The sequence below is a fragment of the Canis lupus genome, chromosome 16, assembly GCF_003254725.2.
Source record: "Canis lupus dingo isolate Sandy chromosome 16, ASM325472v2, whole genome shotgun sequence".
Lineage (NCBI taxonomy): Eukaryota > Metazoa > Chordata > Mammalia > Carnivora > Canidae > Canis > Canis lupus.
The window spans coordinates 28,659,148-28,947,505 of NC_064258.1; the positions used below are offsets into that span (position 1 = coordinate 28,659,148).

Genomic DNA, 288,358 nt, shown 5'->3' on the forward strand with positions numbered 1-288,358 from the left:
CTTATACTCAGTTGCAGGACTGGGCTCCCCCTTGCCCCTTTAGCTCAGACCTGGGCAGGATGCATAGTTAAAACATTGACCACTTCTTCCTTGGGGACATGGATGCAGACCTTCTTAGAACACCCCTGCCCCCTCAACCACTGTGCAAGCAAAGCAGGATATTGGTTTCTTAAACCTCACTGTGTTTTGCCAAATCAGAGTGTTAATACCTCCTCCTCCCCCACTCTGCATGAATTGGATTACTTAAAGCATCTTTCCAGAGACGTCAGCAGTTTAATAGAGGCAATAAGTCAGGGCTGCCCTTGTGTTTTATTTTTCTGCCAGTATTTAGTTAATTAAAGAATGCAAATTAAAACACCTTAATTTATATAATATCAATACCAATGCCTTAAAACATTTGGCATAACCACTCTGGCACGTCCCTTACATAAACTCTTCAGAGCAGTGCTAATAAAAATGAAAAAAGGTTGTAAATCAAATTTAATTTATTCATCTTCTGTTTGGTACAAAAGCATATGCCAAACTCTAGTTATTTATGAGCGCGTCATAATAATAGGCATTTTTGTTGGGTTGCAAATGACAAAAAAGGTTTTTCTGAGGGATGTGTGTTTTAATTGTCTTTAGGTGCAGCTGTTTTCTGGGCTCTGATCTCTAAGATTTATATTTTTATGCCCCTATCTTCAGGGAAAAAAATAGATTTAGATACCGAAGAGCACAACGAGCCTAAAAACATGGCAACATCCGCTCACAAAGGCACCTGCAACCGTCCATATGTAGATAGACACATACACCATCCGTCCTATGGAGTATGGATCTTCAGGTGAGATAAAAGGTTGGTGATTTATATCCGATTTCTTAAATATTCCATTAAGAGGATTATCTCACAGGAGGCTCAGATACAGACAGCGTCGGAAGGGATTTGGTGCGCAGCTGCTTCCTTGGAAGCCTTGGAGATGAACTACATGTACGTGAATGAATCGCTGAACAACCATTTTCGTCTTTCCCCGCCTTTGTTGATATATTCCTTCTTTGTCTGGTGGATCTGAGCATAGAATACATTTTATTCAGTCTTGGAGGAAGAACAGTAGGCTCCATTCAGGGGTACTGAGGGATGGCGTGTTCTCCCTGCTTCCCGTGGCAAAGCTCCCTGTGCAATCGTCCTTCTCAAACTCCCTTGCTCACCCAGCTTTTGGCTCTGCTCTGCTCAAACAGGTCTGGGGCAGGTGGGAGAGTTGAGAGAAGTTTTGGAAAAACCCTCTCCACCCTGACCCCATCCTGAAAAACCCAAACAAATTCACACATAGGACTCTCTAGCCAGCCCCTGGCCTCCCTACTTGGAAACCCCAGCACAATACTGTGCCCTATTCTATCCGTTTTCTTTTAGCACGAGCATTACGAGCTGGGCGGAAGAGGTAGGATACGGGGGATCCCCACGTGGGGAAGTGATGGGCAGGAGAGGCAAGTGGCATCTTTCTGTGACCGTGACAGCTGTGGGTCCTGGGCTGCCACAAGGGTTGTGGGGAGAATGCAAAACACAGTTCGGTGGTTCCCTTTCTGATGTTAAAAACAGCCATACACCTTTTACATTGCTTTAGTTTGGAGCTAATGGGATGCTCTCCCTTGCCTCAGACTCATTGCAATAGTGAGGTAGAAACTTACACTCTTTCAAGTAGATGCTTCTTTTTTTGGGGGGGGGGCGGGTACCAAGGAAATCGAGAGAAGGTCTTAGAAAAGTTCACTGCCTCCAGCCCCCATAACCTCCCAAGCTCCTCTACCTTCCCACTCTGTAGTGTCCCATTGCATTATGGGAAAAAACAGAGTCTGGTATGACAGATAGGCCAGCCACTCAAGGGGCCCCCTGAGCTCTGCTCTGCACCAGGACGCTGAGCATTGGAGTCTCAGGGCAGCGCTGGAGGGAGCACTGTGGCCAGTCCCTCAGGGTGTCCACATATACTTCCCCACGTGCAATCGTGGGCAGATTCTCTCCCTCTTTTTCTTGCTACATGTCATCTTTAAAAGCTAATTTTGACCTTTATATTTATTTATACCCCTCCTACCTCTGTAAAGATATGAGGTCGCTTACAATTCAAATAGCAGATACAGTAAAACCTGAAGCCATTAACAGAAAAGTAACAAGATCAGAGCCAAGTACAAAAGAGGACCGGGAGGAAGAAGCAGAGTTATTATACCAGAGGGGGAAGAAATTTAGATTAAGGAAAGCTAATGCAATTGAGAACAAAACCCAGCTCCTAACTCCCTGGTAGCGTGGTGGGCGACTGCCAGCTATTGTAATAACTGTAGATTATTGTACCTCAAAGGCAAGTTTAAATGCCCACTGAGGGTTCACCGGCCCCATGAGCTTGGTCAAGCTCCTTCAGCTCTCCAAAGAATCTCTGTTTCCTCATCTGTAAAGTGAGGATTAACTCACTCATCATGGGGCTTTTATGAGAATGCATTTCAAGAATGGCAGTAGCTCTCACTTAGATAGCTACTCTTCTAAGTGGTTTATTTTATTTTATTTATTTGTTAGAGAGAGAGAGAGAGAGAGAAAGCGTGAACAAGGAGAAGAGGCAGGGGGAGAAGCAGACTCCCCACTGAGTGGGGAGCCTGATGCAGGGGCTCTATCTCAGGACCCTGAGATCATGAACTGTGCAGGAAACACTTAAATGACTGAGCCATCCAGGCAATTTTTATAAGTGTTTTATGTGGACATTTTAAACATCTTTTAACACCTCTGACATTGCTATAAAGGCATTGTGTCACATATTGTTTCACAGCATGTTCTTCTTTCCCTATTGGATCTAAAATCCAGGTGCATGGTGGATTAGACATGTTATTAACCCATTCAGCCCTCACACTAACTTTACGAGGTTGGTGATCTTTTTGTCCCATTTTACAGATGAGGAAACCGAGGCATAGAAAATTTAAATGACTTCTCCAAAGGCTGTAGCTGGCAGGCAGTGGACTTGGGAATGTGATCCCAGGCTATCTGACTTCACTGAGACACTATACTGTTTTTCGACAACCATTTCAGCAACATGTGCTTTAATGAAATTTCAGTGTTGGGCACTGGGAGCATAAGCTGAAAAGATGCGTACTTGCCCTGGAGGACCTGACTCCACTAGTCCATGTAAACAGGCCACATCTTGCACTACTCAGTGCATCAGTGGAAATCTACCCCAGGCATAGAGGCAGAGAAGGGAGGGATGATTAGTTTCTCTGAAGCCACTGTCCTAGAGTTCAGCTTTACAGTAGCAGCTACCCCTCTAGCACGTTAGGAGAAACACATGTTTTCTTGGCTCTGAGAGGAATCTTTTGGGTGGACTTCCAAATGATAGGCGTTGGACAACTTCAGTGAACATGTTGGAATAGTGGAGAACAAAAAGCACAGGGGTCTCAGCTGTGGCCATTTTAAATATATGGACACTGGAGGAGAGCTGCGGGGCAGCAGATCTTAAGGGAGCATCTTGCTCTCAGGAAGGTTTAGAAGTGGCTTTTGGGGCGGAGACTATGCGAGATGTTTGGCTCTCAAAGTAAGACTGGAGGCTCTGTCCTTGGACACTCAGAACAGGAGACTAAAAGGCCAGGCGAGGACCTGAAGAGGGCAACAAGAATTAACCACCTGCTTGGAATAAGAAAACGAAGCTTCCAAAGGAATGGGACAATCATCTCTGGGATGCAGTGAGGTGTGGTGAAGGAAGGAGCTGACTTGGAGAAAGGGTATCTGAATTTGAGAAGTGATTTTGCCTCTTGGGACCACATTCCCCTTTGAATATCAATTTTATCATCCGTCTAAGAGGGCATAAGGACAACACACTTATTACCTCACACAGTTAAAAGACCAATTAAGATAATATACGTGAAAGTGCGTTCCAAACTAGATAATGCTATGCCATGTGAATTATTTAATACCGGGGAGAAAGAGAAAAGCACACGGGAGGGGCCTTGCCCCCAGTCTGGGGCAGTCACTAAAGAGGCTTGACTTAGAACTTGAAGCTTCTCCTGGCTGGGGTCTCACTGACCCCCCCCCCCTGCCCCCAACCTCCACCTAGTGAGTAAGCTTGGAGTTCTGGGACTCTGTCCCCTGGGTGAGGGTGGGGTCCCTGCCCCTCCCTTGCCCCCCAGCCCAGCCAGCAGCAGGTGAGCAGACCTCACCCAGCAGCAGGTGAGGAGACCTCACCGGGCACGTCTTCTTCCCCACCCAAGTAAAGTTCAGCAGCCAGGAAATCAGAACTTAACAACACAAAGCAAACAAACAAAACCAAAACAAATCCATTCTGACAGAACTTCCCTGATAAAGGACATTTCCTAATATTTCAAACAGCATAAAGCCTGTATTATGAAAGCCCCTTCTGGACCACAGGAGACCGGGCTGCAAGTCCGGCTGGGCCTCAGTCCCCGGGGTCTGTGGCCCCGCCCTGCCCCTGCGCGGGAGGCCCGGGCCCGGGTGCGAGCAAGGGTGCGGGATCTGGAGGCCTGGGGGGCGCCGCCCGCAGCCACTCCAGGGCCGAGGGAGCCCACTCCGCCTTTTCTGGCCTTTCCCGAGACCGAGCAGGAAGGAGGAAGTGGGAGGAGGGGGGGGGGGCGCACGGGCGGCGGAGGGTGCGGGGCGCGGGGCGCGAGGAGGGCCGGCGGCGCGCGGGGGCGGGCGCGGGGGCGGCGAGGCGGAGGGGCCGGAGGGCGGGCGCCGCCGCGGGGGGTCCCGGGCCCCCCCCCCGCCCCCGGCTGCAGACAAAAGGCCATTTCCGAGTTACTCCGAAAATGTGCCACGTTCCCGAGGCGCGATCGTGGGCCGGGCGCGGCGGCGGCGGAGGGCGCTGTCATTCACCGGGAACCCTCCGCGAAGGGGCCCGTCAACTTCCCCTGCCTTTGAAGTGACTGGGATGGAGGTGCTCAATTAAAAGCCCATCAGTCTGTAAGTAAATCAACGCCTATCAGGCTTGTCACATCAAACAAACGATTATTACCCCAGCCCGCCCACCCCATTAATCTGGCTGTTCCTTCTTGACGGCTCAGGGTCAGGGCACCGTAAATCCTGTACTGGATTGCCGCCACCTGGACCCGGATGAAAGCGCCGGCGCGGCCCCGGGGACCCGGGGAGGGGGCGGGGGAGGGTAGGGGGGGGCGGGGGGGGCGGGGACGGGGTCTGTGGCGGGACGGACGCGCCGAGACGTGACACGCGGAGTGACCGAAGGGGCCCCGGTGCTCAGAGAAATGCGGAGAGAGAGAGCCCGAGAAAACAGACCAAGAACGAAGTCACTGGAAGAAGAGGCCCGAAGTGATGGAGACAGGTGCCATAAAGACTCACCCAGGATGTCGGGAACGGATGGACGCTTCTAGAGGACAAGGGGGTGTTCTGGATGGCATTGCTCAGACACTGGGTTCTCCGCCGCAGAGTCAGAGAGTGAGCAAGTAGGCGGTGGTCCCCCCAGCTCCCCTCTCATTCCCACCGGCGGCCCCCAAATATCCCTTAGCCAAGGGAAAGGCGGTGGGGAGGGCGCAGAAGCTCAGGGCTCTGCTAAGCGAAGCCCTGGGTGGGTCACAACTCAGTCTTCTGCAATAAAAGGATATGAATGAACAAACTGGACCGGAGTGTCGGGTTCTCATCATTCTGCGGAGCGGGGTCCCCAAGAAACACTTTGTTCCAGCGCATTTCTTCTAGGCTCTGTGACTTGTTTTGTAGATTCGTTAGGCTCCTGAGATCAAACTCTGCACACCATCCCCACCCCCCACTGCAGACCAGAAAGGCCCTGTAAGGAGTAGAGCTGAGACAGCTGTAGTTTGGACTGGAAGGAGGAGTGGGAGGTGAAGGGCAGGGGAGGAGTCGGCAAGAAGGTCGATCTTCCAGCAGAGAGGAACAAGGCCTGCTTTTGAGGGAAGGAAAGAACAATCTTTCCTCAAATGGCTGTTACAGAGCTGCCCCAAGGCATAGCTCACTCTGACTGGTGAAGTTTCACATTTTAAAAGGGCCGTCACATGCTTTCCCCACTGATAGAATAATACACCAAAGAAATCAAGAGATGGAAGTGGAGTAGGCGAGACTGGAGAAGAGAACTTCCTCTGACCCTATCATGGAGCTTGACTCCCAGTCTAGGTGATTTCTTACTAGATGAAGAAAGAAAATTCTAAAGAATGAAACAGGACCTCAACTGACACCATTACGCAAAAATCAACTAAGTGGATTAAAGACTTGAATGTAAGACCTGTAATCCTTGAAACTCCTAGAAGAAAACATAGGAAGTGAACTCCATGACCTGGATTTTTTGGATTTGACACCAAAAGCAAAGCAATAAAAGCTAAAAGAAGCAAATGGGACTACATCAAACTAAAAAGCTTCTGCACAGCAAAAGGAATCACCAATGAAAGGATGCACTACTGGATGGGAGAAAATATTTGCCAGTCATATATCTGATAAGTGGTTAATATCCAAAATATATAAAGATTTCAGACAACTCTATCACAACCCCTCCCACACACACACAACAAACAAACCTAACCAAACCAACAACAATAAAAAAAAAAAAACCCAAACTATCCAATTAAAAAATTGACAGAGGAACTGAATAGATATTTTTCCAAGGAAAACAAACAAATGGCCAGCAGGTATGTGAAAATATGTTCAACATCACTAATCATCAGGGAAATGCAAATCAAAACCACAATGAGAGATATCACCACACTCTTGTTAGAATGGCCATCATCAAAAAGACAAGAGATAGCAAGAGTTGGCAAGGATGTAGAGAAATGGGAAGCTGTGTGTACTGTTAGTGGGAATGTAAATTGGTGCAGCCTGTATGGAAAGCACTATGGAAGGTTCCTCAAAAATGAAAATAGAACTACCAGATGATCCAGCAATGCCACTTCTGGGTATGTGTCCAAAGGAAATAAAAACGGGATCTCCAAGAATATCTGCACTCTCATTTCATTGGAGTATTCACAGTAGCCAAGATGTGGAAACCACTTAAGTGACCATCAATGGATAAAGAAGATGTGATATTATATATATAATTATGATTATTAATTATATAATTATATGCATGCACACACACACGGACAATGGAATATGATTTAGCCACAAGATAGAAGAAGGAAATCCTGCCATTTGGAACAACATGGATGCACCTTTAGGGCATTATGCTAAGTGAAAAAAATGATAAGACAAATAATGTATGATATCATATATATGTGGAATCTAAAAAAACTGGATTCATAAAAAACAGAGACTAAAATGGTGGTTACAGGGGCTAGTGAAGTAGGGGAATTGGGGAGATATTGGTTAAAGAGTATAAATTTCCACTTATAAATTCTAAGGGTCTAATATATAGCATATGAAAATGCTGTTAATTAGCTATTGTTAATACAGTTAAAATACCGTATGATATATAAATCTATCACCTTGAATTTAAACAATGTATTATGTTAATTATATCTCAATCAAACTGGAAAACAAAGAATTCTCAGACACTCAAGACATTTATATTCATCCTCATCCTCCCCAGGATTGCATAAGAACTGCTCGCTGTAATTCCTGAGAACAGGCCACCACCACTACTGCCACATGGTTGGTCCAGTGTACAGGGTTTTTTCTCAACCCAGCTACCCATCACTCCATTGCACACTCATTCATTCCATCATTAAGACCTGGCAGTGCAGCAGCATATTCCATATTCCTCTGAGTTGATAGACATGTTGACCCATCCAGAGTGTCAGTGATACCTTTCACAGAGATGAGGAATGGTATACAGATACCTTAGACTGTGGGAGAATTATCTCCTTCATATTTTCACTCATTCAACCAAAATTTGGTATTTATCAGTTTACAGGTATTTAGTATTTACAATTTACAGGTTCTCCTCTAAGCCCTGGGGATACAGCAGTGAATATGATGGGCAGAGTTAAGAGACCTGTGGAAGCTTTTACCAAGAACTTGGGTGTTTGACCTAATTTTTATTTATTTGTCATGCATGCACTCATTACAGGGTTATTGCTAAGCACCTACTATGTCTAAGTAATGTGCATCGCAAAGAAGCAAAGAAGAATCAGAAACAAATCCTATCTTCCTGGAAGAGAAGTAAGACACACATCATGAATAAATCGGATGCTTTGTTTAAATTGGTAGGGGCCATAAGCCAAGAAAAGACAGGAGAGACTTCAGAGAGGAAAGATAATTTATCCTGGTTACTTCTTTCTTAGTGAAGGTCTGGAATTAAGAAACACGTTTACTGTTCAATCATGGCAATTTTTAAATCTATTCTGTAATGTAGTACAGTGTGGTTTAATGTTTATTGTTATTGTTATTGGTGGTAATGACATTGTAATTCATTGTCATTGTAATTATGGACACATCACAACACCCCTCTCTCTGAGGCAGATGTTAGGAAACTCTGGAACTTGATTTCAGGCCTTGTCAGGAGTCGGGTATGGTTAAGAACTTCCAGAAATCTGAGACGTGCCTCTTACAAGAGGCAGAGCAGTGCAGAGGTTAAATGAATAGGCTCTGAAACCAGACGGCAATTCAAAACCAGCCTTCAAATGCCGACACTCCGGCTTGCCTGTTGTGAGGCCATGGGCAAATCACTTGAACTCCCTATGTGTGTTTCCCCATCTGTTAAATTGGGGTGATAACGGTACTGGCTTCATAGGGTTATGTGACAATTAGATGCACGTAAAGCATTCACAACAGTGCCCAACAGAAAGTATATACTCAATAATGCCTGCCATTCTTATTGCTCTACCTCATTCAGAGTGATCTCTTGAAGGTACAACCAGCACAATGCTAGGAGGACACTCATTATATTAATGCATTGTTTTAAATGTATTTAGATATCACTGAAAGTCATTTATATTAATTTTACTTTAAAAATTCTTCCTGAGTTCAGCACATGGGGTTAAATATTTGAATAATTTGTTTTTACTAAAAAAATTTTTATTCACATTTAATGTAGTATTTGAAATATACAAAAAGTATTTGTATGCATCATGACTGTAAACCTTAAGTGTCTGTATCCCATTCCATAGCTTCTCCTTCACAAGTGGCCAGTCTCCTGAATTTTGTTTATTATCCTTTTGCTTTTTTAAAAAATAAAAAAGTTAAACTATAACATAAACAATAGTAAAATGTAAAGTCTTAAGTGCATAGTTTGACTGATTTTTACAAAGTATACACTTATGTAACCATACCTCGATCAAGATGTGGCGTGTGGTTGGTATTCTAGAAGCTCCCCTCATGTCCCTTCCCTGTTAATTTTTCCCCCAGTCCCACTGCAAAGTAACCACTGTTTTGACTTACATCACTATAGGCAGTTTGGGAATTGTTAAGCATGTATTCTCATGTCTGCTTTCTTTCCATCAGCATGATATTTGCAAGATTCATCCATGATGTTGTATGCATTAGTAGCTCATTTCTTTTTCATGGTTGAGTGGTATTCCATTGTATGAATAAACCATACAATTTGCTCATTCATTCTACTTTCTGTGTGTGTGTGTTTCTCGCCGGGTACAGTATACTTTATTGATGGTAAATGACAAGGTAGGGCTCCCTAAGTCCTTCCCCTTTTTCAGGGGGTCTGGGAATGGAAACTGTAAAGGTTGGGAGATTCTCAATGTGTTAGGCGATGAATTGGGGGAAGGACTCCCAGCAGCTGAAGGCTTCTCTCTTCTTCTTGCCTTTTTTTTTTTTTTTCAGAATTAGAAAATGCTTTATTTCAAGGAATTACAAAAATGTAGTGAAATATAGGGAAAGGACGTTTGCTATAATCTGGTGTCACAGAAGAAATGGCCACCTAGTTTTGCTTTCCAACTACACACACAAATGGGGATCTCATTAGTTAAGGTAAGACATGATAAGATCAAAACTATAGCTCACTAGGCACTGGACTCCCTTATTTGATCTAGAAATCATGAGACAGCTGGTAACAGCATCCCTTGAGCTGTAATATCTACTTCAATGCAAAGGTCCTTCGTTTTATTTACCAGATGACCAGGAATTGTATACTAGTTTGGCTGCAACCATGTCTTCCACTGCCATTCCCAAAGACTGGTGGTCTGGGGTGGGGGGCTTTTATTCTCTGGAGGCCTTGTGGACCATAAGGTTGCTGTAGCCAAATTCATTGTCATACTAGGAAATGAGCTTGGCAAAGTGAGGGCAATGCCAGCCCCAGCATTGAAGGTGGAAGAGTAGGCGCCGCTGTTATAGTCACAGGTCCTCAGTGTGGCCCATGATGCCCTTGAGGTTGCCCTCTGATGCCTGCTTCCTCACCTTCTTGATGTCATCATATTTGGCAGCTCTCTCCAGGTGACAGGTCAGATCCAGAACTGACACTGGGGGAGGGGGAGGGAAACAGAAGGTCATGCTGGTGAGCTTCCCATTCAGCTTGGCATGAATTTACCTATAGCCTTGGTGGCACCAAAGAAGGAGGGATGATGTTCTGGGAAGCTCCTTGGCCATCATACCACAGCTTCCCAGAGGGACAATTCATGGTCTTCTGGGTAGCAATGATGGCATGGACTGTGGTCACAAGACCCTCCATGATGCCAAAGTTGTCATGGATGACCTTGGCCAGAGGGTCAAGGAGTTCATGGTATAGGAGGCATTGCTGAGAATCTTGTGAGGGAGTTGCCACACTTCTCATGGTTCATGCCCATCACAAACATGGGGGCATCAGCAGAAGGGCAGAGATGATGACCTCTTGGCCCCACCTTCAAGTGAACGCCAGCCTTCTTCATGGTGGTGAATACCCCAGTGGACTCAACACCATCATCACCCCATTTTATGTTGTTGGGATCTTGCTCCTAGAAGATAGGGATGGGCTTTCCATTGATGAAAGATTTCCTGTTCTCAGCCTTGATTGTGCTATTGAATTTGCCATGAGTGGAACATACCAACAAATGTAGATCATGTAGTTGAGGTCAATGAAGGGGTCATTGATGGTGACAATATTCACTTTGCTAGAGTTAGAAGCAGCTCTGGTGACCAGGCACCTAATATGGCCAAATCTGTTTACTCCAACCTTCACCATTGTGTCTTGAGGGATGTGACTGGCACCACACTGGAAGTGGTTGTCTGCCAAACAGGGAGGAGCAGAGACCCCATTCATTCTATTTCTAATGGACATTTGTGTTGGGTATAATAGGAGTATAATTGTTGTATCTTAGGGTATTTACATGTTATAATAAATACTTCTAAAGAATTTTCCAAAGTGGTTGTACCAATTTACATATCTACCAGCAGTGTGTGAGAATTCTAGTTCCTCCATATCCTTGACAACACTTGGTATTGTTAGTTAAAAATTTATTTTAGTCATTCTGATGGGTATAGTGAGTTCTCTTTATATCTATTTTAGTTGCATCTGATAATTTTTGATGTTATCTTTATTGTCATTCAGTTAAGAATATTTTCTAATCTCCATATATATTGCAAATATCTACTCCCATTCTGTGACTTGCCTTTTCTCTTTATTAGTGGTATTTTGTTGTTATTGTTTAGAAGCTTGATATTTTAACAGTTTTTTTTTACATTGACCTATGAGTTAATTAAAAAAGTATATTCCTTAATTTCTAAACATCTAGGGATTTTCTAATTATGTTTCTATTTTGAATCTCTTGTTCAATTTCACTGTTATCAGAGAATATACTCTGTATGATGTCAATCCTTCAAAATATACTCACAGACATATGTTAAAATCTCCAACTATACTTGTAGATCTATATTTTTCTCCTTTAGTTCTGTCAGTTTTTGTTTTATATATTTTGAACTATGTTATTTTGTGTGTACAAGTTTAATATTGCTATATTTTTTCTCTTGAACCAACCACTTTATCATTAGGAAATGTAATGTAATAAAACTATTTGCCTTAAAGTTTACTTTGTCTGATACTTGTTTAGATGCATGAACTTTTCTTTTGAGTAATCTCTTCTTGCTGTATCTTTTTCCATCCATCCTTTTAGTTTCAACCTTTTCCAGTTATCAGTTGCTGTATAATAAAGCACCCCAAAACAGTGGCATAGACCAACAACTCAGTGGTTTTGTGGGTCAGGAATTTGGACAGAGCTTAGCAGAGATGCCTTATCTCTGTTTTACAATGTCTGGAATTGTGATTGGAAGGACTTAAATGGTTGGGAACTTGAATCATTGGAGATTTTTTTCACATACACGTCTTGTACTTGGATTAGGATAACTGGAGACTGTGCTCAGCAAGGACTGTTGCTGAGTGCCTGCCCATGCCCTTTCTATGTAGCTGGGGCTTTCTTATAGCATGTAAGGCTCAGGGTAGTCAGACTTCTTACAAAGAGGCTCAGAGGTCCAAGAATGAGTGCTTCATCAAACAAGGCATAAGTTGCATAGCTTTATGACCTAGCCTTGAAAATCACAGGTTAACTTTGCCACACACTATTGGCTGGAAGAGTCATAAACCTGTCTAAATTGGGGTGGGGAATTAAACTCCCACCATTATAAGGAGAATTGAAGGATTTGTGGCTATGTTTTAAACCTGCCACATAGCTTTTTTCCCCCCTATACCCTTATGTTTAAGATGTATTGCTGTATAGGATACCTCATTTCATTACTCTTTGCTTTATTACACTTTGCAGATATTGCATTTTTTTACAGATTGAAGGTTTGTGGCAACCCTGTGATGAGCAAGCCTACTAGTGACATTTTTTTTTTCCAAATTGAAGGTTTGTGGCAACCCTGTGATGAGCAAGCCTACTAGTGACATTTTTTTTTACAACAGCATTTGCTCACTTTGTGTTGTGTCACATTTTGGTAATTCTCACAATATTTTAAACTTTAATGTTATCATTATATTTGCTATGGTAATCTATGACCCCTGAAAGCTTGGATGATGGTTAGCATTTTTTTTGCAATAAAGTATTTTTAAAATTAGGTATGTACATTGTTTTTTTTTTAGGCAATTCTATTGTATACTTAATAGTCTACAGTCTAGTCTAGACATAACTTTCATATATACTGGGACGCAAAAATTCATTTGACTTGTCCTATTGAAATATTTGCTTTATTATGGTGGTCTGGAACTAAATGCTCAATGTCTCTGAGGTATGCCTATAACATATCATTGGGTTTTATTTATTTTTATCCAGTCTCACAATCCTTGTCTTTTAATTGGGGAATTTGGTCCATTTATATTTAAAATAACTACTGATAGTAAGGTTTAAACTTATCATCTTACTATTTACTTTGTATTTTTTTCATGTGTTTATTAATTTTGTTTTTCTTTCTTTCCTTTGGGTTAATTAGGCATTTAAAAGTTATTACATTTCCCTCTCAGTTAGCTTGGTATTTGTACATTCTTTTATTATTCGTTAGTGATTACTCCAGAGATTGCATCATATATCATTGTTTTGTTATAACCTATCTTAAGTGAATACTTCTATCACATCCTGGACAATGCAATAATCTTATAACATTTTAACTCCATTTACTCTCCTCTTGTTTTTTTGTGCTATTGTTAGCATATATTTAATTCCCTATATACTTTGAACTCCATAGAATATTAGTATTATTGTTTCATACTGTAATATTAACTTAGATTTATCCATAAATTTTACCAAAGGGTGCTGTTCTCCTTTCTTGAATTACTGTGTTTCCATCTGGAAGTACTTATTTACTGCTTGAAAAAATCCTTTTAGTGTTTCTTTTAATGCAGATATGCTAATGATAAATTCTCTTCATTTCTGTTTGTCTAAAAATGTCTTCATTATGTCTTCACAAGTGAAGGATATTTTCACTGAGTATAGAATTTTAGGTTAACAATTACTTTCTTTCAGCACTTTAAACATTTCCTTTGACTGTCTTATGGTTTCCATTTTTTCTGTTGCTTAGTTGTTAGTTTTATTTTTGTTCTTTAAAAAAAAAAAATGTGTCACCTCCTCTCCCCCCTTCCTGGCCTGCCAACTACTTTTAAGATTTTTCTCTTTGGCTTTGGGTTTTAGCAGTTTTTGTATGATTATCTAAATGTGGTCTTCCTTGTATTAATCTTGCTTGGGGTTTGTAGAAGTTCTTTATTCTGTGGCTTGATGTCTTTCAACATTTTTTGAAAATTCTTGATCAGTATTTCTTTAAAAATTGCTTCTATCCTATTATCTCTCTCTACCATCTTGGACTCCAATAATAAATATTCTGGATGTATTTACCATGCCCCTAGACCTCTTATGCTCTCCTCCTCACCCCTTATTTTTCATTCTTTTTCCTCTATGCTTTATTATCCTCTCTTTGGCTACCTCTGATCTGATTTGAACCCATCTGTTAATTTTTTTTAAAGATTTTATTTGTTTATCCATGAGAGACATAGACAGAGAGAGAGGCACAGACACAGGCAGAGGAAGAAGCAGACTCTAGGGAGCCTGATGTGGGACTCAATCCTGGGTCTCCGGGATCAGGCCCCGGATTGAAGGTGATGCCAAACCACTGAGGCACCAGGGCTGCCCCCTATCTGTTAATTCTTAATTTCAATAACTTTATTGCTTTAGTTCTAGGATTTTTCTTTTGACTTTTCCCTTAACAGATACCATTTCTTTATTTGAAAAATTATCTTTTCCTTTATTTTCTTGAACATATTAGTCATAGTTACTTTAAAGTCACTATTTGATAGCTCAAATTAATAAGTATCACTGTTTTTTTCTATTATTTGTTTTTTTTCCCATTGGATTTTGAGTCATTTGACCCTATTTCTTGGCATGCTTGGTAATTATGTTTCTAAGATTCATCCATGTTGTTGCAAGTAGCTGTAATTCATGTATTTTTACTAATTTATAATATTTTAGTGTGAATTGACCACAGTTTATTTCTCTGATTGTCTTATTGATGGTCATGTGTCTAGTAGAGTAATTTAAAATATCACTCATTTTTAGTTTATTGAAACCATTTAAAATAATTAATTCTGCAGTTACTTTGAGCCTAGAGAGCAAGCCAGTACAATGTGTTTGGACCACACTGGCAATGGACCATTTCAATAATGTGAGTACTAGAATGTTCTGTGAATATGATTTTTCTATTATGGGTTTACTCTGTATCCCCAAAGAAGCCCATTAACATTTCAGAGCAATTTTTTTGCAGTTGCTTTGGCCATGTGGGTGGGTAGTTGGCTTTACAATGGACACACAAAAATCAGGAGCTGGACTGGGTCAGTTCATTCTCTGTGGAGTGAAATGAAGGGAGCATGATAAGACCAGATTTATTTAGTCATTCTCTTGAAGGAGCTATGAAGTAATTGGAATAAAACCTTGGGAAGCTGATGCCTGTTCACGCTTCCAGTCTCATGGGAAACTGTTCCAGCTCCAAAACACATGTACATTATCTGAAGTCCTTGAGATAATTATTCAACATGTCTGGATGCCCCTGACTGTTTTGTTGGAGCATGGGCATATATAGTGGAAGCAGTGTGAAGAAGTGGAAAGAATGCAAACTGCATTCACATTGACCTAGGTTTGAATCCTGGCTTTGATATCTACTAGATTTTTTATTAAAAAATCTGTTTGACCTCTTCATTTTCAATTTTCTCATCTGTAAGATGGACATGCTGATACCTTCCTAACTGGATTCTAGTGAGCATTACATGCCAAATTATATGAAAGATGCCTAGTATAATGCCTGACAATATCAGATGCTTAATACAAGATGGCTTTGTGTCATTGGCATCACTGTCATCATCATTATTATCACCACCACCACAATGAGGAAAGCTTTGGACATGAACATGGCTCTGGGCTTCAGAGGAGGCCCTACAATCTTTGCTATTATGCTCTTCAGTGTGTCAAGTTTGTGCCCCTATGTAAGTTCCTAACTTATTGCTGTTTTCCAGGGTTTGGCCATTATAGAGGACCTTTTCTTCAAAGAGGGAAGGAGAAAGATTCTAACTAATTAGGAATGGGGTAGTCAGATTTAGGGCAAGGCCTACTGTAATGATTAGCCAAATGCCTATGGACTGACAATCAATTTGAAGAGGAAGACAGGTTACATAGCAATCTGCACTGGGGAAATCCACACATAAAGATTTTCATCAGTGCTACAGGGCTTAAAGCTGTCACTGAATTCAGCTGACTTTTACATACACTGACAGATGATGTACACATAGGCTAAGAAGAGAACAAGTTTAGGAGCCTATCAGGTCCTAGGGAGATGAACTAATGATGTGCCATCAGCTTGGTTTTGTGCTCCAGTTGAAGTTAGAAGTCCACAGAGCAAGGTCTGATCAATCAGCTTCTAACATAGCTCTAGTTCATTTGTTGGATTGTTTATTTACAAAACATTATTTATGAATATCTCCCATGTGCCCAGAACACTATGTTAGGTGCTGTGGGAGATATAGAAAGGTGTCTATTTATAATTTATTTATCTATCTACATACCTATCTATTATCTATCCTGCTATAAAGGACCTTTAAGTTTGGTGGGTTCCTTTATATGATTTATATATATGAAGGTAGCTATAAAACACAGAATAAAGTGGTAAGGCTATAAGATCATAAGAGATGTGCCAGTTAATTTCATGGGTGTTCAGAAGAGCAAGAGAACACTACCTATAGGTAGATGGTGTAAATCGTCTTGGCCATTCCTGCTGCTCCAATCTCAAACTTCTCCATGTCACTGCCACCCTAGTAATTCTAAAACACTACTTTCAGCCTGGCCAGCTCTTTTTCAAAACCCTTAAATGATTTTCTGTTTCCCACTGAACCAGTTTCAAAGTTCCTTTCAGATTGTTCTATTATCTCTGGCTCTGCAGATGTAATTTCTTCCCTCTCTTTTGGGATGGGTTTGGCAGTGTGGGGTTTGTAGATTGCTTGCCCTGGGTTTGGCCTTATATTTTGTGACTTTGGCCTGAGGGCATCTCCTCTTGGGGATGTGTCGGTGAGGAATTTTTTCTTGTTGATATCTTGGGTTTTGGGATAATTCTGTGTTTGCCTCTGCCTGGAGCCCTATACTGCTATAGCTTAGTTGCTATACTGAGCTATAATGAATTAGGTTTTTACCTCAAGAGGCAAAAGGCTTTCACACGTGGCCTTGGAACTGTATCCTGAGCTGATAAACATTCTAATTTCTGGTTATGGATAGCCTAAGCTTTACTGGTTCCTGGTTTTATTTATTTTATTTTATTTTATTTTACTTTATTTATTTTTAGAGATTTTATTTATTTATTTATTATTCATGAGAGACACACAGAGAGAGGCAGAGACATAGGCAGAGGGAGAAAGAAGCAGACTCCCTGTGGGGAGCCTGATGTGAGACTCCACCCAAGACCCCAGGATCATGCCTTGAGCCAAAGGCAGACGCTTAACCACTGAGCCACTCAAGCATCCCTGGTTCTTGGTTTTAGGTAGACAGCCCAGGTCATGTAGTGAGGTCATAGGGCTTTTGACCTTGACTTGGCATTAAAACCCCAGCCACCATGGCTTGTACTTTATTGAAGTGCTAGAAGCTGTAGGTGGATCACTTTCTAAGTCTGTATCTTTGGCCCTAACCTGACCCCTGACCAAATTCCAGAGCTGTAGGCTCCTATATCCAACTGCTTATTTGTCAACTCTATTTGGTTATCTTATGGCCATGATAATCTCGATTTAACGAGGTCAAATGGGATTATGGAATTGATAATATATGTATGTATTAAGCACATCACCATGGCATATATATGAGTAAATATTTATTGAGTGCCTATTATAAACTGCCACTTTAGTGATTGTTGTCCTATCATTGTCTGTGAATGTTATAGGTAAATGTATGACACAGCACATATATGTATGTAGAGCATAGTTATTTTGATTAACGAGATATGCTTTGCTTTAGGTACTCCAACAATCTCAAGATTTGTAAGAATGTGTTTTTTAGATCATAGAAGTCCTACCACTAAGTGCTTCCCTTTTCATGAGTGCATAGTTCTGCTTTACTTGCTGAGACGGGGAGCAGCTCTCAGGGCTTACTCCCTACTCCAGAGTTTGAAAAAGTGTGGTTCACCCACTAACTATGTGTGTCAGGATTGCCTAGGGTTCATTTTTTAAAAGATATTTTATTTATTTATTTATTTGAGAGAGAGAGAAAGAGCATGAGAGAAAGAGAGAGCCTGAGAGAGAGAGAGAGAAAGAGAGAGCACAAGCAGGGGATAGAGAGAAGCAGACTCCCTGCTGAGCAGGGAGCCAGATGTGGGACTCAATTACAGGACCCTGGGATCGTGACCTGAGTTGAAGCCAGATGCTTAACCAATTGAGCCACCCAGCTGTCCCTGCCTGGGGTTCTTGTTAACAAGACTGCTTTTTGAGCTCTCCCACGCTAAACTTTCTTAGGATAGGGCTAAGAAAAGCATACTTTTAGCAAGTTCCTTAGGTTATTCTTTTTTTTTTTTAAGTTTTTTTTTTAAATTTATTCATGAGACACACACACACACACACACACAGAGAGAGAGAGAGAGAGAGAGAGAGAGGCGGAGACATAGGCAGAGGGAGAAGCAGGCTCCATGCAGGGATCCCGACGTGGGACTTGATCCTGGGACTCAAGGATCATGCCCTGGGCTGAAGGCAGGCGCTAAACCACTGAGCCACCCAGGGATCCATCCTTTCCTCAGGTTATTCTTAAGTGCACTGTGGTTTGAGAACCACAGCCCAAATCCCTTTTCTCTTTTGGCAATTCATCTAAAATATTTCTAGAAGAGACTGTTCCAGGGAGCCCAGAAAAGAGGGAGCTGACTCACAGCCATTCTTTTCCACACTGAAGATGTCATGAAAGCCAGGGCATCTGGTTTGGCCACATTTGCTGCCTGCACACATCCTGCTGAGCTGTACCATTGGACTCTCTACATGAACTTTCCAGAACTATAATCACTACTTTAACATTTTTTCAGTGCTTTTCGTCTTGTTGGTCTAAACACCTAAATATCAGCAGAGGATGATGACACTTAGATACCATTATGGGTTGACCAACTGTTCTGGTTTGCCTGAGACCAAGGGGTTTTGTGGGATACACGAGTTTTCGTGCCCCAAATACAAAGGTTCTGGGCAAACTAGGATGAGTTGGTCACCCTAGCAGATGTGTCTTCTATGTCAGTATATGAGTGGAAACTAAATGCAACAGGAAATAATAGATTCGACTAGTATGGGATGAAATGTATTTGGAGATTAGACAGATTTGCAGTGTGGGATTGAACGGTTCATGATGTTGAAGAGTGGGCAATTTCTCTCACCCTTTAATAAAGGTTTTGTATCCGCCATGTTGTATGGTGTGGGCACTCTCCTTCCAATTCCTGTTGTATTTGACAGCAGTGATGGCGACACCGTTGGAGTGAGGAAGTTTGTTTCTTAACTCTCAAAGGAGGCTGTCCTTTCTGACCTAATGAATTGTTTGGTGTCTTGTAGGCTCCTAAATTGTTATGAGAGTAAACAAAGTGAACAATTTGTTAGAGGGTGGGGGAACGTGGTGGATAGCACTCTCCGTTGTCTGATCAGAAAGAAGTCTGTGGTTGGATCTGGTGGCTGCTCTCTCTGCTGCCCCTTTTAGCATGCTCTCTAGTTGGGACTACTTACATTAACCAAGGAGATCAGTGCCTAGTGTCTACATACTTTTAGGGATTCATGAACATATTTTATTTTTTTTTAAATGATGAGAAACAATTTTTTAGGTTGAAGAAAATGTTTTTTTTTAATTTATTTTTTATTGGTGTTCAATTTACTAACATACAGAATAACCCCCAGTGTCGTCACCCATTCACTCGAAAATGTTTTGATATATAATATTAATACATTAATTTTATAGCAATGTAGTCATTAAATATAATTGTAATATAAATATCTAAATATGCATTTAATATATTAATATATAATGGAAAACCATTATATTAATATATAATATATAATTATATAATATGAATGCATTTATTTTTATAACAATATAGTCATAAAGTAGAATTTTAAATTATATGAAATAATTTATATATAATTACAAAATTTATTATTATATAAAATGCATTTATAAAATAAAATTTTAGAATACAAACATTTATTTATTTATTTATTTATAAAAGATTTTATATATTTATTTGAAAGACAGAGAGAGAGTGTGTGAGAGTGAGCATGAGAGAGAGAGAGCACATGAGCAGTGGAGAGGGACAGAGGGAGAAGCAGACTCCCCACCGAGCAGGGAACCTGATGTGGGACTTGATCCCAGGATCCCGGGATGGTGACTTAAGGCAAAGGCAGATGCTTAACTGACAGAGCCAAACAGGGGCCCTAAAATATAAACATTTAAATACGCATTTTAATAGTTAACTTTTTTTAATAGAGGAAAGGCAAAACATCTAGGTTTGCCTTTTCATGATGTGGCCCTACTCCTCAGGATGGCAGCTATTTGCCACTGGGCAGAGGAAAAAGCCTTCGGAGTAGCCAACCCTTGAAATGAGGCTGGACTGAGGGGAGAAGCATGGAGGGCATTTCCAGATGTGGGTCTGTGAGAGAATAGTTGAGTCTGGGAGACACAAGACATGTGAACTCTCTAGAAGGTGAAGGGTCTGTTGAGAAGGAATGCCGGTTGGGGTTCATTTCCAGACAGACTAGACCAGGAAATGATTTGTGGTGTCACAGCGGATGCCCCCTGGTGCAGTTTCCTGGTGTACTGTGGCAGGTGCGCTATTGTTCACTAACATCCAATCTCCTCTCCCTTTAGTGGTAGCCTTGTCTGGTGCATTGAATTGTATCCTTTGGAAAGATATGTCCAAGTCCTAACTCTTGGTAGCTGTGAATGTGACCCTGTGTGGAAATAGTGTCTTAGCAGTATGATTTCCTGTTGAAGATGACTGGTCTCTCTCTCTCTCTCTCTTTTTTTTTTTAAGATTTTATTTATTTATTCACGAGAGACACACAGAAAAGGCAGAGACGTAGGCAGAGGGAGAAGCAGGCTCCCTGTGAGGAGCCCAATGTGGAACTTGATCCCAGGACCCCAGGATCAGGACCTGAGCCGAAGGCAGACGCTCAACCACTGAGCCACCCAGTCATCCTGATGGTTGGTGTCTTTATAAGAGGAAAAGAAAGGAAGGTTGGATCCTGAGACCCAGAGGCCATCTGACAGTGGTGTCAGAAATTGGAATGATTCAGTCGCAAGGTGAGAACACTAAGGATTGTCAACGGCCACCAGAAGCTAGGGAAGAGGGCAGGGAGGGTCTCTCCCTCAGAGCCTCAGTTGGGCTGATGCCTTTATTTTGGATTTATGGTTTCTTGAACTGTGAGAAAATAAATCTCTGTTGTTTAAATCACTCAGTTTGTGGTACTGTGTGATGGCAGCCCAAGGAAACCAATATATGCCCCCCAATTGTGCTATGCATATGGCCACTCAAAATATGACTACATCTCCCAGCTTCCCTTGCAGCTAGGTATTGAATTTCCTTACTACTTGGTTCTAGTCATTGGGATGTGCACTCCAGGATTGTGTACAACTTTCCAGTTACACCTTTAAGCATAAGGAAAAAGTGGTGCCTTGCCTTGCTCTTTCTGCTTTCTTCTGGCTGGAATGTACACAGAATGGTGGAGCTCCAGTAGCCAGCTTAAATTACAAAATGGAAACCACATGTTGAGTCTGTGAGGGGCTCAAGGAAGGGCTTGAAGGAACCTAGAGCCCTGATATTGTGGCTCTGCCTTACTGTCCCGGATTATTTACACTTCAATTCTTACATGCGGAGGAAATGAACTATCATGCTTAAGCCACCATTACTTTGACTTTTATTAGAGCAGCTGAATGTTTTCTCTAAGGAATACTGTTCTATTCCAGAGTCCTGCTTTGTTGCAGCCCCTGTCAGATACTGATATTTGAAAAGGACATCTGGTCTTACTGTCAATAGGACCAATGTTTTGAGTTTTTTTTTTCTCCTTCCTTGATGATGGGAACAGACTGCATTTAGTTGATTCTCCTCCCAACCCCAGACATAGCTTCTCCATCTGATGGGACACATGTAAGCATGGGTCAGGGCCAGGAGGAAGATCATTGCCAGGATAAATCTCCTCATAGGGTTTGAATATACAGCCTTGACCTCATAATCATTCACATTTATCAGGCGCCGCCTTTCACTCAGCAGATTTCTAGCTAGATTTGGGTGCTCTGGCATCCCGTAATCCTGTTCCTATCAGAACAGGTAGAGCAAAGAATAAGCTGCTTCCAGTAACCAGCTCTTCTTTTCTGGGAGCAGAAATGCCCTTTATAGTGTTAATCTTGCATGTGTTTTTTTTTTTTTTTTAAATGGTCCCTTTCTATTTCTGCATGAGAAATGTTGGGAAAGCTTCTCAGGGTAAGACCTGTGCAGTGCATGCGTACACACGTGCAGGAGTGCCTGCAGGAAGGTGAGCAGTGATGTGCAATGCGATGAAGAAAGATTCACCCTTTCCTGGCCTTGGCACCGTTTAATTCTCAAGACAATCCTGAGAGGTAAGAATTATTCTTTGTATCTTACATATGCATAAACCAATAGATGCATAGCTTGACCGCCAGTGAACAGCAGAGTCAAACATAGTTTCTACATTTGCTTTCAATGAACTTTTCCATACAAACGAATCACATCGTTTGTTATGACTGTAAAGCATTATGGGAAAGTAGAAATTCTAGAAATTTTTGCCTAATCTGATTATGGAACTGGCCACTCTGGAAATACAAGCAGAAAAGTATCTTTGGGGACCTGTGTTACTTAGGTTTTTCCTCCACACAAAGTTTACTTCTGCCTCCTTGGCCCTCCTCATCTTCTTGCACACTCAACAGTGACAATAGCAATCACACGCCTCTGGTTGTGTTAGAGAACATGAATTTCCAGACTCATGAAACTGGTGAAAGTTTTTGTTCTAACCTAATGATCGTGTTTGTAATTTGTTTCCTTGTTTTCTAGAATGTCCGTTCTTTCAGTGACAGTACTGATTTTGAAATTAACATTCTAGGCTCTTTTTATCCATAAAAAATCTTATTTGCATTAGCATAATTTCATTACACAAAAGCTTGAATTTGCACGTGGGCCAAGTAAAAAGGGAAGTGTTTTTAAAGTAACGTTAACTTCCTAGTTAAAAACGAACAACTTAGAATAGCATTTGAGTGTGTTGCCATCTTCTCATTTCTCTATAATTAACGATATGTAATATCATTGCGATGAAACTTTGTATTTTATGTCACATACACAAAGGAGTCTGTTTCTATAGATTGGTTTATCTGTGTGCTCATGCACCACACACAGACATTTACACACTCATACACATTTGGCTCCCCTCTTTTCCCTTTTTACTTTATGATAAAGACTCCTCTCTTCCTTCCTCTTCAGCTTGCAAATTGTCAGTGAGAGAATGAGAAGTGCTGTCCCTCTCCCTGGGGCTGACTTCACTTTGCACCAGTGTTCTCATGTCCCAAGGAGAGCTGGAGAAACGTCATCTGAGTGTTTCGTGGGGGCAATGCTGCCCTCCATTCCCATTGTGGGAAGAGGAACTCTGGCTCGGCCGAATGTCTTCTTGATGTCTCCTGATGGGGCAGCCCCCAAAGCCTGCAGTTCTTCCTTCTGGGGGTCATTAAGTTCTAGAGGGTACAATGTGATCTTTTTCATTTTGCCTTCCTCACCCTCGCAACCCCTCCCTGCTCACTTTCAGAATTTCAGAACAAAGCTCTTTGGGGAATACAGTAAGTGTTGGGAAGGATAACTGATACTATTGATTTTTAAAAACAGATTTATTGGGGTGCCTGGGTGGCTCAGTCGGTTAAGTGCCTGCCTTCGGCTCAGGTCATGATCTTAGGGTCCTGGGATTGAGCCCCGTGTCAGGCTGCCTGCTCAGCAAGGAGTCTGTTTCTCCCTCTCCCTCTGCCTCCCCTGCTTTGTGTTCACTCTTTCTCAAATAAATAAATAAAGTCTTTAAGAAAAATAAAAAAATAAAACAGATTTATTGAGGCATAATTTACATACCATAAAATTCATCCATTTTAAGTGTATAGTTGAATGAGTTCAGTAAACTTATACAGTTGTACAATCATCCTTATGTTTAGTTTTAGAACGTTTTCATCACCCCCAGGAGGTTTTAGAACACTTTCATCACCCCCAAGGTCTCCTGGTGCCCATTTAAAGTCAGCCTCCACAGCCACCTGTAGTCCCAGTCAACCACTGATCTACTTTATTTCTATAGATTTTCCCTCACTAGAAATATCATGTTAATGGGACCATTAAGTAAACATTTACTCTTTTATGCTTTGCTTCTTTAATTTAATTTGGCCTAATTTTTTTTTTTTTTGAGATTCAACCATATTGTTTCAGGTTACAGTAGTTTCCTTTTTACTGCTGAATAAAACTATTCCAATGTGCGATTGTACTCCATTTTGTTTATCCATTCATTTGTTGATGGCTGGCTGGCTTTCTTCTGCCTTCAGTGAATAATGTGGGCTATAAGCATTAATGGCTATAGCAAATAATGTTGCTATGAACCTGGGTGTGCAAGTGTATGTTGTGAGTCTCTGCTTTTACTTCTTTTGGGTATATACCTAGAAGTGGAATTGCTGGATCACACAGTAATTATGTGTTTAATTTTTTTGAGGAATCATTGTACCATTTTCTATAGCAGTGCGCCATTTTACTTCCTACCATTAATGAACAGAGGTTCCAATTTTCCTCTGTCCTTGCCAACACTTGCTATTTTCTGTTTTTTTTAAACCTTTATTTTATAATAGCTGTCAAATGGGTGTAGAGTGATATCTCATTGTGTTTGATTTGCATTTCTCTACTGATTAGTGATATTGGGCATCTTTTCATGTGCTTATTGATGGTTTGTGGAACTTTTGAGAAATGCGTACTCAAGGCCTTTGCCCAGTTTTGAATTGGGTTTGTTGTTGAGCTGTAAGAGCTCTTTATTTGTATTCTGAATATCAATCTTTGACCAAATACATGATTCATTAATATTTCCTCCCATTTTGTAGGTCTCTTTTCACTCTGTTGGTAGTGTCTATTGATGCACAAAAGTTTTAAGTCTGATGAATTAAGCTTATTTATTTTTTCTTTTGCGGTTTTTGGTGGGTTTTTGGTGCCATTGCCAAACCCAATACCATGAAGATTTCCCTCTGTTTTCTTCTAAGAGTTTTATAGATTTAGCTCTTTTGTTTGGGCTGTTGATCTGCTCTGAGTTAATTTTTGCATATGGCATAGGTAAGTGTCCAACCTCATTAATTTGCATGTGGATATCCAGTTTTCCCAACAACATTTGTTGGACAGTTGAATGGTTTTGGCATCTTTGTCAAAAATCATTGACCGTATATTCTAGGGTTTATTTCTGGACTCTGCATTCTGTTCTGTTGGTCTATATGTCTGTCTTTATGTTGGTGCCACACTGTTTTGATTATCATAGCTTTGTAGTATGTGTTGAAATCAGAATGTGTGAAACCTACTCCAATCTTGTTCTTCTTTTTCAAAATTGCTTTGGTTATTTGGGGTTCCCTGAGATGTCATATGAATTTTAGGATAGATTTTTCTATTTCTGCAAAAACAGTGTTGGGGTTTTGATAGAGATTTGATAGATTTTGCTGAATCTGTCAAATACTTTGTTTTTTTTTTTTTTTGTTTTGTTTTTTAAAGATTTTATTTATTTATTCATGATAGTCACAGAGAGAGAGAGAGAGAGAGAGAGAGAGGCAGAGACACAGGCAGAGGGAGAAGCAGGCTCCATGCACTGGGAGCCCGACGTGGGATTCGATCCCGGGTCTCCAGGATCGCGCCCTGGGCCAAAGGCAGGCGCCAAACTGCTGCGCCACCCAGGGATCCCTGAATCTGTCAAATACTTTGAGCAGTATTGTCATCTTCCCATTATTATGTCTTCTAGTCCATGAGCAGGAATGTCTTTCCATTTTTGTATCTTTAAAATTTTTTCTTTTAAATATTTTTATTTTTTTTTAAGTAATCTCTACACTCAATGTGGGGCTTGAACTTAGGTCAAGAGTTGCATGCTATACTGACTGAGCCAGCCAGGCACCCCTGTATCTTCTTTAATTTCTTTTAGGAATGTTTTGTAGCTTTCAGTGTACAAGTCCTTTGCCTGCTTGGTTAAATTTATTCCTAAGGATTTTACTCTTTTAATGTTATTGTAAATAAAATTGTTTTCTTAGTTTCTTATTTGGATTGTTCATTGTTAGCTTATAGAGGTGCAACTGTTTTTTTGTTGTTGTTGTTCCCCTTGTAACTTTTAAGACCTTCATTTGCTATCATTTGACATCTAGAATTTCTTTTGAAAAATTTCACCCATTCTGATTCCCGTTTCTTTATATGCACTTGCTCCCTCCACTTCCCACCTTGACCCATGGAATTTTTATGGATAATTCTGTTTATCTTGGATGTTCTGAAATTTTATAATGATGTTCCTCAATGTGGATCCCCCGCCCCATTCATTATACTAGTCACTCAGAGTGTCCTTATTCCTTTAGTTCTGGGAGATTTTATTTGATTTTTCCACTAATAATTTTCTTCCTGTGAATGTTTCTCTTCTATCTTTATTAAATTCTTATGCTTTGGATTTTCACCCTTTGGGTTTATACCAGGTTTTTATATGTTCTCTAGCTCAATTTTCTACTCTATTGTCATTTAGTTTTAATTTATAGGGAATTTCCTTAACTTTTAAATTTAGCCCTTTTGAATAATGTTACTTTGGTTCTCAATTTTAATTTTTAAGAGTTCTTTCTTATTTTCAAGTTGGGCCTTTTGAATAGCATTATACTTTTTGCTTTATGGTTGAAAATCATTGTCTCTCTTGAGGATATTATTGTTTGGTCTACTTTTCCTCAGAATTCTTTTTCTCATGTTTGTGTTTGATTGTATCTTCTATGAGAAGGATTTCCTTAAGAGTCTGATGATCCTCGGCTCTCTGTTCACACTTCAATGGAGGCTGTTTGTGTGAAGGCGGAGGGGCTTCACTGGGGAGAGTCCAGATCAGGTTGCAGTGACCCTTTGCACTACACCTCTCCAGTGTCAGTATGTGGGGGGTCTTTTTTCCCATCCAATCTCCTGCTTCTGAGTCCTGTTGGTGTGTGTGAGGGTGTGCTTGCCTGCTTACATTTTAGAAACAGTGCAGGAAAGGGTGGAGGGTCGTATGCCTCACTATGTAAAGAGTAGACCTTCACTGAATTCCCTTATTTTTACTCTATTCCTAGCTCCTGTCCTTTGATGAACCCATCTGCCTGAATTCAGATGTCTTTGGTTAATTTTTTTTTTTTTTTTTCAGAGAAAAGACTTCCAGTTTCCTTGGGTAATAGGGAAGCTAGATGCTTGTGCTGGTGAGGATTCCTGGGAAGTCCATGCACTCCTAATACAGACTTGTAATTACTTGCCTTCCTTCCACTTTGGTTCTAATATCCACAGGCTTGTTGGCTGAAAGTTTGCATACACCACATCATTTTGAACATTTTGGCTTTGTATTTAATATCTGGTGGGGCAAGCCTTCTCCCACCCATCTGAATTTACTTGGCTAGTCTCAGACATTGATTTTTAATACAGATTTTTAAAAAATCACTGAGTATTTCTATGGAGTTATACAAATCTGTACATATTTTATGATAATTTAGTTTCTCAAATAATCCTGTTGGGATTCTAATTGAATTCCTATTTTTAAAAAAATGATTTTATGTATTTATTTGACACACAGAGAGAGAGCGAGCACTTCTAGTGCCTTGTAAGGGCCTGGAACATGTTAAGCTTTCAAAAAACCCCTGTTAAATAGAAATAAACCTCTGATTCCATTGCCTATGCTCTCCCTATTACACCATTCTATCTGATTTGTACTCAGATCGCAGAGCCAGCTGGTAGCAGAACCAGAAGAACTCAGGTGTCATAACTCACCACTCTGTACTTTTTATACCACACTTATACCTGTAAAACAATTCTTAGCAGTTATACACAGTCCAGCATAAGGGCTGTGCCAGTGTGAATGGAAGGTGATAAAGTCATGGAAGTCAAAGTGTTTTAAAATCCCAGAGAAATATCTCTGCCTAGGTCAATCTGTCCCACTCCTAGAACAAGCTCCCGGGTGGGTGGGCAGGACCGGCAGGTGATACCTCCAGTTCGGACGGGTACATTTATGGTGGGGCTGAGGGAATATTATCAAACTTATTTATGTTTTCCCATAGGAAGAGCCATATTTCAATGGCATGAATATGAGTGCAAAAGTAGGATGGTTTATCTGCCACGTCTGATCCATGTGGAGTTTCAGTAATAAAGTTTATTAGTGCCCCTGATTTAATATGACACATTTCCAGTGCAAATTACTCTGAGATCATCGTGTTCATAAAATATGACAGAAATCTTTTAAGTGTGAGCATAAGTTCTGAATTAATTTAATAACCCAGTCTGGAAAAAGGCATGTGGTTTAAAACATAACATTATGCACTGGGCTCTTACATTTCTCTTCCACCCACCCCTACTTCCCATGCCACTTTGGAAAAGCCCTTCTTTATGTCTTGGGTCATCTGACCTTTTGTCAGAGCTCAGGGTTTTACCTTTTCAAAGAGGTTTGAAAAAGGACGTGCTAGTGCGGCCAAGGCAAGAGGGTCCATTCCTCCGGACATTGGGGCTCCTGAGCACAGCTGGTTTTACTTCTTAATAGTTCCTGCCCCATGGGGATGGACAGGGACTGATGTGAAAATGGTTCTTAGCCTCTATGATTTATGCTCTTTAGTGGGCTGGGAGGTGGGTGGGAGAGTGAGCATGGCATAGACAGGACATTAGAGAGACACAGTTGCGAGGAGCATGAACAAAACCCCCCTCCATCTTTCCAGATGGAAAAAAAATTACAGCAGCAGGACACATGCCCCAACTCTCAAATGCATATAAAATCACTGCAAGTTGTAAAATATAAGTCATGGTTCTATTTATCTTGTGGCAGGGTAAAAAAACCAAATGAACAAACACAATTTTCATCAAGATAGAAAACAGAAATGAAGACAAAGCATGAGCTGTTTGGTGTAACTTGACCAACATTCAGCCTTCTGTCTTGGGCATGGACCTATGACTGCCATGGCAAAGAAATCTGTAACCCACACTCCCCACTCCTGCTCAAATATTTTAGGGCTTGGGATGGATTCCTTGCTCACCAACTAACTCACTTCCTGGGTAATCCTATTTTTTTCTGGGATCTCAAGGTCTCCCTTTTTCCTGTCCAAATAGGCTGAGAAACAGGACCAAAGGAACTCTGAGTCCTCCTTAGACGTGCCCTGAGGTAGTCCTTTGTTGTGTTTCCTATTTTGGCATCAAAATTGTGAATGGAAGGGCCACCTGAATGCCCGATGATTAGACTCCTTCTGACTGTGGTGCTTCCAGCACTAAAACAGAGCAGCATGTTCCAAATGATTAGCATCTCAGAGGTGGCTGCCCACAGCTCAGAAGGGATGTCATCTCACCGTCCTAATTTTGCCCAAGAGGCTCCATGGAAGGTAAATTTTCTTATTTCAGATTTTCCTCATCACCCCTAGAAATTGCCCACAGCGAGAGTTCTAAGCAGGTTTAGCAGGAGACCTCACACAATTTCTTCTAGGGAGAAGCCAGAAGAGTGATAGTAGCCCCTCCTTCAACAAGGGGGAGCTGTGGGAGGAACCTTCCTGGCTGAGGAAGCCACACTCCACAACCCCACGCCTGACTGGCCTCTGGTGCTGAGCCTCTTCCTCCTCTGTGCCTTGGTCCCCCTAAGCCCCCTGGCCGGGTGCCTTCTGCTGATTTCTGAAGCTTTCCCCTCCTTCAGAGAACAACTGGAGTCCCACCTCCTACATAAACTCCAAAAAGCAGCCAACAATGATGCTTTTCACTGGTCTCCCATTGTTATTGCTTAACATAGACATTTGGCACTTGGTGATATTCCAGTGAGCTTTTATACTGTGTGTTGTCTTATTTTGTTCTCTAATTATTTCCTGTGGGTGAGTCTTGTCTGATCAGCCAGGCTATAAATGCCAAGCCCCATCCAGGGGCTCGTAGTGCTGGGAGGGAGTGAATTCATGGGAGAAGATCAGAGTCTGGTTGTGGGATGAGAGTCGGGGCTAGGGAAGGGCCAGCCTTCCTGAGGAATGAGGTGTACTCTCAGCTGGGTAGGGGCTGAAGAGCCCCGAAACAAGGAAGGGCTCTCCTCTGGTTTCCCTCATGCTCCTTCGTTCCCTCCACACTGGGGACAAACAGACCACACTCCCATCTTTTCTCAGGACCTCTGGCCTCTGGGTTTTTCTCCTGCTTTCTCCCTCCTGCTACAGCACTTGGATCCCTCATTTCCTTCCTCAAGAATCAGCTCCAATGGCATCTTTTCCTGTACACAAAAAGCTCCTTAAAGTTGCTTCATAAGTATTTTTTCAAAATTCAATGAAGTGCCAGACAATGTGCCAGGAGCTGGAGATACATGAGAGGAGTGGGATATAAGCTTTACCCTTAGGAAGTCTGGAACCTGGTGGGTGAGACAGACACAGAAACAGTGACAACACAATGTGACAAGCATGACAGTGGAAATGAGAGTGGCGAGCAGAGGTGGTCCAGAGGGGTAGCTGACTCTTTCTGGAGTAAGTGGGGGCGGGGCCTGGTCAGGGAAGACCTCATCAAGGAAGTGGCAAATGGTTAGGTTCTGAAGAGTGGCCCAGGTTCACCAGTTAGATCGCCAGGTGGTGGGGGGGAGAAAGGTATTGGGGGGGGGGAGGCTGAGTACCACACACAGCAGGAGGCACCATGGGTTTGGGAGGCTTATCAGGTGTGGTTTGGGGTCGCTGTGGCACCAGGTATGGGGAGAAGGGGCGGGTGAGGTGGAGATGAGTCTGGAGTAGCTGGCAGCAGCTGGATCGCAGGAGGTTTTTATAACAACAAGCGTGGGTCCTGTAGTTGTAGGACATGCGGAGGCCTTTGAGGGCTTAAGGAAAATTATGTCAGGAAGGTTGTAGCAAATCCGTAAGGGAGTAGTGACACACAAGACAAGAGAGGGAAGAATCTTAAAAAGGAGTGGTATGGCAATAGCAAACATTTGAAGGAGGTTAGGTTACCTGAGGAATGAGTCCTATCAGTGGGTGTGACAGTGAGGAGCTTTCTGGTGTCCTCCAGGGGAGCTGTTCCCATGGACAGGTGGGGGCAGAGACAGTCTGCAGTGGGCTGAGGGGGGATTGGAGGGCAGGTGGGGAGGGGGGAAACCAGCTTGGTAAAACCAACTTGACCAAGAAGGGAGGAGAGCTATGGGGGTGTTAGCTAGAGACCGCCGTGCCTGGGAAGATTTCCTACACAGGATTTGTATCTGCTCCACCTCTGGAGGTCACCTGCTGCCCCCAGTACCTATCACACAGTATCAGACACATAGTAGATATTCAGTAATGGTGGGAAGGACTACTAAATGCATCACGCACATTTCCTGGAAGAGGCTGAAGCAACATCACAGATTTGCTCACCAAGGATTCTTTGCTGTCTAGGGGTGTTCTGGGAAGCAGTTGAAGTCATGAGCTCTGTTCCCAATCACATGCTTTCCTGAAGCACGGAAGGCAGACCGCCAGGGTGTCAACACCTCAGGTCACACCACATAATGCAAAGCCTAATTTGACTTTCAGGCTGATGTCAACATTTTGTTACCTTGCTGAGAAGCCCAGCTTGAAGACTACGTTAATTTACATTTGCCTGTGTTCCAACCATGCGTTCCAGCTCACAGCCTCAGGGCAGACACTGAGGTAGGCATTTCCTGGATGGAGGAGACCCCCTTCCTGGTATGCAGGAGCTGGGTGTGCTTTCAGAGCTCTCTGGGAGAAGTTTCACAAGCTCACCTGGTAGGGTAAACCCACTTAGAACCAGAGAGCCAACCATGGGAGGAAGATCCTCCTTCCACCTGCCTTTCTCTCACCATGAGGTGATGGCATTGTGATGCAGACAGCATGGTATGGGCTCCCCAGTTTAAGGACTGCCCTTTCTCCAAGTTAAAATCCTTTTCCATGGGGAATTGGACAAATACGTCCAGACTAGAATGTGGGGGAACAGGATTCCTGCCAAATTGGTCACAGGGAAAGCTCACTGGGCTTAGTCACTGTGATACCCACCCAGGTCCAGGTGGAAGAGCCCTCCTGAGAAGGTGTGCATGTTTCTAGGGCCTTGGCTCCTCACCTGTGAGCTTTGGGTGTACATGGGTGACAAGGAAGGATGCGGTGGGGTTAGGAGGTACGCTGTCGCCCATGCCTGCCCCTCTCTCCAGCATCCCAGCCTTGGTTTTGATCACTATTTGCCCTCTTTCCCGTCCCTCAAATGTTGTCCTCATGGTCTCATCTCTTCTTCCCTAGCTTCTCTTCCTGCTTTTAGCGCCAGCAGCATGGATAGCTCCTTCCTTTGTACCTCCTGGTCTAGCTTTATGATTTTTATTCTCATCATTTTTTTTCATGTGTCCGCCTCTATCTTTGAGCTGTGAGTTCCTTCCAGTGAGGCTCTGGGTCCTATGTAACTCAGCAGACCCAGTGTTAGCACAGTGCTTGGGGCCCAGCGCGCTCACTGAAAAGGTGGATGGATTTATAAATATGTCACTGCTTCCATTCTTCAAGGCCCATTTCACTTTTTAAAAAAAATAAAAAAAGATTCATGTATTTATTTTAGAGAAAGAGAGAGTGTGTGTTGAGGGGAGGGGCAGAGGGAGAAGGGGAGACAATCTCGAGCAGACTCCATGCTGAGTGTGGAGTTTGATGTGGGGCTTGATCTCACAACCCTGAGATTGTGACCTGAGCCGAAACCAAGAGTCCATGCTAACCCAGTTGAGCCACCTAGGTGCCCCATGGCCCATTTCACTTTCTATTGCCTCTGCCGATTTCTTCCAGACCAACGATCACTCCATTCTTACCATTTATTCAATAAACATTTATTGACCACCTAGTAGTATTTGGTACTATGAATAAATTTGACTAGATTTCTGTCCTCAAGAAATTTTATGAGTAGTTGAGAGTAGAGGTAGGTTAATCAGTAGTTAAGTGAGATAGATGCTGTTACAGAGAAACAGTCACAGAATAATAAAGGCCGTTCTTAATAACCTTTGAAAATTTATTTTAGTAAAGGTTTTATCACTTTGGTGCTAGAATAAAATTTTAATGGAGCTGAATGTAAAACCCTGAATTTGCTATTCTGTTGCATCATAGATTAAACATATTTTTTCTAAATTAGAAAATAATGTGCTCATTATAGAAATTCAGAAAAACATAAAAATATAAAGGGGAAATAAAATTATTAACCTACACTCAGCAATAACTACTGTTAACCTTTTGGTGTGTGTTCTTACAGCCTATTTATTATCTCTCTATAACTGTCTTTTTTATTTTTTATTTTTTTGGGAAAATAAAACACAAAGCTGGCATCCTGAAAATTTCATTCTTTTTTCCTCTTTTATTATGAATACTTTATCATGAAATATTATGAAAAATATGATTATCAGTAACTATGTGATGTGACTGTGCCATGACTAACATGAAAACTATTCTTATTACTTTGGCATTAGACTGTTTTCAATTTTCCTTTATTTTAATTAGCAGGAAAATCTTTGTACAAAGTTGTGTGTTATTTACTTATTTCTTTCCTTTTGGACTATTCATTTTTTTCCTATTGATTTTTTAAAGCCTTTTTACATATTAGGAGCATCTGTCTTCTGACATAGGTATTAAAATATATTTCCTGTTTGTCTATTAATTTTGCTTAGTATCAGAATTTGAAAGCCAGATCTTTGAGGACTTTACCTGTCTCATCTGAAAAGTGAGGAAACTAAAACCAACATATTTAAGTGATTCCCAAATGGCTCATAGGGTTGGGAGCAGAGCATGCCTAGAACCCTTGGTTCTGGGCTTTCGACATATTCTTCAGGAATGCACCAGTACTGACCATATATCACTGTTCTTTGCTTTCCAATGGCGTCATTTGTGTTGGTTTTGCCTTCCTATATGGAGCGCAGGGGTTGTTTCCTACATCTGTTCTCTACCCCATCTGGTTCCCACCCAACCGCTTCCCCTGTTTCCTGCACATTACTTAGCATGTTGCTAACAGTTTGGCGATTATTTAAGCATACTTATTTGTTATAGTACCCTGGGATTTTTATTTTTATTTTTTTAAAGATTTTTACCTATTTATCCATGAGAGACACAGAGAGAGGCAGAGACACAGGCAGAGGGAGAAGGAGGCTCCCTGCAGGAGGCTTTATGCAGGACTCGATCCTCGGACTAGGATCACTACCTGAGCCAGAGGCAGACACTTAACTGCTAAGCCACCAGGAGTCCTTACATTGGTCTTTTTTAAAAAAAAAATATTTTAGGGACACCTGGGTGGCTCAGCAGTTGAGCGTCTGCCTTTGGCTCGAGGCGTGATCCCGGAGCCCTGGAATCGAGTCACGCGTTGGACTCCCTCATGAAGCCTGCTTCTCCCTCTGCCTGTGTCTCTGCCTCTCTCTCTCTCTCTGTGTCTGTCATGAATAAATGCATAAAATCTTTTAAAAAATATTTTACTTATTTGTTTGAGAGAGACAGAATATGAGCAGGAGGGGCAGAGAGAGAGGGAGAGAGAATCTGAAGCAGACTCCATGCTGAGTACAAGCCCGATGCATGGCTTGATCTTATGATCCTGAGATCATGACCTAAGTTGAAACTAAGAGTCCACTGCTTAGTGGACTGCACCACCCAGGTGTCCCAGTACACTGGCTTTTAAAGAGTTACCAATAATAATGCATAGCATCTCATTCGATGCTCACAACAAATCTGTGAAGAAGGCAAGGCCAACATCACCAACCCTGTTTTATAGAGGAGGAAGTTGAGGATCAGAGAATTTAAGGGACTTGTTCAAGATCTTACAGCTGGACCATGGCAGAACCAGGACTGCAGTAAATCTCTTTTGATGGGGGACTCTTAGTTCTCTCTGCTATACTAAGTTCTCTCTCCCGTAGGCTCCCTTGTTCCTGCCCTAAATGGGACAAAAGACAGATGGGCTGAAGAGGTGGAAGCCAGAGGCCTACTGTTACCTCTTTCCATCTAGGGAGTCAGGATCATGGAGCTAGGGTCTCGACTAGGTTTCTGGATCGAAAAATCTGGAACCCATGATGAGGAGCCAATTTCACAGTTATAAAACCTGCATTAAACAACCACTCTCTGTTCTCCATTTCTCCAGCCCCTGGCACCACTAACTTCCTTTCTGTCTCTAGGGATATACCTGTTCTGGAGATTTCATATACATGGAATCACACAATATGTGACTTTGTGTTTGGCTTCTCTTATTTGGCATAAGATTTTCGAGGATTATCCACCTTGTAGCATGGGTCGTTCCTTTTTCCCTTTCTATGCCTGAATAATATTCCATTGTATGGATATGCCACAACTTATTTGCCCATTTATCTGTTGACGGACAGTTGGGTGGTTTCCACTCAGCATGGGTTTTGAAGGACAAGATCCCCTAGAGCCGGAATCACTAGGTTGTCCTAAAAATTAACCTTTTCTAGATCCTATCCCAATCTCTGTTTGAAAATACTTTTTCTCTAGGTAAGAAGATGGAACTCCTCTTGACTCCAGGGGGACATTCTGAGAGCTCAGCTGAGGAGCCGAGGTGTCAAGGCACTGAAGGGCTCCCGTTTTAGGGAATTCCTAGGTCCCTGGTATGGACGGCTGCAGTGATGTGGTGGAGACTGTGGGTTCCATCTCGGCCCAGGGCCACCCTTCTGATCCCCGCCTGCAGTCTCTCTCCTCTACTTCGTTAACAGCTTCAATTAGCCCATGAGCTGGAGATGCTTCATCAGCTGCCTGAATCAGCAGCAAAATTAAGCCATCACTTTTATGAACTGCCCGGCGAGTTCTGGGAGGAACTCTGCATATTTTACATTTAATAACTTGCTTCTTGTTTTTATTTATAATGTTAATAATGATTTGGGGGGTGCTCTTGGAGAGTGCAGGGAGAGGGAGACTTTGACACAGAGATGGCAGGACACGTGGCAGAAGGATGACTGCTCTTAGCTCTGTTATCCTGCTCCTGATCTGCATACTCCCAACAGGTGTGAGGGACAACATCTGCTTCCCAACTCTCCCTACCCCCCGCCCCCCCCCCCCCCCCCCAGGCAGCTGGGGCTTTGGGAGCTTTCCATACTGTTCTTTCTCTGGAGGCTGAATGGTCAGGAGCCAGGGAGGAGTCCTGATTGTGTTCGGCAGCCTCTCTTGGCCTGCTGTTACTGTCTCCCTGTCCTGATGTGGCTCATGGGATCCAGGGGTGCTCAGCAAGCTTTAGGAGAGCCAGTCCATGTAGTGGGCTCCCTCTCACCTCAGACCTGCCCTGATAGCTTCTCCTATGGCCTGTCCATGGGTGGAACAGGTGCCAGATTGGGTGAAGGAAATAGGGTTTTGCTCTAGGAAATGTTTCATATGGTACCTGTTATTGGAAAATCTCTTAGCATCTTTCCAAATGAGTATTTTAGTGATTGTTTATTCTGGATATGAGAAAAAGAAGGTCCAGAGAGGGGCTAAGTGACCTTCCCAGGTGGCCAGCTAGTGAGCTGTAGCACTGGGGTTGGATGTGGGGCACTGGAAGGGCACGGGTTTCCCATTTCAGGGTGGGATGGTGGGGAAGCTTGGCCTCTTAAATCTGCCCAGCCTGGGTTCAGTTCCCAGCTCTGCCTCTGAATGTTTGTTTGACCTTGGGCAAATTATTTTGCTTCTCTGAGTCTCAGGATGCTCTGCTGTACCACTGGGAAAATCAGAATCTCCATTTTACAGGACTGGTGATTTACCCAAGATCATGTTTGTGAAAGATTCTATAAACTACAAGTTGCCATGCATATCATCATTATGGATTGCCTTCTACTGAGAAGCCTCCTCTGGCACATGGCGTTGTTGGACAGACTCTAGAGAAGGGGTTTGTAACTTTTTTCAGAAAGGGCTAGTAAGGGATGCCCGGTGGCTTAGTGGTTGAAAATCTGCCTTTGGCTCAGGGTATGATTCCGGGGTCCTGGGATCGAGTCCCCCATCAGGGAGCCTGCTTCTCCCTCTGCCTTTGTCTCTGCCTCTCTGTGTCTCTCATGAATAAATAAATAAATAAATAAATAAATAAATAAATAATTTTTTTTTTTTTTTAAAAGAAAGGGCTAGTTAGTAATGATTTTAGGCTTGGCATGCCTCACAGTCTCTGCAGAAAGACTCACCTGTGCAGGTGTAGTTGAAAGCAGCGTTTGACAATATGTAATTGAATGGGTGTGGCTATGTGTTAAAAGAACTTTATTTACAAACACAGGCTATGTAGGTCATAGCTTGTCAACTCCTGCTCCAAAGCAGCATGTTCCCAGGGCTAGGAGCACTGAATTCAAGAATGCAGGGCTGTCTGGAAGGAAAGTCCCCCGAGACACACGCGCTGTACTGTAGTCTGGTTGCTTCACAAGAACACTTTTTTCACCTGCAAATTTTCCCTACCAAGAATACAGTGTTAAAAGCTCAATTACCCATGGCCTTGTGTGGGCTCCTCCAAAGGGAATTGCACAGACCTGGTCTCTACACTTCCCAGAGCTTGGCTCAGCTTCTGCATAGAAAGAGGGAAATAATCATATTCACCTTAGCTGCCTTCATCTGTGATGAGCAAGGAAATGCCCACCCGCCAAAGATTTTTTGGTTGGAAAGATTGGCCTATTTTGCTCCATAGCTGGCTCTTGCCTGGAAGTTTCCATTTCTATTGTCCCGGAGGATAAGGGAGGAGCAAAGGGCAAGGAAGAGGAACCCAGAAAATGCTAATAATGGGGTAGAATGGCAGCCAATTACTTTGAGCTCAGTGTCACCCAGACACCAGATCTAATCTCTGCCACCTTACAAGGTAGATTGTGATTGCCATCTTACAGGTGGAGTAGCAGAGACCCAGACAGGTTAGTTACTGCCCACGGGCGTGGGAGGGGTGGGGAATCCAGATTAAGCCGGACTCTATCTGATTCCCAAGCTTGTCATCTTCCCACGATGCCTCACAGCAAGGCAGATTTATTGGGTCTGCAAAACTCATCAGAAATTCATCCACCTGCTCGGTGCTGGCCCTCGTCCTGCGGGGCCAACATGAGATGGGGAGTGGTAGTCGAGGGAACAGTGTGCACTGAAAACCAGGAATCCGAGTCTGAGCTCTTGCTCCTAAATCGCCTTTTGACCTTGGGCAACTTGCAGATACTTGCTGGGCCTCGGTTTCCTTATCCGGGCCCTGAGGTAGTCTTGCCTGCACCTTCCAGCTTATGATTCTCAAAGCTTTCCTGCAAATAGCCTGTGGTGGCCAATACATTCAGTTTCTCTCCGTCTGGCTGCTCCATGGGAGGGAGGAGGGAGGGAGGAGGGAGCAGCAAAGCAAGGTCAATCAATTCTAGCCAAGACCAAAGTCTAAGAGATAGGGCGTGGCGTGCTGAAGGATGATGGCTGGCAAAAATCATTAGAAGCATCTTTCAACAATCTATATGCCGTTATCGATCTTGTTATAGATCATCTTCCATTCCTCCCCTACCTTTCTTTCTTTCTTTTTTTTCCCCCCCAAGATCTTCTGGATCAATACAGCAAGTGCATTGAGACTGTAGCAACACATTTAAAACCTTATAAAAGGTTATTTAGTTGCTAACAGTGCAGTGGTTTCTGCAAAGCCTGCCAAAAGGTTACAGCTTTTTGGGGATCGTAAATTACAGACGACAGGAAAAAAGTAAGTGCGGTTTTCTTTATTGTCTCGATGATGGATGGACTCCTGAACAGGGCAGAAAATACATCATATCACCTTTAATGGGTGTGCATTTCTGCAGCCATAACTCACAATTTTAAAATAGAGAATGGTGAAATATGGCGTTGTATATTCCACTTGTGACATATTTATGAGTCCTTGCCTTCTTATAAATACAGTGATTGCTATTTCAAAGCACCATGTCAGGTATGAGCTGAGCACAAACAGCTGGCGCGGCTGAAAAATTATAGCCAGAGTGGACGTTTTCAAAAACTCTCTCTCGCAGCAGTAAATTTACAGTGTTTGCACTAACTGTTATTAAAACCAAATCCATATCTTGGCAACAGGAATCCATTGCTCAGTAACAGCTGGAGTGACAGTGTGCCCCGGCAGCTGGGGTGAGCTCTAAACTTGGCCGTGGTGCACTCGGGAGGGGGGGGAAGGTCGTGGGCCTCAGAGGGAGACCAGGGGGGCTCCGTGGCTCCTGGGTCCGGAGTCCAGGCTGGGGCCCCCTCTGGGTCTGCCTCTGTCTCCTGCACGCATGCATGCTTGCTACTTCCAGCTCTTTCCCTGGCCTGGCCAGGGAGCCTCTCCCCACAGCTTTCTGTCTAGGACTTTGTACCTCTCACCCCCACTCCATCCATCCTCACTCCCCGTCTCCGCCTGGTGAGTCACACTGGTGTCTGGAGAGGGAAGCAGGGGAGCCGAAACCAGGGACGTGCTCCGTGCACAGCCCACGGGAGGAAAGACAAGGGGCAGTGTCCAGCGGGGTGGGATTGTGTTGGGGGAGGAAGGGGGGTGTGTGTGCAACTGGGCTGTGGGGGAAAAACCCCACAGCAACTAAAAGGCCAGATGGCTTACGCAATAGTAACAATTTTCAATTCAAGCAACATTTGTCTGGCACCGATTATGAGCAAGGCCTAATTTCAAGGGCTGGAAATACAAAAATAAATAAATAAATAAATAAATAAATAAATAAATAAATAAATAAATAAAAGCGGGGAGGGGAAGACATCATTTTCACTCTCAGAGAGCTTACAGTCTACAGGCTGCTGGAGACTCCACTAATAAGACCACACCTTGCATAGTTTTGTGTTTTACGCTTCCTAAGTCCTTTTCTTCTTTGATATTCTATTTGGCTGTTTCAGTAAACTGAAGAAAATGTGTAAGTGCATGGACCAAACTCCAGATATTATGTTAAGTAAAAAGAAAGACACAAAAGAATACATGTAGTAGGATTCAACGTGTATAAAGTTTAAAAATGGGGAAAACTGATCTGTGGGGAAAGAAGTCAGAAGGGTGCTTACTTTCTCATGTTATAGGTGAACTTCTCAGATTGGGCCTGTTTACCAAAGAGTGGTTCTCAGCCTCTTCCTGGCAGCAGCAGATTTCCCCTCTTGCTCACTAACACACCATCACCGGGAACCCAGATATGAGCAACCCAGAGGCTCTGCTCATGCACAATGGGTGAGGAGGGCACCCTGCTTCTCCCAGCACCCACAGGGGCCTCCGTCTCCACTATGGACATGAGGTCTCCAGAGAATGAGGTTTTAAAACCAATGGTCCAGTGATTTCCAACTCTGGCTTTGGCAACCTATTTGGAACATTTATATTGATATGAAAGGGTAAGTATAAAATTGACACAAAGATTTGGGATTAACTATATATGCTCATTCTTTTTTTCTTTCCACCTTTGCTGAGATCCTTCTATGTTCTGGAAGGACGTATTTGCTACAGCTGTGCAGGAGGCTGGATCTTGAAGGCGGCCATGATGTGGTCCTTGTTTTCAGGAATTGGCTGATTGGTAGGGTGGCCACTCTGTTCTGGCAGCAAGGACAGACGAAATCTGCTGGGACATAGCAGAAGAGGCTTCATGGACAGGGTGATGCTGATACTAGATCTTGAAGGACGAGTACAAATTCCCCAGGGGCAGCACTGAGGGGCAGGGAAAAGGAGGAACAAGAGTCCAGGGTGCTGGCAGCATGGTTTGTGAGGGAAGGGTGGCCTGAGAAAGGTAGGGTGAGGGCATCTTTTGGGAGATGCTGTCACCCTAAGGATTAGGCTCACCTGTTAGCGAAAAAAGTTCTAGAAAGTTTTGCACAGAGGCTAGACATCGTCAGATCTGGCCTCTGCAGCATATGGGAGTGAAGGGCAAAGAGCTGCCCCTGTGAGAAACTTCTGAGTGGGAGAGGCACGTTGAGTGGTGGTGATCTCAGAGGAGACTGCAAGCCCTAAGATCATATCCACAACCAAATAATAATCAAACAACAACCACTATTCAAAAAGGTTGGAAAAACTTGAGAGGTCCAATCCAATATCCCTATTTACCCACACTTTTTTTTTCAGGGATGGGAGCTAGTTTACTTGGTGTGTGATTTTAATAGAAATATCTGTTCAATCATAAAACAAATGCTTGCTTCTTGTAAGAAAACCAGACGATGGAGATAAGAAATAAGTTTGAGATGCGCTCCAGGCCAACTTTGGCCTTGGTATTTGGCCCAAATCTGATATTTGGCTTCAGTTTTGGGCTTGGCCTTTGGAGGGCTGGGTAGTTGATGCCAGCTCCAACATCATTTCTGGCATCCCTGAACCTGCATGTGATCAAGGTTTGTGGGATTGCATCGTATCTAATCACAACAGTGGTGATACGAACAAGGTGTGGCATTCACGTTTATTAATAGCTAAACATTTGTTTTGAAACAGAGGCAAGCCCTCTAGATATAACTTGTAGTGGGAATCCCTTTTGAGCTTTATATGTTGAAACATTATCAATCAGTTGAAGTACAAATGTGCATTTATTATGGTAAGAGCGAAGTGCTACAGTAACCATGAGAATGAAAGTTGTTAATTTTATGCACAAATTTATGAACTTTTGAATAGTTAAATAAATAGGGGAATAGCTGATGCCTAATATGCATGGTAGGAGACAATATGTTAGCTAGACGACTTTGGGAAAAAACATATCCTGATAACTATTTCGGGAACCAATAATTTTATGAAAATCTAAAAAATAACAAGACAAGAAAGTAGATTAGTGCTGACTTGAGTGTTTGTATTCCCTCACAGATTCATATGTTGAGACCTCAACCCCTAATGTGATGTTATTTAGAGGTTAGGCCTGTGGGACGTCCTTAGGTCATGAGGGTGGTACTTGGGATGAGAGCCCTTATAAGAGACCAGGGGCCCAGCTCTTTCTGCTGAGTGTGGACACAGTAAGGAGGTGCTGTCTGCCAACCAGGATGAGGGCCCTTGCTCTTGGACTTCCAGCCTTGAAAACCATGAGAAAGAAATGTTTGTTGTTTAAGTCTCTGGTACTTGGTGCTAGCAGTTGATGAAGGTAATTAGATTGTCATTAAGTCTCATTTTTAAGAATTATTTATTGTAATAACATTCATGACATTAAACAAAGCAACCTTTCAGAACTGTTTTAACTTTGAAATGTTTATGTCTCTTTAGGCCGTGAGTTTTTCAATGAAAAGCCTTATCTGAGAAGGCTTCACATCTTGTGAGGATGAATAAGAGGCAGGACGGCAGCTTTACTACCTTAACGTTTCAAAAGGAAGAAACATGCCAAAATCACATACAGCGTCTATGATAAATGATCCTCGATTCAGATGTAATAGAGAATATGAGAAGAAGGAAGAAAAAGGGGAAAATGAGACGCTTCCTTCAAAGTATGTTGCTTCTTCTCTACCTTGGCTGAAAGTGACCATCTCCTCGGGGACACGGATGCGCAGGGAAGGGGTGGTGGACATCTCTCTAAACTCATGATCTGGTAACAGGGTTTCTGTATTCCATGTGGGCCCTCGAAATTTCATGGTAGTCTTAATCAAATCGTGGAAAGTTTTAATACAAAATTATGTGTAGGGTTTGGCCTGAATCTTTTTTTCCTTTAAAGATATTATTTATTTACTCATGAGAGACACATAGAGGCAGAGACACAGGCAGAGGGAGAAGTAGGCTCCCTGTGCGGACCTGATGTCGGACTCGATCCCAGGACCCTGGGATCACACCGTGAGCCAAAGGCAGACAGACAACCACTGAGCCACCCAGGTTCCCGGTTTGGCCTGAATCTTAACCCTAGACACTTGGCATTCAGGTAGAATGTACCTCTCAATATAATGCACCTTGAGATATAAATTGAAAATCTGGGACACCTGGGTGGCTCAGCAGTTGAGTGTTTGCCTTCAGCTTAGGGCATGATCCCGCGTGGGATCAAGTCCCACGTCGGGCTCCCTGCATGGAACCTGCTTCTCCCTCTGCCTGTGTCTTTGCTCTCTCTCTCTCTGTCTCTCATGAATAAATAAATAAAATCTTTAAAAAAATAAAATCTTTAAAAAAAATTGAAAATCTTTTTTTTTTGTCCCCAACACCTAGTCTCTTTCCCATAGCTGACCAATGAATCTAGTGTGTTTTCTTTCAGACTTGTGAAATGTAGCTATAAAATCTTTTTGTTTATTTATTTTTTTGCCACAATGGGAATGTATCATAGTTACTAGTGTCCAATAATTGGCTACCTACTATTTATTTATTTATTTATTTATTTCCATTTAGTAATTTAATCTAAACATCTCTCCATGAGATTGCATGTCGCTCTATTTTATGTTTTGTGGTGACTGCCCGTATTCCAATAAATGGATGTGGCATTATTTATTTAACTAATCTCCAGTTAAAGAACATTCAGGCTATTCTCAATTTTTATCCATTGTAAGGAATGCTGCAATAAACATTTTTGTAGTCTTTAGTAAGTACTAATTATTTCCTTTTATATATATGTGTGTGTATGTGTGTATATATATGCATACATATATATAATTTTTGGTATGTCTTACCATATTGTCTTCTAGAAATATTGTATCAATTAATATTTCCACCCACAGTGTTTATATATAAGAAGCCTGTTTCCCTCACCAACACTGAGCATCATCTGCCTTTTGAATCTTTGCCAACATGGTATGTGAAAAATGGTCTCTTGATATTTTAATATGCATCTTTTCTTATTAGTGAACTTGAACATCTTTCTGCATGTTTTTGCAACTTTTAATCATGGAGGAAATGATGTCATCCTAACTGAAGGAGGAAACACCAACCTAGAGGTGTGATAGTCTAGCCCTAGATGCTTCTCCATAGATGAAATGTGTGCTGAATACTCTGTATTGCTCTTTACAGTGGGCAAATCACTTGTGGGTCCTAATTTCAATTTATCCTCACAATCACCATGTGAAGTATTTATGGTTATATGAACAGTCCCAGGTGTGAAAAGATGGAGCTCTGAAAGGGTCAACTGACTGGCCTAACACATTATGAGTAAAAGAGTAGATCTGGGGTTTGATAGATTTTCTAAAGTTCAATCAATCTTCGTTCCTCTTGACCTCACTGTGTCTGCTACTGACAAATTCAGATCTAGCTTCTTGGGCTAACAGTTCTTCTTTTTAAAATGAAGATCTTATTTACTTCTTTGTGCAAGAGATAGAGAGAGGCAGAGAGATCATAAGCAAGGAGGAGGGGTGGAAGGAGAAGCAGCAGGGAGCCTGATGTAGGACTCAATCCCAGGACTCTGGAACATGACCTGAGCCAAAGGCAGATGCTCAGCCACTGAACCACCCAGCTAATAGTTCCTGAATAGCAAACATCGCCATCCTTACTGAGGACAGCCCTGTAAACACGTAATCTCACTGAACCCGCATACCAAGGAAGAGCAGGTGCTCATGCACAGGTTCAGACAGGATGCTGACCATGGTCACACCGAGCAGGACCTAACCCCAAGGGCTCCCCAGGGCCCCCGCTTATGCGGTTATACCACAGAGCCCCTCATGCCCCCTGGCACCACGCCTGAAGAAACAGCCTTTCCACAGCTGCTAGCGAGTTCCCCAAACTGCAGGGCACCACGTGAGGCTGTGATGTTTATTCGAGGGACACAAGACAAATCAGGCTGTGAATTAGGGCTGAGGGCTGGGAGGTGTCGGCATTCTGGAAGATTCTTAGCATGGTATTATCTCCTGCGTCGCCGGAGGCTTGGCGTCCCTGGTGTTTACTCTCTAAAGGCCAGTCACGTCCCCCAGGGACTCTGACAACCTTGACTCCACTCCCCGAATTTCCAAATGGTCCATGAGGGGGTGGCAGTGCTCTGGTCGAGAACACTGGGCCAGGGGACCCTTGCTTGACGGCGGTACGTGTTTCTATCGGCTGATGGGTTCGTGTGGTGTCTGGTAAGAATGGGGAGCTTTAGGCCAAGCTCCCGGCACCAGGTAGGGTCTGAGGAATGTTCTGCACAGGTAATGTGGTATTTCTGGCCTTCCTTTGAGGCTGATCGTCGGTCACCCCCGGAGCTCCTGACGCAGCCTCTGTCTGCAGACAGTCAATAAACGTCGATACTCGCTCCTGACAGATGTCTGGGTGTCTGCCGTTCTGTGCTGGGCTCTAGCCCACGGCGACTGCTTTTGCAGACCTGGATTTTTCTTCCCTTTTGATTGCAGGGGCCGAGGCGGGCAGGGGAACCACCAGCCCACAGTCACCTTGCTATAGGGAAGACTTTCAAACGGTTGGAACCCAAGCTCTGTGGGCTGGGCTCCTTTGAAAGGCAGCCCAGCCCTATTCTCCTGGCCATGGGAGCGGGCCCACTAGCTCCGTGGGGCCCTTCTGCCAAGGCCGTGGCATGCCCGGGGCTGCTGTGTGGGTTCGTGCTGCAGCCAGGAAGCGCTGGGGCCTCTGGGGCGCAATCAGCGGAACTTCAGGAAACTCGAGGAGGGAAAGGCCATGAGTGGCTTCTTAGGGTTTGGCTCCTGGCCTGACCTGCCTCCAGCCAGCTGACTGTGCCCAGTGAACTGGCTCTGCGGGCCGACTTTCAAAGTCACGGGGGCAGCACAGCAGCACAATTTAAAACATTGCTTGTCTCCAGTTTGCCCAGCAAGGAGAGTTCGTGACGGGCAGTAGGAACGAACACGTGTGCCACCAAAGGTAATTCTGAAAACAGGATGTTCTTGATAATAGCTGGATTAGTAACACAAGGGAGAGTGTCCTGAGTTCCCCTTCCTCATCCGTGTGAACAGCGGTCTCTCTCACTTTTGTTGTTGTTTAGGGCTAGGCTGTGAGCAGGAAAGCAAGTGGTTTGTGCAATGATCCTCCCACCACATATTATAAATACATGACAGGCCTCCCTCATCCCCCGGGCAGGCTCCTGCCCCTGGAGGGTGGATGGGGATGGTAGGTGAGGGAATTCTTTCTTTCTTTCTTTAAAAGATTTATTTACTTATTCACAAGAGACACACACACACACACAGAGGCAGAGACACAGGCAGAGGGAGAAGGAGGCTCCCCTCAGGGAGCCTGATATGGGACTTCATCCTGCGACCCCAGGATTACACCCTGAGCTGAGCCGAAGGCAGACGCTCAACCGCTGAGCCACCCAGGCATCCCAGGAGGTGAGGAAATTCTTAATGGGCTTCTGGTGGTTTTGCTTCTGTTGCTGGGAGAAATCTGGGCAGAGAAAGTTTTCTGGGCTGAGGCACTTCTTAAGGGGCTTCTCCTTGGCAGGACTCTGAGGTGCTCTGGGGAGGAGCGGGGGAATTTGTGGGATCTTCCCATCCCCTTTCTGGGCCGGCCTTCATCCTGGACCTGTGTGTCATGTGTGCTCACTGCTCATCTTCTGGGACATGCCTTCCAACTGATATGCTCTGGGGCTGTTGAGGGGTACTCTGTGGAAGTGCAGCATGTTACGGATGCATGGGCATCTCTGAAAAAATCCACAGATGTTGAGCATGGAAGAAGCCAGACTTGGATTAAGACGTCCCTCAGTTAGCTGTCTTGGAACCCGATTACTCTCTGGCTCCAAGGCTTCTCGAGGAGCAGTGATGACAAATTTCAGGTGTTCCCACTGAGCAGGGTGGGGTTTATGATGCGGAGTGTGGTGTGGTGGAAAGAGTTTGGGGTTTGGAATCAACCAACCCGAGACCAATCACAGGAGGCCACCACTTAGTCACTCGGCAAATGGCCTGGGTTTTGATTTCCTTGTCTCTCAGAGGGGAGATAATAATACCTTCCCTGAAATGATTGCCTGGAGAATCAAGAGAGACATGTGAAAAGCCTTTGGAACCTGTAAAATGCTCTCCACATGTCGTCTTTATTATTCTCTGCTCTTAGAAGATGAACTTTAAAAGTCTCTTTCAACTGTGATGAATTCTGTGATGTTAAACTCTTCCTGGGACAAAGCTCTCTGTTCTTTTTTTCCCCACGAGACACTACAAACTCAAGAGGTGCGTGGAGTCCAGGTGCAACCCAGTGAGTTGACGCTCTTTTTTTGTTTGATTCAGTGCAATTTTACATTTTCCCTCTCTCTTTCTTCCCTTTGTTTTTGTTTTAGGTTGAACCGAACAGATCCTTAAAGTAACAGTGGCTCTGGGAAGAGCCATACAGGGCTCTGGCCCAAGCTGTGGTATCAGACATGAGGTCAGCAGCAGAGAAGCTGTCTGGGCAGGCTGCTGGAAGGGGGGCCACCTGGGTTTGGTGCTTCTTGATGAGGTGTTTCTCCAGGAATGACTTATGTATGCTAGGCGAAAGAATTGAGTGTTGAGTTTGGCTAATGCCCACTAGAGAGCTGTCATTACATCAAGGTTAGTTCATGACTCAAAGGATGTCTTGAATATCAATTGTTTCTTCCTTCTGTGAGGGGGAGGCATATTTTATCAGTCTTGTCGGGAAAGAGGGTAGGGTTGAGGCTTCGATATATAGATGGAAGCATCAGAGTGTAGTAGAAAGACTACTGGCCTTGGAGTCTTAAAACCTGGGTGGACTTGCACATCACTAACTGCCTGTGTGACTCAGTGGAAATCACTTAACCTCTCTGGTCCACAGGAGTTTTATATATATATATGGAGTATAATTACATTTGGGGATAGTTATGTGTATCACGTTGTACAGTAATTGCCTTTGTAAACAATGAATATTTCAAAAATTGATGTGTAATATACATTCAGAAAACTGCCCACATCACCAGCACAGAGCTTGATGAACTATCCCAACCTAATTCCACTCATGTAACCACCAGCCCGATGAAGAACTATTGTATCACCAGACGCCTGGAATCCCCTCTTCGCCCTCTCCCTGCCACTCCCCAGCCTCCTCCTCCAAAACGAGTATGATCCCATCTCCTAACACCATAGATTAGTTTTGGCCATCGTCGTTGCACTTTACAAAACGAAATCATACAATGTGTACATTTTTGGTGTCTGGCTTGCTTTGCTTTTGAGATTCATCCACGTTGCCATAGGTAGCAGTTATGTATCTATTCGCATTGCTATTATTGCTATTATTACAGCCCACCGTATCCACCTGCTGCTGGTGGAGATTTGGGTCATTTCTAGTTTGTGGCTCTTCTTCTTGGTGTTCTGTTGCCTGTATCTCTGTCTGGCATATACTTAAGGGTGGAATTGCCAAGTCCTATAGAGAGTATGTGGCTCCGCTTTAATAGGTATCGTCATGGAGGTTTACACAGTGGGTGTCTTAACTTCCTGTCCCCCACCCAGCAGTGCCCGAGCTTCCACCTCTCCGTGTCTTTCATTGTGTCCCGCTATCTCATGGTGTTTTTTTGGTCGCATTTCCCCCATGGCTGCTGAGGTTAGGCCCATTTCTGTACATTCGTAAGCCATTTAAAAATCCTCTTTCATGAAGTGCTTGTTTAAGTCTTTTGGGTCATTTTTTTTGTTGCATTAAAAAATTTTTTTTGTAAGAGTTCTTATATTTAACTGTAATACACTGCTGGATATATTAATTGCACATAGCCTTCTCCTACTCTGTGGCTTGCATTTTCACTCTCTATTTCATGAACAGAAGTTTCTAATTTTAACATAGTTTAATATACCAATCCTTTCTCTTATTGTTAGTTTTTCTTTTTTGTGTTGTCCTTATGAAATCTTTGGGGTGTGAGACGAGCATCCTGGGGAAGACGTGAGGCAGCAGCATGCCCGTCAGGACACCTTCCATCTGATCCCAAGATGCTTGTGGAGCTCCACTGAGCTTGCAGGTAAGACAGGTTCTGGCTGATTTGAAGAAACTGCTGGCAGATCAAGGCTCCTGACTGGAGTCAGGGGCTCAGTTATGGGTACCCAGGGCTTATGATTTTCAGGGACCTTGTTATTTGTTCACTTGATTATGGGAAGAGATAGCATTAGTTGGCACTTTCCAATGAAGACTGTGTTTCTAGAACCTCTGTGGAAAAAATTTCTGGCTTGGTTTATGGTCCTTGGTCTAGGAATTAGACACAGGAGCTTCTTATTGGCCCAGATTCCCTGTCAGGGGATCTACTGTCCTCCCAAAGCTTTGCTGAGTGAGTAAGGCCCATGTGACCCTGCTTCCCTTGTCACCACTGATTGGGCCAGATGTTGACATGGGAGCTAGGAGTATCCTGACTATGGGCTGGCCAAAGAACTATTAATGGCTTATGTGGATTGAAACAAAATGTTCTTCTCAGTCATTAAGATTCTCTTTTTGGGGGATATGAACCAGGGACCAGAAGGATGCTGTAGGCTGATGCTGGGACACGTGTGCTGAAAGGCCATGTAGAGATGAGGTGAGGGGAGTGCTTTTGGGACTGTGCTTGCTAAGTGTATAAGGAACTGGGATTCAGAGAAGCCAGTCTGGAGGGAGAGGGGATCGGAAGGGCCCAGAGAAGAGCAGAGAAATCATGCATGAGTAAAAAGAGCTGGAGAGCAAATCCCTGGTTCCTGTCTTTCTGGAGGCCTGATTCAATGCTTCCTGGTTTCCCTCAGGGCCTCTGTGTACCCTTGCAATAACCTCAACCTTTCATTTGAGCTCGTTTGAGTGGTTTCTGATCCTTGCAATCAAAAGAGTTTGGGACAAAGATACTCCAGATCAAAGGTAAGACAAAAAGAAAAGAAAAGATTTATGGCTTGTATTTCGTTCAATGAACTTTACAGAATTCTACTAAAAATTGATTCCCCTACAGTTTAGATCGCCTATCTTATTGACTAGAATTATGTCTGTGAGAATCACAGTGCTGCTCTTTAGCCATTAAAATGTTAATTCTGGAAAAGTGGGAAAGGAGATGGCATGGAGCAAGGACCTGCCTGTTCTCCATCCTGTAATTACAGCATGGCCCTACTGTGAAGGTGGGGAGGGGACAGAGGCCCGCCGAAGCCCCTCCGCTTCACATTCCTCACCTCTGAGCTGGGGCAGTGTACCTCATGGTGCTTCAGAGGATGTTGGGGTTTAAAAGCAGTTACGACCTAAATGGCCAAGAGTAGAATCATTAAATAAATTAGTGGTCTCCAAATAAGGGAGTATTTATGGAGTCATTAAAGGTGATGTCATTAAAGAAGCTTTTAATGATATGGGAAATTAATTGCATAATAATATGTAACATAAACTGAAAAACAGATGTAAAATGTTTTATACAGTTTGGTCTCAACCATGTTAAAATAAACAAGTGAAAACTGAACAGTAGTCACACACACACATACGTATACTAGTTACACATATATTTGGCTTTGCTTTTTGGTATTTTCTATGATTACTTTTATAATCAGAAAAGAGGTTTAAAGTTAAAATACAAATGAATAAGCTCTTTACTTAGATTCTCAAAGTGTGACATGAGTCTGTTCTGGAATTTTCTTCAAACCTTTATTCTTGGTTCTCAAATCCTAAGCCCCTGCCCTTAGTGGATGAATGTATCGTGGAAGAGGAGGGAACTTCAGCTCTGTAATTATAGGGCCAAGTTGAGGTCTAAACTGTGGGAGAAGTGAGTGGTAACAAACTTTAGAAGTGCTTTGAGATCTCAGAGAGAGGAAGCTTGCCTCCAGGCACTCTGGCCAGGGAGGGCATTTTTGAGGATTTGGTTGAATGAATGGCCTGGCTGGGATTCAGTGGGACATGGAGCAGGAGAGAGAACATAGGGACAGAGTTGCAACAGCCAGCCTTCAGAAACCATGTGGGCAAGCACCACTGCTTTACAGGTAATGCCAGCTACTACCTTGACTTGAGTACCCCCACACACACTCGATGTGTACACAGTGGAGAGGTGTGGCATAGTGGAAATTTTATTTACCTTTCACAACAGCCCAGTGAAGCAGATTTTATAATCTTTATTTTGCCAGCCCCCAAACAAAGCAAGGCAGTCAGCTTAGAGGGGTAAAGAGCTATTGACCGGTAACTGATGGCAGGTCCAGAATTCACAACCACCCCCACCTTTTTACTTTGAACTCTGATGGTAATAATTGGGTATTGGTGCATATTGGGTCTTTCCCATGTGCCAGGCCTTGTATGGAATGCTTTTCCTGCTTTATTTCTTTTAAGGCTCACAGCAGTGCAATGAAATAGATCCTATTAATATTCCCAGTTCATGCTGAAGAATTGAGGTTTAGAGGAACTTGCTAATGGTCACAAAGGGAGTGACAGAGATAGCTATGGAACCCAGGTTGGTCTGAGGCCAGGTCAGAATTCTTACTGTGACTTCAGTGGTTTCCTCTGGATGGGGGGGTACCCTACCCTATTCTGGCCCTGTACCCTACCCAAATACCAAGTACAGGGTAACAACCCCAGCATGACCCTGGAGTCTGTAACTGTTGTTCCAGTCCTGCCAGCCACTGAATGCATTAGTCAATGCATGCATGCACCCACCCATGAATCCATGTACTCACCCATGTATCCATGCATCCATCCATGCACTCACCCATGCATCCATGCATCCATCCAAACCTGTATCTAATTTGGAGTGGGGAAATGGTAGACTTGGTGATCTCCAAGACCTCTCTCAGATCAGTGATTTTAGAAATTTGCTGACCTTTTGTCTTAAGTCCAGATCTTTGCTAAAAATTGTGAGGCAAGAGAGGGATGGAGGAAGCATATGCCTTTGGCTTGCCCTCATGGAGTTTCAGGGCAGAGTTCAGGGAGGTATGTGTCGACTGCCACTCAGAAAACATTTATATGATAATGAAGTAGACAGTGTGATACAGAGTTTAAATTCTGAGATCAGTGTGCATGGAGCAGGTGGAAAAGGATGCTCTATGTGTGTGAGTATGTGTGTGAGTGAGTGTGTGTGAGTGTATGTGAGCATGAAGGTGGGAAGTGAGTGTGTCTATGTGAGTGAGTCTGAGAGCATGAGTGTGCATGTATGTGGGTGTGGGCATGGGGGAGAATGTGTAAGTGAGTGTGTATGGGTGTGCATGTGCAAGCGTCTGGGTGTGTGTGACAGTTTGCGACTAAGTGTAGGGGTCCTGTGTCAGAGAGGAGCATGAGGACCTCCCTGGTCTCCTGAGAAAAGAGGAAGGAGGAGGGACGAGGAATGGAGAGAGAGAGGTGCCCAGGGAGCCCAAAGCTTAGAGCAGCAAAGGGGTTGAGAAATGGCTCAGACTCTGGCTGAGATAAAAGATGGGGGTGCTCACTCTGGAGGTGACAAGGAAGGAGAAGAACTGAGTGTGTGTGTGTAGGTGTGGAGGGTGTTTGCGTCTGTGGTCTCGTCTGACTTCGTGTCCAGGGAGGCTGGTGCCCAGTTTCCAGTGGGGAACCAGACTTCTGGGCCTGAGGGCTAATTGCCTCCATCAGACAAGTCTGGGCCTAGAGGAAGATCAGATGCCCCACCTTCCTCTGCAGGTGAAATCTGAGGCCACCCTGAGCTAAGGGAAGAGGCCCCTGATGGACTGGCGCCAAGGTGAACCTCCTTAGCCCTGGGTGGAGGGGCCCAAAATGAGGGCCCTTCTTTTGATACAACTTTCTGATTTACTCCAGACCTATATAATGAAATATAGCTATCTATTTCATTAATGGTCTTTATCAGAAAAGAATTAAATTAGTTCGTATGGCCATGGAACCAAGGCCCATTTATTTACTGGGGTCTTTTTTTTTTTTTTTTCTCAAGATTTTATTTATTCATGAGAGATGCAGCGAGAGAGGCAGAGACATAGACAGAGGGACAAGCAGGCTCCCTGTGGGGAGCCTAACGTGGGACTCAATCCCGGGACCCTGGGATCACGCCCTGAGATGAAGGCAGTTGCTCAACCACTGAGCTACCCACGAGTTCCTACTGGGGTCTCCAAACCATCAGAGAGGTGGACTGACCTCCCAGCCAAGAATTCCTTAACTTCAGGAAGCTGGTCCTGGATATTTTGGTTTGATTGGGATGGATACAGCTACAGAGAACCTTGTTCTTCCCTGCAGAGCACTGGGGCTATAGATATTCTGTCCTCGGGGCCAGGAAACTGGATATCCTGATTCCTTCGCTTCCTGTCCCACCCACTCACTGGACCTGTGTGCCTAACATCTGCAATCATTTGCAAAATACAAGTTCCCAGGCCTGGAGGCGGCACTGTTTTCTTTCCTGCACACATGCAAAGACCTTTGAGTCGGCAGCTCTGTTTTATAAGGTTGCTACTTCCTGCCCTTGCTTTATTACATCTGTTCTTTGGGGCATGGTGTTATAAATTGGGTATGTGATGATGTGTAATCACTAACTGAAAAGCCAATACATTTTCACTGTACCGGCAGCAAGACAAATAAAAGGCAAAATGAAAGGCTTGTGCTCTTTTGACAAAGGGAAAAGCACACAACACACATATTAAAGAAAAAAAAAATCAGGTTGCAAATTGAAAATGTTGTCATCTTTGGGGAGTTGTTTTCTTGGGGGCAGTCTGGCTTGTGTTTGCCACCCCTGGGAGTGGGGTGCCTGGTGGCTGGGAGGCAGGGAGGGTGGAGGATGCTGTTTTATTCCTCTTGGGAAACCACGTATTCTTAGACTTTGGGAACCTCAGGCAGTCGCCCCGGGTGCTTATGAGATATGATCCAGCAGCCTTCACTGGGGACCAGTGGTCTGTGGTGGGAAGACACAGGACAGAAAGAAACAGTGGAGAGAGAGAAAGAGAGAGAGAAGCGGACATGCTGGTATTTACATAGGTGTGTATAGCAGAGGGCTCTTCCTTTAGCAGAAGTTCAGGAAACTGTCCTGAACACTGATGTGTGTCGGACAGCGTGATCCATACAATCAGGCTTCAAATAAATGATTTCTTCTGTGTCTGTTCTGATTCAGAGCTTTCACACAGTAGGGATTGAAGCTGAGCTTGAGAGCTGACAGACAAGAAGTCCTCCTGCCCATTCATTTTCAATAAATGTGAGTATTCATTCATAATTGATTTCATGACCCTGCAGAAGGATCATCTGGAATTTTGCTTCGCTTTGCTTTTCTCTTCTTCAAAGACCCGAGGAAAATATAATAGAAATAGGGCTTGGGGGTTAGTTTCTTGAAACATATTAAAGCAAAAGATAATAGGAATGATATATATTGTCAGTCTGTGAAAGGTGTTGCCAGACAAAAAAAAAAAAAAGAGAGAGAGAGAGAGAACATCTGTCAGCTTGGTAACTAATTATGTACATGAAGTTAAGATGATTGTGAATGGTGGTAAGGGTTTCCCCTTTGTAAGGAGGATTCAACACCCTGTGAACATCCTAGAAATCTGGGCTTCAGTAGTTTTTCCAACACGCTGATGTAATAACACTAGTACTAATAATAGCAACATAGCTACCGTACATTAGAGACCACCTGTATACAGTCCTGACGGAAGGTGAGAACCCAGTGCAATGACTGGGGCCCAGGGAGCTGGAGGGGCCAGGGGCTCTGTTGCATAGCAATAAAAATCTACCCTTTCTTGCGGCTCCCCATTTTTTCCCCCTGGGACCAGACCAGCTCTCAGCAGGTTAATTAAAAAAAAAAAATCATCTCATCATTTGTCTTATTTGTTTCTCTTAGGAGTTCTATGGGGGGAGATAGGAAAGGCTATCCTGTCTTGGGCGGTTGACTCACCCACGGCCCCAGGGCTAGGGGCAGGGCCAGGACCCCACCAAGGCCTTGCAAGGCCAACTTCGGGCTTCTTCAGGCCACACAGTCAGAGGCCGTGAAGGAGATAAATGTCAAAACCACAATGCCAGCCCACGCTAGGTCATCTGTGTGTACCCCATCGTCATGACCATTTTCAGGTCTGGAGCATAGGCGCCTTGGCCGCGTTGGCACCTAAGGAGCCCAAAGTGTGACAGCACAGGGTTCCTGATGGGCTGGGGAGCAAGCCTGGCTCCTGTGAGGTTGACCCGTCCTAAACAAAAATAAGCAGCCCCGTGTCTGTTGTTCTGTTGTTGGATTCGTACAGGGGAACACATAGCACTTCTCTTCAGGATGCTCCTTCGCAATCAGAGGTCATCTTCTGAGATGAAGATGCTGGCTTCTTAAGTTATTTAATATAGACCTTCATTTGATTTCCTTACAACACCACAATTTACGTATCAATGTGCTATTTGAATTTTTATCATCTGTCTCTACTGCCCACTCTTCAGTCTGAATGCAAGATCTGTGAAGGCAGGTTTTTTTTTTCCCTTTTTTTCTCTTCTTAATTGAAGTATAGTTAACATATTATATTAGTTTCAACATAGTGTACTGTACAACATAGTGATTTGATAATTACATACATTAGGATATGCTCACCACGATAAGTACAGTTACCATCTGTCACCACACAGAGTTATTACAGTGTTATTAACTGTATTCCCTATGCTGTACTTTTCATCCCCGGGACCTATTTTATAACTGGAAGTTTGTAATCTCATAATCCCCTTCACTTATTTCACCCCTCCCACCCCCCTCCCATCCAGCAACCACTAGTTTCTTCTCTATTTTTATGACTCTGTTTCTCTTTTTTGTTGCTGTTTTGTTTTGTTTTCTAGATTCCACACGTCAGTGAAATCATATGGTATTTGTATTTCTCTGTCTTATTTCACTTAGCATGATTACCCTCTAAGTCCATCCATGTTGTCACAAATGTCAAGATTTCATTATTTTTTATTGCTGAGTAATATTCCATTATATATATAATATATATATCACATATATTATATATATATATATATATATATATATATATCTCACACCTTCTTTATCCATTTATCAATGGTTGGACACTTGGGTTGTTCCCCTGTCTTGGATATTGTAAATAATGCTGCAATTAACATAGCGGTGCATGTAATTTTTTGAATTAGTCATTTCTTTCTCCTTGGGTAAATACCCAGAGGTGGAGTTGCAGGATCGTAGGGTTGTTCTATTTTAAATGTTTTGAGGAACCTCTGTTCTGTTTTCCACAGTGGCCACACCAATGTACATTCCCACTAATGGGGTAAGAGGGTTTCCTTTTCTCCACACCCTCGCCAACACTTGTTATTTCTTGTGTTTTTGATACTAGTCACTCTGACAGGTGTGAGGTGGTATCTCATTGTGGTTTTGATTTGTATTTCCCTGATGAGTGATGATGTTGAGCATCTTTTCATGTTTCTGTTGGCTGTCTGTATGTTTTCTTTGGAAAAATATTTATTTGGGTCCTCTGCCCATTTTTAATCAGATTTTTTCTTTTGGTATTGATTTTTTTCATGTTTTATTATTTATTATCCAAGTATAATTCATATACAGTGTGATATTCGTGTCAGGTATACAATACAGTGATTCAACAATTCTATATATTATTTTGGGCTCATCATGATAGATTATATGACTTCTTTATATATTTTGGATGTCAACTTCATATCGGATATATCATTTACAAATATCTTCTCAAGACAGGATTCTTTGGGTCTGTATTTTCTCCACTTAAGATCCCAAGTGCTCAAAACAGCGCCTGATGTAAGTGCTCAATAATTGTTATTTGTTTGATGATTGGCTGGTAAAATAAAGAGGAAATAGCAGAGGCTAATTATCTTAAATAATACGTTCATGTCCAATGAAAGCGAGAGGATGTCACCTTTTGATGCCTAATCAGTGGTTCAAATAAAGAAAGGAAGTGAGACAAAGAGCTGCCACATGGTCCAAGGGACTTATAGGAACACAGAACCCAAAGGTACCCACCCATGCCCACGTTGAGAAAATGATGTATATTGCTCAGACCCTGCCTTTTTTCCTATCAATTCTTTAACAGTGATTGAGTAATAAATAGGCAAGAAATATTTTCTGTTAATTTTTTTTCGGGGTTGAAATTTTGGAGTGAATTATTGAATTGCCTGGCTCATAAAAATAATAAATCAATAGTTAAGAGTGAAATTTGTTGTTAAAAGGCAAAAGGCCAAATGATGACATAATAAAGATGATGGATGAAATCAGGAGTCAGCAAACTATGGCCCTTGGGCCAAATCCTGCCTGGCACCTGTTTTCGTAAATAAAGTTTTATTGGAACACAGCCAGGCTCATCCATTTACCACTGTCTATGGCTGATTTCATGCTACAGTGATAGAGTTGAGTAGTCTGTGACAGAGCCCATATGGTCCACAAGGCCGAAAATATTTACCATTTGGCCTTTTGCAGAAAATGTTTGCCCTCTGGATTAAACGATGGTCCATCATGTTAAAGTTCAAAGAATTGAGCTGACAATGAAGTGACTGGTAGAGCAATGGTATCTTTCTTCTGGGAAGCCCAACACCAGACATTTAACTTCTGCAAAAGATCATTATTCATCACAGTAAATTAATTTGAATTTTATTGGTTTGGTAGTTTTCATTGTATTTATTTTATAAATTTGTTTTTCTTTCATATTTGCATAAGAGTTAGAAGCATAAGGATTTGTATCTAGGTTGGTGTTTGCTTGTATGTATCAACTTTATTGTAAAATTACTTAGGTCTACTCCATGGGGATTGTGAGATGGTTTTTTTCCCTCTTTCCATGTGTTCTCATCCTTCACTTACTTCAGTTTGAAAATTCTTGGTTTAAAGCATCTGGTAGGAGCTTGTGTCTAGGTTTTGCTAATTTATGCTATGGTCACTGTTAATTGTCCTCCTTTAAACTTGTTTGGGGCAGGGGAGTGACATTTCTAGAAATTCTTTTCTTTCTAGGGTGATTCATTAAGTGTTTGTCTTATAACTTGGGGAATTTGAGAGAGAAGAAACTTATCAAGAGGATTGTTATGAAACTACTTTTTCCCCCCCTTTTATAATATGGGGATGACTGGATTCTGATCATGACCCCATTTCTCTTCATCTCTGGCAATGTGGGGGCCTGTTAGTTGTTTTCTGGGGTTGGACCGACTGTAAATTCCCAGAGCTTGACTTTGACAAGCATTCACTGTCTGATGTAAATGCATGTCACTTATAGAAACTCTGTATGCCATGGGAGCATAATATTTTAGAGTTGGTGGAAAGATTGAAGTTCAAAGAAGCCAAGGCTTTTGCCGAAGTTCACGAAGCTAGCGAGAGGCAGAACTGAGATTGTACCAGCTGCATTAAGGAAATAAAAGACAGAAAACAACAAAACAAAACCAACCCGAAAAACCACCTTGACAAGGGAGCAGCTAGTTATCTTAGCCCTGATGTTACAGGTGTAAGGACACACAGCACTAGCGAGCTGGAGATTTTGTTTATGACGTTGACTCTGAAACGCCATCTATTTTTATTTTGAGCAACTGTCTTTGATTTGGACCTGAGTTGATTTTTATGGCTTATTTTATAGAACACGTTCTATCTACTCTTTGTTCTCCAAAATCTTATAGCAGCCTTTGATGGTGAGCTATAGAATTCTGACCTCTGGTTTGTAGAATGCAAATATTCCTGTAAGGATACAAGGCCTGCCAGCTGAAGGCAAGCGTGGCCTCCGTGCTCCCAACAGTCCCTGGCTTGGCACTAGAGCGAGCTTTTAAAACGCGGAGCAGAGAAAGACAATCATCGTATGGTTTCACTCATATGTGGAATATAAGAAAGAGGGAAAGGGACCATAAGGGAAGGATGGAAAACTGAGTGGAGAAAAATTATGGAGAAGAAGACAAACTCCTGACTCTGGGAAACAAAGAGTTGTGGAAGGGGGTTGAGCGGGGGAATGGGGTGACTGGGTGACGGGCACTGAGGAGAGAGCACATCATGGGATGAGCACTGGGTGTTATACTATATGCTGGCAAGTTGAATTTAGATAAAATGAAATTCCTGGGGAAAAAAAAACAATAAAACATGGATTTAATCGACCCCCCACCCCCCACCCTGGTGCTTAGGCCTTGCAATGGCTTTCCAGAGCTTCATGACACCACTTCTGGGCAGTGGGCAGCCCTCCCGTCTCTCTAGCCTCCTCTGACGACACTTGCTTCTCTCCCGCCCACACCCCCAATGCAGCCTCACTGGCCGCCTCCAGGCCCTGGTCCCCATTGCTCAGTTGTCCTTTTCCCCTGGTTGGCATCATCTCATCCGTGAGTGCTGGATTAGTTGTCACTTCCTCCGGGAAGCCTCCTCCTCCGCCCTTCCTGATGTAGGCAGCTTTCCCCCAAGGTGGCATGCATGTCCCCAAGAAGCCTCATACCTCTATTGCAATCTTCCATTCGTTTGTGACCCACCCTGCACTTGACCATGAGCTCCATGAGGCAGAAATAGTGTCTTAATCTCCACTGTATCCCCAGCCCAGTGCCTGGCACCTAACCAATGCAAGAAATAGTTGCTGAGGGGCACCTGGGTGGCTTAAACTTTTTTTTTTTTTTTTTTTTTTTTAATTTTTTTTTTTTTATTTTATTTATGATAGTCGCACAGAGAGAGAGAGAGAAGCAGAGACATAGGCAGAGGGAGAAGCAGGCTCCATGCACCGGGAGCCTGACGTGGGATTCGATCCCGGGTCTCCAGGATCGCGCCCTGGGCCAAAGGCAGGCGCCAAACCGCTGCGCCACCCAGGGATCCCCTGGGTGGCTTAGTGGTTGAGCATCTGCCTTGGGCTCAGGTTGTGATCCCAGGGTCCTGGGATCGAGTCCTGCATCAGGCTCTCTGTGGGGAGCCTGCTTCTCCCTCTGCCTATGTCTCTGCCCCTCTCTGTGTCTCTCAGGAATAAATAAATAAAATCTTTAAAAAAAGAGAGAGAGAAATAATTGCTGAACCCTGAGTGAACGAGTGGGTGATACTCTGGCCTGGAGCCCATAGGGAGGAGCCCAGAACACCAAGCACTAGCAGAACGTGTTGGGAAGAGAATCGAGTTTGAAGTCACTAAGGCCTTTATTCACAGCTCGGGGTAAGTCCACCTCACCGAGGCTCAATTAATTCACTGAAAAAACGGGAGCAAGTAATGACATCCAGCACACAGGTACCTGTGAGGATGAAGGTGGCCAGTGACAACAGGTGTTTTCTCCCTTCCTCTCACACACAGCCAGCAAGGCCCTGATCCACTTCAGACAGGAACTCGGTCAGCTTCTGAGTCTTCCCAGGCTGCCCCTGGGTGTACCTGGCCCTTTGGAAGCTACTGGTGATCCCTCTGGGCAGGACCCACTGGCCAGGGCCAGGCTGCTCAGCCTTGTGCACCAGGGCTCAGGGAGCAGTGGGGGGCCGGGGGGGGGGTTCCCTGCGAGGAACCGAGCTAGACCCGGGAGGGCAGGGGTTAAGCAGGAGCCACTTAGGATGGGCCCATCCGGGGGTGCATCCGTTCATCATGATAAGTGTCATAGGAAAATCAATTCTCTGTGTACTTTTGGGAATTACAACTATCATTTTGGCGTGATTTATTTGGTGTATAACATGAACATGGCCATTTGTTTTATCATTCTGAAAGTTCATCTGAAATTGCTTTGAGTTTCTGGTTTTCGGGAGTGACATGTCCAATTGTTATCGCCTCTCCTATGAAATATGGATCGAGGGACACACGGCTGCCGCCTGTGCTTCCTCTCTGGTTACCTGCTCACGGTGGCAGGGACTTTTTTTTATTGCTCTGATTTTTCTTCTCCTCTCCCTGCCCTCCGCTCGTTGGAAGTTGTCCTCAGACCAACCCGGGGTTAAAGCCCGGGCTTTCCTTCCTGCCGGCCCTGGGGAGCTTCTCTCTCCTGTGAAGAAGACGGAAGAAAAACCTATGAAGCAAGTGTTGGACTCTGCACCCCATCCTGTAGCCCTCCCTGGTGGTGAATCCCCCTCCCCACAGCCCCAGGCCTAAACCGGGCCTTTGAGCCCCTTTGCACTTAGGTGGTTGGGGGTTAGAATGGACTGGTTTGACAGTTGTCCCTGTCACTTCACTTTTGTGTGACTTTGGGCAATACCCTCAATCTCTCTGTTTTCTCACTGATAAAACTGAGGTTCTAAGAGGGGAAGGATTCTATGAGCTAACGGTCTAGCACATACCCAGCACATAGCCAGGAAACTACAAACACTACCTATTACCATCAGCACAACCCCTGGTTTCTGCCTGGAGCTAAGCTGTGTGACTGGGGTCTTAGTTTTTCCCGACTGGGAAATGGCCTCATGCGGCAAGTCGGAGGCCTGCGAGAAGATGGGGATGTCATATGTAGAGTGAGTAAACTGCCCTGGCCAGAGACAAAGGGTCTATTTAAACTCTGGGGGTTGCCACCCTACTGTTTCTCCTTCTCTGTCCTGCTGACAGAAGCACATGTGTCTGGGCCCTTTGGGGCAGGCTTCGGGAGAATCTAGGGACGCAGGGTGCAAGTGAGGTCAAAATGCTGCCAGTCTTCCCATCTGGCCGTGGCATCTGTGGGGAGGCCTGTGGTTTATTCCTGACATCTTTTTGCAATAATAACACCACCCACCATGTATCACATGCACAGACCCCTAAAAAATCAGTGTTGGGATTTTTTTTTTCCCCTGGGACACCTGTTCCATTTTCTTGAAATGGAGCAGCTATCTTTGGATAAATGCCGCCCGACTTTTAGGTCAATGCTTGGCCCATCCAGGGCATGCAGTCAACAAGAGCACTGTGTCACTTCTCCCTGCTACATAGAACTGTGTTCTTTCTTCCTTCCAGGGGAAATATGCTGTCCCCATTGCCTCACATCTCAATCTTTTCATCTTTTATGATTCAGATGCCACCCCCTCCAAGAAGCCCTCCCTCATTCTCTGTGTAGGTTACAGGTCTCTCTTCCTTTGCTCCCACAACACTTTACCTGCACCTCCATTTTGGCATCTTTCACTTTTTCTTTCGCAGCAAGGGTCCTTAAATACCGCCTTATTGGCCCAACTATAGTTTGGTTCCCATTGGGGGTGCTGTGTCTTTTGCCCCTCAATCTAGCTTCGTGTCTGGCACAGAACAGACCCATCCCACAGTTTTCTCATCTGTTCAGTGATTAGAAGGAACGTGATCACATCTTGTTTGTGGAGAACCCTGCGGAGCCTGGCATTTCTGAGCATCACCTGCTGTTGCCAGCACTTCCTCCCACTTAGAAGTCTCAGACCTGCCTCAGAGTGATGATTTCTGCTGCAGGGGGAGCTTTTGGTTTAAATAGTTCCTGTTTGGGGCACCTCGGTGGCTCAGTGACTGAGCATCTGCCTTTGGCTCAGGTCGTGATCCCAGGGTCCTGGGATGGAGTCCCACATCGGGCTCCCTGCGTGGAGCCTGCTTCTCCAGCTGCCTGTGTCTCTGCCTCTCTCTCTCTGTGTCTCCCATGAATAAATAAATAAAATCTTTAAAAATAAATAAATAAATCTCTCCTGTTCTCCGAAAGTGATGAGCTACCTCCAAGTCCCAAGTCCCAAGATGGAGACAGGTGGGCTCCTCGTGTGTGCAAGGGGAGGATGGCACGGAGATCCCCTCCTTGACCAAGGAGAGCCCAAGGGGAGACGGTTTGCCTGAGTAAGCAGGTTGGGGGGCAGGCTGGTCCTGGGGGGCAAGCAAGAGGATGGTGGATTTGACCTCACACAGTGCTCCTGGGCTTAGTTCACAGTTAAGGGAAGGAGGACGTTTCCAGAGCGATGGTATTGGCTGCAAGTCCTGCCCTTCCCCACCCGCAGGCATGGAGAGCACCTTCCCAGCAGCCAGGCAGCAGGATCTACTTAAGACAGATGTGTCCTCCTCTCCTCCTCTTCCTCCCGCTGCAGGGCTGCAGGGCTGCAGGGCTGCAGGGCGAGGGGACAAAATCCCCAGAGTTCCTTCAATTACATGGATGACTGGGGAGAGCTTTAGCACAAGTAATAGAGCCACCTGCTCCGGCTGAAGGGTGACTACCTCCCCTCCCCCTTCCCCTAAACTAGCACCATTGACCTTCGCAAGGCCTGTTACTAATGCAGGTGTTAACCTTAATGCCACTCACTTGGGCCTGTCATTAGCACTCAGGCCTGTGACAGGTGCCTGTGGTGGCCCTGGCAGGATGGTGAGCAGTGGGGAGCTGCTGACTTCCCCAGCCTGAAGGCGACGCTTGAGGGTTGGCAGAGGGCCAGGCTCAAGTTGGCTGCCGCAGGGCGTCGGGGGAGGGCCGGGTGGGGTGGGGTCAGGCGGGCCTTGGAGGAGCTCAGGGCAGGGGGAAGGGTTTAAGGCCTGAGAGGGAGTCTTTCCTCTCCCTCCTCCCCACCTAGGCCGTCCCCTGGAGGGTCACTGAGGTGACCTGGGCCTCCTGGCTGGGGGACACGCTCTGGCTGCCGGCCTCAGTCCCAGTTGTTTATCTCCTGCCTGGCACTTCTGCTCTTCGGGGACGGGCCTGGGGCGTGCAGGGAGCTCTCCTGGACAGGGTGGCAGTGACTTCAGCCCTGACAGGGACTGTGCCTCAGTGGTACTGCCCCAGGACTGTGTCTTGTCTGCCTGGAGATCTTGGCTGGACGAGCCCCAGGGAAGGCCCAGATAGCACCGGGGGTCTTCAGGGCAACAACACACAGGGGAAAAGCTGCTTTTTTTTTTTTTTTTCTATATCTTGGGATTCTGGGAGAGGCTCGATGCATTGACTTGAGTATTAGAAATAAAAGAGATTACGGGGTTCATTTTATTTACTATTTCTCAAATTTTTATTACCTGGTCCTTATCCTATGTCATTTGTGTCATAGCAGTTGTGGCTTGAATTCTCTGTACCTTCTTTGTCCGTCACTCTCAGGATTCATGGGAACAACAATAACCCAAACAATGACAGACTCTGCCCCCCACTGGCATTTCTTACAGGTTCATCACATGCCAGGGACTTTGCAGCTGGTAGGCAACTAAATGATTCTAACTGCACTGTGAGGTTGGTGTGGTCACCTCACTTTACTGATAAGGAAACTCACACCCAGAATGGATGTGTGACCTACTCAAGGCGATGCCAGGGTTCGAACCCAAGTCTAAGTGGTTGCCACTGGTGCACTTAGTCACTCCCCTTTGGTACCACCGTTGAGAGTGTGGTGAGTCAATCCACTCTGGGCCCTGGGTCGGGAGACACTGCTGACTTCCAGCAGATCAGACAACCGAGGCCCAGAGAGGCACATCAGCTCACCTGAAGTCACACAGCTAGCTTGTGACTGAGCTGGGACTTGTCCTTGCCTAGTCGATGAATGACTTGCTTGTACCGAGCCCCTTGAGGGGGTTCCAAAAAGAACACGTCCCATACTTCATGAACTACCACTTACTGCATTCCTAGGTAACATTTATTGGGCTTCAACTCTGTGTCAGGCATGAGTTTTACATCTGGCTCTCACAACTCTGACATATGTTTTGGCATTCTCTCCCTTTTATAGAATGAAGAGGGGGACCCAGAGATGTTAAGCAGCTTATCCAGGGCCACACAGCTAGGATGGGGGACATGTGACTCAAGCTCATGTCTGGCTGACTGCAGAGCCCTTGGACTCATTCTTCAGACACAGAGAACCATAGGGGCTAGGCTTTGAGAATGCAATGTATGATGGGGCATCGGTGAAAGATGAGAGAAGAGATAGGTGGGGAAGGGGGGCATTCTGAGGAACTGGGGTTGAGCTCGGTGTTTGTTTTGATGGGCCTCAGGAGAGTCTGGGATGGAGCCCTGGATGGAAAGAACGTCCCAGATAAAGGCTGGGAACTCGGAAGGGTACATTGAGAGGCTGTGTGTGCCTGCTTGATGGTGGAGGGACCCTTCTTTATTTCACTCTTGGCTTCTTTACCCATAGCTACCCTCACCTGGTGGGTTGATTCCGAGCGTTCTTTTGTGCAGCCAAGAAACATCCGTTTGTCATTGAGGAAATAGGAGTGTTAGTACCTGCGTGGCAGAGGGAAAAGCACATGGTTTAGAACTGGATTTAAGTCTAAAGCTGTCTGTTACTAACTGTATGTCTTTGGGAGATTCTGGGCCATGCCGAGCTCAGTTTCATGGTCTATAAAAGCTGGATAATGACAATTAGCTTATCTACCTCACGATGTAATTTTTGATAATCAAATGAGATAGGCTCAGGTGAAAAGTACTTTGTAAGCAGCAAATTGGTCTAACTTATGATTATTAATTAAATGTGAGTGTGAGTAAACAGGTTGTGCATGTTTATGTGTATTTAAGTGGTTATAATTAGGGTTATGTCTTTAACTCTGAACATGAATATTGACACTTATGCATATGAGGTGGTGTGTGTGTTTATCTTTTGGTCTCAAGAATAGCACCTGGGAGGCATCACCCAGCATTAGACCCTGGTAGAGACCACCCTTTACTGTGTAAATCTGCAAGCTGGGCATAGTGGCTCCCACCCTCCCACCACTCTTATGGCCTCCCTGTAACTCTGGAAGTCCACTGCCATGATAATAATCATTTTTAACTTGTAACAGAGCCTGGATTTGAATTGAGGCATGCTGACTCTAAAGCAACTGCCGCTCTTTCAAGAAACCAGAAGGGACCTTGGTGTCCTGGAGAAGCCATGGCTAGGCAGACAGACACCCTCTTCCTACAGTTACCCCAAGCCCCAATCTCATTAGCACCTTCCCACTGGCCAGTTTCACAGGGAGATCACTCTGCTTCCCCTGGGCTACTATGTGAACCTCCTGGTTCACACCCTCAGTGGAGCCCACCCAGGCTCCTGACTCTTTGACCAGGCATCTCCTGCCTTTTTAAGTCTCCTACACACTTTGTTCTCTATACCCTGACCCCATTCTCAAGGAGATGGAGTTAGATGGTTTGCTTCTCTCTTTCCAACCATTTTCTCCAGGACTTACCCTCTGGCCTACATCTAGGTGACAGGGAAGCTATCCTAAGGCAGCCTGGTGGTCCATCTGGAGAGGAAGCCCAACGGGGGTTTGGCAGGACACTTAGAGGCCTAGGGGGAGACTACTGCCATTGAAGATGGTGGGGACTGCAAGGGAATTCATTCCTCACTCAGCCATGGGTGCTTGGTTCTAGGTCCTGCAGGACTTTGGTCACACCCTCCTCTGCAAGGAGAGGTCTGAAATTGCTGGTGAGAATTCTGCTTGGAATGTCTTCCCTCAGGCTCAGAATGGAGCTTGGTTGGCCTCAGGCTGTGGTCCACCCTTGAGGACCCCAGGGAGAGCTATGAGCTGGCCGAAGGCTGATTGTCATTTCCTGAGATTGACACTGCAATGGTCACTTACTTCATTCACACTGATGGATGTGCTTCCAGATAATGCCTGGTAGTCTACGCACAGATATGGCATCTCAGAGATGTACATATACTGGTGCATAGCTTGGAGGTCTAACTAGTTTTGCTTTGATGATGGAAATGATATATATCTATTATAAAAATTTTTTAAAAATATACATATGTCAGGAAGAAATAAAAATAACCTTTTAGCCTTCTACTGAATGATAGCCACTGTTGTCATTTTGTTACATTTCCTGATGTTCTCTGATATGCCTGTGTGTGTATATATGTATGTGTATAGTAGGCCTTGAACAGAATGGGTTTGAATTGTGTAAGCCACCTATATGCAGATTTTTTTCAATTATACAGTGTGGTAGGGTAAATATATTTTTTCTTCCTTATGATTTTCTTTTCTTTTTTTTTTAAGATTTGGTTTATTTATTCATGAGAGACACAGAGAGAGGCAGCGACACAGGCAGAGGGAGAAGCAGGCTCCCTGTGCGGAGCCTGATGTGAGACTCAATCCCAGGACCCCGGGACCACAACCTGAGCCAAAGGGAGACACTTAACCACTGAGCCACCCAGGCATCTCCCTTATGATTTTCTTAATGAAGATATTTTCCCCTAGCTGTTTAGTGTAAGTATACAATATAGAATACATATAACAGACAAAATATATGTTAATCAACTATTATGTCATCGGTAAGACTTCCAGTCAACAGCAGGCTATTCGCAGTTAAGTTTTGGGAGAGTCAAAAGTCATGCACAGATTTTTTTCTTTAAATTTAAATGCAATTTAATTAATGTACACGGTATTATTAGCTTCAGGGGTAAAATTTGGTCATTCATCTGTTGCATATAACATCCAGAGCTCATTCCATCATGTGCCCTCCTTTATGCCCGTCACTCAGTTATCCCATCCAGCAACTCTCAGTTTGTTTCCTAGAGTTAAGAGTCTCTTATGGGGATCCCTGCGTGGTGCAGCGGTTTGGCGCCTGCCTTTGGCCCAGGGCGCGATCCTGGAGACCCAGGATCGAATCCCACATCAGGCTCCCGGTGCATGGAGCCTGCCTCTCTCTCTGCCTATGTCTCTGCCTCTCTCTCTCTCTCTCTGTGTGTGACTATCATAAATAAATAAAAAGGTTAAAAAAAAAGAGTCTCTTATGGTTTGTCTCCCTCTCTGTTTTTTTCTCATTTTTCTTTCCCTTCCCCAATGTTCATCTGTTTTGTTTCTTAAATACCACATATGAATGAAATCATCCAATAATTGTCTTTCTCTGACTGATTCATTTTGCTTAGCCTAATACCTCTAGTTCCAGCCATGTCAGTACAAGTGGCAAGATTTCATTCTTTCTGACGGCTGAGTAGTATTATGTTGTATATATGCCACATCTTCTTGATCCATTCAACTGTTAATGGACATCTGGGGTCTTCCCATAGTTTGGCTATTGTGGATGTTGCTGCTATAAACATTGGGGTGCAGGTGCTCCTCTGTATGCATAGATTATTGACTGCAGGGGAGGTCAGAGCCACAAACCCCATTTTGTTCAAGGGTCAGCTGCCCATGTATTTAACATTTTCTTCCCCTATATCAGAAAAGTGCATCCCAGAGGCCTCAGGGTTACTCTTGACCCTTCCCTCCCCGCTGCCTCCCCCTCCCCAGCCCATCACCAAGTCCTACTAATTATGCTTCTCTCCTTGCCCCAAAGTCCACTCTTTTTTTTTAAAAAAAAATTTATCTATTTATTCATGAGACAGACAGACAGACACACACACACACACACACAGAGAGAGAGAGAGAGAGGTGCAGAGACACAGGCGGAGGGAGAAGCAGGCTCCATGCAGGGAGCCTGACATGGGACTTGATCCTGGGTCTCCAGGATCACAGCCTGGGCCGAAAGCGGCATTAAACCACGGAGCCACCCGGGCTGCCCCCCACAGTCCACTCTTAGCCACTTTCATCTCCCACTTGAGTTCCTGCAGTGGCTCCTAACGGGTCCTCCCACATCACATGAGCCCCTCCCCTCAGTCCTAGCACAGTCACTGAGTTCTTCGGTGTGCAGACTGCCTGACTCCACCTCTTATGAGCTGTGCATCCTTAGGCAAGTGACTTCACTGCTTTGAGTCTCAGCTTCCCCATCTCATGAAGTGGTCAGAACTAGATAAAGGAATACACATAAAGCTCTTGTACTGACACTTGCTCATGGCACACATTCTCCACAACAACAAGAGCCTCTTTAGAAACACAGATCCATCCCATCATGGTACCCCTCTGTGTGAAATATACCAAAGGCTTCCTTCCTGTGGCCCTTAGGGTGAAAGCAGACATCTCACACAGGCCTCTCTGGTTATGCCCTCAAAGTAGATCCTCAGAAGTAACACCACTAGTTCAAAGATTATAGACATTTGCAAGGCTTTTGATGAAACCATCTCCAGAAAGCAAACACCTCCTTCGTCTTCTTCCCATACATCCCTTCCCTGGGCTTCGGTGGCCCTTTTGTTTGAACCTCTAATCTTGCAATGATCATATCTCCTTGAATTAGCATTGTTTCTTTACACTCAGCCTCGTTAACTGGACTATACACTACTGGAGGGTAGGGACTGCATCTTGTTAGAGCTTTTTCTCTCCCTAGTGACCTGGTCCATGGTAGGTGCCCGGCCAGCATTTGCTGAGTTGGACTGGGCTGAACCTATGGGTCCATATCAGTCCCTTTCTGGCTTGAAACTCAAGAACCCAGATGTTTGGAAATAAATCAGTGGGTCCCCAAATGTCTGAAATTGAGGGAAAACCCAACATTTGCTGATACTGGCAACATCTCTTCCCCTCTCCCTCACTCTCGCTTTGAACCTCCCTCGTGCCTTCTCTCTCTCACTCTCTCTTTTCAGCCTAATGGTTGAGGGAGAGAAAAACCCAATTTAAGGGCACCTGGGTGGCTCAGTGGTTGAATATCTGCCTTCAGGTCAGGGAATGATCCCAGGGTCCTGGGATTGAGTCTCATCAGGCTCCCCGTAGGGAGCCTGCTTCTCCCTCTGCCTGTGTCTTTGACTCTCTGCGTCTCTCATGAATAAATAAATAAAACTAAAAACAAAACAAAACAAAATAAAACCCAATTTAAAAGTTGTCCTGGGATGGAGCCCCATGATGGGCTCCCTGCTCAGCAGGGAGCCTGCTTCTCCCTCCACTTCCCCCAGCCCACCCCCTGACCTTGTGCTCTCTCTCTCTCTTTTTCTCTCTCAAATAAATAAATAAAATCTTTTCTTAAAAAATTGCATTTCCTATTTCAGAGTGGAGGAATGAGAGGTCTGAAGGAGCAGTAGCTCAGGTGGGCCCTGGGCATGATGACCCCCAAGCTCTGCACACCCCCTAGCCCTGCTGTTTCCTCTGGAGGGGGAGGTGCTCCCAGGACCTTGCTTGACGCCCCCTTTGCAGTGTCTTCCCTTTGCCCCTCCTGTGTCCTGCCTCTGGTGAGACCCAGAGCAGCTGGTTCTCCTTACTGGCTTCACTGGGGGCATCCTGTTCTCCTGCTCATCCCCGGGGCCGGTGCTCTGCTGTAGGGGCTGGTGGGCTCGCAGAGGCTAGGCGCTCCTCTGCAGAGGTGACCTACTCGGACTGCCTTGTTGTGTGGGGGATATCGTTGGCTCCACTTTCTCAAAAAGCTGAGAAGTCCCCATGCTCCCCAGTGACCTGCTTGCAGCCTGCTCAGCGGTCCCCTCTACCCCAGAGAGAAGCACTCAGGGCCGTGGCCTGGAATATTTGATTTGGAAAAGCCATGAAGTCTTCATCTGGAACAACCTTCCTATTTTGAGATGGGAACTCAGAGACATGGATTAGCCCCAGCTCGACCTCTCGTGGCCTATCTGGGCTCCTTGCTGCGCTTGCTTGCATGCGTGTGTGACACATGCTCAGTCACCGTTCAAAGTGTGTTTCAAATGGTAACTCATTTTATCATCTCACAAATCCTATGAGGTAGGTGCTATTATCCTCATTATACAGATGGGGAAGCTGAAGCTCAGAGAGGTCACCAGCTCTGGAGAAGCAGAGCTAGGAACTGAACCCCGTTCTGGTCCGAGCCCTGGCTTCCAGGCTTCAGGCTGGGCTCTGTGAGCCTATGTGTATGCATGTGGGTGTGCATATGTGTGTGTATGAGTGTGTGCATATGTGTGTGTATGTGTGACAGAGAGAGAGATTGAGAGAGAGAGAGAGATTGAGAGAATCTGTCCAGCCTGATGCAGAGACTCTCCGGGCTCGGGTCACACCGAAGAGGGAAGTGGAAAGGGCTTAGCGCTGAGTCAGATCTGAGTTTGGTTTCTGGCTCTGCCTCTTATTAGCTGTGTGACTTAATGCACACTGCTTGACTACTCTGAGTCTGAATTTCCGTATTTATAAAAGGTGAGGTACTAAGTGCTGGTGTTGTTATAGAGATTATATATATTCATTTAGGTCAGTGGTGAAGGGCAGCGCTCAGCACATGGTAGGTCCTAAAATAAATATTATTTATCTCCTCCTTTCATTCTAGGCAGGCTGAGAGGTAGAGGGAGTTTGACCTTTCCTTCATTTTCCAAAGTATTCTCTCTCCCCGGGTACCCTGTCCTGTCACGTCCCCTCCTGCAACGTCAGTTTCATCTGCACCAAAGTACCATGGGCCTCATGCATGAACCCTCCTGTCAATTTGTACGTTGAATAAAGGACTAGAAGCACCCCAAAGCGTGAGACTTGAAAAAGAAGCAGGAGATTTTCTGGTGCCTCCTAGATGCCCCCAACTGTCTATTCTGCCTACGTTAAGGCAGATTCTGGAAAGATCTCTCCTTTCCCTGTCTTTGGTCACGTGTTTGGAGGCTTTTCTCAGAACCCACACTCTCTACTTTGTCCCTGGGCACCATCCACTTGGCTGCAGGCCACGCCGTGCCTGGCTGAGCTGCCCCCGGAGCTGTCAACACGGGTGTGCGTGCTGGTATGTCACCCGGGGGCTCCAGAGACGAAAGGTGCGGGAGGCAGGCAGGACTGCGCCAGGCTGGTTTGCATTACCTGCCAGCCTGGGAACGGCCCGTAAATCAAGGTGCACAGCGGAAGGTGCCCAGAGCGGGGGTGGGGGCGTGCGTGTGAGAAGGGAATGTGGGGCCAGGCTGTCATGTGGCAGGGAGCAGGCTCAGGGCTCAGGCCACTGGGTGGAAGCCCTAGGCAGGCTGCTGTTAGCTCAGGGTCAAAACAAAACAAAACAAAACAACCGAGTTAAGATTGTTCAACGCTGGGAGGCTCTGCTGTAAGGTAGTGAGCTCCCTGTCTTTACAGTTATTCCAAAGGTTGATGTTCACCCTTGGGTGCCACAGTCGTGAGGACCCTTGTATCGGGAGGGAGATGGCTCCTCGCAGCCTTGGGATTCCTCAAGCCTGGGGCTGGCCTCCTGGTCTGTGATTCTAAACGTGGAGGCTGTAGGCATTTATTCTAACATTCATGTTGTTCTAACCGAGTGCCAGGCTCTAACTGCTCACAAACACCTGCACCTTTGCTTCTCATGGTAAGCCTCTGAACTGGGCACTCACGTTTCTGTTTTGTGGACAGGGAGCCCAAGGCCGAGAGAAGGGACTTAGCCAGGAGCTCCCAGCTAGTCACCTCCAGGTCCTGTCCTCCGAACTGCTCCGCTACTGCAGTTCTCTCTGCGGCGTTTCCAGGAGGCCGGCTGCTAGCTTAGTCCGGGCATGGCTGGGGCTCTTCTGGCAGAGTCCAGAGCAGGCAAGACAAGCGCTCTGGGACGGGTGGGTTTCAAGAGGGGTCCTGTTGTGCAGGCCCAGAGAATAACCCGAAGGGTGTCGTTGGTGGCAGGCACGGTAACACCCAGGTAACAAGGGGAGGGGACAGTCCCTCCAGAGAGGCAGGAGGCTCACAGTGATAGAGGCTCTGGAAACCTGAACGTCCGGACAGGCAAGTGATGTCGGGATGGCGGTGATTCATCATGGAACTCCAGGACCTGGGCAAGAGGGGGCATGGAGTTTCAGAGAAGGGGACTCTCTGTCCCGGAGCAAGTGAAGGCTGTGGCATCAGAAGAGGGAGGCCACGCCAGAAGCATTCAGAAAGAAGGACATGATGTGAAGCTCCAGGTCTGGGCTGGGAACAGCTGCCTCAGGAAAGGAGGCCTGACTTCAGAACCCAGAGTCTGGGCCTTAATCCCTGGATTTGCTGCCTTTGCTCCTTGTGTGATCACAGCGGGCTCAGTTAACCTCTCTGACCTTTGGTTTCTTATCTTAAAAGGTGGGTGATGATAACTATCTTGCACGAGGGTTTGCGGGTGATCAAATCGCATAATATTTGCTCACATGGAGATTTACAAATAAGAGGGGCTCACCAGGTGTCCTGTGTGTCTGGTAGCTGCTCTTGCCTTGGATGGAGATAGATCTTGGAGTGGGTCTAGAGGGGAAGGGGAATGAGTGGGGGGGACAGGTCAGAGGCAGGAGGGCTACAGAGGAAAGGGCTGAGAAGGCTCCACCTTGGGATGCCTCCTGCTCACCCTGGTGCCAGCCAGACCCCCACACTGGTTCGTCAGGTTAGCCAGTGGCTTTCCGGGACCGTCTGGGTGCTGGCCCCTGGATCAGGTAACTGGGGGCTATGCAGTGAGGCTACTAAGTAGCTACCTGGGATTCCAAATTGAAAATCAAACCCATGGCCAGGGAGCAGGCATTCTCTGCAAGCACCAAAAGGTCCACAAGCTTACGCTCACATTCCCTTCCCTACCTGACCGCTTCTGGCATGTTCTCTCCTGTGTTTCTCTGAGGGTCTGTAGGCACCCTCCATCTCCTCATCTGTAAAACGAGCAGACCTGGATAACAGGATGACTAAGGCTAATTATATAACTTCCCTCGTCCTAAAGATCAAACATTTTATTTTTCTATTACTCTGGAAACTTAGGAGAGTCACCTACAAGTTAGACGTCTACAGGTAAGGCAGCTGGAGTATCAAAAAGGATCACAAATTGGGAGTAATGATAGTAAGAGCAGTAACCTTAGATCTAGAGTGTTCTAGAATTGATGATGGTGTCCTGTGCATTATGTTTAATATTTACACATTCCCATCTTGTAGATGAGGCTCCTGAGGGTTTGCACTCACAAAGCCGGTTGGTGACAAAGCCAGGCTCCCAATCAGGTTTTTCCAACCCCAGCTCTGGTTCAATGTAACTGCGTGAAGGCACTGCCCATTTCTAGGTCTCAGTCTCCCCATCTGTAAAATGGGTGGATTGCCCCTTTGGCAGTAAAATGTTATGATTTTTTGACTTCTCTGTTCCTGGGGGTGGGATGGGGGAGGCTTCTCTTGGTGCCCCAAATATATGTCGTTTCTGGAGGGTTCAGAAGTCACCCTATTTCCCCTTCATTGTTAACCTTGACAACTGCTCACAAGGTCAGCATTGGAAGTAACCCCCAGAAGGTGGCCTCACGGATGCCTCTGGATCCTTTTTTCACCTCATGGGGTGTGGGGGAGATTTTCAGAACCACAGCACTCTGGGTTGTTAGAGCCTTTGAGGTCATCCTGTGTCCAGAAAGGTCTTGAGTGGTGGGTGTTTAATCCAGGCCCTTGTCTTCAGGAGGATGGGCCAGATGACCTAATAAAGTCCCTAATAAAACTGCCTGGGCAGATCACCAGCCTCCTGTTTTAAAGTCTCATTGAAAAAGGAATGTCTCTGGCGGTCCCTGGGTAACACATTACAGAGTTTCACGACCCTCCTCGCCAGGAAGCTGTTCTTAATGTTTAACCTTAATCCCTCCTGCTGTAATTTAAGGCCCGTTCCTCTTGTTGAGTGCAAATGGAGAACAGCTGCTCACACTCATCGTCTGACATCAGCTATTTCTCAAGATGACCCTGTGAGACAGGCCAGGGTCATTAGACCCAATTTGGTGCTCAGCAAATATGTATTTATTCCTGCATGCGAGGCCGCAGACTGGCTTGTTGGGCATGAGGAACAGCAGCAAGTCTCTCCGGGTGTCTCTTTGGACCTGTCTCCTGTGTCACATGGAGGAGCCCGGAGGGTGGAGACCCGGCCTGGTTGGCTTGCTTTGTGAGCACTCCTCTACAGTGCTCCGTGGCAGAGGCCACTGTCTGGATGGGAACAGTTTGGTGCAGGTGGCTGACACTGTAAGCTTGAGGCAAACCGTCTCAGAAGGGTCCAGATGAAACTATCTGGCTCCTCCAGGGATTTGGAGATAGCTCTGTTTCAAGAACATCGCTTTGATGGGCAAAGCTGGGAATGTTCCATGAGGGTGTGTGGATTCTCTGCCCTGCTGTAGGGGCAAGTCCAAGGGTTTCTGAGACCATGCGGAGGTTGTCCTGGCCTGTGTCCTTCCTGAAAGGAGGCAGGGCTGAAATACAATCTAGCAATTTGCCACCCCTGTCATTGCTCAGAACAATAGCATGGACAAGAACAGGAACAACAAAACCCACAGGGCCTGCTGGGTGAAACGTGTTGTTCTCAGTTCAAATCTTATCTGGTTCTTTCTCTCTCCCTGGCCTCTGTATGTTTGGAGAAACACAGGTAACGTGTTTGGAAGAACAGGTGAGCAAGTGTGAGGGAATTTTGAGGCCCCAGCCAGCACCTCCACCCCTTCCTGGTTGAACCTCACACTGGCTCTTTGCATCTCTGAGCAGTTTGCTTGTGGTTGTAGAGGCCTCGGATCACATACTGGCTACATCCTTCTCCTTGGCGGTGGGGGGCTCATGCTCGAGGCTCTGCTCTGTGACAGGACTTTGAGGCCCAACCTATCCCCGGGCACCCCCTCCTGGGCTCTCCTTCTTTGGGAGGCTGCCTTCCCCTCGGTGGTGCCTGATGTTTATCAGAGGCCTGGATCAAAGCTGCCCAGGTCGTAAATCTCTCTCTGTGGCTGTCAGGCCCCAGGGCAGCTGAAGAGGGTTGACAGCCCTTTGGGCCTCAAAGGAAAAAATTCGCTTTACTCCACCCACCCCCAGGTTTGCCAAGAAGCTGTCCTCTCAGGAGCCACTGCCGGGCAGTTCAGTTCCTGGGAGAGGCTCCTGGAGGCCAAGAAGGGCTGGTCTGTGGTGGAGGAGAAAGGGCAGAGCAGAGGACAGAGAAGCAGGGGAAGGGGGAGGGAGGGAGGCCCTGTGCATGTTTGCGTGCTGTGGGGAGCACAGTGTGCCATCACCTGTGCATGCATGAAATGCCTTATGGGTTCCTTTGTAAGCGGATGGGGGAAAGGGAGACAGAACCAAAAGCCCCCTACAAGCTTTTGGACCCAAACCTCTCATTTTAAAGAAGAAACTGAGGCCCAGAAGGATGATGGGCTTGCTCGCAGAGCCACAACCAAGGCTCACTGGGAGCCAGTGCTTGTGGGTTTTCATAGACACATCAGAGATCATGTGACTCAAGAAATTCAAGGCTGGTGCAAGAAGACAGATGAAGCCGTAGGGTCTCATGTCCTGCCTGTGTATGTGGTTCGGGCAGCTGAATGGCAAGGGGCTGGAGCAACAGCAAGTGTGCCTCTCCCTGGACAGCCTTTCTCATCCTGGGCATGACAGCCTCTAGGAGTTTCTTGTACTGATACTCGGGCTTGGAAGCGCCTCTATTTGCCTCTGGACATGTGGAGAATTTGGAGCTAATTATTTTAGCTCTTCAGGAAAGATTAGAAGGACTGCTTGGGCCAACCATCACCATTCTCTCTCTTCTTTAGGGCTTGCCCAAGACTCAGAAGTGCCGGTGAAGAAAGGGGTTTTAGAAGTAACTTAGCTTAAGACTTTCATTTATTCATGTGGAAAATGAGGCCCAGAGAAAGGAAGGCCCTGGTCAAGGGTGAGGCTCTAGGAACCCAAGCCTGAGCGGCTTCGCAGAACAAGTGCACGCAATAAGCCTCAGGGTCGATAAACTACATCTGTGCTTATATAAGACACATAAACATATATGGCCACAATTTCAGAAAAATGTCCTGCAGATAAAAGTAGCTTTAAATCCCCTATAAAATGTTAAAATACAGTACTTAACTCCTAGCTGCTCAGCAGGTCCTCAAATGCGGCAGTGGTGCATCAACAGTCAGGATCTACTTGTGGAAAGAGGATACAGAAGAGCAAAAGAGGTGAAGAATGGGATTTGGAGTCACAAAGACTTGGGGGCCAGGCCAGGCAGGGCTCTTGCTAACTGTTGACTTTGGCCAAATTAGCTCAGTTTCTCATTTGTACTTACCTCATAGGTAGTCGTAGTAATGAAATGATGTCAGTTTTTACAGCAGCTCTGAGCTCATAGTATGTGCTCCCAAAAAATGCCCACTTTTATTTTTCTATTAAATTAATTAATCAACTAATTTGTTTATTAGAGAGAGAGAGAGAGGGTGGGGAGGAGCAGAGGGAGAGAGAGAATCTTTTTTTTTTTTTAAGATTTTATTTATTTATTCATGAGAGACACACACACACACACACAGAGGCAGAGACACAGGTAGAAGGAGAAGCAGGCTCCACGCATGGAGCCTGACATGGGACTCGATCCTGGGTCTCCAGGATCAGGCCCTGGGCTGAAGGCAGTGCTAAACCACTGAGCCACCCGGGCTGCCCCAGAGAGAGAGAATATTAAGCAGGCTCCACCCTCAGACCTGAGCCCACTTCAGGGCTCCATCTCACAATCCCAAGATCATGACCTGAGCTAAAATCAAGAGTCAGGCGCTCAACTGACTGAGCCACTAAATGTCCATCTTTAGAGGCACCTTGGGGTCTTGATCTAAGTCACACTGTAAAGGACCTCACTCTGGATTCTCCCCCCTTGTATAAGATATGGACACAGTAGGTCTGTTGAAATCTAGGGAAAAATTACCTACAATTGGACGACATGAGAAAGCTGGGTTCAATCAGTTCAGAAGATTCATCCCAGTTTCAGATGTTGCCAGTGGATTGGTGGCTTTTAGGGTCTTTGTTCCAATCTGGGGGGCTCATCCCTACACTGAAGTTTAGGGCTCTGTTATGGGCTAGATTATGCCCCCCTCCAACTTATCCATCCAAGTCCTAACCCCCAGTGCCTCAGGAGACTGTATTTGGAGATAGTATCTTTAATGAGTAATTAAGCTAAAAGGAGGTCATCAGGGTGGGTCCTAACCCAGTTTGATTGGTGTCCTTATAGGAAGAGGAAATTTGGGCACAGACAGGCACCCAGGGAAGACCCTGTGAAGACACAGGGAAAAGACGGCCATCCATAAGCCAAGCGCAGAGTCTCAGAAGAAACAACCCTGCTGGCCCTTTGATCCTGGAGGTCTAGACTCCGGAAGTCAATGCGCTTCAGTTGTTCAAGCCGCTCTGCCTGTGTATGTGGTTCGGGCAGCCAGAGCCCACTATGAGTAACTCGGGTTGCGCGGTCTTCCTCCTGAGACCTGGAGCAGCCCCCCTGGCTGCCCTTGTGCGGCTCCCAGATTCCGGCCTGGCAGAGGGGAGGGGACCACAGGCCAGTGCTCCTCAGCCCTTTGTGTGTTTGAAAATCTCTTCTAGGGAAGCCTGTTAAAGACTGGGTGACGGGCACTGAGGGGGCACTTGACGGGATGAGCCCTGGGTGTTATGCTATATGCTGGCAAATCGAACTCCAATAAAAAAATATGCAAAAAAAAAAAAAAAAAAAAAGGAAAGCTATGGAAAAATGCAAAAAAAAAAAAAAAAAAAGATGCTGATTCCCTGACCAGACTCCCCACGGGGAGGCTTATCCAGTTACATCCGGGGAAGTGTGTGTGGGGGGCATTTCCCTGGTGACTCTGAGGACAGGGGCCACCCCCTTGAGGGGCACTGCCCTAGCCCTTAAGCCCGCCCAGGGCTTCCGTCTTGGGGGTTGCTACCAGGAGGAAGCTGGGGGACGTGACTCCCCAGTCTGAGGAGGCTCGCTCGTTGGCGGGGCTGGAAGCTCCCGGATCTGCCTGGACACGAGACGCTGCTCTCCCCGCCTGCGCTCCCCGCAGGCCCGTCCGCGTTCAGGCCTGTGGCGGGGTGAGTGGGGACGGGCGGCCCGGGCTGCAGCGGAGCAGGAGTAAGCGAGTGAGCAAGCGAGCGTCCTGGGCTCGCTGTGGGGATGGGCGTGGGGGAGCCCTGAACTCCTCGGCATCTTGCTCCTGTCAGCTTCCAGCATGACATATGCACAAAGGTACCTTTTATAGGTGGGAAATTATAGGTGCTGCCACTTCAAAGGCCTTGGCAACCAGAGCTCCTCTTTGATAGATGACAGTATTATTAATGGTGATTTATTGCTGGGGCCATTTTGACAACAGAAATAACCAGTTTCCCCACCTTCTCGGCCCCCTCCCCCCACACCTTGCTGTTGTTGCGTGGGGGGGGGGGGGGGAGGGTTGTGCTGTGGGGGTTATCTCCCTGCCTAAGGAGGCTGGAGCATCTGTTTAACGCACACAGTGAGGTATCTGGCTTATTAACTTGTCATCATGTGTCATAAAGTTTAGTGAAATGCTGGCAGATTGTAATCCTAAACACGGCAATTACCCTATTATTAAAACGGCTTTCTTTCTTTCTCTTTTCTCTCTCTTTATTTTTCTTTCTCTCCCCCCCCCCACCTCCGCCCCATTCTTTTTCCTGGTCGGGTCTGTTCTTACCTCTGTCTCACTTGCTTGATTAGTCACGGGCAGGAGCCTCCTGCGTGGCAATCGTGCCCGAGTAAAGCAGGCCTTGGCTAGGCCGAGCTCACGGGAGAGCAGACAGGGGGCGAGTGGAGCACCTTGCTTCTTGCTGCAGCGAGCTAGCCCGGCTCATGGGCCTGATGAACTGATCCAGGCCAGGCAACGCAAAGCAGGAGCTGCGGTGGGGGGTGGGGGTGGGGGAGGTGGGGGTGGTTTCTGGCTCCCCAGGCCTGGGTGGAGTGAGCAGAGAAGACAAACTTGCCGGCCGGCCTACCAGAGCTTCCACTGCCTTTAGAGCTTGCCTGGGTCTCTCTCCAGAGTTGACCTCCCTTGGCCTTTTATGAGCTCACTTTTGGATCTGGAACTAGAGGTGAAGAACAGAAAAGGCAGGAAGCAGTGGGATGGTGGATGGTGGGAGGGGGAGCAGAGCAGAAGGGGAGGAATAGGTCATCTGAGTCCTGGCTGACCCCTTACTGGCTGGAGACCGGGTTTCTACATTCATAGAATGGAGTGATGATTCTCGCCCTGTCCACTTCATGCGGTTCTAGGGAGGATCATATCAGATAACGGGCCCGAGAGAAGATGGTTGATAGTAAATCATTCCGCATGTTTGAGGAGATTGTCATTTCATATGGGCCGTGGCAGGGTCTGAATTCACGGCTGAAGGAGCCTCAACTCCTGTTACTGCAAAGGGTTGTAAGTATGTTGAGATTCAGTCTCCTGTTCCGCGTTGTCCTTCTCAAGGTCATGACGACCCTTATTTCTAAATCTACCTGGAAGGCATTGTTCGACTTTTTGATCTGAACAATGGGAAATCTTCATGCATGTTCATGACTCACAGTTGTTATAAGTAAGCTGCTATGTTAAGGATACAGAACAGAATAGGCTGGAGGCAAACTTGAAATAATGAAATTGCAGTTTGCCAAATCCTTAAAGGACTTTAGAGATTGGCCAGTTTAATTATCCCATTTTATAGATTTGTAAATCGAGGCTCTAAGAGGTAGAGCAACATTCCAAAGTCACTGGGTGAACAATAGGCAGAGCTGGGAGTAGGATTCTTGTTTCTGACTCTGTTCTAGTGCTTTCTCCACTGGGAGAAGCACCTCGATAGCTTTGACTCTGGTTGCTCTTTCTCTTCCTTTGTAAAGAGACTTCACCCCTCCCCTCATCAATTACCTTTCAGGAAAGGGTCTGCTAGCAGTCATTTACATGCTAGTGTGAATTGAAGGCAATATTTAGTTCTCTCAGATGTATTTGCTTTTGTAGCCTCATCCCTGGTCACATCGAGCTGGCTTTGTTCCCTGTCAATAAAGTTTCTGGCACAGAAGAGAAGAGAGGTAATGCATTTTTGAGGCAAGGACTCATGATTCTCATCCCCTGAAATTACACCAGTTGCCTACTCTGCAGGGCAGCAAGGGCTGGGCACTGCTTCCCGAACTGCACTGCTCTGGACCAAGATCTATGTGTTCATATTTCAGAGCGTGTTTTTCAGGACCTGTCAGGGAGTAGGGTTGCATAGATGAATGGAGTCAGGCAGGTTTAAAAATGGAAAACCAGCAGACAGATTTAAAAATGGGAAGAAGCCAGACAGAGTGAATGTGGTCCCTAAACACAACACCTGCCCCTTCTGTTTGTTTTCTTCTTTCTTTTCCATGGTTGGGAGAGTACCAGCAAGCAGGCTGGTGTCAAGAACTCTAAGTTCCAAGTTTCAGGTGCAAGGAGAGTTTCTGAGCCCCTACTCTGTGCCAGACACTGGTCTGTGTGCAGGGTGGTGAGGAAAAGAGACCCCCTTTAACCCTGCAGAGCTCAGATTTAGAGTCAGGGCCACAGGTAAGGGAGAGGGAGACTTTCCCTGTGGCAGATATGCTGGGCCTCCCCACTTTTGCCCACGAGGTGAACAATAGTGCTCTCTCTGTAGGTCACCCTGAACCTCTAGTAGAACGCGATGAGATTTAACACTGGTAAATGATTGATGGGCTCTTCGCTGGTTGGGCCAAGGGGGCAGAGAGGGTTTGGAGATGATCCCGGGTACTGAGCTCGAGGAGAGAGAATGAGAGCAAGAGAAAGCAGAGACAGGCTAGGACCTGAAGGGGAATAGAATGACTCTGGTTTTAGGCGTGTAGATTGCAGTGAGATGAATCAGCCACATGCGAATGTCCTGCTGGCCTTAGAGAAAGGTCCTGGAGCCTGGGGTTGGGACGGAGATGGACATGCAGGGCCACAGCCTGGAGATGACAGGTGGTGCCTGAAGCCATGAGAAGAGAGGTTATCTCCGTGGGGAGGAGAGGTGGGCAGCTACAGGGGAGCTGGGAGGATGAGTGGCCTTGGTCTCTTCCCTCAGGTCCACGCTGGGTGGTCATTGGAGAGTTTGCCGCTGCTGACCAGCTGGCCGTCAGTCCTGGAGCACCGAGAGGAGTGGAGGATGCACAAGGACTGCAGTGGAGACGCTGCTGTCCCCCTCCCCTGAGCCCACTGGGACCTCTGGCTTTGCTGGCTGCGTGTGGTCCTGCCACACACTGACTGGCTCCCACTCCCATGGGGCTATGCCAAGGTGAGGCCTACCTTTGCCCCCCCGAATTCAGAGGGAGGGGAAGGCCTGTGGTCCCCCACCTTTACAGGCAAGTTCAGATGGCCTGAGCTAATAGATGTCGCTAACCAATTATGTGATCTTGGCAGCTCACTTCACCTCATTGTGACTCACGTGAAGGATGCGGGTATCACACATAACCTTGTCGGGTGGTTGGGAACCTGCCCACTGGTCAGGTGCTTGGGTAGTAAGGGCTACTATAATAGGATAATGGATGGCAGGTGTTTTGTAAACCTTAGGGTGATAGGAGCAAGTCAGTTCCCATGATGAGGACTCCTACTCCGTTATCGGGCTCACTTTCCAAGTTCTTTTAGAAGCTCTTTTAGAGTAGCCCCCTTCTCTGAGGAAGCTCCAGGGGCAAATGCTCCTGACCCCTGCCTGGAAGGACCAGATCCCCGGGTCATAGGGTCAGGTGGGCCTCTTTTGTCCAAGGATCAAGGGGGTGAAGAAGAGTCCCCTGCTTCGGTGTGGTCTGCCAAAAGCCACGCCACACTCCCCTCCACTTGAGGAGGTTGCTAGGTCCTTGCTCTGCGTGCAAGCTCTGTGCCTGGCCCAAGGGTCAGCCCCATGTAGCAGGGCCACACAGATGTCAAACCTGAAATGCAGCTCTCTGGCTTTGCTGGTTCCAGTTCTGATAGGCATCTCCAGAGGCTGGTGATAAGGATGATGGGCAGGTTGAGCGCTTTTCCTCCTTGTACTGGTAACTGCTGTGCGATAGCAGCTCTGTAATTGCTCAATAAAACTCCCCCCACCGCCCAGGATAGATTTATGGCCAAAATGCATTATCTGAACTGAGCATATTTCATCTGAGTGTACCTGGGTGTGTGTGGGATGGGGAGGGAGAACAGACTGTCTGGAGACAGTTTCCGGGGGTGCTCAGGAAATTCCTGCCCCCTCCTTTCCCCGAAGTGTTGTCTGGAAGCTCTTTCTAGATCTGTCAGGACTTACATGTCATGGATCTTCTCCTGAACCTAAAACTATGTAGACACCCCAGGGATGGGAGTGATGAGGAAGACTGTGGCCTGGACAAGTTTAATTTAGTTCAGTTCAGCAAATTAAATAGTGCCCATTCTTGCCGAGGGCTAGGAAAGCTATTATTGTTATTTAGCAGGGGGGGAAGGAGGGAAAGGCCTTGAGAAGGTGAAGAGAGATGACAAGGAGCTTTTTTTCTTTTTTTTAAAGATTTTATTTATTTATTCATGAGAGATGAGAGAGAGTCAGAGACACAGGCAGAGGGAGAAGCAGATTCCCTGTGGGGAGCCTGATGTGGGACTCGATCCCAGGACTCCGGGATCATGACCTGAGCCAATGGCAGATGCTCAACCACTGAGCCACCCAGGTGACAAGGACCTTTTCTCTAGCTGCTTGAGGTGCCTGATACACCAACATTGGCTGGTGGGAGTGGGGTGGGGGCAGGAGGGGTGGGGACAGCCACGGCTGAGGGTCCAGACTAGAGCAGCAGGAGCCGGGTGCACCTGGCATGATCCTTGCTCTGTCACTTACTCCCTGGGGGTTCCTGGCTTGGATTCTTGGAAGGTGAATGATCTGGTGTGTGAGGCCAGTGCCGTGCTGGGTCAGTAGCTCAGTAGGACAGTATCGCACATGTGGTGATGATGATGGGGAGCTGGAACCTACAGACGGAGCCAGCCTGGAGGTGACCAACAGCCAAATGGCTGTCATTAACTTGGGCTCCATGTATGCTGGTTATCCTGTTTTTTTACAATTTTTAAAAATTTAAAAATATTTAATAGGTGATATACATCTAAGTGGCTTAAAAGTTAAAAGGTATAAAGAAATATGCATGGAAAAGGAAAAGAAAAATTACTGCCTGCCCTGGCCTCTGAGTACTCTGTTCCTTTGTCTCAGAGTCTGGGGTACTGTGTACAAGGATGATGATGATGACAGTGAGAAAAATCACTAATCCTCACTTAGACTCACCAGGTGCCCAGCATGGTTTTAAGTGTCCACATTAATTCATTTAATTCATATACATATGGATTAATTCCTGTTCCTATATATAACATATTAATTTATTTAATCCCCAAACAACAGCTCCTAAAGTAGGTACCGTTATCATTCCCACTTCTCAGAGCATATAACATACGATTAAACACTTTACTCTGTATTTTCCATTTGAAACATTTATTTACATCCTCCTAATCCCAATGGATAAGAAAAGACCCCTAGAACAGTGATAATGAGGGAGAACATGGGCCACCGTGATCTGGGAAGACGTCACTAAGAACGGGCTGGGAAGGATGGGGAAGGAAGATGAAGAATGTGGCTTGTACTGTCTAGCATCTACAGGATACTTCACTAAGAGTCTCACATATCTCACTCCAGCTCCCTCCCCCCCAACCCAGCAGCATGAGGTAGGTGTTATTACTTTCATTCTCATGGAGGAGAATAGCAGAACCCTTAATGGCTAAGGGACTGGTCCCAAATCTCACAATAAGTCTCAAGCTGGCACTTTACCATGTCAGGGTTCCTGACTCTTAGCCTAGCACTTTAGTCATTACAAAATGGGATGAAAGGACAAGCATGAGCAGATGTGAATGATGGAGAACAAGGAGACAGTATGGAAACCAGACTGCTAAGCAGAAGTTCATGGACAGGGAGAGTGGGAGAGAGATTGAGATGAGGCAGGTGGGCCCCATGGGACTTCTCTTTAGCTTTAACTTTCTTGAGAGAGAAGGTCAAAGTAGGGATGCTCTGGTCTCTTGTCCTTTTTTCTGCGCGGGGAGGGAGGCGGATCTCCAAATTAAGACCCAATAGGGACCCAAGCAGAAGTGGGAATAGATCTTCTATGTACTCTTCTCAGATGGCCTTGAAAGATTTTGGACTTCTTTTAGGGGGCAGAGAAATGGTCCTCCTTTGTAAAGGGTACAGATGAAGGGACACCCTGGGGTAGCATTAGAAAGCAGCCTCATTAGATTTGGCAAGCCAACCCCAGAGACAAATGGGTGGCCCAAGATGTATGCATAGTGATTTCACAGCAAAGTCTTCATTTCTGCAGATATTCATTAAAATCTGTGACATGTCCCTCCATTCTTTGGAAAGAAAAAAAAAAATTTCCTGACACTTGGAGATATAACAGTGAGTAATTCAGATCATACAATTGAATATATCTTATCAGAAAGTGTTATAATGAGGACTGTTGGTGAGAATGCAAATTGGAGCAGCCACTCTGGAAGACAGTATGGAGGCTCCTCAAAAAGTGAAAAATAGAGCTACCCTATGATCCAGCGATTGCACTGCTAGGTATTTATCCAAAGGACGCAAACACACACAGTGATTCAAAGGGCCATCTGCACCCCGGTGTTTATAGCAGTAATGTCCAAAATAGCCAAACTATGGAAGGAACATAGATGCCCATCAACAGAGGAATGCATAAAGATGTGGTGTACACACACACACACTGGAATATTACCCGGTCATCAAAAAGAATGAGATCTTGCCATTTGCAAAGACATGGATGGAACTAGAGGGTATTATGTTAAGTGAAATAAATCAGTCAGAGAAAGATAAATACCATATGATTTCACACATATGTGGAATTTAAGAAACAAAACAGATGGACATAGGGAAAGGGAAGGAAAAATAAAATAAGATGAAACAGAGAGGGAGTCAAACCATATGAGACTCTTAACTCTAGGAAACAAACTGAAGATTTCTGGGGGGTGGGGAAATGGTTTCACTGGGTGATGGGCATGAGGGAGGGCATATGATGTGATGAGCCCTGGGTGTTATACATAACTGATGAATCACTAAATTCTAATCCTGGATTTAATAATTCACTATATATTAACTAAATTGAATTTAAATAAAAACTTTAAGAAAAAGAAAAAAAGTGCTGTGATGAGGAATGGACAGTGCTGTGTGTACACACTGGCCAATCTAGTGTAGGCTGGATATGCTGCCATATGCCTTCAGAGGAGGCCGCATTTAAGCAGAGACCTCAGAGGGAATGAGAGGATGTTGGTCAGGAGAATCCTGAAAGAATCCTATAAACAGAGAGAGCCTAGGATGAGAAGGACTACATTTCATAGGGTTCTCATGGCTGGAGATAGATTGCAAGAGTAGGGGCACAGTGCCGGTAGGTACAGGGTAGGTGCTCAGTAATTGTCTGGTGAATGGATTAATGAGATGTGGCTGGAGAGGTGGGTATCAACTTGTGCAAGGCCTTGAAGGCCATGGTAAGGTTTTTGATTTTGTCTGAAGGGAAATATGGGAAGCCAAGCCTATATCCCCGCAGGATTTCCTCTATCTGTATTTGGTGACTCCACTGCAGCCATGGTGGGGCCGGGCACTTGGGTTCTCTGGTTTAGGGTTTGGACAGGTGTGTATGCAAGGACCTTGGATAAAGCCAAGATGTGCCAGTTAAGCATGTTGGGTTAGCCAGTGAAGCATGTTGGCAAGAGAGGGTGAAGCGGTGGCCATTGGGTCTGGCCTGGAAAGGGAAGAAAGTGAAGATGGAAGGGGCAGCTCACACGAGAAAGCAGAGTGGTCGTGATTACGGACTGATGAGCTGGGAGTGAGGGGTGGGGTGGGGGGTGGTCAATGATCCAGAGGCTTTGGAAAGGATGGGTGAGAGTGGTCAGGAGGATGGGCTGTGAATTTATGACTTCAGGGATATTGTCTTGGAAAGGAGCGGCTAAAGAAGAGTAGGCGTAAAGGTCACTGCAGTGGAGTCAAGGAACTGAGGGGCAGGTTGGGGGATGGGTCATCTGAAGCAGAGATGGAAGTCACTGTGGATGATGGCAGCACTTTGGGTGGAGAGACACTGGAATTGGAGCCCAAGACTATGGGATAGAGCACAGGGTGTGAATGCCTGCAGGACAGTGGTTGACAAGAACCAGGAGGGCAAGGTGATACAGGTGCTAGCCATGGTGGGAGGTGCAGAGATGGCACAAGGCACAGTTCATATGCCCAGGGAGAGCAGCATGTAGTCAGGAGCAACCCATCTGCCTCACCTGGAGTCACCTGGATGGTCATTCCAGGAACTAGCCAGCCAAGTGGTTTATGAGTTAAACACTGCAACATTCCTCATGGCAACAGCTAGCCACCGTTCAGCGAAGTTCGCTCTGTGTCTGTAATGCATGGAACAGTCTTGCAGTATCAGTAAAGGCACGGGGCAGGGGGCTGGGAGTCCTACTGAGTTGGGTTTGAATTCTCCAAACTGCCACTTACAGGCTGTGTGACCCTGGGCAAGCTCTTCACCCCTCATCTGTAAGACAGGGCAAGCATTCTCTCACCAGAGTTGTGATGAGGATTAAGTGAGCTTATTTCTGTAAAGCTCTGGACACAGACACGTGTGCCTAGGTGCTGACTGTGGTTCATATCAATATCATATACTTGAAGAATAAAGTTCAGAGAGGTTAAGTGATTTGCCAGAGGTCGCACATCTAAGAAGTGACAGCTCTGATTCAAACCCAAACTCTGAAAAATGCTTTGAAGATGAAAGCGCCATGTCATCACGTTCTCAGAAAGACATACCACGTTCACCTGGAGTGAGAACCTGGGTTTGATCCCTGGGGGTCTGCCTCTGTCCTCATCACCCAGCTCGCGCGGGCAGCCTTTAGTTTGACACTACGACGCCCCGGAATCACACTGCATCTCACACAGTCCCCAGGGAAACCGAAGCTCAGAGGGGGGTCACTGACTTGTCCAAGGTCACCTGCTAGTGAGTGGTGGCATTGGAGCCCGGGTCCGGGTGACCTTCCCTCCACTGCTTTTTCTGTCATATCTTACCTGGCTTCTAAAGGAATGGGGTGGGATAGGGATCCTGATCCTGTTCCAGGGTGCCTCTGAGAACATGCGCGGGGCACTCATTTATTACAGGCTTTTGACTGCCTATTAATTTTAACTTCCCAGGGCCAGAGAGTTCAGAGCAGTGCCCCTTAAAGGAGTGGGAAAGGCACTCTGGGCCCCAGAAGCCATGGGCTCTGGTGCCAGCTCTGCTCTGTGTGAGTTGTGTGGTCCTGCACAGGGCCCCTATCTTGATTTCCAAATCTGTAAAATGGGAATGATAATTGCCTTGAGTATCTCAGGATCATAGCGAGACTCAAATTAGATGATGTAAGAAAAATGCTTTGAAGATGAAAGTGCCCTGTCATCAAGTTCTCAGAAAGATGTACCACATTCACCTGGAGTGAGAATCTGGGGTTGATCCTAGGGGGTCTGCCTCCCTCCTTATCATGCCCCACGCCCTGCTCGTGCAGGCAGCAGGGGTAGCTGAGACCCCTCTCCTCCTTGTCCTACTGGGCACCACCTCCTCCAGCCCTTTGGTCCCCAGCTATGAGGTTGTGTGTTGAGGGCTCAGCCAGGTTGGGGGACAGAAGCTCTGACTCACTGGGCGAGTTGTGAGCTGTCCCCCACCCCCCATGCCCCTTGGCACTGGGAAGGCTTCTGCAGAAGTATGAGAGGTGCCCACATGCTCATCTGGGGAGACTAATCGGCTGGTGAGCATGGGCATGAGATTGACTCTGTCAGGATCACCTTTGGGAGCTGCTAGGCCTCTGATCCTGCCCTGCCTCTCTCTGCCCCAGCCCTCATGAGCTGAGTGGTGGAGCTTTGTCAGGCTCTGCAGAGAGTCCAGAGCCTTCACCCTGGACTTGGGGGAGCAAAGGGAAGTGCTTGCCTGGTCCTTGGGGCCGGGAACACATTTACTTTCTGGTTCCCCTTGTGGCTACCCTGCTGCCTTTGGAAGAGTCTGTCCCAGGTTCTCTGGAAGCAGACAGGCACCTCCACCTGGTCAGGGTGTGTGGATATTATTCTCTTCTCTGTTTAGGTTTGTCTTTTCTGGTACAGACTGTTGGGGCTTTCCCGAAAGCCCCTGCTCTTTCCCTGTCTTCTGTTGTTTAATCCAGGATGAGGAACTGACCACTGAAGACAGCCATGGGGATGGAAGGGAGTAGATGGAGGAAGGAAGCTGAAATCATTTGAGCACCTACTAGGTGCCAGTTCCAGGCAAAATGTCATCAGTTCCAGTAAAATTATGAGGGAGAATCATTGTCTTAGAATCTGAAAGCATTCAAGCTGGAAGGGAAGCTAGAAACAAACCATGTGGTCTACTCTCCATCTCTTACTGATAAGGAAGGACATGCCCAGAGTCCCCGAGCTTTGAAATAGTTTTTCTTTCTAGGAAAGCAATTGTCCTATTAATAATCATCTTTTATAAACTAAAGTGTTTTATGATATACCTGTCTCACTTGGGATGACTCTCTGCATGGCCTCATGGACCATCAGAGGCCCCTTTTCTGCTTCCTCATTTCACACCATCCTGTGGGGACCTGCCTTGCACCCATCTTCCCAGCTCCCTCATGTTGCATCTCCTGCCCCAAATCCTGGGACTTGTCATGGCCAGTTTTCATCCTTGATGCCTCTTGGGACCTCATCCCTCTCAGCACTCAAGGGGCTACTAGCATAAGTGGTTATCCAATCCCTGCTGTGGTGCCAACAGGAGAGGTTTGGGGAAGCCTTCCAGGTAAGGGGGGTTTTCCTGGTATTATGGGATGAACTGTGTCCCCGACCCAATTCATAGGTTGAAATCCTAACCCTTGGTACCTCAAAATATGACTGTTTGGTGTTAGGGTTTTGAATGAGGTCATTAAAATGGGTCTTTAGGGCAGCCCAGGTGGCTCAGCGGTTTAGCACTGCCTTCAGCCCAGGGCCTGATCCTGGAGACCTGGGATCGAGTCCCACGTCAGGCTCCCTGCATGGAGCCTGCTTCTCCCTCTGCCTGTGTCTCTGCCTCTCTCTCTCTCTGTCTGTCTCTCATGAACAAATAAATAAAATCTTAAAAAAAAAAAAAATAAAATGGGTCTTTAAGGGGGAGGGGCTGAATCCAATATGACTGGTATCCTTAAAGAAGTGGAAATTGCATCACAGAAGGACACACAGAGACCATGCGAAGACACGGGGAGAAGATGAAGCCAAGGACAGAGGCCTCAGAAGAAAAAACATGCCAGCATTTTGATCCTGGACTTGTAGCCTCCAGACCGGTGAGACAATACCCTCCCATTGTATCAGCACCCAGTCTACGGTGGTTGTTATGGCAGCCCTAGCCAACAAATACACCCAGGCCCTTCCCCGGTCACCTGGCTCAGGCTCAGGAGTGGCTCCGGGCAGGAAGTTCTGAGGTCAGGTAGGGGCCGAGAAGCTTCCAGGCAGACCCCAAGGGAATGGTTTGTGGGTAACAGGAGGTCTAGTATAGCTTCTCGAATCCCTGCCACAAGAGCCTGGGCCCTCCAATGTGTGGGGGGAACTGGTATGCATGAGGTGGACTTAGAGCCAGGAATCCTGGGCTCTGGGGATGCCCAGTCCTTCCCGTTCTCGGGTCTTATGCAAATTCCTGGGTCTCAGTTTCCTCATCTGTGGCATGGAGAGGATGATGCCAATTTACTTCACATGCTATGGGGCAGATTACGAGAGAAAATGTGTAGTGCTTTGTCTGAGTTGGTGGTGGCGATGAAGGTAATGGGTCTCTCTCCCCTCTGGGGATATTGCTGCCCATCCATCCCTGGTGTCACTCTGCTGGGGAAGAGCAACCAAGGCTTTCCTAGAAATGGTGGGGGGTCGGGGGGATGTTGTTGCTGCGCGGGACCGGTGGAGAGCCTGTGGAGGCCTGAGGCTCCTCTTGGGGGGCCATCTCTCCTCAGCGAGGAGAAAGCTTCAACCCCAGGGCATTTCAGGTGGACAATGATGCATTCATGCAACTCGATCCATTTCCCTGAGTCTCAATTTTTCTAAATTACAAATGCAGTCACACATTTTGTGGAAAAATTGGTAAATGATCCTACTTTCTGCCATTTCTACCATTGTCAACGCTGAATGCCTATCTCCTTCCAGCTTCCTGGTGCGTTTGCTTCTTCCTGAAAGTGAGGTCCTGTCATGCATCATGCTTTCGAACCTATTTTGTACAACAGCAACATGTCCCAGACCTCTTTTTGCATTGATCCAGATTCATCCTCAGCATCATTTTTAGTTAGGACTTTTCCAACAGGCAGTTTGCAGCACCCCTAAATGCCCCCTGGGAAATGACTCCTTTCTGCCCAGCGTTTGCTCTCAGGCCTGTGGACCCCTGTGTCTCTGTGGAGCATGGAAATTCGAGTCCATAGGGCAGGAGTCCACCTGTAGCCCTGCCACTTCCCTGCTGTAAACCAGGAAAAAAAGGGCCCCAAGCCAACCGCTTCCCATTTCCAGGCCCCCTCAAAGGATTAACGGCCTGGTGTAAGTGAGAGAGCTTTGTAAACTGGCAGTGATTATTAATACACACTCATGGATGAACAAAGGCTATCTTGTTGCCTTTGTAGGAGAAAAATCCAGTGTTCAGGAGTCATAAAACACCATGAATGAGTGAGTCTGGCCTGTGGGAAGGAAGAGGGCTTGAGAAAGAAAAGTCATATTTTAGTTTTGAGAAATGATTTGGACTTTGAGAACCGACTTCTTGGTAAATGAAGAGATGAGGAAGCTTGATTTGGAAGTAGAGAAAAAAATGATCCATTTTCAGGAAGCCAGAAGCAAGGGTTCCCAACCAAGAGTTAATGGTGATGATGGTGATGAGGGCTGACACGCAGAGCATATGTTGTGTGTGAGATACTGCTAGGATCCTCTGAACATCCCTAGGAGGTAAATACTATCATTATTCCCATTTCATAGATGAGGACACTGAGGCACAGAGAGATTAAGTGACTTGCTGCAGGTCACACAGCTGGTGAGCAGGAGAGCCAGCATCTGAGCCCCAGGTCCCGCGTCTCCCTAGACTGAACACACCTGGGACCAGGTAGGCAGGCCTGGAGAACGAGAGCACTCCAGCCAGGTGGAATTGAAGACACAAATGCTGAATCTATTCGTCGTCTGTTTGGAGACAACTTGCCGTGAGTTGTTTCATGCCTGCACAAGGAGACCAGCTGGAAGGCATTTTGGTCTGTGACAGCTTGGGAAGCAGAGGGTCAGGAAGTGAGGGAGGTGCCTGTCTTCATTATGTCTCAGGGCCCCAGGGAGGTGACCAGTGGGAGGGAGGTGTCCGCTGGCTGCTGAGTCATGACATTCTTGGCTACCGGCCTCCACCACGAGGAGCTAAGGTTGGTGAGAACATCCCCATGGTTTAAGATGGGTTCTGGGGTGAAGGTTGGGGCCCTGCAGTGGGTGTGCCTTTGCTTGGTGTCCCTAGTGACGGACTTCCCTTCTCCTTCTCTCCTGCCTACGCTGGCTCCCTCTGAAGCACGAAATGGCGGGACAGCCACAGGAGGTGTGGGTGGAGAGTCACCTTGCTTTGGAAGACGCCCAAAGGGAGCCTGGGGAGAAGTTGGAGAAAATTTTGCATTTCTTCCCTTGTGGTATCAGCTGACAATGGAGCAGCCATTGTGTGTGGAGGGGCATTCTGTTGCTGCTGTAAGAGCCAGTCTGAGAGGCCGACAAGTAAAGGGGGTGCTCCTGCTGAAGGTGGTCAGGGCTGCTCAGAGTGAGTGCCTGTCGAAACCGGCTGGGCCCACTGGGCAAAAGCAGGGACCTGAAACCCCCCCGGCCTCTGAGCACCCTTTGTGAGCACCTGTAACGGGACTGATGCCTCGGCGGGGGCGGGGGGGGGGGGGTTCACTGCTCCCAGGAGCAGGATAGAAGGTGCTGGAAGCTGTGGGAGATACCAGCAGAGTGTCTGGGTGGTTATGAGGAGTGGATTTGCAGATATAGTCAGCAATGTGCCATGTGATGTGACAGGTACCAGGGTCACCACCACACACTCCAGTGCCCAGGCTCTGAGGGCTCAGGTGCTGTGCAGGAGCAGGCAGGGAAGCAGACAGATGATCACCGGGAGCACTTAGTGACTGCTGGAGACCCAGAGGGAGTCAGGTGGGCTCTGCATGGAAGCATCATCACAGATGGGGAATCCCGTGCCAGGAACTCTGTGCCTGCCCACTGGGATCCTTTATAGGGAACCGTCCATTTCCCCGTATGTTTTACAGCCTATTTTTTTTTTAAATCAACATGTACCACAAACATCTTCTTCTGTCTATGTAGATCTAAATTCATCTCATCACCATTTTTAGTTGACATCCACTCTGATGGACAGTTCTTAAGATTCCTAAATGTGTGAGAAGGGAAGGGTTCGCAGGGGAATGATTTCTTGCCTGTGTGTGCACACATGCACACACACATACACACACACACACTTCTAAAACGTATATACTTTATGACTCCGTGTATATTGTTTAAAAGAATTGAGTTTGGAAAATTTCAAACATACATAAGATTAGAGAGAAAAGCAGAGTGAATCCCTCTGTAGTATTTATCTTCCAGCATCTGCAATTATCAACGTTTTACCAGTTTCGTTTCCTCCTTCTCCCCAGGGTATTATAAAAACTAGTCACGATTCCCTGCTTTTCTTCAGTGCTTTAGAAAGCATCATCTCACCCCATCTTTACAGTAGTCCTGTTATTACACATCCTTACAGCAGACTGGTTATTATTCATTTTAGAAAGAGAAAACCAAAGCTCAGAGAAGTTTAGGACGTTTTCCAAGGTCACACAGCTAGTGAGAGCAGAGCCAGACAACCCAGTCCTTCTGAGGCCAAATCAAGTTCCGTCTTACTGGATCATTCCAACTGTATTTTCCAATGCAGACAGGGCAAGGGTGGGGTAGTTTGGTTGGAGGGGATCCCTGGAATTCTTATCCTACAAGGTTGCCTAGTCTAAGGCCTTCCTTTTAACCTTGTTGCTTGTCCCACCCTGCTGGTTTGAGGGGCTGGGTGGGAGGGGGGCAAATTAAGCTCTCTCAGGTTTTTCATCGGTGGCTTCCTTGGATCGTGGCTGCAGGATGTTTATAAAACTCTGAATCAATTTGAGGCACAGAGATTTTCAATCAGGGAGGCAGATTGCGCTGATAGGGTCAAAAGGCCTGTCGCCAGCGAGGATCATAGCATCTGACATATTAATTTGAGCTGTCAGAACCAATATGTGTAACAGAGGCGTGGAGGCCCAGGTCCTGTTTCTGAAAAAGAGTGGGAAAAGACAAAAAAGGGGGAGAAATACCCCCTATGTCAAACTAACATTTCACAGATTCCCGTAGAATCAATGCCGCCAGCCTGTGACCAAGTGTGCCCTCCATTCCTGGGGAGGCAGAGGGGGGCGGGCGGGAAGACTGGAGCCTTCTCCACGGGGGTGTTGGATGCATCAAGGTGACGAGGGCCCTGCCACCCTGTGAGTAAACTTCACACAAACACCCACTCTGTTTCTTTCCTTGCCCCACACCATTTGAGTTCCAAAGCTCCCTTGCTGGCAGAGGAGGCCTCTCTGAGCCTCGGCAGGAAGTACGTTTGTTACTGAGAACTCTTTGATATCTAGCATGTGAACCATCTATGGCTGGAGTCGGGCTTCTGGCAGGAAATCACCATAAATTCTGCTTCTCCCCAGGATCACACACCACACACCTCCCGCCTAGGACCCCTCCCACGCCTTTCCAGTTCTCCTCATCCCCCTCAAGCCTCATGCTCCTGACCCTCATTTCCTTTCAGACTGCTTTGGATAACCCCACCATCCACTCAAGACCCTATACCGTCCCTTACTGAGATCTGGATGCTGATGTTTGTAAGTCAACCTGCACGGGCACGTGGTGTGTCAGGTCGGTGAGGGTCATGGGCATGCTGGGTTCACACCATGTTCTCAGGGACGCCATCCTGTCAGGTTCCATATAGAAAGCAGGGTGGACCCAGGAAAGCCCAGAAATGTCCATGCTTCTTATACCACGTTGTCATGAAAACATGGGAACATATAACATCGTGGCCCAGACGTCGAAGCTCCATTCCTGGGAGCCCCTGGGTACCACTGGGCTGTGACAGGGTTGGTGATCTCTGTCCTGTACAGGAAGAGTTATTTCTTATCCAACAGAAACAATTCATACTTATAAAATTGGGCGCAGCAGAGATTCAGTGATCTTGACAGGTGGACGGTATCTTTGTATTAACCCATGAGCACACGCGTACAGAAGTTGGTGTGACTTGCAAGATGCTGAGGTCCCCTGGGGAAGAGGTGAGAGGGGCTTTCAGATTTGTTTGTGCTGTTCCAAGGCTTATGCTGCCTGGGGCCAGTCCCTGTACTGCTGGGCCCTTTGGTGATGGAAGAAGAAGGGGCGGGTGGGAGGTGAGGGGTACACAGGGGAGAAGGAGAGGGCTGGGCAGGGGGGAGGGCTCCCTCCAGGACACAGGAGCTGACCCCACAGCTCCTTGGCAGCCTGGCCTCTCCTGCTCTCATTCGGCTTGCTGGATGGCCGCCTCTTCCCTCCAGCCGCGCTCTGCTCCTCCCCCAACCAGTGGAGAACCATTTTTAAGTACTCAAGGTTTTTCCTTCACATGACATTTTGTGCTGTGCAAAGGACACAGAGTTTTAAGGAAGAAAAGCTAAAGTCTTGCTTGAGTTTTGTATGAGAAGTAAGGACGGCCTTGCTTGCTTTCAGGGGCCCTGATGGTTTGAATAGCAGGAGAGTGGGGGGGGGGGTAGGGATTATCAGGCCCCATCTTCTCCCGGTCCCCTCCCCAAAGCAGGGCATGTCTGCTTGGCTGGAAGGTCTGCACAGGGATGTGGCAACTGCTTCTCTGTCTTCTCATCTGAGCAGCTTCTTGGGTCTATTATGGTGGATGACTTTTTAGTCACTTCCTCTCTTTGGGTGGAAAAAGATGCTGAGATTCACATGAAGAAGTGCATTTCTTCTCCAGATCAGGATTTCCCTCACCTGCAAGGTACAAGTCAAAACAAATGATGGAGAAAAAGTGGGGTGGGAAGGAGAGGCAGGAGGGTTTGGGGTTTTAGCTAATGGATACAGGGTTTCTTGTAAAGATGGTGAAAATGTTCTAAAATGGACTGTAGGATATATTACCTGTGAATATACTAAAATCCATCGAATTTTAAAAAGGGATGAAAGTATGGTATACGAATTATATCTCAATAAAGCTGTTAAAACAGAGGGGAAAAAAGACTACTCTTCACACCAGAGCCTGGCCTTGGAGGGGCATGACGGAGTCCCAGCAGTGGGGGCACCTAAGAACCCATGAGGCAGTGGAGATGCCAGGAAGGCTTTCTGTCTCCTGGGCCCGCAGGGAGGTTTGCAGGGAGCTGGCTTGTCCGCAGAGCACAGTAGTTACAGTCAACTCTGGGACCAGAGCCCTGGCTTCCGATGCCCCTTCTTGTGTCCTTCACTTGAAGAAGAGCTGAAACACGTGCTGGACATTGTTACCAGTCAGTCCTTACAGAGGTGGGGACAGGATGGGGTCAACAGCCTCAATCACATCACAGTTCAGGGCTTTGTGACAGGGGAAGAGAGGAGGCTCTAAGAAGACTGAAGAGGGGACAGACAACACACCTGGAAGGCTCTGTGTGTGTGTGTATGTGTGTGTGCACTCAAGGATGGGCCGTCAGATCTGAGGTCTGAGTGATGACTATACATCAGGTGCAGGGGGAGGGAGGTGGGCTCCTAGCAGCGAGTCCAAAGGATAAGGGGACATTGGAATATTTGTGGCATTAAGAAGACATTTGGAGGCACCTGGGTGGCTCAGTAGTTGAGTGTCTGCCTTCAGCTCAGGTTGTGATCCTGGAGTCCTGGGATCAAGTCCTGTATCGGGCTCCCTGCAGGGAGCCTGCTGCTCCCTCTGCCTATGTCTCTGCCTCTCTCATGAATAAATAAATAAATAATTAAAAAAGAAGACCTTTGAATGATCACCAAAGACCCATATGGGGAGTGAGCAGAAAATGTAAAAAAATAAAACAAGGGATCTGGGCTAGATTCTCTAGGGCCTTCTAAAACTCCCTAAGGTGTTCAGACTTTATCTTGAGATGAACAGGTTGCCATTGATGAGTTTTTGGCAAGTTATTCTGGCCTCCAGATTGTGCCAAGGAAGCTCTCCTGGGGTCCAACACCCCTGAAGCCCTTGGGTTAACTTCCTGACAGCTCCCTCATTGAGCGTGGACGATGTGCCCAGATCTGGGCTAAAGTGAGTATTTAGCACCGAGGAACTCATTTAATCTCCATAACAATCCAATAAAATACCTACTATTAGTATTCACATGACAGCTGACCCTGAGCAGTAACGATGTGCCAGGCGTGTTCTCAGGACTTGACATAAATCAGCCAACTTATTGCTGGTGGAAACCCTGTATAATAGATACTATTATCACCCCACATTACAGACTAGCAGAATGAGCATGAGGAAGAGAAATAACTTGCCCTGAGTCATACTAGCCACTTGCAGAATTGGGTTCACCCGCATAGCTGCACTCCAGAGTGGCCCTTAGCCTCCGCACTGGATGTCTCAGGCTATACCACTGCCCAGCACCAGGCATCACCTGCTCCATTTCTTTGAACACCATAATAAGAAAACTAAGAGAGATGTAAAATTTAGAGAAAAATAAACATTTCATCCATATTGTTAAATCCCTTTTCCTCTTCCTGCAAACAAAACAACCAACCAACCAACCAACCATCCCAAACTGAAGGTGGGAACCTCCTGGTCCAGGAAGAAGGGAAGGAGGCAGCGGGCAAGAGGCCAGGTCACACTTCTGGCCGGAGGGGGTGGTAGACAGAATGGCCTCAATGGCTTCTGCCCCCTGGTGTCACTGTTGTGACTATGTTACCTGTCATAGCAAAAGAGATTTTGCAGATGTAGTTAAGGTTACTAATCAGATGACCTTAAAATTGGGAGACTTTCCAGGTGGGCCAAACCCAGTTATGCTGACCTTTTATTTATTTTTATTTTTTTTTTAATTTTTTATTTTATTTTATTTATTTATGATAGGCACACAGTGAGAGAGAGAGAGAGGCAGAGACATAGGCAGAGGGAGAAGCAGGCTCCATGCACCGGGAGCCTGACGTGGGATTCGATCCCGGGTCTCCAGGATCGCGCCCTGGGCCAAAGGCAGGCGCTAAACCGCTGCGCCACCCAGGGATCCCATGCTGACCTTTTAAAGGCAGAGAATTTTCTCCAGCTGATGGTAGAAAAAGGCATCAAAGGGATAGTGTGAGAGAAGCTGATGCCAGGAGAACCCTCTGTTGATGATTTTAAAAGTTTATTCCTTCTATCCTTATTAGCAGGACTTCTAGAAAGAAGTGCTTTTCCTTACAACTACTTGGTTAACTTGACATAGAGTTCATACAGGAAAGGCAGTGGTGAATGCTTGATTCTTCCCCCTTATTTATCAAGTTTCAAAGAAATATTTTATAACACTACACCAATCAAAGTGCTGAAGTCCAGAGGATGGATAGATCACAGAGTGTTAGAGCTAAGATTTGAACCTAAGTTTCTGTAGACCTGATCACCTCCCAGAAAGAAGGAAAATAGTTTTGATATAATCAGGCAAAATATAAAAACATATCTCTATGAATCTCTGGGTACCTTTGTAAATGTACAGAGAAAGATGGAAGAAAATATACCACAATTTTTATAGTGGTTACCCCTGAACATATTAAAAATAAAAAGCATGCAGAATTCCTGGGTTCTTCTGTTTCTGGTCCTTCCCTACAGGCTACAAAGAACTTATAGAAGAGGATCACCTGGGTGGCTCAATCAGTTAAAACTTTTTTTTCAAGATTTTATTTATTTATTTATGAGATACACAGAGAGAGAGGTAGAGACATAGGCAGAGGGAGAAGCAGGGTCCCTGCGGGGATGTGATGTGGGACTCAATCCCGGGACCTGGGATCATTCCCTGAGCCGAAGACAGATGCTCAACTACTGAGCCACCCAGGTGTCCCCAAGTGTCTGACTGTTGATTTTGGCTCCAGTCATCATCTCAGGGTCATGGGATCGAGCCCCACATCGGCCTCCATGCTCAGCAGGGAGTCTGCTTGAGCAATCCTCTCTCTCTCCCTCTCACTCTGCCACCCTCTCCCAAATAAATAAACCTAAAAAAAAAAAAAAAAAAGAACTTATAGAAGATGCTGAGTTTCTCTTGTGTGACCCAGCAGCGCACATGTCTTGTTTGTAGAAGTCCTTGCTGTCTTTGTGCTTGAATGCTGGCTTGTGTCATGTGGGGGAGCTTGGAAGTATCTTTCTTTAATGAGAGGAGGGCATGTATCACCGTCCCCCACTTCCAGGTTTCCTGCGCACTTTCTGTGGCTATGGTACAATGTGGTTTGGCAGGGAAGGGTGTGTGCTCTCGAGTCCAGTTGCTTAGGCTCATGTCTTTACATAGTCACTTCCCAGCTGTGTGAACTTGGAAAAGTTACTTAACCTCCTCGTGCCTCAGTTTACTCACCTCTGAAGGGGGCAGAATCATACTATGACCTCATAGGGTTTTAGAGGGGTAAATGAGTTAACACAAGTACGATGCTGGATTTACACAGTACTCACCACATGTGAGTTATTCTTGAGTCAGAGAACTAGAAGAATGACTGGCTCTGGATATTTTGTAGTTACGAGAATGTAGGGGAGGACCTCTTCCCCAGGTGCTGTGAGGATTCCAGCCAAGCCCAGGCTTGGCCTCTTTGACACACATTTTTCCCCTGGTCCAATTTACCTTGGCACAAAAGGATAATTCATTGGTATGTCCACATCCTGGTCCTCAGTATAAATCTTCCCTACTGGTGCATGTGGTGACAGCTCCCCTGGTCTCCTGGACTGTCTTCACTGAGTTTACTATTAATGTTGCCTACAGGAAGAAAGGCCTGGTGTGCCTGTCTTTCCCGAAGTCATCCTTCTTTGGGGAATAGCGGGTAAGGGTGAGGGGTGGAGGTCTGAAGAAGGAGGTGGGGGAAAGACAATCCTGGGCAGAGCATGACCTTGAGATCCCGGGTTGGGGGTTTTAACAGCAGCCTGGCCGAGAAACGCACAGGCCAGAGGTCTCCCAGCAAGGCTTGCCCTGGACCAGCTCTGCCCTGCCCTGCAGTCAGGGGGAGGGCAGGTGGAAAATGGGACCATCCCAGCCCTGGTGGTGGGTGTGTGGGGGAGGAGGTGAATGGTTATCTGTGAGGTCTTGGTTTGATTTTCTCCTTAAGGCCCACAATTTCTTCCTCTTTTGCCAAACAAGTACACACTGCTTGGTGATTGGCAACCATTCTGGGCCCTAATAATGCATCAGGTGGCCTCGAACAAAACCTCTCTCATTTGGGTCCTGCCAAGCTCAGATTCTCAGTTGAGATCCCCAGGAGTGAGGACAACCATTCTATTTCTCTCACAAATGTTTGGACTTCGGATCAGAAGCCGTCATAGAAAGGACAAAGAGAGAGAACAATTCTTCATGAAATGTTCTTCATTTGCGGGCACTGCTCAAGGTGTATCAGGAATGTAGGGGTCTCTGGGTGGCTCAGTGGTTGAGTGTCTGCCTTTGGCTCAGGGCATGATCCCAGGGTCCTGGGAACGAGTGCCACATCGGGCTCCCTGCATGGACCCTGCTTCTCCCTCTGCCTGTGTCTCTGCCTCTCTCTCTGTGTTTCTCATGAATAAATAAATTAAAAAAAATCTTTTTTTAAAAAAAGGTGTATCAGGAATGTAAATGAACTTTTCTCAGTGACTTACTTCATTTGCTTATTTATTCATTCACTGCAAGAATATTTATTGATTCTTTTATGTAATGCTTTTCAAACTTTTTTTTTTTAAGCGGAACCCCTGCCTCTTTAATAAAATCTTCATGAAACCCAATATATAAGGGTCTGTACTGAAATTCAGAGAGATTTCATACTTGCCCGAGGCATCTGAGCTAGTTAATGGGGATGCTGGGTGGTATCCAGACATTCTCATTTCTAACCCTTGGGTCAAATATGCCCTGGTTATTTGGAGCATTTATGGAGAAGTACAGGCAGTCCTAAACTTACAAATGAGTTCTGTTCCAAAAGTTCATCTGAAAGTCAGTTGTCTGGAACTTGGAATGTATTTTCCTATAGACACAGAGGTATGGGTGGTGGCTAGGTTCCCAGACCAGCCCACAAAAGCCTATTTAATCCACAGTGTGTTGGGATTCTAGAACTAACGGTTCTCTGTTAGCTTTATGCCCCTCATGGTGCCACAGGCCTTGTGTATATGCTGCCGCTGGGACAGCGAGAACTCACCTGTGGGGTACGTGGCCATCACCCTCACCCATGTGGGACACAGGGTGGAACCAGAAGGGAGCCAAATGCCTTGTGCGTATTTAGAATAGATGAAGCCAGTTTTCTTGATCCCAAGAGAATGTAAACATCACGAAGGAAGTGATTTTTGTTTCTTTTGCTTCCCTCAGTGTCCCAAGCCATAGTGGCTCATAGTCAGCGTTTGGCTACATCACCACTCAATGAATCGATGCACTAAAGTTTCAGAGATGTCTCAGAGAACAGGCCCTCAGTTGCTCGCCTAGAATCCAAACCTAATTATTTAGTTTCCAAGCCCACTCTATTTAGAAATGGCGAGTCGGGGATGACCACCATCAAGGTCAGGGAGGTGAAAAAACCGTAAGAAGCTGACACATGAGCTCCAAAAGCACAACAGTCTGGGGCACTTAGCTCAGGAACCCTGGGAGTCATTATTGTATAATGAACATTAATTAATGTTCCATCATTTATCACTGCTTCTTAAGGATGTAGGAAAGTATGTGTGGAAACTGTATAAAGCTTAATAGAAAAATTATATTTCTTTTCTTTTTCTTTTTTTTTTAAAGATTTTATTTATTCATGAGAGGCACAGAGAGAGAGGCAGAGACATAGGCAGAGGGAGAAGCAGGCTTCCTGAAGGGAGCCCAATGTGGGACTTGATCCCAGGACTCCGAGATCCCTGATCCGGAGGCCGATGCTCAACTGCTGAGCCACCCAGGCACCCCAAAAAATTATGTTTCTTAAAGAAATAGACTCCTCTGTTATCTGGAAAACCATTCTAGATCAGAGTGAGGATACTTCCAATTCTGAGTACTTGTGTGTTCTAGTTTATAAGACTAGAAAACCGTTGGATATTATGCTTCCGTTATTGTAGTGGCTATTTTGGGGCTTCTGTGGCACTCTCAGTCTTTTCTTATTGCAAGGACAAGTGTATAACAAAGGAGAAAATTTTCACCTTTAAAGCAAAAACAGAAACTACAAGTGATGTGTTAGCTGCTGTGGACAGCAGCACATCGCACGTGGCCCAGTGTGGCTTTTTGGGCACCAGACAGGAGACAAGATGAAGGCAGTAGTGGTTATCTCTGCAGGGTGGACATCTTTGGGGGGCTTTTGCCTGAAGACAGAGCATGGGCTTCAGAGTAAGATGGACCTGCCTCAAATGTAGGCTCTTCCACTTACCAGCTGTGTTACCTTGGACAGGTCATTAACCACTCTGAGCCCCAGCGTTCTCTGCCTCTGAAAGGTAATGCCTTCGTTACAGAGTTGTGACGTTTAACTGAAATAGTGTAAAGTGCTTCGTAGTGGTGGTGTTATATAAAAGATACTCAACAAATGTAGTTTCCCTTTCTATTTCCAGTGGATCCTCTCCTCTCCTGTTGTTGGGTTTGAGTGTAGAGTGGTATGTGTGTGTGGGTGTGTGAGTGAATGTGTGTGTGTATGTGTGTGTGGATATGTGAATGAATGTGTGCATGCATGTCTGAGGGGGTGCCTTTCTCACTCAACAACTCTTCTGTTCATTTCCTGCCCTGCTCCGTGCCCAGGTGGGCAGTTGGGCAAATGGGCGTAGTCTAAGAATGCTTTGCCAGTTTTTTTTTTTTAATTTTTATTTATTTATGATAGTCACAGAGAGAGAGAGAGAGAGGCAGAGGGAGAAGCAGGCTCCATGCACCGGGAGCCCGACGTGGGATTCGATCCCGGGTCTCCAGGATCGCGCCCTGGGCCAAAGGCAGGCGCTAAACCGCTGCGCCACCCAGGGATCCCGCTTTGCCAGTTTTTGATAAATATTTGACCACTCCACTTTAGGTTGTGATTTGAGGTTTAGAACCAGTAGTATGGCATCATTTCCAAGGACAGATGCTCTTGGCATGAAAGGATGGAAGAGAAACACACCCTCTGCTCCCCCTGGCCCCTCTACCCCACTGCCCTCTTTCTTGTGATTATCCTAGCCACAAAGGTGTTGGCTGCAGGAGTGAGGACAGTCAGTGACCGGACCTCTCCTTGCCCAACTGTCATACACTCAAGCTTGGGAGTGCAGGCCCAACTTTTAGATAGAGGTTCCATAAATGCTCATAATTGTGTCTGCTTGGGGGTTCCGGGGAAATGTCACAGTCAAGTGCTCGAATTCCCCTTATGGAGGAAAGCATTCATTTCCCTAGTTGCTGGAAACCTTGCTACTAATGATGCTTCTGCATGTCCCACCCTGAGATTGTGTCCCTTCTCCATGGGCAGCCCACATCCCTGACTGGGCAGTGTGGTATATAGAGATCTGGTCCTCTCGCCTTAATGTGGGACATCTCTGAGGCCATCCCCACTCCAGGGGTGTTCCTGGGACATGCTGAGCCTCTGATGCAGGCTGCCTTGCAACTGAATGAACTTCGGCTTCTGCGCCATCTTCCTTCCTCATGCCTCTCAAAGACTCTCCTCAGTAAATCACCTGCTGGCAACTCTCCACCTCAAAGTCTGTTTTGGGGTTGGGGTGGGGGCACACAGACCTCCAACACTTGGTATGGGAAGGGGTGCAGGGAAGCCCACATTAAAATAGTCTTCACTGGGTGATATGCTATATGTTGGCAAATTGAACTCCAATAAAAAAAAGAAAAGAAAAGAAAGATTTCAATCCTTCACCATTGATCATGATGTTAGCTGTAGAATTTTTATAGATGGATCTTTATGAAGTTGAGGTTGTTCCTTTCTGGTCCTAGTTTATTGATTATTTTTATCAGGAATAACAGTTGGGTTTGTTTTTTAAATTCTTTTTCTGCATCTATTGAAATGATCATGTGGTTTTGTCCTTAATTACATTAATCTGACATATTACATTGGCTGATTTTTCATATATTCAACCAATCTTATATTCCAGAAATAAACCCTACTTGGTCATGGTGTATAATTCTTTATGTATTTTGCTAGATATGTATTATTAGTATTCTGTTCAAGATTTTTTTTGCAATATTTACAAGGGATATTGGCTTGTAGTTTTCTTGTGAAGGCTTTTTCTGGTTTTGGTATCAGGGTCTAATATTGGTTTAATATAATGAGTTGGGAGGTATTTTCTCCTCTTCTATTTTTAAAGATTTGTGTGAAAGATTATTGTTATATATTCTTTAAACATTAAGTAGAATTTGTCAGTAAAGCATTAGGTCTGGGGAAAAAATAAAAAATAAAATACAGTCTGGAAGCTCGATATCCTGCCAGCCTGCTGGCAACCCAGGCCCGCTGTCCGGTGGTGGGGGATGTGCTAATCGAACCTGGCTTGAGGTAGCAGCTCAATTGTTAAACCTCTCACTGGTGGTGAGATGAGATGGGATATCGATGGAAGGAAAATGTTCTCAGGTAGAGTATCTCAGGTGTCTGAGAGGTTCGGGGCAGCAGTGATCATCAGGACTCGGGAACTGGTTCCTGGGAGCTGTTGATGCATTGGGGAAAGACGAGAGGCTGAGGCTAATTAATCACCCACCGAACACCTCGCACCTCCTTGGAAGCATAAAAAGAGAATCACCTTGCCTGAAGTTAAGGGGGAGAAAAAGGTGAAGATTAGGGCTAGGATATTATGAGAAGGCCAGCAGAGCTCCAGAGAAGGCCAGATTTTCAAACCCAGCAGGTCTGTGAAGCCAACACCAGGGTCCTAGGATTTGGGATGGGAACAGCGAAGTTGACACAGTAAAAAATATTGAGTCCCCCCAGATTCCCCTGACCCCTCTGGGCCCACCGAAGCAGCCTGCTCTTCCCTGTTTAAGACTAACACTTTCCCCAGCCTGAGGACAGTGTAATGGCCTCTGCCTTGAAGACCGCCTGTGCCCCGCAAGATTCAGCCATTCCTCCCCTCTTAGCCACCAGCCTAACCCCTAGGGATAGTCCCAACTTAATCTGGCCAGGAAAACACTGGGCTTGCTAAGGAAGGAAAGGATCTACACACCAAAGAAGCAGGTGCTGGGTGAGTGTGTCTGGAGCTATCTTCAGAGGTGTTGAATCAAGAGTGGCATGGGGGCATGAAAAAGTTTTGTTGGTGTTTTTCTTTTTTTTCTTTTCTTTTCTTTTCTTTTCTTTTCTTTCTTTTCTTTTCTTTTCTTTTCTTTTCTTTTCTTTCTTTTCTTTTTTTTCTTTTCTTTTGTTTTCTTCTTTCTTTTCTTTCTTTCTTTCTTTCTTTCTTTCTTTCTTTCTTTCTTTCTTTCTTCTTTCTCTTTCTTTCTTTTTTTTTTCTATGGGAGCACTCTCCTCTTGTTCAGGATCTCACCACATGGCAAGGACCCTGGAGGCTGGTGCTAGCATGCTGCCAGGGGACTCCTGGAAGCTTGGAGAAAGCAGAGACCTATACTCAGAGAAGTAGAAATTCCAGAACTGTTATGGTAGACTGTGGACAAATGGATGGAAAGGCTTAAAGAAGTGAGCATGCTAGAGTAGATTTACCGTGTAAGGCTAGAAAAATCCACCACTGACTGTTCTCTAAGAAGGCCAAAGGACTCCCCCAACCTAACCCTCCTTTCTGAAAATGAGAAGGACCATATCCTCATCATATCCTCATCATAAGCATTGTTGAGAAACTCAGTGGGAGCTGTCCTCTGTAGGCTAGGGCTGACCATGGGAGACTCACTCACAGAATTTCACTCCCTTATAGCAGTAGGGATGGTAGGATTCCCAAATAAGACAGGCCAGCTGGCATCACTTAATCATTAGAAGCAAGGTAGGCACAATTATTATGAGTGTTGAGGACAGAGTGGTAGCCAGGGGGGCCTGGCCTGCAGAGAATGATGAACATAGTTAATAGAACATAGTCCCTAGGGGCACAATAGGTGGGAGGCTAATATGGGTATTGCTCAAGCTATACAACCAAAAGAAATTATGGATGAATGCTCAGGAAACTGAGGGCAGTTGCCCTTAATAAAAAGTTATTCCTTGCCTAGTTTCTAGATCTGAGTCAGTATGTAGACCAGGGACCCATTCAACTGAAGTAAAGAAAGGTCAGGTCTCCTGAAGAAAGGGCCCTGTATTGCCATAGCAAATATATAATAGCAATAATTTCTTTAGTCTTTCCCCAAAGGTATGTACAGCTATTTACCTGGGTAATCATTCACCGGGGAGAAGGGAATATCCAGACTTGTCAAGGACTTTTGGATACAAGATCTGTGTTAAAATTGACACCCAGGAAGCTGAAGTGTCAGTATGGTCCCTTCGGCTAAGTCTAGCTCACAGTGGACCCACTGGGTTCTCAGATTCATCCAATGGTCATTTTCCTGATCTTTGAGGGTGTAATTGGAATCGAATCAGTAGTTAGCAGAACTACAACATTGGTTCCTTAACATGTTGAGTAAGAACTACTGGAGTGGGAATGGCCAAGTGGCCCCTGAATCTTCCCTCACTTTCTGGCCAAACAATAAATAAAACCCAATATTGCATCCTGAGAGGATGGAATGTCAGAAGTTAGTGTCATTTTTGAAGATCTGAAGATTGTCCAAGTGGTCATCTCCATCACATCCTCATTTAACCCACCAATTTGGCCTCTACAAAATCCAGTGAGTCCTGGTAGATGACAGTGAACTGAAAACCCAACCAAATGGGAGTCCCAATTGCAACTATTTTGCCAGAAGTGGTATTGGTACTAGACAGATTAGAATGGCCTCAGGTACGGGGTATGTAGCCAATGATTCGATGAATGCAATTTTTTCATAGCTGTCGGGGAAGAGGAAAACAGTTCACATTCACATGAGATAGAGATAGCATGTCTTGCTTGGCTCAGCATTTGGGCCAAGCTACACGACCTCTTCTTCTCTCTGTCATAATATGTCTTTTATGTCTTGGCCCAGTGCTACATGACCTCTTCTTCTCTCTGTCATAATAAAGTCTAAAGGGACCTGGGCCATCTGGACATTCCATAGAATATCAGCATGATACATTATATTAACACTATTTTGATAATCTTACAGGGGATTAACGAGAAGTGGCAAGTATATTGGAAGCATTGGTAAGACACATATACTATAGCCAGTGGGAGATAAATCCTGAAAATATTTAAGACCCATCATATCTGAGACATGTTTAGGGGTCCAGTGGTCTGGCATATGCTGGGAGATTCTCTTCAAAGTAAAGGACTGATTACTACATCTCTCACTCTCTATCCCTGAGAAATAAGCACAACACCTACTAGGCCTCTCTGGGTTCCAAGTATTCATACTTGGGAATATAGCTCTGGTCCATTTACCTAATGACCTAGAAGGCTTTAGGCTGTCAGTAGACCCAGACAGGAGACAATTCTGCAGAAGATCCAAGGAGCAAGATCCCTGTTTTCTGGGCCATATGACCTGAGAGTTTTTATGATGTTAGAGGTATTTATGAAGGGAACAGATGTCATTCTTTTAATAGGAGAGTCATAATATAGATCTCTAGTGTTCTGGAGCAGGCCATGCCATCTTCACCATTTAAAAAGTAGCTCTTGGTGTGCTAAAGAAAGACACAGAGCCTGGCCATCAGGAGTTGGGTTCTGTCAGACGCATCAAGGCAAAGGTTGGAGAGGTCACCAGCAATCCAAGATGAGATGTAATGGGACATCTGCAGGTGGGCATGGGTAGGGCCGCAGGACACAAGCAGGCTGCTTGAGCAGGTGGCCCAGACTCTCATGTCTGCTGTTGTTGCACTAGTGATCTCTCCCTCCTCATATTCGTGGCTACATGGGGCCAGACGGTTCCCTTATGACAGTGACAGAGGAAGAAAAAGCTGAGCTTGGTTCATGGATGGGTTAACCTGTTAGGTGTGTGTAAGCCAGACCTGGATGGCAACTGAATTGCAGTGCCACTCAGGGGGAGGCCTGAGAGACAGCAGCCAAGAGCAATTCTCCCAGTGCGTGGGCCTCTGGGTAGGCCACCTGGCGACTTACTCTGTGTGGAAAGAGGAGCGGCCTGAAGTAAGAATATCTATGATTCGTAGGGAATGGCGAATAGCTTGGCTGGTTGGTCATGCGCCTGGCAGGAGAAATATTGGAGATGAGGGACAAGCAGTTCTAGGGAAGAGATGTGTGGGCAGACCTGGGAAGCAGGCATGAAGTGTGACCTTTGTATCACATATTAAAGCCCATTAGGGAGTGCCCATCATGGAAGAAGCACTTAACCAGGTTGACAGAACCACTCAGCCAGTTGTTCTTTCTTATCAGTTGCCTTCCTTGACCTCATTTTCTATGCTAGCACAATGAGGACATGCACAGAGTAGCCACAGTGGCCGAGATAGAGGCTATGCATGGCCCAACAGCATGGGTTGCCACTCACCGAGATTGAACTTCTGCTGCTGAATGTCTACACTGACAGCAGAGGATTCCAGTACTGAGCCCCTGTCTAGCAAGTTGATTATATTGGATGTCTTGGCAAGTTGGTGGCAAGTTGATTATATTGGGGCTCTTCTACCTTGGGGCAGTGATTCATCTTGATAGGCTTTGACATGTATTCTGGCCATAAGTTTAACTTTTTTGCCCATGAGACGTCACCTTATGAGTATCTGAGGGCTTGCAAAGTCTGATTCATATGGTATCCTATACAATATGGCATTGGGCCTAGACCCACTTCTAGTAAAGGAGGGGATGACAGTGGGCACGTGGCCATGATACCAACTGCTCCTATTACAGGTCACACAATCCAGAAATTGTTGACCTGATAAAGAAATGGAAAAAACCTTCTGAAGGCATAGCTGAGGTGCCATGGGGCCAATACCCGGTGGGTATAAGGTACATTCTCTAGGATGCAGTATGTACCCTAAATTAATGACGTTAGGTGGTACATGTCTCCAATAGGTAGAATATATTGGGCTAGGAACTCAGGCGACATAGAAGTGACCCTGCTTGCCATCATTCTTAGTGACCCATTTGGGGAATCTGCTTCACATCCCTACAACTTTGGGCTATGTGGGGCTCAAGGTAGTGCTCTTTAGAGCAGAAGTGCTTCTGCTGGGAAACAAAGCAAAATCTCATTGAGCTCCACTAATGGCTACTACCTGGGCACTTCCTACTCCTTATATCAAGAGACAAGCATGGATAAAGAAGAAGTGATATATTATATATACAACGGAATTACTCAGCCATCCAAAAGAATGAAATCTCACTATTTGCAATGACATGGATGGAACTGGAGGGTATGGTGCTAAGTGAAATAAGTCAGTCATAAAAAGACAAATACCTTATGATTTCACTCATATGTGGAATTTAAGAAACAGATGAACATAGGGGAAGGGAAGGAAAAATAAAATAAGATGAAGGGACACCTGAGTGGCTCAGTGGTTGAGGGTCTGCCTTTGGCTCAGAGCGTGATCTCGAAGTTCTGGGATCAAGTTTTACATCAGGATCCCCTCAGGGAGGCTGATTCTCCCTCTGCCTATGTCTTTGCCTTCTCTCTGTGTTTCTCATGAATAAATAAATAAAATCTTAAAAAAATAAAGATGAAAATTGAGAAGGAGACAAACCGTAAGAGATGCTGAACTCTAGGAAACAAATTGAGAGTTACAGGAGGGGAGGTGGATGGGGGGATGGGGTAACTGGTGATGGGCATTCAGGAGGGCACATGACAGAATGAACTGGGCGTTGTATGAAACTGATGAATCACTAAATTCTACCTCGGAAACTAAAAACAAAAAAACAAAAAACAAAACAAAAAAAAGAGACAAGAAGGCCAGGATAGAATTCACCACCCTGTCAGGTGTGGTTGACCCTGATCACCAGCAGGGGCAGGGTTGCTGATTACACAATGAAGACAAGGAAGACAAGGAAGGACATGATTGTATCTCTCGGTATTTCCCTGTCCAGTTTTGACGGCAAGTGGACAGGTATAGCAGTCATGTCCCGAGAAGCGCTTGGTGACCAGGGGCTTAGACTCTTCAAAGGTGAAGGTTTGGGTCACCCCACCAAAAGCCTCCTAAGCCAATAGAAGTGCTAATAGGGGGTGAGGGAATCTGTGAATGGGTAGTAGCAGAGGGAGATGATGAGTATCAGTTGCAGCCCTAAGACCAGGTGTAGTGATAGGAGCTATAGTTTGGTTTCCCTGGGAAAGGAGACCAACCAGAACCTCTGGAGGGGTGAACTTTTACTAAGCATGTGAAAGCTGGCAGCAGAATGGGTGGACCTTAGTGGATGCTCTGGTGTGCACTCTGCACTCCTGCTGGTTTGTTCATGGCTGCCGCCTCCTATCTGGGTCTCACGCTCCAGAGATTGCCCTCTGCTGAATGGTCCTGCTTCACCCAAGGTTACACCCTCTCGTCAGTGGTGGCCTGCATTCAATGACTGGTCAAGACGGGGTAATGAAGCCTGGACCCCTTACTTGAATGCAGGGCATCACCGAAGGCTCCTGGGGCTTTGGCTCTGGCTCCAGGAGCTCCTGGGGCTTTGGCTCAGGCGTCTGCAGTGATGGCATCAGACTTCAGCTCTTCCCTCTGCGCTGTCCTGCTTCCCTCACTGCATCACGGCTCTCAGTGTCAAGGCCACTCCTCAATAAACCTTGCACCTCATTCACAGTCTCAGATGTTTCCTGGGGACCCTGGTCCACGATAAGAATGTCTATAGGCTGATTTTCCCCTGGGAACCGTGCTCACTGTATAAAGGCAGACTAACTATTGTAAGAAACAATGCCCAAATCTCGGTGGCTTAACACCAGTGAGAATTCTGATGAGTGTCTTTATCACTAATGCAAACCCTGATGAGGTTGCTTTGGGTGGTTTGGTTCCCCTGAGTCCTTGAAGACGGTGGGCCCCATCCTCACAGCCTGGCCTCCACTGTCTCTGGGAAGGGGTCTCTATCCAGGGGGCACACAGGGTCTTTAACTACAGGGGCCTGGACATAACTGCAGCCCCTTGGCTCCTGTTCTGTTGGTAAGCCACTTGAACTGACCTGGATGCTCAGGGCGGGGAGGGGTGGGGGGTGGGACTTGAACCTCCTGGCCTCAAAGGCCACTCCCCAGAAACACTACCCTATGTTTATCTGTCAAAGGGGGCTTGAACCTTTAGGGCAGTCATTGTCTCTACCGCATCCGTCCTGAGCAGCGTTGTGGAAGATGGGGGGTCGGTCTTGACTTCATTCAGCCTCCTGAAGCCTTGACTCTTCCCTTCCAGGCGCTGGCTGGCCTCTGACTATTCTTTGAAGAAGTGCTTTCAGAGAGCAGTTAAATGACTACCTAACTTATCAGCTGATGGCCAGACAATCGCTCACCGCCCAGCCCTTCCTGGAGTTTGAATTCTCTTCCCTCACCACTTCAGCAGGTTCTTGCGTGACCCCCTGCCTTTGCCACTGCAGTGACCCCTGCCTGGAGCACCATGACCTGGTGGCTGGGAGGGGATGACTCTTCTCCTTTAGGAGCCAGCTCAGAAGTCACCTCAACAGTGTTCCCGACCCTTTGCACAGGCTTGGATTACAGCCTTAATCACACTCCAGTGTGAAGTACTCTTTGCCTGTGAGTCTTCTTTTCTGGGGGTCAACGCGGGGCTTATTCATGAGGATGCGAATGCCAGGAGAACAGCCGCTCCGTGGGGTTAGGGAGTCTTCTCTACGGCCCTGTCACCCTGGGGCCTCGGACTGAGCTGGCACCACAGGAGGCACTCTGCATTTGGTGAATGAACAATCTGTTGTAAACTTCCTGCCCCGGGGCGTTGCCTGGCCTGGCCTGGGCACTCTGCTGTTGAAGGACAGTGTTTGCAAGGTCAGAAGTGTTTGCCATCTTAAGTAATCCTTGCTTCGTGGTGGAGTTCCACATACTGTATTTGAGGGATAGTTCTGAATGTGAGAAGTCCTTCTGAGTCTTGTTCCACGTATTCTGCTTAGACACACTCACGTGCACAGATGCATACATGCAGACACACACACATGCACGGGTGCACGCACACTCCTTTATTCCCGAGCCCTCCCTCCAAATCCTTTATGAAGATGGAGGCCCAAGGAAACTAGTTCTTGTAAAACTGGTTCTTGTAAAACCATTTCCTTATTTTTCTACCCAAAGAGGATAAGCCCTGGTGAGAGGAGCTGTTGGAGTCTCTGCCTCCACCTCGCCTACCCCAAGCCCCCGCCTCGGGGGCCCCCACCTCCAGGGCTGGCTCATCATCAGACACAATTGTTCCCACAAAGGCACAGAACTTGAGACTTAAATTGGATTTGCCTGTGGCTTTGTGCTCTTCGAGTCCTCCCTCCTTTGTTTTTGATTTATCGTTTTAATCAGTGGTAGTCAATCATTCCCTCTCCGTCTTGCTCACCATAAACACAACCCCTTGCCAAAAAAATTATGACTGTATTAAATGATTTTATTACAGTAAACTGCAGATTGTACAGTGTAAACACAGGTGCTGCTCAAACTCTACCCCTCCAGCTCTGTCCAGACCAGCATGGGTGCCATGGAGAGAGGGAGCCCTCTGGGAGTAGGAGGTGGGAGGTCATTTGGTTCAACGCTTCACCAGGGAGATGAAGGAATGGAGGTCTCGAAGGGGAAGCCTTGGTCTCAGGTCAAACTGATGCCTAATGGCAGAGTGGGGCTCAGACCTGGGGTCGTCTGATGCCTAAAATCCCTTCCGTGACACCTCTCTTCTCTCCTCTCCTGCCACATTCATGTTAGACACATGTCACCATCGTACAAATGCTAGTAAAGGGAACGGTGAATTTGAATCTTGCAATTTGTCCCAGGCTGTGTATACACCAGGGATCTTTTTTTTTTTTATAATAAATTTATTTTTTATTGGTGTTCAATTTGCCGACATACAGAATAACACCCAGTGCTCATCCCGTCAAGTGCCCCCCTCAGTGCCCGTCACCCATTCACCCCCACCCCCCGCCCTCCTCCCCTTCCACCACCCCTAGTTTGTTTCCCAGAGTTAGCAGTCTTTACGTTCTGTCTCCCTTTCTGATATTTCCTACCCATTTCTTCTCCCTTCCCTTCTATTCCCTTTCACTATTATTTATATTCCCCAAATGAATGAGAACATATAATGTTTGTCCTTCTCCCATTGAGTCAATTGGAGATACACCAGGGATCTTAATGCAGAGCGCAGGACAAAGGACAGGTAGGGGCCTTGGTGCCTTCCATTCTGGCACAGGAGTGGTGGGGGCTTCCTATTCTTTTAGGCTGGCTGCCTAGGGCATTGTTCTGGGGACTGGAATGGGGAAATCTGTGGGAAGCCGACAGAACAAAAGGAGGCTTTTCCTGGGATGAGGCCTTGGGGGAGCCACCGGGCCCAGCGCCCCACTGCTCAGGAGGCGGGAGAGCTCTTTCCTGCAATGGCCTGATCACCTTGGAAGGTTGCCTAAGTGGCTCACCCAGAAGCCTATGGAGCCATGGAGTGGAGTTTCCTTGAGTTCGGGGATAAAGAAGAGTTAGAAACACGTTGGGGCTCATTTCGCTAGGGCAATTACATCAAATATTTTTCAGCACTAGCCATGCAAAAGGCATTGTCCAGACAGGTGATTTATCAGGTGGAGGGGCACTCTTAGCAGAGTAGATTCTGAAGATAGGACAACTTGGGACAATCCATTGACAACGTCACTTCCCACGGGAACATTTCTTAGCCTCTGGGAATCACCACGTATACACACACAGACACACACACACACATACACATGCAGTATATGTATGATACATAGTGACATACAGTTTAGTCTTAACATTGGCTCTTTTCCCTCCTTCCTGTTTGTTTCTTGGTGTTGGCACATCTGGGCCTCTGTAGTAGATAGACCAATATTTACCAAGCAGCTCCAAAGGTTACATTTGCTTCCAAAAGTTTTTATTCCTGGTTCGTTTGGGTAAGTTTCAGCTCACAAGAGAAGCTGTTTTCGCTGAGCCTGGGCTGCTTGGGAGAGGCAGGAACACAGGCCCATCTGTTGGAGATTGGAACATAAATAGCCCCCTTTAAAAATAAATCTCCGCTTTTAACTCTGTAGATAAAAATATCTGAATAAAGGACAATTCTTAATCTCCACCTTCTCCCCTGCTTGACTCAAGCGTTTCTAAGTGGAGTTTTTTCCCTTCTCCTTTTACAGGTTTCATTTTGGCTTTGATTCTAGCGAGTTTACTGACAGATTACTTCATTTTAACTATATGGCTTTTCTGTCTAGTGGGAGGCATATTTCTAAGTATCATATTTATCAAAAGAGCTCTGCAAAACAAGGGCCAGAATTACTCTTTTGATGGTTCCCCCTCTAACTACAACCACAATAAATTTTGTGAGAAAGAATGCTCAACTGGGGACCTTTTATGTTAAAGCCGAGAACCGGGGTTCAGACATTGTCACTTTCAAACCTCCACCAGTTGGGCTGTTTTTTCCCCCTCCTCCCCCTCCCCGGGCAGAAATCTCACATCTGGTCTCACTTGCAAGGCTGGTCCTGGGCTCCCAGGGGCTCCATATTTTTCCCCCTATAACTTTAAATCAGAGGAGCATTTCAGTAAATCACAGGGAAGACTTATTTATTGGACATAGTTTTGGGTCTCTTAAAGCATGGAAAATAAATTTAATGGAGCGTTCGGAGCATTTCTCCAATCTTTTGAGGGATTACTTGGGGAATTTGTCAACTGCGCCAAGCCCAGCAGCCTGATCCAGAGAGATGGGAAGGAAATGATGGGAGAATCTTCTCGGAGGGCCCAGGTGGATCCTAAATCACCCCCAGAAAGATTAATATAAGGGGCCCGGTTGCCAGCAAGTTTGATTGGCAGCATCACCGTTTATTTAATAAACTATCATTTCAGCTGGAGGGTGACTTTAATCTGAATTACATTTTGTTTTTGTCATCTACTCTTGCCGAGTAATTTATGGAATACCATAGCATGCTTCTAAGCCTCAAACAGCAGAGGGAGGTGAAGATGGGGGCCCAGGCAGGAACAAAGAAAGACAGTGAACTTGAAAATCCGGGAAGGAGCAGCCCTGGAAGACCTTGGTGACAAGAGGTGCGTGGAAGAGTGGTCCAGAGTGGGACAGGCAGAGAGAGGCAAGGAGCCGGCCCAGGCGTGCCTCGTCCCTGGGCACAGCACCTGCATCTGCCGGCCTGGAGCACCATGCCCCCGGGCAGCACCGTGGGCTCCTGGGGCTGTGGGCATCATGCTTGCAGATGGCCTGGCCTGAGGACAACTTGAAGGAGTTGATGGTTCAGAATCAGGGGATGAGGCCTTGAACGTGGAATCTGAATTTCTTAGAACAGACCGGATCTGCTGGGTGGGTCTTCAGGGGCCGAGGCGGTCTGCGCGGTTGGGTGGGCAAGTTTCATTCCGTGGTGCCCTCGAGCAGGAAATGAGGGCAGATGGGGCTGGCCCTTCCTCTCTGAAGGAAGTCAGTCAGGAGGGTTTTTTTTTAAGGGCTTCAGGAACCTGGGGCCCCGAGGTTCCAAGCGGTGATTCTTTAGGACAGGAAGGTGGAAGGCTGGCTGCTACTGCAACTAACCTCTGGGAAGATGTGCTTCCCCTTCAGATGGGAGCTGCTGGAAGAACAAAGGTTTGTTCACGAGGGCAGACAGGCTTTGTGTTTGGAGGCAGAGTAACAATGACATTATTGTATTACTGCAACAGCAACCACACCCACCCCCTGCAGCATTTTGGTTCTTCCCCTTCTGACTCGACTTCATCTCCAGGCTCAGATGAGGAGGAAGAGGGCTGGGATTCTTGTTTTTGGGTTAACAGGGGTAAAGTGAGGCACAAAGTTGGAATGCAAAAAGGAACAAAGGTCGAAGGAGGTGTCCAAGCAATGGGGTGCAGCAGGGGGCCAGGGACACAGGGGAAGTCCCTTCTAGCTTTCACACCTTTACGATCCCCAAGGGCCAGAGAAAATTCTGCACCCATTGCCAATTTCCTTGGAGTTTCTCTGATGCCTTGGAGAGGTTTTTCTTTCTAATTTCCCATCATCTGATATGAGCTCTTACTGTTCTGAGATAGTTTCCCTCTTCTTCTTCTCCTTCTTCTTCTTCTTCTTCTTCTTCTTCTTCTTCTTCTTCTTCTTCTTCTTCTTCTTCTTCTTTTTTAAAGATTTTATTTATTCATGAGAGACACACAGAGAGAGGCAGAGACACAGACAGAGGGAGAAGCAGGCTCCATGTAGGGAGCTCAGTGTGGGACTCAATCCCCAGCCCTGGGATCATGCCCTGAGCCAAAGGTAGATGCTCAATCGCTGAGCCACCCAGGTGTCCCTTCTTTGCTTCTTTATTCTTTGCTTCTTTAGCCTCTGCACATCTGTCCTTGCCTGGGACCTACTGGGTAGCCATGTGTTACAGGATCTGTGTCCCTCCAGTGCCCAAGGTTCTTGGGCCCACCGCTTCGAAGAAGGAAGAGGTAAGACCAGCCGAAGAATGGTGGGCAGCAAAGCGAAGTTTTTTGGGCAAGAACACAAAGCTTTCGGAGAGGGAGGGGGACCTGAATGGGTTACCCTTGAAGTTTCTAAGTGTATGGGTTTTTATAAGGTCTTTTGTGGAACTTTCTTAAGCAATCGGGGGGTGGGTGCTGAGTTGTGCCAATCAAGGCTTTGGATGAGTATCTATCCACCTGTTAGGTAGGTCCATGTGCTGATGATCTTTTTTTGCTGTTATCTGGGGGCTTAGGTCTTTACTCCCCTTTGCCCGTGATATTGACAAATCCTTTTGCAATTAATTGTCTTATTTTAGGATATTTTGCAGAAGTCATTTCTGCAAAGGCCCTGCAAAGCAGAATGCCAACGTGGTCCTGTCTAAGCTGCAAAACAGGATGTCAGTGCTGTTTTCTTTTAGCTGTCCTGACTCCTTACCTTCTTGTTCGGGACTCTGGTCCTGACTACCTAACTATCCAACTCACTCCTAACATTTGGACCAGGTACTGGGAGCCGGGGACCTCCCAGGGACCATGGACATGCTGGCTGCAGGAATGAGGAGGGTCGGCGGGGAGGCAGGATGACCTGAGTAGCAGGTGAGTCTCCACTCTCTCCAGACTCAAACCATAGCACCAATTGGGATCTCTGTCTGTGGGCTCAATTCAGATGAGTTGTTAGGTGTGGGTATGGAGTTTAGAAGGTTACAGGAGCGGGCTTGGCTGCTCAGCAAGAGCCTCAGCCCTGACCCTCCCAAGACTTCTCACTAGTGTCGTGTGCACGCTTTTCGTGACTACTGCATGTCCCCCACTAGCTGGTGCGGACCAGGTTTTCTGCCTTGATTTTTACCTGCCCCTGCAGCACCAAACTCTGGCCCCCGCGTGGTTTCCCAGAACACAGAGGACTCACATTCACCTTGTCTCTTTGGTTTGTGTGGCCCTTCTCTTCCTGTCCATCCATCCAGTTCTACCCAGGCTCTGAGGCTGAGGTCAAGCCTTTGTTTTCTCCTAGAATATGCCCCTGGCCACTTTGCTTCCTCTGACTGGCTTCCAATCCCCACTGCTCTCTTTAGCATGAACTGAAATACTGTTCCAAATTGACCATGTTGATCTGTTGTTTCTCTGGACTGTCCCATCTCCTTGCTGGTAAACAAGAGATTTAGGTCGATGACCTCTAAGGCCCTTTGCAGTTATTATGTCCTAGCATACTGTGTCTGTTTGTCTCCTTTCATCTTCCGGACTGTAAACTCCTCAAAAGCAGGACACTGTCTTTTCTTCGCATTGACTTAGCCCACTGCTGGGCCCTGAGTGGGTATTCCATAGGAACTTTTGTTTACCTGACCTTTTTGTATACTTTTTCCTACTGGAACTGGAAGCCTAGTCTTGTAGTCCGGCCTAAAGGGAAATTTTTCTGCAGTCGATGGATATGGTAAAAATTGTCATGACGTCTCAACTCTCAATGTATTCTATTGCAAGGAGTGGCCCTGGGGAGCTGTGCCAAGCATAGGGAGACGTCTTATGAAAGGGGGCCAAGGCGCACGTCCTCTGCCCCCGTGGCATATACATTTTGTGGTAAAGTAGAAAATAGTGCTCATCTTGGTTCATACCTTGGTTTGGCCACTTACTACCCACAGGACTCGAGCAAGTCACGTGGCCTGTGTGAGTTGTGTTGGCTTACCTCTGAAATGGCAATTGTGATAACTGCCCTGTGTCTCTCTTGACGGGTTGCTGTGGGAATAAAAAGATGAGCCATGGGGAAATGTCCTGTAAGTTATGGAGCTAATAGGGGTCGGTATGAAGTGCGGTTTACTAACATCTCAACATGAAGAGTCAAAAAAGTAAAGCATGAAAACAAAACATTAAAAGAGAGTCAAAGGGCTCTCTCTTTCCCTCTTTCACTATTGGACAAAAGAACCACCTCTCTTCTCTGGATAATACTCTGTAGAGACTCCCTCCCCTCCCGCCCTGCCAAAAATAAAAAATAAAAATAAAAAGGAAGAAAGAAACGAAAAGGAAAAAAAAAAAAAAAGTCCAGGAGTAAGAGGGAACATCCTGGTATATTCTGAAAGTTGACTCTGAGAAGAGAGGAAAACATGAGCAAACAAAAGCTGTCACTCACTGGCAAGCTGCTTCCTCTGGGGAATAATCTCTGTGAGGAAAAACTGAAGATTTGAACGTTGCCTGGGAGCAGGCGCAGAGACCACGGCAGTGGCTGGTAAACCAGGAGCCTCCCGGACGGACACTTCCTGCCTATTCTCAGGGTAACAGCAGCTCTGAGGGAGTCGTGCTGTTGGTTAAGCGTATGCCTGACTGGGTGCTGGGTCCCTGTTCCTCAGTGTCCCAGCAGCTCTTGCAAACAGGGACAGACCGGTGTGTGCGGTGGTGCCAGGCCTTGTGCCGAAGCCGTTGACTGGAATCCACTCACCCACTCTCGGGCCCTCCCACACTCAGGCCTCTCTTCCCCTGATCCTGTCCCCACGTCCCCTCTTCCCACATCCATTTGCCTTGCCTGTCAATTGTCACCCCATGAATCAAAGTCAGAGAACTTCCCAAAGCAGGCCACTGGGCCTCCATCCTTCTAGAAAGCTGTTTGTGTGCTAACAGACAAAGGACCCCCCCTCAAAAAAAAAAAAAAAACAAAAAAAAACCCAAAAAAAAAACCATGCACCATCATGACTTTCCAAGACGATGATTGAGTTTTTCCCCGGTTCTGCTTGATATTTCTGCCAAAGCAAGAAAAATCCTCATTGAAGTCTAGCAGGAAATCCAATAAAAATTCTTCAAAAGATGGGCTTGACATTGAAAAACAGCAAAATTATAAAATAGGCCTTAGAAAAGAGAGAGGAGAGTTATTATATCTGGCACCAAGCAAAAGCCCCGAGACCCCGTCCAAATGAGCCATCACAGATTGAAAGTGTTTAGCTTCCCGTTGATTAAATATGGAGAAGGACCCGGGGCCTGCCAAGCCTCGGGGAGCCAAAGTTTGTTTTCAGTCAGAATGTGTTTTCAGTCAATGGAAAAAATGGTCGGCCTGCGCGGGGCTATGTAACCGAGAAGCCCCAGGTTTGGGGTGAGTAATGGCTGTGAAGCAGAAAACCATGAGGGCTGTTAATCATCCCTCCCCGGCCCCTGTAATTTAACTCAGCGACTCGGTCGACGTGGAAGCGCCCCCGCCACCCCTGTCTTCCTTCTCCCTCAGTTGGTTTGGCTCAGGGGGCAAGAGATGAGCCCCCCTGGTGCCCATCCCCGTGTTTCGGTTGTTAAATCTCCTCACCTGCACCCACAAGACGGCCGCTCCCCCGATGACGGCTGCCCCCCCCCGCTCCGAACACCCCGGGCCAGGCCGGGAGAACCCAGGGAGGGCCGCAGTCCTGGCCGCGGGGTGCTTCCTGGGAGACCACCTGGGCCCAGGAGCTGCCTGGAACCGAGGCCTGGAAGTCTCTTCCCTCGTGTGGTTCAGAGGTATTTACTCACATTCTTTAAACAGGCTTATCTCATTCCAGGCTTACAGTTTTCCTTTTTTTTTTTTTTTTAAGATTTTATTTATTTATTCCTGAGAGACACACAGAGAGAAGGAGAGACACAGGCAGAGGGAGAAGGGGGCTTCCCACTGAGCAGGGACTCGATCCTGAGCGGAGCCTAAGCAGGACTCGATCCCAGGACTCCAGGATCACACCCTGAGCCAAAGGCAGATGCTCAACCACTGAACCACCCAGGCGTCCCCAGTTTTCCTTTTTTCCTGGGCTCTCTGGCCTGGAGAGCCACTGGCCCACTGCATTCCCACACAATTAAGAGTATCAAAGTCTGGTTTTGAAGGCCCTTAAAGGTGCTAGGAGTGAGGCTCCGAGAGAGGGAGACAGAGACAGAGACAGAGAGACAGAGAAAGAGTGAGAGAGAGAGCAGCTGGAACTCTGAGGTAAGCCAAATCTCCTTTCCTGTCAAATGCAAACACCTATCCTATTTTCCTGCTTCAAGTTTTACACCCTGTGAGTAGCCTCAGGGGAGCAGGAATATGGGTTCATTTCTGGTTCCCTTTTCTGTGTGTCCTCTATTCCCCACCCCTGCACGGGAACCAGGGCCTTCACTGGCATTGAGGGGCTTCCAGGGCTTCACCTCTTGTGATAACCATCCATGGGGCCTGCTGCCCTGAAATCTGTTTACAGTTGTGGGGGTAGGCCCCAGTGAGCATTCTTCTGGTCTGTAGTTTGTTGCAAAATGGTGCTTGGCCTAAGTGGCGGCCTAAGCTCTCAGTGCAGATAGCCCGATACCTTTTGGTTGGGCACCCAAATTTGGTTCTAATATGTCACTCCAATCAAATATTTTCTTGAGGATTAAGCAAATAAACTAAAGAAAATGAGTAAATAAATGGCTTTAAAATGATGACATGTGAAATGCTCAGTGGTTTCATGGAAACAGACTCTTTGGTAAGGAGAGTAGGTCTCCCTCAGCTCGGCTGCAGGGGACCTGGGCCCAGTCAGCAGATGCCCCGAATGAGGAGTGATGAAGGGACGAGGAAGAGACAGCTCCAGGGGGTTAGGTTGCCTCAAAGAGCAGCTAGAGGCATTCTGGGCAGGGAGAAAAAAAAATGCCGTGGATAGGATGTGCTGTGTGTGTATGTGTGTGTGCGCACATGTGCGGCATGCGTGCATCTATCTCTCTCTGTGTGTGCATGCATGTGTGCACATGTGCATGCACTTGTGTGTGTGTGCATGTGTGCATAAACAAAAGAAGGAGATGCTTCAGATGTCACCATTCTAGGGAGGGAGATCAAGAAGGTCATTGTAACTGAGTCAAAGTTGATCTTCATGTACAACCATCTGCCTTCACATTGTTATAATCCTCCTCCTCCTCACCACGGCTATTGTTTATTGAGTCATGACAATGTGCCAGCATGGTGCTGGCAGCTTCATGCTTTATCTGATGTAATCTTTCCAGCAGCTCCATGGAACATGCCTTATTTGCCTTCTGCACAATGAGAATCTGAGATTCAGAGTCCAGAAGAACACAAAGCTTGAAAGTGGCAGAGTAAAGATTTGAACCCAGGTCTGTCTAGCATTGTGCCCTGAACCCACAAAGGCAGTCTGGTGGGCAGGCTATGACGGGCAGTCATTCCAGGGCTCAGACATTTGGGGAGAACCTTGTAGGCTCCAAATCAAACATTCCACTTCACAAGGGGAAGAAAACCAGAAGCCTCATCAGGTGGGTCTGCATTTCAAAAGTCGTGGAGGCTGCTGAGTGCCTCATGGACAACAGCAAGCCCAGATTGGAAGGGTCAGTGGCAGGTCACTGTCACCATCAATCACCACAAGCCTTTGGTTTGTGGGGGTGAGTGGGAAGGGGGCTGGTTGGGTACCAAGCAAATAGGGTGAACCAACAGAATTGAAGGGGCTCTGCTGGTGGCAGGAGAGGGGAAGGAGCATTACCAATTTTAGGGTGAATCTCCATGGTTTGGGGGATACTCTGATAGGAGAGGATATGCTGTTTCTAGGTCCCAGAACTATCTAGCTTATTCCGATGTTGAGCCACCCTCAAAAGACTAGATGTATATTTTAAATGTCTCTATCCATCAAGTTTTGAATGCTTCCTTGACCCACATCATCACAGATCTGGAAGTTATCAGGAAATACACAACAATGTTTGCATTCAGAGACACTTACCATTGAGAAAAATACATACATGAAGCATAAGGTATAATAGTAGCCTACATATACCTATGTATCTTATGTGCCAGGCGCTGCTTTAAGGATATGCATGTATTAGAGGGACACTAACCAGACTGGCTTAGGTGGAAGCTCCTATTATCCCCACTTCTCATAGAAAGAAACTGAGGCACAAGGAGGCAAAGTAACTTGCCCGTGTGGCTGGTGAGTGGTAGAGCCAGGCTTCAAGTGCAGGTGGTGTGGAGAAGGTGGAGAGGGGGTTCCTTCAAGAGTGGGGTGAGGCTTGCAGGAGGTCGGGGAAGGAGGGCAGAGCAATGTGAGCAGGAGGGTCCTGGGGGATCCTGGGGAGTCCTGGGGGTCCTGGGGGATTTGGAGACTTGAGCTGGGACAGCATGAAGACCTGAATTCCAGGCCTGGCTCTGCCTTCAGGTGTCTTGCTCGAGGTGACTCAGCCACTCATCTCTCTGGATTCCAACTAGCTTCATTTTTTAAATAAAAGGATGAGGCTAGGTGAACCCTTCTGGCAACAAATTCGGCAGTAAAATCAAGACTCTGATAGGGTTTTTGAGGAGGATTCTGGGCTGGGTGGGGGGGAGGGGAGCAGTTTCTGGAAGAAACTGGAAGCAGTGAAAACTTGGATTTAGAGAAGAGCTAGAAGGGATCTGGGATCCCCTCCACTCACGTTCTACAAATGGGGAAACAGGGGCAAAGAAAGGGTAGGTGGTTTTCTTAAGCCACACAGATGACTATTGTAGAGCTGAGGTGACAATGTAGCCTCTGATCCTTAGTCTACTAACCTGCTGGTACCTGTTCCCCTTCAGGTAGGAGCTGTGGGGAAACTTGGCTTGGATCAGGGACGGAAGGGGTAGCGGGAGGCCCAGCCTGCATACTCTCCACCTGCCTCACCAGCTTGTATTATCAGCATTGGCTGGGTGACTGTCCCTAAAGGAGCCTAGCTCCACAGAGCTACTGATCTCTGGTTCTAGTCCTGGCTCTGCCATGGCAGGGCCTGACTCTTTAGGCACACTCTTACATGCCCATCTGTAAAGTGGCCAGGACTGTCCCTGCTCTGGGCTGTGAGCTGAGGCCATCATGTGACGAGAGCCATGGGTAGGGGAAATTGAAGTCTGAGGTGGGGCCAAAGCCAGCGGCTAAGTATGGAGACAGACTCCCAGGGCCAGGGCTCCTTCTGGGCCCTGAGCCCTGTTCCTTGAATGTCCTGGGGTGAGTGGAGGGGCAGGTATTCCAGCCTAAGCTGTAGGACTGGGTGCAGGTGGTGAGGCCATGGAGGGCTGGCTGAGCCCCTGACACTTGAATGAACCTCCCTCCTAGGTTCTTATTAGCGCTGCTCCATGTCAAAGGAGTCTGGTAAAAGTTAACAGGCCTCCTTGCCTCCGGGAGATCAGAGAGACAACTGGAGCTTACTGGGGTCAGGGAGAGGTCATTGAAACCTGCTTGATCAAGTAGTCACTGGGGCTGATGCTGGTCTATGAGCCTGTCCTGTCCCCTCCTATGATCCAGAACCCGGGGCTCCTCCCAGAGTGACTGAACTGACCCCTCTTTTGTCTGAAGACCCCTTGGAAGGTGTCCTGGGCTTTCCTTAGGGCCCCCTCTCTGTTGGCCTACAGCTTCCCTGCCCTGGGACTCCGTGCATACAGGGAAGAAAAGGGATGCAGTGGGGACAGAGCAGGACAGCTCTGAGGATGAGGTGCTGGGCTGGACTGGGTCTGGGCGAGGCCTGGCCAGGTGTGACCCGGTTCCCTGACCTCTGGTGGCTTGGAGGGGGAGGAGGTGAGGCTTGGGGCCTGGAAGGAGGCTGTTGGCTAACATTTACCAGGACCTTTGAAGATGTAAATGTTTCCCCAGGCCCTGTTGGGATTGATGGGGTCAGGGTTCACAGGCACGGCTGCCTGCTTCTCCAAGTGGGCTGGAAATCTTGCAGACAGATGGGTTAGGGTCCCATGTGGATAGGACTTTCCCCAGGGGTGGAAGGCTCATGGGAAATGTTGTTTCTGGGGCTTTCCTGGATTAGGTCTGGAGGCCTTTGGGAGGGGCTGATAGAAGCTGTCTTTTTCAAATGCTCACTTTTTGGTTTGTTTTCCAGGGTAGATTTAGTCCCATGAAGGGGGAGAGGAGTTTTCATCTCCTGCCTTTCCCTGATGTACTTTTTATTCTACAAATACTAGATTGCTTGAGGTTTCCTGTTCACACCAGGCTCTTTTGGGCCTGGTACCCACCCTGGTACCCCTCCTGTACCCCTCCAGTTTCTCTGCAAGCATGTCCTTCCCCAACTTGTCAGCCTGGTTAATAACCTGTTCAGCCTTCTGAATCACCTCCTCCAGGAAGCCTTCTGGGAATGGAATCTGCTCCATTGCTCTGTTCTCCAGTAGCATTTAATGACTCGTTCAATCAACTACTATTTGTGTGGTATATACCAGGTCCTGTTGTATTCGTAAAGCATCAGTGCATAAAACAGACCCAAATCTTCCCTCAGGGAATTTATATTCTAGGTGGTAATGATAGAGAACCATTGTATAACCCTATTTTAAGTGCTTTACATGTGTTAACAAATTTAATCCTCAGACCATCCCTATGATTAGGTCAATTACTAGCTACATTTTACATATGAGGTTGCATAGGTGATAAGGAGCATATTTAATTTGATTTGATTTAATTTAATTTAGTTTAATTTAATTTAATCCTTACAGCAGCTCTATGAAATAGATGTTATTTTCCTCATTTTGCAGATGAGGAAACCAAGACAGAAGGTTAAGCAATCGGCCCAAGGTCATCTAGCCAGTAAACAGGTGCCAAGAAGGATGGCTCAAAGCCTGTAAGGATCATATTGCCTCCCTATGATAAGAGTACTCTGTGTTTTTGTAGTGAAGCAGTCTTTCCCTGTTTAAGTGATCTGTTCATTTTCTCCATTATCCTGGGAGCTCCCCCAAGGCAGCGACCTTGGCTTTACCTGTCTTTTGAACTCCCATTGTGTTGGGTACTTAATTGGCTTCCAACAAATGCTTGTCTATTGATTGATTGACAGGTGTATGTGGGTGAGGGTGAGAATAAAGCAGCGAATATTTATTGCACATACCCTATACTGGGCTGTGCCTTGGTCCTTGCTGATCATGAGCTCCTCTTGTCCTTATAAGGGTCAGGTGAATGAGCTGTCACTACCCTGAGGCTGGCAGCCATCACGTGCCGGAGATGGGACCCCTTCCTCTGTGCCACAGGAGGATGAGGAAGGGTGGGCCTGCGGTGCTAGGGGCTGCCTCCATGACAGGCTGAAAGGCAGCTGGTGAAGTTGAGCCTTTGGTTCCAAGATGAGTCCTGCCTGTTAAGATGTTCGAAGTGGTAAAGAGAGTGATGAGACACATCGAAGATGTTCAGTGAATTTTTACCAATTGTTGCAGAATTGTTATCTGTTCCAGAGAAACAGCCAGATGCAGACTAAAGTGGCAGATACTGTAAGCGTTTTGCTATAGAGGGTGGAGGATTATGGCAGAGCGGATTTCTGTCATTGGGCCTGGAGCAGACATGGGAGTGTTCCTGCTTTATGTATGTTTGGTTCCTTTATTCTGACATCTGGTTTTGTTGTTTTTCTTTTTGCTTTTCCATTTAGGAGATGAGAATCAAATCTTCTGACTCACCTGCCCACATCATAGGGCTTTGTGGAATGGCCATCTGGGTGTATGTGTGGGGAGAGGGGGTGCAAGGGATGGATTCTGGGTCACCCAGCTGGACAGGAGCCCAGAGCCTGCACTCAGGCCTCCCACCTTCTCGCTCATGCCATCAACCTCGTTCCCTTACAGGTCCTTGTCTCCCATAGCAGGAAACTGCCTCAGGACCCTCCCACCACCACCCCCCTTTGATGATTCCCCTAGTTTGCTTGAGTAAGAGTCAAAATGCAGGACTGCACCCAAAAGAACTAAGCTCACTTAAATCACTGGCAGGTAATTTGATAGATGAGTTGGCTGGCGCCCACTGTGGGAATTAAGCAAAGCCCGAGCTGTGGAGACAGTGGGAAACAAGCTTGAGGGACTGGTAAGCGGGTGGCCTCATTTCACCCAGGGACAGCCCCAGCCCCAGCCTCACAGCTCAAGTTGGAAGGCTTCTGTGTGCCAGGTGGACGGTTGCCATATCTGTCTCAGCCTCTTCCTCCAAAAGCAGGATCAACAGACCCTGGTCCTCACTGACTCACCTGGCATTAGTTAGGGTCTCTAACAATGTCGAGGAGGGAGTGGGTACAACTGTGTCCCTAAAGCCCACGTCTCATCTTCTAGAACCCACGGGGTAAGAACACCACCAAACGATCTCATTTGTTGAGCTCACTTGTTTGTTGAGTGAACGCGGAGGGAACAAGGTCTTTCAGCAGATGGGAGCGGTGTTACACAGATGGGTGTCTCATGGGTCACGTGTGGAAACTGACCGCTTGCCCAAAGCGACAAGCTCCCGGGCCCCCACCCTCAACCTCTCTGCAGAGGGGCCAGTTGCAAAGGGGAAACTTGTAGATCCTTTCATCATGATGGGGATTGCTAGCTCTGACTTCAGATAAGCAGAACAAACAAGCCTCAGCCCAAGTGGGAACTGGCTCTGCCCCTTCTCTTTGCTTTTCTAAGTCATCAAAGCCAAGTTCCTAAAGCCTGACTGTCTCACGGTACTTTCTGATGGTTTCATTGTTTTGTTTATTGTGCTTATGACAAGTGCTAACAGACCGCTTTCAAAGCGTGTTGATATTTCGGTTGTTTTTGAATGGCCCTTCTGTTTTTCTGCATCTGGACAGCATTAGAGCCTGGCCCCAGGGAACCACTGGGTTCCTATAAAAGTGTACCAGGTCCCCTTTTGCAGAAAACACTGGCCATGGCAAGATCAGACACCCCATCTGGGCAGGAACAAACACCAGCATCTAGAGCAGAATCATGAGGCAGGATTCAGCAGCCAGGGAAGACAGGCCTGTGCTGGGAGGGGGCCAAGGAGCCCTGCCAGCTGGACTGTGGGTGTTCTCTCTGTCCACGGACATACCGTGATGTTCCTGCTGGAGGAATTTGCCCAGCGGTGTGGCACGGGGTGGTGCCACTAAATGCTGGTGGTCACCGGTGGGTTCCCACTCTGTCTTCTCCCGGGATGCCTGGTCAGTCACCAGCATAGGGTCCAAATAGGGAACTCCTGGGGACTGGGCAGGGAACAAGACCTGGAAGAGGGAGAACAGTATGAAGTCCTGGGGAAAAGCAGAAGCGGGGTTCCCTGAGGGCTGCCAGCACCACTTCTCTTCACACCTCTCTTGGGGGATCTTTTGCTATACTGCCCACGGGGGCTGAATGGGGAAAAGGTGGAAGAGTCCTTCTAAGACTTGTCTTCAGTTTTCCTGGCCTTTCCCTTTCTTCTTGTCCTGCTCTGTCCTGTTCCCGCGCCCTGCCACACGCTGCATCAGAGCCAGCGTCCTCCATCGTGAGGGAACCTTGGGGTACAGACCATCTAAGAGGAAGTGGGTCACACATCCATCTCACTGGGAGGTTAGTGCAGACTCAAATTCATTTCTTCAAGGTTATCTCTGATTTCTTCTTTCGAGCTGGCTGAAATTTTCTTTAGCCCACGTCCTTTACCAGCCTGTAAATGCTTCTCTCCTGTGTGGTGTTAGGAGGGGCAGGGGCTCCTTTCTGCCTGACCTCCAGGGAACCCCGTGGCTGGGTGTGCAGCCCCGCCCTCACCCCCACGTATAGCTAGCCCCTGGACCTTACTCTCAGGGTCAAATGGGACGGAGATGGAAAGGGACCACTGTGAGTCTTGGTGCCTCGGTGCTCACAGTTCCAGGAGTTCTGGCATTCCACAGGAGGGGAACAGTTAGCTGTGTCACTTAGATCTCAAAGGGAACCATGGGAGGCTTGTAGACCACAGTTTTTGTGTTCATGCATATGAACTCACTGGGGGCGGGGATGGGGGTGGTCAGGGGCTGCTCCATCTGATCCATTGGCGATGATTAATCTTTACCCACTACCTGACTTCTTTATGGCAATACACCCTAGCATTTCCTTTTAGGTATATGCTATCATGTGAAAAATTCTCGTTTAGGCTCCTGTCTTTCCCTTAAAGTTTCAGCATCCTTAGAAGTGCATATGTATATGTTTCATGCACTTTAGCTCAGCGAGGACATCTGATAAAACCCTCAGTGGCACCATTTTGTTTCTCAAGAATTGCACTGGCCCTTGATTCCAGCAAGGAGGCAAAGAGAGACTCTGGGGCTGGGGCTGGGTGCATCCTAGCAGGCTGGGCTGATAGGCCTCTGAGAAGCTGAACATGCCCTTTACCAAGACGTGAATATTCTCTAAGGACACTTCCTGGTTTCTAGTGTGATTCTCTGGGTAGGTGAGAAAGAGGACTGTGGTCTTGTGTCTGTCAAACAGTATGTGTGTGTGAGTGTGTGTGTTTGTGCGTGTGTACTTGTGACAGTGTATGTGCACCTGCATGCGCCTGTGTGAGAGCGTGTGGGTGTGTGAGTGTGTGGAAGTTTGTGAGTGTATTTGTGTGAGTGTGTGTGTGTGAATGCTTGTCATTTTGAAAAATTTCAAACTTTATGTAGCAGTTTCTTTCTCACCAGGGTCTCTGCTTGTGTGAAACTTTAATTTTATAGCTTTGGCTGTTAATTCATCATGGGCACCACCATTAATAAATATTTATTGAGCTTTCACTGCGCACAGCATGTTGAAATAAGAACTATATATTTGACTCAAGAGGAGTCAATAGCAGATGGGGGTAGATTTGGGGAGGGATAGGAGAAACAATCATTGAAGTTTCTTTCAACCTTGTGATTTTATGACTTTATAACCAAAGCGATAGGATCCACTTGACACACATTGGGCAGCCAGCTCAGAGAAGAGAATGGGCTGCAAGAAGGCAGTCACCTTCAGGAATCCCGCCCAATACTGGCAGCACAAGCCTGCAAGCCTTATATCTGTTTTGGGATTCAGGGCTGCAAAGGAATGGGGTGAATTTTCTTGGCTTTTCCCATGGTGCCTTATAAAAGTAAATATTAGCTGATTGAGTGATGGTTTGCCATTTGATTTTTTTTGAATTTAAAAGAAGCATAGACGCTGGGGGAAGCTTGGGGCCTGCTGATGCTTTGGTAGGAAAGGGCCAGTTTTCTCCTGTATTGCGGAGCATCAGTGGTGAAAGTCTCCATTTGAGAGAACTCTGGAGTGGTGTGGGCTGAGAGCAAGTCTGGAGGGAGGGTGCGTGCTTCTCATGGAGCTCAGTTAATCAGACCAGAAGCAGTCTGCCTGCCACAGCAGTGACTCAGGCCTCCTGGGGGGTTTTCTTCAACGTTATGAAGATGAACATGGCTCTAAGAATTCCCTGTGGACCTGGGCTTCATGCTAATTGCCTCCATATTTATGGGACGATGGGCAGACCACGGTGAGAACCTTGTGAGTGGAGTCTTTGGGTGTGCTCAGGAGAGTGGCCGGGCTCTCGTGGAGTTGTGAAAAGGTAGACTTGAGCCTTATGGGGTTAAGTCGCTCCTGTGGTCAGGTGGGTAAGCTACTATTATTATGATCACTGTTCCTTTGTACCAAAGAGAAACTGAAACAGAAACCAAGGGTGGTTACATGCCCAGAGTAACGCTGTCAGAACAGGGGCCACAGAGTCGAGGTAAACAGGGGATGTAGGGTCAGGATTGGTCGCCTCCCAGTTCACAGACTTTCCCCTGCTATGGGTGCATGGGTGGTGGGAAGGGGAGTGGGGAGTGGGGGGCCAGGAGGAGGCAATCCAGGATTGCTAAATCTCATAAAAGATGATGTTCAGTGTCCCGCAAGCTGCTTTTTTCCTGAGTTAAACTGGTGGTATTAGGGCCAGAGACAGCTGATAGAGAAACAAGAAACCAGGGAGTCTTACTGTGCGTGCCTCCACATTTACTGCCAGTTTAACTGTGTAGCGTCAGTTTTCCTGGTCTGTGAAGTGAAGATAATAGTGGGATTGTCGGGGCGGGCATAAATAAAATAATACATCTAAGGAGATTTGCATTGTGCCGGGAATACAAGTGGATGCTTGCTAGCTATCCGGTGCTATTACAGGGAGGTGGACTAGGGGTTAAAGATGCAGACTCAGGGCCTGACAACCTGAGCAGAGAGAGGTTAAGAGTGGCTTGCCAGGTCACACAGCTGGTGAGGGGTGCAGCCGTACTGAGCTCCCTAGTTCCATACAGGCATACTTCTGGATGTGCCGGGTGTGGTTCCAGACCACAACAGTAAAGCAAGTGATCCAATACAGCAGGTCAGATGGATTTTTTGGTCTCCCAGTGCATATGAAAGTTATGTTTACACTCTATGGTAGTCTAATAAATGTGTAATAGCATTGTGTCTAAAACAAGTACAGAGCTTCATTGCTAAAAAATGTTGATCATCACCGGAGCTTTCAGTGAGTTGTGATCAGTGATCACCTACCACCATAACAAATATAACAATGGTGTAAAAATATGAAATAGGACGAGAATCCCCGAAATGTGACACAAAACACAAAACACACAAATGCCGTTGGAGAAATGGTGTGGAAAGACTTGTTTGACGCAGAGTTGCCATAGACCTGCAATTTGTAAAAATGCAATATCTGAGAGTGCAATAAACTGAGGTATGTCTGTACTCTTTCCAGAGTTCTCTGTGCTTGATCCTTTGATCTGGGCAGCTGGATGGGGCTCTCTGAGCACCAGAGCTGGTCACAGGAGCTGCCTATCTTGGAGGCTGGGTGATAGGACTCCCTGGTTCCCCTGGACAGCTGCTGCCTGGTAAGGGGCAAAGCCCTGCAGGGACTCCAGGGGACTGCTCCTTGCCTCCCTCCCAGGGTGGCTCTGGGGTGAGCCTGAGCAGCTGCCCTGTCTACCCACAATACAGTGGGGGTAGTTGCCTCCAGGCAGAGCGGAAGCCACATGGTCCAGGCAGGGTGGAGGTGCCCCCGGCGCCCTCGGGATCTCCGTGTGGCTTTCTGTCAAGCCTCTGTTGGTGCCTGGTTCCCCCATAAAGCCATTATGTACTGGGAGAATTAATCATGCCGTTAGGTAAGCATTATGGCACTTTTATGGCAGCTTTGAAGCTAATCTGTCATTAATGCCTGCTGGATTATCATGATTTCTTGCAGTTGTGATTCATTAACTCGAAGCCTAATAGTAATTCTATTAAACATCTCCCATCACCATTTGCCCCAACACGTCCCCACTCTGTTCTATTGTGCCGCTGTAGTGGTGTGACTGGCAACCTGTGTGGTCTCCAAAGAGATGGACAGGTCCCCCTGCCAGCTAGAAACTGCCCACCCCCGCACCCCTACCCTGCCGGCCTCCGAGCACGTGCCCTCCCGTTCTAGCCGGACTCTCCAGCCCATTCTTGCTTTTCTCCCAGAGGTGGCGGAAATGCCTTCCCTGCAACACCCATGATGCTCTCCAGAGGCCAGGCCGGGCAGAGTAAGACAAGCACCCCACGGCTCCACGGGTGACCGTCAAGCCCGTGGCAGAAGCGGGTTTGGGGGTCTAGAGAGAAATTAGGGTGCTGCTCAAGAAATGTTTTCACGCACTCCCCTTTCCCTCCTGGCTCAGAGCTACTGACACTCACAGGGGAGGAGGTGGCAGGCGGCGGGGACAGGAAGCAGGGGTGGCACGCCGTTGACTGTGGGCCTGCCAGCATTAATAAAATCCCTTGGTGAGGTTTTTCAGAGAGAAATGGTTCTCTTAGGCTGGCTGTTCTCTGCAAAAGGTCAGCTTTGGGGCATGGCTTGACGGATGGGCTGTGAGTAGGCAAGCAAAAGGAAGCGGGGAGAAAGGGCTGCCGGGGCTGGGCCGGGAGGAAGCCGGTGGAGGACTGGAGTGCGGCCTGTCCTGGTGCCAGCGTCTTGCCCCTCATTCGGCACCATCAATCAAGCCCGGCACCGAGATCCCCACAATTTGTAATGCCCCCACCCCCTCTGACCTGCCCAAGTGCGCGCACCGGCGCTGACCCTTCGCGCCCTCATTCAGGCCTGTGCTGCTGCCCGGGTGATGGATGGCCTCTCCTCCCCCGGGGCTGGCCTCGCCGCGGCTGGGGGAGCGCGGGCAGGTAGCGGAGGTCAAACCCGGGGCAGCCACAGTGACCCAGTCACCCAGGCCAAGGGACTTTGTGTTCCCAGAGGCAGCAGGTGATGCCAGGGATAGAGAAATAGAGCTGAGAGAGGAAGCAAAATTCCAACTATATAAGGAAAGGGGTGGTGGTGGGGGGAACCAAACCAAAAAACCTCTCCGTATCCTGAGGTCTTCCAAGACTTCTAAAAATCTCCAGCATGGTGTGATGTCTTCTGCGTACAGCTACAACATTGCCTGTTCCACTCCATCTGTGTTTTCTCACGCCTGTGCGCTTTAAGAACCACTGAAATGGAAAACAAGTTAAAAAATACATGGATGTATATATAGTGAGACGGAGAGAGGGCAGTACTCTGCAGCCTGTACTCGCTTTTTTTTTTCTCTTTCTTTTTTCTTCTTTTTCTTGTTCTTGTTCTTTTTTATTTTTTTTATTTTTTGCCAGTGTTTGTTGTAGGAAAAAATGTATAAAAACAAACCCTAGACAACTGGAGTAAATATTCTCAACACATCAGCCGAGGAGAAGTCAGGATCCAATGTTTCCATCCGTCCTCATTCTGGGCAGAGCTGGGAGGAAAAGAAAGGCTCTCTGCCTGTTTTCCAACTTCTGGGTGGTGTTCCCTGTCTCTTGTTCACGGGTGAAATAGTTCTTGCAGCAGAGGCTTGCAAACCGTTAGGCTTGCTAAGGTGTAGACTGGCCAGCTAGCTGGCTCATGGACAGCTGCCTTGGGAAGCTCACTCCCAAGGCACAGAGGTGTTCTGGAAACAGGGAGTGAAGAGTAGCCTAGCTGTGGCAATGGTGCGGAAGAGGCCTGTGTCCGCTGCAAAGAGTGGCAGGTGAAATGAGTGCAGTGTTGGGGGATCCATCCTTGGCCTTGAGGACTGGGGAAACCGCTCTCAGCCCCATGGCCTGGCCCAGACTTCCTCTTGGGACTTCAGGGGCTCAGGAGGGGATCCAGGAGAGGGTGTCCAGGTGAGGTTGTTTGGGGACTCTGGATTTCTGAGCGGGTGGAACAGAGAGAGTAGAGTGGGACGGCCAGCAGGCGATGGTGGGGGTGGTGCAGGCTTGGGGCTGGTGCAGCAAGGAAATAGAGGGAAACACAAACTGATGGGCGGTGTAAGGAGAGAGGAAGGGACAGGAAGAGCTGAGAGAGATCCAAGAGATAGATGATCACGGGACAGGAGTCAGCAGGGAGAGAGAGGGAGAGCAAATTTAATGAGGGCAACTTGAAGGCCAGCTTTAACCAACAGCTGGCGGGGGGCCCGGTTTGATCTCCTTGTGAGTCAGGCGGCTTGATTAATTGTGGCCTGTGGAGGAGGATGGACACCTGGCCTTGCTGCTGAGCTCTTTGATCTCAGGGTTTCTCAGGGCCTGTGGGAGGGGAGTTGCTCGCCTGGCTGGGGGCTCCCTGAGTAGGAAGCCAGGGGGCCCTGGAGAGGCTGGGAGAGTCAGGGCAGTGGTGGTTGTGGGGGTGAGGGTGGGGGAGGGGGTAGGGGTGGGGGAGACAGGAAGGCTGTACAAAGGGCAGGCCAGCCTGGAGCTGTGAACAAAGCCCCTGAGAGGAAGGTCAGCTGAGGGAATGTGGAAGAGAGACAGCTTTTGGGGGTGGGGGAGAAGCTTCACCCATAATCTCCGGGTGATTCTGTGGTGAGGGTTCCTTCCCCCTCTTTCTCACCCCATTGAGTAGAGATAGCTGAACTGTGAGGGAGGACCAGGCAGAGAGCCACTGGGGCAGAATTGTGTTCTGTTGCTTCTGGCTATGGGGCTAGCCAATTTAATCAAGGAGTGAGCTCTACAAGGGGCACAAGGAGAAGGGAGCTGTAGGGCTCCCTGGAACTGGCTCCATTTTATGCATGTTGGATGGAAACAGATTTGAGAAAAGAAAGCGACATATTGCCAAAAAAAAAAAAAAAAAAAAAAAAAAAAAAAAAAAAAAAAACCAACCCTCAAGAAGAAGGAAAAAAGGAACTAAAACCCTAATGCCCTTAAAAAAGAAAACCAAAAAAAAAAAAAAAAAAAAGTCATATATTATGTCTTTGGACTAAATCCATTGGTGTTCTGCCAATTTCAAATAATAGTGTAACTTGATTAAGAAACTTTACAGGATTTAAAGTTGTTGGCTTTTCTGACTCCTCTCTGATACTTCTCTGTAAGTCACTGTCTACACCAGGCTAATTTGTTCCCAGATTCCTTAATCTTTTGCAAGTTGGTGATGACGTTTATAACTTGGTAGCCATATTGGAAGTGTTCATGATTTCTTTTGCTCACAACTTCCACACTGAATTTTTGGGTGACTTAAAACATTACCCTGAAAATGTCCTGCTATGGAAATACTGTGTGTGTGTGTGTCTGTGAATGTGAACGTGTGCCTGTGTGTGAGCTTTTTCAGCTTTACATGTCCCAGCTCTCTTCTTGGGCACAAAACTCCTGCTCATAGCTGCCTTAAGTCTCAGAGAGACACAAGAATGAGGACAGCAAGAATGTCTCCCTAGAGTTCAGCCTGGAACAGAGACAGTTAGGACCCCAAAGGCTCTGAAGACCAGCTGCAAAGGGAATTCCAGAAGTGAAGGAAGACGATTTTTCTGGTGGGATTACAGTTTTGACCGTACAACATTGGTATGGTTTGGAAGGCACTGACCTTGCATGTGAATGAACGCCAAGCACTATGCTCGGTGACTAGCTCTGGACCTTGAGCCTGCCACTTTGTATCCCTGGGGCCTTAGCTTCCTCATCTATAACATGGGATAAAAAAAAATACTTGCCTCACAGGCTTGTTGTGAGGATTAAACACATTAGTATATGTGAAAGCACCCTGTAAATGATGAAGCCTTCAATTAACAGCAGGCATTAGAATTGCTGCTTACATTACAGAAGCCCAGGTCTCTTTAAACACTCGTGTTGACAGCAAGGATGTTTTAATTTCAAACAAGGTTTGCTCATGGAGGGCATTAGAAAATGAGATCCCATGTTACCTGCTCTCCCCGGGGCACCTGTTCTTCTATAATTATTATTTACTAATAAGTATGTTTTGTTCATAAATGTCCCATAAAATCCAGCTGAAATCCTTTCCCCGACTGGGTTTTTTTGGGTAGGACTAGGGCAGGAACTGCTGGAAGCACCCTCCGGGTGGTGGGGCTCTTGGTCTGTGAATTGCTGTCCCTGGCCTTTCTAGGGAAGACCTGGCCAGTTTGACCTGTACATCTCCATGGTGTGGTGTCATCTGTCAAATCTTGCTTGTCCTGCTTCAGCCTGTTTTGCTTGTGAGAAAACCATTGTATTCCTTGAGCCTGGGCTTCCTGGAGCTTCATGGCTGTTTCTCTGTTTGTGGGGACATGGCTACCGTAGACAGGCTGGGTGTGTGGCGCCTGGAACCAGGCTCTAGTTCAAATGTGAGACCTATGGGACATAGGACAAGATGGGGAGGGCCATGCTTACTCTTCAATGGTTGCAGTGAGGATAAAGACTTCCTGTGTAAACTCCTAATCAACATCTGGCACCTAGCTGACGCTCAATTAATGATTATTCTTTTAGACCAGTGGTCTCAACCCTGGCTGTACATTGAAATGACAAGGAATAATTCCAAAGCCTGGGCTCCACCTCTAGAAATTCCAATTGCATCGAGTTAAGCCTTAGCATTAAATCCCAGGGGATTCTCATGTGTTGCCAGGGTTCAGAAATAGTAGTGCTTCTCAAATGTAATGTTCATACAAAAAAAATCACCTGGGGAATCTTATAAAAATGAAGATTCTGAGTCAGTAGATGTGGGGCAGTAGAACCTGTGCATTGCTGATAGGTGTGTCAATGCCTGTGTAGGGACCACACTTTGGATGGCAAGGCTCTATCCTTCCCTAATCCTCATAGCTCAGTGCATGTGGCCAAGGCCATGGATGGGAGACCTGGGAAGCAGGTGGAAGTGAACACAGGAAGACATCTGAGACACAGGTCTGGAGGCTTGCTGAAGGGTGTTCTCACCAGGTACTGTCCTGAAATCTGTAGTCCTCCCCAACACACACACACATGCACACACACCTACACACCCACACCTCCTTCTTTTTTTTTTTTAATTTTTATTTATTTATGATAGTCACACACAGAGAGAGAGAGAGGCAGAGACACAGGCAGAGGGAGAAGCAGGCTCCATGCACCGGGAGCCCGATGTGGGATTCGATCCCGGGTCTCCAGGATCGCGCCCTGGGCCAAAGGCAGGCGCCAAACCGCTGCGCCACCCAGGGATCCCCCCACACCTCCTTCTGAATCCAGTCTTGAACACCCATGTAAGTAGCAACCAGACGATATTTTCCAATGTTTCAGTATCTTTTCAGGTTTCCTAGTTTATTCCATGAAGATGGCCAAATGGATGGAGCCATTTTCTATGGAATATTAAGGGACCAGGACATGAGTTTAAATACCCATTTGAAATACCCAAATGGAAAAGTAATCCCTAAACTGGACTTGTAAAGAGTCAGCCCCAGACCCTTAAACGACCAAAAGAAATCCCCATAGGTGAGTATAATTATAGAGCAGATCCCAGTGAGACTGCAAGTAAACAGGTACTAATGCTGGCCCATGAAACAGGGGATGAATTGGTGGGAGAGATAGAACTGGCTAGAACAAAGGGCTTCTGAGTAGTGGGAAAGGGTCTTCCAGATTGCACTCAGCCTAGAAGATTTTTTTCTCCTAACGACAGGCATGTATATAAACTACTGCCTTCTCCCAATATAGTTGAGAAAATTGGGGTGTTTAGGGGCAGGCACTATTGCAAAGGACTCTGACAGAATGGGTTTTCCGTGGGGGTGTTACGCTTATCCCGTATTTCAGGAGTTTATGGAATAATAGAGAAAGGCTTAACCAGAGTTACGTGGTTGAAGAAGACTCTTCATGAAAGAATGAACTTTGGACAATTGAAAGTCCTCTCCAGCTAGATTATCAGCTCAGACCCAGGAAGTGAAGAGTCCGACATGCGTGGCGTGAGGCTGGGTGTATCAGCCTGGGACCACCCTGTGTGGCATGCATGATCTGATCAGCACAGGTTGAGCCATTAGGACTGCAGGGACAAAGGAAGCCCTGACCTGACCTGTGTCGGAGGATTTCACTGATCACGAAGGACAAACATTCTGCTGTGTGGCTGGGGGATGGTAGTTGATTCCAGAACCACATGGTAGCCACCCCTATATTTTTGGTTGGATCATTCAATTGGCTCAAGTTCACTGTTGAGCAAATAGCATAGAGTGTTTCTGTAGTTTAGGTCAGGACCTTCTCTCCATTCCTTTGATTATCTTTCTAAAGCTAGGTGTTGTTGGCGACGTATGTCAGGACAAGATAAACTCAGGCGCCTATCACTGTTGAGATCCTGGCACATTGGGCAGTCAGGTAAGGAGCCTCTTTTAGGGGAAGTTTCCTGCACAGTTTACTCTTGCCTCGAGGTGACACTAATTCCCGGAAATACGAAGGATGAGCCCCAGGCAAGCTTCAGTGGGCTTGCCCGAGCATATCGGCCTCCAAGACATCTGGGGCCCTCTTGCACACAGAAATCGACATGTACCATTCCGGAAATCTTATTTTACTGCTCCTTTCCCTTCTGACAGCCCCCCTCCTCTGTCACCTCCTCTTTCACTCCTCTGGATCCCAGTCCCAGATGTGACTTCTCTGTTTCCTTTGGCTGGGAATTTGCTGTTTTCCCATAACCCAGACGGGTTGCCTGTTAGAGAAACCAAAAAACTCCAACTTTCTGGGAAGACATCTAATTAAATTCCCAAAGAGGGTAGAGGAAAGCCCCCTCTGAAACAGATAGAAGCACATAAGACATGCTCGTCCCAGCAGAGAAAGTGCCCGGGATCAGCCTGTGACCCGGTAAGGTGGTGTTCTGTTTCTTAATGTCCTCTGCAAAGAAGCTGGCCCTGGTTTTAAAATAACCCTCTGGTAAAAAGCAACTATTTAAAGAGTATTGGGGTCTGAGAAATGCAAAACAAAGTGTTGTTGATTAAAAACACATGGTTTGTTCTCGAGACGCGAGTAGCCAGCAAAATCAAATGTGACAGTGTTTTGGCTTTTTCTATCCTACAAGACATGATGGTGATTTATTAGAGTGATGTCAGCTGTGGTTAAAAAGAGTTTGCTGTGTTGTCTTAATAAAAAGAGGCTTTACCTTGGCGCTGTCAAACTCCCTCTTTCCTCTGGCTCAAGGCAGTGGCTGCTGGGCCCATAGCCCCTCCTGCAGGGGCTTCACCCCAACGGGCAAACCTCTGCCTTGGGGAAGTTCATGAGGTCACAGGGTACTGAGCGCTTCTAGATAGAGAGGTGGGATGGCCTCGAGGGGGCTGCAGTCTGCTCTGGGTTTGTTCAGCTGGTCCGAGTACAGATGCTATACCCAGCTTGGAGCTGGAGCATGGCCTGACTTGGTTGGGTGGTGGGGCCTTTGATTGGAGAGGACTTCATGGAAGGGAAGAAACCCTACCACATGGCCTTGTGCAGGTAACTTGGGCAGAAGCTGGATGACCAGCAGGGTAGATAATCTGCTGAAAACAATGAGAAATTGGGCTATTAGCTCAACAGGAAGAGAATTTCTTAGTGGAAACTCTTTGGCTATAAGGAAGAGAAACCCTTCGAACAAATTCAAGTGATCAGGATGTATTGAAAGGACACAACTGTCCTCATGGACATCTAGGAAGAGACCCGCTATCTGGGGAATGGGGTGGGTAGCCAGGACTGGAACATTTTCCTTTACCTTCCATGGAGCCGTGCTTCCTGTGAGCCTCCTCTCTCTTGTTTCTGTTCCCAAGGAAACCCTTGAAAAGGGAAAGGAGGTTCGTCATTTTTACTTCCTCATGGCCTTGGCTTGTATCAGCTGTGCCCCATGCTACACGACCACATTTTTGTTCAAATACCATCATCTTTCTCCACTTAGTCTCATTGTGTCAGCTCCAAATTCCTGAGAGAGTGAATCCAGTTGGCGTAACTTGAGTCAGATGTCTATCTCTGGTCTGGTGGGCAGCAGCTTGGGAGCTAGGGCCTGGGTGGTATGGTTCCAGGGACCTGGTGGAGAGGCTGGGCCGGGAGGCAATTTTAGGGGGTCAGCCCCAGAAAGGAGCCATGTGTGTTGGAGCCATGTGTGTTGGACCAGAGCAGTTGAAGAAAGTAATTACAGGTGCATGCTTTTGTCCTAAGGATCCAGGACTTTCTGGGAGAATTTGATACTGCCATTTCTGAATGCTTCTCGCTCTTTTTTTTTCTGTAGGAAGGAGAACCATCCCAATGGGAGGATGGAATCCCAGCAGACACCTTTCATTCTTTCCTGGAGACACCCCCAGCAAGTGAGAAGATGACGTTATTATTTCTTAATATATGGATTTTTTTTTTCTAATTACAAAGAAACCACACAAATGACCCGTAGAAAACTTGGAAAACAGGAACACACAAAGATGGCTGTAAAAAGCCCCCATAATCCAAGTTAACCGCGGTTAACATATTGGTGTATTTCCTTCTATCCTTTTTTTCTTTAAGTAGTAGCCCAAGGCCATGTGAACGATCTGGGCTTAAGATCTATCTTTTGACTTTAATTATGTGTAGTTGGACTCTCTAAGACTTTAGGGTTGCTTTAAATTTATGCCCATATTTTTTCCCCGGAGTGTGCCTCGTTGTTTTTCTCCTGCTCTTTTACTTTTTCCTGCAGGGGCAGCTCAAATAGAATCAATGCTTGCTAGCACCCCTGTGCTGCTACCTGCTTTTGTGCATGTCAGACGCCCCCCAGCCCCCCAACAGCTTTTCAACAGCTTCCCCTTGAGTCCGTTTCACTCCCTTCTTTGGGGTGTGGGTGGGAGTGATCTTTTCAAAGCCATGAATCTGATGTCCTCAGTCCTCACTGAACATCCTTTACTGGTCATCCTTTGTGTTTAGGAGAAGACAGACAAAGCCTTTGCTGTGTCCCTCCGGCCCACTGGCACCCCGTTTGCAGCTGTACACACCTCTTCTCCGCTCTCGGATGGTCTCACTCATGTCCCTGCCCCAGGCCTTCACGAACACCTCCACCTCTTACCCCTTTTCAGCTGGCTTTCCTGGTCTCAGCCTCCAGGCCGAGTTCAACGTCGCTTTTTTCCAGAGAAGTCTTTTCTCACTGTGGCACCCTTACAGTCCCTCAATGGCCCCTTTACCTTTCCTTCATGGCAGATCACACTTTGCAGGTGTATGTGTATCTGCTTGGTTATGTAATAGGTAATACGTCTATGTGTTACCAGACAGCTATGGACACCCCCTGAGGCAGAGCAAATCCGTGGTGGTGCATACTGTACCCTCTGCCTGCTGTCATCCCCATCGGCCACCACCACCACCTGCCCACCCTAGAGATAGCACCTATCCTCTGCTTGTCAGGTGCAAATGCATCAGTGAAGTGTCACTATGTTGTAGTACATTGGATTTGGAGGTCTGGGGAGAGAGCATGGTTTTCGACAAAGCCTTGGCATGCCCAGCTTTCACAATCCTGGTCATTTTGTGAGTGCCTCAGAGGTCCCTGGCACACAGTGATCTGTGATGTGGCGAGGCCAGAGTTTGACTTGTGGGCGCTAAGGTGCTGGTGCATAAGGCAGGTTCATGGGCTGGTGAGTGAGGTGGATTTCCAGTGAAATACCTATACCTTGGCATGGCTCTGCCACCCGCCGTTACCCATGTTCTGTGGGAGGAATCATTCTAGAGTACCTCTGACGTGCTATTAAGCCTCCTGGAGTTGAATGCCTCTGTGGAGAAGAGCTCTCAGCCTCTGAATCAGCCTGGTAGACTGCTCTGGCTATTCCATAGATCTTGCCCAAGTTAAAGATGGATTTAGCTTCTTAGAACCTTTATTGATTGCCTTCTGAGATGTTTCTCCAGAGGAGAATTCAGCGGACATTTATTGAACACTGGCACGCTGTACCAGGGAGAGACCCAGGCACCGGGTGTAGAGAGCTGAGTCAGACACATGGGAAGCTCAGCCGGGAACAGCAGTGCAGTTTGTGATGTGCTATCACATCATTATCTTAGCTCATCGCAACAGTCCTATGACATGCATGTTGGAGAAATGGAGGCTTCGAGTTTGTACAACTTGCTTGAAATCCTATAGTTTGCACGTGAGGGAGCCACAGCTCAGTCTCATCTTTTGACTCCTGCTCAGTGTTTACTTTTACTACCCCAGGCTGAAAATATGAATGTATTTTTGCTTCATGCAACCCCTCGTACATTTGAGGGATGCTAATGTACTCCCTGGATTCTCTCTTTCATGGGATAAACTTGATCCCCCCTGAACTGGTCTGCCTTGGATGCAATCACATGGCAATGCCCTTGCAATTTGCAGAAGGGTGTGGCTACTGTACGACACTTTTCCATCTGCAAATAGGAGGGTCTCAACTTTGGAAACTAGATTCTGAAGGGGGGATTTGGGGTGGTTATCCTCCTTGCCCAATGAAGCCAGTTGCTAAGCCTGGTATCTTTCTCCAGGGCAATTCAAGAGGTGCTTTCCTAGCAAGAATTATATAGTGAGAGATGATGGATGTACAGATTTCATGGAAGTGACTGACACTTGGGGCATCTTCTTCATGACATCCCTATTAGGGTACCATCCAACTTAAACAGTTCATATTACAGGGCACTCATGACCACCTGAGGAATTTCATTACATCTACTGAGATTTTTGGGTCAACATAAGGAAAACAATATCTGGCTCTACATAGCTTCCAGTATTAGCCTTCTTGTGGCTGAGAAGCATAAGGGCAGTGCCTCTCCCATGTGGCAGGCTGGCACACACGAAGAGTGCAGGGAGTCCCAGCCTGAGCCCAGGCCTGGTCAGGCATGTCTGAGCAGGCCCAGTGAACTGCTGGGATGGGTCTGTTCGAAGCCTATTTGCATGAGAGGCCGTGGAGCCTCCTGGGAAGGGGTGCAAGAAAGAACCAGTACAAACAGCTGACCTGGTAACCGGGCTTTGATTGCAGCAGGGTGGGCATAATTCTGAGCCTGGCCTGGAGAATGGCTCACAACTGGGTTTGGCTCACAGCTCAGCCCCCATTGGGCTTCTTTACAAAGCCTCCGGAGAGCAAAAAGGCTATACATACAAATGGGAAGCATGGTGTAGATGAGTGTGTGCTAGTCACTGGGGAGCCAGCTTTGGGACTGCCTTCAGAGGAAAACACAAAGGCTGGAGAGGCACTCTCCTTCACTGCATCGCAGAACCCAGCAGTTCTTTGGCCTCATGGGGCCTTAGAATCTCTGTGATGGCAGTGACAGCAGCACCCAGCAGGAGGTGGCAGTGGCTGGGGTCCTGGTAGAGAGCCTAGAGCAGGCCAGTGGGAACAAAATGGTGGCTAGTCAGAAAACTGTGTGTCTTGATCATATATGAGGCAATTCCTCAGGACCTGGACATGTGGGGGGAGGTAAACGTGGAAAGACTGACACCCTGAGTGAGCCAGTAAAAGTTAAGTCATTGTAGGGCACCTGGGTGGCTTAGTTGGGTAAGTGTCTGCTTTTTGCTCAGGTCATGGTCTCAGGGTCCTGGGATTGAGCCCCACATTGGGCTCCCTGCTCAGTGGGGAACCTGCTTCTCCCTCTCCCTCTGCCTGCTGCTCTGCCAGCTTATGCTCTCTCTCTGTTAAATAAATAAATAAATAAATAAATAAATAAATAAATAAATAAATAAAATATTAAAAAAAAGTATGTCATTGTTGCTAACACGATTCTATACAGGTAGGCCTAGTAGGCCATGGGCACTGACCAGCAGCTTCTCTTTTCCTGGTTGAACACCCCACTCTCCTCTGGTCACTTTTCAGACCCATGGTTCTGAGGTCACCCACTATTCTCATTTCTCTTTTCTGAACCACTCCAGGCTGTGAGAACCCAAACTGTTTGCTCTAAGAATTTTAAGAAATCATCGAATGAATATGGCCTGACATTCATTTTTTGAAATGAAGGCTCACAAAGATGTGAAGTGACTTGCCCCAACTCTGTGTTCCCAGTCAGTAGAAGAGCAAAGACTGCCCCCAAGTTACAGAAATATACTTTACTCTCTGTTTCAACGAAGACTTCCCCCACTGGGTCAGGTCTGAGCCGGGGACTGGGTACACCTCCTCAAACGCACCTTCTCTTGGCCAGGACAACAGAGGTTTGTCTTCCGGTTGTGAGCCACACTTGGTTTTTACCCTCTAGGAGAAAGGGAAACAGATACAGTTTTTCACTGTGCAAACCGGTTTGATGGGGGCAGCCGCAGCAGGCATTTCTCAAAGCTCTTCACATGGGACAAACGGGCAACTTCTTAGTCCTCAGACAGAAAATCCCCAAGAAAACCTGACCCAGGATATGTCCTGCCATCAGCTGAGGCCCCCAGTGGCAGGCAGAGAGAGAGGTCCACGCAACCAGCAGACTTGCCTGGGTGTCAGAAATGGGATGAAAGAATAGCAGTCTGCGAATGTCTGTCTTTTGTTGGGATTGCACCAAAACTCTGAGATGGCCTGCAAATGTCAACATTTCATCCACAATCTTGCCCTTTCTCTAGAGTTTACCTCTGTAGATGGGGTTAGCAAGTAGATTTTGTTACTTGGCCAAGTCCAGTTGATTCACACCCGACTGCCAGAAGCAATGTTGAGAAGGGTTTTGGAGGCAGGTGTTGTGATTAGCTGGCCATGTCTTCTGTCACTCCAGTGGGGAGGAGGTTCGAGTGTTGTAGGAGGCAGAGTAATGGTCCCCTCAAGATTAGGTCCACATGCTAATCTCTGCAGCCTGTGTACGGATTATGTTACATGGCCAAGGGGAGTTAAGATTGCAGACAGCAGACCCTGAGAAGATGACCCTGATGGATGGATCTGGGTGAGTGCAAAGAAATTCCAAGGGTCCTAATAAGTGAAAGGGGATGGGGGACTCAGAGTCAGTGATATGATGTGAGAAGGCCCAGTGGATAGCACTGGCTTTGAAGATGGAAGAGACCCACAAGCCCACAAATGCAGGCAACCTCTAGGAACTAGAAAAGGCATGGAAAAAGATTCTCCCCTGGAGGCTCCAGAAAGGAACACAGTTCTGCCAACCCCTTGCCTTTAGCCCTGGGAGAACCTTTTTGGACTTGTGGCGTCCAAAAGTATAAGATCACAAATTTGTGTTATTTTGTACCACTCAATCTGTGGCATTTTGTTACGGCAGCAAAAGGAAATGCATACAATCTTTCTCCCCCTCCCCCCACCCCTTCCCCTCTCTCCCCTCCATCTCCCCTTCCCTCCCTCTTCCTTCTTCATTTTCCTTCTTTCCTTCCCCCTCCTCCTCCTCCTTCCCTGACTTCCTAGAAGGACCCTGGCCCTGGATTATACTGAGGACACAATCCAGGTGGCCACAGCCACGGGCTGAGTGTAGGAATGATGCTTTTGGGGTGAAGCTTTTTGGTATGCCAGGAGCCCATTGGTGAAATAAGAATAATTCTTCTAGAATACACATATCCGTGATTTTGTTTCTTTTCCTGGCTCTCCTGGGAGCCAGTTGTGTGGTCGTGGGTAAGTCTCCATTTGTCTGGGCCTCAGTTTCCTGGCCTGTGAAATGGTGAAGATGGGTTAGAATCAGTGTTTTCTAACTATTTCTTTTTAAAATTTATGCCATCTCAGCTAGGGAGAGTTTGTTGAGCATTATTGCTCCCATTTATATTATAAAAGCAATCTATTATCATTATGTTTTTAAATTTTGAGGTAAGTCATAAATCATGCTTTTAAAATCACACATTCCTCTTTCCCTCTACTCCTTTTCTGGGCAAAGTGCTCCTCCCTCTATCCTGCCATCCTGCCTACAGTTGAGAATCACTCTGATGGTTTGGAATTTTGCTCCAGGTGTAAGATTATTGGAGTCTAAGTGTATATATCTTCTGGAAGAGAGGAGATGAGGCAGCCTTTCTGTATTGCACATCTCTCTTCCTGGGACCCCCCATCACCTCTTTTTTCTCTGCCGGGACCAGTTCTCTCTCTGTGCCCCCCATAGGCGGCCTGTGGCTCTCCCTGGCTCTGAAGCAGCAGGCAGGTGGACCCTCCTGAGCGAGCAGACCATCTCTCAGCAAGATTGCCAGTGTGGTTATCTTTTATTTCTGCCATGTGCTGCAGCACAAGAGTGAGCTCAACTTCAGAGATTATCACCTCTCATCTTTTATTCCGTCTTTTCTCCTCTCCTTTTTCTTCCTGCAAGATGATAAAATTACCAGACAAGCCCTCCCTTCCTCTCGGCCTAGTCAGAGCCCAGAGATATTTACTTCTCGGGTAAACAGCTGTAATCTCCCTAACCAGACTTTATCGCAGCTAAGTGAGTTAAATTATCCTGGTTTAATCCCCCATGTGCTGTGGTTTTTTGAGTATGAAGCTTTCGACATCTTTTGATATAATATGGGAACTCTGGGGCACTGGATGTGATTAGGCACCAGGCAAAGAGGTTTCAATTGGACTCAACTGGAAAAGAAGGGACCCTCAGCCAAACTGCTTTGGGCAGAACAATGTACATGGAAGAGCTCATTTGCTTGTGAGAAGAAAGAGGGGTGTGTGCAGGTGTTTTGCAGGGCCTGGGGCCTCCCTGTAGTCACGCAAGCCTTTGGTGGCCAGTCAGTAACATGAGGTCCAAACTGAGTCAGCCCCTGTATCCATGTCTCTGCGTTGGCTCTATACCACATCGTGCGGGCCACAGTGGCCAGAAGACAAGAGAAGCAAATGGCACGGTGTCTGAACTTGGAGAGCATGCCACTACGTACTTGCACCTCTAGAAAACATCACAAGGGCAGATGAAGACCAAAGGCTTCATCAGGCTTGGCTCAAGTTATCAAATATTCCAGGGCATGGGCAATGGAGAGAGGACAGATCAGTGTGTGAGCTCAGGTGGATACTGGAGCAAGTCTGGGAGGCTGGATGCGCAGGTGAGGGCTGCGGAGGCGACAGAGCGACATTCCAGGGATTGGCCTCAGCAGGAATGGGTGGAGGGGGTCTCTGGAGCAAGGAGGTGTCCACTACGTGTCATGTCCAGGGAGGAGACCACGGGTAGGTTCTTTATGCCCAGAGGCCACTGGGGCTGCCTCGAAAGCACCACAGACGCACTCAGCAGTGCTTCTCGTTTCTATGTATATATGCTGTGTGTTGGCTTTTCTTTCTTGTCGACCTTCCAGTCACTCCTAAATTCGGTTCCCCGTTCTCTCCCTCTCCCTGCCTGCCAGTGCCACCCATGCTCTCAGCCAAGCGGTGACATTTTCCCTAAGCACAGCCTGTGCATGTTTAAAGCCTGAGATGCGCTTTAGGGTTTGACTCCTCCTGCCACCCTCCCTTTGAGAGAGAGAGAGAGAGAGAGAGAGAGAGAATGTATTTTTGCCCTTGAGTCCCCATTAAAAAGAAAAAGAGAAGACTGTTGGGGCCAAGGATCAAGAGGCAATTCACAGGGCCTAACGAACTGCCCTGTTGTCCCTAAGGCAGGCAGCACTTTGATGGAGGCAGATCCACCAGCAGGTCTCTCTTCTTCTGAGAAGTCAGGGAGCTGTGGGGAGCTTCTCCTGCACATTCCCCTGCTTGGGGAAAGACAGGGACCCGGGCCATCCCTCCCTTCCCCCTGGGTGGCATCTCCCCAGAGAGCCATGGGAAACATGTCCTAGGTGCCATCCCATTCTGGTGTCTTCCTCTTCAGTCCCTCCCTCTCCCAGCAGCCAGGCCCCTTGGGGTCTCTGTGTGTGTGGGGGTGCCCATGACTGCGACCGGCTACCCACCCTGTTACTTGCTCCTGAGGGTCCGAAGCACTGAGCCAGCTGCAGGAAGGGTCCTGGGCCACCTCAGCATGCGTCCTGAGTGTGCTCCTTGCAGCTAGCTCCTCACTGCTGGCCTGGGCCCTTCAGTCTTGGGGGCCCTTGCGTTGGTCTTTAAATCTCCATCTCTGTCCTGTGCAGTAGTTCCTCATTGTGATTTGTCAGAGGGTATGTGTGTGTGTGTGTGTGTGTGTGTGTGTGAGAGAGAGAGAGAGAGAGAGAGAGAGAATGAATGAATAAAAATGAATGAATGAAAAGCAAGGGTAGGGTGTTTAGATATCTTCTACTGAAGTCCCAGTGGCCCTCAAATTAATCTCTTCACCTATTTTCCACATTGGTTATTTTTGGGGGGAGGGTTAGGGCTGTAGGCTCTTTTGCTCTGAGTGCTTATAAGCTGTTGGGCATTAGCACTCAAGGTGAATTGTCATCTTAGAGCAGTTTGATGGGGCTGTTGGGAGAGGAGAGAGGACAACCTGGGGAGTCATCTTGGGTGGGTACTCTGAACAGCCCGTGGGACCCCAATACTGGCCTTCCAGGTGATAAGAGGAAAGCAGGAAGGACCTAGTGGGACTGAAGAGGAGGAGACTCTTCCTCTCACAGAGTGGCCTTGGGCCAGGGTGACAGGGGTCAGAAGGCAGTGTTTGGGGCAGGGCCCTGATTCTACCCCGGATTAGCTGAGTCGTCAGCAGGGCCGAGTCCTGTATCCCCTCATTGGGAGGAGAAAGGGAGGCTTAGCACATCTTACTTGACACTGTGGTTGTCTGGCCTGCTTTTGGAAGTCCTGACCCTGGTTTGGAGATGCTCCATCGGAAGCATGTCATGACAGGATACTTCATCCCGTACATTTGTTCTAAATATGGTGAGATACAGGTAATAATTTTAAGACTGTAAGCAGTGAACTCTGACGTGCTATACACAGCTGTCGAAATGATGGAGAAATCGAGTGGAGGGAAGGATATTCATAGAGCATTGACTACATCCACAGCTTTGGACATGACATTGCCCATCATGAGATCATTAACGAAAACAACAGTAATAATATTGACAGATACCATTCCTTGAGTGTCTTTTATGCGCCAGGCATTCTGACATTTAATCCTGACAGTAAACCTTTTACTAAGGAGAAACAGCTTTAAAGAGGTTGAGTAACTTGCCCATGGCTATAGAACTAGTTAAGAGGCAAGGCTAAGACTCAGGCTTGGCTCCAGCGCCAATCCCCCAGACCAGGAACTATGTGAACAGAGGAATTGACTAAGTCAACAGAAGAGGGTGTGAGATTAGATGCTCAGGGCTGTGGTTCTGACAATAAATCTTAGAGGAGGTGGTAAAGAGAGAAGATCTGTGGAAGCTCAGGTGGTGACAGAAGTTTCTGGAAGGAGTTGGGGCTTGAGCTGGATTTATGTAAGTAAAGGGGCGTAGGGAAGACATCTCAGGAAGGATTTAGGTGCAAGAGTGAGCATGAGGTGTGTGAGGGTCAGTGAGGAGCTGAGTAAGACAGGATGGAGGCTTGGTTTACGGAAGAAGACGCAGCAGATTGGTGTGGTTACATGTTAGAGTCCCCACCCATTCTCTGTGACTTTGGGCAAACGAATGAACGAACGAACGCTTCTAAGCCCCAGCTCCTTATCAGTACAACAGGGATAACGATAGTTAGTACCTGCTCTACTGTTCTGTGATGAGGATCCCGTACTTCGCGGGAGGCGCTTAGCACGGTGCCTGGCACATGCCACAGACATGCCATCTGTGTGAAAAGATGTTCTCTCCTCACTTGATAAACCCCTGTTTTTTGTTTTGTTTTGTTTTTTTTACCCCTGGGTTTTTGTGTTTTTTCAACTCTTTCCTCTTCTCTGGGGTCCTCCAGCCACTGAGTCATCAAGTCCAATTGATTTTATCTTCATTCTATTTGTTCTTTCTTGTCCTTGCTCACTGCCACCACACTGTTCTAGAGCACTGTCATGACATGCCTGAATTATTGCAACAGACTCCTACTGGTCTCCTGCCTACACTCTTTTTCCACATCAGTCTACCTCATACATTAACACTGGATTATTTCCCCCTAAACACTGCCCCCTCCATCTTACTTCCTTGCTCAAAACCTTCCAGTGACTCACTCTCGCCTTTGAGATGAAATCCAGACTGTTTAGCTGAATCACCTACATCTTACTTTCTCATCTGCTTCTGTTTCTCAACATGGATGTTCTTATTGCTCCACGAACATGCTATGTTCTTTGCCATTCGTGAGCCTTCAGCCCGATTCCCTCCTCCAGGAACCTACTCTTCCTCTCCATCTGGCCGAACACTAATCTCCCAGGCTGGCTCATCCGAAACCCACCTCCTCTGTGTGGACGGACTGGTCCGGCTCATGGGCTCTCTCGCTTCCGTGGACAGGTCTCGGACTCTCCCTGGGCCACTCCACTTGGCCGAGTGCCGTCTTGCTAGCAGTCTACTGTTGTGAAGAACAAAAAAGTGCTCCCTATCCCAGGTGGGCTGCAGATTCTCAAGGGAAGGCTAAACTCTATGCACCTCTTCTGTCCCCCGGGGTTCCCAGACTAGAGCAGGGGTGAAATATATAGAAGGCACTCAATACATTTTTTTAAAAAATTAAGTTTGTTGAGTAAAGGTGGAAATGATAATCATGATAACGAAGAATGGAAGGTGGGGGAGAAGGGCCTCTCTCCCAGTAAAGAAGGGGTGATTCCGCGGTGCAGCAGAAGCTTGTGGCTCGGGTAGGCCAGTCATTCACATCCCTGGAAACCAGCAGTCTCTCTCTCAGTGCTTCCCTCTGGGCCATCCCCCCCCCCCCCCACTTCTCCAGCCTTGCTTTCTGCCCTTAGAAGCTGTTCTTTGCCCACATCCCTTCTCTTGGGCTTCCTGGTAGAGTTCGCAGCCCTCTCAGAAGGTAAGCGCGCTGGGATTGGTGCTTGGTGGCACGTCTTGTAACCAGTCCCAGGCCGTGGCCCTGCTGGTGGTTCACCATTGGTTGGAAGGGTTTATTTAATGTCTCAACAGATGAGTCAAGAGCACATGAATGAGGAATAGCACACAGTGGAATACAATGCCAGGCCTTTAACAATAATATGTGGCCATTTGTTGTATCCTGATGACAATCACAGCAATAATGGTGATAATCTGATAGGAAGAACAGGGCAGAATGAGTGATGGGTGGGACACAAGAGAACCTTATTCTCATCCTGGGGACTTGGGGTTTCAAGCCAGGCTTTCAATTTTTTTGGGTTTGTGCTCCATACCCAGCTGGCAGGATGCCTCCCTGTGATTCAAAGGGGAAGAAGAATCCCTCACCCGGGGATCTTGGGGACGTCAAACCGCTCCTTACGCAACAGCCTCCTAATGAGTTAAGTGTAAATGAATCAGAAGCAGATGGATTGGATTGTTCTGGAAATACACCCGAGGTTTGAAAATTAAGGGAAAAAGCATTTGGCAAAAGGCATTTTGGGGTTTGCCAAGACCCAGAACATTTGAAAAACAGTTCAGGATTTTTTTTTTTCTTTTTCTCTTTCTCTTTCTTTTTCTTTCCTCTTTGGTTGTAAAACCCAAAATGCTGCCTGGAGGAAATAGAAGAGATGGGCCTTGTTCTCCTCTTAACTCAGATTCCTCCTGCCGTGTGAGTAATGGGCCCCAGACAGGAGTCAATGGGCTATACAATTGCCCCAGGGACTGGTTGAGACCGGGGGCAAAGCACGCTGCCTTCCTTTGTAGGGAAAGGCAGCCCAATGGGCCTGTAGCTCCCAGACTGGGCCTCAGTCCCCTGGGCCTGCCTGGGGCAGCTACCTCTGCCCTGCAGTGTGCCTCCTGCTTTTCACAAGACTTGACTCACCTCGTCCAAATGAGGAAGCTCATTATATAAGGGAAATGGTCTCCAATTTGCTAGGCGAGAAACTTCGGAGGTTAGCAAACACTAATCCAATAAAATAGAAAGTGAAGTGTTTATTCTAGAAAAAAAACCCTTTAAACAATTTTTTTATTAGTCACATTTGGCATCCTTGAACCTTTCCCTGGAGAGACCATCTTTCCGAGGGAAAAGAGAAAAAGCAACTGTTTCAGAAGAAAACTCAACCCAGCAGTTCTGAAATTCATTGCTGGCTGGCTGTGTTTTTGTGCATGAGAACCAAACCTCTCTGTGCTTTGGTTTTCTCATAACCACCTCTGATCACAGGCAAATATATGAATCAAAGAAGTTGGGCTAATTCGTGTTAGAAGCAATCCTAATGTTACAGAGCATGAGTTGTCACAGGCGTTTCTGACACAAGTACCTACCTGTGAGGCCTGACATACCTGCATGCTCTCCGTATCTTGTGCTTTCTAAGCTTACAGGGGCAGGGGGTGGGAGGCTGGCCAGGAGGAAGTGCTTAGTGACCTGGGGTCCCACCCACCACAGGATTTCTAGTCCCTGCTCCAGGGCCTCCTCATTTCAAGAAGTGCTGTCCTCATCTATGGCTTTGCCACAGCACAGTCTGGAAAAAGTGGTCTTGCTGTTTCCTCGTGGGCTGCTCTTGTGCTCTTACCTCCCTGGACGGCTGTCTGCGAGCCTGGCCTGCTTCTAATGGGATAGGTCAGGTCCTGCAACGTGAGGTGTTCAGAGGCTGGGGGCCCAGCTCAGGCTGTGGGTGCCACAGGCAGAGTGGGAGCCGAGCACGGCAGAAACCTATCCCTCCTTGGAGACCCAGCCTGTTTCTTCATTTGCTTGTTCATTGATTCCTTCATCAGCTGTGTTTGTGCTGCATCCTAAACTGATCCCTTGGTGAAGGCAGGCTGGGTCGCCCCAGCCCCTAAACTGTTCACTGTTCCGCAAAGCTTTCCCATCTTAGATCGCGCAATGCTCTTCTCAAAAACCCAAGGAAAATGCTGGGGCCTTCATATTATCTTGTCACCCTTACTTCAGAGAGGAGAAGTTCTTAGCACAATCCCACAGCCAGCGGGTGGCAGGGCTGGGTCCAGTGCTTTCACACACCAGGCTTTCCTTTTATACTCGAAATCCCTTTGTTCCTGATGGGGATCTATTTTGTTGTGTTGTCTTGTTACATCACCCCATATGGGCTGCAAACGCCTTTGGGACAAAGATCATGTTTTGTACTTCTCTGTAACTCACATGGTGTACAGCAGAGCTGCCTTGTATGGGGAATCTGCTTAACAAGTATCTAACAGGGAAAAAGACGGAATTGGGTAGAACTGGGGGCACCCCCCAGTCCAGGGTGGGCAGACAGAGGGGTGTTGCTCCTCTGGCTCTCTGGGATCATCCCCGATCACCACCTGACCCACCGCCACCCCATCCACAGCCTTAAGGCAGTCTCATAGTCCTCAGCTGCAACACCATTAACCTGCTCATCACCATCGTCACTCGCCGAGTTCCTAGAGTGGGCCGAGATATGTGAGAGAAGGTGTTCGCTTCTAGATATGGTCTCAGCCCAATAAATACCAAGCAGAAGCTCTGGATTTGGAGGGAAGAGGCAGCCCAGGTGGGGAAGAAGGCAGAAGGACCACGTGGTCGCAGGGGCCTGGCCTGCCCTGAAGTGTGGGGTTCCATCCTGCCCAGCGGGGTGACCTCAGCGGACTGCTCCTGGACGAACTGAGAACAAAGATCCTCTCTGTCCCGCCTACTTTCTTCTTAACCATATGAGTGAGAGGGCAAATGAGATCCCATTTGGAGCTCCCAGGAGGAAAGACAGCAGTAATACTAACTATTAACTGGAGGTTACTGGCTGCCTTCAAACAGAAAACAGCTCACCCCTGGGGCAGCTGGAGACCACTTATAGGAGCAGGAGCAGTGTCTCCTCCCCTCTGGCTGAGGGTGAGCCAGGGCGAGGGCAGGACAGAAGGAAAGGGGTCTGCTTTAGATGCATTTACGTTCTTGGCTTCTCGAAGTATGGGAACCCTGAGAAGGCCTCCGTGCTCCCTCTGGTTCCTTTCTCTCTGATCTGTGGATTGTGGCTCCTCTATTTGTGATGTGACGATTTGGGGCAAAAGCAGACTTGTCAGAAACAGGAAGGGAAGATAAGATAAAAATAAAACAAAATAAAATAAAAATTAGCCAGACATCATTACTTTTTCCACCCATGCCCCCCCGCCGCCTGCCCTGCACATTCACATCCTTAAAACAAAAATCCCACAGCAAAGCCCAGACTGGGGGCCAGGCTTCGGGCTCCAGGTCAAGGCTAGAGAGCAGTGGGGGGCAGTGATTCAGTGGCCCGCGGCGCCAGGACGGAGAAGCAGAGTGCCAGGAGGCCCGGCCAGGACTGGGATGCAGGGCTGTGGGCAGCGGGGTCCACCTCGGCCCTGCACACCTCGCTAGGCCCCCGTTCACCCCCAGAGCCAGCGAGCTGGGGAGCTGCTGCATGATTGATTGGCCCCAGCCTGAATGGAAAGTCCAGATTCCAAGGAGAGAGCTTAAGAGGTAGGAGGAGGAGAGACACTTCTCACATCTGCAACAAAATTAAAAATTAAATAAATAAAATTTGTTAGTTTACAAATAGAACTGTTACTTGTTACTCCTGGTATTAATCTCCTATTTCAATTAAAAATTTTTTTTTATTAAAAAAATTTTTTTTTTTCGGTAACGCCCGTGAAAGACGTTTGTTTCATGCCAACATTTCTGCAGAACTAATGTGGGTGGATTGTGACAGATATAATTTCTCCATCCTACAGTTTCATCAACTTGAGTTCTGTTAAACTATACCCGCTGGGCTTAGCTCCTTTTAAAGTTTCCGCTTTGACAGGTAGATTTATTAGTCTTGAAATTTGTACAAATCAGATGTCACTCGTGGCAACTTGTCAAAATGTCAGTCTGGCAAGGCGGCATGAAAGGCTTTCTGGAGAGAGAGACAGACGCGAGGCAGGCTTTAAAGAACTCCAGCGCGAGCCTAGGAAGGAATGGGAGGGCTTGCAGCCTCTTGATCCTCAGGGCTTTACTTTATTAAATACAGGGGGAAGGGCCCTCGGATCCCGGGTCTCCGAGACATCACGTCTGACAGCTCCCAAACGATGGCTCCTGTCGGTTCCAGTGTCAAGTTTCTTTGCTTGTTATGTGCACTTAGTGGGAGAAGGCACGGGGTGCTTGCACGGGGTGGGGAGGGAGAGCAAACCCAGGCCTTTCAGTTTCAAAAAACGCTTGGGTGGGTCTGCGCAGTCGATGGGCCTTCCAGGGCGGGCTCCCTTGGCCCTAAGGACCGGGCGCCTCCCGGGTCGCCAGTGCGAATTCTCGCTCCAGTGGGGAGAGAGGGAAGCCCGAGGGAGAGGGAGACTCTGAGGTGTGGGCCCCGGAAACAGGTCTGCTCCCCCCTGGCGGAGTGGCGGAGCTGCGGGGGGCAGGAGGCGCGGTCCCCCGCCCTCCCAGGAGCCCCGGGCCTCACCTTCCCCGCCTGCGGGGTTCCCAGACTTCCCAGACTTGCCTGTCCTGGGTCGGTTAATCAGGGATCCTGCGATTTTGGTAAGCTCCGTAATTATCTTCTTTTGACAGAGCAGGAAATGTTATTCATAGTCAGAAAATTATCTGAAATTTTTTTCCCCTGGGGAAAGGGGGCCGTGCTGGAGAAAGAACCCAGCCAGCCAGCTTTCTCCAAAGGCAGCCTGGGGGTGGTGGGGGGGTCCTGGTGGGGGTCATGGGCGGGTGGGTGGGGCATTCAGGGCTCTGTGGAGGTGCCCTCCTGGGGAGGAGTGGGCCAGGGCGCTCTTCTGTGTGTGTGCACGTGTATGTGTGCATGCACGCGCATGCTCTCTGTCTCTGGATTACTGCTCTGCTTGCTCATCTGTTTGTCCTGGGAAGTTGGAAGATACCAAACAAAGCTGTAGTTCTCTGCATTTCTGCCGCCTTTCTCTCCCACTCCCCAAGGAGTCCTGGCAGGCTCACTGCTGTCGCCTTTGGAGAGGCGGGGCCAGGGCTCTAGGAGGTGGGGGCGCCGAGACTCACTCCCCTCCTGCCGCCTCAGGCCGGGGCTGGGGGGCTACCAGGCTGGCTTCCGCAGTGGTGCCTTCCCAACCACCCCCACCCGCTCTGGTCCATCTGTCTGCCTCTGAGATGTCTCCTGGGCATCAGGAGCAGGCACGATTTGCTTTGAGAAGTGTGAAGCATGCTCTCTCTGCCCCATCCGTGCATTTCCCCTCCTTTTCATGGCTTTCTGTGGGGAATGATTGAAGGCCTTTCTCTTCCTAAGTTCCCAGAAACTCCTGCTAAAATGCGAACACCTCCTTGAGGGGTGACACTCCCCCTCAGTGGGGATTACGCACTGCTGAAAGCAAGGAAGTATTTTTGTGGAAAGGAAGTGGGGCCAGAATCAGGGGAGGGGCAGCATGGGGATCCAATGGGACTTGCTTCACCTTGTTATATTTTTCAGAGTCCAACCTGCTTGATGCATCTTTACTCTACCCAGAGTGGGAAGCAAGGCTTTTTTTTTTTTTTAAGATTTTATTTATTTATTCTTGAGAGAGAGATAGAGAGGCAGAGACGTAGGCAGAGGGAGAAGCAGGTTCCCAGGACCCTGGGATCATGACCTGAGCCAAAGACAGTTGCTCAACCACTGAGCAACCCAGCTATTCTGGGGAGCAAAGCTTTTTAAAGAGATCCAGGAAGGCTGGGTGAGGGAGGGGCCACAGGGACCTGTCCCCCCCACCCCTCAGCACACACAGTCCTCCTATCTGCCTTGCTCTCTGGAGAAGGGAAGGGACTGCCACTTGGCCCTTCTGGCTACTTACCACACAAGTGCTGGTGTTTGTTGGGGGCTGAGTCCTTTTCTGGCAGCAGCAGGGAGTCTGAGGTGTCAAGCGGGGCATCTTCCTTTCTGGGGGCCCAGGAAGGGGTTCTCTTGACATCCTTCCTGAGACAGAGAAGAACCAAGTCCACTGTTTGGAGCCTGGCATTGTGAGGAGCTCCACTGACCTTGTGAGTGAACGAGATTATCTCAGGTGAAAAATCTCAGACATTAAGAGGCATGATAATGATACTGGTCATGATGATATAATAATAGTGGTAATTATCCTAATAATCCCTTAGGATGTATGCATGTCTTTCCAAGTACTCAGAGCACTTTCCCATTCGTGATCACACATAACCTTAACCTACTTCTGGTAGAAAGACGGGGTGGGGCAGGCCGTCATGGCTACACAGGGAAACTGAGGTACTCTGCTCATGCCTTCCCTGTCCCCGTGAGTGAAACCCACAGGCACAGACGCACACACACACACACACACACACACATCCGCGGCTTCCAACCCCCAAATGTGCCATTACTGAAAAGCACTGCGGCTTAGGGAGTTGAGAGACTGGATCGCCAGCTTCCACCCCTGCTCGCTCCTCCTGTGCTGTGCACGGGCTTGCTCATCAAACAGAGCAGGGAGGAGGCCGATCTGAGGAGCGCTTCACAGGGGAAGACTCTTTAGAAGAAATCACTCTGTGTCACAGCGCAGGGTGACTTACTTTCATGTGGCAAATGCATTGTGGCAGCTCCCTGCTCCACATGCCATAGATCATGAAAGAAGGGGTGGGCCCGGTGAGTTTCCCAGCCTCCCCTCCGAGGACAGCTCCCCCAGTCCCAGGGAGGCGGCCCGGGGTCACGTTCAAAGGGAGAGTGTGGGGTCTTCAGAGGCTAAGCAGCAGAGAGCAGAGAGCGAGCAGTGGGTGCTCGCTGCTAGCTGGAGTCCTGTGATTCCATTTACTAAATGTGTCTCTGCTTAGTAATTTCAGGGCAGCCAGCAGGGAGAGGGAATGTGGGGTGCGGGGGGCGGGGTGGCGGGAAGGGCTTGGAAGGCAAGGAAGAAAAAGACGAAGAAAAAAACCCACCAGCCCGTCTGGCATCAGTTCAGAAAGCTCTCCAACTCACACATCTGGTTCTTATATTTCAAAGTTAATTAGTCATATTGAGGCTGTCTGAAGATAAATTTATCATCCAGAAAAAACACAAACAGTTTGAAAAATGAAAGGAAGTGAGGTGACATGGCTTGACGTTTAAATAAATCATTTTAACATGATTAAAAAACTTGTCCTGTCTGACACCTAGCACTTGGGTACTTTGTAAAAGACTTTTTGACAAAGACAGGTCCCTGTTTGGTATACAAAAACCCTTGCCATCAAATTGCTCGGAATAATCTTTGGCCAATTGCTTTTCTGAGCGACTACTGGGGAGGAAGGCCTGTGGCCTGGCCCCACTCTCTGGGGTGGTGGCAGCAGGGAGCTTGGCCTGGTCAGTGATCATCCCAGTAGAAGGAAAAAAAAAAAGAAAAAAAAAAAACAACCCTTAGACATTAAGAAGTTTGGGTAACTGGAGAGTTTTTGTGAGAGAGGAGCAAGCAGAAAGTGAATTTGTAATCTGGCTTTCTCTGGGTGACTTGAGTTTGAGCAGGAAATCTCTCCCCAGCCCAAAGAGGAAAAATCCTCTTCAGATGCCTGGGCAAATACTTCTAAGAACCAGATGTGTCCTGTTCCTTACACCTCCCAGGGCTGAGATGACAGTTTGAACTCTGTGACTAATGGAATTGAGAATCGGGCTCTCTCTGGCCTAGCTCTAGTGGGCAGCGGCCAGAGGGGGGTGGTAAAAATGTAAATAATTGTGAGCTCGGATGTGTTGGTTTGTTCTTGGAGCAGATGGAAGTGTGCTGGAATCCAACACTCTACAAACTCAGACACGACACCTCCACTTGTCCCTCCCCGCCCTCCCTGGCCCCGCCAGTATACCCTGTGTACTCTGTAAAGGTCACCGGTTCTTGTTTTTTATAATGACAGACAGCCCGTCCCAGCCGGGCTCAGCAGTGGGAACAGACAGACACCTGCAGTGGCGATCGTAGAGGTGCTAGTGGCATATGTGGCTGTTTCTAGATGCAGTGGAAGAGGGGGGCATTCCAGGGCTTTCTCCAACCCCGTCCAAGGTAAAATGGCTCTTGGGAGATGTCAGCGTGCCTCTGGTTTGCCCTTTGGTTGTGTTCCCCAGACAGGACAGGAGCGATATAATCCAACATGAACGTTTTCTCCTATTAGCAGTTTGATCTCATCAGTTTTGTTAATGGGATAACAAGAGGTGCTGGTTATGGTGCAAAAGTCTCATCATGTTGGTAATTTTCACTGTAACATGTTAGCAATCTGTCACTATTTGTTTCCAGCAATACTGGCAAGAGTCTGCTTACATCAGGGGCTCTAATTTTCTCTCCACACCACCAGACTGTTCCTCCTTTCTCTGGCTGGGTAGCTTCCCCTGCTTTGATCTATCTCTGTCTATCTTGCTGGGCCTTTGTTTCTACCTTCCTACGTTTCTCTCTCTGCCACCTGCCCCTGCTCTGATAACTTAGTACGATGTCGGTGTTGGAGGGAAACCCCGTCCCGGCGCACCTGCGGTGATAGAGTTTCAGGGCCGGAAGCCCCACGCTGTCATTGCTCCCACCCTCTTATCTGTCAGATGGAGAACCCGAGGCGCAGACAGGAGAAATGACTTGCCCAAGGCAGCAGTCCGTTTATCATAGTCAGTGCAAGGTCAGGCCCCAGACTCTGGTTTCGTGATTTCCAATCCGTGGTACCTTCTACTATGTGATGAACAGTGTCATGTGAAGAAATTGGTCAGTCTCAGAAACCAACTTTCCTGCATATGGGAAAAGTCATCTTGGTGAGATAATCAGGTCACAGGGAGGAGAGAGTCTCCTTCACCAACTCAATAGGGCCTTTCTGAGCACCATCAGGATGAGCCCTCAAACCAGGTGGTTTGCCGAGGTGAGTCATCCTACCAGCTGCAACGTCTCAGTCTCAGGGTCCCTGCTCTGGAATCAAGAAAGCGAATGCTCTCCTGAGTGAATCCAGGCCGGCGGTGGGGTGGATGTGGCTTCTGGCCCTGGCCTTGGTCACCAGCTGTCCAGGACAGAAGCTCTGGCCATAAATAGTCTGTCCTATGCCAGGTGAGATGCTCCTGCCTGCCTCCGGGCCCTATTCCTTGGCTGCAGCTCTAAGAGACCTTCACCTTGCCCTTGTGCATTTGCTGGGGTGGCCAGGATTCACTCCTGCTGGAAGAGTTCACTTGTGCAGCTGGTGCCTTGAGGTGTGGAGGCTGAGAGAGGCCAGAAGCACCACCCCGTTGTGTACTGGTACCTGATTTCCGGTCAGACGGACTAGAGTTTGAATCTTAGTTCCGCTACTTCATGTCTGTGTGACCTTCCTTGATGTAGTAAGTTCAGTCTCGGTTAGTTTCTCTACCTGTCAAGTGGGGATTCCTAAGATTCTGCTCGCAGGTTTGCCATGGAGAGTAGATAATATGTATGCAAGGCACAGGGCAAGTTTGCCTCTTCCTCCTGGCATGGCTTGGGTGGTGCAGATGCCTACCTTGGCCGTCTTTTGAATTCTTTCCTAGCCACTGTCAAGCTCAGAGTTCCAAGTGATGACCAAGCATGTAGTTCTGAACGTGTCCATGAAAGGATGCTGGCCTGCCGGAGGAAGTGTTCTATTCCTGGGGTCAAGGACAATTTCCCAGGCGGAGGGATTTGGAGCCTGAATAAAGCATCTGTTGAGTGGAGGGAGAGACCAGATTGATCCTTGAGTCACCAGAGGTGTTGATGTTTAGGGGAAAGAATGAATATTCAAGTTTCTGCGCTGGTGTGGGGGTGTGGAGGGAGGGATGGAAAGGGAATTTGGGTTCTGACTTGGGTGCTGGGGAGAGCTACCAGGCTGCTATACTTTCTCTCTGTCAAAGCCTTCCCATGGACTGTCCAAAGCTTTCTTGATCGGCTAATGGAACCACCAGCTGACTTTGAAATCTCTGAACAGTCTCATCACGGCTGATGAATCATAAACACTGTTCCGGGGCGACCACTTGGCCACAGGAGGGGGATGGCCCGTTACTCCAAGAGGTACCTGCCAGGTCTGCCAGAGAGTGGGGCCTGGGTTGGCGCCTGTGGGCTCTTTGGTTGTATGTTCTGACTGCCTGTCTGCCTGTCTGCTGCTTCCTCTGGAGGTAACAGATTGTGTGTGTGTGTGTATGTGTGCATTTGCCTTTGCCTTTCATGTAATTCAGGTCTCCTCTGAAATGGGAGCAGAGGGGATTCACAATTGGAATAGTTAAAAAAAAGGTGGTGGGGGGGGTGCAGATAGGACCTAGACACCTGCCGTTCTCTGGCTGTGGGAGATAGGGTCATTTTGCAGCCTCTTTGGGTCTTGATTTCTGTCTCTTGACAAGCTCTTCACTTGACCAGCTCGTGCTGCTTCAGAATGTTGAACGTCCGTGGGAAGCTTCCCGGAGCACATGGTCTAAAATACCTCTGTCACTACTCTGCTCTTTGTTTTCTTTAGCATCCATCAGAAGGGGGCCTGTCTTGTTTGTGTCCTCTCTGGGGACAGTAGGGGAGAAGCCGGCAGGGCCTTGGCCAGCCTGTTTGCCTCTGTCTTCTAGCGCTAGGACCTGGTGCCGCTGAGGGCACAGGTGCTCAGGCATCCCTGCTGACCCTTTGGGGGACTTCCTCTACTTGCCTCCTAAGGGTTTTTGGAAGGGTCACATGACAGTGGCTGTGAAAATAATTTCAAAAAGCGAAGAGAAATATGCTAAGTGCAAGCCATTCACATTGCTCTCCTCGGGGAGGCAGAGGACGTTCCTTTTCCAGAATCTCTTAGTAGCCTTGATGTGAGCCTGGCAGAAACTGGACATCTTCCAGGTGCTCACTCCCACCTTCCCAGGGGTCCTTAAAGCGAGACCTCGGATCACAAAACAACCTAACTCACATTTACTCCGATTGGTTGAGTGCCCGCTGCTCTGCTGCTTTGGGTGCTAGGAGGCAGGGGTGCCCAAGAGCATAATTCAGCCTCCGTCCTCAGGAAACTCCCATCTGGGGGGTGAGGCCAACTTGTAAACCTGTAGGTTTCCATACTGCGACCAGTGCAGTAGCATAGGCAAGTTTAGGTACTCACCATGTTGGAAGGAATGAGCAATTCTCAGAAGACCGGGATGACCACAGAGCCACTTGGAGGGTGAGGTCCCATTTTCTAAGAGCTCATACCTTGGTGAACAAGTTTCTCACGTGGCTAAGTTTCTCAACTTCCCTTGATCTTTCACCGCCTTCCCCCTGTCCCTGACATTTCAGACAGTCTTTCCCTGTCACTCCCAACACCAAGTGTTAATGCCACAGATATACAGTGTATCTGCTTATGTACTGTGGCTCTTTGGAGGCCACAGACCATTGCATTCTTTTAGATTTTTGCCTCTGCAAGAATCAGTTTGCGACCGTGGGGTGATGTTACCCTTGCTTGTGAATACAGGTGATGGCATGCCTTTCTGCTCTCTCTGCCAGTTCTGCTGACCTCAGACGACGCCTCCCATGTATCCTCATGGCTCTGTGTTCGTCCCTTCTATGGACCGTCACCACGTATACAGCCTTAGGAAAGACACAGGCCAACGCTCAGTCTCAGGGGCCCTTCCTGGGCCCTTGGTGGCTGCGTCTAGGTTTTCAGGGTTCTCCTGGCTCCCTCACCTCTTTCCTGCTAGGGAGCAGGAGCTTTGGGGAGCTTTGGGGAGCTTTACCACTCTCACCGTTGCTGTCTCCCCAGCATCTTTCTGCATGGGCCTGACTGCACACTCCTACTTTTAGCAAACAGATGTGGCTCTCCCCTCTGTATCCCCACTGCCACCCCCACCTAGCACGTCAGAGATGGTCAGGACATCATTGTCTCTTCCTTGGCTCATCTTTCCATTTCTGCAGGCACTTGCAGCCCATGCAGCCCACATGGGCGCTGGCCTCTCCCGGACTGCCAGGCTCTAGGCCCTGCCACCCCGTGTGCTCTGGCCTCTAGACTGTCAGCCTCCTGAGGGCGGGCTGCCTCTGCTGCTGCTTTTCTGTTCATCCCTCTGCCTAAAGCCGTGTTCAGTAAACACTTCTTGGTGGAGAGGCGTAATGTTTCCCTCCTTGGCACGATGAGAGAAAGCAGGAATTGTTCTTTTTATAAATCTTCCCACCGACTACAGGGCACAGAGTAGGCGCTTAAGAAAATGTCAAATGGAGGATATTGGAGAGTGTTTGCACCGTTTAGACAGTGTGATGCCCTAACGTCCTGGCATCCTGGAGCTTCACTTTGAGGGTCAGGTGGCATCCAAAGCTTGAACCCCAGGATCTCAGAAGCTGAGCAGGACACCTGCCAGGGGTCACATCCTGTCACAAGGTGAGTTTACTCCAGGAGGGAAAGCCACCACATTTAACTTCCGTTTTGAAATCAAGTATAGCTGCAAAGCGGTACTTTCTAGATTCTGTCCTTGGTGCTCTCAACCACGCTTCTTTTGGGGGCCCTTTCTTAGAGCAGCCTCTGGTTGGGTTGGATTAGCAGAGACATTTAGGCATTCTGCTTTGCAAATTACTGGAGAAATTATATCCCTGTCATATTTGAACACTCTGAAATAGGAAAGAATTACTTTATTGGGTGTTCCCCCTCCCTCCTCCTAAATGTTTGAAGCTAACAAAATGTTTTCAAGCAATTTCTTGCCACTAGATTTGGTGAAACTTACTTCAAGTGTCTTTCCAGAACCTTTCATAGAAAAGTAATTGTGTAATTAGCTATAAATTAGTAAAAATTATGCTAATTACTTCCAGGTGTGACATATTTTGTGCTTAAAAACAAGTAAGAGAAATAAAGGGGCTGTCACCGTGGCTCCCAAGTGAAGGTTGGCCCAGGCAGGCTTGACAGGCTGATGTGCACATTTACCTAATATTATTTTTTTTAATTATGTAATTTCAGAATAAGTACAAACAGACCTGCGAACAAAAGTACAACAGACAAAATCCAGGGGTGGTTCTTTGTGTGTGTGTGTGCGCTTAATTAAGAGGAGCCTAAGCAGGAGCTTTTCTAATACTTTTCATTTCACACTTGAAATGGGGGACCTGGGGGTGGTGGGATGGGGAATGTTGGTATCCGGAGGGGTGTCTCTGGGTTTTACAGGGTTCCCTTAAGCCAGGAGAGGTCCAGTGGTTCTCTGGGGGTTTGCCTCTCTTCACACCCCCTTCACCCTTTCAATTCTTGATACTAATGTAATGTGGGCCATAGCTCAGAAATGGTGGCCATCACGTGCTAACGGATTATCCTCATTTGCGTACATCTCTTTATGTGGCACGATGCTTTATTGTACTAGTCTTTCTTGCATCTTTCTCCCCATAATCCTGCCAAGTCTGTAGGACACGTTTTGTGGCCTTCATAGTGTGCATGGAAGTCTGAAGGACCACTTTGTCCTGGGATGGGTAAAGGGACAAAGAAAGAGAAGGTGGAGTGTCCTTCTTGTTTTGTTCCTTTCTCCTCCTCCTCCCAGTACTTCTCTGAATCCACTAGCCGTGGTGGTAAGGTTCAAACCAACCCATGAGGCCATCTCTCATTCAAACATGTTGGTCCTTGTGGTGTGTGCTGGGCATCCCGAGACAGATACCTCAGGAGAGCTCACTGGTGGAGAAGGTAAATGTGGGGGAATAATGTGATGGTATATGAGCAATACTCTCACTATGGTGATGTTAGGCTTGCATTTTCTAAGGATACCACCATTCAAAAATATTCTGTCTTTCCATGAAAGCATTTGTGTGCATGAAACATTGTCCTCTCAACATTGGTGTGGAGGACGTGGTCCCCTGAGCTGTAATAGAGGCACATAGTAAGCTCCATAGCTGGAGGAGGGTCATTCTCACAGAGGACAGGCATTTTGGCTGGTTGTTCAAGGACACTGGAAATTTTTCAGGCAGAGAAGGAGGGGAAGAGAATCCTTCCAGTCAGTAGAGGTGATGGTGGGGAAGATCTGTGATGGATGGCTGAGAATTCCCCAGGAATTATTGGAGGAGGAGTTGCTGGCAGGGACCACAGCAGGGGTAAAGCACAGAGACATTACACTGTGTGGTGTACTTGGGTACTAGCAATAGTTTGCTGTCACTAGAGCATGAAGAGTGAAGAGAGGAGTAGGGACAGGGAGTGGGGTCAAAGGAGAGCCTTGTGGGCTGCACCAAAGACAATGAACTTTGAAATAAAGGGAAACCACTGTAAAATTTAGGTATAGTTTGTGTGTGTGTGTGTGTGTGTGTGTGTGTGTGAGAGAGAGAGAGAGAGAGAGGAGAGAGAGAGAGAGAGAGAGAGAGAGAGAGATTGGAGTGGGCTGGGGATTGGCAGATCCTAGGTCTTTCTGATTATAATGCCCTTGTGTTTTGACCTTCCCCACAGAGAGCTGGCTCGTAGTCTCCAGAAGAGAAATGTTAGGTCTGATGGGTCAGCTGGGCTTGGAGTTAGAACACTCCTCTCTGCGACTTCACAGGGAAGCAGGGAATCCCACTGCTCTGGGGGAGACTTCCCTGGCGGGATGTCTGACAGAGTGGCTTCCTGGGCTCTGCTGGCCACCCTGCAATCCCCACTCACCACCGCAGGCAGGGGCCACATCTTGAACCTTTGCTGCTACAGGTTTAAGCTGATCGATTGCGAAGGGGCAGCCCCACCAAACAATGGCACCATAGTAAGGAGGAAAATGAATAAAAAGCACATATTTGTGCCTCACCACCGTTGACATCCTCTACAACCTTCTTATGAGTTTCTGTCTTTCTGATCTCCAGATTTAAAAAGAGAATTCATTGAACTTTTCTTGAAACTGGAAAATAGAGAAATATTAACAAAGTGGAGGAAGAGCAAAATAAAACAAACCCCAATGACAACAGCGAACCCAGACTAGAAAGGTGCGGACCAGGAGGCAAGGATTTGGCTCAGGTCCTGCTACTCCTTGCTGTTCCTCTCACTTGACTTGAGTTGCTTTCCTGTCCAGGCTTCAGATTCTGCATTCTTAAAACAAGAGGATTGAGCCAGTTTATCTCACAGTCCTTTCCAGGTCTAAACTTTTGCATTTTAATTTTTATTTTGGGTAGCAGCATGAGAAAATACCTTTCTTCTTTCCTGGATTCTCAGCCCAGACGAGAAGTAGGTAGGGGGCTGAGTATTCCTGAAGCTAGATAGGGGCCAGAGAGGATCCCCTTCTCATAGTTGCGCTCTGGGACACTTGGAAGTGTCCTACCATAAAAAGCACTTTCTTTCCTGCATTTTCCATTTCCCAGGGCCACGGTGCTTCCTTCACAAAGGATCCCATGTTGTGGGATCTGAAGCCAAAGTTGCTTCCTATAAAACACAGCTTGTCTGCTTCCACTGGTCCTACTATCACGTAACCATAGTAACAGCACTAATAACGATGAGGATGCTGAGGTTGAGGGGAGCTGAGCTCTACTGAGTGTGTGTCGGACATTATTCTAAGAGCTTTGTGTTTATTATCCTATTTAATCCTATGTGATAGGTAGCATTATTATGCCCATTTTACAGATGAGGACGTAGGCACACAGAGAGTTAAATGACCGGGATCCTTCGAGCTGGACTTAAGGATGTGGCATGCATTGGGAATCAGCCTTGGACTCCCCAGCCAGCTAGCCAGAGCTCTGGGGGATTAAAGGAGACAATCTCTGTGACAAGTATTTTGCAAACTGTAATGTACCATACACATTGTGGTATGGCATCAGGGCCGATGGGACTCATCTGGCCAGAGCTGGCTAAGCCTCCCATGCAGGACAGCTGGAATCTCAGAGAAAGGCAGAGGAGACTGAGGCCCCAGGTGGGGGAGAGGGTTTCTTGCAGGCAGACCTGGGCTGTCTCTGCCCCGAGGCTCCCTCCTCTTGTGGGATGTGTACTTCTTGGTGTGGCTCCACACAGCAAGTGTGGATGCACCAGGCGCAGCGCACACACTGGGGCAGGCGGCCTTGCCTTGGGAGCCCAGCCTTGCAGTTTGATTCATCCTGACTCTCTCCCCAGGTAGAGCCAGGCCGGGGTTGATGTGCATTCCCATCATCCGTAAGATCAAGTCCAGCCTCTGTGGCTGGCATGCAAGCCCTCCCCAGCAGGTTCCGCTCTATGATCTAGTTATTTTTCCTGGGGCTTCCTACTAAGCCCCTCTCTCTGCTCTGATGGCCATTCTCCTTAGCGTTCCCTGCAGATGAGGTACAGGGGGCACTTTGGAGCTTTTGCTGATGCTGCTCCCTTCCTGAAATGCTGGCTTGTCCCCCCACCCCCACCAAGCCCCCCATGACAGCTGACTTCCACTCCCTTTCAAGACCTTTCCCACAGGCCTTTTTTCCTTATGTGAGCTCTTAGGATCTTTGTCTCCGTGGAATAGTGTTGCTTGGCCATCTGCGTGTGGCTTTTCTGGAGGATGAGGGATTGAACCATGACTTAGCCCTCTCACTTTTTTTTTTAATACCATCAAGCTTTGCCTTTTAGACTTTGCTCATAGTGGGCGCATAGGCACCATTTGTAGGAGAGAAGAATGATTAGACTGCCTTAGCCTTTCCTTCTAGAATCCTCTTGTGAGCAGTTTGGTTTGTATTGATCTCTGAGGCTGGCTTTCCCTTGGGTCTAGGAAGCACCATGAGTGACTGGAAAGGGGTTCAGCACTTGCTGCCTCCAAAGAACATATGCTGGCACACCAAAGCCCTGCTAACTCACAATAGTGAACAAGTCCCACGTTGGCGGTGGTCAGCTGCTTGACATGGAGCCTCACTCTTGACCAGAAGAGGGATCTTTATATACACAATTTACTGGCCAACATCACTTCTGGTAACTCCTGGAAGAGGGAATTTTAAAAGCCAAAACATTCCGAAAAGGCTTTTGTTAGTGGGATTTTGTAGATGTGGTCACGACCTGCTGCGTGATTTGCCAGGCCCAAGTGTGAAATGGGAGCCCCTTGTTCAAAAATTATTAAAAGACTTTCAAGCAGAGCACTAATCTAAACATGGGTCTTTCTGAGTGCAGGGGTAGTTGGGAGGCAGTGGTTGGGGTCGGCGTGGCCATGCAGGGGGCTGCATGCTTATGAAGCTGCTCTGCTGTGTACGTGTTGGCTGTTGCTGCTGTCATGCTGACATAGACGGTGATGGTGTCAGTTTGTTCTTCTTGCTGGGCACAGTTTCCAAGCTAGGTAACAATATTAAGTATCTATCATGTGTCCAGTACTATTTAGAACACCCTGGGGGTGGTTTTTATAAAATCAGTAGAGGATAGGGTTCTCCCTTGAGAGATATTTACAAAATTATAAAAGAGACAAGAGATACATTCTGTGCCCATATGCCACAGTCAGATGAAGAAGTGGAGGCTGGGATGATTTGCCCAAAGTCACACAGCTACTCCAGGATTTGGGTCCTCTGTACATAGCCTTGACCATGAAACACTTAAAGAATGGTGCACTAGGTGTGGGGTGCTAGTTGCCATAGAGGTCAGAGAAGCAGAGGCCACACTGGTCAGGGCCACTGACTGGTCATAGTTGACTTGGAAAGGGACAAGGGTTCAGATTGGGGGGAAGAGTGGGGAGGAAGGCTGAGAAGGGGTGCTCCGCTGTCAGCGAGGTGGGTCTGCCTCCATCAGGAGGGGGTGTGAGAGACAGGGATCTCTCCCAGACACTTCCTCCTCCTTAGCACTCACCTTTGCTCACTCTTTTCCTTTTAAATAAGATACCTGTTCCCCATAGCCATCTCCCTCCAATTCTAGATCAGTTTGAAAGTGTTTTTCAAACTGTATGGATCACAATGTATGGCAGAAAATATATTTTCTGGTGTGGCCCAGTACGGACAACATGTGTGTGCATGTGTGCACACACTTGTGTTTTTGTGTTACTTACCTATAAAGTATGGGTAAGTAGATGCAGTCTGATGTTTTCTCTTATACTCTATTGCGTAATTAAAAATTCAGATAATGATACACCAAATTGAGGCCTGCCCTCGACTGAAAAGCTGCTTTAACTCTGCTCTGCCGCAACTACTAGACAGGAAGAATGCTTTTGCACTCAAAGCCCCTGTGGAAGGAGGGTTTACCTTCAGCTCTGTGAGCCTGGGGAACTCTCTGCCTCTGGATCCCTGAAGCTCATCCTGCTGGCACCTGCCCTGAGATCTCAGCCCCTCCTAGCATGAGTTTCATTATATTTTTATGCATTTGCATCTTCTCTCCCCCAATCTGAAAGGGTACAGATTCCTTGCAGAGACACATGCCTGGGATGCCCAAAAACACATAGAAGGTAGTAAGAGCTCACTGAGAGCATTTCCTAGCACCCTGGAGGCCCAGCCCTGTGCCTTTTCCAGAGCAGGTGTTAAGTAAGAGTTTCTAGATTGAAGAATTGGTGGAGAATCTCAGAGGCACTTCTGAATTTCCTGGCGAGTTGAACGTACTAAGCACAGTACTAAGCTCTGCTGGTTTAAAAGGCCTCTTGGTGGGGTTGGCATTTGATGGTTCCCCAAGCATGCTCTTGGAACCCCCTTTCTTGGCTGTTCCTTGTCTCGTTACATTTCTCTGCCAACAGCCTTGCTTTCCAGCGTCAGGTACTTCTGGGACTTCATTCCTGTTGCTTTTTGCTCAGAGATGCTCACTGGGATGGTGGAGGGTCTGACAAGACCCATAAACCTGGCCTTGCCTGCCCTCTGAGCCAGACAAAAGACAGCCCCCAATACCAACTGCCCTACCCTCTCCCCATTGTGTGGGGAGAACACCGGGCTCAGGGTCTGAAAACCTTGCCTCAGGAGTCCCCTTCCTCAGATGAGGGACTTTGGGGAAATAGCTTAGCCTCACAGAACTTCATTTCACTTCATTTGACACCTCCTGGGCTTATTGAGATGAGCACGTTACCAAACACGTTGAAACTTTAACGGCATGCTGGTGTAACACCTACATCTGTAATGTGCGTTTACATAGCAGCACCTTCCCCTACTTTCCCCTAGTCTTTTAACAACCCGGTGAATGGTTTTACCACTAACCTCGACTTACCGAGGAACTGCGGGTTGGCGGTCCCAGATTACTTAGCTAATAAGCGGTGGAGTTAGAATTCAACTCTGTTTTCTTTTTCCAAAGTCTATATTCTTGTTATTATCATCATTATTTAATGTAATTCTATCAGCCTATTAAGCTAATTATTATTTTCTCCAGTCCAGGGGGACTCTTAAGGGAGTGCATTTCTGTCGATGCGAAGGGTCAGCTCAGCGCAGGCCTGGGAGACAGTGGTAGGAAAATGAGTGAGAAGAAAGGAAGGGAGAGGGTATGAGTGAAAGGGCTAAGTTTAGGAACCACATGAGGCTGGTCGTGGAGGGATTCCTGGGTCACTTCTCTGCTGTTTCAGCTTCTTGGATCTCTGGGCGGCCATCAGACACGCCATCAGTGATTTTAATCAACAAACCAATGAACCAATATTTACTTGGGGATTTCGAGGTGGATGCAGAAGACTCATTGTCGGAGGGCACTTTGCACTGGGGTCATTTTCCATGGCCATATGATCCCAGACCGCCAGCTCTGGAGTTTGGAACTGAAGAGAGTGATGTTCTTTGGAAGGTTTATGAGCACTTGGTGGTCTTCATCACTGTGTCCTGTCACTGCAGAGGGGAGAGGTAGGAGTCAGTGTTGGGGTAGGACCATCTTCTCTGGTGACTCAGCCTCCCCAGTGGGAGGTACTTGTTAAGGGGGATTTCACTTCCCTTGGTCAGTTTTCAACCTGGTCTTGTCTCACATTTAGATCTTTCAACAATTTTGAGTTTATCTTTGTGTGTGGTATAAGAGAATGGTCCAGTTTCATTCTTCTGCACGTGGCTGTCCAATTTTCCCAACACCACTTATTGAAGAGACTGTCTTCTTTTCATTGGATATTCTTTCCTGCTTTGTTGAAGATAACTTGACCATAGAGTTGAGGCCTCATTTCTGGGTTCTATTCTGTTCCATTGATCTATGTGTCTATTTTTGTGCCAGTACCACACTGTCTTGATGACCACAGCTTTGTAATACAGCTCGAAGTCAGGCATTGTGATGCCCCCAGCTCTGGTTTTCTTTTTCAATATTATTCAGCTGTTCAGGGTCTTTTCTGGTTCCATACAAATCTTAAGACTAATTGTTCCAACTCAACCTGGTCTTTAAAAAGTGCTATGACATTCTTTGCTCCAGTGAACCATTCTGGCAATCCCAGATAGTAGGTTCTAGCATTACCCCTGTTTCATAGGTGACAAAAGTTGGGTTTTTTTTTTTCTTTTTAAAAGTTGGGTTTCAAGAGCACCCATGACCTGTCCAGCATAATGAATCCAGGTTTGGCTCTAGGTCTTTGGTGTCAGAGCCCACTACGATCTCTCTACTTTCCTTCTGGTGCTTCAGCTCTTGAATCAAGGGCCAGGTGAGCATGAATGCGAGCAGTTATGTATTGTCATGGACTCTTTACAGGGGACCTCAAATTCGGATTCTGAGACTCTTGCCTCCTTGGGGATAGGTTTCTGCTGAAGCTTTCAGTTTCAAATTTTCAGTTACTTCCTCTGGAGGTTTGCTTTCCAGCAGGTGTCAACACTGTGTTCTGCATGACTATTAATAAAACCTTTAATATGGAGTCTATCAAAGCAGACCAAATCATTTAGAAGGTCCTCATTTCCTACCCCCTCTTAGGGGTAGCTACGGTGAGTAAGTTCCATATTCCAGACATTTTAAGCATAGATACACTGTATATGTCTGTGTGTGTTATATATAAAATGCTTTTAAGCATAAGCAGCATCCTACTCTGTACTGCAGCAACTTGCTTTTTCGCTGGAGAATCTTTTACGGACACACATTCATATTAGTGCCCACAGTGCTATCTCACCCTTTGTAATGCATGCATAGTATTAATATTTCATTTTATGGATGAACCAGTTTATTTAACCTATTATCTATTGATGGACACTTAGGTTGATTCCAGCTTTTTTCTATTACAAACAGTGCTTCCCTGAGCATCCTCATCCAGTTGGATAAATTCATATAAATGAAATTTCTGGCATGCAGGATTTGAGCATTTAAGATTTTGATCGATATTGCCACATTGCTCTCCAAAGAGGTTGTCCCCATTTACACCATCAATCTAAACATTGTTTTTTGCATGTGTTCAGTAAATGCTGTGGAAATTGGTCCTGGCAGTTTATTCAATTATTGTTGTGATTCAACTATCCACTCTACTCAGGGGTGATTCCATCACATTCTGGGTGTGTGATTTAAATCCTGTCTCTGCCTTTACTGGCTGGAGGATTGTGGGAAGTTTGCTTGACTTTTCTGAGCCATGATTCCCTTGTGGGGTTAACAATACCTCTCTTGAAGAACAGAGTAAGGGACGTTGTAAATATTTGCCAAGCATCTTGCCCAGTGCCTGACACAGAGTAGGTGCTCGATCACCGCATTCGATCTTTCTCCCCTACAAGGGCGGTCAGCTCCTGCCATCTGGCCCTGAGGAGAGAGGATCGCACAGTTTGCCAAAGGACTCAGGGGGTGACCGAGGCACTGGTTGTTAACGGTCTAAATTCATAGTGGCAGAGTAAAAACCCTTAATTTAGTAGATGGCAAGTCTCTTCAGGGCAGTGACTTTGTTTTCTACTCTGTGCCGTCAGACCACTGAGCTGGTGTTTGGGACACGGCAGCTGCAGTTGGCTATCTGGGGTGAAAGGTGAGCCAGGGTTTTGACCAGGGACCCTGAGGATCGGGAGACCCTGTGGAGGCAGAGTGCCACTTTTAGTATCTGTATTCACTAGGAGACATAACTTAGACTTATTGCTTTTTCCTTTTAGAGAATTTCAGAAAGAAGCCTCAGTGGAAGTTGGGGGAAGGATAAAAACCAGTCGAGGCCCAGAAATCCCCTTTGAGGGTCACCTGGGTGGCTCAGTGGTTGAGTGTCTGCCTTTGGCTCAGGGCATGATCCCAGGGTCCTTCTCCCTCTGCCTTTGTCTCTGCCTCTCTCTGTGTGTCTCTCGTGAATAAATAAATAAAACCTTTTTGTTGTTTTTTTTTTTTTAAAGAAAGAAATATCCTTTGAGAAACTGCCTGGGACTTGGTTGTGTAGGAGGCAGGTTCGATGCCGTCTGGGAAGCCTTGTGGATAATTTACATGTGGGGCAAAGTGGGGGGGCTTTTGACCTCTGAGTGGTGCCCTGGCCCTCTGGACGCACTATTTGGAGACCCTGTCTCCCACCAGGCTGGTGCCCTGCGACCTACTGCCTTACTCTCCCAGGGACTTTCCACCTACTCTTCTGGTCTTTTCTTGCTCTATTTTTGGAAAGCGCCTTGTCCTTCTTTCCCCCATCAGTCACCCTCCCAACACCACCTGCTTGCTCCAGAGGCATCTGGTGTCAAGAACTCTATTTGAAAGGCTCAGTCCCTGGGTCTGGGTCTGTCCACGCTGGCCAGAGGCCCACATAGGGGGCAGGGAGGAAGCAGGACTGTGCCCTGGGGCGTGGGAGTACATTCAGGACAGGCCCCAGATGACTGGAGTTAGAATTTGGGTTTGACCACCGACTGCTCACTGTATCACATCTCTGTGCCCCACACTTCCCTTCTGTCAAATGCGGTTCTATCTTCCCTTGGCTCCTGGTGAGCGAGCTCCAAGGACAGCTCAGATGCCTGATACCGAAGCACGAGAAGTCACGGAGGAAATTCCTCTGTCAGTAATTCAAGAAGGTGGTGTTGCGTTCATGTCTCTCCTGAGTCCTTCGGGACAGGAATGTGCCAAACTAATAATATTCCACACAGAGGTTGAGCCTCTCCCCAGCCCCTGCCCTCCCCCCCGCCCTCCCCCACCTGCCTGTGCCTAGTTTATTCACAGAGGGCTCAGTCTAAATTCCTTCTCCACCCTTACTAGCTGTATAATCTCGAACAAGTTACTTAACCTCTCTGGGTCAGAGTTGCTTCATATATAAAATGGACATTAGCACCTCATTAGGTTGTGACATGATTCAATGTTATTATTACCTTTGGCTGCACATGCAAATCCCATTTCAAGACAGATAGGTAATACTTGGCCTTCAGTCAAGTAGGCTATAGACTATAGTAGGCTATCGACTATGCCATCTGCTGTAGTATGCTGCTGACTCTACTCAAGCCCTCTGTTTCCAGGGGGGAAGCTTTAGGAAAGGAAAGATCTCTTTGGATGGCTCTGGGGTTTTTCCAAACTATATTCCATCTGCCCTAGTCCATTGCATTCCAATCTATGGCATCGATACCATTCGATTCGCTTTCACTGAGACACAGTGGACTGAGTCAGGAAATCCAATGGCTTTTGTTGTTGGCTCAGCCTGAATCCTAGAGCAAGAAACAGAGACAGAAAAGGCAAACCAGAATCAAGGCTCTGAGATAGAGCTCCAGATGAAAAGAGTACTGACCTCTGAGCTCCGGCTTCTAGCTCAGCCCCTATCTGGGCATGGACCAAAGGCATCGGTCCAGAGTTGAAAGAGAAGCCTGGTCTCCAAGCAACCTGTTCATGTTGGTTTGGCTTTGAGATGAAAGTGAGGAAGGGCAGCTGGGCCCTGGACATTTGAGAGAGAGATGAGGTTAATTGTTCCCTTCTTCAGCTTGGCATGGGTCTTCTTATTCCCACCGCAACTCCACTACAAAAAAAGATCTAAACTTATACACATATTACACACACACACTCATACACACAAATACTCATACACACACACCCAGACACACTCATACACACATACCCAGACACACATACACACACACACACACACACACGCACACAGGAATCCAACGGGAAAATAAAATGAGCAAGTTTACTACCCAGGTCCTATCTGTAGGTCTGTCGTGAAGAAGTGAAGACCCCTGTGGCTTGAATGTTGGTGTCAGCGCTATTAAGTGTTGATTGAGTTTCGGTCCCAGTAGTAAAAAGCATGTGTGAAATTCAAATACAGAATTTCAAACCCTTGAGCACTTCCTGAGAGTCTCAATGGCTTTAATAAAGGGAAGGGCATCTCTTTGATGGCAAATGATTATCCTTCACAGTGCAAGCACAAATTGGATCATAATTAATGATTTTGATATATGTTATTCCTTGCCATAGATGGGAGCTGGAGTTTGGTTTCTATTTATCTACATCTCTATAACTTTATATTCCCCTCTCCAAGCTGGGGGGTGAGTATGTTGCCACATGCAAATGAAAGGTTATATATTTGTAAGTACTTCTGTAGCTTAGCGACCAATTTGGAGCAGCTCATGTCTCTCTCTCTCTCTCCTACTCTCCTTTCCTTCCTCTCTCTCCACTTCTAGTACCATTTTGCAAATTCTGAACCATACGCTAGCTTCCTAGAGCTGCTTAAACTGCTCTAATTGCCAGAGGTCCTTGTATAGTGTGGAGAGGAGGAACATGTTTCCTGGCTTGGTCCAAGTGTGCTTTTACCATTCTTTCCTTTCAGTGTCTTTCTTGTCTCCTTCTTTCCTTATGGGGCTGTCCACTGGGGTGGTGGTAGTTGAACTGCTGCTAAAGTAGTCATTGTGGCTGTATACTAAATCTTCTTGGTGCTGAAGGAGCCAGGAGCATCACCGGATGATTTGCCTCCCATCCTGCTTTCATTCAGCAAACATATATTAATTGGGTGTTCACCAAAACCAGGTATACCCTTGACAGTGGGAATAGGAAGACTGGTAAAATACAGTCCTGCCTCTTGGGTGTATTTTTTTTTTTTAAACTCTGTGTGTATTTTTTTTTTTTTTTAAAGATTTTACTTATTTATTAGAAAGAGAGAGTGAGAGGGTGCACAAGCAGGGGGAGCCATAGAGGCAGAGGGAGAAGCAGACTCTCCGCTGAGCAGGGAGCCCAAGGAAGGGCTTGATCCCAAGACACTGGGATCATGACCTGAGCTGAAGGCAGATGCTTAATCGACTGAGCCACCCAGGCACCCTCCCTTTGGGAGTTTTTGCACCTGGCCTCACTTATTCTTTATCCTTATCCCATCCTTTGCCATTGTGGACCACTTCCTCTTCTTTCTACCTCCCTCTGACTCTGAGCCATCCAAAATGATTTGCTCATTTCCAGGATGGCATATATGCCCCTACCCTGCCTTCTTTGGATATAGCCAAAGCCATGAATCTGTGCCAGGGAGAGTAGATTTCTTTCTAGACAGGTTGCCATGGACTGAATGTCTATATCCCCTCAAAATACACATGTTGAAATCTTAATCACCAAGGTGATGATATTAGGAGACGGGTCTTTGGGAGGTGATTGGGACATGAGAGCAGAGCCTTCATGATAGAGATTAGTGCCCTTGTAAAAGGGACCCTTTCTACCATGTAAGGACACACAGAGAAGACAGCAGTCTGTCCGTGAACCAGGAAGCAAGCCCTTACCATATACTGAATCTGCCAGCACCTTGATTTTGGACTTTTCAGCCTCCAAAATTGTGAGAAATGTTTCTGTTGTTCAAAACTACAGTATTCTGTTATAGCAGCCTGAAAGGACCACGACACAAATGTAAGAGAAGACAAAGGGCAGATATAATTCCTGAGGGTACCAAGTCAATATGAGGATTGATTTCAGGTGATGCAGAGGAGTCAGGGCTACCACAGTGCTCGACTCCAGGAGCGCAATTCGTAATATTGTCTGTGTGGAGGGAACCCTCGGTTTAGGAAGAGCGTGGATGGGTGGGCTTTCTGCACCCATGGGAGGGCTCAAGGCCAGTACCACTCAGCCCTTCAGGCAGGCAAGGAGTCAGCTTCAGAGGGGTGGGACGCCCCCCAGGAAAACTGGCAAGAGTAAAGACTTCTATATCTATTTAGCTAGTGGTTATGAAGATGCACTTGACTGGGGGCTTGGGCTTTAGCATGTGGTCTGGCCTCGCCGGCTTGGTGCCTGTGTCCAGAGGGAGGAGGTCAAGGGCTTTATGTGTGGGACCTGGAGCCAGACATCTCATTACACGGGATCACTGTGCCAGGAAATAGTGAGGCGCCCTAGATCTCGGCCTGGTGCCCTTTGGAAAGCGCCAGGCCCAGGCGGTGGCGGCGTGGGGTTACTTGGGCCACGGGCTTTAAGGGCGATCCGACACAGGCGGCTCCCATTTCTCCGTCCGAGCGGGCTCTTCACCCATTTCCTGGGACCCACGCGCACGTGGTCTCCCAGGCCACCCCGCCTCCCCGGAGGGTCGGGTCGGGCTGAGCGCGGTGGTGACAGGCCGGCCACCTGCGCGCGCGGGGCCGCCGCTAACTGGGGACGGAGGCGGCGGGGCTGCTGCTCCCCTCGCTCGGCTCCGCAGCCAGTGTGGGGGAGGGGTCACCCGCTGGGGGCTTCCCGGTGGCACATCTTCCTCTAACCTCCCCTCCCCCCCAGGAAAGGAAGGGAGGAAGGAAGCAGGCTGTAATTGGGCTTTGGAAGGTTCTCGCTTGTCAGCGGAGGTGCAAGCCTCCAGAAGCAGCTATTAGCATAAGTGTGTTGCTGAGGCCTTCCCCAGGGTCCTCCCTGGGCAGGGCGACAGCTCCCGGGGTGGAGGGTGTGGGTGCAGCCCAGGGCCAGCTGCCTCCTCATGCGATGCTCCCCTGACCAGATGGAAGATTCTAGAGGAAAGCAGGAGGGGGGAGAGGAGACAAGGGTGCACTGTGGCTGGGTTAGATGGGTCTTGCTCACCCACCCCTACACACACACACACACACACACACCCCTCAGGACTTAGGACTTTCAGGGCCCAGGGGGACTCTGGCTCACCTGTCACAGCTTTCTCCTGAGCAACTGGGTAGCAGAAGGGAAAAGGAGGGTGGGGGGTGGGGCCGGGCCGTGGACATGGGGGGGGGGTCACACCCGCAGTTAGAGGCAGGGTTAACTGGACCTCGAATCCTTGTCTTGGGCTTAGAATAATGATGGGGATTCTGAGGGTGCCTTTGTACTTCTTTAGCAGACAATGCCCTTTCAGCCCAGGGATGTCACTAAAATCACGTACTTCGGGACTTATTCCTTGGGATTCAAGCTAAGCTCACAATTATACAGCAGATTCTCTTGGTAGGGCTAATACATTAAGCTCTGTCCATAATTTTTCCCTTAGTAAAAATGATAAGGGAGATGAAGGTACTGGCTACCTGGGGGCTGGTGTGTGTATGTTTGGGGGCTGTTTGGAGGGGGAGGCACTGGCAAGAGGGAAAATGGATCTGGGGACGCATCACCTAGGGGCTAGGAGAGCTCAAGGGGGAGTCTGAGGCCCCTCCAGCTAACTTCATCCACTGCAGAATTTAGCTCCATCCAGGCTTACACCTGTGTGCCGCCCCCCACCCCCCCACAGGCAGGTAAGGAGTCCATGCAGGCCACGTCCCTCCACGCAGCTGCCATTCTCCTGGAGTCTGTGTGACAGAATGGGACCTGTGGGCAAAGCAGCCACGTCAGCACCCAGCCCCGTTTTGCACTCCGGCAGCTAATTAAAGCCAGGAAGGTAATTTATTGCTGAGGGAGAATGTGCGGGAGGTTTGGCTTAGTTGAAATGGCCCCCAAAGAGTTATGGAAAGCTAAAGTGGGTTTTCAGAAGCAAAAGTTAATTGCTCTTCACTTAGCATTTCAGTGTCATGTGGCTCTAAGTTACACACATGCTGAGTGGAAGCCTTTACACAGACAAGGGGATTGAGGGGAGCAGGCTGGAGCCAGGGGTTCCAGGTGCCTGGATGTCCCCTGGCAGTCGATCAAGAGTGCCACCCCTCTCCCCAAGAGGGGTAAGGCTTTGCCTGCTCCAGGAACCTCAGCCCCAGGTGAGGGCAGACTAGAGGGCATTTATCTCTAGGGAAGTGGGTTCCTGTGTGGGAACATTGCTCTGGAAACAGGGGACTCAGAGTGGGGACGCAGTGCTCTGCCCCGACAGCTCTGTGGCTTGGCTGAGTTCTTTCCCCTCTCTGGATCTCACTGTTCCCCTCTATTTAATGATCACTAAGGCACATCTTCACCTTTGGTGTTTGATCATTTCCTTGATGCTATGATTCTTGATCCTGGGTCTCCTTAAGGAGGCCATTCAAGTGGTGTGGCCCATTTGATAGAAGGGAAGACTGAGGCAGAGGCTATCCCCATAGAAGGTAATGTAGGATGTGGGAGTGACTTGACTTTCAGCTGAAAAGTGATAGATCTGCCACCTAGAAGTAGGAGCTTCTTGGGCACTAACGTGTTTCTTAGATTTGTGGATAATGGCATTCTGGAAGGGGGTTAAAAGGCATGAATTTGGGCCACTTCAGGAAGAAAGGGTAGAAGATTCTTTCAGTGAGAGAGGGGCCACACAGAAATGGTACAAATTTGCTTTGTATAGAGACTGATCTGTATCTAAAGGCAGTAATCATCCTGACTACAGACATGCCTGGTATTAGGTACTAAATATTTAAAATGATTCCTACTGTTTACATTTAAGGAGGTGTCTTGAGAAGCTCCCACATGGTCTTCTAGCTCCATTTGGGAGGGGAAGGGCACTGAGCAGTGGTGGGGAGGTGGAGGTGCTGCACGTAGGTAGTCAGCCTGAGGTAGTTTATGGAGAGTAATGGATTCTAGAGATAGAGGGGGCATATCTCAGGTGGGTGTTGGATTCTCAAGTCACTGGGAATGGTGAGTCCAGTAAAGTCAAAATTATTTCTCAAAGTCCTTATATTATAGAGATTTCTCCTGAAAACTCAGAAGTGAAGAACGTTTTCTTCAGCTTCCCCTTCTTCTTCTCCTTCTCCTTCCTACTGGCCATCTTTTTTCCTGGAACTAGGTAGAGGGTCTAGTTTGAATGGAGATGGTGAGCATGATGGAGTTAATAGAGTATATATCCTGCTGACATCAGGTATACCGAGCATGTGTATTTTGCTGCTTACTCTGGTGCCAGTAAAGCCAGGCAGGAAAGTCGTAGATCAAAGTGTCTGCAGATAAGAGCTCATTGAGAATGTTTTAGGATGAATGAGTGAATAAAAAAGGTCTTCAAAAATTTTTGTCGTTGTGCTATCACTCCGTATCACGGACAATGGAGTTATATAGTTATCTGCTTTGTGGATGTGGTTGAACGTGGTGGTGCTTGTAGTTCCAGAACTAGATTGAAAATAATTAAGGGGACCTGGGTGGCTCAGTGGTTGAGCATCTACCTTTAGCTCAGGTCATGATCCCAGAGTCCTGGGATCAAGTCTCGCATCCGGCTCCCTGCAGGGAGCCTGCTTCTCCCTCTGCCTATGTCTCTGCTTCTCACAGATAAATAAATAAATAAATAAATAAATAAATAAATAAATAAATAAGTAAGTAAATAAATAAATTCTTTAAAATAAAAAAGCTCTCTGGAGATAAGATGTGACACCCAACAGGAATGCTTTAGCATCTTACACATATAACATTAGGTCTCAGGAAGAAATCACAGCCACGTTAATCTGAAAGCACTGGAAATGAGATCAGAGTCCCTTTGCACATGCCATCTACAAAGCAGTTTGTAGTGAATCCAAACATCATTGAACATTCTTTTGAAACGTTCCCTCTCTTATTAGAAAATGTTTCTGACTCCAGGACTGTTTGACCCAACAGTCCCCATTTACCTCGAGGATGGGCTAGACAGTTCAGAATGAGGTCAAAATCCCAGGGAAGCTTAGAATGGTCTGAACATCAGCCAAGGATGGTTCTTAGGTCATGTTCTAATCCGCAAATCCATACTGCCTGGGAGTCCATTGTTTAGCCAAGGGCCAAATTACCGCTCTGGTGTAGGCCTGAATAAATGAAGATGAAGTGGCCTTGGATTTTGTTGACATGTTTTTAGATCAGAGACCACATTTAGGACAGTGCCAAGTGCTAAGGAAATACAAGGCATCGCCCACTATCATGCCGAATTATTGTGAGGATGAGCAGTATTTGCAAAGTGCATCTTTCACTCTGCGTAGTTGGAAGATAGAAGTGATCTCTGTGATGATTAGGTCCAAAACCTATTAGAAGCTGGCATGGCCAATGATTCCTTGTCTCTCCTATGCTGTGCTAGATCCAGACACACTGGATTTACTGGTAAGTGGAGGGTGGGGTATAGAATAAGGTGGCGGGGTCCCTGCTGGCAGGAACTGGGGTGGTAATGTCTGCATTGTGGATATCTTTGAAAAGAGTTTGGTTCCTGTGATGATGAAGCTGGCGAGGGAATGGCCTCATTTCCTTTGGAATGCAAGTCCTAGTATCTTGTTGGGATGAGGCAAGAATGGGAGCGAGAAGCATTATTTATTTAGGTGAAGGAAACAGTAAAGAGAGATGAGATAGGAGTTACTGATCATTGTGCACTGTGAGGTAGAGAAAATCTGGCATGGGGCCAGGGAAACACTGTAAATTAGCAACGGCCTTCTGGAAGTCATGGATTTTATTCTTCTGCAACATGGAGATTCTGGTTCAATCATCCTAAATGATGCGAGACTCTTCTATCCTTAAGACTTCTGAAGAAAAAGTTCTAGAACCACATGTCTATAGACTATGTCCAGACTCAAATGCTTTTAAAACTTCACTCTGCAGATGACTAAACTGAATCCCTTGTCTAGAGAGTGGGCCAGCCAGGAGGAGGCCCAGCTTAGAGTGGAGATTCTTTGACCTTTTAGCCCAAATAAAGGTGGAGTGGGGGTGGACAAGGCTCCCAGGGAGGTCATGGCCTGAAATTTCTCTGAGTGAGTGTTTAATGTTAACAATCCATCCATGTTTTGTATATTCGGTCACAATACACTTGTCTTTTAATATAAAAACAATGCTTTAAGTTACCATTAGGAACAACACAGGAACATGCAAGTTTCTCAGTTCTTTCAATTAAAGGCAGAGGCACTTTTGAATTCAGTATTTGGAGCTCTGCATGAGAAGGGCAGGAAGTAGCCCATCACTGCCAATGGACAGATCATTTCTGCTTTCTGAGAACTGAAAAAAATGGTGCATTTTCGAGGCGATTCAGGTGGTAGCTAAGTTGAGATGTGCTGAAAACTCTCTCTCTCTCTCTCACTGAGAATACCTGGAGATGGCACATTCATGGTGTACCAGTGCCTGGATGGGAGTCCTCAAGTTTTCCTGTGGTGGTTTGGCCTCCTGTCTGCACAGGAAACTGCCCTATGTTCACCCCAGGACCGAGCAGGGTGACTAGCCCGCAGCTGGGTACACACAAGAGCATGGGCACTCCATACAAGGAGTCCAGCATTACTCCATGTGGCCTCCTTGTCCAGCCTCTTTCAGTGATGCCTCCCATCTCTTAAGCAAAATCATGGTGGTGAATTTCATTCCACAACCAATCTCAGTCCTTGACTGCCCTTGCAGTCTGCTTCATCATGCTGCTTTTGGAGATGTTTCCAAGAATTAAGATGCTTCAGCAAGTTCTCAAATGCTGTTGATGATTATCTGTTTGTCTTCTGATGATGCGTAAGGGAACATTCCAGCCTAGAAATGGGGTAGTCATTTCTCTATCACCATTTTCTGGACGGAACTGAAGAATGACATGATGGGGGTCCATTTGCTGCTTGGATCTGGGACAGGATTCTATCCTACCTTTTAGCCTAGTTCCTCATTGTCACATTCTCCTCAGCGTTTGGTTTCTGCTTAATATATCTCTTTCTAACCCTGCTGTTCCCCTAGGTCTTAATCTCCCCACCCCTACTTCCCCAGACAGTGTAATCTGAACAAAGAGGGATCAGAGCCATATTACATGGGAGCGTTCTGTTAGCTGCTGCAGTGGGTACTCCATGGACATTCCATGTTGGGATCTCATACTTGGGTAGATTTATATTTGGAATGTGACCTTACCAACCCTGAGAAAGACAGGATCAGTCCACTATTATTCCACTATTATTGACTCTAAATTCAAGATGCTGATGAGAGTGGGGGATGAGAGAAGGAAGAAACTCAGACAGATACTTCACCAGTGCCAGCCCTCTCAGTAAATGGAAATGACTGGCAATGGGTCTGAAAATAGAGGCCAGTTGTAGCTCCAAAACCCAGGGCTTCAATGTGCAGCAGGGATTGTGGATTCCCCTTTACTTTTTTCTTTCTCTTCTTCTTCCCCTCCTCCTTCCCCTCCTTGTCCTCCTCCTCCTCTTGCTCCTTCTTCTCTCTCTCTCTCTCTCTCAAACTTGTTGCACTGAGTGGCAAAGAGCCCACAAATAACTGAGCTGTACATCGGAAATGGATCTGATGAGCCTTTTAATAGAAGAAAATCATCATTATTTCCCAAGAGTTCACATTCCCATAATATTTTTATTAGCAGCCTCTCTTCTAAATAAAGTTCAGTGGATTGATTTTGGTTGGGTTTTCTCATTTTAAATATTCCCTTAAATTATGACCATGGATATAGCCCCATCATCCTCATTGTTATTATTGTTATCAGCATCAGCAGCTCCATTGTTATATTTATGTCGCACTTAGAAAGCTCTCAAACACTTCAGGTATATTGCTTCATTTGTCCTCGCAGCATGTTTGTAAGGAAGGAAAGGGACCCATTAGAACTAAACACTGAGGACAGCCTTCCCCTCTCTGTGCTTCTATGGGGACACTCCCACTTGGGATGTGGCCAGGAGAAACCCCTTTGGGGGTATAGTCCTTTACCCCAACCTCAAGCTGGGGGAGATTGCTCCAGGATAATTTACAGCCACCCAGAAGCTGGATGCTTTAGAGGACTTGGCTCAGTGTGGGACGGAGGGTGCTCACCTTGAGAGGCTGTGAGATGGGGGCAAGACCCTCGGGAATCATGATGACTGTCTGGCCCTAACTTGCCCTCTTGCCTTGCCTTGGCCCTCACCTGGTGTGGGGCAGTATCTATCATATGGCCCCCAAAGCCCATGAGCGCAGTGCCATGGAACAGTGGAAAGACCCTGGTCTAGGACCCAGATCTGAGTTTGAATCCTGATTCTGCCATTGTGTAGCTTTGTTTCTGGGGCCAATCCCTTAACATTTATAAGCCTTCATTTCCTCACTTATAAAAGAAGGGGAATTGATGCCTCCTTTCTGGATTTTTGTGAGGATTTAATATGGTAGCTGATATAGAGGTGCCTAGCATGATGTCGGGGACATATGCATGCAGTAAATGTTAGTTCTATTCTTCCTTTAACCTTCTCTTCTGGCAAAACCTAAACTGTTTGCCCAGTACGATTTTGAAAGCTGAAAGGGAATATAGAGAACAACATTTGGATATGTTAACATATGATAACATTTTATCATTTTAATCAGTGCCATGTCAAAAATCACATATCTTCTTACTTATGTTGAGTGAGAGCTAGTAATCAGCAATTCGTGTATTTTAAAGCCTGTCAGAAATAATGCTGAACTAGAGAGCGGATAGCCTGGGCTTCTTCCCCTCTTCTCCATCACTGACCAGACGGAGGCCCTTGAGCAAATCACTTGACATGTCTGGGTCTCAGTTTCCTGACCTGTAAAACAAAGAGCTTAGAGTATAGGATCATATAGTTACTCACGAGCCTCACACTTCTATCATTTTATAAGGACTGGTTTTTAGGGAAAAAGCCAAATGATATGTAAGACCTTTCCTTCTTCCATTTCCTGGGTTACCTGCACCATAGGAAACCCTACTGGTTGGTCCCAGGATCATTATCAAGGAACCCCAGCTGTGGGTATATACCCCAAAGATACAGATGTAGTGAAACGACGGGACACCTGCATCCCAATGTTCATAGCAGCAATGTCCACAATAGTGAAACTGTGGAAGGAGCCTCGGTGTCCATTGACAGATGAATGGATAAAGATGTGGTATTTATATATAGTGGAATATTACTCAGCCATCAGAAAGGATGAATACCTACAATTTATGTTGATATGGGTGGAACTGGAGGGTATTATGCTGAGTGAAATAAGTCAATCAGAGAAGAACAATTATCATATTGTTTCACTCATATGTGAATATAAGAAATAATGGAAGGGGGACCATAAGGGAAAGAGGGAAACTGAGTAGGGAAGAATTAGAGAGGAAGACAATCCATGAGAGACTCCTAACTCTGGGAAACAAACAAAGGGTTGCAGAAGGGGAAGGGTTGAGGGATGGGGTAACTGGGATACGGGCACTGAGGAGGGCACTTGATGGGATGAGCACTGGGTGTTATACTATATGTTGGCAAATTGAATTTAAATAAAACATAAAAAAAGAAATATGAATACAAAGTTAAAAACAACAGCAACAAAAAGGAACCCCAGCTGATTTGGCGGCCATACTGTGTTGTGGGCTCATTGTCCAGGAGAAAATGAACAGCCTTTGGAAGGCCAGGTAGCAAACCCAGACTCGACAGGGGTTGCTGACATCTTAGACTTGGCATCTGTTCATTGGTCAACCCTAGCCTCCCTCCTCCCTCCTGTCTCCCTCACCTTCTCCAAGAGTCCTAGGTCTACACTGATGGCATGGAGGGTAGCTGTGCACTGAAGCCCAGCTGCTCTGATCTCTCAGGGCTTAGGAAGGCTGGTGAGGAGCTGGATTCTGGGTCCCTGGCTGCTCCACTGACTGCATCTCCTGGCAGGTGCTGTCTTTGGAAGGTGTGGCGTTAGCTGCTGAGCTAATCTCCACTGGTAATGTTCTCAGCAAAGCCCGCATACTCCACAGGGTGCTAAGAATCTTCCCAGAAACCAACCCCCTTGAGCATGCCTCAGTTAGAGGTCCCCTGACTCTAGGCCTCCTTCTGCATCATCTGAAGAAGCAGCAGGAGAGTCTTGGAGGTTTGTGGCATTTTTTTAAATAAATTTATTTTTTCTTGGTGTTCAATTTGCCAACATATAGAATAACACCCAGTGCTCATCCCATCAAGTGCCCCCCTCAGTGCCCATCACCCAGTCTCCCCTACCCCCTGCCCACCTCCCTTTCTACCACCCCTAGTTTGTTTCCCAGAGTTAGGAGTCTCTCATGTTCTGTCTCCCTTTCTGATATTTCCCACTCATTTTTTCTTGTAGGCTTCCCTGCACACAAATGCATCCGGAAGAGCACAAAACACAGAGAAGACTTTCCTTTACAGGATTCACTCTGTATCTTATTTTCTTTCTTTTATGGAACAAAGCTGAGCTGCATCTCCAGTTTAATTCAATTGAGTACTTATGAGGGCAGCTCGGTATGCTGGGTTGTGAGGCTCTCATGGTGAATATGATTCTGTCTCTACTCTCCAAGGGCTCACAACTAGAGGGAGAAGTAGACAAACACACACAATTAACTAGGATAACAAGGCAGACAGTCAGGAGTGCTTTTATAAGGTCACTAAATATTGTGGAAGAATAATTCCAATCAGGAATGTCAAGTCTTAAGTCTTCTGTTGGGTAGTTCTTGATTTGGACCTTAAGTAATTGGTAGGGTTGCAGTAAAAACACAACAGAGGGTGGGGAGGGGCATTTAGGATAGAAGGGATAGTTCCAAGGAAGGCAGGCTGGATCAGAGAAGGAAAGCCAAGAGCGATTCCTTCATTTAACTTCCAGTGTGTTCTTGATGGTGCATGGACAGGAAGAAACCAGTAAAACCAGCTTCTTGCATTCCAGGGTGGGAGAAGGGAAATGCTCCTTGGTGTGTACTCTTCCATGGGGTCCAGAGCCTCAGAAGTTTCTGATCTGATTTCCGATGGTTTTCTCCTTTATCTGGACCAGGAGCACACAGATTCTTGAATGTGCCTTCAGTCGAGGTAGGGAAATAACAAAAATGGAAAACAAGCTCTCAATGGAAGTAGGAATGAAAACCTGACATGTTAAATATCACTTGCCAATCAATTTTGAGTACTCTTTCTCCTTTGGAGGTAGAATATGTTAAGTGGAGCAGGAAGGAAGTGACATCTCTTTGACTCTCCCAGGACTGTGCTCACGCCTGTCATCACTAGTAGAATCACTAACTCTCCCTGAGCTGGGCTTGTCCTCAGGGTGCCCTGGTGTTCCAGACGACGCCTGCTAATCAGTTGGTGGTATTACACCGGATGAATCCTATTTGCCATTTTCTGTTTTAAAGTATGAATGTGTCACTGCTAACTTAAATACTAAGCGCATTTTTATGAAACCCAAAGACGGTCTGAAAGCAGGGAGACATTTTTATAACATCCGATGCAGTGAGAATCTCAAAATATAAAAGGAAGTGGCTGATGAGTCCATGAGACGGGGATAAAGGTATTCTCAATCCTTTCTCCCAATCTCCCTGTGACTTAATAGTGTAAATATGAAGTTCAAGGAGACAGAACATATGTGAGAAAGTATAATAAAGTATACACAGAAGAATAACCATTGCCTCAGATCAGTGGTTCCCAATCTGGATATACATCTGAGTCTCTTGCTTATTTATAATGCTGATTCCTGGGCCTCGCTCGTTTTAGAGTAAATCAGCATGTCTACAAAACACTCAGGAATTCTGCATTATCTCCAAGACCAGCTCACAAGCCTATGTTTGGAAGCTGGAGATTCAAATGAAATTTTTGCCCTTGTCTGTGTCATTAGATGACTGGCAAAAAGTACCATATTCATTTGCCATGGCTGAGATACCTTACAGTCCATGTTTATTCCAGGTACTAAAAGATGCAGTCATTTGGAACATGGAAATATCGTCTCAATTTCCAAAGGGATTGGTCATTTGGATGAGTTTGAGTCATGCTTTCTGGAGATCGATCTTTGGGATGTATCTGAATTATCATGCATCTATATCATTTGAGCTTGGGTTTAAGAGGACTGGAGAGAGAAGAAAGCCAGTTCATGTTGACCAAGAAGACAGACTGTCCTGAAATTTATGGTTCTATGTTCAATGTTCAAGTCCTGATTTTCTGAATGTTGTAGTCAAATGAACAAATACTATGTATTGTGCATCTATTTGTACTGGGCACTTCACAAGGACCATATATCCATTGCCTGATGTAGTCCTTCAAATAATCCTATGAAGAAACTGAAGCTCAGAAAAGGTAAGTCATTTGCCTTGGGTGACACGGGCTAACTCCACATCTTTTATTCTTATTTACTATACTCCACCTGCTGTTTCCAAGAAATATTCTGTTCTCTGAGATTACTGGAGCCCAAACCATCATTAATGATGCAAACTTCAAGTCAGAACTAAGAAGGGCTCCTGCTAAAGTGGTCTGTAAGACTCTGGAGTTCCCATCAGCTTGATCACAATTCTTTGTTTATTGCTGGGTCTTTTATTTGTCTACTTTTTCATGAATAAAATTTGTAGCACTGTATTAGGATTGTTCTTATGCCCTGAACTCATATTTTTGAGAAGATCAAAGTCTACAGGCTTTATCATCGTTAAAAGAAAAAGGAACACCAATGTGATCCTTACATATGTGACTTTTCATGGAAAAACCTGGATGCTCCTCCCGTATGTCCTGGAAAGTGCATGTGGGGAGGACTCACCCAGTGGCCACTAGACTGATCACCCAGTATATGGAAGAGCACTATGCACTGGTCAAGAGGCTTGGTTTCCAGGGAGTCTTTTATCTTGGGCAACTCATTTTACTACTCCGGTCCTTGGTTTCCATGTAAATCTGTTGAAGTAAAGGCCATAAAGTTCTCTTCTGGATTGAAAATGTCATGATTCTAGAGAAAACATCAGCTGTGGAGCCAGCAAAGAGATTGATGGGGCTCATGAGTGGCATCATTGTCACTGTCCTCACCCATTCAGGATGGGCAGAGCATGGGCTACTCTGCAAACCAGCCTTTTGAGGTTTCTCCTGTCCCCCTTGGGGCCTAGAGTTGTCAGACTCTTCTCTCCTCAGGAGACGGTCACAGCAGGCTCTACTGCCATTCTCTTTGATACTTCCTGTTGGAATGAATTGAAATCCCAGCTCTTCAAGCAAAAATTGGAGTAGTCCCTTCATGCATAGCTTATTTTTCTTGGAAATGCTGATCACCCATCTACACCCCCAGCCTGGCAGTAAACTAGGGCTGCCTGGGCTGCTGGCATGACCACAGACCTCCCTGTTTCATGGGGACTTGAAGCCGAAGGGGCTTTCTCGAGCATCTACTCCCACTCCTTCATTTCCCAGATGGGAATAAAAGACCCCAAGAGGGAAAATGAACCAGCTGAAAGCCACCCACCAGTTAGCGAAGGAATTGACACCATGTTTTCAAATTCTTACTGTGAGTATAATAATGAAACTGACCCCAGGGATCTGCTGCGAAAGTATGTAAATAAGATAATGCCTACAAATCACTTGAGTGTCATTCTTAGCAAGGGTGACCAGTAGACACAAGCTGTTCCCTCCCTTCCTAGAACTTAGATCTCCTGCTCCTCATTGTACTCACGTTCTCAGAGAAGTCCTATAAATTAGGATGGGCAGGCTTGATTACTCCATTACTCCCCAGCACACTAAGGCATGCAGAAGTAAACTGAGCTGCCCATGCTTTATTATTGCCTTAGCGGCGAAATCTGACTCGGCTCCTGTTACGTACTCAAAGAATGGGGTTGCTGCCCACTAGAACTCATCTCTCCTGACTCTTAATCCAGTGCTCTTTCCATTACACCAAGCCATGGGTGTGTGGGTGGGGACAAACTACTTTGAAATGCTATGAATCCCAGCATGGTGACAGATGCGTAAGAACCCATGGGGCCACAATCCCAGTGTATCTTAAGTCTGCCAGTGTAATTTTATTATCAGGCATTTATCAAGGCTACTATGTGCCAGGAGCTCTGCTTACTGCTGAGATGAATATAAAAATGAATAGGATATAGACCCTGCCCTCAAGGAGCACTTAATTTGATAAGAGAGACAGACTGAGACATAAATAATTCAGATGTGAGGCAGATGGTAATCCATGACTACTCTAGTCTAGATAGACCAAAAGGAAGCATAGGGATTGGGACCTCACTTGTTGACATGGTGGGAGAGGAAGGTGGGCTAGGATAGGGCTGCCCCCCAATGTCTCCCTCCCGGTGAGTGCACAGGACACCTGGATGGAGGGGCTCCACCCCAGGGCCCTGCTGTGTGCCAGAAGGAAAAGTGCCGGAGGGCCCACCAGGGACTCCAGCCTCTGAGCTCCTTGGCACTGAAACCCAGTGACCAGAGCTGGGCCATCGTCCTATTCCAAGCCTGTTTCTTCAGCAGTTTTGCAAAATTCGAGACCAGGCCCTTTCTTGCTCTGCACTCGGTGGGGACTGGAGTGTTCGTGGGTCTAGACGTCTGTTTTTGGAAAGGCCTGCCCTCACCCCAGCATCTGCACTCCACACAGTGAACAAGGAAACGCCATCCTTTCTCTCTCTTCTCTGTTTTGCAGAAAGGAGGAGGGTGGAGGTGGGGCGGGGAGGATGGGGAGACGGATGGCGATGGCGAGAGGACTTGTAGGTCAGCGCTTGACAAGGGGAGCGGGGTCACAGAGGGAAAATACGGCCTGGCTCTCCCCCGGCAGATTCCCAGAGATGCTCGAACTGTTCCCCACCTGTCCCGGCTCCCCCGCCCCGCAGCGCGGCTGTCCCCGCGCACGGAGCAGGGAGGCGATGATGAATTTCCCCCGAACGGCATTACAGACAGTCATAAATAATGCTTTGCTCTTTGGTGACGGCACTTTCCATTAGAGCTGCCTGTGCTGGGCTGTTGCTACCCCCAGTCTTCTGCCGGGGACTTGCAGTAAAATTTATCAGCGAGCTTTCTGCACCTAATAAATCATCCCCTCCGGGAGCCATCTGGCAGATAAGGCCGCGAGAACCCACATGCTCTGCAGAGGCGGAGTCGGAGCGAGAGCCGCCCCGGCTGGGGCCCGGGGCCCTGAGGAGGGGGACTTTCTCCCCAGCAGCCTGGGCCTGTCACACTCCTTCTGGCTTTTCTCACCAGACTCAGGATGGGGGCCCTGGCTTTGGCGGCCTTTCCAACTGACAGAACTGTTCGTTCCACTCTGGGGACAGGCCTGACAATCACATCCTTCTCCCATTCCTCCCCCATCCCCTCTGTCTGCAGGTGTACAGAAGGTCTGGAGGTCTGACAGCAGGCAAAAGCTGGGGTGTCCCAGGGCCAGGCACATGCTGTGATGGGCACGACTATGGCTTAAGTGAATCCTCCTTGGGGTCTTCCAGCCACTTGGGTGTTGGGCAACATGGAAATTATCATCTAGTGATAAGAAACTTCCTGCTTGGATGAAAGACATCTAGGAGAACCTCTTTGTAGTTCAGGGCAAAGCTTCGTATGGACATCCCCACTTTCTCTGAGCGACAACTACCATGATGTTAGTGTTCTCTTTCAAACATGGATTACTTTCCATTAATATATGTTGGGGGAAGTACTCAAGTGTGTTGGGCATAGATCAATGCACAGATTCCCGATTGTGGCTCTTTCCCCAACGTGCTTACAGTCTAGTTGGAGAGACTGTTCTAAAACCAGTCTCAGGCACAGTTGTGGCAGTGTTCACGTCGGGAGACATGGCACCTGCACGATGGGATCGTGGCCGTGAGGAGCGCAAGGGGGTTCACCTCTCTGGTTTTGCAGTGTCTGGGACCAGCGTGGTGCCCGGTGCAAGGTGAGCCCTTGGGCCACGTGTGTTGAACGTACTGAGTGAAATGTGACAGTGAGCAGAGTGCCTGACACAGCCAACGAGACCAAGTAGGATATGAAAATAAAATGATAAATAGCAGTATAGAAGCAGCTTTACCATCCCCAGCTTTCCACAGAGTGTGAACCCCATTCCTTAGAGTCCACTAGACCAGGAACAAAATCCTGTCCTGGGCATGATGCAACCTATGTTGATGCCTCTGCTTCTGCAGCTGGCCGCCTCAGCTTGGTCAAGGGGTTCGCTGAGCTCCAGTGTTCTCCTCTATTAAATCATAGGAAAAGATGAGGTAATTGGGGGACACGAATTTTAATTTTGCGGCTTGAAGAATATTTTCTAATTTTTCCTTTGCTGATGCCTGCTTTTCTGAAAGATAGGAAGCCGAATGGGTAAAGCCGGTGGAAACTCCTGCCTTCTCCTGTCCTCTTTTCCCACTTCACAGCCGAGATAAGTTTGTTTAAAGTCTGAATGTGGGGGACCCTAGGCAGCTAGAGCTTGAGCTCCCTGAATTCTTCCCCAGGGTCTCGTTCTGCAGGGGGACACCTAGCATGCCTCCTCTGATTGCTGTGGACATATCCTGGGAAAACATTAAATGGAGTGTCCCGAAGATGCTTAGCTTAGCTATGCATTTAATTTGATGGTAATTGAAATTTGCCAACAAAGATTTGCATGTAATCTGTGATTTCATTTTTCAATTAAAATTGCTTTCTTCCTGTGGATGGGAAGTGCTTGGCTCTTTTCTTCCTCACAGCACTTTGCAAACACGAATCCTCCCCCCCCACCCCCATACACACAATTCCTTGGGGACTGGAGTGAGGGGAGGGGTGTGGGACAGGGAACTGAAAGCTGAGGCCAAGAGGGATGCTCCCGAAGGATGGCAGGGCCACTCAGGGGAGACACTGGGGGCTAAGCGCTGGGGGCATGGCTCCTTTATTCCTGGTGGGTTTGACAAAGAAGCTCCAGCCAGGACATCTGGGACCTTGGTTTCTGGGAGGGGGGCAGGCGAAGTTTGGGGAGTAGAAGATTTAGAGAGGTGGGAAGAGCCAACCAGTTGTCCATGGCCAAGGCAAGCAAGCAGCAAGAAACAGAAACATGACAACAGGCTCAGCTACTGGGGAGCAGGAGGGTTGCTGATCTGAAAATGAGCTCCTCTCCAGGGTGAGTGTGGCCTTCGATAAAGGCAAGAAGCAACACAGCTCCCTACTGAAGAGAAGGACGAGGGCCGTGTGTTCTAAGGATTGAAGGAGAAATAACACAGACCCAGAAAGCAGAGCGTCTGGTGAACCCCTTAGGAGGGTGTAGGGCCTGTAGAATGTGGATTTGATGAGCTGGCTCCCAGGTATGGAGTTTGCCTTTACGGGCTCTGTGGCCTTGGGCTCCTATTTAGTTTCTTGGAGTTCTAGTTTTCTCAACCTATTCCCTGGGTATAAAAGTAATCCCTCCCCGAGTGGGGTCTGGGAGAAGCAGCCCGTTGAGCTGTGAGCATGATCCCAAGGTCAGGGGCTCCTTCTTTATACCCTTCGTATGCCTGGTGCCTAGCCCGGTGCCTGGCACGTAGCAAGAGTACAGTACAATAGCTTAAAATGGAAAATCAGTCAAATGTGATGATGATGCGAGTGGAAGAGCATTTCGTAAATTCTACTAAGCCGTCTGTGGCACTCTCAACTGGCCTTCCTATTTGTGCAAATGGGATTAGGTATTTGCCTCAAGGCTAGGCTGGTTCTGGGTTGAGCTCTGGGTGGAGAAGGGTCGGGCAGAGGTCCGAGGACAGGTGTTCCTGACTCTGGGAGCCTGGAACTCTGGCAGTACTTTGCTTTTCCAGACACGGTCCCCTGTGTGACCTGGGGGGGGGGGGGGGAGGGCTGTTTTTAGGTATGGGCCCATTGTCAGTATGCGACAGGCAGGCAGCGTCGCCATGGTGGGACAGTCATTGAGAGTTTGCCGCAGAAAGGGCAGGGGACAGATAGTCTGGTTCCTGCAGCCAGGCTGGAGATGGGATTAAGAACCATTTTAAGAATTAGTAGCAATTTTGGCTGCAGCAGAAGGCACAGCTTTGGGCAGAGCAGGGGTGCCTCTCTCGGCCCAAGCAAGGCATTTTGGGTCTGGTTTCTTTCAAGTAGAGATAATCCTTTCTACCTGGACAGACAGCTGAACTGTTTTCTTTCCTTCTCCTTCTTCTTCTTCTTCTTTTTTAATTCAGTAATAAATCTGCCAACCCTGCAGGGCTCAAGCCAAGGGCTTCGCTTGCTGCGTCTCCACAGAGGTCTCGTAAAAATAGTGTGAAATGAAAGAGAAAAATGCATATTTCACACTTAGTCTGCTCTGGGTTATGGTGATTCTCAACTCATCCTCATTACAAACAGCCGACCTTCCCAGAGTTCAAGTACCTTCTGTGGCCTGAAGAACCTTAGCTCTCTGTCCCTCCCCCGCAGTCGCCCCCTCTTTCCCCAAACACACACATTTTGCCTGAGAGGAAGCCCGACTGTCTGCAAGCACACTGTGCTGCTTCCGTGCTTTCCAGGAGGAAGGGGGCGTGAGAGACCCCAGTGCACGCTGTTTCCGAGTGTACACACACGCAGGCTGTGGGCAGATGCGCCCACCCTCTTCCACACCCAGCCCTGTGTCTGTTCTGGCACCTACCCTAGATGTAAATGTATGTAAAATACACGAATATGGGTTTTTCCTTCTACTGAAAGGGGCCTTGTGTTCATTACAGGTAATTTTAAAACATGACCCGATGTCTAACATCAGCCTGGTTGGTGTTCAGTAGAAACAGACTCTTACCTGCCTCTGTTCTCCTGTCAAGAAATCTCCTATAGAGGCAAATCTGTGCATCTGTCAAAATGGTCACTGTTGGCTTCCCAACCAGGCCATGTTTGTCCCCAGCTCCTGGCCTTGACCCCACACAATTCTCCTGCCTCTGTTCTGCTTCTCTGAGTCCTGTCTACCTTCAGAGCCCACCTCCTCCTTGAAGCCCTCCTGGCTCACCCAGCCCACAGTGCTCTCTGTTCACTTGGGTCGTGGTCACCATGTACAGCCTGTATCCCTCTCTACCCTCGGTTATCAATCACACAATGCTCTTTGGATTTTTTTTTTTTTTCCTGAAAAGCATCGTCATTTGCTTATGTAACCATGATTTTCTTATTGAACATTTCTTATTCTCCTGTTAGACTATAACGTCTCACATACATTTGTCCTCTCCAGTGCCAGACACACCGCAGGTCGGGTGCTTAGTAAAATGCTTGCCGGAAAAATGAATGAAAATTCCCACGTGGGGTGTGAGTGGGGCTCTGGGGTTGTGGGCTTTATTTTTCTTGATTGGACAGTTCACGCCTCCAAGGGAAGAGAGTCTTGGCTTGCGGGTGTGCTGCCCCTCTGATATTTCCTCTGGTCTGGACAGGCCTCTGTGGAGCATCAGCACAGCTCAGCTCTCTCTGCGTAGACCCTGAGATCCCCTTGTCTACGATCACACAGACCATGGAGATTTTTGTGGGAGTGAGAACAACTAGTGCATCTCACTGGGTCCCCCTCCCTTCCGAGCCTTCCTCTTGCCTCTTTATATCCCTGTGTGCTCCCCACATGTAGTATGTATTTAATTTAGAGCAGGGAATTACTAATTCAGTTTTCTTTCCTATGTGTGGAGCGCTGCCACAGCCTGCCACCTCGCTATGTCTTTGCTTTGTGCTTCCCACCTCAAGGCCACTTTACGAATTTGTTTGATTTGTGGTTGTGGTTTGTAGCTGTCACCGATTTCTTTGTTGCTGTTGTGCTGCTGCTACAGTTCCCTTACAGCTCGATTTTTAGCTGAGTATTTGAGTAGTAAATATGGTTTACACCAACTCTGTTGGAAATAATGGCATTTATGTGCCGAAGTTATTTCCAAAACCGAGGATATGTGTATACAAATAGATCTGCGGCAGGGCCCCTGGACTGGGGGGAGCAGGCTCAACAGAGCCTTCGCGAGAGAGTATAAACAGGTGTCTGAGACTAGGGCTAGGCCAGGCGGTTCAGAACAAAACGACCTCCCACCCCTGCTGTTGGCTCGAAATTGAAGCTGTACCATAAATACCTTGCTTAGCATCGGGGGATGTAGGAGATATTTTTGTGATCCTATTTATCTGCTAAATGTTCGCTCTACATTCTTTTTGTGCATCTCACATGAAACTTCTCACTTTTCTATTCGCTCACCCTCAATGGCTTTAAAGCTTAATTACGCTGGATCCTGGTAGGGCAAAAAGAATGTGCCAAGAAATACCATGGGATTGGCCTATCAAATTGGCTGCCCTCTCTGCTTCCAAATCGCTGCCAATCTGAGAGGCTCTTTCGTGTACTGGGTACATCTAACTTCTTCAGCGCAGTAATCCCAGCCATGGGCAGGAAGTAGAGGCTGGATGGAACTCTCAGAGGGGAAGGCCAGGCTGCTCTTAGCAGGTGCAGCTCTGGCCTCCAAATTTGGGTGAGATGGATTTCCCCAATGCCCACAGTCTCGAAGTCCCTCTCCGCCCTTATCTCTGGGAGCAGTACCAATCCCTGCGCCCGACACGTCTGTGGGTGGAGGCTGCACGCAGACCCGAGATGAAGGTCACATTTACCTAGAGGTCAGGAGCTATTGCAGAGGCTTCTTGGCTCTCTTTGCTGAAGGCCTTGTGACAAAGGCATAGGAAGGGTGTTTTGATTGTTCTCCAACTTGTAAATGCCAAGCAGAAATCTTGTTGCAGTTCCTAAATGCCACATTTCGGCGTGTTTATTGTTTCCCCCCCTAACGGGGAAAGATGGTGAATGGTCTAATAATTCAGGAGCCGAGAACATGTTTATTTGATTTTTAGAGCTTTAGCAAATACAGTGTGTACAAAACCCGGTGCCAACAGCATGCATAATTCCTCCAGGAATGGGGCTGATAGAAACACAAAGCTTGCATGCTTCAAAACTGTAACCAATATTTACACATCTGAGTGACTAATTCTCTACTCTGAGCAGGAGAACAATAGGCATAATAGTCAGGTACATTAATGCAGAGCATGCTCGTCTGGTGGCTTGGATATTTGACACATAAACAAAGTTGGGGGGGTGCCATGGGGGGAGAAGCGGAGGCTTTTTATCTACCTGTGTAACCATACACCAAACAGCAGGTTACAGACGCACTTGGAAAATGCTGACCCAATGCCGTTCTTGTACCTCACATGCAGGATTGGCACCTGATTTGCAGCGCTGCGGGAGTTCTGTAGCTGACCTCATTAGCGGTGCATTTCCTGGCTTGTTAGCATCATATTTGTATAATTTACAGCACCTTCGTTTTTATGGAATGTGTTTCTTGTAGAGTGTAATGGCAGCAATATATTTAACCTATCGTATTTAGGAATGCTTTTGCTGGAGGCAGCCTGCAGATATAAAGGGGACATTTTCTCCTCTTCTGCGCAGGCCTTTCTTTTTGCATTTTGGCTTGTGTGGCAGCCACATGTGTGTGTGTGTGTTTGTGTGTGTATGCATGTTTATGGGTGTATAAATATATGCGTGCAAATGCCTGGAAGACATAAAAGGACCCCAGAGGTGTGACTCTTTCTTCTGAGGATTATCTTTGCTCCCTGGCCATCTCCAAGTCATGGCTATGGACTAGGTGGCCCTTGAAGGCCTGGATGCCTTTCTTTGAGAGGACAAATTTATGAAATGGAATAGGGAGCCCAGGCAGATCAGATATTGGGAATAATTTTAGGATGGGGGAGCGAAGGTGGTATGAAGATACTCCGAAGTAAAGTGGCACATTCAGGTGGGTTTTCAAGTCTCCATGATCTCATGGAGGCTTTTGCATAAAACAATAGGCTGGAGAATGGAAAGCATATGTCACTCAGGGACAGATCTGGCCTGCAGTGATTTCTTAGCTTAGAAAAAATAGAGCATATGGCCAGAAATGCCTATGTTCTTCTCCTTCCTGCCCTGTATAAAAAAGATAGCAATGGCCAGGAGTAAATGTTTGCAAAAGGGAGAATGTCTTCATTTGAGGGTCTCTCAGGGAAACCCTGGGCCAGGAGCCAGGAGATCAGATCCCAGTCGGAGCCTGCACCTGCTGCTCACCGCGGCCACACGACCTCGGGCAAATTGCTTCCTGTCTTAGGCAGGCTTCTCACCTACAAATGAAGGGATGGCACCGGCTCGCCTCTCTCTGGAGCGTCGTTTCCATGCCCCCAGTCACTTCAGGCAGATAAAGACCAAAGGCGGGGGTTCTCATCAACCAAATCGTCTGAGCTGTGTTCTTGAGGGTTACTTGCAGTGACCCGGAAGAGAGAAACACAGCTCTCTGGGAACTGTCAATGTGTCTTAGTTACATCTTGTGACAGGGGGCAAAGAGGGTGAATAGACTAATAATTCAGAAACCAAGGACATGGTAGGATGAGTTTTAGAGCTTTAGTAAAAACTGGAGCCAGAGCATGTATAGCTATGTATTTCCTTCCTATAATCACTTTTTGGCCTCAAGGAGAAACTCACCTCGAGGGCAAGATAGATAGGTAGGCCCTGGACATTGTCAACCTACGATAGAATAAGAAATTAAGTAAATCTATTAAAATGACCCGAGGCACAGAGACAAAGTTTATCCACCTGGCTAGTCAGGTGAGGGTCCTCTGTATTCTCCTCTCCCCACTCCCCACTTCCCAGCTTTTGAAATTTCATAATCTTTTCCACCACTGATGTCTTCTCCAGTGCTATCACCTCTTCTTACTGATTTAAAAGGTTTGGGGTTCTTGATTTTACTTAATAGGTATGTCCCTAAAGTACTAGAGTGGCTAGATTCGACAGTAATAATTCAAAATGCTAAAGGTATTTATAGGGGCATCTGGGTGGCTTGGTTAGTTAAGCATCTACCTTCAGCTCAGGTCATGATCCCAGGGTCCTGGGATCGAGTCCCACATCAGGCTCTCAGTGGGGAGCCTGTATCTCCCTTTCCTTTTGCTTCTTCCCCCTGCTTGTGCTCTCTCTCTTGCTCACTCACTCTCTCTCAATAAATAAAGTCTTTTAAAAAAAAGGTATTTATAGCCAAAATTCAAAAGTAAGTTTTTATTTGAAATTTAAATACATCAGGGTTACTGGCTAACATGAAATTAACTGATGGTCAATTCTTTGGTAAAGAAATATAATTGTTTTGTGAAACCTAGTTTTAATTTAACGGAATCCTTGATATATTTATCGAGCACCCATTAAATGCTGGGGACTCAAACAAAAATTGTATCTAAGTCCTGCCTTCAAGAAGCCCTTATTCTAACTTTCTAATTGGGTTTTGCCTGTATTTTGTATACACGTATCAGAGCACATAATGAAATGTGGACAATTTCGGCATCCAGCATCCACTAATTAAGTTGGCTTCAAAACTCTGCAAAAGCTAGACCATTATTATAAATGTTTATTCAAAAATCTTTATTAGTCCCACTTGACTGATTTGGTAATTGCTTGTCTAATGTGATGACAGAAAGGGGTTGCGAACCTGGACTCAGGTTGGTGGAGCAGATGTGTGGTTGCAAAACGCTTCCCTTCTGGTAAAATAGAAGCCGTATCTTTTTCTTCTCTTTGTGGCCAGTTTCACCACTTTGCTCTAAATCATCCCATTTTTTCTCGCCTCCTTGTGATCTCAAACTACGACTTATATTCATGCTTCCCTCTATCTTTACCACCTACACATATCCAAATCTCCTCCATCTTAAAAAATGCCACCCCTGCCGTAATCTCTAGATTAGCTACCTCTTCCCTGCTCTTTCCAGCCATACTCTCTGAACATCCATGCTGTACTTATCACTGCTGTTGCCTCTCAGTTTACTTGGGCATGGCTTCTGCTTCCTTCCATGCCCTTGGAGTTTCTCCCCGAGGTCACCAGTGAGCTCCAAGCCACTAACTCCAAGCCACTAAATAGATGCTAATGTTGCGTGCTCCCTGCCAGCACCGCCCACCTGCTTCTGGAGCACTGCATTCTCCTGGAGTCTGCTCACTTTTCTGGGCATTGTCAGGTTGCTTCATCAGCTGGGGTTTTAGCACCTGACTCTTTTGTTGGCGTCCTGAGGGTTTTGACCAACTCTCTGCTTTCTCACCCTCTTTCGTCTCTTGCCAAGACTATTTATGTCTTTGCCATGGCTTCAATAGCCTTTTATGTTCTGAAGACTCTCTACCTCTCCTGAGACCCTCTCTCTACCTTTTCACCAGGCAGTTCCACTTGGCTACACTGCTAAAACAGAGTATAAAATTACAGTGGCTCAAATCAGACTGCAGTTTATTTCTGTTTCACACCATAGTCCAGAGTTTCTGGGCATTCCAGGGAGGGCAAGTGGCTCTGCTTCATGCTGTTGTCCAGGACTTTTTGGCTTTCTTTTCTATCTTGTTACTCCACCATCTAGAGCACTGTCCACTCTTCTACAGGGTGAAAAATGTCTCAATGGCATTGTGTTCCGGCATGCGTGAAGCGGGAAGAGGAAGCTGAGGACAACGAACTCTCTTTCCAGAAACCGAGCATCATATGTGGTGCTTATATGCCCAATCCACCGGGCCATACTTCGTTGCAAGCTAAGCTAGGGAATGTGGTACCACCTGGCCAGCCTTGTGTCAGTTAAGATCCTGGACACTGTTGTGAGAATTAAAAGTAGAAGATCCTGGACTTTATCAACCCCCACAGAATAATCAGAAATTAAGCAAATGACCTGAGGTCCAAGGACAAATTTTATCTAACTGACCAGACAGATCAAGTTCTTTGTACCTTCTCTTCACCCCGTAGATCCCCAGAATGAAGGCTGGGAGGACAATTAGTATTTTCTGCCCCAGGCACCTTGAACATAATATTTCCCAAACCCCTTTATTAACTTTCCCTCCCACCCTGGTCCTTCTACAGTTACCTCTCTGTGCGAGTATCATTGTCATACCCAGTTACTCAAACTAGAAACTTGAAATATCTTGAGTTCTCTCTTTCTCTCACTGCTTCATGTCAGTATTTCTAGAACTCTAGTCTGGCCATTTATATCTCTTATATAATTTTAGATCTAGACACTTCTTTATCTCACTGCCACCAGCTTAGTACAAGGCACCATTATTATCTCTTCCCTGGATCATTGCAATAGGCTCTTAATTGGCCTTCTTACACTTACTCCTGCCCCTTGAGATCTATATCTATTTTTCTATTCCATTGTCAAAGTTACGTTATAAAAAGGAAAATACGATAATATTATTCCTGCTTAAGATCCTCCAATGGCTTTTCATGAACCCAAATTTGTAATGTGCTCTAGAAGACTCTGCATGATGTGACCTCTGCGTGAGTCACCAGGCTGATCTCATGCCTCTCTGATCTTGGTTCTCTCCAGGCCTGACATATCAGGTTTATTTCGACACCTTTTTTTTTTTTTTTTTAAAGATTTATTTATCTTAGAGAGAGAGAAAGTGTGTGAGTGGGGGGAGGGGAGAGGGAGAGAATCCCGAGCCGTCTCCCCACTGAGTGTGGCACCCAATCCTGCAACCCCAAGGTCATGATCCAAGGAGAAACTAAGAGTTGGGCACCTAACCAACTGAACCACCCAGACACCACAGTTTTGACACCTTTTAAAATCAACTATTGCTACCCTTGATTCTGGTCTTTCAAACATTCTACTCTCTTTGTTGGAGCACTTCTTCTACTTCCCTCCCTGCGTGGTTAACTACTACTTATCCTCCAGAGCTCAGCTTTGGGATTATTTTCTCACTGGGGCTCTCCTCCCTTCTGCTAGGGACTTATCCTTATTTTGTGCTTCTATGGCACCTCTTAATTCTTTTCTACTAACACCAATCAAACCAATAATTAAATGGCCAGTATCTGTACTTGTGGCTATCTTGTAAGCTCCAAGAAGGCTGGGCTGCTTTCTTTATTTGATAAAGAAAACAAATGAAAACATTTGTCAAAAATATACTATCTTCGAAAAATTCCCTCACCCTCTACTGCTCTATGTAGAGCCTATCTTTGTCTAATGATGCAGCATTAACCTATTATAATAATAGTAATAGCTCTGCTCATGAAAACTATTAGGAGTGCATAGTGAAGAAAACAGACAATAAATATAAATGATATGTAATATTTAATTAGAATGATAGCTTCTATTTATATACTATTTTACAATTTTAATGTTTTTGTTTATATCATTTTATTTGAAACTTGCAAGACCCTGTTAGTTAAAGATTGCAGGCAAATTATTCTCACTTTATAGTTGTGCAAATTGAGATTCCATGAAGTTAAAGGACTTAACTGAGGTCTTTCATTTAGTGAATAAAGAAGACAGACCTCTGACTTCAGACCCAGGGTGCTGTTCACTGTATCAGGTTGTGACAGAGATCGTGAAACACAACCGTTCATATCTCTAGTTTCTGTGTCTGACATAGGCAGGCATTTGAGAGTTATTTATTGAACAGATAAATGTGTGAATAGATATACCAGTAGGTCTGGAAATGTAACTAAGATTTAACACCAACCTGTAAGTCAACAATGTTGGATAATGAACAGAAAGGATACAACACATTATGCTATATAGGAGAGAGGTGGAATCTGGCCAATCCACTAGATAATTGCTTTAAACTGAATTTAGTGATAACTTTAAATAACTATGTGGGTATGGAAGGTCTGTATATACTCGTCCAGAATCTTGAACCTGCTAATGATGGCTTGACAAAGGAAATTTTATTGTAGTTCAGAATTTGATTGAAATGAGTGATCTAAATGAGTAAATAATACCCAGGTTGACTCTCCCATGCAAAGAAAGGAGCAGAGGGCTGTTGACTGTGTCATTGGATTGAGGGAACCTTAAATATTCTGTCCAAACTTCATTTTCTCCCCACTCCTCTGGGTCATTTAAATATATTCTTGAATAAAGGAAGTACCAGGTGGCCATTTATAAGACCTCTGCCCTCTAGGAAAATAGCTAGTGTGTCTTTCTCTTGCATTTTGGGGTAGACAGCAACTCTATCAAGTGAAGGTGCTTCCCTTAAGGAAGGGAAGACCCTAACCCTGGGTTAGTAAAAGCTATTTTAAAGACCTATAATTCTGATGATTACATAAGGGGAAAAATGACTGATCAGAGGGTCTTATTTTTTTTTTTTAAATCTTTTGGTTAGTTTCAGTGCTATACACCTAGTATAGTTCTTAGACATAATAGGTCCTCAATAATTGGTGGTTGTTATGGAGATAATGCAGCCAGCTATAAAGGAAGTGCACAGACATGAGGTTGAAGCCCAGTTACGACACTTATTAGATGGCAAGATAACTTCCTATTTGTGAACAAGTTATTTAAACTTCCTAATCTTAAGTATTCTTGTCTGTGAAAAGAATGGTAGCTAGATAAACCAGGTTCTGTATTAGGTGTCCTATTTCTGCTATTTTTTACCATTACAACAACTCTGAATGCTCAGTTTATAGGTAAGTTAACTGGGGCTTGCCGATGTTAAGCAATTGGCCTTAGTCTGTGGCCATTTAGTTAGAGTCAAAGTTATGATCGAAACCTAGGCTTATCTGACACCTGATTGTTTTCCACTTCACAGCACTGCTCATATAAAATAGAGATGATAAAAATGCAGGATTCTTGTGATGGTTAGAGCCTGTGCATGACACATATTTGACACTCAGAATAGTGATTATTATTGTTAATTATATCACATGTGGTAGAGGACAATCTCTATATTCATATTAATCAGGTTTGGAAGAGCTTTGATATGCCCTATCCATTCATTAGGAGCCCTGGTTGAAATTTTCCTGTTTGGCATATGGTGGATGCCCAGTAAATGCTTCTTGACATGTTAAAGACATGTGTAATAATGCATGTAAAAGATCTAGTCATGTCTGAATTTTTAGTTCTGCTCGAAATTCTGTTCCTCCCACATCTCCACCGCAAGCACTCCTCTTTCACCTTTGAAAGTTTGGAAAGTTTTATGAACTGTGGCAGGACAAGGAACTATGAGGGGTAATCTTATTAGAACAGCTGGTCTTTTCCCCTCTCAAAATACACTGAGAGGGTTCTACTTCCAGCATAATCAAGTAAGCACCTATCAGATGAACCCCCTCCAAACAGATAATAACAGTAAGCTCTAGACAAAATTCAAGAGGTAGCTACCTGAAGGCACAGTTGACACCTGGAGGAAGGGGACAGTGTAGGATAAGTTTCCCACTTATTATGGCCTTTAGCTGTAATCCATCCCATGTGGGGCAGCTAAAACTCCTTCAGGAAACCTGCAACTTTCCTGGCCTAAAGAACCAGATGACAGAGTTTTGGGCAACAGTGGCTGCTAAATATAAGCTGTACCCAAATCTCAGGTTCCAGCATGCATGGGGTAGAATCCAAGCAGCTCAGCTAAAAATAAAAGATTTGGACTGAGATTTGAGCTGCCATCCAAGAGACAGAACTGACAATTTCAGCCCAACCAATCTAATCGCTTTAATTGTTGTTATAACAACAACAACTGCAGCAGTAGCAACTTCACACTCTTCAGCAGAATGTAACAGAATTCAGAGTACCCACAACACAACATTCATCATGTCCAGAATATAATCCACAGCTATCCAGTCCAGAAAGAGCTAGAAAAATGTGATTCGTTTTCAAGAGAAAGCACAATCAGTGAAGATTGATCCCTATGTGACCCAAATGTTGGAATTAGTAGGAAAAGGATTTCATTTTATTTACTTACTTATTTAAAATATTTTATTTATTTATTAATGAGAGACAGACTGAGAGAGAGAGAGAGGCAGAGATACAGGCAGAGGGGGAAGCAGGCTCCATGCAGGGAGCCTGATGTAGCACTCGATCCCAGGACCCCAGGATCATGCCCTGGGTCCAAGTCAGGCACTAAACCGCTGAGCCACCCAGGGATCCCCAGGAAAAGGATTTTAAATTAGTTCTTATTACTTTACTCATTAACATATGAAAAAAATATGCCTGAAATAATGAAAAATATATACAACCTTAATGAAGAAATAGAAACTGTTAAAAAGGACCACAGAAGTCGAAAATAAAATTTTGAAGCAAAAGTTTACTGAATGGACTTAAAAGCAGAACAGATGTGATCAAGAAAAAGTCTGTGAACTTGAAGATAGATCAGTATAAATTATCTACTCTTAATAAAGAATGGAAAGGGAAAACATAAGCAAAATGAATAGAAATAAATAATGCAAAGAAATAATGAAAAAATGTTTCCCAAATGGGATGAAAGACAAATTTACACATTCAAGAATATCAGCAAGGGCATCTGGGTGGGGTGGCTCCTTCTGTTAAGCAACCAACTCTTGATTTTGGTTCAGATCTTTATCTCAGAGTTGTGAACCTGCTTAATAAAAAAGAAAAAACCCCACAAATCTCAGCAAACCACAAAAGGACAAATGTGGGGAAAATAATGCCTTGGCACATCATAGGCAAATTATGAAAAACCAGAGGAGAAAGAGAAAATCTTGAGAGCAGTCAGAGCGAAAGGATGATTGATTGATTGATTGATTGATTGATTGATTTATAATAAGAGAGAGATAGCATTCAGGGAGAAGCAGTGGGAGAGAGGGAGAAGCAGACTCAGCTAAGTGCAGAGCCTGATGTGGGGCTCGACTTGGGGCTCAATCTCATGACCCTGAGATCATGACCTAAGCCAAAATTAAGTAAGAGTCAGTTGCTTAGCCAAATGAGCCACCCAGGAGCCTCAAGAGGATGCTTTACATACAGAAAGACAATGAATTAAGGAGGCAAGAAAACAATGGAAGGCCATCTTTGAAGTGATTAAAAAAAAAAAAACCCTGTCCACCCCAAATGTATATCCAGGGAAAATGTGTTTCAAGAACGAATGCAAAATAAAGACATTTATAGCCAAAAGAGCCAAGTGAGTTCGTTGCCAGCTGACCTGCACTGTAATAAATGCTGTAGGAAGTTCTTTAGATTGAAAAGAAATGATACCAAATGGAAAAGCAGATCTTCAAGAAGGAGTGAAGAACATAAAAAATGGTAAATATCTAGAGTAAGCAAAGATACTACTTTTCATTTCTTAATTTATCTAAAATACACATGACATTTAAAGTGCATGTTCTAACATTGTCTTGTGGACTTTACAACACATGCAGATGTAATAAATAGAGCCATTAACCATGGTTTAAAAGATGGGGAGAGATGGTACGCTGACCTATCCAGTGGTAAAATTTTTACATTTTGCATAAAAAGATACAAGGTTAATTCTAATCAGACTGTGAAAAGTTAAGAATATGCATTCTAATCATTAGAGAAAACAAAATAAAGAGAATACAATAAGTTATGGCCCAAGAACTGAGAGATAAATAGAAGAGACTTATTTTTCCTTTTTCTCCTTTTTGCCCGAAACACATCTTGATGTCTAGTTCTTGCTGGGAAAGTGGGGAATGCATTCATTTACTCATTCATACTTGCATCTAATAGATGTTTATTGCACAGCCCTCAGATTTCCAGGTAGTATACGAGGCCTCAAGGGTACAAAAAAAATAGTACACAGTCTTTGTCTTTGAGGAGTTTTGTCCTTTTTCCCTGTGAATTGATGGAGACTCTTTCAACCTCCATATTGGCAGAGTCTTCAACTTTTTCAAATTTAGGAATAGGGACCCATATTTCTAGATTCAGATAATAGGTAATAGTTGCTCTAAGAAGTTTTCCAGCATGGAGAGTATCTTGATCTCCGATTTCATTTCCATCTTGGGTGTGGAAACCTCCAATGAGGTGGGAAGGGTAGAAAGCTGAGGATTATGCCCTTGACTTGGAGTGAGAAGACTAGGTTGTAGTCCTGCCAGCAGCCCATGTAGCTGTGTGACTTTAAGTAAACAATTTAACTTCTCTGAGCCTCAGTGTCATCATTTGCAAATTGGGTAGTAATCTGTCATTGCTCTTAAAGGAGATAAATCTAGCTTCTGCTTCCTGAAATCTGGGTCCAGTATGGTTCAGGGTCCGCATAGCGGACTTTAAGAGCACTTAAAACTAAGTGTTCTAAGACCAGTTCTCCAACTTGAGTCTTGTTTTCTTGGAAGTTTATGTGCTGATTCGATTTTCTTTTCCTGTGTGGTTTAATTGGTGGAGTGGAATGAGCAGAGGCTTTGGTGTAAGACGCACCTGGATTTAAATTCTAGCTCTGCAATTACTAGCTTTGTGACCTTGGATATCATACGCAGTTTCCTTGTGTGTAAAATGGGGATAATACTGCTTAGATGGTGTGGCAGAGATGATCAGCTGTCCATCAAAGATTCTTCCTAAGCACAGAGGATTTGTTTCTGGGAGCTGCCCAGATAGGGGCAAGCAGTTGTATCTAATAGTTCATCCAGAGGGGCACCTGGCTGGCTCAATGGGTAGAGCATGTGACTCTAGACCTCAGAGTCATGAGTTCAAGCCCCATCTTGGGCTAGAGCTTACTTAAAAAAAAGATTCATCTATAAATACCACCTATAAGTAGTTCTTACAGATCCAATGTGAGTAGTGCTTCCAGGCCTGGCCCATAAGAAACCTCCCACGGACAAACCTCTGTGTCTTTTCCCTTTCAGACTTGATGCAGACCAGCATAAATTGCTTGGAAGTCACATGTTGAAGATGAAAGCCACAAGATGGAAGGATGCTAGACACCCAGGCCCTGCTTGGAGAAGAACTACCCCACTTGTAGGGATGCTATTCGAGTCTAGTATAAGTGGGAAATAAACTTCTGTTGTGTTGGAGCTATCATACATTTTGGAGTTTATTTTTACAAATTAATTTAGACACTGTGAGCTACAGAAAGCATTATCTGTCACATGGTGGGGTTAAACAAATAAAAGTGCCCTTCTGCCTGACAACAGTGTTCTTACCAGATTGGATAAAGAGTCAACATCATTCTTGCTTATGTTGCATTTTGTCATCTATGCATGTGACTCTCATTTTGCAAATAAACCAAACAGTAATAGCAGCGTCCCTCCTGGAGGGATTGAGGGCTAAGTGAGTTCTAAGCAGGAATGGGAGAACATGCGGCTGACAGCGGTTCAGAGATATCAGGTGGCAATGGGATGGGCAGTTCAGGTTAAATGAAATGCAAAGCAACCCTTTTGTTAAGGCAGCAAATGTTCCCAGGTCATTATCAGACAAAGAGGCCCAGGACATGTGTGGGGAAGCTGTTTTCCCTCAGAAGACTTTCAGTTAGGTGGCCTTCTCATTGCTGTCTCTGAGAAATGTATGTTCGGTCACTTGCCAAGGAAGGACGGCCTTTGACCATGATGTCAGCACGGTCGGAGCTGGGAGGATGGAGGACTGCACAGCGGGCTCCAAACACCCAAAGCCGCTGATGGCCTTGGTCAGGGGGCTCCCCTGGAGTCTAGCTAGGCTGCGGCCTGTGGCCTGCGCCGTGTTTCTACTCTCACCACTGTCTGCCTTGGCTCTGGCAGCACCCTGATCAGCACCCTGGTCAGCACCCCCGCCCCACAATGGAGCCTTCCTCTCCCTAAGCTCAGGAGGCTACCCATAGCCTGCTCCAGAGTGGGTCCCAGGGCCCCTGGACCTGGGGACCTCCCCGGGTTAGTTAGATTAGTGGTGGTTGGGGGCCGGGCCTGCCTTTATCCCCGCAACACCAGGTGAGCCTTGGAAAACTTGGAATTTGATTCCATAGATGCCAAATAGCAGGCAGGTGGCATTCCACTGCCAGGCCAGGAGCAGCCTCGGTGGTAGAATTTGGAGGGGCTGTGGGAGGCCTGGAGAAGTGGGGATACTCCTAGTGTAAGAAGACAGGGCACTGGAGGGGAGAGAGAAAAAAAGGGAAGGAGGAGTGTCAGGGAAGGAGGAGGATGGTGAAGGGGATGGATCTGACTGGGGTGAGGGGAGGTGATGAGGAGCATGGGGTTGTGGTGGCCAAGGCGTGTGGAGCCCAATCTGGAGGATTCTGAAAGCCAGGCAGAGGAGACGGGGTCAGGATGTTTCTCAGGTGGGCACATGAAGGGCACCTTTGAGGTAGGCTTCTTTCCCTTGAGCAAACTCCCTCCTCCTCCAGGATGTGGAGGATGGGCCCCCGTTGGGCTCATGGGGTCCGGGGCCTGCCCCTCCATGGGGGGAGCCGGTGCCCTCGTCCCACCGTGCCCTCCCAGAGTGGCCCGCGCAGCCTGCTATTCTGCTCAGCTCTCCCCTCTCCAGCTCCGCTCAGCTCCCAGCCAGGCAGCACAAACCATTTCTCCAGGCGGAGAGGAGGATGAGGTTCCGATGTCCTCCTGTCTGTGCTGCTTCCCAGCAGAGCCCTGCCTCTCTTGCTACCAGCCCTCAGACGGAGCTTTTCCCTCCCTCCCCGTCTCTCCCACAGAGTGGACCCGCCCAGCTCACACTAGGAGCCTCCTCTTCCAGTGGTTAGTTCCTTCCGATCAAGAGGACTCAGGGCTTGGTCCACTCCTCCTTGTTCTAGCTCACTTCTGCTTGACTACCTTGCTTTTGTTACCCCAAGTCTCTCCCTCTCTCTCTCCTCCTTCCCCTCTCTCTCTCCCCTTACAAATGGCTTTGCAGCGGCCCTGGGAGTGCATGGCAGCACCAGTAATGTCTCCATGGTTCCTTGTTAGCTGCACTCTAAGCAGGAAAGTGACTGGGCCTGACAATATAATTTACATCGCTGTATAAAACTATCTGTGGAAGCCAAGCTAATTTGTGCCAGATTAGGCTATTTGTCTCAGCCACTGTCTAGCAGCACAATCTATCAGAGGGCTGTTTTCAAATATCGCTTTTCAAGCGTGCCCTTGAGAGGCAGAAATTGATTGGGATCTTAGAGAGCAAAATTACAGCAATAACTTAAAAGAAACAATAATTACTGAATCATACCAGTGTCAGCACTCTGCAAAACACGAAATAGCCATCAAACCCCAATCCAATATATTCTGAAGCGAATTTATTGAATGGAAAAAGCAGTTGAGTGAGGGTTTTTCTCCCCCTCCTCCCCTTCCGCTGTACATATGGTTATCTCAAAACCGCAAGTGAATGAGTCGATAATTCTTGTCATTGACTGCTCCATTTTCACGGAGTCAGAGGAGATCCATTAGCTGCCTCCTGCTGCACCGGCTCCCTCTCTCCTCTCTCTCCTCCATCGCCTCTATTCATTTGCTAGTCTCTGCTCTTCAAGCAAACAAACATGTATAACTAATCATCTGTTAAAATGCAGAGGGCCCCTAATAAATCTCCGCAGCTGAAATACTTTAATGGGTAATTAATTGATCCTGTTCCAGAGGAGTAATAAGATAATAAATTAGACAATATTTCACTCAGTCGTGTCAGGCTCCTGGCTAATGGCGCTGTAGGGCTAAGCTGAAGGATAATAAATTAGCCAGAAATTAACTGCTAAGAGCTTTCTGCAGAGAAATCGGCTGACAAGTGAGTCACGCGTGATTCAGGGCCCGACTGAGGTTGTGGCAATCTCTGTGAAGGCGAACCTGTGCTTTGAGTGGCGGACCTGGGGAGTGGTGCAGTGGTTCCCCGCTGGAGAGCTAGGTTCCTCGGCTGCTGAGCAGAGCTGGGAGTTTGCCCAGCTGACCCAGGACCCTTCCTCACACACCCAGCAGGTCCCTAGCAGCTCTAAACTCACACACCTGCACAGGCGCACTCTCGAAAATCGTTTTCTCCCACGCTATTGGACTTGTTGATTTTTTTATAGGTCTCACTCACTGTGACCAGTATGGGCTCGGAACACCTGTAGTCTCATGCTCTGTCAGCTGCTCCCTATGCGAATATGGAATGAGCCTTTGTGGAAAAGAGACTCATGATCTGTCTAGGGTTTCACAAAAATTAAGGAGAAAAGGGCATAAGGAAAAATGGCAAGAATTTACATTTTGCAACTGGTAAGAAGCATTTGTTACAGGGCAGGATGGAGAACATGCCTGGGCTTTACTAAGGAAGTCAGGAAGGGTGATGCCATTAATAGACAAGATATGAAAGAACTTGACCTGGAAGGTCAGGTGGGCCTTTGCTTGAGAAAAACGGGAGGTCAGGTTGCCCATTAGGACGGCCACTGGACAGAAGTGGGAGGTTGGAGCAGAAGTCAGGTTGTAATAAAACACTGGGTACGGATGTGAGGTCTTTTGAAATCTCCCCTTGTCTTACAAGCTGGGTGGCCTCGTGGAGGTTACTCAACTACCTTGAGCTTAGGTTTGCTCCTCAATAAAGCAGTGTTAGGATGAGTACATGAAATACATATGATAAACTTCTGGTTCTGTATCTCGCCCACAGGATGTGCTGTATTAATGTTAGTTACTACACCGGGGGCAGTGGGAAGGTTCATAACCAACCAGCAAGGGGGCAGCACCCAAGGAAACGAGAAGACTAGGCACTGAGAGTCTCAGCCTGCTCCTCTCGCAATAAGGACCAGATGCCCTTCTCCCCACCCGCACCCTAAATGTTGTCTGAACCCAAGTGTGCTCACCTTCGGCCAGACTATTCCTGATTGCTGGGGCATGCAGGGGTGGATTCATCTTATGGGAGTCTGGGTGGAAGACATAAACAGAGCTTGATTATTTACATGAAGAAATGTGTGCTGAACACATGGCCAGAGCTCGTCGTCATCACCAAAAGTGGCATTATTGGTATTCCTCGCCTTGCATCCCTCTGCTCTTCATTTTTCTGGGTGGTGATCAACCTGGGAGTGGGTCTGGAAGACGAGCCCTTATGCGCAGTCTCAGATGGACTCGGGGCAGCCGGAGGAGTTCCCCTGGGAGACACTGGAGGGCCGAGACTGAGAGCACAGAGGGCCACCAGCAGAACAGGTCCAGCTAAGAAACACGCTCTGCCTATGTGCAAACAGCAGGCACTTCCAAGGAGAAATGGCAGGGTAAATGAGCTCGCACGGCAAGGATCTATTAACTGACGTTTGTTTTAAAAATAAACACGTGTTCTTTCATTCTTTGTTCTTTTATTCCTGGCTACCATCAGCCTTTGCACTCTCTCCTTCCTTTGTCCCTGAGACTTCAGAGCTGGAAGACAGGTTGAGATCACCTGGCCTGCCCTCCGTCCCAGGCCAGTCATCCCGGCTTCGGATTGCACAGACCCAGGAGAAGCTGAGCCCGGAGGCCCATTTCATGTGTTTGAATCACTAGAAGATTCTTTGTCTCAAAAGTCCTAGCTGGGCTCTGTAGGGCGGCTCTTTAGATGATCAATAACCATTATATGACCCCCTAAAGCCGCTCTTTCTTTTCAGGCCCCAAACTAGCTTATTTCCTTTAACCATCACATATCTGCCATTTCCCCCTTGTTTCTGTTGTGAAATACAACACGCACAAAGAAAAGTACCTCCAACATATACGTACAGCTTGATTAATAATTGTAAAGTGGACACCCATGGGTGATAAAACCTTGGTCACTTTTCCTAGTGTGCTATTCTCAACAGAGCACCCCCTCCCTCCCTCCAGAGTAACCATTATCCTGACTTCTTTGAAACTCATTTCACTTCTTTACTTCCTAGATCTATAATTTATATATTCATTCCCAAACCATAGGGATTAGCTCTGCCAATGTGTAATCTTTGTATGAAGGAAATCATACTGTATGTATTCTTCTGTGCCTTCTTTTTTGGTCAACATGACGTCGATGAGAGTCACCTTTGTGAATCTTGTTGCTATATCTTGTTCATTTTTGTCAGTATCTACATTGCATACATTGTATATATAGATAAAAAATTATTCATAATTTCATTATATTAATATACTGTAATTTACAAAATGAGTTTTTGAGTTGTTGCCCAGCGTGGGACTATTATGAACAGTGCTATGATGAGCATTTATCTCAAGACCCTGGGAGAATACTTTTCCCTAGGGTATGTACCAAGGATGGAATACTGGATCATAGGACAGGCACATCTCAGCTTCATCAGACTGATGCCCAAAATGGTTGTGTTAAGTCACAACACCATCAATACAACATGTTTGCTACCATGGTAGACCCTACTTCCAGGGAGACTTGCTGCCCAGCTTGGCTCTTTCAAGGACCTGTCTCCACCTCAGAGCTGCCTTTGCCTTGGGACCTGCCCTTCCTGGGACAGCATGGATCTGATGGCTGGGGGATGGGGCGTTGGGAGAAGAATAAAGGTGGGGCCATTCTGGATCCCTAGAGTGCCACTCTGATGAGCCACACTCACTCCAGAGCTCCAGATCAGGGCTTGGTCAGGCCCATGCCTTAGCAACTTTTCTTTTCCTGTTCTTTCCACCGTCCCTTTATTATGAACTTCTCCCACATCAGTCTCCACCTCAGAGCCTGCTTTCTGACAACCTGGTCTGCAACTGCTCCTGCAGTGTCTTATCCTTGCCAAAATTTGATAACAACCTATTTACTATATTGCTAGTCTGGTCTGTATTTAAGGAGATCTCATTGTGGTTTTTCCTTTAGCTAAAATTTCAAAAATCAAATTTACTGAGGTTTAAGTTGCACACAACAGAATTCATTCTTTTGGAGTGCAGTTTGATGACTTTTGACAAAGTGTATACCATCATGTATTTACCACCGCCATCAAGACATAGAACATTTTCATCACCCCCAAAAGTTCTCTGTTGCCCCTTTGCAGAGTCAGTTCCCTCTCCCATCACTGATCTTCTTTCTATCACCATAGGTTTGTCTCTTCCAGATATTTGGTAAATGGAATGATCCAAACAATACTCTTTTGTGGCTGTGTTCTTTTAGTTACTTAGCAGAACGCTTTTGCGATTCATTCATATTGTTGGATGTAACCGTAGTTTGTTCCTTTTTACTGCTGAGGAGTATTCTGTGTATAAATGGATCACAGTTTATCCATTCTTACATTGATGGGCATTTTGAATGTTCCCAGTTTTTGGCAAGTATTTTTTAAAAAGATTTATTTATTTATTTTAGAGGGAGAGAGAGCGAGTGAGCATGAGTGGGGGAAGGGGCAGAGGGAGAGAAAGAATCCTCAAGCAGACTCCTTTCTGAGTGTGGAGTAAGATGTGGGGTTCCATCCCAGGACCCTGAGATCATGACCTGAGCCAAGATCAAGAGTCAGCCACTCAACTGACTAAGCCACCCAGGTGCCCCATAGCAATTATTAATGAAGCTCCCAAGACAAATGATAAGTTATGGAGGAGTGGCATTGCTGGGTTGGACAGTAGGTATAATTTTGACATTGTAAGTCAAACCACCAACCAGCTTTACACACAAAAACCAGAGGAACCACAGGAAGAATTCAGGATGGATTAAAGAATCCACCAAACAGCTTTCTAAAGTGGTTCTACTGTTTTATACTTTTCATGCCATCAGCCTGTGAGATGACATGAAATATACAATTGCATATATGTTTAATTATAGACAGTTCTGGCTGCTTCATATGCTCGTAAGTGCCTGGTATGTTCTGTCTTTTTAATATTAACTATTCTAGTGTATGTTGTGATATCTGTATTTTAATATATATTTCCCCGGTGGCTAATAATGTTGAGCATATTTTCATATACTTATTGGGCACGTGTTGGCAAATTCATTCATTTCTCTTTGATCTACAATGACATCTCTGTCATGTATCAAATGTCCATACGTAGAGGTCTATCCCTGCATTGCTATTATACAACCTTAATTACTATGGATTTATGATGTCTTAATATCTGGTAGAGCAGGTCCTCCTACCTTTTCTTCCTTGTCTAGAGTGTTTTGCTTAATCTTATCTTTTTGCATTTTTGTATAAATTTTAGAATCAACTTGACAAGTTCTAAAAAAATCTTGTTGAAAGTTTGATTTAAATACTACTAAGTCTACAAAACAATTTGGGATTATTTAAGCCTTTATAATACTGACTTCTACAGTTAATGAATACAGTATAATTCTCTATTTAGATCTTCTTTGAAATCTTTCAACAAAGTTTTATAATTCTCCCCATATAGACTTATTCTTAGATATTTTGCTATAAATGGTATCTTTTAAAATATTTCATTTCCTGTTGCTGGTATATAGGGATACTTTGAAAACCTTTTGTTATAATTTTAAAATTACAGACAAGTTGTAAGGATGGTACAAGGAATTCCCGTATATCTTTTTACCAGATTCATCAGTTATTTACATTCTGCCCCATTTGGTTTATCACATAATATATGCATATTTATAAATATGCATGTTTGTATGTGTATATATATGTATAGACTCCAAAATTATTATCTTAAATTATAATCCAGTGATGATGTATTCACATTCCTGTGCTAGACCTGAAGGTATGCTGATGCACGAATTCCCCTTCAAGTTTTTGAAATATATTGAGCCTTGATTTATGGTTTATCTTGGTGAATGTTCCATGTGGCCTTGGAGAAGTATATATTTTTCTGTCATTGGTGGAGTGTTCTGTAAATGATAATGAGATGAAGGTGGCTGATAGTGTTCAGATCTCCTAATTTTTATTATTTTGTTTAGTTATCCTGTGGTTGCTTAGAGAATGGTGTTAACCTTCAATTTTCATCGATATATCTATTTCTTTATTTTGTCAGTTTTTGCTTCATGTGTTTTAAAATTCTGTCATTAAGTGCATAGGGATTTATTATTGTCATCTCCTTCTGATTAATTAAACTTTTAATCATTATGAAGTGTCACTTTTTATTTCTGGTAATACTTCTTTTGAAATCCATTTTGTCTGTTATTAATATAGACTCTCTAGCTTTCTTATGATTAGTGTCTACATGGTATATCTTTTTCTGTCATCTTACTTTCAACCTATGTCTTTTGATTTAAAGCACATCTCTCATGCGCAGCAGATAGTTAAAACTTACTTTTGAAATCCAGTCTGTCAATCTCTGTCTTTTAATTGGAGTTTTTAGTCAATTAACATTTAACATAATTATTGATATGGTTTAATTTTGCCCCACCATTTGCCATTTGTTGTCTATTATCCCACCTGGTTTGCTTTTTTTGCTTTTCCTTTCCTGTCTTCTTTTGGGAAAATCAAAGCCAAGAATCCCTTCTTTTCTTTCTTCCTTGCTTCCTTTTTTCCTCCCTTCATTCATGCCTTCCTTCCTTCCTTTCTCTTTTTTCCCCCCTCCTCTTCCCCTCTTCCTATTTCCACCTTTCTTTCTTTTGTATCCTTAGAGGTTTCTATAAGGATTAAAATATGCATCCTTAACTTATCAGAGCATTTTTAGAGTTAATATTTTATCCCTTCATGTGAAATTTGAGTCTTGCAAGAGTATATGTTAATTCCTGCTCTGGAGTCCTTTGTGCTATTGATGCATTACATCTGCATATGTTAAGAATCTCACAATACACTGCCATTGTTTTTTTTTTTTAAACAGTTATACACTTTTACAAGGATTTTAAAAGAAAGAAACAAAAATATATTCTGTTATGTTAATCTACTATTAACCATTTTTGGTACTTTTATTCTCTCCTGTAAATCCTAGTTTTCATATGGCATTATTTCCCTCCAATCTAAATAAGTTCTTTTTGCATTTCTTATAGTTCAGGTTCATTGCTGGTTTATTCTTTCAGTTTTCATTGTCCTGAAAATTTCAGCATTAGTTTTGAAAGGTATTTTCATTTGATGCAGAGTTCTGGGATGATAGATTTTTTTTTCCTTTTGAACATTGAAAGATTTCTTTACATGGTCTTTTGGCTTCCATTGTATTTTTTTTTTTTTATGAGGGACTCAGCCATAATTCCTATTGTTCGTTCTCTGTATGCAATATATCATTTCCCTTTGCTTTCAAAATTATCAATTTATCATTAGTTTTCAACATTTTTACTCTAATTCACCTACATGTGGTTTTCATAGGAATTATCCTTCATAGGATTTGCTGACCTCCCTAGTAGGTATGTAGATTTATGTTTTTCAAATAAATTTGGAAAGTTTGCCCCATATTTTAAAAAAAATATTTTATTTATTTATTCATGAGAGACACACAGAGAGAGGCAGAGATATAGGCAGAGGGAGAAGCAGGCTCCATGCAGGAGGCCTGATGTAGGACTCGATTCTGAGACCCCAGGATCATGGTCTTAGTCAAAAGCAGGTGCTCAACAGCTGAGCCATCCAGGCTTCCCTGCCCCATATTTCTTTAAATATTTATTCTTCTCCAGTCCTTCTCTCCTCCCAGTCAGGGACTCTCATTACATGAACGTTTGACTCCTTGATATTTTCCTGCTGGTATTGAGATTTTATTCCTTTCTCAAAAATATTTGCTTCTTTTTTTTTCCCTTCAGATTTTGTACTCTCTAATGATTTATCAATATACTTGATGGCCCTATCTTCTACTGTGTCTAATATGCTGTTAACACTATCTAGTCATCTTTTCATTTTAGATACTGTAATTTTAATTCTAAATTTTCATTTGGTCATTTTCAATAGTTTCCATTTCTCTGGTGGCATTCCTATCTGCTTATTTATTGTGAAATTTGCTCCTTAAAGTCTTTGATCATATTTATAGTAATTACTTTTAGTTTTTTCTGTTAATACTAACATCTGGGACATGTAGAGTTTGGCTTATACAGACAATGTTTTCTTTCTTAAGTCACATTCTTCTGTTTATTCCCCCACCCCCCTCAATGTCTAGTAATTTTTTATTGTACTCTAGACATTGTTAATGATAAATTGTACAGACTGGGTATTCTTTAACTTCCTTTGAAGAATGTTTATTTCTATTCTAGCAAGTAGTTAACTTGGCTGGTCTGAAACTCCAGACTCTTTCTTCTAGAGTAGGCAATAATTGAAATCCTTGCTCTGGCTCAGTTCTTTCAGGCATGCAGCTGTTGTTTCCCCATTGGTCTCCTGAGATTCTCTCCCATTTATATGAAGTTCAGGAGTTGATCAAGGATTTATATGGAATTAAGTGTAGATTTGGAGGCTCTTGTCATGCCTCAGTCTTTTCCAGACGTTTCATTTTACTACTCAGCTGCTATGGAAGCCCATTTCCTGACTCCTTAAGCCAGTAAGCCAGAAGCTTTCTGTTTTAATCTAGAGGTCTCATGTTATATAGACTATGGAGTAACCTCAGGCAAAAACAGACTGAGCACAATTTCCCTACTTTAAAGTTTGACTCTTTACCAGTTTCTGACTGCTTTTGGTTGCCCAATATGCCCTTAAATAGTTGGTTTTTAAGTATTTTATAAATGTTATCTGTGGGAGTATTGGTCCAAAAGAAACTACTGTCTTATCTCAGAGTGGTTTGTACCATGATTTTTATACCTTGATGACATATATAGGAACCTTGACATTTTCTTATCAATACATATAATTAATCTGTAGATTCTTCCAGATTTTTAAATGCACACCATCACATCATCTGTGTATAATGATGGTATTGTTTCTTCTTTTTCTTCAGTATCCTTTTTATTTTCCTATTTTGCTTCACTGCATAGGCTGGCATCTCTAATACAGTATTGAACTTAAATAATGATAGAAAAATCTTTCCTTTGGTCCATATCTCAAAAGGAAAACTTTCAGAGTTTAGCCATTAAGTACTGTATTGTCTATAATTTTTTAAATAGATAAAGTTTATCATGGCAGGCAAATTACTTCTATTCCTAAGCACTCGAAGTATTTAAAAAATTTATGAATGGACATTGAATTTTATCAAGTACTTTTTTTAAATTCATCTGATAAGATTTTTGTATTATATTTTCTTTAGCATGTCATTGTGTTTGGTTATACTAATTGATTTTCTAACATGTAATCAACTTTGCACTTTTGGAATAAATCTAATTTGGTAAGATTTATTATTCATTTTTATTTGTTGCTGAATTCATCTTAGTAGTATTTTGATTAGGATTTTTGTATCTATGTTCATGAATGAAACAGAAATATAATTTTCTCTGTACTATCCTTGTTGAGTTTGATATAAAAGTTATGTTAGTTTCATATAATGAGTTGGGGAAAGGTTGTGTATAATTGGAATTATTTTTTCCTTGACTAATTGGTAGCACCTGCCAGTGAATCCATCGGATTTCTCAGTTGCTGTATAGGAAGACTTTAAACTTCTGCTCAAATTTATTTAATGGTCTGAACTTAAAGTTTTTCTATTTTTCTTGTGTCAGTTTTGGAAAGACATATTTCTTTGTCATCTGTGTCCCTGTTTGGTTCTGCAGTAGGGAATTCTAGAAGGAGATTGGAAGGTAATTTTGCTTTCTAAATTACTTCTGTACCTATCAGCAATGCTCAGCAGGAACATTTCACTTTGTATGCAAGAGTTAGTTCTGTCCTTCAGCTCCTTTCAGTACCACTGGACCCAGCCTTAGAGTGACCTTTCAGAGATATCACCAGTAGCTGGGCAGGGTCAGCAGCTGCAAAACTCTTCTGAGATCTGAGTCCCAGCAACCTGGGTTCTTGTTATGAATTCCTAGGTGTTAGGAGCATTCAATTATGCCCTCTCCTCAGTGGTATGAGCCCAGCTTCTTGAGGGTCCTCCTTCAGGCTTCTGTTCTGATAACCTCAGCCTCTTCCTTTTGTCTCCCAGCCCTAGCTGTGGTAGCTGCTTCTTTTAGTTAATAGCAACATGATAGCTCAATGTTTTCTTTTTGCTTTCTCAGCCTTCCAATACTTGTGTAGCTAATTAAATTTTTTTCTGTTGCTATTACTACTATTATCTACTTTCCTGATTGGACACTGGCTGGTAGAATATTGGTAATGGAAGTGTTTAGAAGAAAAGACACTCAAAAATATCTGGGCCTGGTTTCCTTTTTTTCACTAGCTTTGAATACAATATTGAACTCCTTGCCAATGGAAAATGGGTTACTACTAATTTATAGTGTGCAATGATAATATGATAAAATTGCTACCTATGATTGATTGTGAAAAAGTGCTTATTGTACCAAGTGTCTTGAGGACCAGGTAGCTACTGGATTTGACTAATATGGCAATAATAATGACTATAAGAACTGTAATATGGACTAGAAGCTTCTAACTGTACTACAGACCTCGGATATAAATGATGATAAGTTTAAATTTGTAACTAAGACATTCATACAACCAGGGTGCTTTTATAGTGAGCCAAAAAGGATCTCTTTCCACGTACAAGGCAAATCATGGTGAATATTACACTTGAAATTTAGTCATGTTGTAGAACCATAATGTAGGTTGAAGTCATAGACAAACCAAGTTTCTGGTTGGGTTGACTTGTTAGAAACTGAGGTCTGAACTCCCAAGTCTTTTTAAGCCTTCCCTGTTAGAGGAAGCAGCCTGCTCTTCTAGGGCTGATGAAATCAGCTCTCTCTTTGTTGAAGATCCAGTAATAACCTCACCTAGAACAGGTGCCTTGTCAAGGTGCCTATTCTCCTCAAGTCTCCCAGCCCCGTTCCTGTTTATCCTCTCTTATAAATGTGAGATGTTGCTAATTTATACCAGCATAAAAGTGCATGAAACACATGTGAGAATAAATTCTAAGGGTGTTAGCCTAAGGAGGACAGAAAATAAAACTGGATCAAACCAAATTCATTATATAGGTGCATGTAACAGAGATGATGGATCTAATGCTAGAAGTGGCTTTGGAGAAGCATCTAGGTGGCTCAGTGGTTGAGTGTCTGCCTTTGGCTCAAGTTGTGATCCTGGGGTCCTGAGATCGAGTCCCACTTCAGGCTCCCTGCAGGGAGCCTGCTTCTCCCTCTGCCCATGCTTTATCTCTCTCTCTGTGTCTCTCAAGAATAAATAAAATCTTTTTTTTTTTTTTTTAAGAAGTCGCTCTGGAAATTAGTTTACCTGATTGGTGGGCCAAAATTTTGACTTAAAAAGGGCCTATATTGAGTGATATTGGAGCATAAAGTAGAAGATTGACTCCAAATGTTGGATGAAATAGGAATACGAGAATGAATTTCTCATATGTAAATTGCATCCCCTTCACTCCTGCTATAGGCCCAAAGAGCCCCTGGACATTCTCTTTATTTCTTCCTTTTGTTAAGAGGAGAAATTGGGAAACATGTTAGTGACAAGAACATGAGCATCTTTGAAAAGCATTATGATGTCTTCTTCTGTACATAAGAGGAGATGTAACTCCTAGATATGCTCCCTGATTTCCATGGGGATCCTGGAAAATTTATGGCTAAGAAGTAGCTCTTAACTGCTGGAGACAAGGTAGACACAATCACTGTAATGGTCAGGAAGGACAAAGAAGTAAACTGAATAACCTGCTGGGCTTTTTGACCATGAATAATTGATTGCTGTGTCCCTACGAATGAAATAGATGGGCAGCCTACTAAAATATTACTTCCTCTATATAACAGAAACACTGTAGATCTGATGTCCAGGAACTTAATCTGACTGGTCCCAATAGAGCCTTAGCTTCTTCTGTTCAGGCGTAAGACAGATCTCAGAGCCTGAGTCTCTTGAATGAGGGGGAAACTGGCCTCCCTTGAGTATAAACATGCAACCCTGCTATAACCATGTTCTGTAAATATTCTTCCACGCCTTCCCCAAAGGGGCCTTTGGCCATTTACTAGAGTTAGTGTGCATTAGGTAAATGGAAATCTTCAGACCTTTCAGGGATTTACTCCACACGGAACTGGCTCTGAATTGACACTGATACCTGGGTTCCCAAATGCCTCTGTGATCCACTAGTCAAAATGGAAACTTCTTGTGATCAGATGATAAATGAAGTTCTGGCATAAATCTATCTCACATGGGCACAATTCTCAGTGCGCCCATGGATCCTCTCTGTACTTTTCCTCCTTGTTCCTGAATGTATAAAAAGAATAGACATACTGAGCAACTTGGCAGAAATACCAATTTGGTTCCCCAAACTTTGGAATGAGGGCTATAGTTTGCTGATGCTCCCTAGTAGTTTAGTCTTGTCTTCCACATAAACTGTAAGGTCCTGAATATAGTAAATCTCCCTTAGCTGACCCTGTATCCTGCCATGCCACCCAATTCCCTGTCAATGCTTAGGAGAGTACTTTAGTATTAGGTACTCAATATGAATTTGTTGATAATAGTTATATGAAATCATGTCAGTGTCTTGAGGCATTTAGGAGGAGTCAACTAACTGATAGGGTAGGTGGAAGAGAGACTCATGTTCCAGATAGAGGGAAAAATAACTAGCTTTAGGAAAAGAGTATGAGTCCAGGCTCTAGTGTTTGCTCTTCCAGGGTCAGAATTAGGTTCAAAAGTGCATTTAAGGATGCCTATCCTAATATGAGACATGCTATTTATATTTTGGTTTAAAATCTCATTCAATCTTTATCACATCACTCTGAAGTAGAGTTTATAATCCATCTTTTATAGTGGAAGAAATTGGTTCTTAGGAAGGTTAAATAGCTGGTTCTGAAGCAGTCAGTGGCTGGACAGAGGTCCAAACCCAGATTTTTTGATCAAAATATTAGGTGTTTTCCATTGTGCCCTAGTTAGTTCTTTAGCAGACAATTTTGTCTTCTTTTTCTTATGCTATAGATTATAACCTTTCTTAGGAAAAGTAAATACTTCTTGTCTCCTCAGGAATTATAATTTCAGCTACTTCCTTGACCTAGGGGGATGGGAAGAAGAAACTATTTCTACTTTCACCCCTGAGCCATATATTGACCTGAGACCTCTTTCTTTATGCTGTAGAGCCCACAAAGATAAGTAAGGAGCATTTAAACATGACTTTACAGAAGGATTGAGTGTAATAAATAAAAAGGAAATAAACCTAGAAATTGATACTAAATCTGATAATGTGCCTCTCCAGATGTGGTTTGCCCTTCATTGCTTCGGGTTGTGCTGTTAGAGAATTTCTCCTTCATACTTTTGGGCCTTTCTTCATAGGATGTTTGGAGCAAGCCCTCATTACCTAGGAAGCTCATTAACACATCTATCACCTCTGCCCCACCCCTGCTATAGGCCACCTCTAAGATGTGACACTTCTGAACAAGTAGGGACCTTCTGGTCCACAAGGGCTTAAGGAAAGAAGGCCTGTGTACCAGTTGCTTTTTCCTAACTGAAGTTTTCCCAGTTCTTTGGTGATTTGTCGCAACCATAGAGGTATGGCCTGAAGGTCCAGTTGGGAGAAGGTACTTGAGGTGACACAAGAATGATCACAGTTCATGTAAAATCTACATGCACTCTGTAGAAGATGCAGCATTTTTTTTTTTTTTTTTTTTACCTTGCCACAATTTTTGTCATGGTGTCCTACAAGGGAAACAGTAATTTCTCAAGGTCAAGGACATTGAAATGGCATAGTTTGGACCACCTTTTCCTGGAGCATAAATTCTTTCCTAAGAGTAAGTTAAGGCAGATTGGGAGCTATACTGACTTTTTAGCCCCATTAGTGACCCATTTCTGTCTTTGAAGCTTTGATATAATGGATTCAGGATCAGGATACTCTTTGACCTTATAGACCATCAGTGGAACTCAATGGTGACCTACCTTCAGTGCCCCTGACAGGGAAAGGAATGACAGAAAGAAAAATATGGAAAGAAAAGTGGGCAGCAAGAAAGAAAAAGGGGGCGGGGCAGGAAATAATAGGAATATATAAATGACTGGCACTTAGTATAGGACAGAGCTGTATTCTTATTCTGGTTCTTACTCTGGTAAGCTCAGTAAAGATAGAGTTACAAGGAATGTGAAAAGCACTGCAATAATCAAAAACAGAGAGTGAGGTGTAAGGAACTACATGGTGGCTAAGGAAAATTTTCTGGAGGTATCATAACAGTGATGTCTCAAAGAAAGACTAGAGTTAGCTAGAAAGGGTAGAAAAGCCTACAGCTTGGTGATGAGCCTGTGCAAAGGTGCAAAGGCATGAGGGCATGAGATCCTCATTTAATGTGGGATCCATGTGTGGGTGGCCTCCATCTCTATGTGTCTGAATAGCAGCTTCCAGTACTTTTGGCAGAGACCACTGGGGGCCCACTCATTTATTCTCTTCCTCCCTTGTGACAGCTCTTCATTTTTAGTGGAGGAGATGTTGCTACCTTTTCTGCAGTGATGTGTGGCTGTGTAACAAAGTGCTAGACAATGAGATGTAGGTGGCACTTCTGGAAGGGGGTCTTGAAGGAGAGTGACTCAGCTTGGAGGAGCCCCTTGTTGTCTTTCTGCTTTTCCTCCTTCTGACTTGTAATACAGATGTCTAGGATGGCTAGAACTCCATAGCCATCTCAAAACCTGAGTGAGCCTTGAGGATGGAAGTCATTAGCTGGGAGAGTGAAGTAGAGAGATTGAAACTTCTGTTTTGCTGAACATGACCTGCAAGCTAAGCCAGAGCTGAATTTCTTGGGATGATGGGGTTTTAAAGGGCTGTATGAGACAGGGAAACAGAAAGCTCCTAGGAAACAGCTTGAGACCATCCATTGTTACTCCAGAATGCCCCTAGGAGGACTCATGAAGTAGCTTATTGAGAAATATAGTCAAGAAAACAAGGTCTGACTCTGGGAATATACAATAGGTGGGAAAGATTATGCAGTGATTAAAAAAAAAAAAACAGGTAAAAAATTAAGCCTAAAAACAAGTTTCTGTAAAACACAGAACTGGGATTTGAACCCAAGTCTGTCTGACTCCAAAACCCATGCTTTCCATAGAAAATACAGGAGGAGGCCCATGTTGATTCAGAGGATGGATGAAAGGCAGGATATCATGGTGATATCAGGGTCTTGAACCTTCCTAGATGACATCAGGGGGACCCTGCTGAGTTGCAGAAACAGATTAACTTCTGGGAATTGCTACCTAATTTGGTGGAATTATTTTTCATAGCTTTTTTGATTGTTTTAGTGGTAGGATTTCATATTGTGTGTATTCAAATAGTATCTTGGTCTTGCTAGAATCCCCATATAAGTAACCTGGTGAAATCAGAGAAGTCTTAGGAGTTTGCCTCAAAGCTTCCAAAAGCAGTGAGGAGATGTTTTGTCAGGTTTTCTGTTAGGAACTGATGTGTTGCATGCACCCCTGTGTGTGTGTATGTGTGTGTGTGTGTGTGCATGTGTGTGTGCATGTGTATGTTGTGTGTGAAATCTATATGAGAGAGAAAGAATCCAAGGAATTTAAAGGTCTGCTCTGGAAGTGGGAAGCCCTGGTTCTGAAAGCTTCTATTTCTGTTGTTTACTCCTCGGGAGGCAGGATTGCTATCTCAGCTTGCTAATCAGTTCTGCTGGTCCTGTGACTTCTTTGCCTTGCAGAAGACCCTTGCTGGCTCTCTATCCTTGTTACCTCCTTGGGTCCAGGAAAAGACCAAGAAATCAGGCCTAGGAGGCTACCCAAGAGCTACTGGAAATTCACTTGTTTTTGTTTTTTTTTAAGGATTTTATTTATTTATTAATGAGAGAGAGAGAGAGAGAGAGAGAAGCAGGATCCCCTGAGGAGGCCTGATGTGGGACTCAACGTCAGGACCCCAGGATCATGCCCTGAGCCAAAGGCAGATGTTCAACCACTGAGCCATCCAGGCATCCCTGGCAATTCACTTTGCATTCATTCTTTCTTTATACCTTATTTCATTCTTCCTTTATTCTTGCTTCCATTCCATTCTCAGGGTGCTTGTGTTTAAATGTTGTCTTCTCAGGGAAATTGTTTTTGTCTATCCTGAGATGTCCATCTTGACCTCCTGACATTGCTAATGCCCTTCCCTCTATATTCTTGCCCATAGTATACATTTATATGTGACATGGCATATATTTGACCCATTTGCTTTACTGTCAAGACTCCCTTAACAGGAATGTCCCTAGCACCAAGGACAATGCCTGCCACATAAGCACGCAATAAATATTTGCTGAATGAATAAATGGATAATGAACGAACATCCCACAGTTCTCAGGTATCTATTGGCAAAGATATTAGTTAATTGCTGTTTTATCACAAACCTCTTTGTGAGGTTTCAGAAGAGAAAAGAACCTTATGACTTCTAAAATAACATAAATGAACACATTGGGAAATGAGATGAGCAATGGAATGAGTGTCAAGAGACTTCGGTTTGGATTCTGACAGTGTAAAGAACTAGCTATGGAACTTGAAGACCCAATTCAACTCAGTGCACCCTTGCCATTGATAGATTTATTGTTTGTGAACGATCTTGAAGATCAATGGTTGTGATGATTTGCAATTTTTGTTGAGGCATGAACTGGAGTTGGCCTGAGTCTTGGGCAGACATTTCTTAATGAGAACTGTTTGGCTAAAAAGTAACAGAAATAAATTTGAACAGGTAACAATAGAAAAGTGGTGTAAGTAGAAAACGGAGGTAGGGCAGGATATAACTGGACCTCAGGAAGACTTGAGAAGCAAAGACATAACGGTGTTTCAGATTCTCAAACAGAAACTGTTCCATGAGAATTAGGAATTAAGAAAGGATCCCATGCTATCCTTTCTTCAGTGGGTATTGATTGAGTGCATTTTATGACTCCTGTGCTGGCTAGAGGTAGTGAGATGTAAATGGAAACATCACAGTCTCTTTGCTCTCAAGAAGTTCACTGCCTATTTAGGAGATAAAACTTCCACCCACATTGAACACCAAGAGTGTGGCAGACAAAGTTCATTCATCCCAGAAATATTTCATGTTATTAAGAGATCCCTGTGTCCTGGGGTAAATTCAGGAAAGCTTCACGTGGGGGAAAGGTTTTATGTTTTTTCTTCCAGGAACTATAGAGTTTGCATTGTAGATAGAAGAAAGGACAAATAAGACAAAATGAGAAGTCTTGGAGATGTGAATTAATCTGGTAGTGTCAATGAAGAGCAGAAGGATGGCAATAGGGAATTCCCTCTAGAGGAAGGAACCTATATTGGGCAGGAGTGAGAGAGAAGTTGTACCCAGCTGGGGAAAGGCATGAAATGCCAGGCTGATGAGCTTAAACTTAATGGAGCAATATTTAATTTAATTAGCAATATTTAATTTAATTAGCAATATTTAAACTTAATGGAGCAATTAAAAATTTTAGAAGGTGGCTACTTTAGATCCCTTTAAAAATTTTAAAACTTTTAATGAAATATCTCAGTTATACATACACGTGTGTGTGAACATAAGGTATAAAGAGCAAAATAAAATCTGTAAATCCTCTATTCCACTTAAAAATTAGAGCAAAGTCAATACCCCTGAAGCCCTTGTGCTCTCCTTCCCTATAGTTATCTTCCTTGTTCCCCAAAGGTGACCATTATTCTGAATTTTCTATTCATTTTCCTTGCTTTTGGGTTTAATTTTGTTACATATTTAACTTTATATAATATTAAATTTGTATATTTTATACTGTATACTTACATATACCTATATATATTTGTATTATATAATACTATATATAATATGCATATATTTTAAACTATATTTGTATTTAATTTATATACATGTTATTTGCGTTGCTCACAGTTCCTTCTTGCATTGCATTCTTTTCTGGGATTATTTTACTTCCTATATTAAATCCTTCAGTGAGGATATCTTGGCAGTAAACTATTTTTTTGAATCTGAAAGGAACTTGAAATACGAATCTTCTGGATACACTTTTCAAGGTCAACAGTTATTTCCTCCCCCCTCAGCATATTGAAGATATTATTCCATTATACTCTAACTTCCATTGTCCTAAGTGAGGAGTCTGTTGCTAGTCTAATAATTGATTTCTTTTTTGTGTTTTTATTTATTTTTATTTTAATTTTTTTTTAAAGATTTTATTTATTTATTCATGAGACACACACAGAGAGAGGCAGAAACACAGGCAAAGGTAGAGAGGGAGAAGCAGGCTCCACGCAAGGAGCCCCATATGGGACTCGATCCCAGGAATCCAGGATCACGCCCTGAGCCAAAGGCAGACGCTCAACTGCTGAGCCACCCAGGCGTCCCTGTGTTTTTATTTTTGATAATCAGTCTTTTGGATGTTTAGAAAGATGTTTTAATTGGCTATGCTGTTCTGTAGTTTCACTACAAGGTGCATAGGTATGCATTTCATTTCATTTATACTGTTTGTATAGTTGTGTTTCCTTTATATAGAAATTTGTTTCTCACAAATTCTGGAAAATTCTTATTCATTATTTCTTGGGTATTGTCTCTCTTTCAATTTCTGTTTCTATAACTTCAGTTGCACATGTGCTTTGCCTTCTAATTCCATCCTTTATGTTTCTTGACCTCTTTTTCATTCATATTTTCCATCTCCTAACTCTGTATGCTAGGTTCTGCAGAAAATCATCAGCTCTCTTCCACTTCACTAATTTATTCTTCAGGGATGTCTAATCTGATGTTAAATCCTTGTTTTGAGTTTTTAATTATTATATTTTGAAATCAATTAACATGTTTTTCCTTGTCATTTTTGATACTTTCTTGCCTTTGTTCATTTTCCCAATTTTATCTATTCTCTTTAAATACTACATAATTAGTTGTATTATTATATTCATTCTCTGATAGCCCAATATTAAAATTTTGAGGGGGCATACATTTGTTATTTTTCATTTGCTGATGCAGGCTTGGGGTAGCTTGTTTCTCCTTGTGTTTGATAATTTTTTGCTTGAGCTCTAATTTGCTTGAACAAGATCTATGGATTCTGGGTGGAGGACTTTTTCCCAGAAAGGTTTGTATTTGCTTCTGTTTGGAATTGGGTCACTACCAAACTTGGACAATTTTAATTTAATTTATCAGCTTGAGGTTTCTTTTTACATGTGGGTAGTTCAAATCCAAACTCCTGACCCCTGTGAAAACAGATCTAGGTTATGAATTCCAAAGGAATATTATTTTATATACATATAAAATATATATAAAGCCATCACAGAGACATTTTTCCTTTGTTAGAAGGTTATACTTTTTCTTTAGTTTGTCCTTTTATTGAGGATATAGCTTTATGTGGAGGTCTTGGGTTTAGCTCCTAAACCTTGAATAAGGCTGAGGTCTAGTCTCCCATTTCCTTATGCACAAAAAAAGCCACATTAATTAGTTAATTAGTTAATTAGTTAATTAGTTAATCAAGGGTCAGAGATATTTTTATTTTATTTTTTATTTAAGTTTAGTTGACACACAATGTTATATTAGTTTCAGATGTACAACATAGTGATTCGGCATCTTTGTATGTGATGCTATGCTCACCTCAAGAGTAGCTGCCCTTTGTTACCATCTAAAGCTATTATGATACCACTGACTGTATTCCTGCTCATTCCAGAACTGGAAGCTTGTACCTCTCACTCTCTTTTACCCATTTTTGCCCATCCCTCCACCCCTTCACCTCTGGCAGCCAACAGTTTGTTCTCTGTAGTTATAGGTCCAATTCTGCTTTTTATTACTTTATTCATTTATTTTGTTTTTAGATTCCAAATATAAGTGAAATCATATAGTTTTTATATTTCTCTGTCTGACTTATTTCACTCAGCATAACACACCTCCTAGGTCCAACCATGTTGTCATAAATGGCAAGATCTCATCCTTTTTTATGGCTGAGTAATACAGAAGGTATTTTTAGAACACTTAGTCTGTCATGTTGTCAGAAGTAAAAGTGCCATTGTAGACGGAATAAAATGAGAAGAAAATTCCTGAATTAGGAGTCAGAAGACAGTTTAGTCCCAGAGCAAAGATCTTAGGTAGCAATCAAGGGGGTGGAGGAAATGTGACAGCAGTGGGAGAAAAGCCAATGAAGATCTGTTGATTGACAGGTTACTGCTGTCACAATTGGCTCTCAATAGGACCCTCTGTAGATCCATACAGAATACAACTCAGAATTGTCTTCCCAAGGAATGAGAAAGTTTTGATATCAATTTGCATCCCATTGGTGAGATTGCTCTTTGGGGTGTTAAAGACCCAGTATCCCTTCTTCTTTGCACCCCAGCTGAGCAAGCTCACCCTACAGAACACCCTTGGGCCATGAAGCAGAGAGAGGTGAACTCATGTGGGAAGCTATCAGTGTTCCTGGGAGCTGTCATCTGAGGCTGCAGGTACTCACAGGTGGGCTAAGGAAATATGAGGCAGGCCATTGACAGTGGCTGTTACAGAAGACTAGAACTGTAGTTTTATTTCTAGACCTACTTATACTTTTGCCCAATACTGAGATCTAAGTGTTTAAGAAAGATTAATTAATACAACAATAATATAAGACAAAGATTGGCAAATCACAGCCCATAGGCCAAATCCAGCCTGGTACTGTTTTGTAAATAAAGTGTTATTAGGGGCAGCCTGGGTGGCTCAGTGGTTTAGTGCCACCTTTGGCCCAGGATTCTGGAGACCCAGAATCAAGTCCCATGTCAGGCTCCCTGCATGTAGCCTGCTTCTCCCTCTGCCTGTGTCTCTGCCTCTCTCTCTCTCTCTCTCTCTCTCTGTGTGTGTCTTTCATGAATAAATAAATAAAATCTTTTTTTAAAAAATAAAATAAAGTGTTATTAGAACACAGCTACTCCCATTCATTCATATTTGTCGATGGCCACTCTTAACAGTACAACAGCCAAGTGGAGTACAGATAGTATGGCCTGTGAAGCCTAACATATTTATTATCTTGCCCTTCATGGAAGAGGTTTGGTGTCTCTAATCTAGAAGGATTGACTAGGAAGAACTCCATTGTTAGGAGACAAATTTGGGAACTTCTGTAGATTTCAAACCTGAAGTGAGAAGAGCCACGACTGAAGTCTCCACCTAGTGCCTAGTCTACACCCATACTCAGTACTCTTTGAATTTGGAGAATTAGAGTGAAAGAATTTTAAGAATAGCCACAGGGTCTTGAGTCTGGGAGATCCCGAGAATGGTGGGATCATTGTTAGACATGAGGAAGTTAAGAAATTTTTGGTAGGGGCAGAGAGATGGTGAGGAGAGGGGATGGTGATGAATTCAGTTCAAGAAGAAGTCATAAGGGCAATTGAAATGTCCAGTTTTGAAGTCAAAATATAGCAGTGAGTTGAAAGTGGGACAATGATGGGGCCACCCAGGGACCTAAGCATAGGGAGAGCTCACCAGAGCACTGGGAGGCAACACAGTCCAATCTGTTTCAGGGGCTCACCCTCAAGGCCTATAGCCATCCACTAGCTGTGTTTGGGGGAATCTGGATGTGGGGAGCCCCAGAAAGGAAACTCTAGTTTTAGCCAGACAGCGTAACAGCAACCACATTTGTGACTCTCAAGTAAACTTGTTTTTTTCCAAGCTTCTGTGACTTGAGAACTTGTCACACCACATGAGAACACACAGTAAGACATCAGGGTGAAGGGAGGCCTTTGCTGTGTCTGAGGCCTGTCCTAATACAACCTAGGAGATGTGTGGAGATGGCAAGGTGCCCTGTGAAAAAGCCTAAGGGATGTAGGAAATTTGATCAGCTCTCAGCTTCTTGGCCCATATTTGACAATCACCACAGAGCAAGTGGGCTAGTGTTCTGATCCAGGGCATCTTATTAGTCCATTCCATTGAACACCAGGGCATTTTATTAGTATGACTAGTGAAGGGCACACGGGCAGGACATGGAAGGGACACTAGAATGCTGCCAAAATATTTCAAAAATAGTTTTAAAGTTTAATTAAACAAACAGTAGAGTTCTTACTTGTTTGCTTGATATTTATCAGAAGAGCAGATATTTTACAGAGAAAGGATACAACATGAGGAAGACCTGGGTTTTGAGCCCCATCTCTGGAGTTTGCAAACTGTGTGACCTTGAGAGAGTGGCTTTGCTCCTTCCCACTTTCCTTCTCTGGTGGGTGGGACTGGTCATCAGCGAGAGGTATGACAATGCGAATGAAAGGGTTTTGTAAATATAAAATATTGTTCAAACTGGTGCAAGAATGAGCAAGTATGGCAAGGTAAAATAACGATTAACTGCTCTTAGAGGTACCAGATACTGTGCAAGGCTGTGGTCTAGGTCTTTTCATTCATTATTGCATCCAGTCCTCACGGTCACCCATGTGATGCTGGTTCTACTACATTGTCCCTCTTTTACAGATAAAAACTTAAGCTTGGAGATTTTAAGCAGCTTGCTGAAAGAAGTGAAATGAGCCTAAAATATGATATGGCCCATGAAGCCTTGCTGGCTGCACAGACAGAGCTTCAAGTTGGTGGTTCCATGGTATGATTGCTAAGATGCAAGACCTCAGCCTCAGAAATTTGATTGCTAGTATATTCAGGGCTAACCTGGACTAATCTAGCCTGACTCATAAAAGATTGATAGATAACATTTAGGAGGTTAACTCACTAATTTGCAAGGAGCAACATATCTAATACACAGACTGATTCTCATGTCAGCCAACCGATCAGTGAGGCTTTTCTTATAGGGAAGCCAAATTATAATGATATAATCAACAGGTTGCTGGATAGGGATGAAATCAGAGCACAACAAATTGCTAATAATAATAATTATAGCAATGAAGGTACTAATAACAAACATACTGATGACCTACTACATGTCAGGTACAATGCTCAGTGCTTTGTATGATTTACTGAATTTAAGTTTTATAAGAAACTCAGGTCTATACTATTTGGTTCCCATTCTACAGGTGAGGAAGCTAAGATATAGAAAGATTAAGGAGCTTACCTGAATCCACATATGTAGTAGGTGAAAGAGCTGGGATTTGACACCAGCCAGACACTCTGCTGCACTGAGGAGTGATTTGCTCCCTAGAAATAGTGCCACATGGAAAGATTTCTATTCCATGCCCTGGAGGAAAGCCAGGGTGCAAGGTATATCTAGTAGTGGAAGGTCGTTGGTGATAAGGTCCACATGGGAGGCTCAACAGGGAGAGAGTAGGGAGTCTCCTGTGATCAGGAAAGGCTGCGTAGAGTAGTGGTCATGGGGTGGTGGGTGGTGGTGGTGGTAGGTGGGGCTTGACACTGGCCTGGAAAGGTGAGCAGGAGGACAAGATTCACAGGAAAAGAGCAAGTAGAGTGAGCAAGAATGTGGACAATGGGATGTGCAAAGCCCATCTGGAGTGGAAGACTTGTGTTGGGGAGCAATGGGAGAAAATACTAGACGTGTTCACCAGGAGAGGCTGTGGGTTGAAGAAGGCTGATGTGGGCTTTCATCCTGATCTTGGTCAATGCAGATGACTCCATGCTTGCCTACATTCTGCACTGAGTGCCAGCTCCCTGCCAAGCATTGTGCGAGCTGTAGGGGAAGGAAAGGTTGCTGAGGTCCAGGCCCTACCTACAAGGAGCTTATAATTTAGTAGCACAGGGGGCAGGACCCATTTGAAAGAGAACAGTAATCCAGGGCAATGGTGGTCATGGAGCGAGAACTGGGTAGCTGGGGGAGTCCTGACAGCCCGAGTGTGGGTCCTGTTCACATGGCAACCTGAAACCCGGGGCTTGAAATATAAGAAGCCACACTTTCGGGGAACGAGCCTGGAAGCATGTTATTAGAGCGAGTGACAACAAGAGCAGAGGCACAGAGTTCAGAAAGGGGCTACGCACCCATGGAATGGGGAAGGTGGGATGTGACAGGCTCGAGGGCCTGGGCACTAGAGAGGGGAGATGTGAGGGCAGAGAAGTGGGGTTCTTAATCACTCACCCCAACACTGAGTGGGCTTTCATAGTGCAGAGCACAGGGCTAGATGGGGTGGGGGCGTGCAGCTAAAGAAGTGGTAGTCCTTGCCCCCCGGGGACCATCAAGCTGAGAGAAACAGAAGACCAGATGTGGCCTCCTTGGGGGGAGGAGCACCACATCTGGTTCCTTTTATTTCCTTCTCTCAGGGCAGTGAGGAGGGTGCCTGGCATGTATTAAGTGTTCATCTATTGTTCACCGAATGAATCAATGGACATAAATAATTTTTATGCTGCACAGAAATGAATAAATGTTAACCAATGGTGAACAAAAAGGGAACAGTGGTCAGCTCTGACAATGGGAGTCTGAGATTTCAGATTTAGGGGCTATAGAGTGATAACTGGGTCTGTCTTGGGGAGGGCCCCCATCTCAGTGCTCCTCGCCCGCTTGCCCTTTGCTTCTCCTCACTCCATCGTCCCTCCCCTTCCTGCCCAAGTGGCCTGGGACTGAAAATCAGCCCGGGCAGCACCAGAAGAGCTTTGCAGACGAGATTAAAAGCAAATCAAAGAAGAAAAATTGTGGCTCGGTTTATGTCTTCCTAATTAAAACCCCGCCAGTCTCGCTTCTTTTTCTTTCCAGCTAATGTTACACTAACGAGCTGAGTTTAGTGGCATTTATGTAGATAAAAGTCCCAATGATTGATCTCAATGGCTTGTTAAAATTAGTTTCAGTCCACCATATTGATTTAATTCCATTGCTTGAAAGTGCTAATTAATAATGATAATAAAAGTGTCTCGGCCCATTATTATCAGTGGGCAGGAGGGGGTGGAGTGTGTGTGTGTGGGGAGAATTGGTGTTTTTAGTGTCATTCTGTCTACAGGGTGGCCTTTGCGAGCTGGCTGAGGGGACAGGAGGCTGGGGGTGGGGGCAGAAAGGGGTGGTTCCGTCTGTCCCTGGTGTCTGGCAGGTTCCTGGGGGTGGAACTCCAGGCTGCTGGAAGGGCCAAGGGAAGCCCTGGATGTGCACCGGCCAGGGAGCAGGGCTCTGCCTTCTTCACCCCTCCTGAGGTGGGGGTGCTGCTTGCCGGGGCTGGTTCCTGAAGGAGGTTAGGGGTTTCGACTTGAGCCTGTTCTAGAGGGTGATGAAGCTGGAAGGGACCGGGTCAGGGGCTTGCTGTTTAGTGGCCATGGAGAAGCAGACAGACAGCCTGGGCCCAGGAACTTCAGCCACCCCAGACCCTGCGCTGGCAGGAAGGCCGGGAGGGGAAGGAGGGATCTGGTGGCCAGAAGGTCAACTGATGGAGAGGCTTGAGCGTTGGGGAGGAGTGAAGGATTTTGGAGAGCAAAGGCACAGTGTGTCCAGGGAAACTGAGCTGAAAAGGGAGGGTTAGAAGTGTTTTCCAAGTTAATTAATTAATTTAATTTTAAAGAAGTCTTTTTGCCTGAGATGATGCCTATGCCCCTGGAAAGGAGCCTCTCAGCCACTCTGGGGAATAAGGTTGTGAGGGGGGTCTGGAGGGGGTTGAAGAGAGAGAGTGGTGCTGGGTATGAAAGCAGTGCCTGGGGGTGGGGTGGGGATGAGAAGCTATCTGAAGACAGTGGCAGAGGTTTTGTGGCCAGAAACAGCTCCTCATTGCTGGTGGGAAGTGAGAGGAAGAGGAATGGCCCAGGAAATTTAGTTGCCCCTTCCCACAACCAGCCCCAAATCCTCTGGGGTTCATCTGGAGACCACTGACCAGACCTCTCTCTCCCTCTCTTACTCTCCATCCTCCCCCATTTAGCCTCCCCTCTTCCCCATACACTACTCCCCCCAACAGACTGTATCATGGAGAGGTCGAGGTTTCATTAACCATGCATGCTGTTCTTCCTTGGTTGAACTTTATAACCATCAGGAATCCATGGATTGCACTTTGAGAACCAGGAAGGGAGTGGAAAGAGCTTTCGGGTCCCAGAGGGTGTGGGGGAGAAAGTGGGATGAGAGAGGCACACATTTAGGACATGCGGCCTCTACAGGTGAGGGGCCAGGGACCCACAGAAACAGCCCACAGAGCCCACGTGAGGCCAGAGCAACCTGATGACCAAGAGGTAACCTTAATTTTGAGGCAGGTTCCAGATCAGCCAGTAGCTGCCCCTTTTTCTGGGCTGGCCTATCAGGTAGGAATACGTCTAATTAAGGCAGAAATCTGGAGGAGATGCAGCTGCTGGCTCTGGCAATTCTGAGCATCACAGTCTCGAATGTAATAGCCAAAGATCCACCCGACATATGTATATTCCTGGAGATGTTCTTTATCGAAGGACCTATGAAGCATCCTCCCCACCCGCAAAAAGATTAATTGGAAACTCGCACTATAGAATTGAGCTATATATGATTTTACTCTACAGTTAACTCAAGCATAATTATATGCAATAATTATACTGTGTAGTTCTGATATTAATTACAATCTATCCTCATTAAGGAATTAACCAAACCGTGCGTGGCTGGGGGCAGGGAGGAGGAGATAGTTTTTACTATGATTTACTCTCAATTTTCCCTCTTTTAGATTGTACTGTTCCCCCGACTCCCGTGTCTTGGGTTATGCCTATTGCCCTAGTGGTTTGGGTTGGGATATTGTGTTTCTTCTGTCAAGGTCCTCATTACTAACCCCAGAAAATCATCTGTCTCTATGTGATTCCTCCATAGAGGAACCTCCAGGCTCACTGAAGTCAAGAATCCCTACCAGCCTATCCTCCAATATAATCAACCAAATGCCAACTACTAGCTACTTTATATGGGATTTCTATTTGAATGATCTTAGCTTTCTGCTTCTCGCTGCCTCCTCCTGCCTGCTGCTCCTGTATTCAGCACAGTGCCCTGCACTGTGATAGGGTGAAGGGGTTTGAGCTTGACTCATTTTGGGGGAAGAGTAACTTCCAGATTGAGTCCGAGCTCAGAATAGATTGCCTTTGGTAAAAAATATGGGAATCCATATGCTTCCTTGTAACACTGTTAAGCACCCTCCCTGCTTCAACTCAGGAATATTACTGTTAACTATTTCATACACATGTTTGGATGGGGTGACAACACACATAGTTGGAATCTGGATCCTGTTTGGGATCTTAAAAGTAATTCATCCATTTTGTTTTGTTTTGTTTTTATGTAGAAGCCATTATTTATGTTTTCTAGGGTCTGGAAATCCCAGTAGAATGTTGGAGAATATAATTTGTTCTGTTACCCTTGGCACCCTACTGTTCCTTTCCATATTATTATTTTTTCTTTTTTCCTTTTCTTTGTCTTTTTATGTTTATGAAAAACATAAAAATGTTTTTCACTTTTTCTTTTCCTTTTCTTTGTCTTTTTATGTTTATGAAAAACATAAAAATGTTTTTCACTTTTTCCTTCTTCCTCTGCAATCTCAGCCTACTCATCCTGGCTGAGGCTGACACATGAGAACTATGAGGTTGTCTGAATGGACCATGGGAGTGAAAGCAAGCAGTAGGGCCAGGGAAGCCTTATTCAGGACACAACACATGCAGTGGTGGGGAGAGTGCTTTCCCACTGGGACTCATGACATTAGGAACGGCAGGCTCCACTCCTCTCTGATGGCATGGCTTGGGCAGCAGCTGGGGTTTCTCAAGGCGACTCAGTGATTTCCAGTGGTTATTTTGGGCTGAACATTTATGGGTTATCTAGTCAGATGGATGGGGCACAGAGCAAGATGTTCCAATTAAGAGTTTAGTTTGGAAGTCTGATGGCCTCAAGCCTGGAAGTTAAGCATCCCTGACCATACCGAGTGGAGGACACAGTGGATGGCACCTGGTCCTGGGAGTGGAGGGTTGGAAAAATACCAGGGCCTCTTCATCAGGTCGAGGGACTGTTTAATCCTCAGTGGGTGTGTAAGTGTTCAAGGGGCAGAGGGAGAGGGGTTGGTGAATAGAGTTTCTGCAACAGCCAAAGAAAAGGATTTATAAGTATCATCTAAGTGTTTATGAAGGTAGAAACTGAATTTGTCACCAGATCCATGGAGTAAATCCTGGGTAAGAAATGAGGCAAAGAGGGTCAGGAGTGTGGTTAATATAGAAGTAGAGTGAGAGGCAAGGAACCAGCAGGGGATGTGTGTGAGACAAGATAGGCCAAGACTGCTTGGCCAGAGCAGAGTGATGGGGTAGGGGACAGCTGCACAATCCTGTCAGCCCGAGTGGTTGCACAGAGTGTAGGTATCTATGGGCTAGGGTGCTTGGCAGCTGAACCCCATAGACATGTGTAGTGAATCGAATTGAACTCTAGTCTGGGATGTGTGTAGATAGGATTGCAGCTCAGGAGCTGTGCGAGCACCAGGGGATCGGGTGGATCCTGAGTGTGCTTGCACATGGAGGGGAATGCAGAAGGGGTGGGGGACCATGTAGGGAGGAGAGAAGAAGGAAGTTCAGGGGGCTAGCAGCTGTAGCTGGGCAGTGGGGTCTGGAGCCTGCCATACCAACTCACAGGAGCCTCTGATGTACACCTGGTCTGAGTTCAAGCCCAGTGACATTAGGTTTATAGGTTGTTAGCTTGAAATCAGCCACCGGGAGAGTATCAATACTGCACAGTGGCAAATGCCACCAATTAGGGCCTTTTCTCCCCTGGAGAGCTTGTGTTAAATATTTACCAGCACCCTACTGGGACCAGAACCTTTTTCGAGCCTCCCTAGTGTTAGGTGTGGGGCTATTGGTGTGGTCTTTCTTCTGCAATAAGCTCAGAATCTGCACAGACTGGAGGCACTCAGGGAGCCTGTGTTTGAGGAGCTGGGAGAGAGAGAAGCAGGGGAAAGGGTAGAGGGGCTGGCACCAGATCTGACAGCTGCAAAAGTTGTCACCAGAGGGGGTGCTAATGAAGACTGATGAAAGTAACCATCAGCAGCCCCACTTTTTTTAGCCTTTGACCAATCGCCTGGCTCTGGGTGAGGTGTGTGGGCACTATTACACTGTGCTGGGTAGTGAAAATGGATACAGACCTGTTGAAAAACAAATTGGCACCGTGTACCATGAACTTAAAACATGAAATACCCTCTGACCCAGTAATTCTCCTTCTGGGAATCTGTCCTAAGAAATTAATCCTAAACACATTCTTGTTTTTTTTTTTTTCAAACCTGTGATGCAAAAAACTAAAAAAATAAGAAATAAAAAAACCCAGTTTTATTTATATTAGCAAAATTGAAAATTAATTTGAAATTAATCTAAATGTCTCACTTTAGCAAAATGGTTAAGTAATCTATGGCATATCTTCTTAGTAGATTATTATGCAGTGCTTTAAAAAGATGTGAAGAACATTTATGAAAAATGTGGAAATGCTTATGACAAGCAGGGTATAAAATTGTAGAGTAGTGGTTTTCCACTACTCTTTTGGAATCCTACTTCTGAGTCAAATGTATTTGGGGAAATGCTCAGTATCAGATACTCTACTTGGGACTTATCAATGCTCATCAACAATGAAGGTTCTAAAAAGTTCTGTGGTTTAATCTATTGCTTCTGGACTTAATTCACTCCATAGGCCTTTATCCAACCAACATCTACTATCATCCCCAAGCATGAGAGTTCTGCAGAATGGGGTTTTGGGACATGATGACACACTGAATGGTTATAGTTGCATTAAAATGTCCATTGGAATACAGAGGAAGGACTGGAAGAAAAAAGGGATAAAATGCAAGTAGGGACCATGGGTAGCAGTGAATGGGAAAAGAACTTTTTAAAAATCTTTTTTTGTGTGTGCATTTGCCAAAAATTCTTTAATGTGCATATATTATTCTATTAAAATTTTTTATAAAGACCTCTCTCTAAGTAAGATTGTGTCTTCCTACAGTTTTTAACTGCAGATTGAGCATTTGTGCTTTCTGCCTAATGAATAAAATGTCCATATAATCCAGTAGGATAGGATATTTGATAAATAAAGAGTCCTGTGGCTGGTATATATGGTAGCATGATGACAATTCCAGGGTGTGAATTTAGGATTTGAGATCGACCTAGTTCATCACAGTGAAAAAGAAACAATCTTTAAACAACTGGTGGACATCTCTCTAGTAGTTGAAGGTGTGCCATGCTTGATGCAGAGCATTTTATACATATTATTTACTTAATCTTCATGGTGACCCCACAGGTAGGTACTACTATTTTCCCCATTTTAAAAATAAGTAAACTAAGCCACAGAGAGGTTAGGTAACTTGTCTGCATTTCCAAGCCTTCTGTCTCCAGAGACCAGACTCTTCCTCAATGCCTAGAGCTGCCTCCTGCCAAGAGACCAGTGAAGACATGGTTTTGATGGACAGGATTTCACAGCTGCTGATTTAACTTAGACATGAAACCATTCCTGCTTGAGGAATGGCCCTACCCTACCCCATTGGGTGTAGAAGCTGGAATCACACAGGCCCTTCACTTCCTCTGGTTATATTCTCCTCTATGTGAAGGTGGGGGAGGTGTGGCCACGTGAAGAAGGTATCTTGGCCACCAGGTATCTGAGGAGTGTGGCTGATATAAGCTGCCATCTACAGTCCAGTGACATCCTGGATGGGAGAGACTGAGGGAGGTTAGATAAGGAAACAGGAGAAAGAAACCCATTCTACACAGGTTTAAAAGCCAGGCATCCCAAGGAGATGAATATGAGCTTGGGAGTCTTGGATGGAGTTCATCAAAGCCATTCCTTGCTCTTTCTCCCTCGGAAGAATGGGGAGGACAGACTGGGTACCATGTCTGCCAGAAAGAGCCTCTCATTGGCTTGGACCTATTGTGAAATCAGCTCAGTGCCACTTACCTGCTTCATCCTAGACTTTCCACTCTGGACTCCAGAATTCAAGGCCCTACTCTCTTCCCCTTGAAACCCTTGTCTTTTGCCCATTTCCCTTCAGCTGCTCAGCTCCAAATGGGATGAAAAGCCAGTTGGTGTCGACTCCAGATTCTCATGGGATGGTTGCTAGCTGGACCTGGGTTGTTCTATCAAATATTGACTCATCCTACATTCATGCTTACTGTTCTCAGCTGATCTGTACCACGCAGCAGGCCCGATCCCAGCACTCCACAAAGCATTAGACTTGTCTGCTGATTCACACTTGCCTTGTTATGCACTCTGCATCTGCTGGTCTCTTCTGGTTAGATTTTATTCTTTCCTACCATTTCCACTTTTTAAAAATTCTTACCTATTTATTTAATGGTATCACTCCCTCCCCCTTCTAATAGATTTAAAATGTTGCACTGGTTACCACTGAACTTTACTGAGTCTGTTTTGGACCAGGTACCCAGTGTGTCAAATTAATCTTTGTATTCACTTAAAACTGTGTTCCCTATTTACAGTTCCTGGGCCATTGATGATGAGTCTTGCTTTCATAGAAGGGTCTTTCCTGGAGCAAAATTTCTCTGTGAGGAATGCATTGTACAAATTGTTGGTGGCCAGACTTGACAAGAAAAATGGTGCCAATATCATGGTAAAATGACATCAGCAACATCCTCCAGCCCCTTACAATGTCGTGTGCTTGAAGAACAATGAGGATGTCAACTCCACACTCCACCACCCTAGAGAAAAGAAAGTGTGTTGATATCAGAGGGTACCATTTGGTGGCATGGTTTCTGCACCTGAAAACATGTGAGGAATCTTGCCCATTCCTTGAAGACAGGAGTCATCATCTCAGAGTCTGGCCTGGATGTTGCTTGTTATTGTCACCCTGATTTTTAAAAACAATATTGTTGAGGAAAGAGTCTGAAAACCAATTATTGTTGCTTTGGTCATTTAAAAAAAATTACACATCAGTCTTTCCTTAGTTCCTCAGTTGGCTTTCCTTGCCCACAGCTATGGAGAATGCGTAACAGAGCTATCCTTAGTATCCCACAGCGACACTAAGAGGATGAATTGGGACAAAATAGTAATTCCAATAATAGTAAAAAAAGCTAATAGTCACGAGTGCTTGCCCTGTGCCCAGCACCATGAGCTATGTTTTGAGTAACTCTGAGGTAGATCTAGAGTGATCATGTCTATGAAGTAATGTGAATTACCGTGTATCCCGTCTGCTACTCTCTCACTCTTTTTCCTTACCAAGTTCCGCGGATTCTCTTTGCGGTATTCTTCCTTTCAATTCCTTCTGTCCCATCTGATTGAAGCCCCTCAACTCCACTCACTGCTGTGATGGTTCAATGGCCTCTGCCTCTCCCTGTCTAACTCGCTGCAGGTGCTTCTACACTGGCCAGTTAAAGAAATCCTTCCCACCAAACTGCCCCCAACCACTTCCCATTTACAGTTATTCCATGTTTCCCTGTCACTGGCCTGGTGTTCAGGAGTCTCTGTATTCTGACAAACGACCTTTCCTATTTCCCACTGCTCCTCTCCCGTGCCACTTAGCCATAGCTTGTTTGAGTCCCTTACTGTCCTAGACCATGCCTGTGTTCCTCCTTCCTCCCTGCCTGTGCTCCTGCTTCTCCACCCACATCTGCTCCATGATGTCACCTCTACACACCCTTCAAGTCCAGCCCAAGCTCTTGTCCCCACACTATCTTCCCTGACCACGTCTGCCTCTGTTTTTCCACCATGCTCACACCAGCAGGCACTCCATTTCTCATCCTTGGGGTTGTCGTTTTGGGTTGGTATTTAAATGTATTAAATGTTTTTTGAACATTTGGGCATCTGTGTTCCTCCCTCAACTAGATTGTAAATTCCTTGATGATAGGAGTCATGGGGAGACATTATATATATATATATATATGTAAAGTGCCTCACAGCATCTAGTCTGTAGTAGACCACAGTAACCCATCCAATAAAGCTTTGATCAATGAAAGAATGCCAATTTATAAACATAGTGCCAAGCTCCAAAGGTATTTGGTTCCCTTCTCAGATTTATTTTAAAAAGAAAGAAAGAGTCTTTCATATAAAGTAGAATGGGAGAGAAAGCGGATGAATGAGGCACACAGGGGCGAGAAACAGGAAAGCGGCCTCACACAGAGTCTTGAACAGAAACTTGAATAAAACCCAGAGCTTTGGTGCTCCATCTAAGATGTTCTGGGGCTTTGCTTGAATAATTCAGAGTCTGGACTCCCCAGATAGTTAGGAGAGCTAACCAGTAGCAGGGTAGCTGGAGCATGCTGCAAAGAAATTGCACAGTGCTCGTTACAGTACGGAACAATAATAACAATTATGATAATAATGATGATGGCGATGGTGATGGGGATGGTGACGCTGATGATCCAGCAGCAGCCCTGGCTAAACCGCCACCGTGGGAGGAAGAATCCATTTCCTCCTACTGGTGGAGAAAGGTCTGTGGCCACCGAGGTGGCCCCTGGCCCCCGGGGCTCCTTGGGCCGCAGGGGCCGCAAGGGCCAGGTCAGGGAGGCTGGCCAACGGGCTTCGGGCTGGCAGAGGGGAGGGAAGTCGTTTCAGTCCCTTTGGTCTTGACTGAAAACAAAGTGAGGGTCCCTGAGTTCTCCTATAAACGGTAATGATAACACAATTATCATGCAAAACAAAAATTAAGTTTAATGGTGCAAAGCCAGGGTGTACTGGGGAGGTAATTCATATTAATTATGTTTGGATTAAAAGCTTATTTCTTTTGTTAGCATCTGCAAGTAGTAACTTAGCTGCTAGAAAAAAATCCGCATATAATTACGGTCTCTTATGGAGGAGCAGTGTTGGACTTAATGGAGCATCTCTGCTCTCTTCAAGCTCCTGGAGAATGGTAATATTTCACATTTTATGAAACACAGAAGAAATAAATTACAGGTTTAATGATAAGAACTACTTGGACTCATAATGAAATCTGATTGGCCAGTTAATCCACCGAGACTCTCAGATGCGAACCATCCAAAAGGGGTAAAAATGATGAAAAATGAAATTAAATGGAAAAACCTTCACCCGCAGCCTCTTTTGTGAAGGCTGGGGAAGCACTGAGCAGCAGGAGAGGAGCCCCGGGGCTGAGGAGAAAAATCGCTTTTCCTGGGTGTGGGGAGGGCAGAACGAGGAAGGGATTTCCCTCCTGTCCTCCCCAGATTTCCAGTGGAAATGAAACCAGGAGATTTTCAGTGGGAAGATAGGGAAGGGGACCCGAGGAGGAGGAAGGCAGGAAGGCAGGGTTCCCTGGTGAGAAAGAAGCAAGGGCCCCCAACAGGGCCTCGCCTTGAGCTGGCAAAGGCCAAGTCTGCCTGAAGGGTAACTGGACTTGGGCTGTATTGATCCCATTTCCCACAGACAAGGAAATATTTTGCTAGGGGAGGAAGGTAAAGGTGTCCTCTGTTTCTACGTTCAGGGGGCACCTCTGGACCTGAGGTGTGTTCCCCGGAGGGACTCAGCAAAAGCCCTCCCAACAGGCCCAGCTGAGCCCCTGCCCGCTTCTCCTGGCTCTGCCTTTGTGGTTGGCCGCCTCTCTGGGCACTTTGGGAGTGGGTCTGCCTCCGTTTGGTAGAGCTGTGAGGTCTGTCCATTTCTTTCTTTTTTAAGATTTCTTTTCTTTTTTAAAAGATTTTCTTTATTTATCAGAAAGAGCAAAGCGCTAGAGAGCACAAGCAGGGGGAGTGGCAGAGGGAGTGGTAGAAGCAGACTCCCCATTGAGCGGGGAGCTCGATATGGGGCTCTATCCCAGGACCCTGGGATCATGACCTGAGCCGAAGGCAGGTGCTTAACTGACGGAGCCACCTAGGTACCCCAGGACTGTTCATTTCACTATGAGAGAGAGTATAGCACAGCAGAAAGAATTTGGATTTTGGAACCAGACAGGCCTGGGTTCTAGTTTTTGTCCTGACGATTATTAGCCACATGACCTTGGACAGGATATTTCACTTCTCAGTGTCAAGTTATTCATCTGGAGATTGGGAGTGTTGTGAATCTTCAATATTAATGATGTAAGTGAGAATTATATATGTGTAGGGTTTTGAGACATTTTAGGTGCTCAGAAAATAACCATGGCCACTCCCACAACTACCGTTGTAAATATGAGGAAAGCTTCTTGTCTGGAGGAAGGCCTGGAAATTAGCACATGCCCACAAACCCACAGGAAAATCAGAGAAATGACTTTATAAGAACTTAAATGATAGTCCCAAGTGCTCTGAATACTCAGATCAACAACAGTACCATTTCCCAGCCATGGCACGGTCTTCCTAGATTCCATACATGTAGGAAGTCCATGAAAGACTCATTTAAAAAAGATTTCATTCATTCATTCATTCATTCATTCATTCATTTATTCATTCATTTAGAGGGAGCATGCACAAGCAGGGGAAGGTGGAGTGGGAGAATGAGAATCTCCAGCAGACTCCATGCTGAGCATGGAACCCGACCCTGGACTTGATCCCACCATCCTGAGATCATGACCTGCAGCCAAAATCAAGAGTCAGATGCTCAACCAACTGAGCCACGCAGGCACCCAAGACTCATTTTTTATATCAAGAGGATGGAACTATGTGGAACCTGGAGCCAAGTTTTTACCTCTTCCATCCTCAGCTCTCAGGTTGTAAACTGTCCTTATCACCAAGGCACCGCTGATGTAAAAGTCCATGGGTGTAGAATGGGGGTGACTGTGCAGGGACTGGGGAGCACTCATGGTGCCAATCCCCCTGGTCTTTGCCATCCAGTCACAATGCAGAGATCAGACACAGTGCCAAGGTGGCTGATGTAAATTCTGAGGACGAGAAGCGGTAGTTCGATCAGGGCATCAGGTGGGGCATTCTGGGTAGAAGGTGAGGGTGTGAAGTAGAAACTTTGCTGAGGAAAATGGGAAAGTAAATTCCTGGAGCACCATATTATTGAATAAGGCAGGTCCCAGCTGAAAATGTGGCTATTGCACTGTGACACAGGGCTGGCCTTCAGGATTTCTGGGAGATTCTGAAGGGCCCTGTGGGTTTCTGGGAAGTTCTTGTAGGGCCCCCAGCTCAGGCCCTCCCTGAGGCTGCCTTGTTCTGAGTCTCCCCTGGCTTGGCGGTCTGAGCACAGCCCCTCTTAATGGCAGACACCCAAGCTGGGTCTTGGATATCTATCACCTGATCCTGCACAAATGGGGACGCAGACATAACTCATGAACAGTGCTCAGATCAGGGCCAGCCCCATGTAGATAATAAATAATAGCTGTCACTTTTTCTTAAGTAACTTGCCCAAGGTTCTGTAATGCCCAGGTTAGAAATACTGCTAGCACCAGTGTTTTGTTTTCTTATTTTTTTTTCTTTTCAGACTTTTATTTTTTAAAAGCAGTGTTAGGTTCATAGCCAAGCTGAGAGGAAGGCACCAATATTTTTCAGATGCCCCCTTCCCCTACATGCGCATAGCTTCCCCCATCATCAACAATCCCCACAGCATGGTACATTTGTTACAACTGATGAACCTGCATTGGCACATCATCACACAAAGATTCGCATTAGGGTTCACTCGTGGGGTTGCACAGTCTGTGCATTTAGACAAATGTATAAAGATATGTTTCAATTATCATAGTATCACACAGAGTATTTTCACTGCCCTAAAAATTCTCTCTCCAACTCTGGCGACCACTGATTTTTTTTTTTTTTTGACTGTCTCCATAGTTTTGCCATTTCCAGAATGTCACATGGTTGGAATCATATAGTGTATAACCTTTTGAGATTGGCTTCTTTCACTTAGTAATATGCATTTAAAGTTCCTCCATGTTTTTTCATGGCTTGGTAGCTCATTTCTTTTCATACTGAATAGTATTCCATTGTTTGGGTATACCACTGTTTTTTTATCCATCACCTACTGAAGAACAACTTGCCTGCTTCCAGGTTTTAGAGATAAAACCGGTATAAATATCTGTGTAAGGCTTTTTTTTTTTTGAAGATTTTATATATTTATTCATGAGAGACACAGAGAGAAAGGCAGAGACATAGCCAGAGGGAGCAGCAGGCTCCCTGCGGGGAACCTGATATGGGGCTCGATCCCAGGACCCTGGGATCACTCAACCACTGAGCCACCCAAGTGTTCCTGTGTGTGGGTTTTTATGTGGAAACTGTTTCAACTCCTTTGGGAATATCAAAGTATGTGATTGGTGGATCACATGGTAAGAGTATGTTTGGTTTTGTAAGAAACCACCAAACTCTTTTCCAAAGAGGCCATAACATTTTGCATTCCCCCCCGCCCCGCAATGGATGGGGATCCTCTTGCTTCAGCATTTGGTGTTGTCAGCTTTTTGAATCTTGGCCATTCTCACAGGTATGTAGTATATCTTGTAGCTCTCAGTTTTTGAACATCCAATGTGCCAAACAACATGCTGGTACTTTTATGTACACTGCCACATTTAATTCTCCCCAAAACCCTTAAAGGAAGTGTCATCTTTAAGGAGGCAAGAATACCCCATGGGAAAAAGACAGTCTCTTCAACAAATGGTTGGGAATAATGGACAGCTGCATACAAAAAATGAAAGTGGACCACTTTCTTACACCACACACAAGAATAAACTCAAAATGGATAAAAGACCTAAATGTGTGACCCGAACCCATAAAACTCCTAGAAGAAAACATAAGCATGTCCTCTTGACATCAGTCATAGTGATATTTTTTAGAGATCTGACTCCAAGGGAAAGGGAAACAAAATCAAAAATAAACAAGTGGGATTATATCAAACCAAAAAGCTTCTGCACAGTGAAGGAAACCATCAACAAATGAAAAGGAAACTTACTGAATGAAAGAAGATATTTGCAAGTCATATATCTGATAAGGAGCTAATATCTAAAGTCTACCAAGAACTCATACGGGTCAGTAACAACAACAACAAGAACAAAAAACCCCAACAAGACCCTCAAATAATATGATTTAAGAAAGGGGCAGTGGACCTGAACAGACATTTTTCTAAAGAAGACATCCAGATGGCCAACAGGCAGATGAAAAGATGCTCATCACTCATCATCAGGGCAATGCAGATCAAAACCACAATGAGATGTCACTTTACACCTGTCAGAATGGCTATTATCAAAAAGACAAGAGATAACGAGTGTTGGTGAGGGTGTGGAGAAAAGGGAACCCTTGTGCATTATTGGGGAATGTAAGCTGGTATAGCTACTATGGAAAGAAAATAGTTGGGAGGTTCCTCAAAAAATCAAAAGTAGGTCATGTAAAAAAATTAAAAATAAATCTGCCATCTGATATGAGCAACTGGTATCTACCTGAAGAAAAGGAAAGACTAATTGCAAAAGACATATGTACCCTTATGTTCACTGCAGTATTATTCACAGTAGCCAAGATATGGAAACAACCTTAGTGTCCATTGATAAACGAAGGGGTAAAGAAGATGTGGCATACACACACACATACACACACATACACACACCCCCACTGGAATATTATTTAACCATAAAAATGAATGAAATCTTGCCATTTGTGACAATATAGATAGAACTTGTGAGTGTTATACTAAGTGAAATAAGTGAGACAGAGAACGACAAATACTGCATGATTTCATTCATATATGGAACCTAAAAAAAACCAAAACAAAACTAAGACTCATAGACACAGATAACAGATGGGTGGTTGCAAAAGGTGAAGGGAGTTGGAGGGGGTGAAATGGGTGAAGGGATTAAGAGGTACAAACTTCCAGTTATCAAATGAATAAGTCAAAAAAAATTGAATAAGTGTTGGGGATGCGATGGACAGCACGGGGAATATTGCATGGGGAAAACTTAGAGTTTATTTGTTTTTTTGAGAGAGAGTCAATAATATTATAGAACTTTATATGGTGACAGCTGGTAAGCAGACTCCTTGTGAGCACTTCACAATGTACACAAATGTCAAATCACTGTGTTGTACACCTGAAAATAACATGAAGTTGTATGTTAATTATACCTTCATAAAAGATATAATATATATTTAAAAAGTAAGTATTGTTTTTCCACTTTACTGATGAGGAAAAGAAGACTCAAAGAAGTGAAGTGATCTGATCAGGTAACTCGAGGTCATTTGCTTTCTAATTTGGATCTCCGTATTTTAGTGTTCTCTTCTTTCTTTCTTTTTTTTTAGAAAAGATTTATTTATTTATTTTAGAGAGAGACAGTGCCCACACATGAGTGGGGAAAGGGGCAGAGGGAGAGAATCTTTCAGCAGATGCCCCGCTGAGCGCGAATCCCCCCACCTCCGAGGGGGGGGTCCATCTCACCACACGTGAGACTACGACCTGAGCCAAAACCAAGAGTCGGCAGCTCAACCAACGGAGCCACCCAGGTGCTCCTCTTATTTTTCAGTATCAATAATTTACCAACTGGCAAATGATTTTCTTGTCTCCTGTTTGTTCTCCTGATTGCTTTTAATAAATATGGATTGTAAGAAATTATAATAACATTATAAGAAAATTATAAATAAGTGACTTGAAAAAGAAAAAAAATGTACTGATTGGCAAGCCTCTTCCCACCAAAAGGCCTTTGATGGCTTTTGTAAGTGGAGGTTTGCTCTTGTGGCCTATGACTTTCCCCTCCTTCACTGAACTAGGGTTATAGGCTGAGCACAGTGCTTCTCCTAACTCTTCCCAATATCTAGTTGGCCACACCTGGCCCTTCCACTTTGGGGCATTTGTACTTGCACTTCCGCTTGCCTGGCATGCTCTTCCCCAGGCCTTGCTAGCCACCGCCCTCAGTATAGAAGCACCTAGCACCTTTCTCGTTACTGTCTCAATGTTCTGCTTCATTTTCTTCATGGTACTTAAGACTCTCTGAAATTCCCTTATTTAAGAGTTTAAACTTCAAGAAGGCAAGGACGGTTTTTTTTTTTTTTTTTTAAGGTTTATTTGCTTATTTGAGAGAGAGACAGAGACAGTGAGCAGGGGTAGGGGCAGAGGGGGGGAATCCTCAAGCCGACCCCCCACTGAGCGCTGTGCCCCACCTGGAGCTTGATCTCAGGACCCTGAGACCATGACCGGAGCAGAAATCCAGAGTCCCAGGCTTAACCCCTGGAGCCACCCAGGTGCCCCAGGCCCGTGCTCCATTAATTGCCGTGTCCACAGTGTTGGATGAGGGCCTGGCACAGAGTAGAGACTCAATAATTCTTTGTAGATGGAGTGAATAAATGAATGAGAGAAACCCAGTTTTGTCTCCCTGTCCATTTTCACCTGTGCCTCCCAGGTCCTCTTTTCAAATTAGCTCCTCTTCTTGCAGCCCCAGAGCCCTCCGTGTGTGGGGCGGTGATTGAGTCTCCACGGAGGAGGGTAACCTGCAGAATCCTGGGGCTACCGTCTTGGGCGGCAGTGAGAAGCAAAGGTCTTCCTGCTTGTGACAAATACACTCTTTTTCAGTTCTAGTTCGGGTGTTGGTGGGCCTCAATCTGTCAAAGCCGAGCTCTGGCTGAGAAGAGAAGAGGCACGGCTGGCAGGCTGGCAGGCTGGCACCCTCCTGTCCCCCTCTTGGTGCACCCCCCCATCCCCTGGGCAGCCCATCTGGCTATGGGGCCCCTGTAGCCCACCTCCGGGTAGGGGGCAGAGCGTTCTCCTTGCAGATTGCTCTTTGGTGCCTGGAAGAGGGTAGGGGTGAGGAGCAGGTCTTCTTCCTGCTTCTTCGAAGATTCTTCGAAGAAGGAATCTTCCTTTCCAAACCTCCCACTGGGACTCCAGTAACTGGATCAAGCAGTCCCTTCACTGGTGCTGGTGGAGGTGGAGGGAGAAAATGCTGGGAACTGAAGAGACTCTGGGTCCTCAGGGCTATCAGCCACATGGTCAAGGGCAGCATGGAATTTGGGGAGGAGCACAGACTCTGTGAGCCTGGCTCCCTGGGTTTCCACACAGCTTTGCCTTTTGCTGGCCCTGTGGGCTTGGGCAAATACTTGAGCTCTCTGTGCCTGATTCCCCTCCTGTGAAAAGGGCCCTAAGGAAGAGAACTTACCTCAGGGTTGTTGTGGAAAGTAAAGAAGTGAATGTTTATAAAGTACTTAACACATAGACTGGCATGTGGGAAGCCCTATGTTCTAAGTGTCATCTATTTGTCAAATAAGTAAAAATGATCCCCATTACACCTTCCCTGTGGATCGTATATACAGTCTGTACACATATGATGCTATTGGATCCTAACTCTGTATGGTGCAGAGTGTATTCTTTTTTTCAAATCTTTCTTTCTGATTTCTTTCCACCTCCCTCCCTCCCTCCCTTCCTTTTTCTCTTTCTTTCATTCTCTCGCTGTCTCTCTTTTCCTCAGATGAAGAAACAAATGGGCAGTGAACTAGTTGGTATTGAACACTTGTGTTTGATAGGTCCCCTCCATATTTATTTAGTCCTTATAACAACTGTTTACAGTAAATATGATCTCGTTTTACAGATTTGAAAAGAGATGCTCCAGCTTCTAAGTTCTGTCCTAATAAAAGTAGGCTCTGAGAAGGAAAAAAATCTGCTCTGCCCCTACTCCAGGCTTCATTTATGTCCTTGGCGGAGCTGTTGATTCTGCTCATCTAACCTATCATAAAACCCAAATAAATTCTTTTTACATGACCAAACTCTTGGAGGATGGGATCTGCAAACAGAAGAAAGGGAGCTGTCCTTAAATATAATTATTTCCATTTTTCTGAACAAGAGAATGTGCTCCCACTGGCACAGCAATGCCCAGGCTGGTTTAACGAAGCGACTCATGTCTGGTCCATGAAGGGCAATCCCTTGCACGTGGCATTGTAGGGAACAGCATAGGAAGAGATGGCTCCAGTGGGTGTGGGAAGATGAGGCTAGGATAAGACGGTAGAAAGAAATGTTTAGAAACAATTTATTGGTTAATGGAAATAGCCAATTACAGCTTACGTAATCTGCTATTGTAATTTTTTCCTGTAACTAATGGGGTTGAAATAAATTTGGGAGGAAACAGAGTAGGGTCTGATCTCTACATGACAGAATTTGCATAGAAATGGACTTCTTGATCAAAGACAGTGACTCCCACATTTTTAAAAGTTGTGACACTCCCATATCCCCATATTCGTTTATTTAGGCTGACTACCACAGGTGGGGGCTTAAACAACAAAAATTTATTTTCTCATCTTTCTGGAAGCTAGAGGTCTAAGATCAATAGGATCAAGACCAATCCTGTTGACAGGATTGGTTTCCTCTGAGGCCTCTCTCCTTGGCTTGTAGATAACTATCTTCTTCTGCCATTCCACGTGGTTTTCCCTCTTTCCCATTGGCACACCCCTGATATTTCTTCCTCTTCTTATAAGAACACAAGGCACTAATATGACACCAGTTGTATTGGATTAGGGCCTACCAATACGGTCATATTTATTTAATCTTACTTATTTAAAGGCCCTATCTCCAGCAACAGTCATCATCTGAGGTACTGGCAATTAGGACTTTAGCATATGAATTTTGAGAGCAACACAGTTCAACCCACAACAACCCCTTTTGTTTTTTTTTAATTCTGATTATTTGGGTCCATGCCTTCTTTACCTACAAAGTAGAAACAAATATAATTTTTTTAAGTGAAAGCACCAAAAGCAACTTTTATTAAAACATTTTTGAGACTTTCATGGCAAATTTTGAAACAGCAAAGATATTTCTGGGAATGCTGCAAAATCCTGGCTAGAAATCATTGCTTCCTGGACAGTGAGGAAGGAAATAGATAGTACAGATGTTAGGAGAGGTATATTTGTAACTGTTGAGGGCTTATTATCTGCCAAGTTAAATAGATTGCTCAAAAGAATAACAAATACTCAAGTATCCTTGTTAAGCTTATTGTCTAAGTTCACACAGTTCTTGAACAACAGCATTGAGATTTGAACCTGGAGTCTGAAACCCAAGTTCAGCTTCTGTCCACTACATTGGGCTGAAGTGTGACTGGTTTTCATAATATATAGTTATGTCTCTGGACCCATTTGCTAATCATTTTTCCTATGTGTGCAAAACTTACTGGGCAGCCAGCCAATGCAAACCCTATTAGGTGAGCCACATAACAAGGGGGAAATATCACTCTCCTTTTGAGGAGCCACTCATGTGATTTTAGTGATCAGCTGACAATTAGACCCTGCCCTCCAGCTATAGGAGTGGGTCCCTAACTTAGATCAGGCCAATGATAATATCCTATCTCCATAACTACAGTGATTGGCTCAGGGCGTGAGCATGTGACACAAACTGGACCAACTAGAGTCCTTCTTGAGAATTTTAAAAACTGAAGCTGGAAAAGAGAAATTCTCTTTTTCCTCTGGGATTGGGGCTGCAGGGCTGCTGGGATGCGTATCTGGGACCCTGGAGGCCATGCACCTTCCCACGTGGAGAAAAGAATCTGCAAAAGGAGAGAATGAAGCCAACACCCAGTGGAGCAGAGGCACAAGATAGAGAAAGAATCCTGAAAGCTCTGTGGTCCCTGGGTCCAGCCATTGTTGTGGTCATGTACTACCTTACTCGGGTTGTAGAAATTGTCTCTTTGTTATGTTAGTTTGGACCAGGTTTCTGTCCCTTGCAGCTGGAAACCCTGACCAACATGCTGACTGCTGAGTAGATCCACATGAAAGGAAGCAGTAGTGTGGTATGAAGAACATGGAATATGCAATTGGGTGGTCTACTCTGAGTTTGGACCTGATAGTTCATTAACTACTTGATTTTGGAAAAGATGATTTCTCAGAATATTATTTTATTTTATGTTATTAAGTTGTAAAATGTAGATAACATTAATACATGTTCTTTCTACCACCTAGAGTTCTTCTGAAGAGAAACTAAGGTAAGATAGGTGAGAGGGAAATGTTGTAGAATCCTAAGCAGGAAGTGATTAAAGACTGCAGAGGGGTGCGGTCACTCCGGCTACTTGTGAGCAACTTTTGCCACAGAAGACCGCCACTCAGTGAAAAACTATGAAACATTTGAGGAAAGCCTTCAAAATGAGCAAGAGATGATAAAACAAGTTTCTACACAAAAGGAAACAAGCAATAGAGCCAGCAGCACAGGCTTGTATTTATTGATTTTTAATTTTTTTAGAGAGAGCAAGAGAGCTCAAGTAGGGGGAGGGGCAGAGGGAGAGAGAGAGAGAGAGAGAGACTCCATGCTCAGCACAGAGCCCAACACGGGGCTTGATCCCATGACCCTGAGCTCATGACCTGGGATGAAATGAAGAGTCAGACATTCAACTGACAGAGTCCAGGCTTTTATTTTATTTTTTTAAGATTTTATTTATTTATTCATGATAAACATAGAAAGAGAGAGAGAGAGGGGCAGAGATACAGACGGAAAGAGAAGTAGGCTCCATGCCAGGAGTCTGACGTGGGACTCGATCCCGGGGCTCCAGGATCATGTCCTGGGCCAAAGGCAGGCACTAAACCCCTGAGCCACCCAGGGATCCCCTGAGCCCAGACTTTTAAAACAATTATATTTAATAATCTTCAGGAGATAAAAGAGGACATTATGTCCATGAAACAAGAACAGGAAGTTATGAAACAAGGACAAATTGTTTTTACAAAAGACCAATTAAGACACTTAGAAATGAATAGTACAATTGCTGAAGACAGAATGGATGCAGCCAGATTTTCATTAAGAGAACACCAGGTGCTGGGGGCTGGGGATACAGTGATGAGCAAAAGAGAATAGGAGGGAGAAAGTCATTTGTAAACTAACCACTCCAACAAATCTAAAATGGAATGTGATGTCACCAGTGCCTGTGGTGGGGGTGGGGAGCTGGTTTACCTCAGCAGGGAGAGCAGAGAGAGCACCCCCAGGGAAGTGACAGAGGCTTTGAGGTCTCAAGCATGAGTTGGGCTAACCAGCCAAAAAGAGAGGGTGAGAATTGCTAACCCAGGGAGCAGCCTATGTAGATGTAGGAGTAGAATAGAAGGAAGACCGGCTGGGTGGGCAGGGCCAAGGGAGAGCACCAGCTGTGGAGAAGTGAGGTAGGGCCTGGAGCAGGCAGTGCAGAGCTGGTTATGCCAGTGAGGAGCCATTTTAAGTTTGGGCTTCAAGCAAACTTCAGTTGGGAAGGTAGGAAAAAAAATCTCTTCTGCCAAAAAGGGCTTTAAAACCCTCCTTCCATAACCTGGTGTGCGAAATACTGTTGCTCAGGAGAAAAAGTCAGCCTTCAGGTTTGAGGAAGAGTTTGATTATCACCCAGCTCACAGTCTGGGTCTCGCAAAGCACAGGGGGATGTGAAACCCCCCACAGAAATCCAGGGATGGAAATGCCCAGAGACTGGGCAGCCAGGGATGGTAGGTGAAATTGGGCCAGACTGAGGCTGATGGCCACCGGAAATCATGGGCATGCCAAAGTTAGAGCCCAGCACTGGAGGGAGGGCAGTGAAGCAACCTCCTCAAGATGCAGACCTGGTGTAAGTAGGGTGAGATAGATAGAGATAGAGAGAGAGGGTTTTCTGTGAGGCCTTGCCAAGCTCATGTTCTTCTGTCCTTGGTTTTCCATGAAATTCCTTTTATGGGGGAATGCTTGTAGATTTACAATGAACCCCTTTCTCACCTCCTGAGGGAAGAAAGAAAAATAATGGGAATGGTGACTGTTTCATACTTAAAGCCTGCCCTTCTTGCAGGGAATAAGTCAGGTCTGAGATTTGTAATAAGGGCTTTCAAAGAAGAGGTTTGGCAGTTTTGCCCAAAGCAAGGGGACAGGAGCAGAAACTGGGCCCTTCAATGGTGAAGCATCATCTTTAGGGAAAGAAGAGGAACCAAAATCTGATAATGCTGTCATCTTGATAGTCAGTTAGGTGTCAATATGTTTGGTACTCTGTGTTCTGTTTGATTTTCGCCACAAAGCGTTAGTTCCAGTCTTTACAACAACCTTTCCACATCTTCATGAAGATACACAAAAAACTTTTGATTTATTTTATTTTTTATTTTTAAATTTTTAAAAAAGATTTATTTATTCATGAGAGACACACACACACAGAGGCAGAAATAGGCAGAGAGAGAAGCAGGCTCTATGCAGGGAGCCCAATGCAGGACTCGATCCCAGGACCCCAGGATCACACCGTGGGCTGAAGACACCGTGGCTCAACTGCTGAGCCACCCAGGCATCCCCAAAAACAACTTTTTAAAGAATTACTGTAGATAAGCATTTCTATATATCCATACATGGAGCAAACCAGAAGGAGGCTTGGAAAGCAGGAAGTCTTTGAAATGACAGTGATAGAAGGATCGGTTGTTGCTCAGGATTGGTCGATTTGTATATAAGGGTTGTGCTCTGGGAGATTCCATTGCTATTTCTAAGAGAAGGCCAGCCCTGTGAGGGACAGTTTCTCTCCAGCCAGCAAGCTTTCTAAGATGTCTATGTATGTATGCAGATAAATATCATTCAGATGTATATGTATATATGACACTGAAGATAGATGTATATAACTTAAGATATTTTCAAGTAGATTATACATGCATACAACTAGACAACGTGTGGATAAAGGCTGGTTAAAAAATTAGGAAACACTCATAGAGATTCAAAACACACTAGTATGTCAATATATAGTAAAGAGATTTATTGAAATATATTAGACTCAGCATCTCCCAAATTCATTTGATTCTGAAACCTTTTTTAAAAGATTTCATTTATTTATTTGAGAGAGTGTGAGCATGAATTGGGGGAGGGGCAGAGGGAGAGGAAGAAGCAAACTCCTTGCTGAACACGGGACTCGATCCAAGGACTCCGAGATCATGACCTGAGCTGAAGGCAGATGCTTAACTGACTCAGCCACCCAGGTGCCCCTGAAATCTTTCTTTAATGAGCACCTGTCAAAATCCTCCTGGACACAAGTGATGTGAGGAGTAGAGTTTAGGGAACGTGGTTTCCATTCCAAGAATGGAGGTGTTGGCTGTGGCATGGGAGAATCAATGGGGCTACAGGAGGAAATGGGCATGAGGCTTGCAGGGAAGACACAGGTCCCAGAGAGGGGTCACCACATGCCACACGGGCACAGGAGAAACGGCAGGTTGGGTCAGCCGGCAGAAGAAAGAGGTGAAAGGCAGCCTGAATCAGAGCCTATTGGGGTTTCTGTAGGAAAGGCAAGGCAGCACAGAGCGTACAGTGCAGGCTGGGCTAGCCTGAATACCTGGTGGGTTTTGGTCATAGGGATGGTCCCTAGTTGCCTGGTACGTGGCACTGGGGTGCATTAGAGCAGGAGAGGATTGAGTTAGAGAAGGGGTGGCTGGTTTGATGTGACAGATGTGCTCTGGGTGAGCCCTTTGCCAGCTCTAAGGGCTGGTCCTGGGGGAGGAGGCAGGCTCTCTCTGGCCAGCAAGCTTTTTAAGATGTAAAAACATCAAAAAACAGGAGCACCTGCGTGGCTCAGTTGGTTAAGCATCTGACACTTGATTTTGGCTCAGGTCATGATCTCAGGGTCATGGGATTGAGCCTCACTTTGAGCTCTGTGTTCAGGGTGGAGTCGGCTTGTCCCTCTCCCTCTGCCTCCTACCCCGCCCCCTGCTCATGAGTATCTGTGTGTGCCCTCTCCTTCTTTCTCTCAAACATAAATAAGGAGAATCTTAAAGTAGAATCTTAAAAAAAAAAAAAAAAGAAAGAAAACATCATAAAATACAGATAATAAGAAACCTGACTAATATAGTACATGGAGACATTTGGGAAGAGTGTACCCGGATTGGCCCTTAAAGTCAAGATTTTGGAGACCAAAGTGGGCAAATCAGCAGTTACTCATAAAGAATTATCTTTATTGTATTCCTCAGAGTCTCATGAGGCAAACAGAAGCCAACCTAGGTATTTCAAAAAGAGCATATTTAATACAGGGTATAGATTACAAAGAATTTGGAAAATCAAAGAGTGAAAGAGAGTGTGAGAGATTAAAAGTAATTCAGAGATAATCTAAGGCTGGAGGACAACAGGGTGTGGATGGGGTTTCCAGACCCTAAGGTGGGTCATTGGGTGGATCAGTCTCAGAAGATTGGATAATGTAAGAAACACCGTCAGAGGAAGGCAGGGAATGAGTAGACTGAGACATAGGGAGAGGGGAGGAGAGAGAGAGAGAGAGAGAGAGAGAAACAATAATGATTCCTCTCCTCTCAGATCTTGATTTTCCTGCCAGTTTGGCAAAACCTAACAGGAAGCCAAGTGCCAGAGGAAGCTGGGAAAAGTAGTTTGGAGACTTCCAACCCCATTATCGTAGGGGGCAGTTGTAGGATAGAGAGATAACAGGCAAAAACCTGCCATACTTAACCAAGCTCGATGTTATCTGGGACAGTTTTGTAGGGAGCTTCACAATCACCAGCTTTTATTAGATGGCTATTGTTCTAGTCTCAATGAGTCTTTCAAATAATCACTTTGACCCATACTTTCCTTTAAATTAATCAGTAGTTTGACTAATCAGCGTGATAGTTTATGGCCACAGTACTCTAAAGGAAACCATGTATAAACAAGCTTTTTTGTATTATTCAAATGAAAGAAAAATGTATGTGTCCAAAGAAGATCATAAAACTTATCGTAGGAAAAGCAAAACACTTGAAAACAATCTAAATATTTAATAATGGGTGATAAGCTAAGTACATTATTTCGATTATTATGTAGCTAGTACAGATAGTAAGTGTGGTCTTTATGCAACAAAGCCCATTCTTCTGACCAATATATATTGAGCACTTAGTATGTGCCATAATTAATGCATAGGCATAAAAAGACAATGGGACATGGTCCCCCGTTCTTATGGTACCCATAGCCCCATGAAGGAGACAACCTTATAAATATGAAAAAGAGTTTACAAATTACATAAGAAATTAGAATGGCAAATTTTTATGTATACAAATTTTCCATAATGAACATGTCTTATATATATAATAAAACTAGTAAATTCTTGTAATACAGTTTTTTACAACCATGTAAAAAATATATATAATTATTGGGAGAGAACACAAAAGAGTGAGAAGAGTTGTGTTAGAGTAATCCTACTGTGAGGGTTGTCTGCATCCACTTGATGAGAGTACCCAGTAATTTAGTCCAGCACTAATCTAGGTGTTGCTGTGGAGGTATTTTAAAGATGTGGTTAGCTTCTACAGTTTGACCTATGTAAAGGAGCATACTGTTGATGAGGTGGGCGGGCCACATCCAATCAGTTGAAGGCCTTAAGATCCCAAACTGAGTTTTCCTTGAGAAGTTCTGCTTCAAGACAGCAGCAGTTAGCTCATATCTGCATTTCCAGCCTTCTAGTCTGCCTTACAGATTTCGGACTTGCTAATCTCCATGGTTATGTGAGCCAGTTCCTTAAAATATACCTCTTTATTTCATATATGTATATGCACATATATATTATATATAAACATGCGCAGACATGTATCTCCTATTGGCTCTGTTTCTCGAAGACCCTGACTGCTACACTACTAAACTTTTCTCTTTTAAACAGTCCTCAGGTTAATGTTGGCTCAATCTTACAAATTTTGCTGGCGTTTTCTGCCCTAACTCTAACCAGGCTACTCTCTGACGATCTTTCCTCAACCTTCTAACAACGTCTCCCTACAATTAGCCCACAGGGACCACAGAGTCTACTGAAGATGAAGGCCAGATGTGTTAGCTCACAGGTTTTCTTTTTCCCCTTTACACTGGCTAGTGAGCAGTGCTGGGGGTTCAGTCTCCAGGCCAAAGCAGCTCATCGAGGCACAGCTGGCCATTAAGGATCATCCCTTAGGTAACGTGGAGCACAGAAGTCCCGAGCACTGGTTTGCATGCCACCTTTGGAACTCCTCCATCTCCTCTCTACCTAGCAGGGGGCTGGAGAATGAACCCTGTTCAATTCTCCAACCCAAAGTGTGGTCTGTGTTTCTTGAGAGGCAGCTCCATCAGTAGGGGACAGGCTCGACTACTTTCTGGCTGTGTGACTACACCCAAGTTAACATAACCACTCCGTGACTCAGTATCCTCATCTATAAATGGTTGTTCAGGCAAAGCTGCAGGTTTGTAGTGAAGATGTCAGATATAATACATACATTTCCTAGCACACAGCAGCAGTCCCACACATGGCAGTGACTGTTACCATAATATCCTCGAAGATGAGGGCAGATTTTGGAAAAGACTTCTGACACATGTCAGCCACCTCAGAAATAGGAATCTGGGCCCACCCCCACCTCTCAGATCTGACTGTGACTAAAGAAACCACGCTTGCAAAGCACACTGAACCCTCGAAAGAAACATGGATTTTTCTGTCATTTAAAATCAGTACCATGTTAGCAGACAATAATAGATTATTCAACCTTACAAATAAGGAGAGAAAATTTATCATCACCCAGAAATTTTGTTTTGGGGAGGCACCCAGGTAGCTCAGTCAGTTAAGCATCTGCCTTTGGCTCAGGTCATGACCCTGGTGTCTTGGGATGGAGCCCCTGGTCAGGCTCCCTGCTCAGTGGGATGTCTGCTTCTCCCTCTGCCCCTTCCCCCATATTTTCTCTCTCTCTCAAATAAATAAATAAATAAATAAATAAAATATTTTAAAAAATGAAATTAAAAAAATAAATAAATGAAATTTTGTTTTTGCCATTTCCCCTTTTTCCAGAAGGTACACAGGCAGTGAATTGCCCTTCCCCTCCTTCTTTACCTTGGTACTTTTTAATTATCTTGGGCAGGTGGACAGGTACCTATTTGCAGGGCAGTAACCAGATTCTCCTTGACCAAGAACTCGAGTCTAATCAGCTTCATGGATCTGCATGTGGATTATCCACTTAATGAAGCATCTGCTAGGAAAGTTTTAATCCCAGCCTGGTTTTTTCCTAGCATCCCTCTCTCCCTTCTCCTTCCTCCCCCCTCCCTCAGCCCTCACCCAGCTGATGTGTGCTTAGGAAATGCAAACTAATTTTAAAATTCGCTGGAGCAAAACATGATTAGAATGGTTAAGTCTGCTGCCAAAAATAAAATCAGCTAATGCATTCCATATATTTAGATTTCCAAAATTAAGTTGAAATGATGCTTAGTTCATCCAAAGTTTGGGTTTATGCACATCACCCCATATCTCTGCAGGCTAACCCTACTTTTTCTGACAACGATGTCGGTTCTCCTGTAAATGGCGTCACCTTTTCCATGTCCCCCGGCAAGAATTTTACTCCTGATCCTGCTGAAAGTGAGGTTACAAGCCCTGTTTGAGATGATGGAGAAGAGGCTCTTCAGAGCTGGGGGGGAGGACGAGAGAAGAGATGGGGGAGCTCCATCTAAATGAAGTCTTCCCATTCTTCAGCCTCCTGTGTCCAGCCTGGCCAGAGAGTCAGTTCAGCTGGGGAGCCAGGCACTGGCACTGCAACAGATACGATTAAGACCTTGAAGACATGTTGCTGCCTTCAAGGAGCTCCCAGTCTCTTGGGGGAGACAAAATTCACATAGCACACATTACAAAATCAAATTAATTGCTAACATTTTGTGGCAGAGACTATAAGGAGAAACCCAAGGGGCTGATCATCCATGAGGTTGGAGTTATTTTCATGATGGATGGTGTGTCCGAGGTATGGGTAGGATAGGTCAAGGGGAAAGGAGAGCATTTCTGGTGAAAGAATCAACCTGAGCCAATTGGAGAATGCAAACACGAGCAAGGCAGTTATAGGATGGCGAAAGAAGCCAGTCTGACTGGACCAGAAGCACCAGGGGAGGGAGTGGTGGGAAATATAGGTGTTTCAGGACTCTTAGGTACAAGGAATAGAAAACAATCTGGTCTAGCTTAAGGGAAAAAAAGGGAATTTATTATTATCTTTTTAAGGGTACAAGGGAGTCTCATGGGACATGAGATTGAGTCCAGCTCACCACACTTGGAACTTGGACATATTAAAGTATCTTATGATGGCTTCTTACCTTTTTACTTCTCCTCCACAGTTCCTAACTTATTTTTTTTTTCCATGTCTTTCCTTACATTTTTTTCTCCTTAAGAAAGAGATCCATGCTTAATTTCAGTCAGTGGATCCTCACTCCTGGAGGTCTTGTGCCTCACACTAATTGAGTGGTGAATTAATGGCCATTTATCTGTTCTAAGGGAAAATAAAATGTTTAAATATGTTAAAAAGAAAGAAAAGAAAGAGGCTCATTTGGATAACGCATTTTCTTTCTTTATATTTTCTTTGTCCTTCTGTTGACTAACTTTGGTATTTCCCCTCTTTTAGTACATTAGACAGATACCCCCAAGTGTCTTATCTTTTAATGAAGGCAAGCTTTCCTTTACATGGACTTGAAATTCAGCTTTTGTTTGAATAATGGGGAGCTCATGGCTTTGCAAGGCATCCCATCTCATTTTAGCTTTAACCTGTTGGGGAGTTCATTGTAAAATCATAATGATTTAATTGCATGAGTCCCCACTTGTTTATTTTCATATCAACAGAGAGCTTTGCTTCTGTCATTCTTTTGTTCAACTCCCCACATGGTGCTCCAACACCTTGTAAATAAAGGAAAAAAGAAAGAAAGGAAAGAAAAGGAGTATTTATTTTAAGGACACAAGGGAGTCTCCTGGGACTCAAGGACCCAAGAGGCTCATGGAAAATCATAATCAGGACCCAGGAGGCTTCTACCGAGTCTCTCATCTGTGCCTCTCTGCCAATGTATCTGCTCTGGCGTCTGGGTTTATGGTTCTTATGGCTGCCTCCAGCAACTTGGCCTCTCTCCTTCCCTTTGCAGCCCTCTGGCTGTTATTCTGCCCAAATTCCAAAACCCTGGAAGAGAGAGAACCCAACCGGTCTAGGTCTGGTCCAATCGATTATGATGGGGGTGGTGCGTGTCACACAGTGCAAGTGAAAACATGGCTGCTGGTGCCCCTGCTGGGGTGAGGGGTGGGGAGGGCTGCCCTGGAGAGGGAAAGTGCTGATTCGCTAGGTAAGATTAGCAAAGACAGGCCTCCAGTCATGTGGTTCTTTCAGAGCCTTTGAGGAAAACCAGGTGAAAATATTTCAGTTGGCTGGGATTCTAGAGGGTTACTTTGCTTCCAGCACATATTGAAAAATCCAGATTTTTTTAAAGCAGAGAAATGGAATTGTGATCACTCACTTCATAAAAAAGATTATTCACTTTTGGGGAGAAGTACTAGGATTCCTTTCAACTCTAGATGGTACTTTCCCTTTATACTCGAATTATGCTCATCTTCTGTGCCATGAATCTGCTTCCCTTGATCTTGGGACTTTCCTTCAGTGGGAGCCAGGGCCTCTCCCCCGAGGCACCCTCTGTGCAGGGAGGACCTGGGAGGGAGGTGACCCTGCATTGCATTTGGCCGCCGGCTGCCCATTGGCTAGAACGTGAGCCTCCTGCGGGCAGGATAGGCCCTCCGCACACCTTTGCATCCATCCGGAGTCCGACATTGTGTCTGTCTTGTGGCCACACTAGTAAATGCTTAGGGAGCTGAATGCACAAAGCCAGTTTCCAGATAAAAGCAATTCATAGCCAAGGAGTAGCTTAAGGAGACTATAGCTTTGTTGTAAGTAAGGGGAATAATAATATTATGTCCCTCTCTGCAGAAACACATGTAAATATGGCACTGCCTCTTCTGGTCCCACCAGCAGTGTCTCCTAGGGGCTGGGTCACCTCAACTCCTGTTTAGTCTCAGGACACACTCTGATGATTTGATCTACCGCAAATCATATACTCCCTTCCCACGAGGGAGCCCCAGGTGCCTCTGCCTCCCTCCGGGGAGGGGCAGAAAGCCAGCGAAGGGCCCAGAGAGGAAGCCCTGGCCCCCTTCAAGGAGGCCTGGCGGAGGCTGGGGAGCCAGCAGGAGGACGGGCCACCCTCCACCTGCCGCTCCCCGGGCTCGCCCGCAAACCAGCCCCAGGGAAGGGCTGTCCAGAGCTCGGCCCACCCTGGCGAACTCGCTGCCTTGGCTGAGGAGAAGGCGACAAATGAGACAAAATGAAAAATATAATGATGCATATTATATTAATCATCCTCCCTTTTTCTGACACAATAAATCTTCTCTTTAAACTCATGGTGGCGATTGCATCATCTCCCTCTCTCCTCGAAACAGCACAGATTAAGATAAAGTGATAGTGCTGTGTCAAAGAGAGCTTTACTGCCACACTTGGGATACAAAGAGAGAGGTTAATTTATCATCGCTGGGGAGAACTGACAGAAGAGAGATATACTACCGAAAGGGGATTTAGCACGGGGCCAAGAAACTTCACACTATTTTTACCATCTGTCACATGCTCTAATAAAGCAGGGCAAAATATGAAGAAAGGAAAAATGAACTATCAAACACTGATGTAATGCAGCCCATAAATCTAATTTAATTACTTTGCATGGAGACAGGTCCTCGAGTCTGTGTGAATATACTGGATTTTCTTGGCAACTTAACAACTAAGTGTTTTAATAACATCACACTATAATTTATTCTGCTTGAAACACAAAACCCCTTTTGTGAGAGTTTCATTTTTGAGAACTGTTAATTTTTTCGGCTAATGTCAAAACTGGCATAAATTCACATGTGAACTTGAAGCCTGACTGTGAAAAAGGCTTAGGTTACTGCATGCCTTTTTATTGTTTGGCACTTTTTCCCCCTTCTGCATGCATTAGAAATAATTGGGCTTTGTTGATGACTTAGGTGAGGAGAGTTGTCTTGCAATTAGATTTTAATATAATGACAAAGGGTGGATGAGGGGGAAATCTTTGTAAAATATAAAGAGGTAAGAAAATGCAGTGGGAAGGGGAAAAAAAAAAAGCCCTCCGTTTCCAGCAGAAAGGCAAAACCCGAAGTGCTGTGTTCCTGGAACCAGGCTGTCCCCACGACCACGAGGATTTCACTCCGGAGGATGTAAGATCTCAGGGCAAAAGGGACGCTGGGAATGCAGGTCTGCCCTAGAGGGAGCCACCGGGCGCAGAAAATAAATCAAAAATAAAATTAATATTCATCGGGTATCTTCCCGAATTTGGATGCAGTTACAGAAATTATTGTTAATAATGAAAGCCATATATCAAAGGTTATAAAATTCATCTGTGCTAGGACACTATTTTTTTTAGGCTTTGTTCTGAACCATTAAAGATGACATATTGCATTTGTGTGCCTCTGTGTATAATAAGATACATTTAAGTCTGATTCTAACCTAAACTGGCAATTTTGGCATTGAACTCAAGTTCTTAAATGGGGCCTGTGACACTACTGTCCAGAAGAGGTCAGCTGAACCCATCCATTCTCCCATGACCTCACTCAGTAGGGCAGGATGGATGGGTAATTAATTTGTTAGATCATCAGTGATTCATGTTGGGAAAATAAAACCCCAAGCCTCTTGACAAATTCAATTGAAATAGAACAGGGGAATAAGAAGATTAAAAAAAAAAAAAAAAAAACCCACCAAAGCCCCTCCCACACCCGATTTCCTGTTCCCAAATCCCAAGCCCTGACGCTAAAAGAAAACCTCAATGTACAGATATACAGTCTGCTGAAGTTCATTTATTTATTCCTTCAGCAACAGTCACTAAATCCTTACTCTGTGGAAATCTCTGTAGGACACACTTTGAGGGCAAATGCAGTCTGGTCGCAGAGATGCATTGGACAGAAAAATGACTGCCGTTTAGTGCATTTTGAGAAAGTTTAACCTGGTGGGCGATCTCGGTGGAGTTCACAGAGAGGGCAGGTGTGGCGCTGGTCCTGGTATGGACGCTGGATAAGACAGAAGCGACTCGTCTGGAAAATTCTAACAAGTATTAGACCCATCAGGAACTGACCACAATACGTGTGCTGCCGAATATTTATTGAGCGCTACTGGTGATTTGGTATCTGTTAACCATCTAGACAGAGTCAGGGCCTTGAAGCCAGGAAACGGAGGGGCAATGTTTTTCAGAGAAGTGCTTTCAAATAAATTTCTCCTCATGCTTTTTCCTGAAGTTCATATTCCCCTATTTAGACTTGGAAAACACTCAATTCTTGTGGTTTCTTGTTCTGTTGAATTTGTGTGGGAGAAAAATGTACAACCTTGAACTCTGAATGAAGCCCAGTGTGAAAAGTAGTGGTTTTCAGCTGTGCTATTTCAAACGTTTTCATTGGTATTTTAAAAGACTTCCCACATATTCAGTTACTGACCTGGAGCCTGGAATGGTGAACATTAAGAATTAAAAAAAGGGGGGAAAAAATCAAACCGCCAGTATTTACTTACGAAATGACTTGGTTATAGCCCGGCAATCCAACTGCCTTAAAATTAGTGTACAAATTGAAAGTTTGAAGGGTTTCTTTTTTGGCATTTTGATTTCCTCATCTGAAAAATGGGGATATTAATATCTACCTCCTGGGGTTGTCGGGAGGATTAAATGCGCCCACATATGTAAAGCATCGAGCACACTAAAATGATGGCTGCAATTATTATTTTATTATTATTATTTTGATTTCGCTACCCCTCCTTCTCTTCCTCTCCGCATTTCTAACCACCCCCACTCCCCTCACCCTCCCACCACCCCATAAAGTACTTTTTTAATAGACTTGCCTTGCAGAAATCCACTTCCTTCAGCCTCCCCCTTCTGGTCCAGCTGCAGACTGCAGCCCTGTCACTTTGTTTTTTTTAAAGTTACCTTTGAAATAGGAACTGTATTAAAAAAAAAAATGGTATCAAGTGGATCCAAGCTGATTTCTGGAAATGAACCTAACTAGGGAAGCAGTGGGCAAAAACAAAACAAAACAAAAAAACACTGAGCTCCGTGTGGGCTCTGTGGCAAAAGAAGACATCGTGAGGGGGTCCACATTCTCAGAAGCCTAGGAGAGAGACTTTCCAGGCAAGGGGTTTGGAGAGCAGGGAGTAAGCCAGGAGTTAAAAAGCCTGCAAAATTTATGGTATTGTCTCCTTTAATCGGTAACTGTTAGCCTAAGTGCCCGACACAAGGTGAACTTGACCTTTCCTATAAAACAGTTGTACTTGAACTCTCCATGCTGCTCAGCGGCTCTTCATATTCTTCTTTTAAGAGGTACCTTGCTTTAACCTTGCTGGTCAAGATGACAGATCATTTACATTAACAGATTATGCGGGAACACTCCAGGTCTAAGCTGGAAGTGCATTAGCACCCGGTGACTTGGGCAGCCAAGAGCAAGGACCTGAGGAGAAGCCCTAACAGCCAACACCCCCATTTGGAGAGAGTGAGGTTTCAAGGAAACATCTTAAAACCACACTGGTCCCTGTTGTGGCTCTCAAGGGATGCTGAGCCACACTGAATTAAAAAAAAATTATCTCCCTCTTCTTCCCAGTTGCTAATGTATGTTTTGTTCGTTCATGTATTTACTTAGGCACCAGACATTGGGTGCATCATCACTGTGTACCAAGCATGGTGGCAGGTGCTGAAGATGATAAGAAGGAACAGATTGATCCTGCCCTCAAGACACAGTGAACAGAGAAGACATAGACACAAACTCCTTAACTATAACGTAGTGTGAAAACCACTACTGATCAAAATCTGAGCACAGTTCTGCACAAGATGGGGAGACGCCATATAGAGGAAAGGGGAAGACTCCCAAGGGTATCATCTGAGCTGAGGATAGGATGATGAGTAGTATTTGTCTCAGTTGTAGACATGGGAGAAATGATGTTTCTGATGGAGGGCACAGCACAAGCAAAGGTTCAGGGGAGTGACTAGTGTATGGGAAAGTCAAACTGCTCTTGATAGCTTCGTGACCACAATAAATAGTCTGTAATTTGCTGCCAGGTAAGGTCACAGGTAAGCAGGAGGTGAGTCGAAGAACCAGTAAATCTCTAGCTGCTCTGTTGTCTAGATCTTATTCTTCAAATCCCAGGGTCCAACGTGCAGAGATAATGGAAAGGTCTGTTGGGTTCTGCCTATTGGTACAAGCACTAGCTCCAGAAGAGCCTTGTAAATGTCATCTGACCTGAAGAAGACCACGAGGGTTGGTGGCCAGGCTTGGCAGTGTCCCTTTGGACAAGGAAGAGTTTGTTTTGATGTACCTGGGGAGGGCTGAAAGTCACCACTCCTGGCCAGTGTGTTCCTGCTAACCAGAGCAAAGCACCTTGTTGAAGCATCATCTAGGTATCCCCAGGGGAAGGTCACAATTACAGCTGACATTTGCTGAACACTCTCCCTGAGTCCAACACTATTCTAAGCCCTTCACTGAATCCTCACAATGAACCAAGAGAGTAGGTCTTTTACCATTTTACCAAGAAAAGGACTGGAACACACACAGGTGGGGGGACTTGCCCAAGGTCACACAACTAAAATAGCAGAGCATCTTTGTCCTCTTAAGCAACTTCTTATATCCACCTAAGACAGTGAGACCACTATGGCACATTTGCTGAGCTGGGTGCTTCATTCATGATATCATCAGCAATGACAGCTCTGTGAGACAGGTATAACCTTCATGTTACAGATGGGAAAACTGAGGCTCAGGAAGATTAAGTAACTTCTTGTCAAACAGCCAGTAACTGATGAAGGTGGCATTTAAACTGGATGTACCTGACCTCAAAGCTAATGTCCTTTCTGCTCTACCATGCTGAATTTCCAAGGAAGAACCTCAGCAGATGCTGTTCCTTGTCCTGCCACTTAAGGAGGCTAAGCACTGGCAGTGGATTTCACTGAACAACTGCTTTCCTCATGAGCACCCAGGAGCCCCCTTTCCAATCTGTGCTTGGAATGCAAGGCCGATCTTTACTGCTAAGATGGTACATTTTAGACACAGGGGATTTTGTGCCCTCTTCCCTCTCTAGCCTCTTTCCCAATAGGGTGGAGGCAAACTCTATGCATTTACTGTGGGTGGAAGATGAATTATATATGGACACACCTCAGAGGGACTGTGAGTTTGGTTGCAGACCACCACAATGATGTGAATATTGCAATAAAGCAAGTTGGATGATTTTTTTTTTGGTTTCCTGCTGCATATAAAAGCTATGTTCACACTATCCTGTAGTCTATTAGGTGTGCAACAGCATTACGTCTAGGAAAACAATGTACACACCTTAATTAAAAATACTTTATTGCTCAAAAATGCTAACCACCATCTGAACTTTCAGCGAGTTGTAATCGCTGATCCCAGCTCACCATAACAAATATAATAACAATGAAAAGGTTTGCAACATTGTGAGAATTATCAAAGACATAGAGTGAACAAACACTGTTGGGAAAGTGGCACCCATAAACTTGCTTGTAGCAGGGTTGCCACAAACCTTTCATCTGTAAGAAATCTAATGTCTGTGAAGCACAATAAAACAAAGGACAATAAAACAAGGTATGCCAGTATGCAGGAGTAACTTGTTTTAAAAAAACTCAAGAGCCAAAGTGAATTAGGGTTGTTCACCTTAGAGAAGGACTATTCATCTACTCCCATGAAGGAGGCAACTCCTATAGAGTATTTAGAGGAAGGGTCAGCAAACATTCTGTAAACGGCCAGGTAGCAAATATTTGGGGCTTTGCAGGATGTATAGTCTCTGTCACAAGTAGTCAGTTTTACACGGTGGTGCAAAAGCAGCCATAGACAGTACCTAAATGAATCAGCATGGCTGTGTTCCAATAAACCCTAATTTGTGGACACTGGAATGTGAATTTCACATAATTTTTCTCATGTCATGAAATATTCTTCTTCTTTTTTTAAAAAAAGATTTATTTATTTTTTCATGAGAGACACAGACTGAGAGAGAGAGAGAGAGAGAGGCAGAGACATAGGCAGAGGGAGAAGCAGGCTCCATGCAGGGAGCCTGATGCGGGACTTGATCCTGGATCCTGGGATCACGACCCGAGCCGAAGGCAGGTGCCAGACCGCTGAGCCACCCAGGCACCCCAATTCTTCTTCTTTTGATTTTTCCAACCATAAAAAAATATAAAAACTATTTTAGCTTACAGGTTGCACAACTCACAAGGGGCTGGGTTGACCTGTGGGTCATAGTTGCTTGGTTTGGTTTACGAAATTTTATTATGTACTTCTTAGGAAACCTAGTGTGCAAATCAAAACACAAGATGTATCTCTTATTAAGCATTTAAATAATCACCTACATTTTGAAAAACAATAAGTCCTCTGAAAATGGTTACAATCTGGAGCACCCAGAAAAACAAAAGTCATATTCTATTGAAGATGACGCTTTCCATGAAGATGGATTGAAAATGGATTTTCTTTTTTCTTCTTTCATTTTTTTTTATGTTTCAAGTTTTCTAGTTAGTTAAAATATCATGTAATATTCATTTTGAAGAGAGATTTTGGATGATGTTTGGGAATGCTGACTGTTTGCCTCCAAGTGTTTGCTCAACGGGAGCATTCTGACTGCTGTGCTCATGACTCTAGATAATATTATCTGGACAATCTTTAGATTGATTTACAATATCTCCCTTTCGTATCAAACACTTTGTCTTCTCATTAAGTGCCTCATTCTCATTTTCAGGCTTTTCTTCTACCTTTTTTGAATGGAGACTGGAAAGATGTCATCTCTGAAAGTCATAAGTAGTTTCTGGGGGAGGAGTAGCACCTCCCGGCCGTCAAACAAGGAACCCCAGTTGCTGAAGTATCCAGGTCTGGAGATAGCTCAAAAAAAAAAAGCAAAACTTGGAATTTGGGTGTGTGTGTGGTGGGGGGGGGGGGGGGGGGGGAGGGGGGGGTAGTGGTGGCGGGGAGTCCCTCTGAAGTGCTCCCAGGGCTCTTCCTTTCTTCTTCCCCTCTCTGGCTTAGCCCAATGGTTGGCATTTGCTCTAGAATTCAGTATGAACTGAAGTCTGGTTTCCAGAGTAGTGGGGTTGCTGTCTCAGTATCAACTCCCACCCCCGACACTCACCCTTCATTCTTCTTTGCTTAAATTAAAAGAGCAGAGAAGTCAAACCCTCTTGGCCTCTGGTGCTCCTGGTAAAGACTTGTTCCTCTCCTGCTGGTTTGCGTGCACTGGGCCCAAAGTGTGGAGGGAAGAGCCTAGGAGCCCAGACGCACTCTTCAAAGTCCTGATCCTGCAGGATGGGGCTGGCTTGCTGGGACATGGGGAGGGCTGCTCTGCTGCTCAGGCAATCAGCCCAGGAAACTTACCTGCATGACTCCTCCTCTCCTTGCCCAAAGGCAAGACCTGTAATTCATGGGCCACAGGTGGAAGGAGTGCCACAGGGGCCTGCTGTCTCCATTCTGTTACCTCCATAGGAAACCCAATCTATGCCTTTCATAAGGATGGGAGCTCGAATTTCCTTCTGCAACCCCCCACTCCCTCACCAACCAAGGGAGGGCTGGCAGGGGAGGGCGGGGGATTGACCTCAGGTCAGTTTGATTTTGTAACCGGAGATTCTCTTTCTTCTGGGCCACACTGTTGCCTTTGCTCCAAGGTGGACAGTGCTGGCAGACAGGCACGTGTGGTCTGGTGCCACAGGACCCAGTGAGGAAAGATCCAGGCCCTTGGTGTACACTCAGGGGTGCAGCTAACCTGGTGTGGGAAAGATTCCACCCCCCATCACTTGGCCCCCTTCAGTGTATTCAAGAGCCATGCACATCAATGGCTACATGGAGGTCAGGGGGCAGATGGTTGTTGCAGAAAATAAGAAAGGGAAGATTGCCTTTTGTTACCTTCTCCCTGCCCCAGATTCCCCTTTCTCTGGATGCCCAGGGCCTGTATGCTGCCTTTGTCTCTCCTCCTGGCAGGACTCCACCCAGGAGGTAGGCTTTTTCAGGACTGATCCCATTTGTAGGAAAGAGAACTCCACCTTTGGGGAATGTTTTGAGACATACCAGAAGGCTCTAGTAACAGTTAGTCAATGACACCAAAACATTGCATAACAACTGCCCAAAAGTCAGTGGCTTAAAGTAATAATCATTTATTCTCAGGACTCTGCAGGTCAGCTGGAGTTCACTGGGGTTGGGTGGATCTGAGCTGGACTTACGCGGGCCTCCTTGGCTTCGCTCCACGTGTCTCTCCTCTTCCTCAGGGGACCAGCGGACTGGCCGGGATGTGTTCCTTACATGGCAATGCCCAAAGTGCAAGAGTGTAAGTAGAAATGCTTGAGGTTTATTGGGCAAAGTGAATCATGTGGCCGAACCGAAGCCAGGAGGTTGGGAAAAAGGGGGAGGGCCCCGCACAACTCCTGGGCCAAGACCACTGGGACAGTAAAAGGATGCGGAATCAGAGCCAAAAAAACAATCTACCATATCTCCTCCCAGTATCTCCCCCCAAAGACCTTTGACGTGGCTTAAAATCCTATTAAGGTTATTAAGATCACTCCTTTGCATTCAAATATTGTCAGCTTAGGCCTTGCTAGAGTCAGGCCCTGTACACATTACCCCTTAAACCCTACAGCAGCATTGGCGGTTAGCAGACAAAGGGATTCTGAGTGGATGGGGCCCAGGGTGGAGGCATTTTGCAGGGGAAGGTGGGCCACAAGAGATGGGGTGAGCTGCCATCACCCTGCCCTTCCCATCCCATCCTTCATCCCTACCCGCTCTTATTTTGCCTGTGTTAGGAGAGAGCTACAGAAATTGTACATCTGCCCCAAGAGACATTCCATCATTTTAGGTGGCTAGAGAATTCCTAGGTTGGAACCATTCAGCACACGGCAGTTAACTCTGTAGGAAACACACCCTCGGCTTCTCCGTGATGTCAGAATGTTTGTCTCTTTTTGTTTCTGTTTGGGCACATGGGACCCGTGAGGGTGGGTGGGCGGCGAGTGGGAGTGTTGAGGTCTGTGTTTGTATGCATGTGCGTTGTGTTCATGTTTTTGCCAATATGCCTGTCTCAGTCACGCTCAAAAATCTGTCTTCCTAGGCTGGGAACAGGAAGAGGTTTTCGTTATTAGACAATATTATCACCAAATAGTTTTTAAAAATCTTTTAAAAACATGAGTGAAGAGGATCAGACTCCTTCCAAATCCACTTAAGAGGAATGTGTGTGTCTGTGCTGTGTGTTGGGGGTAGGGTGTCCAGAGAGGGAGGGCTTCCACCCCACAACCTCTCAGGTTTATGCTACTACTATTTATGCTACTACTAAAATGAATTTGGTAAGTTCTCTTATAAAAGAATGCAGTTGTAGAAAAACGACATCTAATTGATTACATATTATTTCTAATAGTAGGCTCTCCCTATCCATCTACACATCCGTCTACGTGTAATGTTCAATCTCTTCAATACTTTGCATGGCCCGTCTTTTTCTTTTTTTAACAGGTGGGGGATGGGGAAGAAGGATTGGCTGATGTTCTTTGGCTCGCTCTAATGCAATGAATCCTCCCCATATTTAAATTCAGTTGTAGTTCCTAGCTGGGTAGATTGGTTCCTGGTGAGTCCACCACCCCCGGTGCCATCCCCTAGAAAACCTCAGAGCACGGATGCATAAAGAAGATGGTAGATTAGGTTAGTGGGAGAGGAAATGTACAAATGTACCTTCCCAAGAAGATGAACTGGTGGTAGCAGCGAGTTGCTGATGAAGGCAGTTTGTGTAAGAGCAGGCCCTAGCTGCCGGGGCCCATCTGTCTCTGCTGTCATTTTCTCCCTGGCTGCCTGTGAGGCAGGCAGGCGGCCCTGGGCTCCCTGTGTCTTCTTCCTTCCTCTTCCTCCCACCCTCCACATGAATCCTGCCTCACTGGGCCCCAGAGGCACGGGCTTCCCGGTGCAGGGGAGTAGAAAGGAGCTGATGAAGTTGGGGGCTTTCTGTTTGCGCCGTGGCCGGGGCATCACCTTCCCAAAGTGTTCTTCATGGTCTTCAGAGGCCCCAGAGCCTTCCTCGGAGCAGGCTGTCGCAAGAGTGGCCAGGGGAACTTCCTGGTCACACTATTCATCCGGGGCTAACATTGCACCCAAAAGCCCCCCCCAGGAATTGTGGTCTTCCCCCTGCCCTCCGGAGCTGGCAAACTCAGGAGGCCGAAGTCATTCTTTGCTACTCCTGAATCCTCCCCTCCAGGGTGCTACTCAATTCTTTGGTTTTACTCCTCTTGAACTTTGTCTAGTGCACACACCCACACATGCACACATATGCACACACATGCGCGCACACACACATGCACACACACATGCATGCACACACATGCATACACACATGCGCACATACACATACATGCAAGTACACAAAACCAATCTCATTCTACACACCCCCACCTCGCCTCCCTCCCATTAAAAGCAACAACAACTAACGTGTCCAAACCCTCTTGGAGATAAAGTAGGTGAATCCACCTCTTATACTGTATTGTATGTAATTATAAATACTAATAAGATGCACAAATACACTATAAAGTTGGGCCCGTGCTGAGTCTGGTGTGGGATTTGCCTGTATCCTCTGACCTGGGCCGCGGGAGCCCTGCCACCTAGGAAGTCCACGGGCACTTCACAGGGGTGGGTTTGGCCCTACGACTTCATGGTCCTTAGGAGGGACTCAGCTCTTTGAGGTGGATGTAACCTTTCCAGTGTTCAGGGTTACTTGCTAAATAAGCTAATTTATTTTTGCAGCAGAGTTACCGTCCGGATGAACTCCACCAAGTTCAATAGCTGTACAAAGACACCCCTGTGCTATGCTGTGTGTTTAGGGCAGGACCTTTTAAAAGGCTGACCTTAGTTTGCTATTTCCAGTTTTATTGGGGAGGAGGTATACTCTGTCTCTTGGCATGTCCCAATCTCTGCAGTTAGACATCAGAGCAGAAAAAGGTTCCCCAGCAGTTTGTGTCATTATGCTGGTGAGCAAACACTTCAATTAGTTCTGTGGCCAGCAAGTCTGGGGAGGGACTGAGCTGCCGGGGGAGTAGGGGTGGGGGGTAGGGTGGGAATGAAGGGACCCAGAAAGTTGCACTTGAGAAAGTTCCTGCTTCCTGAGAATAATATTGCCTTCAGGCAGCAGCTCTGTACTGAATACTTAATGACCTTTCTTGGGTTTTGCAGATTGACAAACTGAGACCTGGTCAGTGGTGTGTCAGGGTCAGAAGGCCCTGTACTAGCAGCACAGAGCACAGAGGGAGGAGTTCTGGCGTGCAGCCCGCCCTCTGGCCCCTGGACTCAGCAGCCTGTGGTCTCTACCCCTCCAGCCGAAAGCACCTCACCAGGGCCGAGTTTGCTGTAGTAGTCCCTGGGTTTGTGTTTAAATGTGAATGGGTGCAGATAAAACAACGCTTGCTACCCCGCAACGCAACCCACAAGACTTCTTGGCGGTTGCACACACTCTGGGAAGCGCATGCGTGCACTGAAGCTCCAGTGCGCACACACAGAAGTTTTCATATTAGTTTCCTGAGTTCATGGATAAAGTCCAGAGCTGCCAAAGCTCCCACTACTTTGCCATGTCACACTAATAGCTTCCAGATCCCATCACATATTAAATTCATGCGGCTTCAGCGAAGCCATCTATTTAATGCAATTCGCTAAATGCCTGCGCAGCCCCGCTGACAGTGACATATTAGTTTTGCAGTCTTTTGCAATCTGATATCTCTGAATTTGCCACCGTACTAAAGATTTGATTAATGTGGTTCCATTTGGATGCAGTAATTGGCTGCGACTGTTGTAGAAAATAATCAGGCTTTCATTCCTTACAAGTGCACGGACATGCTAATGAGAGAGTGGGTTAATTAAGCCCGCGGCAGAAAGCGACAGTTACTGATGACTGTTATGACAAACCACCGACTCGGCATTTGGGAGCAGGACAGCAAATTTGCACTTTATGAAATTACAGGAAAGCTAGGACATAAGGAATAAATAGTTACATCTGTTTGGTGAAAGGGGGGAAAGGGTGGGGAGGAAAAAGAAGGGCTCAAGCAGAAGAGAAAAGAAGTGAGAGATGGTGTCCCCAGCACCGGCCGAGTCCCCGAGATTCCGCAGCCCCGGAGAAGTCTCCTTGGCGTCGGGGGCGCTTTCCATTGCAGTTGCGCGGGAAGGTGCTGGCGAAGCGGATGCACCCAGCCCAGCACCGGGGTATTAGACTTTTTGCAAAAGGACCAGGCCGGAGCTCAGTTGCCTAGAAACAGAAGAGATTTGGGGAGTGAGGGAGAGGTGGAGGCAGGCGGGCGAACGCACCGGCTCAGGGACTTCCCCTCTCTGGGAAGCCCGCGCGATTGGGCCCTGGACCTGGGGGGGCTCCACCCTGGCCCGGCTTTCCGGACACTGGTCTGTACATATGTATCTGGGGTGAATCAAATGCTGGCTCATTTTCTTAGCCCTTCAGCTCCCAAAATGATTTCCTGCTCCTGAGTTTGACTCCCTTCTTGGCACTGGGCAGGGCATCTTCTGCTCCACTGCTCCCTTTGGGACTGTGCCTTCTCCTACCTGCCTCTGTGGTCCTTTCTTGGTCTTGAAGCCTCTTGGGCCTCAAGGGACCAAGACTCCTGTTCACCTGACTGCCCCCCCCCTCCCCTGCAACCAGGCACTGCCATGGTACACGGACTCACACATGCTTCATCTCCCCGCAGCTAGCTGTGGTACCCAGACCTCCTTGCTGGGACCCAGCCCATAACACCTTCACTCTAATCTGCATTCACTTCTCCCACCCACCCAACCTGTATTTATTGAGCACCTATTGGCTGTAAAGCACTGTGCTGGGCATGAGAAGAGAACAGAAATGAATCTAACTTGGGCCTTGGCTTTCAGGAGATTAAAGACTAGAGAAAGACACATGTGTGAGTAACTAATGGTGATGGGCGACCCAGAAGAAGCATAAAAGAGCCTGAGGGAATCCAGAAGAAGGGAAATCACCTCTGTCCGGGACACAGGACGCCTGCAGAAAAGGAGGCTATGATCCCGTGGTGGTGCAGGAAAGGGCCCTCTCTTTGCAGGCAGAGACAACACTAAGAGGAAAATGATGGAGCCAGGGCAGTGTGGATGTGTGGTTGGGGGGGTGGGATGGGAGACAGAGCTGGACAGTTATCTGTGGACACATGGTGGAGAGTCTTCATTGTCCCCTAAGGAGTTCAGATGCCTTCTGCAAGTATGGGGCATTATTGGGTTTTTTATTTTTGTTTCTTTTTGAGTCCGGATGGTCATAATAAGAGCTGAGCTTAAGGAGAGGATGTTGAAGGTGGAGCTGTGGTGTTAGGTTGAAGATGGAGAGGTGTGGGAAACACTGGAAGCTTGAGGTCAGGGAGGACGTCACCTTGGATGTCCAGGGGAGGGTGGGTGCAACCTGGACAGCAGCAGGTGTCGTGCGCATGAACACGGATGGATCATTCTCAGTGTGGCAATGCAACACTGCTTGAGCAGCTGCCCTTTCAAGCTTCTGTTTAGCTCGGAGCTAGGGCAGGAGGATTCCTGGAGGAAATTTCTGAGCAGAGCCAACTCATTTATCACCGTTGAACTTTCCTCAGGTGGTGAGCATCCTCTCGTACATGAAAAGAAGGGTTTACCTCGAAGATACAGGAACTGCTGCCTACTTCTCTTTGAGAAATGGTGCAGCAGAAGGCTCCCTTGGATGACAGGATTGTTGAGTATCATTCAGTCCACACAAACTCAGTTTATGGATGATGGTTCCTGGAAATCTATTGTTTAACCATGGGAGAGTATCTAGACCTTGGTAAACTATTCTTTGGATGGTCATCAACTCGCTCACCTCCCCGCACTGCATCCCCCCATCCTGCCGAAAATTACAAACAATTTGCAGATAGGAAATACATTACCCAACACAAGTAGCCACAGGGAAAGAAGGAATTTCTGTTCTCGGAGGGCCTACTATGACCAGGGCCTTACTCACACTATTTACCATAGTTTTTGCTTTACTGCTGAGGACACGAAGGCTCAGAAATGCAAAAGAGAAGCCCAAGTTTATGTAGCTCATAAGTGGCAGGCAGAGACAGGTGTAAAAAAGCCAGATCTGTCTGATATAAAAACTGTGCTTTTTCTCTTCACCTCTAAGAACTCTTTTCATTATATGGGAACTTGTTAAACAGTGAATTTCTTGATCAAGACTAGCTTATAGTCAGATAGAGTGTACGTTTCTCCTCAAGCTCCGGTAAGAGCCTGCCCCACCCCTACCCACCTCCTCATACCCTCCAGCACACACACAAAAAGATGCTGTTTGAAGTGGCTCTTAAAAGCATGAAGTCCATGAGTTTTGCAACGTGCCATGATCTCGGAGTTTAACGCTGGCATCGGAGGGGCTCCACAATGCCGGCCCCACGATACTCAGAACAAGTTTACACAGAGGTCTTTGCTGTCTTGACTGGAAGGAGATTGGAAAGTACAGACCCACGGAAGCGGATTTGGGCTAACGAAGTCAAGCTGGACGTGTCATCAGTGAGGCTTGTCTTTATGTTGCTTGTGACGGAGCCGCCCTTCAGGGAATGAGCCCCGGAGAAAGCACCAGCAAATCAGGCTGGAAATAGAGCAGGTGTCTAGAGAAATCGAGAAAGGCCCCTCTCCAATCACCAGAAAGGATCATCACTCATTTGCCAGATTAGCTGGAGACTCCCAAACCTGCCAGCCTCCGTCTGGGGGAGGTTTTGCAGCCTGAGCACCGGGACCTGCCTGGGAGCTGGTGATTTAGACCAGAGGATTTTATGGTCTGAAAATGGCTTTAAAATTTGTTTGGAATTACCCAGAGCACATTTTAACCACTTCAACTGCCATCTTCATATTTTTTAGTATTTGCAATTTACCTTAATACAATTCTTCTCCCGTCTCCCCCACTGCGTCCGGCACACCTCCGTCTTTCCTCTTGCCCTCTGGAAAGGCTCCAGGCTTCAACATTTCCCCAGCTCACAGGAGATTGGCAAGGGGTTCACCCATTCTCTCCCCAGCTCTTTGACCCTCTTTATTCTGGATTGATTAATGTTCAACCTCTCTTTCTTTTTCTTTTCTTTTCTTTCCTTTTCTTTCTTTCTTTCTTTCTTTCTTTCTTTCTTTCTTTCTTTCTTCTTTCTTTCTTTCTTTCTTTCTTTCTTTCTTTCTTTCTTTCTTTCTTTCTTCTAGGCAGAATAGTGTTCCCCTGAAAACCTGTAATGCCGGAATATGACCTGATTTGGAAATAAGGTCTTTGTAGGTGATGGACTCAAATGAGGCCATCCTGGATTAGCGGGGGCCCATCAGTTCAATGACTGGTATTCTTGCAGGAAGAGGACAGGACACAGGCACACAGGGAAGGTACCCATGTGAAGGTGAAGGCAGAAAGCTTTGGCAGAATGCCAAGCTCGCTGGGAGCCACCAGGAGCCATAAAAACAAGAAAAAAAAAAAATCCCTACAGCCCTCAGAGGGAGCCCTCCGTTTTGGACTTCTAGCCTCCAGGACTGAGAGAATGCATTTCCATTGTTTGAAGTCACACAGTTTGTGGTCGTTTGTTACTGTGGTGCTAGGAAGCTAACACAGCCTCTCAGGTGGCTGAGGTCTCTGCTACCTCTTCCAGGGGGCCCAGAGAAAACTCCCAGAGGAAGCCCAGGAAGGTCCCCCTGTTTCTCACTCTTGAGGCAGTAGCTTAGGGGTTTTGTTAGGTTTAAGATCCATCCATTTTAGCCAGTGTTCAGGTCATAGGTCAGAGGTTACTCCCTTCATCCTGGTGGTATCTCCAAGAGCAGAACTATATTATTTATGTGAATTGAGCATACACTCGGTTCCAGGCCTTCTTGGTCTATGTTACCATTTATTCTTAGGTCAAATAGTCATTCAACAAATGTTGGCTGCCTGACTTGGACTCTAGGCCTCACCTTCCTGTGTGTTGGGAATAGGTGTAGATTGGTGTTTCTAACTGATCCTAGCTTCTCCACCTGTCCTTAACACCAGGGCCAGAAGCTCCAGAAAGTTCTTCACGATCCTCCAGATGCCACGGGACCCTGTCTCCGACTCCTTTTGCCACCAGCAAGCCAGCCCCTTCCATCCTGCATTCCTTCCTCCTCCCTGCCCTGTCCCCCTTTCTAATTGTGGAGGCCATGCTCCTGAGGGCTGTCAGAGGGGTTCTGCACATTTTATACCTGACAGGACCTCTCCCAGAAACCCCGGAGGGAGATACCGTTAAAGTGTTTTATGTTGGGGAATAGGTTGGTTTCTGTGCAATAAAAACCAAAGCCATTGAACAAGCGAGCTCCTGGGTGATTATTGGGACAGAGGAGATAGCTTCCATATGCCGAGTGGGTGCTCGGAGGCCAAGCCTGCATCTGTTCCCTTTGTTCTGTCAGAGAACAGAGCCAGGAGGGGGTCTGACCTCCCGATAAACCCTGAACCAGAACCCTCTGCCGAGCTACAGGGAGAAGAGGGGGCTGGGAGTGGTGGGAGAGGTCAGAGGGCAGCAACATCTGGCAGAAGGAGGAGTGGGTGGGGAGCTGGGTGATGGCACAGGGGGGAAGGGCTGGGGGCCGGGGCCACCCCCTCCTTAATCAATAAACCCAGCTACCAGAGGAGATCAGAGAACCATTCATTAACGAGCTCGTTAAGTGATTGATAGGCTTAATTTTCCTGTCAAATGTGGACTTCCCTTGTAAACATGTCAATTGAGGAAAGTTCAAGCTTGTCACTTGGATTTATGGCTGGAATAACATGTAGGTGGGAAAGAGGGGCAGGTCCCTAGTGACCCATGCAGGCTGCTCTGGAATGGCAAGGCCAGTGTATCCAGGTGCTGGCAGGGCTCTCCTCTTTTCTCCCCACAGCTGAGACAACAATCACAGCCTCGGGCTCTCACTCTCTCATCCTCAAAGGAATGAAGAGAGGCCGCCCCGCCAGGGCCAGCTTCAGAGTCATTCACTGATTCACCTTGAGATCCCAAGGGAGGGCGGTGCTGGGAGGGCCCCCACAAGCTGTGCTCTCCTTTTCCTTCCTAGCTGTCCCGGACCATCAAGACTAAGTGAAACTGGGAGCTGAAAGCCCCAGCCGTGTGACACAAACAAGTCATCAGCTCCTCAGCGATCTGGAAAATTGCCGGTGGCACAGTGGGGGCCAGGGTGCAGGGGAGGTGGGCACAGGCCAAGCGGCGCGCTCAGGCCGTGCGGAGGGCCGGCGGGGGGCAGCTGTGGGCAGCAGCCTAACGGGCGGCAGTGCGGGGGCCCTGCGTCCACCGGGCTCCCTGTGACACTCCGTGTTGAACTAGCCAAGCACAGTTACACTCCCCAGATGTGTAAGAAACGCAGGCCCAGTACAAGTGAGCCTCCTGGATAATTGAAAATATGCTTCAACATCTACTCTAATCCATTAGTGTTACTACCACCAGGCACTGAGCAGAGCAGACCAGCTCTCCGGGGCTTGGCCCCCGGGGCTGCTTTCACCTGCTGTCCTCCCTCTTTGCTATTCAAGGGGCCTCGGCCGTGGACCACCCAAGAGCAGGGACCTCGTCTTCCCCACCTTTGTATCTCCTACAACCCCTAGTAGATGGCCCGAGTGTGGGAGTGGCCGTCCCCTGTGTGCGGCTGGACTGGGCAGCACCGGGGACCCTGTCTGCACTCACGGCCCTCGTCCCGGGGTACCAAGAGCTTTGTCACTGGAATCCTTGGTGCAGGGACAGTGAGGTGGGATGGGGGTGCGCATGGGCTCCGGGGCAGATTATCTCTCCATGAGAACTCTGAAATCCTGTCCTAGCAGCACTTACCAAATTGTTGGGTGTGTGTGTGTGAGTGTGTGTGTGAGTGTGTAAGAGTGCTTGGCCAGGTTCTTACAAACTTCAGACCCTCTCTAGGCCCTCCTGGCCTTTCACACCATAATAAATCCTCAGTGTATGGAAACGTGCTACACAGAGGCACACACGGCAAAGTACTTATCTTGGCAATGACACCAAACTTGCCAGGCTCCCCTCCTCGGGCAAGGAGTCAGAGGGACACCTGGGCCTTCTGGTCACTCGCTCTGCTTTGATGTTCTACTTTTTCTTTCTCGGGAGTGGCACGTTTGGTTTATTTGTACGGACTTGCTTATACTTCGCATTCTCCAAGTGAGACAGCAAGAATAATGGGTAACAAAGTTGGCGGAGCTATCACTTCTTTGAGCACTTGCCTTGTGCTGAGCACTCTCCTGAGGCTCTGACAACACCTCTTACTCCGTGACGTGACAAAGCCCCCGGTCCACCCAAGGCCACACAGGGCGTTGGGGTGAGGAGCCTGGCCGCTCGTGGACTCTAGGCACAGGGCTGGGCCACCACTCTGTGGGCAGTCCACAGCCACGTCGATGTTATGAAATTGCCACATGTTTGGTGCATTGGTCAGAAATCGGTATGTTTGTTTTTATGGCAGGATCTCGGGCACCCAGTGGCAGGGATTTTTTGAAATATGCTTAGGTTCAGACCCACAGGCCCATTTTTCTTCCTTATCTAAGTGCTGGTGGATAATAGGAGCTATATTATTGCTATAATGGGCTCTTGAATTGAGCCTCTGGAGAGGCGCCAGAACCGAGTTTGGACACAGCAAAGGCCTGGTTGGAAAGAGTTGCGTGGGGAGCTGGAGGCTCATCAGTCTTGGAGCTGCCTTTTGGCAGGCCCACGGACCCTCGTTTCCCTTTAATGCAGTCAAGGCCACTGAACCCAGGCCCAGATGGCCTCCCTCCATATGCTATGGTGTTCCAGCCTGTAATTATTAATTACTATGATTAAAGCAATATCTATTATTTATTGAGCACCTAGTCAGTGCCAGGGACAGCCCAAGCTACTTTACACATGCTCTTTCAGTAATCATCGCATGACACCACCCTGTAGAAACCCTTGTTATCTCTGCTTTCAGATAAACTAAGGTTTTGAAAGTATAAATAACTTTCTCAAGGTTGGATGTAAGGGTCTACCCAAACCTACGGCCTCTGCAAATTCTACCAAACTCAAATGCCTGCTCTTCTCAGGTCTCCAGCTTCCTTCCCAGTACTCTCTCCATTCCCTGAACTTCTCTCCCATGGCCTAAACTCCCTCTGCAGTGACACATTTCCAAACGCAATGAGTACGGAACTCAGCCCCCATGCTGCTTTTGCTGTGGTATCCTTTTCTGACCCAGTGTCTGGTGTGAACAGAAAAAGAATCATTGCATTATGATAGGACAGGAGGGGCTCGTGGCCATGCTTGGCCTCTGTGTCTGTGGAGTGTTCGTGGCAGGCTTTCCCCAGGAAATGGAGGGATGCCTTCTATTCCAACATATAGGACTCATTAACAGGTCCCCTTGGCCTTCAAGAAGCCATGAAACATTCTGAGGTTTCTAGACCCTGTAGCTCCCAGGACTCTGGTCTGCATCTCCCAGGAGCCCTTGAGGCTGCTTCTGGGTGTCTGCTGGCCCCTTCACGCAGCACTGAGTCTGGGGTCTCAGGATCTTCTCTATCTCAGGATCTATCTCAGGATCTTCTCTATCAGGGCTTGCCCTTTTGGAGAAAGTAGCACGAAGTCATGCCCTGCATTTATTTTGCAGCCCTTCTCAGTGTGGTACGTCCTTGAACCCAAGCATTTTCATGTAAAGAGGACTTTGATGAACTGCCCTATTTCAAAGACACAGGGAGGTTCTTTAGCTTGCAGGAAGTAGAATCCCTGTCTGTGCGGTGCTGGCTTTCGCCCCTGGGAACCAGCAAGTGAGATGAATTAGAAGCCTAGAGCAAAATATTTGGTTTCATGCAATTTAGTTCCTTTCTGCTACTTGCTTAAAATTCTGTGGAACAATTAAATCTTAAAAGTGTCTTGTGAATGCCTTGGGCTCCCTTCTTCAGGTTTATTGATTGTATTTGATATCACTCACAAGAGCATGATTTTTTTTTTTTTTTGACATTTAATACCATTTGGTTGGAACCCAGAAAGAGAAAGTCCACAAAATAAGAGAGCTATGGCAGTAGGCTCCGCGGGAGATCTCACCTCATTCTATCAGCCTTTCCTAGGTTGCCTTTGAATTGAGGACTTCAGCTGGGCCCAGTGAGGAAATAGTTATGAATGGAGGCTTGGCATTCCTGCCTTTGTGGTGTAGATTGTCACTGGAAATAAAGCAGAGAATCTCCCAGGTAAAGAGGGTTAAGGATCCTCTAAGAAAACAGATAAATACAGCAAAAAAAAAAAAAAAAAAAAAAAAAGAAAAGAAAACAGATAAATACAAACATAAACAGATGGATGGAAGGATCCTCTCCCTCCCACCACCCCAGCAGAGTGACTGGATGGCAGATTTACCTGCAACACACCTTGCATTGGACTTGCAACTTTTTGTATCAGGCAATCAAACCCAGTGTCTTAACTCTAGGTGATTCAGGAGTCAAGGAGTCACCAAAGGTTTAAAACCACCATATACAAGTACTTACACCATTTTTGCCTGACCTACACTTGGCCAGTGCTTCACTCGTTCTTCTCCGAGATGCTTAAGCTGAATGAATTCACAGCCTCAGTGAGCTGATTCAGCTGGGACTGGTGCCTGGACTTTTTTTATTTTTTAAATTCAGGTGAAAAATCTATCTTAGAATCATAAGACATACAAGCTGCCTCCTGTCTATCCTGGAAGATAGGATACCTTCCCACTCCATTTCAGCATGGAGGTGTCACTAGAAGCTTAAAACACGTGGCCTCTGCAAAGATGGAAATGAATATTTCTCAGCAAAAGAGGAAATGAGGGGGCGAGAAGTGGGGGAAGAGGCAGGGTTGCGCTGTGCTTTGATGGCCTTGTATTTTCAAGCCCTGAGAAAGAAGGATTTGGGCTGTAGCACTCAATACAGAGCAGCGATCTGTGGTCGGAGGAATGCGGCACATCTGCCTTTTATAGGTTTGGAATGAAAAATGTTTTTAATTAAGGAGTGGAATTGGGGCTTTTAGTCTTGCTACATGCTATGTACCTGTCAAACCTGCTGGATGGGAATCCAGTTCTGACCTCTCACCCCCACCTACTTTAACCAAACGATCCCTGTGAGCGCCGGGAGAAATGGTGAGCACCTGAGAAAGTCTGAAGGGCCGTTTCCAGGGTCAGGCTCATCCTGGAGGATGCACCCCGATGCGATGCGAGAACCCTCTCCTGGCTCAGCACGAGTGACTTGCAACACGATTCCAACCGCCTGGCTCTGGAAGGAAGGCTGGGTCCGTGTCACTGTTGGCTGTGGGCCGAGACCCAGAGCCAGGAAGGCGTAGGGACCCAGTGAAGCCAGAAAAACAAAGAGGAGAAATAATGACAATAAAAACCTAGAAATACAACATTTTTAAAGCAAGGCAGACCAAGAAAGGTCATGCTGTGTTGCAATACTCTTTGTTTGAAACAAGCCCCTTGCTGCCCCAGCCCCACCCCCCCCCGCCCCCGCCCCACGGAAAGAAATCTCTGTAAGGGGAAGGAAAATCATTTTGTTGAGGTGACAGCTCTGTTGGAGACACTAGGAGGCAGCGAGGCTTGGTAGCATCTTTTATGACATTTCCGGAGCCAGCAAAGGGAAGGAGCTCCAGGAAAGCAGCCACCGTTCTTTCGTGGCCATACACTGGGTGGTTACCTGAGCTTAGTTTCTCACCCCTTCACCCTTTTCTGTTTGTTTCAAATCCCTGTCAGCTATCAGGTGCTTCCATGTGAGGTATGACTCCTCCCATAAATATTGGAAGGAGCCTCCTGGGAATTCAGTCAAGGGCGAGCAATGCTTTTGGATAGTTTGAGTCATGCCTCCGAGGGGAGAATGGGCCACGTCTCCACGCTCTTCCAGATCCCTTTGGTTTCCTTTTGTTTGACTCACCTTCCTTCCTTTCCTGCCTTGTGAAATGCTATTGGAATCCTTGAAGATCCAAGGAAGCCTGCATTATTAATTCCTTTCCAGGCCCTAACTATTCACTCTTGCCCCTTCATAGGTTAATAGAAGTCGAAAAAAAATATTTTGATAGGACATCAAGCATCTATATACTGCATTTACCATGCCCCCCCCACCCCGGCCTTCTGATGTTCTAATTCAATTTTAGGAGAAGTTCATCAGAGCCGAACTATTCTCTCTGTCCCCGCTCTGTGTCTCTGCTGCGCTGGCTCCTGGCACAGGTGTTTCACCCACACATTGGTTCTAGCTCTGGGTATAGTTCAAACAATACCTCCTGGGGAATGGTTCTCCTCTTGCTAGGCAGAAATAATTGCTCCTCTGTTGTGCTCCCACTCCTCCCTTCACTTGTCGTCTACCCTGCAGACACGTGAGGAGGGTGTACTCTTAGCACATTGTATCTCACTTAGCTCCTTATGTGCCTGTTTGTCTGTCTTCCCTGACCAGCCAGCTGCTCCAGGGCGAGGATGCCACCATGCTTCTCTGGGTCTCTGCTGCTTCACCCAGTTTCTGACCCCTGGAAAAGGTGTGAAGTTGCTGAGTTCAGAGTAGAGGAATGAAAACTACAGAAGATTTTTGGAGTCTTGATGGAGTCTTGTTTGTTGTTTGTTTTCTTTTTTTTTTAGACTGAGAGCACAAGCGGGGTTGGGGTGGGGCAGAGAGAGGTGGGGAGACAGAGAGAGAGAATCTTAAGCAGGCTCCCTGCTCAGTGCAGTGCCAGATGTGGGGCTTGATCCCAGGACCCTCAGATTATGACCTGAGCCAAAACCAAGAGTCTGATGCTTAACCGACTGAGCCACCCACGTGCCCGGGAAAGTAATTCTTGCTCATAGACTGAAGACCTTCTGTGGATCCTCCACCACCATCGAAGGCAAGGACAGGAGTGACGGATCAAAAATATACCCTGATATAAATTATGTATATACATCTTATCTTTGATAAGATACATGAAATTTACCCCCATGGTAAACTGTTCACAATTCAGAAAGTGACTGAACACATTAAATTGTATTGGTTTCATTTCAGTTATTAGACTTAGTGCGTTGTTTTTATGATTATGGACAGGAAATTGTGACTGGTTTTTATCGTATTTAGTGTCAGGCATTGCATCATAGCCAGCAGAAATAACTGCTAACATTTATTGAGCCCTTGCTATGTGCCAGCCATTCTTTTAAGCACTTTACATATATTAACTTATTTACTTGAAACAACAAAACTATATGCAGCTCAAACATGATCTATAATTGATGCTATTATCTTGCATGGCTGCAAATAAAAATTTCATAATATCCTATAAGCATATGGATAGCAATACAGTTGGGAATCTGAATAGAAGACACTGAACTCTTGTGATTTAGTGAGAGTGTTTATCTAATCCACACAATCATGAATTCAGTTTGATGGCTTAAGAAACAAATGCTGACATTTGGACTCATAAACATTATAACTTGGGGGAAAAATGGGGTCTAATGTCATCACTATGGTGTCAGAGTGCTGGCCAGAGTATCAGCGAGCAAGCAGGAGAGAGATGAGGGGCCCATCCTTTGTGTTCCACACATTCTTGTTGGGAGGGAGCTGTGTCAGATCCCGTTGATTCATCTGGCTCCACGATGCTGGTGGGTCTGTGTGTCTGAAGGACAAGAGAAGGGATGGCTTAGGGGAACGTCCTTCACTGAATTCCTAGGATAGGTGTTCATTTTGCCCCTTGCCATTATTGAGCAGTGATCATTCTTGCTATTAAGTCAAAACATAGGGTTTGAAGAAGTCCTAGATCAAAAAGGCTGTGGTGCCTCACTTTCTGTTCTTGTACCAAATTAATTTTTGGCCATATTGAGTAAAAAAGGAGGTTGCCTTTGCGCTCTGCACAAAACAGGGCCTTGATATGTGTTTGTTGAGTGAAGCACCAGATTTCTCTCTAGCCTACCCTGGCACTGTGATAGCAGGTTGCTAGCTTATTATGCTAGGTTCACACCCTATTAGTATTTATTTTAGTTAATATAATGCAATTAGAGTGTCATCGTATCAGTAGCTTTCAGATCATGTAAAAAAAAGTTATTGAAATGCCAGTGCTAATGTAAAGTGATGGAAAGTAGTGAATGGTTGAAATGCTTGAGTTGAGGGAGGCATGAAAAGAAAGTTGGGGAGTGGGTAGAGTGGGAGAATCAGATCTTTGGTTTCTTCTGAGATTCCTGTTTCAGTGCTTGTGGACTCAAGGCAGCTTGCCCCTGGGTTCTCTTCCTTATGGGGCTGTGATCCTTTTACTGTTTCTTGAGATGAAGTTCTCTGCTGAGATGTGTCCAAAAAGGTGGTCTTGAGGTCCATAATGCTCAGAAGATGGAGATGGAGCTCTAATTCCAACTTTGCTTAAGTGTCTGTGTGACTTGGGTCAGCCTTCTGCCTTCTCTGGGCCCTTAGTCCTTACCTGTAAAACAAGGAGGGTGACCTGGCTCATAATGAGGTCCCTTGGTGTAGTGATACCATGATTTAATGACATGATGACTTCTCAGAGCCCCAGCTGAGCTGTGAGGCATGTGAGCCGAACCCATTTTTCTTTTTCTTTTTCTTTTTTTTTTTTCCTGCCTTGGAGCAACCCCAAAGCCACCAAGTGGATGTGCAAACAGTTGAGACCATTCATTGCTTTGCAGCCATGTTCTTCCAGGGCTTCTAGGACTTGGGTGGGCAAGTGTAGGCAAATATTTGCCTCAGAGCGTATTAAACCTTCATGAGGCCTAGGTCTCACATTCTTTAGCTATTTCCCCAGCTGCTTGGCTGATTCTTCTTTTTCCCACCTGTGAAGGGGGCAGATGGGTGATTTGGGCAGGTAGAAAGTTCTGGAAATGAAGCCAAGTGAAGAGGAAAAAGTAGTCTAAGAGCCAGATACTGTTGCCCAATAGTGCTTTCGATTGCAAGGCCCCAAGACATCCCAGTGGTGGCTCCAGCTTTGGCTCCCTCATGGAAGGGTGTGGTGCTATCTTTAGGCCCTTGCCCAACTTTTGGCCTCTTTGGTGTCACTGAAGCACTGCCACCAGAAGCTCATTGCTTGGGGTTTGTTAGGTATGGTGCAACTCTGAAGAAATAATTAACACTTATTTCTGAAGAGAAGCTTCCAGCCAGATCTGCACTTGTGGTGGCGCATACATCTCGCAAAGAATTGTTATTTAAGCAATAATCCTTGAGAAATTGGTCGTTACCCACATTAAACGACTCAGCCCATTGCCAAGGATGGTTAACGCTCTAATAAACTGGTCATTAACTGCAGTAACAATGAATTTCGAGGGGATTATTGCTATTATAAACCTTAATCAATGGTTTATAACAGCAATAATGTGGTCCTTTCTCTTAATGGTAAGTAGGGCAGCTTGTGCCATCGCCTTGAAAATGTTTTTGTGGTGGCTGATAAGTCAGAGGGGAGGCCTTCCAAGTGCCACCCACTCTTTGGAAACACACCCTGGAAGGAGAAAGACACGTCAGGGGCTTCTGATCCCCCGCGCTTTGTCCTCCCAGGATCAGTGTGGCACAAGGAGCAGTGTGTGTGTGTGTGTGTGTGTGTGTGTGTGCACACGCGTGCGCGCGCGTAGGATTCTCTTCCAACCCCGTGGTCCTCCCCCATTACAAATCCGGCGAAGGACTGGGCATGGGGACTCCTGGATGTGCCTGGCCAGCATGAGACTCAGGACTGAGGACGCAATTCAGTGTGGGCCTCCTCATGAGTGGGGAATAATAAGCAAGAAGTGGCCATCTACTTAGTGAGATGGAGTCTGCTGTAGGTTCGGCTCTGTCACTATCTTGGGATGTGGCACCAGATAAATCACATCACTTTTATAATGCTTTAAAAGATGGAGCTTGGAATCAATGACTTCTCAAGTCCCTTTTTTTCTTTTTCTTTTCTTTTTTTTTTTTTTTAGAGATAGAGAGAGAGAGAGAGGCAGAGACATAGGCAGAGGGAGAAGCAGGCTCCATGCAGGGATCCTGATGTGGGACTCGATCCCGGGTCTCCAGGATAAGGCCCTGGGCTGAAGGTGGTGCTAAACCACTGAGCCCCCCAGGCTGCCCTCAAGTCCCTTTCTGATGTAATGTTCTGTGGCTCTTCTCATAATATTGACATTATATATTAGAATATCATTATAGAGTAATAATAATAATAATAATAATAATAATAATAATAATAAACTTACATGAGACTTGGTATTATTCTTAGCTGTCGGCATATATTGTGTCACTGAATTCTTACAACCCCACTTCTCCTCCAGAGGACCTCGAGGTAGAAGAAACTAAGAAACTTGTCTAAGCCACAACGCTAGGAATTTGGATACAGGGAGTCCAGAACCTGCATTCTTGCTCTTTTACCCTATACCCTCTCTCTAGAAGTCCCCCTTAGTTATTTAAGTTGATCCTAACATCCTTTGAAGTAGGCTGGTGAATGAAACAGCCAAGATTCCAAGAAATGAGGGGGCCTGTTCAGGTTGATGCAGTGGGGCTGAGTCCCACTCAGGCAGACCTTCTGCTTCTGGCTGTGTATGTGCTAGAAAGCTATGTAGACCAGGGCCTTCTCTCTCCAGTGTGTGGGCTGCACACATCCCAATGCCAGACTCCTTCCGGACTTCCTCTAACAAAAGGAAGGTGAAAATTCATATCCTCCTACATCACTGAAGCATGTTCCGGAGGCAAGTGGTCCAATCTATTTTCCTAGCATTGCTTAGAACACATAGGAAAATGGACATTGCAGTAGACTTTGGGAGGCAAGGGCATTTGAGTATTTTAAAATTTTTCTTTGTTATGGAAAATTGAACACATACACAGAAGGATAGTATAATGAACCCCCAAGTAACCATCACCAACTTTAGCAGTTATTAACTCATGGTCCATCTTGTTTCATCCAGCCAGCCCTCCCCCATCCCCTCCCATCTTAGATTATTTTCGAATAAATCACAGATGGCATACCATTTCATCGGTTATCACTTCAGTATGCATCTGTAACAATTAAGGATCCTTTACAAGAATAATTACAGTATTGCTATTCAACTGTAAAAATTAACAATAATTTCTTAATATCATCATCAAATACTGAGTCAGATTCCAAATTTCCCAGATTGTCTCATAAATGTATTTGGCTTTCCTGCTTGCTCCAGCTATTCACATACTCTGGAACCTAAGACAAATTCCTTCCCAATTTGTTTCCATTTGCTCATTTGCAGAATGGAAAATACAGTCAGCGCCCCTTCTCTTCTGTCACCGGTCACTGGGTGCTGGAAGCAAGGCCTCTGAAGTGCTAGTAGACTTTTCAGTGTAGTGTCTCTTAATAAGCCACACTGTCATGCCTAGTTCTCCTCTGCAGACCCCTGGGAGGAATCTTCGAGAAGCTGTCCCATAGCGTGCCCTTTTGAGTTTGACCTTTTTTTCGTCTGGCACACTCTAGAGAGCAGATTTGCTCTGGGAAACGGAAGGAAGGAGAGAGCAGAGCAATCTTTCAAGCCAGGCCTGCCTTCCTGCCAGGCGGCCTGTCTGCAGAGGGAAGAGGTACATATTAGTGACCTTTCTCCAGAAGAGGAACAGAGAGGCTGCTGGCTGTGTTTACACTATTAGGAAGGTGATGCTGCCTGCTTCAAGCTGGCCTTGGGGTAATCTGGCCATAGTGCATGAAACCATCCTATTCCGCTCTTTCCTTGGTCTTGGGGGCTATCACCCCAGCTCTGCTGTGGCCCCACTGGGACTCCATTTCCACATGACCAAAGTGGGAGGACGGGGCTGGATATGCCCTAGAAGGGTGTGAAGAAACGTCTGAGGGCTTTTTCAAACCGTATTTTCTTCTGGAATTTATATATGGCTGGGAGTGAAACGTCCTCCCTGTGTTTTGTCTCCCCACCACCCTACCTTTCCACTCACATTGAGTTTTAGATGAAGGGTTGGCCAAAGTGCTTGATGTGCTAACACCCTACAAAGCCAGGGTTTTGTCAAACTTAACAATGTGTTTCCTGTCGTGCAAGACTAAAGGGGCCCTGTCTGCTGGAGAGTTCTTGGGATGGTGACTGGAGCAAGAGGTGCCCCAAATGGCCTTTGGTGAGGTTCATTCTTTAAGATTTTTCCTCGCACTTCAAGTTCTTTTCTGTAAGATGTATTTAACCACAGGGACTGGTGCCTGGTGGGGGTAGAGGTTGTGAGGAGCTAATTCATAAACATGCCAGCCCATGGCATGGGATTAAGGATGCTTTAACAAGGAGAAAACCTACCAAATTCCTGTTGGCCTTTTTCTGGACTCTCAACTGGGCCATGGGCCAGGACAATTGCCTAGTTTCCTTGCAATTCTCTCAGCCATGGTGCAGCCCAACCCCACCCAGAGACTTATCCATCTGGGCATTGTGATGGATGCTCAGAAAAGGGTCCTTGCCTCTCGCAGATGGGAATCATGATGGGGTTTATTCAAGGCACACATCCAGTGCTTCTACCCTTGGCTGACTCTCCCTCCCAGCTCCTGGGCCTTGGCCAGTAGGGTTAGTCTTACCAGGCTGCTTCTCCAGGCATGCCCCCAGGTCACCAGCCTCCTTCTGCTTCCTTATCCCCAGCCCTTGTAGAGAGAGAAGCCGGTTAGGCCAGGGGTGGAGGATGGGGGTGTAAAGAGACGGATTTGGAATAAACTGAAAAGTTTACTCTGTGCAGCAGTGAAATAAAAAAGCTCATTCGGAAAGTTAATGATTTATTTTATAGTTTCATTATCAGGGTCACATTACTCAATAGCATTTCAAACATGTCATTTGTACAAACTATGGTAATTAAAATTTATAACATACTTCATCAGCAGCATATGAATCTTTTAGCCGGCACTCTGCTGTCATATAAACAGTGTAATTTCGGCTGCAATTCACCCTTTATTGGCTCTCATTTGTGATTTAACAGCCATCAATGACTGTGCTATAAAGAATAAATTAACCATCCGTAAACCTTACGATGA

The 288,358-nt window shown here is 46.0% G+C and overlaps 3 long non-coding RNA genes across 5 annotated transcripts in view; 2 read left to right on the forward strand and 1 right to left on the reverse strand.

Annotated features, from left to right (window-relative positions):
• The first annotated feature begins 4,697 nt into the window (after positions 1-4,697).
• Positions 4,698-53,958, forward strand: LOC118350979 (uncharacterized). 3 transcript variants are annotated; one of them, XR_007402695.1, is made up of 7 exons: positions 4,698-4,915; positions 20,825-21,093; positions 22,248-22,407; positions 42,089-42,306; positions 43,513-48,650; positions 49,396-49,504; positions 52,500-53,207. It is a non-coding gene; the product is annotated as an uncharacterized LOC118350979 (long non-coding RNA). The 3 variants fall into 3 exon arrangements; XR_007402696.1 differs by lacking the exon at positions 52,500-53,207 and adding an exon at positions 53,664-53,958 and having other exon boundaries at positions 20,825-22,407; XR_007402694.1 differs by having other exon boundaries at positions 20,825-22,407.
• A 17,143-nt stretch (positions 53,959-71,101) lies between these two features.
• Positions 71,102-204,765, forward strand: LOC112646832 (uncharacterized). Its single transcript, XR_003127925.3, has 3 exons — positions 71,102-72,093; positions 80,770-80,979; positions 204,472-204,765. It is a non-coding gene; the product is annotated as an uncharacterized LOC112646832 (long non-coding RNA).
• A 76,184-nt stretch (positions 204,766-280,949) lies between these two features.
• The window catches only part of LOC112646785 (uncharacterized), an 8,129-nt gene continuing 720 nt past the window's right edge, over positions 280,950-288,358 (reverse strand). Inside the window, exons 2-3 of the long non-coding RNA XR_003127909.3 lie at positions 287,912-287,974; positions 280,950-283,042 (exon numbers count right to left, since the gene is read on the reverse strand). This is a non-coding gene — a long non-coding RNA (uncharacterized LOC112646785). The remainder of the gene's footprint in view (positions 283,043-287,911; positions 287,975-288,358) is intronic.